Source organism: Panulirus ornatus, chromosome 18, assembly GCF_036320965.1.
Source record: "Panulirus ornatus isolate Po-2019 chromosome 18, ASM3632096v1, whole genome shotgun sequence".
Taxonomy (NCBI): domain Eukaryota; kingdom Metazoa; phylum Arthropoda; class Malacostraca; order Decapoda; family Palinuridae; genus Panulirus; species Panulirus ornatus.
Window position 1 is genome coordinate 51450904 of NC_092241.1, and position 243793 is coordinate 51694696.

General features: G+C 40.9%; 7 protein-coding genes and 1 pseudogene across 20 annotated transcripts in view; 6 read left to right on the forward strand and 2 right to left on the reverse strand.

The window, feature by feature from the left end:
* Positions 1 to 53993, forward strand: part of LOC139755079 (uncharacterized) — a 192512-nt gene extending 138519 nt beyond the window's left edge. For 2 of the 5 annotated variants that reach the window (XM_071673164.1, XM_071673162.1), the window contains exons 7-18: positions 2811 to 3089; positions 5054 to 5233; positions 10503 to 10678; positions 18390 to 18502; positions 28786 to 29023; positions 30860 to 31074; positions 37264 to 37365; positions 40285 to 40362; positions 47173 to 47317; positions 47568 to 47680; positions 48587 to 48996; positions 52397 to 53993. In XM_071673164.1, the coding sequence (XP_071529265.1) occupies positions 2811 to 3089; positions 5054 to 5233; positions 10503 to 10678; positions 18390 to 18502; positions 28786 to 29023; positions 30860 to 31074; positions 37264 to 37365; positions 40285 to 40362; positions 47173 to 47317; positions 47568 to 47680; positions 48587 to 48996; positions 52397 to 52484 (2137 nt within the window). In that variant the 3' untranslated portion in view covers positions 52485 to 53993. The remainder of the gene's footprint in view (positions 1 to 2810; positions 3090 to 5053; positions 5234 to 10502; positions 10679 to 18389; positions 18503 to 28785; positions 29024 to 30859; positions 31075 to 37263; positions 37366 to 40284; positions 40363 to 47172; positions 47318 to 47567; positions 47681 to 48586; positions 48997 to 52396) is intronic. The other 3 variants (XR_011714028.1, XR_011714029.1, XM_071673163.1) reach the window with 3 other exon arrangements.
* A 59206-nt stretch (positions 53994 to 113199) lies between these two features.
* Positions 113200 to 152511, forward strand: LOC139755082 (uncharacterized). 8 transcript variants are annotated; one of them, XM_071673187.1, is made up of 11 exons: positions 113200 to 113366; positions 114479 to 114637; positions 115348 to 115586; positions 117375 to 117472; positions 119469 to 120535; positions 125120 to 125196; positions 125363 to 125554; positions 127984 to 128188; positions 129310 to 129442; positions 129583 to 129712; positions 152168 to 152511. In XM_071673187.1, exons 1-11 carry the CDS (start codon positions 113299 to 113301, stop codon positions 152209 to 152211), a joined length of 2412 nt encoding a protein of 803 aa, XP_071529288.1. In that variant the 5' UTR covers positions 113200 to 113298; the 3' UTR covers positions 152212 to 152511. The 8 variants fall into 8 exon arrangements, with proteins under 8 accessions (XP_071529288.1, XP_071529281.1, XP_071529287.1 ...); XM_071673180.1 differs by lacking the exon at positions 152168 to 152511 and adding an exon at positions 150683 to 151527; XM_071673186.1 differs by lacking the exon at positions 152168 to 152511 and adding an exon at positions 135917 to 140923.
* On the reverse strand, positions 146435 to 150640 carry LOC139755083 (uncharacterized). The gene is made up of 3 exons (XM_071673189.1): positions 149005 to 150640; positions 147887 to 148883; positions 146435 to 147711 (listed from the first exon to the last, which is right to left on the reverse strand). The coding sequence occupies exons 1-3, from the start codon at positions 149021 to 149023 to the stop codon at positions 147570 to 147572; spliced, it is 1158 nt and encodes a 385-aa protein (XP_071529290.1). The 5' UTR covers positions 149024 to 150640; the 3' UTR covers positions 146435 to 147569.
* Positions 152512 to 161900: 9389 nt separating the features above from the next.
* Positions 161901 to 163816, reverse strand: LOC139754913 (uncharacterized). The gene is made up of 3 exons (XM_071672737.1): positions 163715 to 163816; positions 162329 to 163289; positions 161901 to 162148 (listed from the first exon to the last, which is right to left on the reverse strand). The coding sequence occupies exons 1-3, from the start codon at positions 163731 to 163733 to the stop codon at positions 162007 to 162009; spliced, it is 1122 nt and encodes a 373-aa protein (XP_071528838.1). The 5' UTR covers positions 163734 to 163816; the 3' UTR covers positions 161901 to 162006.
* Positions 163817 to 175574: 11758 nt separating this feature from the next.
* On the forward strand, positions 175575 to 177469 carry LOC139755085 (uncharacterized; annotated as a pseudogene).
* A 2448-nt stretch (positions 177470 to 179917) lies between these two features.
* Positions 179918 to 182008, forward strand: LOC139755084 (uncharacterized). The gene is made up of 3 exons (XM_071673190.1): positions 179918 to 180071; positions 180551 to 181511; positions 181692 to 182008. Exons 1-3 carry the CDS (start codon positions 180053 to 180055, stop codon positions 181831 to 181833), a joined length of 1122 nt encoding a protein of 373 aa, XP_071529291.1. The 5' UTR covers positions 179918 to 180052; the 3' UTR covers positions 181834 to 182008.
* A 1143-nt stretch (positions 182009 to 183151) lies between these two features.
* Positions 183152 to 191371, forward strand: LOC139755086 (uncharacterized). 2 transcript variants are annotated; one of them, XM_071673194.1, is made up of 4 exons: positions 183152 to 183224; positions 183437 to 183595; positions 189553 to 190498; positions 190679 to 191371. In XM_071673194.1, exons 3-4 carry the CDS (start codon positions 189573 to 189575, stop codon positions 190815 to 190817), a joined length of 1065 nt encoding a protein of 354 aa, XP_071529295.1. In that variant the 5' UTR covers positions 183152 to 183224; positions 183437 to 183595; positions 189553 to 189572; the 3' UTR covers positions 190818 to 191371. The 2 variants fall into 2 exon arrangements, with proteins under 2 accessions (XP_071529295.1, XP_071529294.1); XM_071673193.1 differs by lacking the exons at positions 183152 to 183224; positions 183437 to 183595 and adding an exon at positions 188888 to 189129.
* Positions 191372 to 203549: 12178 nt separating this feature from the next.
* LOC139755087 (complex I assembly factor ACAD9, mitochondrial-like) lies at positions 203550 to 243087 on the forward strand. Of its 2 annotated transcripts, none has more exons than XM_071673196.1 (13): positions 203550 to 203655; positions 203951 to 204162; positions 205881 to 205969; positions 207436 to 207539; positions 209509 to 209717; positions 215036 to 215272; positions 217182 to 217307; positions 220274 to 220394; positions 225664 to 225875; positions 227202 to 227370; positions 235047 to 235286; positions 235944 to 236083; positions 238143 to 243087. In XM_071673196.1, exons 2-13 carry the CDS (start codon positions 204016 to 204018, stop codon positions 238317 to 238319), a joined length of 1971 nt encoding a protein of 656 aa, XP_071529297.1. In that variant the 5' UTR covers positions 203550 to 203655; positions 203951 to 204015; the 3' UTR covers positions 238320 to 243087. The 2 variants fall into 2 exon arrangements, with proteins under 2 accessions (XP_071529297.1, XP_071529296.1); XM_071673195.1 differs by having other exon boundaries at positions 203627 to 203726.
* The last annotated feature ends 706 nt before the right edge of the window (positions 243088 to 243793 follow it).

The window sequence follows — 243793 nt, forward strand, 5'->3', positions numbered from 1 at the left end:
AAGGAGAGCATAGGTATATGGGAGAGGGTGTAAGAAGAGCAATAAACCTCAGAAAATTGGAAAACCAAGTATAGATGAAGAGTGAGATGGTAAAGAGTGGAGAAGTTGCTTTGGAGTGAATTTAAAAGATGTATGTGGAAGCATGGAAAATGATCATGTGCCAGATGAATGGATGAAAGCAGTTACTGATTCACTGTATAAAGGATTGAGGAATGAAAGTAATTGTAAGAGTTATAGAGCAAGTGTTTTGGGAGGAGCTGAGTGCACCAGCAGTTTTGACGGGAGAAATCGACTTATAGTTAAAGGTGTTTGGACTGCAATATCAGGTGGTGTGGCAGTTGAGGATATAAGTGGGGATGGGAGGAAATAGCGCACTCATTTTAAATGAAAATGTGAAGTTATGCACAAAAAAAGGATTAGTGAGTAGGAGTACCTGTTTTGAGAAGGACATGCATAATTACACATGGTGAAGTGGAGTTAATGGTAAGCAAGCATTATTGGATTATGCATTCATTGATAAGCTTGCTAAAGAGAAACATTGGATGTTAGTGAAAGGAGCACCAGCTGGGATGTCTCATCACTTCCTGGTGGAGTTAAGGATATAAGTTTCAAGAGGGTTTAGGTAAACAGGAAAAGATATTGGGGGGAATAGGGTGGTGAAAGTGACTAAGATCGGAAGCGAGGCTTATTTGAAGAGGTAATGGAAAAGATTGGATGAAAAAATGGTAAAGGTGAGAAATGATGAAATTAGAGCAATAGGCAAAGAATGGCAGGTAACTTAGAGAAGCAGTGCTTACATGTGTGGCATGCATAAATTGGGATTTGGACATGAGAAAGTGTAGTGAGTAGTGTGATGATAAAGTTCTGTTTATGAAATTGAAAAGAGAGTTGAGGCTAAGATCAAATGTGAAAATGTATGGAAGAGGATGGATGTGTTGGAAATGAAATGTTTTAGTACTGTATGTTGTTTGATAAGGGGTGATCAAGTAACAAAACAAATGATAAGGAAAGAGAGAGGAGTGGCAGTAAGAGAGTATGGTTGGGAGAGCTGAGGAGGATTTACTGAACTTTTATTATCATAATGAGAGGATCACTGTAGGCTGGCTGTATATAAGTTTTATTGGTGAAAAACTTGAGGTTGTGAACAAGTCTTGTTTGGAAATGGAGTTTGCTAAGTAATAGTAGTGGAAAAGCCAAAGCAGAGATGGATGGCTTGCAAGGAAGACTGAAATGTCTGGTAAATGGAAAGAAATTGACATGAGAGAGTACTTGTCCTAGCACTGATGTGTGGATGTGAAACCCCAGTTCATATGTGTAGGGTTAAGTAAAAAGGAAAAAAAAGTAGAGAAGGGGTAACATTTGTCACATAGCTTGAATTAGGATAGTTTAATTACAGAAAGAATCATTGAAGAAGCTAACTGATGAAATTCACTTGAGATCGTATGACCTTGTAGAATGTACAGCAGATAAGATAGTTAAGGAGATATGTAGTGGTGTAGTTGAGAGTGCAAGAAAAAGAGTTTGTCTGTGTAAGTTTTGGGTGTACAGATGAAAAAACTGATGAGGTCAAGGGACAATTTTGTTGAACACACTGAAGGTACTGGAGGAATGCTTTTTGATAGGATGCTGTTTAACAGTCCAAAGTTTTAAGCTGGAATTGGTCTCGCTTGATGAATCATCGTAGTGTACGCTAGGGTAGAAAATCAAGAAGTGTTTATAGTAACACGAGTTCATTTCCCATTTTAACCTTGGTATTGGGTTAATGATATGTAAGGGTGAACTGAGAGCCTAGGGTAAATGACATGTAAATGGTGAACAGAGAGCCTGTAAGTACCTGATCCAGAGAGTGCAAATGATAATAAAGATGATAGCTTGATAAATATTTTGTCCATTATCACATACTTATTCAGACAGGAATGTATTACTGTGGTCTGTAATTGATCCCAGGTGCCCATTAATATCACTTAATTGATATTTAGTGGCATCCCACCCTTTGCTTTTTGTACCAGGGTTGACATGCTGTCAATGGACTGAACCAAGGCATGTGAAATGTCTGGGATGAACCATGGAAAGGTCAGTGGGGCCTGGATATGCATAGGGAGCTGTGGTTTTGGTGCATTACACATTACAGCTAGAGACTGAGTGTGAACAGATGTGGGCTTTTTTGTCTGTTTTCCTGGCGCTACTTTGCTGAAGTGGGGGGTAGTGATGCTATTTCCTGTGTGGGAGGGTAGTGACAGGAATGGATGAAGGTAAGCTAGTATGAATATGTGTGTATATATGTCTCTGTATGTGTATGTATATGTTGATATGTATGTGTATGTATATTTGCATGTATGTATTTATATGTGTATATGAGTGGATAGGCCATTCTTTGTTTCCTGGCACTACCTCACCTCGCTGAAGTGAGGGGTAGCGATGCTATTTCCTGTGTGGCAAGGTGGTGACAGGAATGGATGAAGGCAAGCTAGAATGAATAGGTACGTGTGTATATATGTCTATATGTATATGTTGATACGTATGTATTTATATGTGTATGAGTGGATAGGCCATTCTTTGTCTGTTTCCTGGCACTACCTCACTGACACGGGAAACGGCGATTAAGTATAAAGTATATTTGTTTTCATACATATTTGCCATTTCTCGTGTTTGCGAGGTAGGGTTAAGAACAAAGGAGTGAGCCTTTGAGGGAGTATCCTCACTTGGGCCCTTTCTTTCTTTCTCTTTTTTTTTTTTTGTGAAAATGAAAAAAAAATGCTTTTTGCAATTGGTGGCAGAATTGAGAAAAATTCATTTTGACATTCTTCCAGATCATCGAATGACTCAAGGTCATCGTCTCCTAGAAAACCAAAACAGGATGCATCCCGATCTAGTAGCAGAAGAGAGACTATCAGTGATGAAGAGAGACATGAGAAAAGAAAGAGCATAGATAGGAGACGTGACTCAAGGGGACACAAAGACCTGGGTGATGATGTAAAGAGGTTAAGTTCTCGTCCACGATTACACAGGAATGAAGTGAAAATGTCAGAGGGTATTTCTGATAAAAGTGAAAGAAAGAGCAGGAAGAACAGGTCTCCATCTGCAAGCAGGTGTGTTTTTGAATATATTAATGATATTGCACCATTTCAATATAAATGACAGCTGAAGAGTTATGTGCAAATGAGGCTGGTATTTGTGTGTTCCAGATGCTACCTTATAAGGCAATAGAAGCAGTTGTGTATATTTTTACACGATTGCTTGCCATTTTGTGTATGGCTTGGTAGTGCTAGGAACAATTGAAGATTAGCTTGGTGCTCATGTCTGCTCTGTAGCTTTAATGTACAATGCCCTGAAACTAAAGCCCCATAAATCTTTCTTTGGTTTCTCCTGGCCACCTCATATACCCTGGTTCAGCCCACTAAGAGCACATTGCTCCCTTTATACTACATTGCTCCAGTTTGCTCTGCCTCTTACATACCTCTCATCCTCCTGCATGTTCAGGCCTCGATCACTTGAAGCATCTTTCACTCCATCCTACTGCCTCCTCTTAGGTTCCCCCTTCTTTTTCCTACATCCTCTGACATGTATATTCTCGGAGTTAGTGTCTCCTGTCTTATCCCTTCTGTAGGACCAAACTGTTGTAACCCATTCTCTTTAACTATGTCATACATGCTCTCCCAGCTACCATATTTTTCTCTTGCCCTGTCATATCATATTTGGTTAGCCCATCACACATCGCATATTCTCAAACTTTTAGTATCCAACACATCCACTTTTCACCATACTCTTTTTGATGTAGGGCCTGTGTCTTGCATGCAAACGACACTGTCAAAACTACTATGCCATCAAACTTATCCGTTGTTGCCCTAACAGACAATGACCTCATTCTTCACACTCCTCAGTGCACCCAGAACTTTACCATCCTTACCCATTCTATGGCGTACTTCTGATTCCATGGTTTCATTCACTGCCATATCCACACCCAAGTGTCTGAAATACTGTTTCTTCCTCCAGGGTCGCTCTTTTTAAACTTGCATTCAACCCAAACTCTCTTTTTGAACCTTAAGTTTTGTTCATGTTAACTTTCAGCTTTTCCATTCACACACTTCCAAACTCAGAAACCAACTTCTGCAGTTTGTCACTCAAATCTGCCAATAGAGCTGTATCATCATCAAACGGCAACTGGCTTACCCCTATTACTATAGCCACCACCACCACCACCACCACCACCACTTTTAACAGACTGCAGAGATGCCCCTTTCTCTAAAACCTTTGCATTCACATTTCTCACCACCCCATCCATAAACATGTTGAACGGCTCTGCTTTACCAAATACCTCCATTCATCACATACTCCCTATTTATGTTTACTTTTACCTTTTGCCATTCTTTATTTAGAAAGGCATATTTATGAATCAAAAGAGAGAGGGGTGGATCCAAGGGAAGATGGGTCTTTGGCAGTGGTGTATGATATCAGCATTGCAGTTTAATTTGTTTAGAAATGTCTTGCAGGGGTTGTAGAGCTCAGGAGGTGTTATGTATTATCACTGATGACTAGGTGCTGGTGGCAGATTGAAGTGACACAACAGAATTTGGTCTCAGAGTTTTGGTGAGTCTGCGAAAGAAAAAAGATGACAGTATATGTGATTAAAAGTGGGATTATTAGTGGAGAGAGTGAGAGGTTACTTGAATGGAGAAAACGTGGGTTAAGTGAAATGTTTTGATATATAGGAGTGGACATTATTGCAAATGGAACCATGAGAATTGTAGTGATTCCTAGAGTGAATGAAGGTTGCACAGGTCCTGGGGACATTACGGAATGTATGGATAGAGAGGTCACTATCTGGGAGGAATGAAGATGTGTATGTTTGAAGGTATAGTAGTCCTGATAGTGTTGTATGGATATGGCAAGGCTTTACTGTACCTTGTTCTTGATGAATGGACTCTAAATTATGTTGATTTATGGGTATTTGTGAGGCGCTTTCATTGTTTGGGTTTGTGCATTTAAGCAAAAATAAGTTATGTAGTTGAATTAAGAGAAGACTTAATTGATTATCTAACCATTCTTTTTGTAGTAGGTCATCCAGCGATTCATCAAGACCTCCATCACCCAAGAAACATAAGAAGAAGCGCTCATCATCATCCTCAAGTTCTTCAAGTAGCTCCTCAAGATCACGGTCAAGATCAAAGCACATGAGGAAAAAGTTTGGTTCTGCAAAGAAGTCGGAATCTGACCGCAAGAAATCATCAAAAAGGTAAGCACCTCATTCTCCAGAGCATGCTAGATTTTAAGGTGAGAATGCTGAAGAGTGTATAAGACAAACCTGTAGCTGTTCTTAGTAGTAGGAGATATTTATATTCTCACTGTCAGTCATGGTAGATTACATGTTTGGCATTAGAAATGATGTTTTTTAAGAAGTAAAAAATTAGTGCAGTTCTTTTGTCAGCTATAGTTTTATAAGGTGATTATTAGACCTTCATGGGAGAATTGCTTTGGAGTGAAAAATTATATTGTATTTTCTTCAGATGATTTTTCCGCTTGGGATACCTATGTACTATAAATGGTTTGCCAAATTTTCTTGAACATCTGTATTGTTTAGGATTAGTGTTTGATATTTTCATTTTTTCTTTCAGTTCACTGGTAGCTGTAACTTAAGCATATTTTTTTTCCACGTGTGAATATATGTTGAGGCTAATTTTTGTCATATCTATTTTACAATTGACTGCAAACATATTATTACTGTCATTAGTACTTTAACCAAACCATTAAACTGTCCCGAGGGGTTTTTGTATCACCTATATAGCACAGCAAACAGTTAGGAATTTTTGAGTCCGTCTATCATCCACTGTATGGATATATGCTTTGAGCTGCAACTTGGATCTTTATTTCAAAAGTCTAATTCATATAGTTAAAAGATTTTATGCAGTTATTTCCCAGCTTCAGAAGAGTTAGTTGGCATGAGAACTGTAACTTTCATATGTATTTTGCCAAAATAATGCCCTTTATAAAAAGATTTACCCTGGGACATAGTGCAGCTCATAACTTGAATATTTCTCCTCTGGCCATAGAGTTTAATATTTTTTTATTTTATGAACACTATTCCCATTCATATTATATTCCCAGTATCCATGCTGCAGTGCAGGTAAAACAAGTATGTCATGGAACACATTTCCAGTCATTAGTTTATAATATTTCTATCAGCTGTTGTAAAGTAAGGCATCTGCAAATTTGTTCCCATGCACATGAGGTGAATCAGGTGCATACATGGACCCTCTGTGTTAATTAGGTTTGCAGAATTGGTATGCCTAACCCTAACTTAGTAGACCAGCTTCAGATGCAAATATGCACTTAACCCCATATAAACTTGAAGGAAAAAAGAATACTTGCTCGGCTTTCTCACTTAACAAGATAGTGTCAAGAACAAACAACTAAGCTCTAGTTGGAAAATATTCTTTTGGCTTCTTGTTCTATTCTTATTTGTAGAAGTGTAATAGAGGGAAGGATTTCCACACTCCAGCTCTAACCCTTCTTAGTCACCTTCTGCAACATGCTGGGGATATCTGGGTATTTTATTTTTCTTAGTTTTTTTTTCATACTATTCGCCATTTCCCGCATTTGCGAGGTAGCGTTAAGAACAGAGGACTGAGCCTTTGAGGGAATATCCTCACTTGGCCCCCTTCTCTGTTCCTTCTTTTGGAAAATTAAAAACGAGAGGGGAGGATTTCCAGTATAAAATGTTAAACTTGTTGAGCATTAACACACAACCGGTTTGAATTTGCTGTTTCTGAAATTTGTGGAGAGTTTAGGTGTACTTGTCATTATGCCCACAATCGTACAGTCTATTCTCATCTTACAAAACACTTTACCGCTTTTAACTCACACAACTCATTCTTCATATCTCTAGATTTTTCTGATCAGCTTTATGTGCTGGCCCTTCCTTATGGCAAAATGGTAGGAGCAATATAGATAGTAGCAGTTGGTGGGAACATTGAGGCAGGAGCATAAGCTAGTAGTTGGTATTACATAGATGGTAGGCAGCCAACGACTAGGTAGGTATATTACCAGTACTATCCGCCTGGGTATTGGGAGGGTCATTGATGGCTGTGTAGTGAGCCAGCACATTGGTGGTTGTCAAGTTGCACTTCTCTGACCCAGGTAGCTGTCTTCTTTCTGCGTCACCCACAAGAGAATTACTGGCATTCTGTCCAGAAGCATACAGTCTCTCCTGGTCATGCACAACACTTCACAACACTTAACTCACACAGCTCATTCTTCGTAAGTTTTGATTTTCCTGTGGTGAGCACTATGCATTAGCTTGCCTTTTGGCAAAATGGTAGGAGTAAATAGATAGAAGTAGAAGTTAGGAACGTTTTGGAAGGAGCATTAGGTAGAACTAGTAGGTTGGAGCATTATGCAAAAGTAGTCAGTAGGAACATTAGGTAGGAGCCTCTGCAAACACTGCATTAGTTTCCCCTCTACCTGTGGCCTTTTAATGGTAAGGCACTCAAGGGTAAGAAGTGGTTCTAGAGTTTATTGGTTATGGAGACTATTGCCATAGCCACCCTTGTGGGAGTTCCTTTTGGAATAGACATGTGTCAGAGTTATAGATAGGTATGTGATTAGGAACAGTCAGTAGGAACATAAGGTCGGAGCCTTTGCAAACACTGCACAAGAGTTGTCCTTCGCCATTGGCCCGTTAAGGGAGAGGCAATAAAGATAAAGAAGTGGCATGAGTTCACCATTAATGGTGAGTTTATTGCTGTGGCCACCCCCTTGTGGGAGTTCCAGTTGAGAAGAGGCAGAGATATTGGTAGATAGTAATGTTACATGTTTGTATTTGACTGGTCAGTCAGTCATACCAGAAGTAGTCATATGATAAATGTATTGGTTTCTAGATTTGATTCATTAGGCAACAGGTTACACTGAATCAAAAGTTTTTTAGTATAGGGATGATATGAATGAGACTATTTGTTTCTCTTGACGTTCTGAATTCATTTCCAGAATAAAAGGGTAGGAAGTCGTAGCTGAGTAAGTACATATATTTATATATCTGATGCCTGTTCCCATGAGGTAGCCATGGCAAAAGTCTCCATAACTTGTGAACTCCAGTCTCGCTTCTTATCCTTTAGAACTTCACCGTGAATGCTACCTTTGCAGAGGGCCACTCTGGCATAGTGCTTGCAGAGGCTCCTACCTAATATTCCTACCAACTTCTACCTAATGTTTCTATCAAGAGTTCCTGCTGAACATTCCAGCCTCCTACTACGTAATGCCCTCGCCTAATGTTTCTACTTATTGCTTCTAACTATTGCTCCTACCCATCTCTTTGTAAACCTCAGATGCCTGATCCCTCCAGGAACTCCTATCAATGGGGTGCACATGGCATAGAATCTCCACTTATCCCTGATCTTGCATGCTTCCCTTGCGTACACCATTCCAAGTATTCTTCCCCCTTTCTGTCCGTTCAGTACTCTTCCTTGCCTATTTCCCCATATCACTGGTGGTCTTTCTCTGAAACTAACCCTTTTCATCATACTATAATACACTTGTAAACTCTGTCTTGCATTTTTTTCCGCTTGCTGAAACTACCTCAAAGTATTGCATTTCACCCACTCTCTCTGCCATACCAAATCTCTCTTTTTCTTCATTTCATCTTATCATGCCACATGCTGCTCTCAGATATCTCATTTCCACAGCCTGCATTCTTGTCCTCCATGAATCATTCCTTGTCCATGTTTCAGCTGCATAGGTCAGGGTTGGGAGGACTATGCCGTTCCTTAATTTTATAACTTCCTTCCTCACACCTCTATTCTTTGTTATTCTGGTAAGGGATCCATGACTCCTCTCCCCTGTGCTACTCGCTCTCTTATCTCTCCTTTCATATCACCGACCTTTCCCATTATAGCTCCTAAATGCGTTGATTTCTTTCGCCTTCTCCAGTCTTTCTTCCCCCCTATCTGTAACAAAGTGTAGTTAACTTGTTTCACTATAGGGTTTTCTAAGATCTATACCTCCGATCCATATCCCTTCAAACACTTTCTTTTTCTTGCATTTACCTTCAGTCTAGCCACCATACCTCAATACCACACTCCATCTCTGCACCTCCTTTCCCTAGTTTTGCTCCTACCATTTTATTAAAAGGCAGGGCTAGCACATAGTGCTCATTGCAGGAATATCTAGAGTTACATGGAAAACGTTTTGTAAGTTAAGTGTTGTACATTGTTATGCTTGAAAAGGAGAGATTTTATGTTTGTGGACTGAACGCCAGCAGTCCATGTGTGAGTGAGGTAGTAAAGAAAGACAGCTACCCGTGTCAGGTAAGTGTGTTAGAAATAGAATGGAAGGGTATTAGAGGGAGAGAAATGGGGAAGAATGTGTTTAATGGCATATGCAAGGGAGGCATGTTAGGGTAGGAATAAGTGGAGAGACTTTTGGCCTGGCCACCCTCTTGATGGGATTTCCCGGAGGGAATAGGCATCAAATTGATAGTTAGAAAGTGTGCAAAGATCTTTCTAAGCCCATATTTTTACAGCAAAGGAACTGATTTCATGGGAACAACTAAAACCATTGGGGCTGTACCTTTATTGAGTATATTTATTGAGCACAGACAGGAAAGGTATATCACTATACATGCTTGGAAAATCCTTAAAGGCTTGCTTGCCAACCTATGCTGTACATGATTCCTGTTTGGTATGAAAGGCATGGAAGAGTGAAGAAAGACCTTATTACTACATATGAAATTATAAAACAGGTTAGTCATAGTTCCTCAAGAGAAGTAGGAATAGAGCAACCAGAGCACATTACATGAAATTAAACAAGAAACTTGGCAGAAAAGATCTAAAGAAATACATTTAAGGAATTGCATTGTTATAGAGAATGGGGGCCTCATGAGTGTAAAACTCCCTCCCTGTAAAGTGTAATTAGATAATTCATCTCTGCCAAGAGATCAAATGGTTTGATTGACATGAGAGAAAATACCTTGGAACATCTGGTGCTCAAGATGTTTCAGTACATATCTTATAGTCATCAGAATGGGGGCCTCATGAGTGTAAAACTCCCTCCCTGTAAAGTATAATTAGATAATTCATCTCTCCCAAGAGGTCAAATGGTTTGATTAACATGAGAGAAAATACCTTGGAACATCTGGTGCTCAAGATGTTTCAGTACATATCCTATAGTCATCAGAAGCACTATGGTATCCATAAAGGAAAAATTACCTAAAGGCCTAAGATTATAAAGTGGTGGTTTTGTGGCTCTTGGTATGTTATCTAGCAGCTTGCAGCAATTCAGCCCAAGCTCTCTGGGTAGATGATCTATAAAGACTATGCCAGGTACATGATGTATTACTGAATCATGGTTTTGCACATTAGGAATGTGGTCTGGGGAAGTTTCAAAGGTGTTTCCTTGAAATTAGAAATCCCGGGGGCTGATCATGTGTCTGTTGCAATATTGTCAATTTCATTGATTAGTTTGGTTGTTTTTCTAAGTAGGTCTTTGACGATTGATAATAATTCCTTTTGCAGATCTCCAAAAGGGAAGACACAGAAGTCTTCTTTAGGGTCAGGCAGCCCAGGACGAGATAAATTGCGATTGGACAGCAAAGGAGACAGCATTGGTCTAGAAAAACAACAGGAAGAAGAGGAGAGCAAGGAGTCCAAGGCCACCATCGATTATTCTTCCTTCAAGTCTGTTAGGAAAGGTACAGAACACTTGAGTATAGTTATCATAACGATATGCTGCCACCATCGATTATTCTTCCTTGAATTCAAGTATGTTAGGAAAGGTACAAAACACTCAAGTATAGTAATCATTACAATATGCTGCTGATCTGTTTATCAACCATCTACAGATGAACTTCGCAGACTACCCCATTATTCAACCCATTAACAGCTTTGCTCCTTTTATACTAGTTCCTCCCCCTCAGTATGCCATGTTACTTAAGTTCTCTCTCAGATGAATTCCTTTCACCCATCTGAATGTTCAGGCTCCTATACATCTACAGCCCTTTTGCTCCATTGTATATCCTTCCCGCCCCTCCACTCCCTCTTGTTTTCATAGCAGATTTTCTTTTTTTTTTTTTTCAGTCTCTGATCACAAAAACCTCTCGTGCCAATACCATTTCAGTTTACCGTGATTGGTCCTCTTAGCAAGATCATGCTTATGACCACATCTCTTTCTAACTCTCTCTTTCTCCGTGCTCATATGTTAAACCTTAAAGCCTCCTGATAGGGAAGATAGTGTTGTTGTATTTGCAAGAAACCATGGAATATATCAAAAAGAAATTGGACAAAGATATATGATATCCCATCCCTGGAAGCTAGAACAATCATTCATTGTACTGCTGGGAGAAGTAAAACAAGCATGGAACAACTACAGAAATATTTAAAACTTGATGTATGGTTGAAATCAATCCCAGATGAACTGAGAATTGATAACCATGCAGTTCAGGTGGCAGCTGAAAAGAATAGTCTTGTACAGAGTGGTTTGTGCTAGCTCTGCTGTCTTGGCTATGTCATCATAGATACTTGTATGTAGGTAGGAAGTGTCTCCCTTTATCTTTTTTTTTTTTCCCCCATAATATTATCCCTTCTTGGTCGCATATTGTCCTCAGGCATTTTATTTTATATGAGATGAAATGAATGAACACAGTCAGAAGGGAGAAAATTGGAGGTATCAGAAGCCAGAAGGCTGAACAACCTACCTGAGGTTCAGGAAGTTTGGGATTACTAAGTAGTAGAAAATTTAGAGACTGTTAGTAATTGCGGGGGAAATGAGCTCCGCAACAAGATAAGGGAAAACAAGCCAGATATCGATGGAGTAGTGGTGATGATAATTCCTAAGGGGGTAAAGTGTATTCCAGGTTGTCCAGAAAAGTATATATTAGGAAGAGGGACAGACAGGACAAATAAGGGGGGAGGATTGGCTTTCTGAATAATGGAATTTAAGGAAATATTGATTGATGATTCTTCAGTCAGTACGTATTGGCAAGAATAGCCGTTGGAAAGGCTTGCATGGTGGTTAATGAAATATAAGATCCTTCATAGCATTACAGCAATCTAGGTATGTTACCTAACAAAAGCAGTGAAGGAACAATCAGTAGCAAAATGAGCTCTCCTCAGAGTTGGTTGAATTCTAATAATGGGTACCTCATTTAAAAAGAAATAAATGAGTTTAGATTCTCAAGGAAAAAAGTCATGTAAAAAAAAAAAAAGTCCCTAGAGATTATACAGGAAAATATCCTGTGTCTTGACAAATATAATAGTTGGGTTGATGTATTGATTTGCTGCTAGACTTCTGTTTGAAATAGAATGAAGTGGAAAATATTAAGTACTATATTCCAGTTGGAAAAATGACCATGTAGTACTTGCGTTTGAATTTATTGTTAATAAGGACATAAAAAGGGGATCAGTGAGGAAACTGGACTCAAGACAGAGTTATAATCATTGTAACTACACCGAACTGAACAATAGATTTGAGAAATGGAGTTTCCCAGTCAGAACAGTACCAATGTTATGAAAGGGTTTGTGAAATGTATAATGGTGTTAAAATATGGGAAATATCATCTGCAAATAGAAAGGAAAGGGCAGAAAAGAGAGATCTGAATCAGTAGTTGTTAAGAATTAGAAGTGCACAGGGTTGGCATTTGAAAGGTGTAAGAGAAAGGAATAAGTAACAACACATAACTAAGTAGAAGCCAAGAAGGTACGTGAAGATTTTTGGGGACAAGGCAGGGGATAACATAAAACTTGTTCATAGGTTCTTTAGGAGTAAATTCAGTTAGATTGGAGCTGATAAGGCTAATTGATTCAGAGGAAACTGTTAAAGATTGATGAAAACATATATATAGAGATGATTGGTGTGTATGAAAGAGCTCACAAAATAGAACTCGGTTGAGTCAACACACACCTATAAGATTGGATGGGGAAGAAGTCGTGGAAAGTATTGAAACTGCCAAAAATGGTGTGCTGTCTCTCATATATTTACTTATGTAAACTTTAGCACAATACACATTTGATATAACTAGGCACAATACAGTGGAGTTGCAATAATTCATGAAATTCAGTTTTGGATTTACAAATTCACGTCTACCTCAATTTTACATTTTTTAAAGATTTTGCCATCAAATTTCATAATCACATTCAAGCAGTGGCAGCTGCAGCGTGTGAATTTCTAGGTCAGCGCACTTGATGGTAAAAGAGAGCTGTGGTAATAAGAGTATACACATTTGAGATATTTTAAAAGGAATGTGCTGACTTGCTTTGGACATGTGGACAGAATGAATGAAGAGAGGTTGACAAAGAGGATATACATGTCAGAAGTGGAAGGGGCAAGGAGAAGGTAGAGACCAAAATGGAGACGGAAAGATGGAATGAAAGAGATTTTGTTCTGCTGACCTGAACATGCAGGAGATCATGATGAAAGGCATACACAAGATAGAGGAATGGAGTGATGTGTATAGGAGGCAGTGTGCTGTCAGTGGACTGAACCAGGGCTTATGAAGCTTGTGTATTAAATGAAGTGTGGTAAGGTGGCTGGAGTCGATGGTGTTGCAGTTGAATTTCATGTTGGTTGGTTAGCACTTTTATTTTATGAGTGGATCATGTTGAGGTGGCTGAGGACTGGGGGAATGCATGCATAGTACCACTGTATGAAGGCAAATGGGACAAAGGATAGTGTTTGAACAACAGAGTATAAGTTTGCTGAGTGTACCATTTTACGTTTTATGGAGAAGTGGCGATTGAAAGGGTGAAGGCATGCATCAGATTAGAGAGGAACAATGTGGTTTCTGGAGTGATAGAAATTGTGTGGGTCAGGTGTGTGCTTGAAAGATGTGTGCAAGAAACAGAAAGATTGGTCTGTTTTTTTTTTTTGTCGCTGTCTCCCGCGTTTGCGAGGTAGCGCAAGGAAACAGACGAAAGAAATGGCCCAACCCACCCCCATACACATGTATATACATACGTCCACACACGCAAATATACATACCTACACAGCTTTCCATGGTTTACCCCAGACGCTTCTGTTTTTTACATGAAGGAAAAACAGAAGGATTTGAATGACGTGTGGATCAGGGGAGAGAATATGATCGGATTGATAGGCCTTACAGGTCTTACAGATGTATGGTGTAGCAGGAAAGCTACTAGTATTGAGGTGTTTTTATGGAGTGTCAGGCATCATTGTAAGTAGATAAAGAGGAGAGTGAGTGGTTCCAAGTGATGGTTGATCTGGGGCAGGAGTGATTAATATCACCATGGCTGTTTAATTTGTTGATGTGTGGGGTGGTGAAGAAGGAGAATGATGGGCCTTGGCAGAGAGGGGTGAGTATGCAATCTTTAGGGGATGAGGATGCCTAGGAAGTGTTGTTTTTTGTTTATTGATGACACAGTACTGATGACAGTTCTGAGTGGAAAAACTCCAGAATTTGGTGTCTTGAGCTTGTGTGAGTGTGTGTATGGAGGATGTTGAGATTGAATGTGAATAAAAGCAAGGCTATTAGTTTCAGTAAAGCAGAGGAACAGATTTATTGGAGTGTGAATCTGAATGGAGAAAATTTGTAAGTGAAGTGTCTTAGATACTTGGGAATGGATATGGCACCAGATGGGACTATAGAAGTTGAAACGAGTCTGCTGTAGTTTGAATACTCACTATTGTTCCCTTTTACCTTTATGCTTTTCCACTATACATGAATTCCACCATTCCTCAGGCACCTCACCATGATCCATACAAACATTGAAAACTAATTAACCAATCTACAACATAGTCAACCTCTTTTTTTAATGATTAAGCTTCAGTACCATCTGCTCCAGCCACCTTACTGAATTTGTACAAAGCTTTTACTGCCTTGTCTTTCCATGATTCTTTCACTTTATGTACCTCTCCTACCAAAAATTCTTATATCTGCCACCCTTTCATCAAACATTCATTAATCCTTCAAAATACTCTCCATCCCCCTCCTCACCTCATCATTGTGTGTTACTGCTTCCCAGTTTGCCCGTCTTTGATGTTCGTATTGGATATATTGACTAAAGTTAAATCATCTTATTATCCTGGAAGTTTACTGATGCTGGATCACCTGAACTTTTGTGTGCCCTCTTTTTTTAACCCCGTCTCCTTCCTCTTGACCTCTAGCTTCATATCTTGCATTTCTCTTGATCATTTGATTTTACCTCTAAGTTCTAACCATAAACCTCTCTTTTCTTTCACTAGTAATCTTGTCACCCACCATTCAATACCTTTTCTCACCTACCCACCACCCACCTTCTGTATGCCTCACACTTCTCTTGCACCTTCCAGCACTATTTTCTTAAGTACCTCCCATTCCTCACCTACTCCTCTAGCTTCATTTACTCTCACCTTTTGCCATTCTGCACTGTCTCTTGGTATTTCTTCAAAAGTATCTTTTCTAAGCTCACTTGCTTCACATCTCTCTTCTCATCCATATTATTTCCTCTTTTCTGAAAACCTCTACAAATCTTCACCCTTGCTTCCACCAGATAATGCTCAGACATCCCACAAGTTGACCCTTAGAGGACAGTTGCATCCAAGAGTCTCTCTGTCACGCCTGTCTATTAGTATTTTATCCAGAAATGCTAACTTGTCATCTTTCCTGCTCACACACTTGTGTGTGTGTCCCACATGCTTGTGTTTGTCCCTCTTTTTAAACCAGCTGTTTGCAGTCGCCAGCCTTTTTCAGCACTCAATTCACGAGTTACTCACTCACTCAGCTGAATACCCCGACCCCAGTTATACCTTTAACTGCCACATTACTCTCTGCATTTAAATCGCCCATCACTAAGACCCTGTCTCTTGCATCCAAACTGGTTACACGCAAACTCATCAGCTCCAAAAACGTGTTTGGTTCTCATGATCTTTCTTCCCATGGTCAGGTGCATAAGTACTGATAATCACTCATCTCTCACAGTCCATATTCAGTTTTACCCACATCAGTATGGAGCTAAATTGCCTCATTCTTTTTCACATTTCTGTGATACTACCTATTTATTTATTTGTTTATTTTGCTTTGTCACTGACTCCCGCGTTAGCGAGGTAGCACAAGGAAACAAACGAAAGAATGGCCCAACCCACCCACATACACAAGTGTATACATACACGTCCACACACGCAAATATACATACCTGTACATCTCAACGTATACATATATATACATTTTTATTTATTTTGCTTTGTCACTGTCTCCCGCATTAGCGAGGTAGCGCAAGGAAACACACGAAAGAATGGCCCAACGCACCCACATACACATGTATATACATACACGTCCACACCCACACATATACATTCTTATACACCTCAATGTATACATATGTATATCCACACAGATATATACATATATACCCATGTACACAATTCATACAGTCTGCCTTTATTCATTCCCATCGCCACCCCACCACACATGGAATAACAACACCCTCCCCCCTCATGTGTGCGGGGTAGTGCTAGGAAAAGACAACAAAGGCCCCAATCGTTCACACTCAGTCTCTAGCTGTCATGTAATAATGCACTGAAACTACAGCTCCCTTTCCACATCCAGGCCCCACAGAACTTTCCATGGTTTACCCAGACGCTTCACATGCCCGGGTTCAATCCATTGACAGCATGTCGACCCCGGTATACCACATCATTCCAATTCACTCTATTCCTTGCACGCCTTTCACCCTCCTGCATGTTCAGGCCCTGATCACTCAATCTTTTTCACACTTTTTATTACCACACATCTCTCTTACCCTATTATTACTTACTTGATCAAACCACCTCACACCACATATTTTCCTAAAACATCTTATTTCCAGCACATCCACCCTCCTCCGCACAACTCTATCCATAGCCCACGCCTCGCAACCATACAACATTGTTGGAACCACTATTCCTTCAAACATACCCATTTTTGCTTTCCGAGATAATGTTCTCGACTTCCACACATTCTTCAAGGCTCCCAGAATTTTCGCCCCCACCCTATGATTCACTTCCGCTTCCATGGTTCCATCCGCTGCCAAATCCACTCCCATATATCTAAAACACCACTTCCTCCAGTTTTTCTCCATTCATACATTCATACACAGACATATACACATGCACATAATTCATACTGTCTGCCTTTATTCATTCCCATCACCACCCTGCCACACATGAAATAACTACCCCTCCCCCCAAATGTGTGTGAGGTAGCGCTAGGAAAAGACAACAAAAGCCACTTTCGTTCACATTCAGTCTCTAGCTGTCATGTAATAATGCACCGAAACCACAGCTCCCTTTCCACATCCAGGCACCACAGAACTTTCCATGGTTTACCCAAGACACTTCACATGCCCTGGTTCAATCCATTGACAGCACGTCGACCCCGGTATACCACATCATTCCAATTCACTCTATTCCTTGCACGCCTTTCACCCTCCTGCATGTTCAGGCCCTGATCACTCAGAATCTTTTACACTCCATCTTTCCACCTTCAATTTGGTCTCCCACTTCTCGTTCCCTCCAGCTCTGACACATATATCCTCTTGGTCAATCTTTCCTCACTCATTCTCTCCATGCGACCAAACCATTTCAAAACACCCTCTTCTGCTCTCTCAACCACACTCTTTTTATTACCACACATCTCTCTTACCCTGTTATTACTTACTTGATCAAACCACCTCACCCCTCATAATGTCCTCAGACATCTCATTTCCAGCACATCCATCCTCCTCCGCACAACTCTACCTATTTCCCATTTTCTGATCTTTGTTACATTCGCACACATTCAGACATCCTACCTTGAGCCATGGAGGAGGATGAGCTCTCCTGGTTTGTCTCTCTTCTTTTGTTCCATTTTTATAGATTAGAATGCAAGTTGGGGGTTCCCTGCTCCTCTCTCCCTCTCCTCTTAGTTGCCTTCTACGATACACAAGGAATGTGGAGGTAGAACTTTATCACCCCTACTATACGGATAAGGGAAAAATGAAGTGGTAGGAAAAAGTAGTACAAAAAAAGAATATTTTTGAAAACTTTTATTGTGGATTCGAATGTAATTGTGAAATTTATAAAATTTTAGATGTGGCATTAGGTTTGCTTGACAGATTAATAAAACATACAAAGTACGATACAAAATTGAATTTGTGAACAAAGGCACCTAAGCTGCATATGACATGTGGAGGTTGTTTGTCCATGAGTCTTTAAAAGAGTTTTATGCATTTCATGGACTCCTTAATAAGAATGAAGAGTTAATGTTCTAGACAGCTGATGCACTCTCTCTCTACACTATTTCTCCCAGTTTAGTGAGGTAGAATCAGGAACATATAAACAACAGGCTTATGAACACATTCTATGTTGTATATAATGCACATATGTTGTACATAGTAAAGAAATAATGGAGCACTTTCGGTTAGAGTTTTAACCTTTTTTTTCTCAAATTTCAGTGAGCTTATCTCGCAAATCTCGGGAAGAGGAAGATGCTGATAAACCCAAGAAAAGGAAGTGGGGTAATGCTTCATCAAAGAAGTCTGTGGATATTTCATCTGCTTCGTTAAAGGTATTCTGCTTCTTTCTTTGTCATTATTAACTTTGTTTTATAGTGATGAGGTGAATTGGTCAATCACATCATCTCATGCCCAGTGTAGTAAAAGTGGAATTTGGACCTCCACAGTTACATAAGCACTCTTTCATTTTCTGTTTTGCACACTTGAGTTCATTCATCAGTTGAGACTAACATTTCCATTTGCACCGCTCCCACACAACAAAATGCTCATGTTGCATTTGGTCCCGTCATTCCTCTAACATCATCCAAACAGTGGTTAGTGTTTGGGAACCCAGTGGTACCCATCCTTTTTGAGGGGAGTGGCCCAGCACAGCTTCTCTGAAGAACCTGAACCTGTGGTCGATTTCTTATTTTGTTAACCAGTAAGATACATACCAGTCATCCGGTGACAGTCATTGAAGTTCAACAATGCCACTTAACAGAACTGGACAGGTACTGAACTTGTCACTCATGAGCCACATGTCAAGAAATTCATTGCAAATGCACGTTTTAGGGAAATTATTCTGATATTTGTATGTTTTAGGGTGTGGGAGGTGTGATGAAAAAGTTCAAAGATTTTGTTTAGTACAGGTGATGCTGTGGAGGTAGTTTACAACACTGATATGTAAATGTAGGACAATAAACCAAGCTTCGTGTAAAGATGTTAAGACTCGACTTTGGGATAAAGTTAGGAGAAACTGCTTTCAGCTGTTAGAAAGAGGTCAATTTCAATTTCAGGCTTGACTTTAGGTGAGAGGATGTCACATTCTCTTGGCAGGAGTTTTGATACTCAAAGAAGGATATATATGATTTGTAGAATTAGGAAAGCAGTAGGCAGAACAGGAAAAGTGGGTTAGTAGGGAGACACCTTGAGACACATGAAAAGTTTGGAGACTCAAGGTCCTTGAGTTATGCAACAGGTGTGTTGATGTTGGATTAAGCACAAACACCACCTTTGAACCAGAATCATGAGTGTAGGTTATAGTTAGATATGAAAAAGGGACTAGTGAGAACATCGCTAGACAACTGTGTCTCGGACAGAAGCAGGGTATTGGGAGAGGTACTAGACTGATGGTGTTCAACTGAGGATAGGTTACTAGAATGTCCACGAAAGTTGGTATAGTGAATAGAAAAAGAGGAATGTCTGACATAGAGGGAAATGTCATGGGAGTGGCCAGTTCTTCTCCTGCCAGAGCCCTTCCTCTCTAATTGGCATTTTAGTCAGGCAGAAACACGGAGATTCTTAGCACTCCATGATGCCAAGGACTAGGGGCCATGACAATGACATCCTAAAAGACTGCTTAGCACCCTTTTCCTCTTTCTCCAGTCATGGACAACAGTCCACATCAAGGCCAGGCCTTTGTTGATACATAGAGTAATGAAAGGGAAAAAGAAAAGAGAGGAATGTATTTACAAATTTTGGAGGAAGTTAAAAATCCTTCTGTAAAATGTACCAGGTCATAGTTATTGGGAAAGACATGATTGTTCTCATAATGCAGTCATGGTGTGAAAGTTACCCAGGTCACCTGTTATTTTGATGCATCCACTCTGTATACGCTTAGATTTCACATCCATACATTAGGGTGTGGGAGGTGTGATGAAAAAGTTCAAAGATTTTGTTTAGTACAGGTGATGCTGTGGAGGTAGTTTACAACACTGAAACAGGAGTTGTGGGAGTATGTGATAGAGTGTAAGAAAGTAAATTCTCGATTAATATGGGTAAAACTGAAAGTTGATGGAGAGAGGTGGGTGATTATTGGTGCATATGCACCTGGGCATGAGAAGAAAGATCAAGAGAGGCAAGTGTTTTGGGAGCAGCTGAATGAGTGTGTTAGTGGTTTTGATGCACGAGACCGGGTCATAGTGATGGGTGATTTGAATGCAAAGGTGAGTAATGTGGCAGTTGAGGGAATAATTGGTATACATGGGGTGTTCAGTGTTGTAAATGGAAATGGTGAAGAGCTTGTAGATTTATGTGCTGAAAAAGGACTGATGATTGGGAATACCTGGTTTAAAAAGCGAGATATACATAAGTATACTTATGTAAGTAGGAGAGATGGCCAGAGAGCGTTATTGGATTACGTGTTAATTGACAGGCGTGCGAAAGAGAGACTTTTGGATGTTAATGTGCTGAGAGGTGCAACTGGAGGGATGTCTGATCATTATCTTGTGGAGGCTAAGGTGAAGATTTGTATGGGTTTTCAGAAAAGAAGAGTGAATGTTGGGGTGAAGAGGGTGGTGAGAGTAAGTGAGCTTGAGAAGGAGACCTGTGTGAGGAAGTACCAGGAGAGACTGAGTACAGAATGGAAAAAGGTGAGAACAATGGAAGTAAGGGGAGTGGGGGAGGAATGGGATGTATTTAGGGAATCAGTGATGGATTGCGCAAAAGATGCTTGTGGCATGAGAAGAGTGGGAGGTGGGTTGATTAGAAAGGGTAGTGAGTGGTGGGATGAAGAAGTAAGAGTATTAGTGAAAGAGAAGAGAGAGGCATTTGGACGATTTTTGCAGGAAAAAAATGCAATTGAGTGGGAGATGTATAAAAGAAAGAGACAGGAGGTCAAGAGAAAGGTGCAAGAGGTGAAAAAAAGGGCAAATGAGAGTTGGGGTGAGAGAGTATCATTAAATTTTAGGGAGAATAAAAAGATGTTCTGGAAGGAGGTAAATAAAGTGCGTAAGACAAGGGAGCAAATGGGACCTTCGGTGAAGGGCGCAAGTGGGGAGGTGATAACAAATAGTGGTGATGTGAGAAGGAGATGGAGTGAGTATTTTGAAGGTTTGTTGAATGTGTTTGATGATAGAGTGGCAGATATAGGGTGTTTTGGTCGAGGTGGTGTGCAAAGTGAGAGGGTTAGGGAAAATGATTTGGTAAACAGAGAAGAGGTAGTGAAAGCTTTGCGGAAGATGAAAGCCGGCAAGGCAGCAGGTTTGGATGGTATTGCAGTGGAATTTATTAAAAAAGGGGGTGACTGTATTGTTGACTGGTTGGTAAGGTTATTTAATGTATGTATGACTCATGGTGAGGTGCCTGAGGATTGGCGGAATGCGTGCATAGTGCCATTGTACAAAGGCAAAGGGGATAAGAGTGAGTGCTCAAATTACAGAGGTATAAGTTTGTTGAGTATTCCTGGTAAATTATATGGGAGGGTATTGATTGAGAGGGTGAAGGCATGTACAGAACATCAGATTGGGGAAGAGCAGTGTGGTTTCAGAAGTCGTAGAGGATGTGTGGATCAGGTGTTTGCTTTGAAGAATGTATGTGAGAAATACTTAGAAAAGCAAATGGATTTGTATGTAGCATTTATGGATCTGGAGAAGGCATATGATAGAGTTGATAGAGATGCTCTGTGGAAGGTATTAAGAATATATGGTGTGGGAGGAAAGTTGTTAGAAGCAGTGAAAAGTTTTTATCGAGGATGTAAGGCATGTGTACGTGTAGGAAGAGAGGAAAGTGATTGGTTCTCAGTGAATGTAGGTTTGCGGCAGGGGTGTGTGATGTCTCCATGGTTGTTTAATTTGTTTATGGATGGGGTTGTTAGGGAGGTAAATGCAAGAGTTCTGGAAAGAGGGGCAAGTATGAAGTCTGTTGTGGATGAGAGAGCTTGGGAAGTGAGTCAGTTGTTGTTCGCTGATGATACAGCGCTGGTGGCTGATTCATGTGAGAAACTGCAGAAGCTGGTGACTGAGTTTGGAAAAGTGTGTGGAAGAAGAAAGTTAAGAGTAAATGTGAATAAGAGCAAGGTTATTAGGTACAGTAGGGTTGAGGGTCAAGTCAATTGGGAGGTGAGTTTGAATGGAGAAAAACTGGAGGAAGTGAAGTGTTTTAGATATCTGGGAGTGGATCTGGCAGCGGATGGAACCATGGAAGCGGCAGTGGATCATAGGGTGGGGGAGGGGGCGAAAATCCTGGGGGCCTTGAAGAATGTGTGGAAGTCGAGAACATTATCTCGGAAAGCAAAAATGGGTATGTTTGAAGGAATAGTGGTTCCAACAATGTTGTATGGTTGCGAGGCGTGGGCTATGGATAGAGTTGTGCGCAGGAGGATGGATGTGCTGGAAATGAGATGTTTGAGGACAATGTGTGGTGTGAGGTGGTTTGATCGAGTGAGTAACGTAAGGGTAAGAGAGATGTGTGGAAATAAAAAGAGCGTGGTTGAGAGAGCAGAAGAGGGTGTTTTGAAGTGGTTTGGTGCACATGGAGAGGATGAGTGAGGAAAGATTGACCAAGAGGATATATGTGTCGGAGGTGGAGGGAACAAGGAGAAGAGGGAGACCAAATTGGAGGTGGAAAGATGGAGTGAAAAAGATTTTGTGTGATCGGGGCCTGAACATGCAGGAGGGTGAAAGGAGGGCAAGGAATAGAGTGAATTGGAGCGATGTGGTATACCAGGGTTGACGTGCTGTCAGTGGATTGAAGCAGGGCATGTGAAGCGTCTGGGGTGAACCATGGAAAGCTGTGTAGGTATGTATATTTGCGTGTGTGGACGTAGGTATATACATGTGTATGGGGGGGGGTTGGGCCATTTCTTTCGTCTGTTTCCTTGCGCTACCTCGCAAACGCGGGAGACAGCGACAAAGTATAATAATAATATAACATTAGAGTTGGGAGGTGGACTTCCTCAGCAAGCTTTTTGCACACCACATATTTTTCCCATTTAACAAGAGTTCATTACATTTTTTTAGAATTTTAATCCCTCGTATGACTCTGCTTTCAACGACCCTCCCTCTAGCATTGTTACAAAACTTTATTCCTAAATATCCTATTTCTCTATCACCCTGTACCTTCTAATGTATCATACGTATCTTGACATATATCTCATAAATTCCCAACATTCGAACATTAAGTAGAAATAGTTGGTAGGAACATCAAGTAGGAGCCTATGAAGACATGCATTAGCATTGCCATCTGCTAATGGCCTGGAAAGGGTGAGGCACTAAAGGCCAAAAACGTGGCACTGGGGTTCACCAGTTGTGGAGACTGTTGTCATGGCCTTGGGGAGTTCTTGATGACCATATCATTCTGAAAGACTTGCAGCTATGTTCCTTTTTAACGACTTTTTGATACCACATAACCTCACATCAACGTCCTCCAGATTCTAGCTTTAGTATGAAAGTTGCCCTTGTCACTTGCTTTTATTTTTGATGCTTCCTTCCTGTAATCACTACAATTCTACATCCATACATAGTTGGGAGACTTGAGGCAGATTTCCTCAATAAGCTGCTTGTTCACTGTATGCTTCCAAATACTCCCATTCACCTGAGGTTTCAGTGCATCATCATGTTCTTACCTTTGTATGACTCTTTTGTCAGGTTTTTTGTCAGGTTTTCCCCACTACCATTATTATTGAACATGATTCCAAAAGATCTAAACCAGGGATTGGCAATGTCTTGGTATTTGGATGCCACTCTTACCCTCAAGATACTCGGTGCATGATACATCCCCCCAGCTGCCGATATAATATACAATATTATAGTTTTAAAGTGCATTTGTTATAGTTGTTATAGTTCATCAATGTACGGATATTAAATTCATTATATTGGCAATAATAAACTTGTAATTGTATTTGTAGATAATTCGATGCTATAGTCTTTAAAGTTTGATCATCACCGTTACTGTTGCCATAAAAAAAAGTTCGCATATCTTATGTACCCTTCATTTGCCACCTTTAGCTCGCATACCCTTGGTTGTTGACCTTGACTTGATCTGAACTCATCCATACTTTCCAATTCTCCATGGAGGCTCCTATTTCTCAGGGTTATCCCATTTCTTTTAGATACTGATGTTTTATATTTATTTATTTATTTATTTATTTTGCTTTGTCGCTGTCTCCCGCGTTTGCAAGGTAGCGCAAGGAAACAGACGATAGAAATGGCCCAACCCACCCCCATACACATGTATATACATACACGTCCACACACGCAAATATACATACTCATATATCTCAATGTACACATATATATACACACACACAGACACATACATATATACACATGCACACAATTCACACTGTCTGCCTTTATTCATTCCCATCGCCACCTCGCCACACATGGAATAACATCCCCCTCCCCCATCATGTGTGCGAGGTAGCACTAGGAAAAGACAACAAAGGCCCCATTCCTTCACACTCAGTCTCTAGCTGTCATGCAGTAATGCCAGAAACCACAGCTCCCTCTCCACATCCAGGCCCCACAGAACTTTCCATGGTTTACCCCAGACGCTTCACATGCCCTGATTCAATCCATTGACAGCACGTCGACCCTGGTATACCACATCGATCCAATTCACTCATATGGAGAAGGCATATGATAGAGTTGATAGAGATGCTCTGTGGAAGGTATTAAGAATATATGGTGTGGGAGGAAAGTTGTTAGAAGCAGTGAAAAGTTTTTATCGAGGATGTAAGGCATGTGTACGGGTAGGAAGAGAGGAAAGTGATTGGTCCTCAGTGAATGTAGGTTTGCGGCAGGGGTGTGTGATGTCTCCATGGTTGTTTAATTTGTTTATGGATGGGGTTGTTAGGGAGGTAAATGCAAGAGTTTTGGAAAGAGGGGCAAGTATGAAGTCTGTTGGGGATGAGAGAGCTTGGGAAGTGAGTCAGTTGTTGTTCGCTGATGATACAGCGCTGGTGGCTGATTCATGTGAGAAACTGCAGAAGCTGGTGACTGAGTTTGGTAAAGTGTGTGGAAGAAGAAAGTTAAGAGTAAATGTGAATAAGAGCAAGGTTATTAGGTACAGTAGGGTTGAGGGTCAAGTCAATTGGGAGGTGAGTTTGAATGGAGAAAAACTGGAGGAAGTGAAGTGTTTTAGATATCTGGGAGTGGATCTGGCAGCGGATGGAACCATGGAAGCGGAAGTGGATCATAGGGTGGGGGAGGGGGCGAAAATTCTGGGGGCCTTGAAGAATGTTTGGAAGTCGAGAACATTATCTCGGAAAGCAAAAATGGGTATGTTTGAAGGAATAGTGGTTCCAACAATGTTGTATGGTTGCGAGGCGTGGGCTATGGATAGAGTTGTGCACAGGAGGATGGATGTGCTGGAAATGAGATGTTTGAGGACAATGTGTGGTGTGAGGTGGTTTGATCGAGTGAGTAACGTAAGGGTAAGAGAGATGTGTGGAAATAAAAAGAGCATGGTTGAGAGAGCAGAAGAGGGTGTTTTGAAGTGGCTTGGGCACATGGAGAGAATGAGTGAGGAAAGATTGACCAAGAGGATATATGTGTCGGAGGTGGAGGGAACGAGGAGAAGAGGGAGACCAAGTTGGAGGTGGAAAGATGGAGTGAAAAAGATTTTGTGTGATCGGGGCCTGAACATGCAGGAGGGTGAAAGGAGGGCAAGGAATAGAGTGAATTGGATCGATGTGGTATACCGGGGTTGACGTGCTGTCAGTGGATTGAATCAAGGCATGTGAAGCGTCTGGGGTAAACCATGGAAAGCTGTGTAGGTATGTATATTTGCGTGTGTGGACATATGTATATACATGTGTATGGGGGGGGTTGGGCTATTTCTTTCGTCTGTTTCCTTGCGCTACCTCGCAAACGCGGGAGACAGCGACAAAGTATAATAAATAAATAAATAAATATTCATACATGCTGCCTTCATTCAGCAATCTCTCCCTATATCTTTGAGAAGGCCTTCCATTTTTGAGATTTAGCACACAATACAGCAAAATATCACTTCTGTTTTTCCATGGTCATATTGTGCACCACAAATACCCACCTTTGCTCATATTTTGTGTAATGCCCTCTACATGGAAACATTGGACTAACACACTGACTTGCACCCTTGATGTGCTCACCATTATTTGATGCCACTGATTTTCTTCATACTTGTTCTCTGGTTCTTGCGTTAAGTGATGTAACACTAGGAACAGACAAAGAAAAGGCAACATTCACTTGCATCCAGTTGTCATGTGTAATGCACCAAAACCACAGCCTCCTGTCCACAACCAGGGCCTATTGAACTTTCTTTGGTGCACCTCTGATGCTTCACGTGCCTGGGTTCAGTCCATTGACAATATGCTGATCCTGTTGCCACATCGCTCCAGTTAATTCTGTCCTGTGGATGCTTTTCACCCTCCTGCATGTTTGTACCCTGAGCAGTCAAAATTCTATTCACTCCAGCCTTCCATTTCCAGTTAAATCCACCCCTTTTCCATGTTCCCTCCTCATCAGACATATATATTCTTTTTGTTAAGCTCTCCTCTCTCATTCTTTCCATATGTATAGATCAATTTAGTACACTCTCTTCAGCACTTTCAACCAGACAAAGCAGATTCTTCTTATTAACATACCTCTTTCTTTAAAAGAAATAGATTGTTTGAAAACTTGCACATGTAATCATATGAACAGAAACAAAGCTGTTCCCTTGCTGGTCGTCTCCTTTTCAAACTGTTTGAAAAGTGTTTCTTTATGGACACAAGCAAAGTTTATGGACTCAGCGACATCCATCCCCATGTACTGAAAGATTGTGCCTCTGAACTTGCACCTGTGCTTGCTCGTTTGTTCCTTTACTGTTTAAAGGCTAGAACGCTTTAGATCTTTTCTTTCATGGAAGCATCTGCAAGTACGTTCCATCCCTACGAACAATAACTGTTCTAAGTGTATCTACTTATATAATTGATGCCCATGTGCTCTGGGAACTCTCAACTGGGGGGGTGGGGTGTGGCCATGGGAAAAGTCTCCACTTACCTCTGTCCTTACAAACCTCCATGCATACGCCATTCCATTCATTCTTCTCTCATTTCTCTCCCTCCAGTACTCTTCCAATCTATTTCCATCCATTATCTATCATCATGTAGCTTTGACCTCTACTTTTCCCATAGTATTGAATCCTTTGATTCCCATATTCTCAGACATCATGAATCTGTCTTCTCTTTGATCACCAGAGGCAAGATACACTGGTGATATTCTTCCTTATCTTACTAATGTCTGGTCATCATCCCTGAAAGTTATAGGAATCCTGTGTAGTTGCTTTGTCTGTGGCCAATCTGTCTGTGGTTGTTGATGGATCAACCTTTTCTCTTTCAACATCAGTGTCCCTCAAGGTTCTCTCCAGTTGTCTTCTTTCCTCCTTTTTATCAATGATATCCTTTCTTGTACAAACAACTAAAAGCACTCGTATGCTAACGACTCAGCACTGCATTCCTCCACATCCCACTGATCCTTTTTTTCTTTCATCTGTTTATCATCTTGACACAAGTTCCTCAAGAACCTCTAACTTGGATAGAATATATAATGGGGTAGACGAACTCTGGTGCCTCGTAGATCCAGTTTCTGCCTTAATTGAAAATTCCTTACAACTTAATTCGTTCCTTTTATGGATCTATATTTCCACCTTTTGACTTGATGAACATTCTTGGTATTTCTGTAACATCCACACTATCTTTGAAACCCGACATTACAGAATTAGCTAAGTCTCCCTTCAAGAAACTGGGAGTCTGGTTTAGATGTCAAAATTTTTTCCTTTGGAATAGTTCCTCAGTTAACACAAAAGATTGATTGATCCATCCTTGTATGGAGTTCTGTTCTCACATCCTGTGTTGGGTAACTGTAACTCTGCTTCCTTAATTGACAGTTAAATCAGTCTGACTTCAATTCTTCCAGGCTAACTTGAAAAATTGACCCACTTTCCGTGTTCTGCAATGTTGGTTCTCTTTCCATCTTGGATTTTTACTCCCAAGAACTGGATGCTTCTGTTCCCCCACTACTAGCTAAACTATGTAGCACTCGTTTAGCTTTTGCATCCCGTGATTACTGTGAGATTGTTGGCAACTCAAGGATGGGCCGTTTTAACAGTTTCTTTCCCAACACCTTGAAGCTTTGAAACTCTACCCTCTCTTGACATTCCCAGTAACTATGACCTGGCAGTTTTTAAAAGGAAGGTTTTTCACTTCCTCCAGAATTCATAGATACTTTAACTTCTCTCTTTTTCCCCTTTCATTAATCTCTATATATATTTCAATTGAGGCCCAGCCTTGATGTGGACTTTTGTCCATGACGAACCTCTAGTGTAGAAAAAAAAAAATGGTGAGAAATTTATTTAAGATTAGCTAAATTTGTAATTAATGTGCCTTTACTAAACCAGGAATAGCTGTCTCAGTTTATAAGAAAAAGTACAGTATTGGCTTGTATATTTTTTGATGTGCACCTATTCATAAAAAAAATTTTGCTTTACTCTTTTTTATGCATGAAAAGGTTAAAAACAAATTGCACACTGAAAAGGCTAATGTTTTTCATCTTATGAGTGCAAATTTAATTTTCCTTTACTACTTTTTTTATTATAATTAAAGTTTATTTTTCAGACCATAATCCCAGATGTGAAGCCACTATCTGCCTCAGAAGTTCACATGGGTGAAGACTCAGGTCCTGAGTCTGGTGAGGCAAGTGATTTTGAGGGCCCTGAACCTCCACCAACATTGTATCACACAGCTTCCAAGGAAGAAACGGAGGATAGGGCAGAATCCAAGCCAAGACGTGAAGTGAGGGAAGTGTCCCCAATGCCATTGAGGTCAAAGAAACGATCTTCCACACCTGAAGAAAGTAAGCTTTTTCACTTTTTTGACCACACTTAATATGAAATGCATAGGAGGTAAGTTTTTAGTTTTGTATATGTGAAGAAAAAAATTATTGTAAAAAGAAGGGTAATTGGACAATATATTGGTTTATGATATTTAATGTAATATTCTTTCTTTCTTTCATACTATTCGCCATTTCCCGCATTAGCGAGGTTGTGTTAAGAACAGAGGACTGGGCCTTTGAGGGAATATCCTCATCTGGCCCCCTTCTCTGTTCCTTCTATGGGGGGGGAAAAAAAATGGGAGGATTTCCAGCCCCCCGCTCCCTTCCCTTTTAATCGCCTTCTACAACACGCAGGGAATACGTGGGAAGTATTCTCTCTCCCCTATAATATAATCAAATAATCAGTTGTTTGCTGTGAAGAATTTGTGGGATAAATGCTTTGAGAAACAGAGATTCGTATCTGGCATGTATGGATTTTGAGAAAGCACTGGATAGGGTTTTGGAGATCCTTTATGGAAAGTGTGGCGATGCCACTCCCTGGATCAGCGAGGTAGCTTCAGGAAAACGAACAAAAAAGGCCACATTCATTCATGCTCAGCCTCTGTCATGTAATAATGATGTCATATATAATACTAATGATAACGAGGATAATATTGAAACTGACTGATACCCACTTTCCAAAGATTTTTTTTTTTTTTTTTTTTTTTTTTTTTTTCTTCGCTGTCTCCCGCGTTTGCGAGGTAGCACAAGGAAACAGACGAAAGAATTGGCCCAACCCTCCCCCATACACATGTATATACATACGTCCACACACGCAAATATACATACCTACACAGCTTTCCATGGTTTACCCCAAACGCTTCACATGCCCTGATTCAATCCACTGACAGCACGTCAACCCTGGTATACCACATCGATCCAATTCACTCTATTCCTTGCCCTCCTTTCACCCTCCTGCATGTTCAGGCCCCGATCACACAAAATCTTTTTCACTCCATCTTTCCACCTCCAATTTGGTCTCCCACTTCTCCTCGTTCCCTCCACCTCCGACACATATATCCTCTTGGTCAATCTTTCCTCACTCATTCTCTCCATGTGCCCAAACCATTTCAAAACACCCTCTTCTGCTCTCTCAACCACACTCTTTTTATTTCCACACATCTCTCTTACCCTTACGTTACTTACTCGATCAAACCACCTCACACCACACATTGTCCTCAAACATTTCATTTCCAGCACATCCATCCTCCTGCACACAACTCTATCCATAGCCCACGCCTCGCAACCATACAACATTGTTGGAACCACTATCAAACATACCCATTTTTGCTTTCCAAGATAATGTTCTCGACGTCCACACATTCTTCAAGGCTCCCAGAATTTTCGCCCCCTCCCCCACCCTATGATCCACTTCCGCTTCCATGGTTCCATCCGCTGCCAGATCCACTCCCAGATATCTAAAACACTTTACTTCCTCCAGTTTTTCTCCATTCAAACTTACCTCCCAATTGACTTGACCCTCAACCCAACTGTACCTAATAACCTTGCTCTTATTCACATTTACTCTTAACTTTCTTGTTTCACACACTTTACCAAACTCAGTCACCAGCTTCTGCAGTTTCTCACATGAATCAGCCACCAGCCACCAGATATTACTTCTTTTTTGGATGGTATACCACTGGAAGTATAAAGATCAAATTTGAAAGAACACCACACACACACACATTGTTCATAAGTTGCAGTGTACTAAGTGAATGTATGGCTCTGTGATTTGTTTTATTACTTTTTCTGTTTGCTTTTTCCCCCCCAATGTCTGCATAAAACTAGTTTGTCATTGTGTGGTAACTTCTTTTTCAGAACCAGTTCGCAAGATTCACATGTTTGAAGGGCCCATTCCAACCAGCAAGCCAGCTATCCCAGCAGCTCGTAATCCACCATCCAGAGTTGTGTATGTTCAAAATCTAGTGCGTCCATTCACTATTAATCAGCTGCGGGAACTTCTTCAGAGGACGGGAAGGCTGGTTGACAATGGATTTTGGATTGACAACATAAAGTCAAAGTGTCTTGCTATGGTACGTTCATAAAGATGTGTGTTGTGAAGAATCTTTTGAAATTCAAGGCTAACAGTCAATAGGATAATGTTACCTTAAAGGATGCATAGTAAATGATAATTTGGTCTAGAAGCTATTGTGAAGTTGAAATTACTAGAAGATGTAGGCTTCAGAAGAGGTGGCCCGATAAGTGAATGAATTGTTTATGGTTTTGAGATCATTGTGCCAGAGAAAGGATTTTTGATTTCATTGCATAGGTGTTATTCTGTGTGTGGTGGTTGTGTGAATAAAGATAGCTTCCAGACAAATTAGCTTGGCAAGCAAAGTGAAAAATTAAGAATGCCATTGAAAGTTTAAAAAGTTTAAATTCACCTCACCGCACTAGACATAATAAGTGTCCACAAAAAACGTTTCACTTCCCATACTTTTCGAAGGTGATTATGTTTTTTTATTATACTTTGTCGAAAGAAATGGCCCAACCCATCCCCATACACATGTATATACATACGTCCACACACGCAAATATACATACCTACACAGCTTTCCATGGCTTACCCCAGACGCTTCACATGCCTTGATTCAATCCACTGACAGCACGTCAACCCCGGTATACCACATCGCTCCAATTCACTCTATTCCTTGCCCTCCTTTCACCCTCCTGCATGTTCAGGCCCCGATCACACAAAATCTTTTTCACTCCATCTTTCCACCTCCAATTTGGTCTCCTTCTCCTTGTTCCCTCCACCTCCGACACATATATCCTCTTGGTCAATCTTTCCTCACTCATCCTCTCCATGTGCCCAAACCACTTCAAAACACCCTCTTCTGCTCTCTCAACCACACTCTTTTTATTTCCACACATCTCTCTTACCCTTACGTTACTCACTCGATCAAACCACCTCACACCACACATTGTCCTCAAACATCTCATTTCCAGCACATCCATCCTCCTGCGCACAACTCTATCCATAGCCCACGCCTCGCAACCATACAACATTGTTGGAACCACTATTCCTTCATACATACCCATTTTTGCTTTCCGAGATAATGTTCTCGACTTCCACACATTCTTCAAGGCCCCCAGAATTTTCGCCCCCTCCCCCACCCTATGATCCACTTCTGCTTCCATGGTTCCATCTGCTGCCAGATCCACTCCCAGATATCTAAAACACTTCACTTCCTCCAGTTTTTCTCCATTCAAACTCACCTCCCAGTTGACTTGACCCTCAACCCTACTGTACCTAATAACCTTGCTCTTATTCACATTTACTCTTAACTTTCTTCTTCCACACACTTTACCAAACTCAGTCACCAGCTTCTGCAGTTTCTCACATGAATCAGCCACCAGCGCTGTATCATCAGCGAACAACAACTGACTCACTTCCCAAGCTCTCTCATCCCCAACAGACTTCATACTTGCCCCTTTTTCCAAAACTCTTGCATTTACCTCCCTAACAACCCCATCCATAAACAAATTAAACAACCATGGAGACATCACACACCCCTGCCGCAAACCTGCATTCACTGAGAACCAATCACTTTCCTCTCTTCCTACACATACACATGCCTTACATCCTCGATAAAAACTTTTCACTGCTTCTAACAACTTTCCTCCCACACCATATATTCTTAATACCTTCCACAGAGCATCTCTATCAACTCTATCATATGCCTTCTCCAGATCCATAAATGCTACATACAAATCCATTTGCTTTTCTAAGTATTTCTCACATACATTCTTCAAAGCAAACACCTGATCCACACATCCTCTACGACTTCTGAAACCACACTGCTCTTCCCCAATCTGATGCTCTGTACATGCCTTCACCCTCTCAATCAATACCCTCCCATATAATTTACCAGGAATACTCAACAAACTTATACCTCTGTAATTTGAGCACTCACTCTTATCCCCTTTGCCTTTGTACAATGGCACTATGCACTCATTCCGCCAATCCTCAGGCACCTCACCATGAGTCATACATACATTAAATAACCTTACCAACCAGTCAACAGTACAGTCACCCCCTTTTTTAATAAATTCCACTGCAATACCATCCAAACCTGCTGCCTTGCCGGCTTTCATCTTCCGCAAAGCTTTCACTACCTCTTCTCTGTTTACCAAATCATTTTCCCTAACCCTCTCACTTTGCACACCACCTCGACCAAAACACCCTATATCTGCCACTCTATCATCAAACACATTCAACAAACCTTCAAAATACTCACTCCATCTCCTTCTCACATCACCACTACTTGTTATCACCTCCCCATTTGCGCCCTTCACTGAAGTTCCCATTTGCTCCCTTGTCTTACGCACTTTATTTACCCCCTTCCAGAACATCTTTTTATTCTCCCTAAAATTTAATGATACTCTCTCACCCCAACTCTCATTTGCCCTTTTTTTCACCTCTTGCACCTTTCTCTTGACCTCCTGTCTCTTTCTTTTATACATCTCCCACTCAATTGCATTTTTTCCCTGCAAAAATCGTCCAAATGCCTCTCTCTTCTCTTTCACTAATACTCTTACTTCTTCATCCCACCACTCACTACCCTTTCTAATCAACCCACCTCCCACTCTTCTCATGCCACAAGCATCTTTTGCGCAATCCATCACTGATTCCCTAAATACATCCCATTCCTCCCCCACTCCCCTTACTTCCATTGTTCTCACCTTTTTCCATTCTGTACTCAGTCTCTCCTGGTACTTCCTCACACAGGTCTCCTTCTCAAGCTCGCTCACTCTCACCACCCTCTTCACCCCAACATTCTCTCTTCTTTTCTGAAAACCCATACAAATCTTCACCTTAGCCTCCACAAGATAATGATCAGACATCCCTCCAGTTGCACCTCTCAGCACATTAACATCCAAAAGGTGATGTCTTGCATATTATTTTGGCTGTGATTGCCATCTGCAGATATTGGGACATGGAATTGGCAAGGGTTCTGAAGTATTCTAGGTCCATGTTTTTGATACATAGGGTCTTAATCTCCCAATTGAGGCGAGTCTTTAATGAGGTGTTATAGGAAGCAGTTGTCTGATCATGTCTTCTCAGCACCAAGCACACTTGGAAATCTTTTGTGTGTCCCATTTCCTTGCTTCTGGGCAAGAATTCATGCTTTCTTTATCATAGAAAGGTAAGAGCCACCCATCATGAACTACAGGTGGAAGAAAACAGTGCCCAGAAGCAAAATTCCAAAAATGAAGTAGCTGGTTGCAGGAGTAAAGAAATTATTGTTCTTTAAAGATGCCCTGAGGCATACTGAGGCTGATTGCTGGTGTTCACTCCATTAGAAGCACTAGTCTCGGCAACCAGATGTATGACGCCTTCCCCCCAGACAGTGTCATATGATGCATTATTGACCAGCTGTGTGATTTCACCTAGAGAGTCATGTGATGCATTTGCCGACAATAAAACTTATCCTTGCATTGCCTCTGAAAATATATGGTGATGGACATTGCCTTTTGCAGACACTACATTTCCTCAAGTTAGGCTCAGTATGAAGTAAAATGTGAACCTACTCCCATATATAGGTGCTTTTTTACTTTTCCACTGTGCACATTGATTTATTGAGTAGGATGAAAATCTGTCTCACCACCACCACAAAAAACATGCTTCCTGTGCATGAGTCAAAAATACATTCTTATGGCACTCTTATCTAAGACATATCATTAGCCTTAAATGATTCACTCTTGGCATCATTTTTTCATTCATGATAAGTCTGTCTTAAATGTTTTTCAGTCTCTCATTTTGTTTGCTTTATGGTCTTTGTCTTTTTTTTGTGCCTTCACTTATTTATATATTCCTACGAGTCCATGGGAAATGAAACACGATAAGTTCCCATACATGCACATTTACATGTCAACATATAACTACATATACCCATATACATGTACATACACATATGCAGACATAGACTTTTTTTTTTTTTTTTTTTTTTTTTTTTTTTTTTTTTTTGCCACTGTCTCCCGCGTTTGTGAGGTAGCGCAAGGAAACAGACGAAAGAAATGGCCCAACCCACCCCCATACACATGTATATACATACGTCCACACACGCAAATATACATACCTACACAGCTTTCCATGGTTTACCCCAGACACTTCACATGCCCTGATTCAATCCACTGACAGCACGTCAACCCCGGTATACCACATCGATCCAATTCACTCTATTCCTTGCCCTCCTTTCACCCTCCTGCATGTTCAGGCCCCGATCACACAAAATCTTTTTCACTCCATCTTTCCACCTCCAATTTGGTCTCCCACTTCTCCTCGTTCCCTCCACCTCCGACACATATATCCTCTTGGTCAGTCTTTCCTCACTCATTCTCTCCATGTACCCAAACCATTTCAAAACACCCTCTTCTGCTCTCTCAACCACGGTCTTTTTATTTCCACACATCTCTCTTACCCTTACGTTACTTACTCAATCAAACCACCTCACACCACACATTGTCCTCAAACATCTCATTTCCAGCACATCCATCCTCCTGCACACAACTCTATCCATAGCCCACGCCTCACAACCATACAACATTGTTGGAACCACTATTCCTTCAAACATACCCATTTTTGCTTTCCGAGATAATGTTCTCGACTTCCACCCATTTTTCAAGGCTCCCAGGATTTTCGCCCCCTCCCCCACCCTATGATCCACCCTATGATCCACTTCTTTCATTACTTACTCGATCAAACTACCTCACCACATGTCCTCAAAACATTTGATTTCCAACACATCCACCCTCCTCCACACAGCCCTATCTATATTCCATGCCATGCAACCATATGATATTGTTGGAACTACTGTTCCTGTAAACATACTCATTTTTGCTCTCCAAGATAACGTTCCCTCCTTCCATACATTTTTCATTGCTCCCAGAACCTTCGCCCCCTCCCCCACCCTGTGACTCGCTTCTGCTTCCATGGTTCCATTTGCTGCTATGTCCACACTCGGATATCTAAAACACTTCATTTCCTCCAATTTATCTCAATTGAGACTTGCTTCCTAGTTAACTTGACCCTCTATCCCATTGAACCTAATAACCTTGCTCTTATTCACATTTACTCTCAACTTTCCCGTTTTACTTATGTAACACTATATATGATTGACCATTCAGTCATCTGCTGTACAATCTGCATGGTCGTACCATCTTAAGACTCATTCATGTACTTCCCCAGGTATGAAAGAAAGAATGAATATTTTTGCATTTTCATTTTCTGATCTTTCAAAGTATCCCAGGGGGTCATTCAACGCATCATTATTTTTTTATCTTTCAAGGTGACTGTCAGCTTCAACTTTACCAACACAGTTCCTACTGAATTTCAGTCCCAGATTCTAAGACAATTTGATGACTTCGAATTCTTCACCATTCAAACTTATTTTACACTGTAACTCAGAGCTATCTATCCATCTCTCTATATCTCTGATGCCTGTTCCAACTGGCTCACTCAAAGGGGTGGCCCTACAGAGTCTCCATAACTTAAGAACTTTAATGCCTCTCAGGGCAATGTACCATTTTATCAAATTCAAAAGAGCAGTGTACCATTCTATCAATTTCTTTTAATTCAGCTAACAGCACAATATCAACTGCGTATAACTATGGGAATTATTTTTTATTGTGATTTAGCAGAGTACTCATGATTGAACCTTGAATTCATATCATGTATACCCTCTTCATGAAGAAATTGAACTATGAAGATATTCCCACTTTCAAATCATCACCTATTCTTATACATGCTCTACGCTCATTATTACATTTCTTAACAGCATTTTGGAAATCCTCCATGCATGCGATTTAGAATTAGGAGTTTTCTAGGAGCTTTCCCATTATTCTTCCACATGCCTTTTATATCATTTAATTTGAGAGGAAAATAGGTATGATTTTTGTAATAACTTTTTTAACATGATTACAAGATGTGAGCCACCAGTTTGCCTTTCAGTTGTACCTCCTCTTTTATTGAAAGTTTTTTACTCTTCATTATGCTATAGTTAGTGGTTAACTGATGATTTAGGTGGGCTGTTATGTATGTTCTCAGTCTAGCAGTCTTGCATTTGATTCAGTGTACCTATGTTGGATAACTGATGCAGTCTAGATTGTAACCTCTAAGCTGTAATTGGTAGAAGTAGCATTTACTTTTAATAGCCCACTTAGTTTCTTGATCAGCATGTCCTCCCAGTTTTTTTTATAGTCACCTTTTTTATTTTCAGTATGAAACGGAGGACCAAGCCCAAGAGACTCGTGTAGCCCTACATGGTGTCAAATGGCCCGTTTCCAACCCAAAGAACCTGTTCGTTGACTACTCCACTGAGGTATGAGGAAAGTTTTTTTCATATTGGGTTACATTTCATTTACTCTTAATCATATGTTAGTTTTTTTGTTTTTTTTTCATACGATTCGCCATTTCCCGCATTTGCGAGGTAGCATTAAGAACAGAGGACTGGGCCTTAGAGGGAAAATCCTCACCTGGCCCCCTTCTCTGTTATCCCTGGGGATAGGGGAGAAAGAATACTTCCCACGTATTCCCTGCGTGTCGTAGAAGGCGACTAAAAGGGGAGGGAGCGGGTGGCTGGAAATCCTCCCCTCTCGTTTTTTTTTTTAATTTTCCAAAAGAAGGAACATATGTTAGTTATATAGTTATCTTTAGGCTTAAAGAAAAATCTGCTCTTCAAGCAAGATGCAGATCAATCTATAAACTAGACTTTTTCTTTTTCCCTTATGCTAGCTCATAATTTCCCAGATTGGCAACTTAGCACCAGGAACTTACATAGAAATGGCATCATTTGCTCATGCACTCCTTATAGTTTTCATATGTAATGGCCTGAAACCAAAGTGCCCTATCCACACCTAGTTCCACACCTTTGCATATTTCCCCTTCTATATGTATATCCATCTGCTTATGTCTATGATGCCATTGAAGGTGGCTACCTCAAAAATCCCCATAACTGAATTCCAATGGTACTTGGCCTTAAATGCCTCACCCTTAACAGGCCACTGGGGAAGCGCAACGCTAGCATGGTGTTTTCAGAGGCTCTTGCCTAATGTTCCTAGCCACTACTCTTGTAAATGTTCTTGCCTAATGTTCCAACGTACTACTACTACCAAATGCTCCCAGCTAATACTCCTACCTATTTCTTGCGTGTGTGGATGTGTGTGTATATACGTGTGTATGTGGGTGGGTTGGGCCATTTCTTTCATCTGTTTCCTTGCACTACCTTGCTAATGCGGGAGCCAGCAACAAAGCAAAATATAAATAGATAAATAATACTTCTTTTACCTAATGTTTCTCTCAAATGTTCTTCACTACTACCTTTATCTATTGCTCCTTCCATTTTGCTCAAAAGGCAGAGCTAGTGCATAGCGCTTTCCGCAGGAAAATCTAAAGTCACATGGAATGAGTCGTGTGAATCGAGTGTTGTCAAGTATTACATGTGATGAGAGATTGTGTGTTTTTGGTCAAAATACTAGTGGGCCAAGTGTGGGTGAGACAAAGAATGGACAGCTCCCGGGATTATAGGAGTACAGCTTGACACCTGCTGAAGTGCTGGCTCGCTTTTCAGCCATCACTAACCTCCCTATACCCAGGCGGATGGTACTGTTGATATACCTCCCAGGTCTGTGGCTGCCTACCAGCTACTACCTACTATCCTAGTACTTGGTCTCATACCTAAGAGCTCCAAATTTGCTTCTGTTACTAAAGTAGGAGGTAGAGCTGTAAACAGGTGGGACTGCAAAATGATTCGGAGATCTTAACTTACTAGGAGAGTGGTCAGACAGATGGCAAATGATTCATTACAACAAAGTTTAATATTAAAGTAGACAGTTGTGAAGTTATGCACTTGGGAGACGAGAAAATACATTACGACTACAGACGACCCAGTTGTGGGCCAGTCAGTCCTCCAATTGTCTGTCTGTCTTGTGTAAATCTCAACGATACTCTTTCTATTGCCACACCTCTCCCATACTTTGCCATTTCTTACTCAAACAAGCCTCTTCACTCTACATAATGCCCACACATCCATTTCCAACACATTTACCCCCTTCTGAAATTTTATTCTGTGTCCTACACCTTGCGTCCATACAACACCTTGATGACTACTGTGCCTTCAGTCATGGCAGTTTTCACATTTCCAGGTAGTGACCACCCTTTCCACACATTCCTCAATGCTCACAGGACCATGTACATCAGTTGATTGTTCTACGTCTTCTATTTCATTTGTGTATCTCCCCTAATGATGTGATCATTACAAGAAAGTGCACTTGGGAACTTGATGTGATTCATTTTCCTTGTGGTTATATGCATCGGGTAGATCATGTGCACCACTGTGCAATATTATGAGACAACAAAGCACTTTACCAATAGGACTTCATCCTCTCTTATATCACATTAGCACTCCCAGTTTTTTGTTAATTGTTTTTTCCATGTCATTGTCACAACTTGCAAGATACTGGGCTCTTAACTCATTTAATGAAGGTCAGAATACTGTTTTACACGAGAAATTTTCGAGAACTAGGAAAAAAGTGTACAGTTTTGGAAAGTATGCGAGGAGATGCCATGTTTGTTCATATTTAATTAGTTAGATTTAATACCAGTTGCTGTTGCATTCCCATAAAGTTTGTCTCTCCATACATCTGGATTTAATACAAACAGCATGGCACATCAGTGCTTCCTTGCACTCTCCCTCTATTTCTCATAGAGTTCCTATCTCAGTGCATCTGGATCTAATACAGACAAATCGCATGGCCTATCAGTGCTCCCTTGATGTCTTCTTCCAGTTTTTAAATTGTCTGAGAATAGAAGTACAAGGTATTATTGCATGAAATATGTCCAGAACTCATTCTGAAGGCAACTCATACTTGGGGAAATACATTGATCACCCATCTCATAGTTCAGCTTGATTCTGATTTACATCAGTCAGAATCATGTCGTTACACTTTTTAACACAATTCTACATCTGATTCCTCATCGTATGAGCCATATCTTCTGGTTTTGGTCTCTCACTAGTTGCTGATTCTATACTGTGAACGTTGCCAAACCATTCCACCCCCTTTTCGTTTGACTTTGTTTTGCACAGAGTCATAGCATCAAGGTATTTCTCATCTGACATATCACTTATTTTTCATCTTTAGCATAGCTGTGCACATTTAGGCACCCCAGTTTTAGCCATTGAGGTAAAATCTTTACTTGTATCTTTGTTCTGTTGTATAAAATCTTACTATACTGATTACAGGAGGAGATGAAGAAAAGAATGGAGGATTTTGCTCCTCCTCACAAGGCAATGGAAGACCAGCGTGATGAGAGATGGCGGGTATGTACATTAATCAGTTTGAGTGAGCTTTGGTTATTAATAAATAACTGATTTCCTCTTTTACCAAAGCTTTTGAAAGTGTTTTGTACTTTCATACTCTTACTTCTTGAAACCATAAGCATAACATTTATATTTATTTTGCTTTGTCGCTGTCTCCTTCGTTAGCGAGGTAGCATACTTTGAGTTAATGGATGACAGAAATTGATAATGTAAACGTACTTCCCAACATTAGTAGTGAATTTCATAACTTCAGCCTAAGGACAGTTACCAGTATGAAATATTCATTTAAGATTTGCATCAGTCCAGTCACAGATGTTCTGTGCAGATTTTATTTCTGTATGTAACACATACATGTAAATATGAATAAGAGCAAGGTTATTAGGTACAGTAGGGTTGAGGGTCAAGTCAATTGGGAGGTGAGTTTGAATGGAGAAAAACTGGAGGAAGTGAAGTGTTTTAGATATCTGGGAGTGGATCTGGCAGCGGATGGAACCATGGAAGCGGAAGTGGATCATAGGGTGGGGGAGGGGGCGAAAATTCTGGGGGCCTTGAAGAATGTGTGGAAGTCGAGAACATTATCTCGGAAAGCAAAAATGGGTATGTTTGAAGGAATAGTGGTTCCAACAATGTTGTATGGTTGCGAGGCGTGGGCTATGGATAGAGTTGTGTGCAGGAGGATGGATGTGCTGGAAATGAGATGTTTGAGGACAATGTGTGGTGTGAGGTGGTTTGATCGAGTGAGTAACGTAAGGGTAAGAGAGATGTGTGGAAATAAAAAGAGCGTGGTTGAGAGAGCAGAAGAGGGTGTTTTGAAGTGGTTTGGGCACATGGAGAGGATGAGTGAGGAAAGATTGACCAAGAGGATATATGTGTCTGAGGTGGAGGGAGCAAGGAGAAGAGGGAGACCAAATTGGAGGTGGAAAGATGGAGTGAAAAAGATTTTGTGTGATTGGGGCCTGAACATGCAGGAGGGTGAAAGGAGGGCAAGGAATAGAGTGAATTGGAGCGATGTGGTATACCGGGGTTGACGTGCTGTCAGTGGATTGAATCAAGGCATGTGAAGCGTCTGGGGTAAACCATGGAAAGCTGTGTAGGTATGTATATTTGCGTGTGTGGACGTATGTTTATACATGTGTATGGGGGGGGTTGGGCCATTTCTTTCGTCTGTTTCCTTGCGCTACCTCGCAAACGCGGGAGACAGCGACAAAGTATAATAAAAAAAAAAAAAAAAAATTATGTAGAGGATTATATATGAAGTAAGATGCCTCTCAGTCCACAGTCAACCCAGCTGTTCATCCACCCCTAGTGGTTGGTCGATAAAATGGGCACCTGGCTAAGGCTAGGTAATAGACAGAGTGCAAGGAACAGAGTGAACGGGAATGATGTGGTATACTGGGGTTGACATGCTGTTAACCAGGGCATGTGAAACTTCAGGGGTAAACCATGGAAAGGTCTGTAGGAACTCAAAATCTTTTTCACTCCGTCCTTCCACCTCCAATTTGGTCTCCCACTTCTCGTTCCCTTCACCTCAGACACATATATCCTCTTTGTCAGTCTTTCTTCACTCATTCTCTCCATGTGACCAAACCATTTCAATACACCCTCTTCTGCTCTCTCAACCACACTCTTTTTATTACCACACATCTCTCTTACCTTTTCATTACTTACTCGATCAAACCACCTCACACCACGTATTGTCCTCAAACATTTCATTTCCAACACATCCACCCTCCTCTGTCTATAGCCCATGCCTCGCAACCATATAACATTGTTGGAACCACTATTCCTTCAAACATACCCATTTTTGCTCTCCGAGATACTATTCTCGCCCTCCACACATTTTTCAACGCTCCCAGAACCTTCTTCCCCTCCCTCATCCTTTGACTCACTTCTGCTTCCGTGGTTCCATCCACTGCTAAATCCGCTCCCAGATACCTAAAACACTTCACTTCCTCCAGTTTTTCTCCATTCAAACTTACCTCCCAATTTACTTGTCCCTCAACTGTACTGAGCCTAATATCCTTGCTCTTATTCACATTTACTCTCAGCTTTCTTCCTTCACACACTTTACCAAACTCATTCACCAGCTTCTGCAGTTTCTCAATCGAATCAGCCACCAGTGCTGTATCATCAGCGAACAACTGACTCACTTCCCAAGCCCTCTCATCCACAACAGACTACGAAAATTTTGGGAGCCTTGAAAAATGTGTGGAAGTCGAGAGCATTATCCCGGAAAGCAAAAATGTGTATGTTTGAAGGAATAGTGGTTCCAACAATGTTGTATGGTTGCGAGGCGTGGGCTATGGATAGAGTTGTTCGCAGGAGGATGGATGTGCTGGAAATGAGATGTTTGAGGACAATGTGTGGTGTGAGGTGGTTTGATCGAGTAAGTAACGTAAGGGTAAGAGAGATGTGTGGAAATAAAAAGAGCGTGGTTGAGAGAGCAGAAGAGGGTGTTTTGAAATGGTTTGGGCACATGGAGAGAATGAGTGAGGAAAGATTGACCAAGAGGATATATGTGTCTGAGGTGGAGGGAACGAGGAGAAGAGGGAGACCAAATTGGAGGTGGAAAGATGGAGTGAAAAGGATTTTGTGTGATCGGGGCCTGAACATGCAGGAGGGTGAAAGGAGGGCAGGGAATAGAGTGAATTGGAGCGATGTGGTATACAGGGGTTGACGTGCTGTCAGTGGATTGAATCAGGGCATGTGAAGCGTCCGGGGTAAACCATGGAAAGCTGTGTAGGTATGTATATTTGCGTGTGTGGACGTGTGTATGTACATGTGTATGGGGGGGGGTTGGGCCATTTCTTTCGTCTGTTTCCTTGCGCTACCTCGCAAACGCGGGAGACAGCGACGAGGTATAAAAAAAAAAAAAAAAAAAAAAAAGATGCCTCTGTAAAGCACTTATGCATTTATGATCATATCTAGTGGTGATTGATAACTTCCTTTTTACAAATAGAATTAGGTGGATGGACAGAAATAAAGATGAAGATATGGGAAAGATTTTTGGGAAAAGAAAACTTTAGAAAAGCACATGGATGAAAATTTTAGGTTGACGTGGTTAAACAGAACACATTGCATATGATAGGTAGTTTAAGACTATTCATGTATTGCAGTATAAGGTACAAGGAGCAGATGTTGACTGCAGAAGAGATGGATGGATAGACGTAGTGTGATGATTGATCAGGGCTAGAGTTAATTCAGTTGAAGATATTAGAGGAGTGATTAGAGATGGATGCACTGCAAGTATTTTGTTTATGTTGGTGATATGCATAAAGACAGTGAACTCATTTGGTGAATCAGTTTAGTTTATAGTGGGATAAAATGAGTCTGGAAGTCTGTGTTTCACACCTGGCATAGGATTGGGATGTTTGTGATTTTCAGAAGGTATATACCAGGGCCACCCTATAGGATTAGGAATGGAGTAATGATGTTAGATAGATGGATGGGATGATAGACTTGCTGATAACAAAAGGTACATTTAGCCATTGCAAGAAACAATTACCATCATCGTTAGTCATGATCCAGGTTTTCTGCCTCATGTGATACTTGACAGTCGCCCATGAATTATCAGAGTGGGTAATGGCATTATGATGGGAAGCCAGATATACATTCCATCTTTATGAATTTTTGATAAAAGAAAGAACTTTTTTAGCATTAATGTTTGCATTTTAGATGATAAAGGTTATTGTTCCATTTATTCATGTTAATAATGCCTATAATATATAAAAGATATATGTAAACGTGAGTTTGAGCTCCAGTGCAGTAAAGTTTGCATCTCGTTAATGATATTTATCTTGGTAACAAGGAATAGGATTTTTGTGTTTTAGATATCCTTTTAAGGGTTAGGTTCTGCCTTTAGGTTATATGTTTTTTTCTTAATTGGCAATGTCAAACATATAGATTATCAAAATTAACCATTCACTCCATTAACTTTTAATAGAATAATCAGTAATCATAATTTTTAATGTCAGACATAATTTTCTGAATACAAATCGACTCATTTGAAGTGTTGATATGCATGTAGCTGGCATTTGTGTATGCATTTAGAGCAGTGGAAGCTGGGCCATCCTGGCTCTCTAGGATATCTTCAAAGTATCTATAAGTAGATAAAGCACATATAGCAGCCACTACTATCAGTAGTTCCATTGAGAATAAGTTTGGTAATTTTGGGACTTTATATTTCTACTTGTGGTTATTCTAATGCTTATATGTAATGAAAATGAATTGCTTTAACTTTTGATCCTGTGCTAAGAATATCATAATTTTCATTGCATAATTGGATAGTCTGAAGGGAAGGAAAGAGAGGGCAGTAGAAGTTTGACCTTGGAAAGGAACAATCAAAAGTTTTAGATGCTAGAACTGTATATACCAGACAAAAGGGAAAAGATGTGGTAAGAATATTTGGGATAATGATTTTGAGCTTGTACAGTTCCTCAAAAAGATTGGATGAATTTCTAATAATAATAATAATGATTAAGTTGAGCTTCCTTTGCCTTCATTATTATCACTTAACATTTACCTGGTTCATCCAGTCTTTATTAGGGACTATGCAATTTCAAAATTAACAGCCCAGTTTTTTACTGCATATTTTCCCTTTTGTTCAGTATATATCTGTTGCAATAATCATCCTCTATGGAAAGATTGAGTAATAAAAGATGGAGTTTTCTGAGCATGAACATGCAGGAGGCAGAAAGGCATACATAGGATAGTTAATTGGAGTGATGTGGCATGCAGTGGGCAGCATCCTGTTGTTAGACTCATTTAGGGCATATTAAGCAGCCAGGGAAATCGTGGAAAGGTTCTGTGGGGCCTGGTTGTGGATAGGGGGCGTGGTTTTGATGCATTGTACATGACAGCGAGAGAGTGGATGCAAGTCAATGAGACAGTTTTCTTTGGCTGTTCCTGGCACTACCTCACTGATATGAGAAATGGCAAGCATGTATGAAATATAAAAAAGAACAATGAAGGTAATGAGTGATGTAGGGAGCGGATAGCCAATCCCAAGTTCTAATAAATGGGGCTTTTAATTACCGAGGTATCAGCTTGGAATGTTTAGATTTGCATTAGTGATATAAGATATGGAGACATGAGTACAGGGTAGCTTCATTAACCATCATGATAGTGGGCATATTGACCTCAGAGGGGCAGATACATTATCAGTACTGGGTTATATGTTCATGTATACCATTATAGAATAAGGAAGCATCATCCCTGGAACTAAGGGAGAGCAGGCTTTCTTTACTTGAGTTTGATTCTATGGTTGTATTATATTTATTTATCATACTTTAATGCCGTTTCCTGTGTCAGTGAGATATCCCTAGGAAATAGACAAATCCACTCGTATACACACATATACCTACACATACATATGTATACATATCAACATATACATACACAGACATATATATGGAGGTATGATGGTCACACTAGTCCGTGATGATGATTATGAAGGTGAAATTGCACTTCAGAAGGAGTTCACATTTTATTTTAACATGTAGTTTTTCTGTACATGTAGCACAACATGTTTCATGGACACAATCCACTTCACCAGGTGGCAACACTTAACAAAGTTATTGAAATCCCAGTATCACAACGGAGTGCCGCCATCTAGTGTTTTGATGTTGGGATTTAACTAAGTACAGGCACGTGATGAGATGGATTGTCTCCATGAAGCATGTCATGCCACATGTATAGAAAAATTACATGTTAAATGAAATTATGTGAACTAATGAAGTGGGATTTCACCTTCAAACATATACATATATACGCATATACATATTCATACTTGCTTGCCCTCATCCATTCCCGGCACCACCCCACCCCACAAGAAACAGGATCGCCACCCCATGCATCAGCGAAATAGTGCTGAGAAAATGGAGAAAGAAGGCCACATTCATTTCAGTCTCTATCTGTCATGTGTAATGCACCAAAACCACAGCTATCTATCCACATCCAGGCCCCATAGACCTTTCCATGGTTTACCCGACATTTCACACGTCCTGGTTCAGTCCATTGACAGCGCTTTGACCCCGATATGTGGGGAAATGATAGAAGAATTGGAGGTGACAGATACCAGTTGATACAAAGCAGGAAACTTAACTGAGCAAACTTCAGTGAGAAGACTAAAATCTTTAGGAATTTATAGTGACAAAGGGAATTTAAGTATGTAGCAGTGTGAAATGAAGAAATGTAAAATGTATGATTAGGCACCAATGGTAGGAAGTTGATTGCTTTGGGGGGATAGAGATGGAGGCTTTATTGTAGTTATCGAAGCATAGCTGTTACATTGAGAAGATATTCTAGGCACAGCTGAGGGAGGAAATCCTGTAGAGCTGAGGAATTAAGTTAGTGTAAGCAAAAAGAAAGATATGGGGAAGGCAAAGAGAGAACCAAGAGATATTGTCTTATAAGTTTATGAGGAGCAAATTATAGATAAGGGAACCTATTCCTAGACTGAAGTATCCAAAAAGAAGGGAAATTGGATCGAAGAATTCATTTTCTACACCGTATGACATACTTTTTCTGTTCATCTGATTTTAGTTTCATGTATTAGAGCACTTTCATTATGCTCTAGTGGACCATGTCGCACTAATTAGATCCATACAAATACCCCTCTAATGCTTATACACATCACTTCTTCCTCCAGTTAGTATCATGTATATACAAAGTACCTCTCTCACAAACTCACTCTGATATGTCATCATAACTTTATCTTAATATTTTGTGCCCATTTGTTTGAGCTTTACCCTTCCACACTTATTTGACTTAGCCACACTTCCTTGAATATGTTGTGATTGCCACATGCAGCGTGAAGGACCAGTGCGTGAGTGGGACTTGGCGAAGATAGGAGAGCGTTCACCAGGAGAGAGGGAAAGGGAGAGAGAGAGACTCCGAAGGGAAAGAGAAGAGGAAAGACTGCGAGAACGTCACAAAAGTCGCAGCCCAACTGAAGGTGTGTTGTGAATTGATCACTGCAGGTTTGTCTGTGATTTGAGCATGGCATTTCAAAGTTGTTTTGAAAATGTTTTTAATTTAGATTTCAACTTGAACCACAGATAAGTAGCAGCTTCCATTCTTTATATAGAATGTGATATCTTTGATATTGTAGGATGCACTTTCATAACTATTTTACTGACGTAACTTTTATGTCAGATCCTGTCCTTAAGTATTGCTAAAACTGCATTTTTATATTATTAATGTAGGAGACCAACAAAACAAAAAACCAGAGGAGCCTCCAGCCAAACTTCTGGATGACTTGTTCCGCAAAACCAAAGCTCAGCCTGCAATATACTGGCTCCCTTTAACCCCCGAACAGGTGAGTTACATTAGTAATAGGAAGAATATCTTTTGTATAGTTGGATTTGTATTTTAGATTACTTCATATACGGTGTACGCAAAACACCCTTGTCCTCCCACATATATTTTCACACACAGGTGATATATAGCTAAGGTTTATTGTAGGTACATGCATGTGATTCTCTTGGTGAAATCATCATATATCAGGTTGCTGATACTAGTGTTTCTAACTTTGTGAGCACCAGCAACCTCCCTCATTGTGCCTCGTGCTTATATTGAGGGAAGGATTTCTTTACTCTTCCTGACTGGCACTTCATTTTTTTTAGTTTTGTTTCTGGGCATTGTATTTCTTGTACCTGTGCTTCAAGATTTTACCTTTCTTAGGAGGAAAATGCCTGATTTCTTGTTTGGAAGCAAGAAAATGTGGGTACTCCTGAGATTTCTAGGCTTTCTGGGTGCTGAGAATGCACAATAATGCATAATATATTTGGTTGATTTAACTGCCTTTGCATTCTTTCATTGGTTGCTTTAAATGTTGGGGTAACTAGCTTGCTGTGGGATAGTTGCAAAAGGCATCAACAAAAATGTAGTGAAGTAAAAGTACAACATTCTCAAAATTTACATATGTAAGAGCAATGGTCTGTAATGCTAAAATTCCCTAAGAATGTTGATTTATAAAGTTGCATAAGTTGTTACTTGATTATGGCTACCATGTTCCATTATACCTCAGTATTTCTGATATGCCTTTGTAAGGTTATGACACCAGTTTTTATCACTTGTCAGTGGATGCTTTCTTTGTGTTTTTTCTTGTCTGATATAGTAGTATTGTTTTTCTGTATTGATGAAACAGGTTGAAATATCAGCTGCACAATTGGGTCTGTTGTTCTGATACTCGGTAACACTTATTTGTTCTAACATCTCTCAGATTGCTGAGAAGGAGGCACAACGTCGGCAGAAAATGGCAGAATTGGAGCGTCGCCAGGCAGAGATGAGAGCTGCTAGGGAGAAGGAGCATGAGGAATGGGAGAGACTGAGAGCAGAGCGTAAGAAAGAAAGAGAGAGAGAGAGAGAGCGGGAGAAGGAAAAAGAGAAAGAGAGGGAAAGAGAGAGGGAGAAGAATGCCCGTAAATCTCGTTCAAGATCTAGATCACGTCGTAGAAGTCGATCACCTCGAAGATCACCAAGAAGATCTCCTCGCAGATCTCCACGTAGGTCACCCAGACGATCACCACCCAAGAGATCACCCAAGAGATCACCCAAGAGATCACCTAAGAGGTCACCAAAGAGGTCACCTAAGAGATCTCCAAAGAGGTCCCCAGGGAAGTCTCCACGAAGGTATATATACTGTTGTTTAAAAACTTGTAGATTTGCTCAACTCGTATAGAGAAAAATATTTTGCCTGCATGATGTATGTGTGTTTCTGTACCAATAATACTGCTTGTGTACATTGAAATATGGTACAGCACACCAGCTTTTTGGGTCTGAAAAATTTGAACAAATCTGCTTTTACTGCCCTTGGATATCTTGCTTTCTTCTTTCATATCAGTATTTCCTGTTTTAGTGAGGTAATGCCCGGAACAGACGGAGAAATGGCTTCATTCGTTCACTTCCATTCTCAAACTGACATGTATAAGTGCCCTTGAAAATAAGTATATGAATTATGCATTGAGAACTTAGATTTTGTAGTGGTGATGTATTTTGTATTATGCACATTAGATGATTCTCTAGTAATATTTTCTTCCAGACTAACATGCAGTGGATTTTGGAAACAAACTACATGAATGAATTTTCGTGAGGAGAGACAGATGGTCAAAAGGCATTTGACAGACTAGATCTGCTTATGTAGGGGGTATTGCAGTTGAATTTATTGAGAAAGGGGATGACTGTTGTTGATTGGTTGGTATATTCACTGTGTGTATGGATCTTGTTTAATTTATTTATGGATGGGTTGGTTAGGGAGGTAAATGCTAAGGTTTTGGAGAGAAGGGCGAGTATGCAGTCTGTTAGGGGTAAGAGGGCATGGGAAGCAAGTCAGTAGTTGCTCACCAATGATACAGCATTTATGGCTGACTTTAGTGAGAAACTGCAGAAGTTGGTGGCTGAGTTTGGAAAAGTGTGTGAAAGGAGAAAGTTGAGAGTAACTGAATAAGAGCAAGGCTATTTATTTGGTTCAGTAGGGTTGAGGGACTAGTTAACTGAAATGTAAGTTTGATGGGAGGAAGTGAAGTGTTTTGGATATCTGGGAGTGGACTTCACATGAAGTGGAACCATGGAAGCGGAAGTGAGTCATGAGGTGGGGAAGGTGCGAAGGTCTTGGGAGCGATGAAGAATGTGTGGAAAGAGAGAACATTATCTCGAAGAGCAAGAATGGTTATGTTTGAAGGAATAGAGGTTCCAACCATATTATATGATTGGAAAGCCTGCCCTGTAGATGGGGTTGTACAGAGAAGGGTGAATGTTTTGGAGATGAAATGTTTGAGGACAATATGTCAATTGACTGATCTAGGGTATGTGAAATGTTTGGGGTAAACTGTGGAAAGGTCTGTGGGGCCTGGATGTGGATAGGGAGCTATGGTTTCAGTGCATTAGACATGACAGCTAGAGACTGAGCGTGAACAAAGGATGGTTAGGGAGGTGAATGCAAGAGTTTTAGAGAGAGGGGCAAATATGCAGTCTGTTGTGGATGAAAGGGCTTGGGAAGCAAGTCACTTGTTGTTCGCTGATTATATAGTGCTGATGGCTGATTCGGGTGAGAAGCTGCAGAAGTTGGTGACTTGAGTTTGGTAAAGTGTGTGAAAGAAGAAGGCTGAGAGTAAGTGTAAATAAGAGCAAGGTTATTAGGTTCAGTAGGGTCTAGGGATAAGTTAATTGGGAGGTAACTTTGAATGGACAAAAACTGGAGGAAGTGAAGTGTTTTAGATATGTGGGAGTGGATTTAGTAGTGGATGGTAACATGGAAGTGAGTCGTGGGTTGGGGAAGGGGGCGAAGATTCTGGGAGCGTTGAAGAATGTGTTAAAGGTGAGAATGCTCTCTTGGAGAGCAAAAATGGGTGTGTTTGAAGTAATAGTGCTTCCAACAATGTTATATTGTTGCGAGGCATGGGCTATAGATAGGGTTGTGCGGAGGAGGGTGGATGTGTTGGAAATGAAAAGTTTGAAGACAGTGTCATGTGAGGTGGTTTGATCAAGTAAGTAATGAAAGGGTAAGAGAGATGTGGTAATAAAAAGAGAATGGTTGAGAGAGGAGATGAGGGTGTGTTGAAATGGTTTGGTCACATGGAGAATGAGAGGAAAAATTGACAAAGAGGATATATGTGTCAGTGGTAGAGGGAATGAGGAGAAGCAGGCGACCAGATCGGAAGTGGAAGTATGGAATGAAAAAGATTTTGAGAGATCGGGGCCTGAACATACAGGAGGGTGAAAGGCATGCAAGGAATATAGTGAATTAGAACGATGTGGTATACCTGGGTCGACATGCTGTCAATGGATTGAACTAGGGCATGTGAAGCATCTTGGGTAAACCATGGAAAGTTTTGTGAGGTCAGGATGTGGAAAAGGAGCTGTTGTTTTGATGCATTACACATGACAGCTAGAGACTGAGTGTGAAGGAATGTGGCCTTTTTTGTCTTTTCCTAGTGCTACCTTATGGGCGGGATGCTATTTCATGTGTGGCGGGGTGGTGACAGGAATGGATGAAGGCAGCAAGTATGAATATGTACATGTGTACATATTTATTGTCTGTGTATGTATATGTATGTATACATTGAAATGTATAGGTATGTATATGTGCCTGTTTGGGCGTGTATGTATATACATGTTTGTGGGTGGGTTGGGCCATTCTTTCATCTGTTTTCTTGCGCTACTTCACTAATGCGGGAGACAGCGATTAAGTATAATAATATGATATAAGTGGATGGGCCATTCTTCGTCTGTTTCCTGGCGCTATCTCTCTGACGTGGGAAACAGTGATTGAGTATAACATTAGAGAAAAATTATTTGATGTTTATTATATATGATGTAAAACCTGTGATAAATTGTAGAAGACATAATGGTACTGTTGCTCATATTTTTGTCTCCCCTTAATACCTGCAGATTGTAGCGCTTATTTATTTATTTATTTATTTTTTTTTTTTTTTTTTTTTTTTTTTTTTTTTTTCCCAAAAGAAGGAACAGAGAAGAGGTCCAGGTGAGGATATTCCCTCAAAGGCCCAGTCCTCTGTTCTTAACGCTACCTCGCTATCGCGGGAAATAGCGAATAGTATGAAAAAAAAAAAAAAAAAAAAAAAAGTTTAGTGTATACATATGCTCTCTGCCCCATATGTTACATGTGTTTCTGCCCTTGTTTTTATCTGACTTCATTTCACTTTTTTTGATTCATCCATCTATGATTACATTGATTATGCATCTTCATAGTTTCCCTTGAGTTTTTGTGTTGGACTTGTCTGTGATCTCCATGTGCTCTTGTTTTATTTCCCTGACCTTATCCTTTGGACTTCCTTCTTGTTCCTACATACCATGCGTTGTTTCTTCCTCCATACTTCCTCATTAGCATTATCTTATTATAAAGTTTCCTGTACACCATTATTATTTGGGTAATTTACATTTGTTACTACTTATACCATATTTTTTACCACTAATTAAACCATCTTGTATACAGTGTTGTGATAGTTACTAATTGCTGCTTATTCTGCATTGTGCCCTATTTTGTGATCGTAATTAGCATTTCCTGTACTAGATCACCTCAACGGCAGCGACGGTCTCCCAGTAGGGAATCTCGCAAGTCACGGCGTAGGAGTCGCAGCCGCTCACGTTCCCGCAGCTGATTCTATGGTGGCATTTAATGAGGGGAGCCAATGACCTTGTGGAGGGTAACAGAGTGCAATGTCCATACTACTGAGGGCAGAGTAGCTCCAGGACAGTTTGCTCAGCATCATGGAAGCAAATATATAACCCAAGAAGCATCAGCTCTGCAGCTACGACAAGCCGGCGCTTCATCACTCCCAAGGTTACTGTTACGTCCGTCTCTGCTATCTCCCCTCCACCATCCACTTCCCCAGCTCCATCCTGCCGTCCTTCCCACATGCCCGTTCTCTCCCCCTTACAGGTATCCCCACTCAGTGCTCTTCTGATATTAGGCTTAGCTCTCACTTTCTCTACTAGACCTTGCTGTTAACTGATCAAATGGAATTAGAAGTTTTAGGAGGATGTAGTGGAGGTCATTGTGATTTTCAGTAGTTGATTTCTTGTTTCATGAGCCAGTGTAGGGCATCTTTTCATTGGCTTGTTACCGTTGGGTAAGTATGTTTTATTCATTTTTACCTTTGATAAGTTGATAGGATAGTTTAGGGTAGATGATGCTTATTTTCATTTTATTTATGTATCAGAAGAGCATTGGGTGGTAAGGGAAGTGTTGAAAGCGTTATTGGTGAAGAGATCCACTGCGCTGTATGGGCGGGCAACTACGATGATTCTCCGAAGTAACGGCGGGAACTTCGATGACCATCTGTAGAGACCAGCGTATGTCTTATTGCTTCCTCATGGAATGCCTTTCCCCATGGAATGCCTTTCTTGAAAGCTGATCAGCTATGCACTGTAGCTTGAGATGCCAGAGCCTGTAGAAGATAGCAATCATCTTCTAAAGGCACACACAGTTGTGATTTTAACTGGACTGTACCTGCATCTGTGTTAAGAGTTGCATGTGCAACAATGTAGTGTTTCCAATTTAGTGCGATGCCACAGAGAGGACTGTAGCAGAACACTGTGAACCAATCTTGTGAAGTGTACGATAAAGCTGGAAATGTGATATACCTCCCCATCTAGACTTGTATATGCAAGTGATGTACACCTGAGGCAGAATAGAAGTGAAAAAGGCTTGGTTTTCCAACTTTTCACTTAATTACTCTGCCTCATTCTGGTAGTAGAAACATATCCAAGCAGAGAAATGCCTTGTGCAAATATGAAAAGAACTAATATAATGCAATGGATTACATTTTTTACTCATTTGTTCTCTAAACAGAGAACCTGTCATCCCTTTGAGTGTGAGGAGTACAAAATTTGTAAGTGATTATTTGTAAACCCCCCAGTCCCAAGAAAGTAAAATATTTTAAGGGAAGTATCTCGTGTTAAAGCCAGATTATTATCATAGCTATGTAATTTATGTATGTATTATATGGTATGAATGAGCTTTCTTTTTTTTTTAGAGTATTTTGATGTTAAAATACTTCAGTGAGTTTATGCACTAGGTTTTTATAATTGGTGATAAAAAGATTATTTCTGCTGTTGAACTGACTGATTGTTTATAAATGAAGGTCAATAAAACTACACCCTTGAAATAGTTTTTTGTTGAAAAATATTTATCATTACATAAAAGGATTAGTTTTCCAGGATTTATCTCCAACTTTGCAAGATGAGTTTGTGGATTGAATTTTAGAAGCCTGGGAAGAGTGATTTTAAGCATCAGATTTTCTTTGTCGAGTAAACTAATAGCACAAAGGCTAAGAAGCAACACTGGAGTTCACCAGTTATGGAGACTTTTGCCATGGCCAATCCCTTGAGGGAGTTCCTAGCAGGAACAGACATCAGATATAGGTGGATAGTGACTGAGAAGTGATTACCATGTGATGACTTGCATAGCAGGCAGCAGGAATCATCATATGAGTACTATGTTTTGTGGGCCTATTTTGAACAACCCACCAATGTTGTGACATTTGTATGGCTGCTAAATGTCTCCTTATAAGTGGTTTGATCAAGTAAGTAATGAAAGGGTAAGAGAGATGTGTGGTAATAAAAAGTGTGGTTGAGAGAGCAGAAGAGGGTGTTTTGGAATGGTTTGGTCACATGGAAAGAATGAGTGAGGAAAGATTGACCAAGAGGATATATGTGTCAGAGGTGGAGGGAATGAGAAGTGGGAGACCAAATTGGAGGTGGAAAGATGGAGTGAAAAAGATTTTGAGTGATCGGGGCCTGAACATGCAGGAGGGTGAAAGACGTGCAAGGAATAGAGTGAATTGGAGTGATATGGTATATCGGGGTCAACGTGCTGTCAATGGATTGAACCAGGGCATGTGAAATGTGTGGGGTAAACCATGGAAAGTTCCGTGGGGCCTGGATGTGGAAAGGGAGCTGTGGTTTTGGTGCATTATGCATGACAGCTAGAGACTGAGTGTGAATGACTGTGGCCTTTGCTGTCTTTTCCTAGCGCTACCTCGTGCACATACGGGGGGGAGGGGGTTGTCATTTCATGTGTGGCGGGGTGGCAACGGGAATGAGGTAGCACAAAGAAACAGACGAAAGAATGGCCCAACCCACCCACATACATACACATGTATGTACATGCATGTCCACACACAGCTAATATAAATACCTATACATCTCAACGTATACATATATATACACACACAGACATATACATATATACACATGTACATAATTCATACTGTCTGCCCTTATTCCCGTCGCCACCCTGCCACACATGAAATGTCAACCCCCTCCCCCTGCATGTGCACGAGGTAGCACTAGGAAAAGACAGTAAAGGCCACATTCTTTCACACTCAGTCTCTATTTTACGATGCCAAATTTTCTTAGTTTCCTTTGATACAATCAAATTTTTCGCATACAGTGTTTTCTGTCGCATTGCATTTTTTTCATCACCTTCACTTCCATCTTTCTCTTCTTTGTTTCATACATTTGCATTTTCCCTTGTTAGTGATATAGTGTCAGGAACAAACGAAGAAAAGTCCTCATATGCTCAAATCCATTCCCTAGGAGTCCTGGATATTGTACCAAAACAACAGCCCAGTTAATCAAAACAAGGCCTGAAAGATCTTTCTGTGGTTACCCCAGTGGTAACAGGCAGAGTTGAAGTGAAGAGAAGGAATACAAGTTTTTTGATGGATTGTTGAATGTGTTTACTAACTGCGTGGCATATGTGGAACGTGTTGGGCTTGTAGGTATGCAAAGTGAGGGAGTCGCAGAAATTGGTTAGGTGAAAAGAAATGATTGTGAAAGTTTTGCAAATGTTGAAATATGGATGGGATTGCAGTTGAAAGTGGATGATTGTGTTGTTGATTGGTTAGTTCAGATTTTCATTGTATGTATGGCTAATTGTGTCATGCCTGAATATTTGCAGAAAACCTGTAGAGAGCTGTTGTGAAAAGGAAAGGAGGTTAAAGATGAACAATCACATTACCTCGCAAACGCGGGAGACAGCGACAAAGTATAAAAAAAAAAAAAAAAAAAAAAAAAAAAAAAAAAAAAAATATATATATATATATATATATATATATATATATATATATATATATATATATATATATATTTTGCTTTGTTGCTGTCTCCCGCGTTTGCGAGGTAGCGCAAGGAAACAGACGAAAGAAATGGCCCAACCCACCCCCATACACATGTTTATACATACGTCCACACACGCAAATATACATACCTACACAGCTTTCCATGGTTTACCCCAGACTCTTCACATGCCCTGATTCAATCCACTGACAGCACGTCAACCCCGGTATACCACATCGATCCAATTCACTCTATTCCTTGCCCTCCTTTCACCCTCCTGCATGTTCAGGCCCTGATCACACAAAATCTTTTTCACTCCATCTTTCCACCTCCAATTTGGTCTCCCACTTCTCCTCATTCCCTCCACCTCCGACACATATATCCTCTTGGTCAATCTTTCCTCACTCATTCTCTCCATGTGCCCAAACCATTTCAAAACACCTTCTTCTGCTCTCTCAACCACGCTCTTTTTATTTCCACACATCTCTCTCACCCTTACGTTACTTACTCGATCAAACCACCTCACACCACACATTGTCCTCAAACATCTCATTTCCAGCACATCCATCCTCCTGCGCACAACTCTATCCATAGCCCACGCCTCGCAACCATACAACATTGTTGGAACCCCTATTCCTTTAAACATACCCATTTTTGCTTTCCGAGATAATGTTCTCGACTTCCACACATTCTTCCAGGCTCCCAGGATTTTCGCCCCCTCTCCCACCCTATGATCCACTTCCGCTTCCATGGTTCCATCCACTGCCAGATCCACTCCCAGATATCTAAAACACTTTACTTCCAGTTTTTCTCCATTCAAACTTACCTCCCAGTTGACTTGACCCTCAACCCTACTGTACCTAATAACCTTGCTCTTATTCACATTTACTCTTAACTTTCTTCTTTCACACACTTTACCAAACTCAGTCACCAGCTTCTGCAGTTTCTCACATGAATCAGCCACCAGTGCTGTATCATCAGCGAACAACAACTGACTCACTTCCCAAGCTCTCTCATCCCCAACAGACTTCATACTTGCCCCTCTTTCCAAAACTCTTGCATTCACCTCCCTAACAACCCCATCCATAAACAAATTAAACAACCATGGAGACATCACACACCCCTGCCGCAAACCTACATTCACTGAGAACCAATCACTTTCCTCTCTTCCCACATGTACACATGCCTTACATCCTCGATAAAAACTTTTTACTGCTTCTAACAACTTGCCTCCCACACCATATATTCTTAATACCTTCCACAGAGCATCTCTGTCAACTCTATCATATGCCTTCTCCAGATCCATAAATGCTACATACAAATCCATTTGCTTTTCTAAGTATTTCTCACATACATCCTTCAAAGCAAACACCTGATCCACACATCCTCTACCACTTCTGAAACCACACTGCTCTTCCCCAATCTGATGCTCTGTACATGCCTTCACCCTCTCAATCAATACCCTCCCATATAATTTACCAGGAATACTCAACAAACTTATACCTCTGTAATTTGAGCACTCACTCTTATCCCCTTTGCCTTTGTACAATGGCACTATGCACACATTCCGCCACTCCTCAGGCACCTCACCATGAGTCATACATACATTAAATAACCTTACCAACCAGTCAGTAATACAGTCACCCCCTTTTTTAATAAATTCCACTGCAATACCATCCAAACCTGCTGCCTTGCCGGCTTTCATCTTCCGCAAAGCTTTTACTACCTCTTCTCTTTTTTCAAATCATTTTCCCTAACCCTCTCACTTTGCACACCACCTTGACCAAAACACCCTATATCTGCCACTCTATCATCAAACACATTCAACAAACCTTCAAAATACTCACTCCATCTCCTTCTCACATCACCACTACTTGTTATCACCTCCCCATTTGCGCCCTTCACTGAAGTTCCCATTTGCTCCCTTGTCTTACGCACTTTATTTACCTCCTTCCAGAACATCTTTAATTTTTTTTTTTTTTTTTTTTTTTTTTTTTTTTTTTTTTTTTTTTTTTACCTCGTCGCTGTCTCCCGCGGTTGCGAGGTAGCGCAAGGAAACAGACGAAAGAAATGGCCCAACCCCCCCCATACACATGTACATACACACGTCCACACACGCAAATATACATACCTACACAGCTTTCCATGGTTTACCCCGGACGCTTCACATGCCTTGATTCAATCCACTGACAGCACGTCAACCCCTGTATACCACATCGCTCCAATTCACTCTATTCCTTGCCCTCCTTTCACCCTCCTGCATGTTCAGGCCCCGATCACACAAAATCCTTTTCACTCCATCTTTCCACCTCCAATTTGGTCTCCCTCTTCTCCTCGTTCCCTCCACCTCCGACACATATATCCTCTTGGTCAATCTTTCCTCACTCATTCTCTCCATGTGCCCAAACCATTTCAAAACACCCTCTTCTGCTCTCTCAACCACGCTCTTTTTATTTCCACACATCTCTCTTACCCTTACGTTACTTACTCGATCAAACCACCTCACACCACACATTGTCCTCAAACATCTCATTTCCAGCACATCCATCCTCCTGCGCACAACTCTATCCATAGCCCACGCCTCGCAACCATACAACATTGTTGGAACCACTATTCCTTCAAACATACCCATTTTTGCTTTCCGAGATAATGTTCTCGACTTCCACACATTTTTCAAGGCTCCCAAAATTTTCGCCCCCTCCCCCACCCTATGATCCACTTCCGCTTCCATGGTTCCATCCGCTGACAGATCCACTCCCAGATATCTAAAACACTTCACTTCCTCCAGTTTTTCTCCATTTAAACTCACCTCCCAATTGACTTGACCCTCAACCCTACTGTACCTAATAACCTTGCTCTTATTCACATTTACTCTTAACTTTCTTCTTCCACACACTTTACCAAACTCCGTCACCAGCTTCTGCAGTTTCTCACATGAATCCGCCACCAGCGCTGTATCATCAGCGAACAACAACTGACTCACTTCCCAAGCTCTCTCATCCCCAACAGACTTCATACTTGCCCCTCTTTCCAAAACTCTTGCATTCACCTCCCTAACAACCCCATCCATAAACAAATTAAACAACCATGGAGACATCACACACCCCTGCCGCAAACCTACATTCACTGAGAACCAATCACTTTCCTCTCTTCCCACATGTACACATGCCTTACATCCTCGATAAAAACTTTTTACTGCTTCTAACAACTTGCCTCCCACACCATATATTCTTAATACCTTCCACAGAGCATCTCTGTCAACTCTATCATATGCCTTCTCCAGATCCATAAATGCTACATACAAATCCATTTGCTTTTCTAAGTATTTCTCACATACATCCTTCAAAGCAAACACCTGATCCACACATCCTCTACCACTTCTGAAACCACACTGCTCTTCCCCAATCTGATGCTCTGTACATGCCTTCACCCTCTCAATCAATACCCTCCCATATAATTTACCAGGAATACTCAACAAACTTATACCTCTGTAATTTGAGCACTCACTCTTATCCCCTTTGCCTTTGTACAATGGCACTATGCACACATTCCGCCACTCCTCAGGCACCTCACCATGAGTCATACATACATTAAATAACCTTACCAACCAGTCAATAATACAGTCACCCCCTTTTTTAATAAATTCCACTGCAATACCATCCAAACCTGCTGCCTTGCCGGCTTTCATCTTCCGCAAAGCTTTTACTACCTCTTCTCTTTTTTCAAATCATTTTCCCTAACCCTCTCACTTTGCACACCACCTTGACCAAAACACCCTATATCTGCCACTCTATCATCAAACACATTCAACAAACCTTCAAAATACTCACTCCATCTCCTTCTCACATCACCACTACTTGTTATCACCTCCCCATTTGCGCCCTTCACTGAAGTTCCCATTTGCTCCCTTGTCTTACGCACTTTATTTACCTCCTTCCAGAACATCTTTAATTTTTTTTTTTTTTTTTTTTTTTTTTTTTTTTTTTTTTTTTTTTTTACCTCGTCGCTGTCTCCCGCGGTTGCGAGGTAGCGCAAGGAAACAGACGAAAGAAATGGCCCAACCCCCCCCATACACATGTACATACACACGTCCACACACGCAAATATACATACCTACACAGCTTTCCATGGTTTACCCCGGACGCTTCACATGCCTTGATTCAATCCACTGACAGCACGTCAACCCCTGTATACCACATCGCTCCAATTCACTCTATTCCTTGCCCTCCTTTCACCCTCCTGCATGTTCAGGCCCCGATCACACAAAATCCTTTTCACTCCATCTTTCCACCTCCAATTTGGTCTCCCTCTTCTCCTCGTTCCCTCCACCTCCGACACATATATCCTCTTGGTCAATCTTTCCTTACTCATTCTCTCCATGTGCCCAAACCATTTCAAAACACCCTCTTCTGCTCTCTCAACCACGCTCTTTTTATTTCCACACATCTCTCTTACCCTTACGTTACTTACTCGATCAAACCACCTCACACCACACATTGTCCTCAAACATCTCATTTCCAGCACATCCATCCTCCTGCGCACAACTCTATCCATAGCCCACGCCTCGCAACCATACAACATTGTTGGAACCACTATTCCTTCAAACATACCCATTTTTGCTTTCCGAGATAATGTTCTCGACTTCCACACATTTTTCAAGGCTCCCAAAATTTTCGCCCCCTCCCCCACCCTATGATCCACTTCCGCTTCCATGGTTCCATCCGCTGACAGATCCACTCCCAGATATCTAAAACACTTCACTTCCTCCAGTTTTTCTCCATTTAAACTCACCTCCCAATTGACTTGACCCTCAACCCTACTGTACCTAATAACCTTGCTCTTATTCACATTTACTCTTAACTTTCTTCTTCCACACACTTTACCAAACTCCGTCACCAGCTTCTGCAGTTTCTCACATGAATCCGCCACCAGCGCTGTATCATCAGCGAACAACAACTGACTCACTTCCCAAGCTCTCTCATCCCCAACAGACTTCATACTTGCCCCTATTTCCAAGACTCTTGCATTTACCTCCCTAACAACCCCATCCATAAACAAATTAAACAACCATGGAGACATCACACACCCCTGCCGCAAACCTACATTCACTGAGAACCAATCACTTTCCTCTCTTCCTACACGTACACATGCCTTACATCCTCGATAAAAACTTTTCACTGCTTCTAACAACTTGCCTCCCACACCATATATTCTTAATACCTTCCACAGAGCATCTCTATCAACTCTATCATATGCCTTCTCCAGATCCATAAATGCTACATACAAATCCATTTGCTTTTCTAAGTATTTCTCACATACATTCTTCAAAGCAAACACCTGATCCACACATCCTCTACCACTTCTGAAACCACACTGCTCTTCCCCAATCTGATGCTCTGTACCTGCCTTCACCCTCTCAATCAATACCCTCCCATATAATTTACCAGGAATACTCAACAAACTTATACCTCTGTAATTTGAGCACTCACTCTTATCCCCTTTGCCTTTGTACAATGGCACTATGCACGCATTCCGCCAATCCTCAGGCACCTCACCATGAGTCATACATACATTAAATAACCTTACCAACCAGTCAACAATACAGTCACCCCCTTTTTTAATAAATTCCACTGCAATACCATCCAAACCTGCTGCCTTGCCGGCTTTCATCTTCCGCAAAGCTTTTACTACCTCTTCTCTGTTTACCAAATCATTTTCCCTAACCCTCTCACTTTGCACACCACCTCGACCCAAACACCCTATATCTGCCACTCTGTCATCAGACACATTCAACAAACCTTCAAAATACTCATTCCATCTCCTTCTCACATCACCACTACTTGTTATCACCTCCCCATTTACGCTCTTCACTGAAGTTCCCATTTGCTCCCTTGTCTTACGCACCCTATTTACCTCCTTCCAGAACATCTTTTTATTCTCCCTAAAATTTACTGATAGTCTCTCACCCCAACTCTCATTTGCCCTTTTTTTCACCTCTTGCACCTTTCTCTTGACCTTCTGTCTCTTTCTTTTATACTTCTCCCACTCAATTGCATTTTTTCCCTGCAAAAATCGTCCAAATGCCTCTCTCTTCTCTTTCACTAATACTCTTACTTCTTCATCCCACCACTCACTACCCTTTCTAAACAGCCCACCTCCCACTCTTCTCATGCCACAAGCATCTTTTGCGCAATCCATCACTGATTCCCTAAATACATCCCATTCCTCCCCCACTCCCCTTACTTCCATTGTTCTCACCTTTTTCCATTCTGTACACAGTCTCTCCTGATACTTCCTCACACAGGTCTCCTTCCCAAGCTCACTTACTCTCACCACCTTCTTCACCCCAACATTCACTCTTCTTTTCTGAAAACCCATACTAATCTTCACCTTAGCCTCCACAAGATAATGATCAGACATCCCTCCAGTTGCACCTCTCAGCACATTGACATCCAAAAGTCTCTCTTTCGCACGCCTGTCAATTAACACGTAATCCAATAACGCTCTCTGGCCATCTCTCCTACTTACATAAGTATACTTATGTATATCTCGCTTTTTAAACCAGGTATTCCCAATCATCAGTCCTTTTTCAGCACATAAATCTACAAGCTCCTCACCATTTCCATTTACAACACTGAACACCCCATGCACACCAATTATTCCCTCAACTGCCACATTACTCACCTTTGCATTCAAATCACCCATCACTATAACCCGGTCTCGTGCATCAAAACCGCTAACACACTCATTTAGCTGCTCCCAAAACACTTGCCTCTCATGATCTTTCTTCTCATGCCCAGGTGCATATGCACCAATAATCACCCACCTCTCTCCATCAACTTTCAATTTTACCCATATTAATCGAGAATTTACTTTCTTACATTCTATCACATACTCCCACAACTCCTGTTTCAGGAGTATTGCTACCCCTTCCCTTGCTCTTGTCCTCTCACTAACCCCTGACTTCACTCCCCAGACATTTCCAAACCACTCTTCCCCTTTACCCTTGAGCTTCGTTTCACTCAGAGCCAAAACATCCAGGTTCCTTTCCTCAAACATACTACCTATCTCTCCTTTTTTCACATCTTGGTTACATCTTTATATTCTCCCTAAAATTTAATGATACTCTCTCACCCCAACTCTCATATATACATTTATTTATTTTTTTTTTTTTTCATACTATTCGCCATTTCCTGCGATAGCGAGGTAGCGTTAAGAACAGAGGACTGGGCCCTTGAGGGAATATCCTCACCTGGCCCCCTTCTCTGTTCCTTATTTTTGAAAATTAGAAAAAGATGAGAGGGGAGGATTTCCAGCCCCCCACTCCCTCCCCTTTTAGTCGCCTTCTACGACAAGCAGGGAATCTGTGGTAAGTATTCTTAATCCCCTATCCCCAGGGATAATATATATATATATCTTTCTTTCAAGCTATTTGCCATTTCCCGCGTTAGCGAGGTAGCATTAAGAACAGAGGACTGGGCCTTTGAGGGAATATCCTCACCTGGCCCCCTTCTCTGTTCCTTCTTTTGGAAAATCAAAAAAAAAAAAAAAAAAGAGAGGGGAGGATTTCCAGCCCCACGCACCCTCCCCTTTTAGTCGCCTTCTACGACACACAGGGAATATGTGGGAAGTATTCTTTCTCCCCTATCCCCAGGGATAATATATATATATATATATATATATATATATATATATATATATATATATATATATATATATATATAGGACAAGAGCAAGGGAAGGAGTAGCAGTACTCCTGAAACAGGAGTTGTGGGAGTATGTGATAGAATGTAACAAAGTAAATTCTCGATTAATATGGGTGAAACTGAAAGTTGATGGAGAGAGATGGGTGATTATTGGTGCATATGCACCTGGGCACGAGAAGAAAGATCATGAGAGGCAAGTGTTTTGGGAGCAGCTGAATGAGTGTGTTAGTGGTTTTGATGCACGAGACCGGGTTATAGTGATGGGTGATTTGAATGCAAAGGTGAGTAATGTGGCAGTTGAGGGAATAATTGGTATACATGGGGTGTTCAGTGTTGTAAATGGAAATGGTGAAGAGCTTGTAGATTTATGTGCTGAAAAAGGACTGGTGATTGGGAATACCTGGTTTAAAAAGCGAGACATACATAAGTTTATGTATGTAAGTAGGAGAGATGGCCAGAGAGCGTTATTGGATTACGTGTTAATTGACAGGCGCGCAAAAGAGAGACTTTTGGATGTTAATGTGCTGAGAGGTGCAACTGGAGGGATGTCTGATCATTATCTTGTGGAGGCTAAGGTGAAGATTTGTATGGGTTTTCAGAAAAGAAGAGTGAATGTTGGGGTGAAGAGGGTGGTGAGAATAAGTGAGCTTGGGAAGGAGACTTGTGTGAGGAAGTACCAGGAAAGACTGAGTACAGAATGGAAAAAGGTGAGAACAATGGAAGTAAGGGGAGTGGGGGAGGAATGGGATGTATTTAGGGAATCAGTGATGGATTGCGCAAAAGATGCTTGTGGCATGAGAAGCGTGGGAGGTGGGTTGATTAGAAAGGGTAGTGAGTGGTGGGATAAAGAAGTAAGATTATTAGTGAAAGAGAAGAGAGAGGCATTTGGACAATTTTTGCAGGGAAAAAATGCAATTGAGTGGGAGATGTATAAAAGAAAGAGACAGGAGGTCAAGGGAAAGGTGCAAGAGGTGAAAAAGAGGGCAAATGAGAGTTGGGGTGAGAGAGTATCATTAAATTTTAGGAAGAATAAAAAGATGTTCTGGAAGGAGGTAAATAAAGTGCGTAAGACAAGGGAGCAAATGGGAACTTCAGTGAAGGGCGCAAATGGGGAGGTGGTAACAAGTAGTGGTGATGTGAGAAGGGGATGGAGTGAGTATTTTGAAGGTTTGTTGAATGTGTTTGATGATAGAGTGGCAGATATAGGGTGTTTTGGTCGAGGTGGTGTGCAAAGTGAGAGGGTTAGGGAAAATGATTTGGTAAACAGAGAAGAGGTAGTAAAAGCTTTGCGGAAGATGAAAGCCGGCAAGGCAGCAGGTTTGGATGGTATTGCAGTGGAATTTATTAAAAAAGGGGGTGACTGTATTGTTGACTGGTTGGTAAGGTTATTTAATGTATGTATGACTCATGATGAGGTGCCTGAGGATTGGCGGAATGCGTGCATAAGTGCCATTGTACAAAGGCAAAGGGGATAAGAGTGAGTGCTCAAATTACAGAGGTATAAGTTTGTTGAGTATTCCTGGTAAATTATATGGGAGGGTATTGATTGAGAGGGTGAAGGCATGTACAGAGCATCAGATTGGGGAAGAGCAGTGTGGTTTCAGAAGTGGTAGAGGATGTGTGGATCAGGTGTTTGCTTTGAAGAATGTATGTGAGAAATACTTAGAAAAGCAAATGGATTTGTATGTAGCGTTTATGGATCTGGAGAAGGCATTTGATAGAGATGCTCTGTGGAAGGTATTAAGAATATATGGTGTGGGAGGCAAGTTGTTAGAAGCAGTGAAAAGTTTTTATCGAGGATGTAAGGCATGTGTAGGTGTAGGAAGAGAGGAAAGTGATTGGTTCTCAGTGAATGTAGGTTTGCGGCAGGGGTGTGTGACGTCTCCACGGTTGTTTAATTTGTTTATGGATGGGGTTGTTAGAGAGGTGAATGCAAGAGTTTTGGAAAGAGGGGCAAGTATGAAGTCTGTTGTGGATGAGAGGGCTTGGGAAGTGAGTCAATTGTTGTTCGCTGGTGATACAGCGCTGGTGGCTGATTCATGTGAGAAACTGCAGAAGCTGGTGACTGAGTTTGGTAAAGTGTGTGGAAGAAGAAAGTTAAGAGTAAATGTGAATAAGAGCAAGGTTATGAGGTACAGTAGGGTTGAGGGTCAAGTCAATTGGGAGGTAAGTTTGAATGGAGAAAAACTGGAGGAAGTAAAGTGTTTTAGATATCTGGGAGTGGATCTGGCAGCGGATGGAACCATGGAAGCGGAAGTGAATCATAGGGTGGGGGAGGAGGCGAAAATCCTGGGAGGCTTAAAGAATGTGTGGAAGTCGAGAACATTATCTCGGAAAGCAAAAATGGGTATGTTTGAAGGAATAGTGGTCCCAACAATGTTGTATGGTTGCGAGGCATGGGCTATGGATAGAGTTGTGCGCAGGAGGATGGATGTGCTGGAAATGAGATGTTTGAGGACAATGTGTGGTGTGAGGTGGTTTGATCGAGTAAGTAATGTAAGGGTAAGAGAGATGTGTGGAAATAAAATTAGTGTGGTTGAGAGAGCAGAAGAGGGTGTTTTGAAATGGTTTGGGCACATGGAGAGAATGAGTGAGGAAAGATTGACCAAGAGGATATATGTGTCGGAGGTGGAGGGAATGAGAAGTGGGAGACCAAATTGGAGGTGGAAAGATGGAGTGAAAAAGATTTTGTGTGATCAGGGCCTGAACATGCAGGGGGGTGAAAGGCGGGCAAAGAATAGAGTGAATTGGAGTGATATGGTATATCGGGGTCAACGTGCTGTCAATGGATTGAACCAGGGCATGTGAAATGTGTGGGGTAAACCATGGAAAGTTCCGTGGGGCCTGGATGTGGAAAGGGAGCTGTGGTTTTGGTGCATTATGCATGACAGCTAGAGACTGAGTGTGAATGACTGTGGCCTTTGCTGTCTTTTCCTAGCGCTACCTCGTGCACATACGGGGGGGAGGGGGTTGTCATTTCATGTGTGGCGGGGTGGCAACGGGAATGAGGTAGCACAAAGAAACAGACGAAAGAATGGCCCAACCCACCCCCATACACATGTTTATACATACGTCCACACACGCAAATATACATACGTACACAGCTTTCCATGGTTTACCCCAGACTCTTCACATGCCCTGATTCAATCCACTGACAGCACGTCAACCCCGGTATACCACATCGATCCAATTCACTCTATTCTTGCCCTCCTTTCACCTCCTGCATGTTCAGGCCCTGATCACACAAAATCTTTTTCACTTCCATCTTTCTCTTCTTTGTTTCATACATTTGCATTTTCCCTTGTTAGTGATATAGTGTCAGGAACAAACGAAGAAAAGTCCTCATATGCTCAAATCCATTCCCTAGAGTCCTGGATATTGTACCAAAACAACAGCCCAGTTAATCAAAACAAGGCCTGAAAGATCTTTCTGTGGTTACCCCAGTGGTAACAGGCAGAGTTGAAGTGAAGAGAAGGAATACAAGTTTTTTGATGGATTGTTGAATGTGTTTACTAACTGCGTGGCATATGTGGAACGTGTTGGGCTTGTAGGTATGCAAAGTGAGGGAGTCGCAGAAATTGGTTAGGTGAAAAGAAATGATTGTGAAAGTTTTGCAAATGTTGAAATATGGATGGGATTGCAGTTGAAAGTGGATGATTGTGTTGTTGATTGGTTAGTTCAGATTTTCATTGTATGTAGGCTAATTGTGTCATGCCTGAATATTTGCAGAAAACCTGTAGAGAGCTGTTGTGAAAAGGAAAGGAGGTTAAAGATGAACAATCACATTACCTCGCAAACGCGGGAGACAGCGACAAAGTATAAAAAAAAAAAAAAAGAGAGGGAGGATTTCCAGCCCCCCACTCCCTCCCCTTTTAGTCGCCTTCTACGACACACAGGGAATATGTGGGAAGTATTCTTTCTCCCCTATCCCCAGGGATAATATATATATATATAAATATATATATATATATTTTTTTTCTTTTTTTTTTAGAGTATTTTGATGTTAAAATACTTCAGTGAGTTTATGCACTAGGTTTTTATAATTGGTGATAAAAAGATTATTTCTGCTGTTGAACTGACTGATTGTTTATAAATGAAGGTCAATAAAACTACACCCTTGAAATAGTTTTTGTTGAAAAATATTTATCATTACATAAAAGGATTAGTTTTCCAGGATTTATCTTCAACTATGCAAAATAGATGTTCACTTCTCAGGTCCCAAGCAATCTCGATTTTTGATGTATCTGTATTTTGAGGCTTCTCTGTAAGAAAGTGAGTACTGTGCATACTCGGTAAATACGACTCTCAATATTCTCTTTTTACTAAATTACCTTTGTCTCACTTTTCAACTCTACTGGTGAAGTGTGTGGTAGATATACATCGAGTGTGGAGGTAACTGTGTGTAGAGAATCACATTTCTGATGAATAAAGTTGAATTTGACAGAACAACAACTTTGACGTGGAATTTTTCTTAACGAAGGCTAAATACAAATGAGTGAGGTGTAAGTGGTAATACGTTCTCTTGCCACAAAGATGTTAACATAGAACAACCCAAACAGTCCACGGTGTATAAGAATGGCTTGGCCGATTTTACATACGAAATATGGTTTTCTTGTTTGTCGGTTCAACATATTGTGGTTTCATTTTTGCTAAATTATAAATGGAAAGTGGTAGAGCTGAGTTCATACACATTTTAGGATACCGAGAAAGAACAATGAGAATGAAAGTGGTGAAAATAAAATTCACCTTTGAATACCTAACCAAAGGATTATATCATATAGTCTTTGGCAGCCAAAAATAAAATTGGTCAAAGGTTACTAAAACAAAAGTAGTGTTGTAAGTTTATTATCGTCAAACACAACTTTATTCAACAAACAACATCACGTGTAACATGTATTTAACATTCTTAAGTCTCGTTGAACACGACAATTGTGTAAAAAAGATTCTAATTTATACAACTTTAGGAGATTACACAGGATACTTAACATTCTTAAGTCTCGTTGAACACGACAATTGTGTAAAAAAGATTCTAATTTATACAACTTTGGGAGATTACACAGGATATCAAGTAATGGTCACAAACATATTTCCCCCCTTTTTAATATAGTTAGTCTCATTACTCTGCACAATATGTGCTATGTATCCTTAAGACTAATGTGTTCGTGGATGTAACAGCTCAACTGATCCACCAGGACTACGGCCAACCAACCATACCAAGTTACCATCTGCAAATTGAATATATAAAGATAAGCTGAGGATCTCCCACCTACTGGTAAGACACATAAAAGACACCCCTACAGGTGTGACAAATAAGAATAGGGTCTCCAACAAGTCGGAACATTAATGTAGGATTAGTCTTTCTACCCTGCAGACAAGACACAAAAGTAAACTTAGGACTTGTCATACAGGTAAGCTTAGGCTTAAATCACCTATCAAGTATGATAAAGGTAAGCTTAGGCTGTATCAGCAACAGGTGGCAAATGTAATTTTTAAGGTCTCACCTGTTACTGATGAGACTAGGGTAAGCTTACTGTTTAACACCTACGTGTGAGACAAAGATGAGGCAAAGTTACACTTCAGTCTAACACCTACAAGATAAGACAAAGGTAAGCTTAAGTCTCATCATCTGCAGGTGAGATGTAACAGATGTCTTTAATTACCTACATGGAACACAAAGTAAGCTTAGGTTCTCATAGCAGTATCAGAAGTAAATAGACATGAGATAGGTAAGGTTAAAAGTTAAGCCTCCGTTCCCATTAACATCTGCAGTCAAGAAATAACATAGGTGGGATATAAAGGTATTTTTGTACGATACTCAGGCGGGACATAAAGCTAAGCTTTATGTTCACACTACCGTATGCAGGCAAGATATAAGGGTAAGCTTATGTTCTCTACCACCTACTACTGGTAAAAGGTAAGTTTTGTGTAATGGCAACTGATATGGGCAAGCAACAGGTGACTATAATTTTTACGTACAGTCAACACAAACGTCCTTTTTCACTATACACATCTGTCTTCACTAACGAACATTTACAACATTCCTCATTAAGAAAGGTCTGTCTGCACTACCTTAAACATTAACAGGACTCTCGACTTATTTCTTAACAGGTACATCTGTACTAATAGGTTTGTAAGTCCAATGAAACGAAAGCAGGATAAGGTCTATATTTTTTCGTTAATCGGAAAGCCTTAAAAGCGAAGAAAATAAAAAAAAAGATGGGATAGGTGCGGCAAGAGATGTTACCAGGGGAATTAGATGGGGAATTATTAGAATGAGAGGAAAATAAAGTAGGAAAAAAGAGCGGTTTTAGCCATTGGCGAGTCGACTACAAATTGATCAGAAGATACTGGGCACTAAAGTACAGAAGGTGTTGGAGATGCCCTTAGGTAAAAGCAATCAAGATAATCAGTTTAACAAGAATTAAAATTAGTACAGTTTATTTTCATAAAAGCGTGCTTAATTTTTTGGAGACTGCTTCACACAGACTCGAACAGAACAAAGTGGAGTAGAATTAAAGGCTTCATCCCAGCCAAAACAACCTCTACTAAATTTCCAAGACATGAGCATCCCAGCTGTGGGAGTCGGTACCCATGCCAGGGAGTCTCGTAACCTGGTTCACTGCAGCAATGCTGTGGGACATGTATCATTTTATTTCACAATGATGTATACTAATGCACCTAATTGTGGGATAAACTTCCCCTCGTTTAGTACATCATTTATTTTTAATATCTTGTTTATTCATGTAACAGGAAGATTCCTAGTATTTTATAATCCCATCTATGGCCTCCTTAGATTTATTTAGTCTTGGTCTGATTCACAAAGCTCTTAATTTCATCGTGTTCCTCCTGATTGTACAATGGACTCTTGGATGTATGTATACATGGTCAAGGAAAGTGGCTCTCCATCATTCATTACTGTTTATTTCCCTATTGTGGGATGTCATATTTGGCTTAATCATAGGTGGTTCTTCTTTTGTTGAAATACAGACTGTTGTTTGAGGTAATGTATCACCAACGAAGAAAATGAATTGTCCTCTTGTAATGAACAACTCTGCTCAATAAGGAGCACATGTGAAATGGTAGGCGATAGGTCGCAATGTCCACCATTGTCTGCAAATGTAACACATCTGGGGTCAACAACACCTATACAACCTAGTTTCTTGGTATTTCTCCTTTCCACAACTTTTTGATGCTCACATACATACTTCCACCACTAAACAATAAATACATTTAGTAGGGCACTTGCATGTAATCTGTTTTAGGGCCCTCATACATGACTCTGCTTTTAAAAACTGGGCCAGTTACACCTAATCCATCTCGGGAACCTCACAAATGACTCTGCTGAAAATTGAGTGAGTTGTTCAGATGCAAAGGATTCATCTCTTCATAACAGTTGCTCTTATTGTAATAACAGTCAGTCTTCATTGTACAGAATACTGTTCGCACAGCTGAGGAGGTTCAAGCTAATATGAATCTGTTCCACTTAACCACCCGTCTCACCTCAAAACCCCCTACTTTGAGGCGCACTAGCAAGTTTCCCTTCCCTCTTTACATAAAACTGATTTTTTATTCTTGAAATTGGTTGTTTGTATGTCCTCGCCATCAGTTAAACCACGTAATACTAGGCAAGCCACAGCGTCACATAAATACTGTGTAGCCGCTGGCAACTCAAGGATGGACCTTTGTGATTTCTTTTTCTTCCCTACACCACTAAGCTTTGGAATTCTTTGCATTCTCATGTCCTTCACGACTACATACAATCCTCTTTACAAGAGACGAATTTACCACTCCTTTGAAAACAATGAGGGTTTTTATATATTTTTCTCCTCATTTCTTCTGGTTCTTTACGTATCGCTGAAAGTCTGGCCTTGGTTAAGTTTTAATGTCCGTGAGTGAAGCCATGTTTCTCCCCAGTAATAAACATTAGATGCCTTACATAACTTTACACCTTTATAAACTTGTCTACACTTATAAACATAAAAAAAGAATATCGTAAAGAAACTGCCTTACTTTCCTATTTTTCTAGCCAACTCCTTTAACTTTCTACAAAGCATCTATTTTTTCATAATACAACTCTGTAATTTCAGTCTCCCATTTCTCGAGTTCGCCTCCATACTTTCTCCCACGGCATCTCAAACAAGTCATCCTAACAAGAGTTATCTACTCAAACACTGACGCTAATAAACTATTACTCATGCCACACGTCCTTGACGATCCATTGCTGGGTCACCTGTCGCACACGACCCTTACCTGCCAGCCTAGTCCTTTTTCCGGTGCGACTCGGCCCAGTCTTTGACCTTCTCCCAGAGTTTGGAAGGCTCGTCGACGCGGGGCACATCGTAGTTCTGGGTGATGTAGATACCAGCGTAGACGCCCGCCCCAAACGTCAGCTGTAAGACAAAGAGGACATGAATGTAGACACTGACCCACACCAGACAGTAGATAATATAAGAATTCTTAACTCCTTTTGAGTCAGTGATGAGAAGTTGAGTATTGTAGAAAGGTTATTGTATTACATGTGGATAGATTACTATAGCTAGTTGATGGAAAAAGTGCTGTAGCTAGTAGTTCATGGGGTATCAATATAGACTATAGCTAGTAGTTCATGGATACGGATAAAGTACTCTTAGTAGTTCATGGATACGGATAAAGTACTATAGTAGTTCATGGATATGGATAAAGTACTATAGCTAGCAGTTTATGGATAAAGTATTATAGTCACTAGGGTCATAGAGTTACAGCCAGTAGTCTAATGGATAACTTTCAGTCTAGCCACTAACAATAGCATGCAGATTATAATGGGTGGTAGACGGACAGATTTTCCCCTACCTTTAACCGTAACAAATATATGAATAAACAGTGTTACCAGATACTGTACAATGCAACCCATATACCGTCTTGGAATAAGCTATGACCATGACTTTTACTATCTTACTACGATAAGATAGGAGGTCTCAAGACCCCTCTTACGCCACAGTATATTAAGATAAAGTGGCGGGGGGGGGGGGGGGGAGCATGTCCTCGAACTTATGATTAAGAATTCAAGATTTCCTTTTTTGCCGCAAAAAATGATACATATTTCTTGGGAAGTGGCGCGAAGAAAGGATACAAATTGTACACCTCTTGACAGAGAACAGACATGATGCGAACTTGCCATGCGAATTAACGCCCGCAACATTCCGTACTTAACACGAAAAATCAAAGACTTTTAAGAGAATTATCAGCATGGCATGTTCGTTGCATCAATTACCTTCCAAAATCCTAAAGTTTGTGGCTAAACGTTTTAAGCTTTTCAAAATGTGTTGAGAATGTTTAAATGACAAGGTGACCCCACAAACAGACGAAACTCTGAAACTATTAAAACGATTTAAGTAAACCTACTGTATTTACTTTTTTGTTTTAGCTTGACAGCTGCGTTATGGAAAGGTATATGTACATAAAATTACGATGATTTTTATCTTTTGGAGAAACTCAAGATAAAGAAATGTCAAGAGTTAACTGGTTCCCCCTTTAACATAGGTAATACTTAACGCACAACAAGTGGGATTCGCTTAATTGGCACACTGGATCTGCCACATGTCACAAGTACCATTAGCTGAGAGCTACGTACGTACTCTCGCCTACAACCATATATATGTGTCGTTTTCTTGGCGTCGTCATGATGAAACGCGTGAAATTTAAATTTCTATATTTCTTGGTAAGTTACTGCCAACTGATTCAAGTTGTGTGGGTTTGTGATGAATCGTACCACTCCCACGAAATAGGTTACTAGTCTGACCGGATTCACTGGGGTAGTGGACCTGTTACCTCCGTTAGGTCGTCAGTAGCGAGACCCGTCTTGGAGGGAAGAATGTTTCAACTGCGTGGTTCCGCCAGGTCCTCGGTGAGAAGCGGCGAGGACCAAGCTTTTATAAGATCTGATTTTATAATCCTCTCTCCGCTAGGGTCCCACGAAGACCATTTTGTAACCTCGGTAGGACTTTTATGCTTCAGCTCAGAGGATAAATACGCGGCAAACATCGTAAATTACTCGCTCTTACCGGTGAGAACTAATTTGGGCCAACGTTACATTGGGCGACCGTGTCGTCAAGGAGGCTATCCTACTCGGTTGCACTGATCAATAAACCTATTTTTAAACAGCTATGAGTAATGAGACATAAACCTAACGACTTGGATCGACATATATGACAGCTGGAGAGAGAGAAAGAGAGAGAGAGAGAGAGAGAGAGAGAGAGAGAGAGAGAGAGAGAGAGAGAGAGAGAGAGAGAGAGGTCTGTTCCTGGGGCTACCTCGCTAGCACAGGAAAGGGCGAGCAATCATGAGCTTGAATGGAGAAAGCCTGGAGGAAATGAAGCGTTTTTACATTCCTAGAAGTCGATACGACAGAAGCTGTCTAGTACACCATCTGAAGGAAGGTTAGGCTTTGAAAGCATAAAGATATTTTGATTCTGAAAAGTCCCTGAATGTTTATAGAGATTGGCGGTGGAAATAATGAAGCCTACATGAACTTCTCTTCAGAAATTGCAAATGTAAAAAAAAAAAAAAATATATATATATATATACAATATATTAATGTGATACACAGATCCTCAAAACAAATAAACCAACGATGTAGCAATTGATAGGAAATATAATACGGTAGAGATAGTTACGAAAAAAATAAGTTGCAAGTTTCAGTAGGCTGTCAGGCCCAATGGTGGATCATGGAAGGAGATACAAAAGGTTTAGTTGCTGCTGACCATTCCTTACTAAACTGTCCATAAGATAGGTACAGGTTATAATACCTGAGACCCCGATGTCTAGTACCCACATAGATCGGATACATTCCTGTAAGGGAGTGGCCACCAGCAATCCAGTTCGTCAACTCTGAAATCAGCACCAGATAGTCTTACAGATGATGATATGGTAGATAACCCCCGCCACTTGACCAAACCCTCCTTAATCACTCCCCCTTTTAACAGTTACTGCCGGTCAAGTCAGACAAGTGTGCTATCTGTAACTGGTAGACGTTAGACGGCGGTATTCCGTTGTGATGTTGGGATTTAAATAACTTTAAGTACTGGCACCTGATGAGGTGGATTGCCTCCACGAAACGTGTCGTGCCACATGCATAAAAAAAATTACATGTTAAATGAAATTATATGAACTCCGACTAAAGTGCGATTTCACCTTCATAACTTTCATCACGTAGTGTGATGATATATATATATATATATATATATATATATATATATATATATATATATATATATATATATATATATATATATGACAGAAAGAGGTCATACGATGAATGCCACAGGATTAAGACAAATCGTAGAGAGATCAAATGGTCTGGTAACCGAAAACAACTTATGTGGGTATATTCGAATGTTTGTGTGCGTGAAAATACAACTTTCAAGTTTATTCGAATCTTGTCCAATACAAAGTCCTATTATCTTTACATATTTTCTTAAATGATTGGTGTGAGCCAAAACGGTCGCCAGATTTTTTTAGTGTTCGATCGTTCTCCAAAAATCTTGTTCTAGTTCATACATCCAGCGCTTGATAGTCTAACGACTGCTTTATTCCACCGAGTGACACACGCTTGTTAACCTAGTGTCCGTTTAGTGTCGAAATTGCTTTAACCGAATCTTCGGTGAACATCATTTGCGTATGCAGTAATCATTCGAGTGTTTGGTAAGCGAATTTTGTTGATCCAGTACTTCTACAAGTGTCCCGCGCGCCAAAATTGGCTCGATGGCCGAGTTGAATTCAACGAGTGAGGGTCGCCAGCCAAAGCGTCCTCCTCCGGCAGCCCAAGGTAACTTCCTCAGGTTTATAAATAATCTAATCTAACTCTACTTCAACTTTACTTTGCTATGTACTCAGTGGCTTTCTTATATTTTCAGTCCTATTAAACATCTATTTCCATCTTGACTCATTTCATAGACGTGTATTTCGTACATGAACAAAAAATAGGTAATGAAGACCTTGCTGGTCTGTGTGTGTGACACACTAGCCTGTGACAGACACCTTGTACAGGAATGTCCAACTTTAATATTTCCAACGATTTCGTTTGGTTAATACCTTCCTGACAGAAAATAATAATTTAGTCTCTCCCTGAAGAGTCGCTTACTTTGGCATTTATGACGGTAGGCTGTCAGCTTACATTAACGTTTTATCGTGTATTTGTAGAGGAGTATTTCGTAGTCTCGGTGCATTACATTGTCTCCCCCCCCCCCCCCCTGTAATTTGCATTTCCCCCACGAGTAGGCGGTAGCGCCAGGAACAGATGTAGAGCGGCGTCATTTGCTCATACTCACCAGAGCCCACCTATCAACAGCCGGGCCCCCACCAAAGGCCCCCCCCCAACATACCTTACCTTGACCGTTTCAACATGCTCTGGATTCAACCCACTGACGGCATAGTCCCCTGCATACCACTTCGCTCTATCCCATGCATGCCCCTCACACCCTCTAGTGCGTTCAAGCTCCGATCACTCAAAACATCTTTCACTCCATCCTACCTTTCTTCACCTCAGTCTCCCCGCTCCTTCTTGTTCCCTCCACTTCCGCCATATCATATATGCCTGGACCATTTAAGCACACCCTCCTCAAGCTCTCTCAACCACATTCTTCGATCTACCACGTCCGTCTCTGAGATCAACCCTCTTCACACAACATATTGTCCTCAAGCTTTCAATTTCCAACACATTCACCATCTTCCTTACTCCCCCCCCCCCTTAAGTATGGCCCACGCCTGGCATCCACAACACACCGTCGGAACTACTATACCATCAAACATACCCGTGTTTGCCCTCACACTCACTGATCTCTCTTTTCACACAATACTCTCAGGACGTTGGGCCCAGCACCCACCCTATTGCGTACTTCAGCTACCATGAATCCAACCCCTTAATCATATATATATATATATATATATATATATATATATATATATATATATATATATATATATATATATATATATATATATAATAGCAAGAACTGACCCATCTAAGAAAAACGAGCATATTTACGTACACTAAAATTTCCCGATAACTTGATTTTATTTGCCATATTATCAATCAATTTTGTGGAAAAAAAAAATGTATGTAGAACTTGTTTGTTCTTCTACAGCAGTTCTCTGCTATTATAAAGAAGTTATTTGCTGTGATATAAAGCAGTGTTGGTGAAGTATAATGTGTCAAGGTTGTAGACATGTCTGCACCTGGGGCCAGGCATACAGAAGCGGGTGGGTCGGCATTATACTTGTTTGTAGGCCAAGTTCGGCCTGTGTTGCCTTACGTTAGACCAGGTTAATTTGAGGTTTGGTTAATATTACTTTCGCTCTCGGGCACAGCAAACCATACCTAACCAAGGACAACCTAGTTCTCTGTCTGCTAAATTTGGATAAGTAAATTCCGCTAGAGTTCTCCGCGTGACGGTGTCAACATTGCCCTCTTTTATTTCTCGCTCTGACGCTGGTAAATCGTGTGACTTCGTATAGTTCTCGACCTGGCGCCGGGATACTGAGGCACTTTTGTCTCTTATCCTCGCGCTTGTAGACTGATTTATCTTAATGATCTAAATAATCTTAATAATCTAAACCTCGTCACAACTTCCTCTATAAACTCAGATTTGAACTGGATCTCCCTGCGGGGCAGATGCAATTGGACAAACTCGAGTCTTGGACAAACCGACTTAACTTTTCCAACATAACCCGGCCCGAAAAATTGGAGCCATAATGCCCTTTGCCTTCATGTTGGTTGTACCCTATGCCACAATGTCGGTTATCTTTCTCTCTTTTAATGTATAAATTAACTCGGTTTCTGCTCCCGTAAACAAGATGCCTGCGTGCCTTCGCAACCGCCAACACCAAATAATACTCGGGAGGTCAATGCATCGCATGATTAATGTGAGGCCGATGACAACTTAAAGGTGAGCAGTAGTGACGTCTATGTTTCTGTAACGTTCAGCACCTTTTTAAATGATAGGTTTACAATGCCCTCAAAAACTCAGAGTATCATTATTGTTTTTTTTTTCCCTTACTCAACCCTTTTTGAATATAAGGCATGGCCTTGATAAGGCCTTAGGTTCGTGACTGGGGCTTTTGACGTACTAAAGATAAGTTACAATTATCAATTGTTCTTACGCTAAGTATGGGGTGTCATTGGAAGTAAAAATAAGCGAAAGCGTTCATATGTCAACAGAAAGGCCAAATCAATGCTAACAACAGACACTTAAGATGTGGTATGACATGTGACATATAGGGTGCACAGTGAAGAGCAGCAGGCGACTTGAAGGCATAGACAGCCGTAAGGAACTGTTCTTAATTCTTCCCAGCGGTGTGTTTGTAGGGTCTGGATTTTGAGGACTAGTCCGCAACCACGAGCGAGCCTATAATGCATGCTGTATTTACCCATGGTTTACTGTGGTCCTGTGTAAGGTGTGAGTATCACACGGGAGCGTTCCATATTCCAGTAGCGTCGTGTTGATGGACACAATGTAACTAACGTCTCTCTCAAGACGACAAACACGTCACTACCAAATGATGTCGTATGCTGCCTCCCTCATTCTAAGGTTAATGTGATTATTCCAACTGATGTATTTCCTTAATTTTAATTGTTCGTCTCCACTCTCAAGTCATGGAGGATAATCTGTGAATCATTACTAGCGGTGCGGACAAGTAGTGACACCAGGTAACAGCAGGATCATAAAGGAGTCTTTCTGGACTCTGGTGTTCGTAGCCAGGAAAGTTAGCGAGGAGGGGAGCGCGTGTAGCGCCTTGTGGTACGCCACAGGTGATGCTGTCCCAGCGTGGCAACACCTGATACTTGACTCCTACGACGGAGATCTGAGAGGAATTGCTGAGGGGGAGAGTGATGGAAGACATTGCAGTGAATACTTCTCACGGAGAGCAGTCATTCCCTCCACGTAATCCAATGTTTTGACACGACATCAACACGACCAGACGTAAGGAGCTGGTGGATCAGAAACATACACGTGTTTGTCCCTTGACGAACTGGGTCATAAACATACACAAGTCAGAAACTGCAGACTATTCTTTCAGTTTGCTGTGCTGAAAGGTCACGAGATTGGGTTCTGAGTCTCTCTCTCTCTCTCTCTCTCTCTCTCTCTCTCTCTCTCTCTCTCTCTCTCTCTCTCTCTCTCTCTCTCTCTCCCTGCGATATCCTCCAGTATCTTACCGAAATCAGGGGTCAGGGACGCCCTTCCACGTTGACCAAACTTAGTTACTAAAGATATTCCAGGCAGGATTGGTGGAAGGATTGGTGTCCACAAAGGTTCAAGACAATATTCGAGTTTAATTGCATTTCTACAGAAAGGGTTCAGTGGTCTCATTAGCAAAAATTCCAGCAGATATCTTTATAGGTACTGCAGCAGCCTGAGGACAGTGCTTCACTGGTGCCCTGAGTTCGTTTGAAACCTGCAGGCCCGTTGTTGGTGGGTTCAATGCGCTTCTTCCAAGCGTAGACATCTCTGGTAAGGCTCATTAGGCCTGTCAGTGAGGGCCATGTCCCCCGGACATGAATACCCATGGTAATGATCATTAGGCCCATTAATGAGGGCTATGTTCGCCAAGACATGAACACCCCAGGTAGGCTCATTAGGCCTGTCAGTGAGGGCCACGTCCCCGGACATGAACACCCCTGGACAACTACCTGTATGATGTGGTGTGGTGGAGGTGTGTGATGTGGTTGTGTAGTGTGATGTGTTGGTGTCTTCTCCTCCTCCTCCATCCTCTGTGACGCATCACAACCTTCACCTCCTCCAGCCTGATGGTGGTAAACTGAGTAGCTCTTCTCACCGCTCGACCCGGCCAGGTCTCGTAGTCGTAAAGTTAATCCCTCGACGTCTTATTTTGGCGGTGACCGCTGGCCGGGGCGGGGCGGGGCGGGGCGGGGCGGGGGAGGGGACGGCTCCCCGTCTCACCCCACCTGCGGGTCCGGGAAGGGACGAGTTTCTTCTGGTCCCACACGTTACGTGATAGGTGTACTTCCGTGACGTTTCGTAACCAGGTGAGGTCCATCGGTCGACGAATAACTACGGTCGACCGTCCCTGAAGCCTGTGGTTCTTGACGAGATCGACTTTGCATGCGAGATGTCTCGCTCACTGCCCCCTCACCCACCCACCCACCCACACACACACACACACACACACACACACACACACACACACACACACACGCGCGCGCGCGCGACGGGGCCCAAGGGTGTCAAACTCCCTCCCTATACAGTACAGATACCCAATTACACACGGACCCACACAAAGGTCTTTCCTGCGAACTAGAACATTCTTTTAATATTGTCCTCCATGAAAATACACAGATCAGTCCTCCTCAGGTGAATTTATGGTCCTCCTGTCGTATGTACATACCACTCTGGTGTTCGGAGAGACATACTAGAAAATGAGATCAGCGAATCTACGTGTGTCAGTTGATTATATGTAATTTACGTGGTTGTGAAGGGCCTGTCCCCATCGTGTGGACGGGTGTGGCTACTTGTACACCGTCTGTACTCACTCCCTAGATACAAGCTTCACTCAGGATATTGCTTTTTTTTCCCCCTCTGGAGAGGTTGTAGTAGTGAGTGGAGAAGACACCACCTTGCCCGGGCACATCCCCAAGCTGTGGTGGCAGGACCAGACTGTCAGTCACGCCAACCACAATGGTGAGGGATGACGTGCCAGAAACACTCACTCTCTCACACCTGACCAGGTCACACTGGAGCAACTGACACCTGACCAGGTCACACCGGAGCAACTGACACCTGACCAGGTCACACTTGAGCAACTGACACCTGACCAGGTCACACTGGAGCAACTGACACCTGACCAGGTCACACTTGAGCAACTGACACCTGACCAGGTCACACTGGAGCAACTGACACCTGACCAGGTCACCTAGAGCAACTGACACCTGACCAGGTCACACTGGAGCAACTGACACCTGACCAGGTCACCTTGAGCAACTGACACCTGACCAGGTCACACTGGAGCAACTGACACCTGACCAGGTCACCTTGAGCAACTGACACCTGATCAGGTCACACTGGAGCAACTGACACCTGACCAGGTCACACTGGAGCAACTGACATCTGACCAGGTCACACTGGAGCAACTGACACCTGACCAGGTCATACTGGAGCCACTGACATCTGACCAGGTCACACTGGAGCAACTGACACCTGACCAGGTCACACTGGAGCAACTGACACCTGACCAGGTCACACTTGAGCAACTGACACCTGAACCAGGTCACACTGGAGCAACTGACACCTGACCAGGTCACACTTGAGCAACTGACACCTGACCAGGTCACACTTGAGCAACTGACACCTGATCAGGTCACACTGGAGCAACTGACACCTGAACCAGGTCACACTGGAGCAACTGACACCTGAACCAGGTCACACTGGAGCAACTGACACCTGAACCAGGTCACACTGGAGCAACTGACACCTGAACCAGGTCACACTGGAGCAACTGACACCTGAACCAGGTCACACTGGAGCAACTGACACCTGATCAGGTCACACTGGAGCAACTGACACCTGATCAGGTCACACTGGAGCAACTGACACCTGACCAGGTCACACTTGAGCAACTGACACCTGATCAGGTCACACTGGAGCAACTGACACCTGATCAGGTCACACTGGAGCAACTGACACCTGACCAGGTCACACTTGAGCAACTGACACCTGATCAGGTCACACTGGAGCAACTGACACCTGACCAGGTCACACTGGAGCAACTGACACCTGACCAGGTCACACTGGAGCAACTGACACCTGACCAGGTCACACTGGAGCAACTGACACCTGACCAGGTCACACTGGAGCAACTGACACCTGACCAGGTCACACTTGAGCAACTGACACCTGACCAGGTCACACTGGAGCAACTGACACCTGACCAGGTCACACTGGAGCAACTGACACTGACCAGGTCACACTTGAGCAACTGACACCTGACCAGGTCACACTGGAGCAACTGACACCTGACCAGGTCACACTGGAGCAACTGACACCTGACCAGGTCACACTTGAGCAACTGACACCTGACCAGGTCACACTTGAGCAACTGACACCTGACCAGGTCACACTTGAGCAACTGACACCTGACCAGGTCACACTGGAGCAACTGACACCTGACCAGGTCACACTGGAGCAACTGACACCTGACCAGGTCACACTGGAGCAACTGACACCTGACCAGGTCACACTGGAGCAACTGACACCTGATCAGGTCACACTGGAGCAACTGACACCTGACCAGGTCACACTTGAGCAACTGACACCTGACCAGGTCACACTGGAGCAACTGACACCTGATCAGGTCACACTGGAGCAACTGACACCTGACCAGGTCACACTGGAGCAACTGACACCTGACCAGGTCACACTGGAGCAACTGACACCTGACCAGGTCACACTGGAGCAACTGACACCTGACCAGGTCACACTGGAGCAACTGACACTGACCAGGTCACACTTGAGCAACTGACACCTGAACCAGGTCACACTGGAGCAACTGACACCTGATCAGGTCACACTGGAGCAACTGACACCTGACCAGGTCACACTTGAGCAACTGACACCTGACCAGGTCACACTGGAGCAACTGACACCTGAACCAGGTCACACTGGAGCAACTGACACCTGACCAGGTCACACTTGAGCAACTGACACCTGACCAGGTCACACTTGAGCAACTGACACCTGACCAGGTCACACTTGAGCAACTGACACCTGAACCAGGTCACACTGGAGCAACTGACACCTGATCAGGTCACACTGGAGCAACTGACACCTGACCAGGTCACACTGGAGCAACTGACACCTGACCAGGTCACACTTGAGCAACTGACACCTGACCAGGTCACACTGGAGCAACTGACACCTGACCAGGTCACACTGGAGCAACTGACACCTGACCAGGTCACACTGGAGCAACTGACACCTGACCAGGTCACACTTGAGCAACTGACACCTGACCAGGTCACACTGGAGCAACTGACACCTGACCAGGTCACACTGGAGCAACTGACACCTGATCAGGTCACACTGGAGCAACTGACACCTGACCAGGTCACACTGGAGCAACTGACACCTGATCAGGTCACACTGGAGCAACTGACACCTGACCAGGTCACACTTGAGCAACTGACACCTGAACCAGGTCACACTGGAGCAACTGACACCTGACCAGGTCACACTGGAGCAACTGACACCTGATCAGGTCACACTGGAGCAACTGACACCTGATCAGGTCACACTGGAGCAACTGACACCTGACCAGGTCACACTTGAGCAACTGACACCTGACCAGGTCACACTGGAGCAACTGACACCTGATCAGGTCACACTGGAGCAACTGACACCTGATCAGGTCACACTGGAGCAACTGACACCTGATCAGGTCACACTGGAGCAACTGACACCTGATCAGGTCACACTGGAGCAACTGACACCTGACCAGGTCACACTTGAGCAACTGACACCTGACCAGGTCACACTGGAGCAACTGACACCTGAACCAGGTCACACTGGAGCAACTGACACCTGACCAGGTCACACTGGAGCAACTGACACCTGACCAGGTCACACTGGAGCAACTGACACCTGACCAGGTCACACTGGAGCAACTGACACCTGACCAGGTCACACTGGAGCAACTGACACCTGATCAGGTCACACTGGAGCAACTGACACCTGACCAGGTCACACTTGAGCAACTGACACCTGACCAGGTCACACTGGAGCAACTGACACCTGATCAGGTCACACTGGAGCAACTGACACCTGACCAGGTCACACTTGAGCAACTGACACCTGACCAGGTCACACTTGAGCAACTGACACCTGAACCAGGTCACACTGGAGCAACTGACACCTGAACCAGGTCACACTGGAGCAACTGACACCTGACCAGGTCACACTTGAGCAACTGACACCTGACCAGGTCACACTTGAGCAACTGACACCTGACCAGGTCACACTTGAGCAACTGACACCTGACCAGGTCACACTGGAGCAACTGACACCTGACCAGGTCACACTGGAGCAACTGACACCTGATCAGGTCACACTGGAGCAACTGACACCTGACCAGGTCACACTTGAGCAACTGACACCTGACCAGGTCACACTGGAGCAACTGACACCTGATCAGGTCACACTGGAGCAACTGACACCTGACCAGGTCACACTTGAGCAACTGACACCTGACCAGGTCACACTTGAGCAACTGACACCTGAACCAGGTCACACTGGAGCAACTGACACCTGATCAGGTCACACTGGAGCAACTGACACCTGACCAGGTCACACTTGAGCAACTGACACCTGACCAGGTCACACTTGAGCAACTGACACCTGACCAGGTCACACTGGAGCAACTGACACCTGACCAGGTCACACTGGAGCAACTGACACCTGACCAGGTCACACTTGAGCAACTGACACCTGACCAGGTCACACTGGAGCAACTGACACCTGACCAGGTCACACTGGAGCAACTGACACCTGACCAGGTCACACTTGAGCAACTGACACCTGATCAGGTCACACTGGAGCAACTGACACCTGATCAGGTCACACTGGAGCAACTGACACCTGACCAGGTCACACTTGAGCAACTGACACCTGACCAGGTCACACTGGAGCAACTGACACCTGACCAGGTCACACTGGAGCAACTGACACCTGACCAGGTCACACTGGAGCAACTGACACCTGACCAGGTCACACTGGAGCAACTGACACCTGATCAGGTCACACTGGAGCAACTGACACCTGATCAGGTCACACTGGAGCAACTGACACCTGACCAGGTCACACTGGAGCAACTGACACCTGATCAGGTCACACTGGAGCAACTGACACCTGACCAGGTCACACTTGAGCAACTGACACCTGATCAGGTCACACTGGAGCAACTGACACCTGACCAGGTCACACTTGAGCAACTGACACCTGACCAGGTCACACTGGAGCAACTGACACCTGAACCAGGTCACACTGGAGCAACTGACACCTGAACCAGGTCACACTGGAGCAACTGACACCTGATCAGGTCACACTGGAGCAACTGACACCTGATCAGGTCACACTGGAGCAACTGACACCTGACCAGGTCACACTGGAGCAACTGACACCTGATCAGGTCACACTGGAGCAACTGACACCTGACCAGGTCACACTGGAGCAACTGACACCTGACCAGGTCACACTGGAGCAACTGACACCTGAACCAGGTCACACTGGAGCAACTGACACCTGAACCAGGTCACACTGGAGCAACTGACACCTGACCAGGTCACACTGGAGCAACTGACACCTGAACCAGGTCACACTGGAGCAACTGACACCTGATCAGGTCACACTGGAGCAACTGACACCTGATCAGGTCACACTGGAGCAACTGACACCTGACCAGGTCACACTTGAGCAACTGACACCTGATCAGGTCACACTGGAGCAACTGACACCTGATCAGGTCACACTGGAGCAACTGACACCTGATCAGGTCACACTGGAGCAACTGACACCTGATCAGGTCACACTGGAGCAACTGACACCTGATCAGGTCACACTGGAGCAACTGACACCTGACCAGGTCACACTTGAGCAACTGACACCTGATCAGGTCACACTGGAGCAACTGACACCTGAACCAGGTCACACTGGAGCAACTGACACCTGACCAGGTCACACTTGAGCAACTGACACCTGACCAGGTCACACTTGAGCAACTGACACCTGATCAGGTCACACTGGAGCAACTGACACCTGACCAGGTCACACTTGAGCAACTGACACCTGACCAGGTCACACTTGAGCAACTGACACCTGATCAGGTCACACTGGAGCAACTGACACCTGATCAGGTCACACTGGAGCAACTGACACCTGATCAGGTCACACTGGAGCAACTGACACCTGATCAGGTCACACTGGAGCAACTGACACCTGAACCAGGTCACACTGGAGCAACTGACACCTGACCAGGTCACACTTGAGCAACTGACACCTGATCAGGTCACACTGGAGCAACTGACACCTGATCAGGTCACACTGGAGCAACTGACACCTGATCAGGTCACACTGGAGCAACTGACACCTGACCAGGTCACACTTGAGCAACTGACACCTGATCAGGTCACACTGGAGCAACTGACACCTGACCAGGTCACACTTGAGCAACTGACACCTGATCAGGTCACACTGGAGCAACTGACACCTGAACCAGGTCACACTGGAGCAACTGACACCTGACCAGGTCACACTTGAGCAACTGACACCTGACCAGGTCACACTGGAGCAACTGACACCTGACCAGGTCACACTGGAGCAACTGACACCTGACCAGGTCACACTGGAGCAACTGACACCTGACCAGGTCACACTTGAGCAACTGACACCTGACCAGGTCACACTGGAGCAACTGACACCTGACCAGGTCACACTGGAGCAACTGACACCTGACCAGGTCACACTGGAGCAACTGACACCTGATCAGGTCACACTGGAGCAACTGACACCTGACCAGGTCACACTTGAGCAACTGACACCTGAACCAGGTCACACTGGAGCAACTGACACCTGATCAGGTCACACTGGAGCAACTGACACCTGACCAGGTCACACTGGAGCAACTGACACCTGATCAGGTCACACTGGAGCAACTGACACCTGAACCAGGTCACACTGGAGCAACTGACACCTGACCAGGTCACACTTGAGCAACTGACACCTGACCAGGTCACACTGGAGCAACTGACACCTGATCAGGTCACACTGGAGCAACTGACACCTGACCAGGTCACACTTGAGCAACTGACACCTGATCAGGTCACACTGGAGCAACTGACACCTGATCAGGTCACACTGGAGCAACTGACACCTGAACCAGGTCACACTGGAGCAACTGACACCTGAACCAGGTCACACTGGAGCAACTGACACCTGACCAGGTCACACTTGAGCAACTGACACCTGAACCAGGTCACACTGGAGCAACTGACACCTGATCAGGTCACACTGGAGCAACTGACACCTGATCAGGTCACACTGGAGCAACTGACACCTGACCAGGTCACACTGGAGCAACTGACACCTGACCAGGTCACACTGGAGCAACTGACACCTGACCAGGTCACACTGGAGCAACTGACACCTGACCAGGTCACACTTGAGCAACTGACACCTGATCAGGTCACACTGGAGCAACTGACACCTGATCAGGTCACACTGGAGCAACTGACACCTGACCAGGTCACACTTGAGCAACTGACACCTGACCAGGTCACACTTGAGCAACTGACACCTGACCAGGTCACACTGGAGCAACTGACACCTGAACCAGGTCACACTGGAGCAACTGACACCTGATCAGGTCACACTGGAGCAACTGACACCTGATCAGGTCACACTGGAGCAACTGACACCTGATCAGGTCACACTGGAGCAACTGACACCTGAACCAGGTCACACTGGAGCAACTGACACCTGATCAGGTCACACTGGAGCAACTGACACCTGATCAGGTCACACTGGAGCAACTGACACCTGATCAGGTCACACTGGAGCAACTGACACCTGAACCAGGTCACACTGGAGCAACTGACACCTGACCAGGTCACACTTGAGCAACTGACACCTGACCAGGTCACACTGGAGCAACTGACACCTGACCAGGTCACACTTGAGCAACTGACACCTGACCAGGTCACACTTGAGCAACTGACACCTGAACCAGGTCACACTGGAGCAACTGACACCTGACCAGGTCACACTTGAGCAACTGACACCTGATCAGGTCACACTGGAGCAACTGACACCTGACCAGGTCACACTTGAGCAACTGACACCTGACCAGGTCACACTTGAGCAACTGACACCTGAACCAGGTCACACTGGAGCAACTGACACCTGACCAGGTCACACTGGAGCAACTGACACCTGATCAGGTCACACTGGAGCAACTGACACCTGACCAGGTCACACTGGAGCAACTGACACCTGACCAGGTCACACTGGAGCAACTGACACCTGATCAGGTCACACTGGAGCAACTGACACCTGATCAGGTCACACTGGAGCAACTGACACCTGACCAGGTCACACTGGAGCAACTGACACCTGACCAGGTCACACTGGAGCAACTGACACCTGATCAGGTCACACTGGAGCAACTGACACCTGACCAGGTCACACTGGAGCAACTGACACCTGACCAGGTCACACTGGAGCAACTGACACCTGACCAGGTCACACTGGAGCAACTGACACCTGATCAGGTCACACTGGAGCAACTGACACCTGATCAGGTCACACTGGAGCAACTGACACCTGACCAGGTCACACTGGAGCAACTGACACCTGACCAGGTCACACTTGAGCAACTGACACCTGAACCAGGTCACACTGGAGCAACTGACACCTGACCAGGTCACACTGGAGCAACTGACACCTGATCAGGTCACACTGGAGCAACTGACACCTGATCAGGTCACACTGGAGCAACTGACACCTGATCAGGTCACACTGGAGCAACTGACACCTGATCAGGTCACACTGGAGCAACTGACACCTGATCAGGTCACACTGGAGCAACTGACACCTGATCAGGTCACACTGGAGCAACTGACACCTGATCAGGTCACACTGGAGCAACTGACACCTGACCAGGTCACACTGGAGCAACTGACACCTGACCAGGTCACACTTGAGCAACTGACACCTGAACCAGGTCACACTGGAGCAACTGACACCTGACCAGGTCACACTGGAGCAACTGACACCTGATCAGGTCACACTGGAGCAACTGACACCTGACCAGGTCACACTGGAGCAACTGACACCTGACCAGGTCACACTGGAGCAACTGACACCTGATCAGGTCACACTGGAGCAACTGACACCTGACCAGGTCACACTGGAGCAACTGACACCTGACCAGGTCACACTTGAGCAACTGACACCTGATCAGGTCACACTGGAGCAACTGACACCTGACCAGGTCACACTGGAGCAACTGACACCTGAACCAGGTCACACTGGAGCAACTGACACCTGAACCAGGTCACACTGGAGCAACTGACACCTGATCAGGTCACACTGGAGCAACTGACACCTGACCAGGTCACACTGGAGCAACTGACACCTGACCAGGTCACACTGGAGCAACTGACACCTGATCAGGTCACACTGGAGCAACTGACACCTGATCAGGTCACACTGGAGCAACTGACACCTGACCAGGTCACACTTGAGCAACTGACACCTGAACCAGGTCACACTGGAGCAACTGACACCTGAACCAGGTCACACTGGAGCAACTGACACCTGACCAGGTCACACTGGAGCAACTGACACCTGACCAGGTCACACTGGAGCAACTGACACCTGACCAGGTCACACTTGAGCAACTGACACCTGATCAGGTCACACTGGAGCAACTGACACCTGAACCAGGTCACACTGGAGCAACTGACACCTGAACCAGGTCACACTGGAGCAACTGACACCTGATCAGGTCACACTGGAGCAACTGACACCTGACCAGGTCACACTGGAGCAACTGACACCTGATCAGGTCACACTGGAGCAACTGACACCTGATCAGGTCACACTGGAGCAACTGACACCTGACCAGGTCACACTGGAGCAACTGACACCTGACCAGGTCACACTTGAGCAACTGACACCTGATCAGGTCACACTGGAGCAACTGACACCTGATCAGGTCACACTGGAGCAACTGACACCTGACCAGGTCACACTTGAGCAACTGACACCTGAACCAGGTCACACTGGAGCAACTGACACCTGACCAGGTCACACTTGAGCAACTGACACCTGATCAGGTCACACTGGAGCAACTGACACCTGATCAGGTCACACTGGAGCAACTGACACCTGACCAGGTCACACTGGAGCAACTGACACCTGAACCAGGTCACACTGGAGCAACTGACACCTGATCAGGTCACACTGGAGCAACTGACACCTGAACCAGGTCACACTGGAGCAACTGACACCTGATCAGGTCACACTGGAGCAACTGACACCTGATCAGGTCACACTGGAGCAACTGACACCTGATCAGGTCACACTGGAGCAACTGACACCTGATCAGGTCACACTGGAGCAACTGACACCTGACCAGGTCACACTTGAGCAACTGACACCTGATCAGGTCACACTGGAGCAACTGACACCTGATCAGGTCACACTGGAGCAACTGACACCTGATCAGGTCACACTGGAGCAACTGACACCTGACCAGGTCACACTTGAGCAACTGACACCTGACCAGGTCACACTGGAGCAACTGACACCTGATCAGGTCACACTGGAGCAACTGACACCTGATCAGGTCACACTGGAGCAACTGACACCTGATCAGGTCACACTGGAGCAACTGACACCTGACCAGGTCACACTTGAGCAACTGACACCTGAACCAGGTCACACTGGAGCAACTGACACCTGACCAGGTCACACTTGAGCAACTGACACCTGACCAGGTCACACTTGAGCAACTGACACCTGATCAGGTCACACTGGAGCAACTGACACCTGATCAGGTCACACTGGAGCAACTGACACCTGACCAGGTCACACTGGAGCAACTGACACCTGATCAGGTCACACTGGAGCAACTGACACCTGACCAGGTCACACTGGAGCAACTGACACCTGAACCAGGTCACACTGGAGCAACTGACACCTGACCAGGTCACACTGGAGCAACTGACACCTGACCAGGTCACACTTGAGCAACTGACACCTGATCAGGTCACACTGGAGCAACTGACACCTGATCAGGTCACACTGGAGCAACTGACACCTGACCAGGTCACACTGGAGCAACTGACACCTGACCAGGTCACACTGGAGCAACTGACACCTGATCAGGTCACACTGGAGCAACTGACACCTGACCAGGTCACACTGGAGCAACTGACACCTGATCAGGTCACACTGGAGCAACTGACACCTGATCAGGTCACACTGGAGCAACTGACACCTGACCAGGTCACACTGGAGCAACTGACACCTGACCAGGTCACACTGGAGCAACTGACACCTGAACCAGGTCACACTGGAGCAACTGACACCTGACCAGGTCACACTGGAGCGCCACCTTCCCTCGCAGCCAGCAGTGGACGTTACCAGCGACACCCACCCTCCTACCAGACCGTAGCCACGGTTCAACCGCGCCTTCTCCCACACCTTCGTCCTCAGGTGACATCCGTGTCTCTCCCAACATGGGTGCAGTCTCTTCCACTTCGTCAGGCTCGTCCATCTTAGGAGGAAGTCGTCCTCTTTTGGAAGGAACAGGTTTAGGAATAAGGGATGAGAAGGCGCGTCCCTGTAGTGAGATGGGGTTGGGGGAGGCTGTGTTGCCATGGGGGATGAGAAGGCGCGTCCCTGTAATGAGATGGGGTTGGGGGAGGCTGTGTAGCAATGGGGGATGAGAAGGCGCGTCCCTGTAATGGTATGGGGTTGGGGGAGGCTGTGTTGCCATGGGCGTCGCCTGGAGACCTACCGTTATCTTACAGCCTCAGAGCCGAGTGGATGGGTATACCCAGAACACTACATTACTTTTTTCTCTTTTACGTTGGAGGGTCCAGTCACGGACCAAAGTCCACGTCGAGGTCGGGCATGAATGGAACTTATCGAGGGGGATTATAGAATGGAAGAGGAAGAGTGAAAGGGAAAGTACAGATTGCTAGATCAACTTTTAAGACGTTTTACATCAGATCTGTCTGATCCCCCAGGATACCGGCAACTCTTTAAGATACAAGTAACGACACAAACGAGTGTCTGTCTTAATATCATATTTCCACGATGAATGAACACCACGCCATACCAACGCCTGTCAAAAGTGGGGGAGCTGCCAAGAATAAGCTATTCAGCGTTTAAAACGTTTTCAGTATCTGAGTAAAATGCAGAATCTTTTCATCCACTTGGTTTCAAAAGCAGTGTGGTAGCTTGGTCCCATACCCAGCTGTTGGGTGGGTAGAAGACCTCCCAAACCATCGTAAGGTATACGTAAGGCAAGGTAAGGGTCCTAAACTATGCTGTGGGGACAGAGACCCTCAGAACCCATCATAATATATACATAACTGTAAGGTTTTGGACCCAGCTGTGGGGATAGCAGACCCCCTCCCCCCAAAACCATCGTAAGGTATACGTAAGAGAATACACACACCTCGTCAGACAACCCGTACCCAGGATGGAAACATTACATCCGTGTTAGGCTATAAAGCACAGCAGGAATATCGTAAGGACTAAAAATATTACAAAATTTCTCAATCACACAAATCCATCGTACGTCGGACGCCCTACTGCTCTGGCTCTTCCTACCTAATCACCACAAGGATTGATATCAAGCACGAGAGACCTCCGTGGTGCAGCACAGGGTCGAGGGCATAAGTTCGAGTCCTGGTTGCGGCAGCCGGTCCACAGTCAACCTAGCTGTTCCATCCACTCCTAGGGGTTGTTCAATAAAATGGGTACCTGGCTTAGGCAAGGATATATATATATATATATATATATATATATATATATATATATATATATATATATATATATATATATATAGGGCTTCAGTTGTCCGTGCTGACTCAAATAACAACACCAAAAAATGTTATTATAAGCACTGTATCCTGCCCCACTAGCCTACATTATATGATCTCGCATCACTGTATGAATCACTGTTATGTCTAAATAGAGTCACTATTCAGCACTGGTGGCCATCTGCACTTTAATTCCAACACGTTCGGCACATCACCCACTTATACGTCCTCCTATCCGTAGGTATGGCATAACAGTGCCATCACGGTGGTGTGCACAAGCACTGTTGGCAGTGATGAGCCATCCGTCATGGTGCTGTGGTGTGGCCCACTGCTGGCAGTGACAACCACAAGTGCGTGCAAAAGGGGGACAGTGCCGAGTATTCGTGCGTGCAGGTGTGTCAACACGTGCGTGCAGGTGTGTCAACATGTGCGTACAGCTGTGTCAACACGTGCGTGCAGCTGTGTCAACTACACGTGCGTGTTTCAGGGAGAGCGTCAACTACACGTGCGCGCAGTAAAGAGATAGTATTAACGGCACGTGCGTGCAGAAGGAAGATAGTATCAACGGCACGTGCGTGCAGCAGGAAGATAGTATCAGCCACATACGCGTGCAACAGGGAAAGTCAACCACACGTGCGTACAGTAAGGAAACAGTACCAAACTCACGTGCGTGCAGCGGGAAGAGTTTCAACCATAAATGCCTGCAGGAAGGAGATACTTTCAAGCACACGTGTGTACAGCAGGGAGTGTTAATCACACGTGCGTGCAGCTGGAAGTGTCAACCACAAATGCATGTAGGAGGGAAATAGTTCCAAGCACACGTGCGTGCAACAGGGACACTGTGTCAAACACACAAGCGTGCAGCAAACAGTTTCAAGCTTCTACAAGAGAAGGAAAAAAAAATGACGACAGAGCTACTTAGTAATACACGTGCGTGCAAAGGGGTAGCACCATGAACCACACACGTGCGTGCAGAAGGGTAAGACAGTCAATCACACACGGGGGAGTGCAAGGTTAACTCACCCAAGAATAGGAAGGAACAATCACAATGTCCTTTAGTAATTAAAGCAACTACCACACGTGCGTGCAGGGGGGAAAGAGAGGGAGAGAGAGGGAGAGGAAGGAAGGAGGACATTGGAAGGAACAATGAACCACACACGCCCGTGCAAGGTTGAGCGCCTCCTCCTCCTCCGCCTCTCCTCCTTGTAACACACACACCAACCCCCATCCCACCTGCACCCGATACAAGAGAAGGAAGGAATGCTTACGGCTCCACCTACTAATAAATGCGCCGATATGAACAACACCAAGAGCGAGTTATAGATGAAGTTGAGGACCCCAGCCAGGGAGATCATGGTCGTCGCTACCTCGGCTGCCTCACGCCAACGGGATCAACCAGACGCGCCTCGACCGCCACAGAACTCATCCAACGACCTGGTCGGGTCGTTCTCTTGAGGATTGGATAGGGTGGTCGTCTTCCTGGATGATCAGAAATAACCCTCCACTAGGGGGGAGGGGCGGCGCCTTTCCTTCTAGGAGCTGGATGAAAAAGATCCCACTCGAAGTACAGGATTCCCACTCGAAGTACAGGTCTTCGTGTCACACACACACACACACAGAGTCCCTTCTTCAGCGAAGCAACCACTCGAAGTACAGAAAGAATCCCACTCGAAGTACAGGTCTTCGCGTCACACACACACGCAGAGAGTTTCTTCTTCGGTCAAGCACCCACTCGAAGTTGCCCGTTCTCTACAAAGGCCTTTCCGCTCACTGTGTGACCCCAGTGGCCGTCAACTGCAGAGCATCTCTGCGCAACTGCCCTTGGCGCACAACCACTCCTTTAACAACCACGACGGCGAGTAACCACGTCGCACGGCATGTGAGGCTCGAGTGGGCGGAGGAGGAGGGACGTGGTCGTCACAAGGGCCAGAGGGAGACTAGCCAAGTCAGCAGGTGCCGGGTGCCAATTCCGAGCTGCTGGCTAGACCCCGCGCCATACGCCATAGCCCTCTGGTGTCGCCTGGGGACACTACGAGACCCGAGGAACACACACACACACACACACACACACACACACACACACACACACACAGATAGTAATTGTACACACGTGAAACAAAAACAAAAAAAATCTAAGATATAAAAATGTGAAACAAAGACGAGAAAACAGAATGGCAACCCACCTCCCCTAACCTCCTCAGATACGGTGAGAGGGGGAACCCAACTGCTACATTCTAAGATAAACAACGAGAGGAGGAACAGCTCCTCCTCCCTCCTAGAATAAAACAGTACTCGACTTCCCACGTCTCAGGCAGTAAACACTGATATAAACATTACAAAACAAAAGAAAAATCCCCCGTAAACATCCTGAGCATCAACACACTATGAAGTGTGGTATGTTGAGAGGTTCCGAATGTATATTGAAGACACGAGGCACCAGAAGTGGACACACGTGAATCTGAATGGTGCATATGAGAGGCATCATCTCCACTCAACAGGTCGGGATGGGTTGGAGAAGGTGACTGAAGGGATAGAGAGGTAAACGGAATCTGAAAGAATAACACCCGACGGCAAAAACAGAACAAAGAAATGGGCAACAAAAACAAAAAAAAAGTGAAAAATTTTACAAGAAAGAAATAAAAGTCATCTATAGTTGACCGCCTCAGCTCAGGTTTCATTACTCTCGGCTGGTGGTGATCCACGACTGCGAACATTATATCATCCTTCAGGTCGGTCATCCCTCACGATTATGGCTCTCAATCTGTCCAGCAAGTTCGTCCCATTAACTTTAGATGCTCACTCTTGATGCTTTGATGGCCTCCAATGAAAGCAGTACGCGACAGGTTTAGTTGGTGCTAAAAGAAAGAAAGGAAAAAAGACTTGGGTACACTGAGGCACGCACTCCCTGGGAGACACAGGAGTCAGGGTGTATTTGGAAGGTACAAGGCGGCCAGGGATGACTACAGGAGAACAAGGAGGAAGAAGGATCGTGCGAGATGGGAAATAACCATAACTACTAAGCTACAGGAAACTCCTAATCCATCCTTTGAGGTTTTTAAGGATCACACGCTGAGATTAATCTGCTCAGGAGGATAAGTGAGTGACAGTGATGACGTCTTATTGCCAAAAGTTGGGATCGATGCTTCGAAGTATGTTGACAACTCCAAGAGCCGGATGTCTCGTTACTTGCATGCCACAGACTATAGGAATACATCATCCAGTACGGAGGCTCACGCAGGAGCAACACCCGACCAAAGTACCCGAGGCAGACGACCCCTCCCCCCTCACCGTCTGTACTAAGAGGTAGCGTGTGAAGACCCTTGGTAAACCATTGGTGATGTTTAGCATCTACCTTGAATAAGAGCAGCTTCAACAGAATCGAACCAAGAGACAACGTCACGAAAAAAAGTGGGCCCAGATCTGTTGATCCGTCCTGCTAATGACTATGACATTGAAGACACTCACTAACGTAATTAGGAAACAGACACAGGCGTTCTCGACTGACACAAGCTACTGAACAGAGAGAAATTATATGGCTTCTGAAGGGAAATATCTTGCTTGACGAATCTGTTGCATTCCAGTGAAGGTAAAGCAACAAGCTAGAATGGAAAATAGGGATGGATGGATGAACCATGTTTTCTCGGAGTTCCAGATGCCTTTGATACCGTCCTCCACAAAATATTGATGATAAAGCAGCGTCTAAATCACGGGTAACGTGAAGATTGCTCGAATGGAGTGACAATAGATGACACAAGTCAAGGCAGTCTTCTCCAGCTGGGTGAGGGCGACCACTAGGGTTCCTCAAGGCGACAACTAGGGGGTCCCTCAGGGCTCATTGCTAGGTCCGCTACTAATTCTGACAATGTAAATCATTTGAGGAACGAGGCCGAATCCTACCTTGAATATGTTAGCTGATGATGGCAACACCGTATAAAAAAAAATTGCGTTGTAAAAGGGACGCAAAATACTACAAGGAGACCTGGACAAGATGTAGAAGCAGTCAGATAAATGGGTAATGAAATTCAACCCTAGGGAAAAATGATAAAACATTGAGATCATTACAGGATTAAACAGACTATTTGGAGGACACCGTAATGAGGGACAGACCACAAAAACTGTCCAATAAAGAGGACGTGCGAGTAGACATCATCATGCCGAACTCAACAACTATCATGACGGACGCTAATAATAAAACTAACGCCAGAATTACCATCAAGTACAAAGGACAATGAGATGCATAGGAAGATATGAAAGATGAATTATTCGACCAACACCGCACCGGAGATTTCCAGCAACAGTCTGGTCTCTTCCTCCGTGAAGGGTACAGGGAAGACAAGAATCTTAGAGGGGGAACACTGTAACTACATAGAAATCCCACGACGGCGCTAAGTTGGAACACGTCTTCAACGTTAGCAGGAGACGACGTAACTTAACTCAGACCAGAGATGTGGACGGAGAGACGTCAAGAAGCATTTCTTCAGCCACAGAGCCGTGGGCCAGTGAAGCAAGCTTTGGGCTAGAACAGATGTAAGTAGCATCGCATAATTTACAAATAAATAATAATCTTACAAAGGTAAGAGGTGTAACCCCACGAGTGTATAGTTACTAATGCATAACTTGTCAATATACCAGCAAACTGATTCATCCAATGGTACCGAAAATGTAAACATTTGGGACAGAGAAGATAAACACATAGACAGGAAGACAGACATGGGTCTCTGTGTTGTAAGTTTGCGTTACTGATGTTACGTATGTGCAGGGGCCGCCTGGGATCAAACCCGCATAGGTTCGAATCCTAGTAGTAGCACAGTCGGTCCACAGTCTATCCCAGCTGCTCATCCTCCCATAAGGGCTGGCCCATATAATGGGTAATTGGGATAGGCTAGGATGTGTGTGTGTGTGTGTGTGTGTGTGTGTGTGTGAAGGCGGGGCGGCAACACGAATGTAAAACTCTCTCTCCCCATAACAACACAAATAACAATGATCACAGAAAACTGCACCGCTCGCTAAACATCATCACAACTGTCATATAAATTATACTACGCAACTTCATACATTTATCCAACTTTCTATTTCAGCAAATGTCGAATACAATGATATCTATAGTATTTTCTGAGTTGACAAGGGTCAAAATTACTCTTGTTAATATCTTTTTAATCATCTATTTGTACAGGACAGGGAGCGACATCTACCAACTTACCTACCTACCTACAATCTTGACTGTGACGCAACGATTTCTCTACTATGGGGTCTCTCTCTCTCTCTCTCTCTCTCTCTCTCTCTCTCTCTCTCTCTCTCTCTCTCTCTCTCTCTCTCTCTCTCCACACACACACACACTAGGGTAGAGCCACGTTTCGTGGTATTCTCCAAACACGGAGCAAAAATAGCGAACTAACTCAAACACGTGGAACGTTACCAAACGCTGGAGGATCGGGAAGTGCGAGCACACACACACACACACACACACCTAAACCTGCGGCGTCTCTACCATCACAATGCTGAGCCACAGTGGTACGCTAAAATTCTACGGCAATATTTTGGCATACTATCAAAACCAGAGGGTATTAACACACTAATAAAAGGGGGGATATAATTAGCGATAGGTGATCACTTCGTATGTAGATTATATGATAGGCTTTCATTAATCGACCTTCAGGGTAATGCTAGGCTTCAATGTATATGATAGGCTTTCATTAATCGACCTTCAGGGTAATGCTAGGCTTCAATGTATATGATAGGCTTTCATTAATCGACCTTCAGGGTAATGCTAGGCTTCAATGACCCGACCTTCGTTGTATAGCTAGGCTTCAATGACCCCAACCTTCGTTGATAATGCTAGGCTTCAATGATTCGACCTTCGTTATAATGCTAGGCTTCAATGACCCCAACCTTCGTTATAATGCTAGGCTTCAATGACTCGCCCTTCGTTGGTTAAACACTATATTGTATCAACAATTTGACATGGAAAAACGAGCCGCGTGTGGCAGTGCGTTTAGTTAACTCTGTCCAAATGAATACCTAATTCAAGGAAGCGACTGACTGATCGAAACAGAAGGACCTTCTCCCATTTAAACTATATAATAACACTGAAATACCTAAACCAACCTTAACTTATGATATAAAATAGCATCAACAAACCAAGTATTCTAACCCAATTAACCTCACACCTTAACTAGGCATTTCTAGCTCAACTATATCGTAGCTGAGCACCTAAATGACGCTAACCAAATCCGAGGCGACACTCAACAGGAATTGCTTTTAATGCCGGTCTGAGAGCGCCGCCCACCGGCAGACTTAAGTACTAATCCTCCAGTGACGTTATGTGGCTAGACTAAACGACCAACAGGAGTGGAATATGGCCAAAATATGACATAAAAGCTCTATGAGCTCCAACATGGGGCTTAACCCCCGCAGGCAGGGGAGAGGGGTGGGACGAAGGAGCAACAGCCACACCCCATCGGAATATTTTTGGCTCTGGAAATCGAGCGAGCTCACAATACAACACCCCCTCGCCTCCACCCCTTAGGGGAAGTGGACTGGGCCTCCCTAGGTAAACACATGCCCTTCTTGCAGGCGAGGCCTGGCTAAGGGGGACTTGATAAAACCCCTTCCATGAGCTACGGACGAAAGGGTGATCGTAAAATTGACTCTAATATCGTAGCTTTCAAACGAATGAAGTACTTTTAACAAAGGCGTCCACAGTTGCTTTACCAAGAGATGTATTTACGCTGTGCGGAGAAATTAAGAACCGTTTGCAATAACCAGTTATCTGGATACAAACATTTCGAAACGAAACGACTACATTTTCAAAAGGCAAATGTTTCTAAATTTTTTTTTTTTATATGTTGAATCAATGTAAATGTCTCGTGAAATGAATGTCTGAATGAACATCCATCTGCAAGCAAACGTCTATATGGCCCCGTAGAGAGAGAGAGAGAGAGAGAGAGAGAGAGAGCGCAAGTACCCTTTAAAAATGTGGGAATTGTTTATTTTAACTGTACCAAATTTAGCCATTTCCAATTTTAAGAAATTAACAAAAACATATATAGGAAAAACAGGTGCCATACTGTAATTCATTAGAGATGTAAAGTTATCATTATTAATCCTAGAACTTTTATGCATCAAAACTCCGCCGAATTCAATGTAAACCTTCACAGAAAACGTATTATTACGTTAATTATTTGTTCATAAAATTCTTGTATTTTTTTCAGGGTGGCCAGTTTGGGTCACCTTACTTGAGGAAAGACGTAGAGAGAATAGAGTACAGAGGCGAGCCACCAAGATGATTCACGGAGTGAAAAACAAATGAGAGCCAATTAAACGACTTAAATTATTTAGTTTAAGGTTAAAGTGTGATCTGATACTGACATCCAAAATTATCTAAGACTTCGATAATCACGATATAACGTATTGTTTTGGGATATATTCGTTCTAACTTATCAATTTGGGATATATTCGTCTGACTCACCCATACAAACTCGCGGACAAACGTTTTACATCAAATGGGCTAAAATACCTTTCCTTCAACAGGATTATTAACATATGGGATGATTTACCAATTAAAGTGGTTGAAAGTAGTTTCATAGGTTTAAGAATACTTTTATAAATATTTCGCTTCAGATCCGACTCGCACAATTTGCGCCTCCATAGCTACACGAATTGTACATAATGTATTTCATTTTTAATATGTACTTATTTCTACCCTCACCACACTGATGTATGTTATCTATATCTCTCCCACTATCACCAACAGCTTCGCATGGACCAAGGGATGAGTTGCTAGTTTGAATTCCTTTGTATTCCATTCCCTCCCTGTAGACCAGCTGTCAAACCCCCTGGTTTCGAAGGACATGAGAGATGCATTACTCTCGCATTTGCAAAAAAAAGAAAAGAATACCAGAACGAGTGAAATACAGTGGAGTAAGGCAAGGGGAGGAGGGTGAGGAGGCCGAAGGGTGCCAAACGGTATGACTCGTTTCACAGTGAAGAAGGTGGAACATCCAGGTGTGGTGGTCTGGGGTTGCTTTCGTTATGCAGTGGGTACGGAAGAGTTGTACTTCTTACCTAAGAAAAAAAAATACTAATATGAACAGATATCAGTACATTAAGGTGCTTGAGGACCATCTGCTTTCTTTTTAACGAGATCCACAGATGATGTGATCAATTTATGTGGGATAGTGCCACCTGCCATAAGGCTAGGAAGGTGATGGGCTGGTGATCAGAGAAAAAAAAAATATATATATTCAACTGCTAAAGTGGGCAGGAAACTCCCTCCCCAGACCTTAACGCAATCGAGAACTACTGGAACCGAATGAGAGTCAAGCTTGCTGACTGCAACACTTCGTCAGTATCTCGCCTCATTCAGGAGATCATGGCCCTACGGACCCAAAACATGGACCTAGAGTCTACAGATCGTATTCAAGGCCATTGGAAAGACGATAGAATACTGAAATGTGTGATATCGCCTGTGAAAACGCATGGTGTGCACAAGGAACAGAGAAGGGGGCCAGGTGAGGATATTCCCTCAAACGCCCAGTCCTCTGGTCTTAACGCTACCTTGCTAATGCGGGAAATGGCGAATAGTATGAAAAGAAAGGATATATATATATATATATATATATATATATATATATATATATATATATATATATATATATATATATATATTATAAAGTGGTCCCCGAGATAGCTGAGAAACCTTAAACGGGAAATACTGACAAAAAAAAATAAGAAAACAAATGCTCCGGAGTTCTGATGATGAAGTGATAAATCTGTCACGTCGGGGTGACATAACATTTTAACCGTGTACAAAATAAGCAAATACCGTGTCAGCCCAAAGCTGATATATTCCACGTCAACAACAGAAAGCTGATACAGCGACGTATACATTTATTACCTTCAAAATGACTGATGTCTTTTTATTCTTCACATACCTTCCATATCCGATTTCACAAGCGGGAAGTAAATGATTCAATTCTATAACCCTTCTTTTGCGCTTTAATTTCTTTGAAAAAAAAAAAAAGATACGTCTCCTTCTTCTAACCTAGTCAAACACTTATCTCTAGCCTAGTGGGATGGTCCTTATTTTCCAACACCGCACTGTGGAAACAATTTGTTTTAAAACTCGGCAATCCATTTTCCTTCCTCTCGCCCCGCGAGGCACTTACTGCATTTACCAGGACAAGTCACCACTCGCACATTCTACACGCGTTTGCTTTTTATTTTAACCCGCTTGTATCGCGCGGGTGCCCCCACCGGGCGGCGGCCAGGGTTTTATACCTCGCCTGCAGGAGAGACGCGGGGCAGATCTGGGCTAAATTTGGCGCGCCATGTTGGCAAAAGTAGGATTACCAACCTTACCACTTCGGGGTGGGGAAGCCGAGGACTACCAACCTCACCAAGGAATCGAAAACTACCTAGCTTCCCCGAGGATCGAGAACTACCAACTCTTATCAAGGGATCCAGAACTACTATTATAAGACAGCAATGCCAAATTTGGTGGAATGGCCTCACACATGACAACTACCAACTCCAAAACGGAATGCAAGACCAAACAGCTTGAACAAGGGACCCAGTCTTCTCGCAGATGGCCAGGAATTAACAACTTCAACCTAAGAATCTCAACTACCAGTCATTATGCGGGGTGTAAGGCTGTCAACTACAATGTAGTCAACAGCTATATCAACCTTAATGTCAACTAATCGTACAGATAACGAATCATTTACACCCACACCTCCCTACACATGCCATTATGTACATATCAGTCATGTAAACATCTACATGTCTGTGTCCAGGAAAATCTTTCCAAACTTAAAAAAAAATCAATGAAATGTCCCGTTCACCGAACAACACACATGTGTAAGGTTTTAGTGTTTAAATGTTGTATACGAGACAGCTAACTACTGTAATAATGCTTAATATCGAGCATGATAGCGTAGGCCTAATGCATTCTTGGATTTAATGAATATCTACTGCTCAAAGTCGTTACCCCAGAATCTATACTATATCGTCAAAATATACAAATTCCGTTTACTTTTTTGTGTGAGAATTGTAAGCGAAATAATCATTATACTTTCCCTCTCTCAAACTCGCCTTCACATTTCAGGACTGGCATTATTTCACATTATATAACAGCACATTTTTTTTTTCAAGTTTTGTTCTGCCCTTACAAATACAGTAACGAGATAGAGAGAGAGAGAGAGAGAGAGAGAGAGAGAGAGAGAGAGAGAGAGAGAGAGAGAGAGAGAGAGAGAGAGAGAGAGTGTGTGTGTGTGTGTGTACAGTAAAACACGTTATACAGAATGCGACAGTGTTACCTGTTTAATAAAAATATCATCTTTATTCACATATGTCTAGTTAGTATCAGTTTACCAACTGGAGATGACCACCTAATATTCTTGAATATTCATACATGTCGTTTGGGTTTTAAGTGACAACAAGTGACAGCTCATTCGTGTTCAGTCCCCACATGATCCCTTACTGAATCTTATACTTTTCCCTCTAAACTGTAGCCCAATGACTTTCTTTATATGATTCATATTTATTCCTACGACTGTTATATAGATAGATAGATAGATAGATAGACATAGATAGATAGATAGATAGATAGATAGAGAGAGAGAGAGAGAGAGAGAGAGAGAGAGAGAGAGAGAGAGAGAGAGAGAGAGAGAGAGAGTCTTTAAAACTACTATGATCCAATTCCTTTTAATGGCAGAAATGCGAATTCAGATCCCTAAAAGCGGGCGATTTAATAGATTGGACATTGCAGATAGCGTTACTGACTTGACATGCATGCATTGGGCCACCTGGGTTCAAACCCGCATAGGTTCGAATCCAAGCCGTGGCAGTCGGTCCATGGGCCACCCGCCTGTTCATCCTCCCATACGCCGTGGCTGGTTGTCAGAATGGGTACCTAACATTGGCTAGGGTGATTATGTGCGAGCAAACATACAGAGGAATAAACCATATACACAAGGTTAAGAAAACGGGACAAGTGTAAAAGTGTTTTCATATAAAAAGCAAACAGTAATCACCAACGGGAGATTCAAAGGTTCTTTCCAGTACAAGACAAAAATTCGAGAAAGGTTAAACCCAGACCTACACCTTCCATGTCTGGCAGAGGATCTGTAAATAAATTTACATATAACGTCGAGATGCAGCCACGTAGCAGAAGTCACCATTGACCTACTAAAGAAAAGTAGTTTAAAATATCGCTAAAAAAGTATGCAAATGCATTCAAACTTAACCACAAGGTCCCTTGCATTCGCATCTAAATAAATCTATCAATATACGCGGTATGAACGCAAGCAAAGAATCGTAATCGACATTGCAAAAATTTTTATGAGACTGATTACCAAAATGTCCGACGACGAAGGCCAGGTGCATCCATCAGCTTTTAAAAGCCGAGTGGAAATAAAATGAGTGTGGTTGAGAGAGCAGAGGAGGATGTTTTGAAATGGTTTGGTCACATGGGGAGAATGAGTGAGGAAAGATTGACCAAGAGGATATATGTGTCAGAGGTGGAGGGAACGAGGAGAAGAGGGAGACCAAATTGGAGGAGGAAAGAGTGGTCGGTCATGATGCAGGAGATTTATGTCCCTTGACGGGATAGCTTGGCTAATAATTACTTAGGAGTCTCCCTGCCAATGCAGGAGACTTGGTGTAACTGTAATCGATATCAGATCATTAGCGATAATAACTCCAATTTTCATCAGACCATGAACGTAATTTTTCGACCATCCTATTTGTGTTTCTTTTCGCCTTAAACCAGGACAACAATTTGTCCTTAGAGATATATTGCTAGTGTAATCGTCTTGGATGTCTCATTTTCTATTTCTAAAACATTAGTATATTTTCAGATTTTGCTAGACTTAATTTGATATAATCTGCATAACTTAAAAAGGAAAAAAAATGGATCCAGGACTGACACACACAGTATAAAACTAATCATCCATGATAATCAAGATTCTTTTCCACTTATGATTCACTGATACTCAGTTATCAGTCAATTCCATTTTCCTTTGCCATACAACAGTTTACTGTCAGTTACACGTTTCGCTTCCAGACAATACCATTATATTTTAGGTAAATTTCTATTAACACAACCAATGAATGGCTAAAGGCAGTTGACGAATGGTTATTTTTTTTTTTTTTCGTTCACCGATTAACCTTGGCATTCTGCTTCTCGTCTTTCCTTGCCTCTACAAGAGACCTCATTTAAAAGGCAAGTTTTCCACTTCATCAGTGACAGATTACATTCTTACCTATTTTCCCCCCATAATACATTTGTCCTTTTTTGTGCATCACTCAAAGTCTGGCCTCGGTGAGGATTTCTAGCCGTGACTGAAGCTTTGACATTAAGAATGGTAAAGCTTTATCCAAAGCCTTTTGAGTCTAAACAGATGGTAATATAGTTGTTACTTTATTACATATTTCCATGAAGAAATCCTGTATTATGGTAGCCCTGTTGATTTCACAAATTCTCATCAATTGATTTGCCTGGTTTATCCCAAATAATATGTAATGACTTTCGCTAACATCCAAACTTCCAGGCCTTTCCATTTGGATAAAGATTTAGAGAAGTTTTAAGTGGGAAAGTTACCTTAAGACTTCTTATATATATTACTCAGACGACAGGCCATCCTGGTTTGGTACATTATTCGAACATTCCACGATGATATTATTTGATGTATCCGCTGTCTTTGAAAATTTTGCGGTCCTAAAATGTTTGAGATGTCTTTGTGAGTGTACACTGAATAGAAGGCTTTGTTCAAGAGAGAGAGGCGGAAAGACGAAATATTTGTTGCATGACAAACTAAGTTATTTACTGAGCTGAATCACTTCCAATTAGTATCATAATCCAAATCAGACTACACACTGAATAACTGCACATGAATGCACAAGTTCCACCATACGCCACGGAGCGCAAAATGGATAGATTAAGTGGGTCTCCAACGATTTTTATTGTAAAACGCTGACAGGTATGGTAATCGGATTCGCTGATGGTACTTGGCATCTGTTCACCAGACTCTGCCCTTTATACTTTCTTCTTTTCATCTCCCTCTTTGTCTGTCTAAATATGTATTACACTTTATGTATGTCTGTCTCTCTCAGAGTATCTATGTCTTTATGTCTATCACACATTCCACTATAACTCAGTTCTAACCAACGTAATCTTTCGCTTTCTGTTTTATCCCTTCTTAAACCACCTTGGCACACAGCCTCCCACACAAACGTCATCCATTCCCCTACCAACAGTCGCAGTACGGGGGGTAATAACACTCATGCCTGCTGACCTGTACGTCAGATGTCTAACTATATCTAATGAGTCACTCTTCCTCTACCCGAGGGACACGTCCAAAATCTTGCGCAAATGCCTGAGTCACTGCTCCCTTGACACACACACGCACACACTCCTGTCAAATGCACTAAATAAAACATCCACCATGACTAGCAAGACAGTTTATATGATTCTGACAGGAAAGCAGTTTCGGAGACAGGCTGCTAGCAACATCTTCAAGGAATACTTAAGTCATTTGATAACATTATTAGAACAATAGGGATCTCCTGACGACCATCTGTTGACCCACTTAAGAACCTCACAAAGGGAAGACTACAATGCTATCACACAAAAGCACAGGGGAGAGCGAGACTCTTTTAAGAATAACACGCTTACGGCTACCCATGACGAGATTTTGTCATGAGGCGGGACTAAAGCCTAGCCCTCATGATATACTGTGCTTGTTTAACTGAAGTACCAAGCACACTGCATAATCTTTCCATCTTTGGTGTAGTTGAGACTGTTCTTAACCAATTATTCAGGTTTCGTTAAAGGTTTCCATGCTTATTGTTGAGGGGTTTTAACTTGCCAGGACATTCATCTTCATTTTCTTTTTTTCCATTGACAAGAGGAAGTAGAGTGGAAGAGTACTGAAGGGAGAGAAATGGAGGAAGAATGTGTGGAATGGTGTATGAGAGGGTGACATGTAAAGACAGGGATAAGTAAAGGGTGGTGCTCATCCCCTTGATGGGAGTTCCCAGTGGCAAAGGGTGTCAGACATATAGATAGATAGATAGACAGATAGTGTCAGCATCCCTTCCAGCCCTAGTGGGTGGATAACACACAGTTTTCTCTTATCTTCTTGAATAAGGCAGCAGTTTCGTTGTCTCGTTTCTTAAGAGTGACCAATGATGTGTGATCATACCTGGCTCTTACAGAAGGTACTCAACTCAAAGTCGGCATGTCAGCTAGTCTCTATGGCAAAATGACCCCCAACTTCCTTGCCCAAGATGGTGTGGTGCAGGTTGCCTAGCAATCAAGAGCAACCCAGGTCCCCTAGCTTATCAAGACCAACCCAGGTCCCTCCCTTACATAAGTAGGCATAATCCTGAGACGAGACGATCCTGCTGACAAATTGGAAGTCTACACTCAAATGGGAGTTACATATAACATGGAGGATGAAGAAGAAGGCCCAGGTCAGGCAACTTACGGATAGTAAATACATTTACTGATAAACCAGTGGGTACTAACAACAAAAGCATGACATGCAAACTCCTTTCATTTTCTTTTTTGGGGGGTCTCACAAATTTTTGCTTAATGTCTTTTTTGGTATACTCCAAGGGGTTATTGCAGACTGAGTTGCTTTTGTTTCCTCCATGTTGTGATGGTGTGACTGTCCTTGACTTCTTCAATTCACTGTCATGAGCATACAGTCATGGATCTTTTCTTTTTAGAGAGAGAGAGAGAGAGAGAGAGAGAGAGAGAGAGAGAGAGATTAACATTCCATTATGTCTCTTACCGGTAAGAATTTCTGCCGCATGAAAAAATAAAGAAAAAAATGCATATTACTATAATGCTGAGCATGAGACATGTACACAATCTCTGTATATTTATCTATAACCACAATACCACCCACATGTAATACTGATGACAAAAAAATAAGTAATGCAATAAAAAGTGTAAATTGTAAAGGCTGATGATAAAATTGGTTCTGAATCTTTGAAATACTCTTTCTTCCTATGTTGGAAGCCAAGAAGCAAGGGAAATAAGAAAGCCCAACTGTCCTTAGGTATCAGAGTCATATGCCACATTAAAAGAAGATAGGTTAAGATTATGAGAGGATCTAGATAAAATTGCCCAATGGTCTAGACTCTAGAAACTGCAAATGCCATATAATATCACTGAATAACAGCTGTGGGAAATAGGAAACCTCAGCAAAAAAAAAATCTGACTATGAACTAATGAGCCACAAGACAGAGGACACCCTTTGTGTAACGGATCTAGGGATCACAGTCTCCAACAACTTCAAATTCTCCCAGCATTGTGATTAATCTGCCAAAAAAGCAAAAAGGATTTTAGGATTTATCATCAGAAACTTTACTTCAAAAGCAAGAATGTGATATTCCCACCATACCTGAGTCTAGTTAGACCCCCAACTTGAACATGCACTGCAGTTCTGGGCCTCCCACTTAATCAAAGATAGTCTTAAACTGGAAGCCGTCCAGTGAAGACCAATTAAACTGATCCCTTCCTTGCGTCAGGAACCACATGAAGACAGGCTGCAAGAATTAAACTTGTTCTGTCTGAGCAAGAGGCATCTCCAAGGCAAATTAATAGAATGTTTTTGAATACTTAAAGGATTCAGGAATGCTGATATTGAAAATTTCTTTTCAGTAAGGCCAGACCACCTCACTTGGACACTGGGTCTGTGTGGTCTATGTATCTATGAAACTCAATGTAACTCTTCTCCCTGTGAACAGGACTTATATAAAAAAAAAAAAAATCAGCAGCTCATTTAGCTGGTTTTAGAGAGAAACAATGAAAACCTGGCACTGGGGTTGGGACATATATTGGCCAAGAGACATCCCTTCACCGAAAAAGCTTACACAACAAGAAATACCATAACTCCTTTTGTAGTCCTACACAAGGCTTGGGTAAGTCAAAATATTACACAGATTATCCTCCAGCAGAACAGACAGTATACGTTTTATGTCTCTTCATTATAAGTCAAAAAAAAGTATATGAAAAACTTGAATAAAACCCCTTCAAAAGGAAGAGCAACTTAATGACCATGGACTGCTTTGGGACTTAATGCAAGTTTTCAAAATTCTGAGTAAATTTGACACTAACTTATGAAGACATTTTTGAAGTACAGAGCAATACAGTTACAAGAACAAATGGAGTGTTGATAATGTAAATCATGAAGACATTTTTAAAATAAAGCACAATACAGGTGCAAGAAAAGATGGAATAAAATCTAAGTTAAAAGAAGTAATACAAATGTAGAATGAAGTTTCTAGTAAAAATAATGAACAATAGGAAAAGTTACTGTTAAATGTTGGTAATACAGACAATAAATACATGCAAAAATTGATTGACAAATATTTCATCAAACTGGGTATTTACAATGCACAGCACAGCGTGTTTATAACATTTGTAGTAAAGTTGTACAGATATTATCAAAAAAACTTATAATGTTCCTGTAAAATTCCATGCTTGCTTTCCTTCAGCACTGCATGGTTTATCTTTCATTCACTTTCCTGCCAGCTTTTGTTGCTGGATAAAATGGTGGGGAGTGGATGAAGAGAGAGCCTTCTTACTGTTTTCTTTTAACCTCAACCCTCTAGAATAGATGTCTTGTTGGTTTTTAGAGTATAAACTGAAAGATAACCTAATCATCGGCCAAGAGGCTTTCTGCTATCTGTTTTGCTTATCAAGTATTCCTATCTACATGTTCTACTCTTGTCCACTATCCTTTTGGTTCATTGTTTACCGTAATCTTTATGTTCCATTTTACATTTTCTTTTCATTTCTTAATGTTTTTCATATCTGATCATTGTTTGGAACACTGCACTTTTCTTATTGTCGATTTCTATTCACCCATCTCATTTTCATTCTACACATAACCAGCTCCACAAAGGATGACACTTCTAGATATCGTCCAAATTTCATCTACTTTCTGCTTTTCTTCCAAGAGAATACTTAACTTCCATTTACCATTTTTCATATCTTAGATGTGTTACTTTACCTCTTTAATCATAAAGTCTTACAAATGGATTCACTCATTTTTGTTTCTCTTTATGCTTGTACCATCTCATTTTGCTGTATCCTACAACACAATCATAAATTCACCCACATATGTCCCTCTTCCTTTTGGTGTCAACACAGTTCTTTAATATGTTATCAAAAATTATCCTGTCTAAAAGTGCTCTGAATTTTCTATTTTCACTATACAATATTCGTTCAACTACCAAACAATGACCAAAAGTATTTCAATAACAAAATACATTCAGAACACGATGTTAGTGTGGTCTCACCATTCCTAGTTCCCTTGCCAGCAACTTACCTTTCTAAAATCAGAATAAACATCATGGGTAACATGAATGTCTCTTCAGAGAGGGAAACTACAAGTAGCTTTACTTTGTCTAAACCATGGCTACTCAATTACCACTTCTCAAAGTCCTGTCAGACAATATTCCTAGGTGACAAAGTTCTGGATAAGAGGCTTCATTTAAAATAACAATGAAAAATGAATATGAGTACTTTACAATTCATTTCAGGCTGATGTAAGGTCTCAAATTACAAGAAAAATTATTTTAAGTTAATATACAAGATAGATTTATGAAATGTTTCCATCTACAGATATACTGTAAAAGAATATCCCGAAGTTTTTTATGAGTGAATTACTGTACAGAGAGAGGAGAGGCTGGGATCCACACCAAAGCTTACTATGGTCATTATCTAAACTGTGATCCACCAATTGAGTAGCCATGGTGTAAACTATTCAGTAATGAAAGGAATAAAAGCACTGTACTTACTGCAAACTTTAACATTGTTGTAATTAACTTCGCGTTTGTGCAAGTTTCACAGGTGCAGATTCTGCAAATGAATATAGATTTAAAATTAGAGTAATAACTTTAATTCATTACTGACACAGTTCATGTCATGTACAAGTACTGCATTCAAAAGCACAGAAAGTTATCAAACTACATATCTTTTTTACTGGCATGCTTTTACAACTTTACTGTATTCAAAGCAGAGGATGTTGCACATCTGGGCTGGTCATCCATCTGCCTAACCTGCCATCTTTTGTCCAGCTGTGCAGCTAGCAACTTATCAGAATATAAAATGACTGCTCAAACAGATAAGTGGTTCATATCTAATGACTAGCAACCTGAAGATTTACTCCAATTCTCATTCAATTGCTAATGACTGTATACTGTAAACTTTGAGCAAAATTCCATAACTTGGGGTAATTGATTGGTTAATGGCCTGATTATCATCAGATAAGTTTATAATCATTAGATCTGAAGATATTAAAATCAAATGATTATTTATCATTACTTTACTCGAACGAAACTAACATAAACATAACCAATATCCAATATGAAGACTTGCAGCTTAAAGTTCTTTCAAAATGTATGCTAAATATTGGGAAATACCAAAGCAAATGCTAAGAGCTAATATTCAAAACACCCAAGAAAAAGTATATGATATTTGAATACCATCAGAACCATTTGCACATACAGTCTATCTATCTTTCTATCCATATCTCTGATGCCTGTTCCTACAGGAACTTCCATCAAGTGGGGAGTCCATGGTAAAAGGGTCGCACTTATTCCTGCCTTTGCATGCCTCCTTTGCATACACCATTCAACGCATTCTTCAACCATTTATCTCCCTCCGGCACACTTCCATTTTATCATATTCCTTTTTCTTCTCTTCTACAGTAATTCTAATCTCATCTATCCACCATGCATTTCCCCCTTTATTCTTATATCTCACAATTTTGTATTCAACTACTAATTCAACAACCTTTAGCAGTCTTTCTTTAAACAATTTTAACAACTTCCTACATTTACTGCACTTTCATGTAAACTTTCACCCTTCTTTCATACTCCTCCTTGCATTCATTCTGAATCATCTTCTCACTTGCCAACATTATTACCTCACCATTCTTCTTAATGCCATAACTCCAGTTCTCCACAAGAACTGCCAAACAGTCAGAATCTCCAAAGAATCCTCACGTAACTCTAACATCCAGCAAAATCATTTTCAACTTTTCATCCACTGCCACATAGTCAATCAAACCCTTTTGTTCTTCTCTTCCATCATTTCTCATTCACATATATCAGTGGATCATTTTGTGCTGAAAAAAGGTGTTTGCAAGGAATAAACCCCTCTTAGCACAGACATCCAGAAGACAACTTTCATTCTAATGTACTTCAGGTACCCTCATTTACCAATTATCTTGCCAATTTCATCATATCCCACTTTCACATTCACATCACCCATTATAACCAACTTTCTCTCCTCAAACCCATTTACATAGTCATTCAAATTTATCTAGAAACACTTTATTTCATCCTCATCTCACTCAGTCTTCATATTCACAGGCACACATACACATACCCATGCATACTTCACAATTCCTGTCTTTCCTTTCACCCACACTATTCTTGTTCCATTCCATTCATGCATTGTAACACCCTCCCATACCCTTGGTGATAGCACAATTGCACATCCTTCTTTTCCTCTTCCATGGTAAATTTCACTCATTCCTGTCCATGCCACTCCTCCTTTTACACCCTCCCACAACTTGCATTCATCAATTCTATTTTCACCTCATGCACCCTGCCCAGGGATATGGGTTTACCCAATCCTCAGCACATCTTTCTAATTTCTACACAAGCTCCCTCCTTTTTACTCCCACCTGTTATCCCATTAACCTTCCGAGTCATCGCGCTCAATAACTCATCCCTTTTACTCACCGGCATAACTGGTGGACTCCAGTGTGTGATACCAAGGCACATCCAGCATTGGTCACAATAATGACCCTGTATATTCCCAGCATGGGTCACCATATGGGCTGACCTATTATTACACTAAAAGTGGTAGGGTACTCCCAGCCTGGATCAAATTGCTGATCTAATATGACACTAGCAGTGGCAGGGCACTTTCATCATGGGTCACAATGCTTGATAGGTATGACACCAACATCAGTAGGGTACTCCCAGCCTGGGTCACAATGGTGAAAGATATGTGACCGGTAATTGGGCCACAGTGCAGATAGATATGACACCAGTAATGATAGCCTGCATCACAATGCTGACAGGTATGACACTGATAGTGGTAGAGTACTCCCAGCCAGGACCTCAATGCTGATAGATATGACACCAACAGTGGTAGGGTTCCCCTAATCTACATCACAATGCTGATAGGTATGCCACTAGCAGTGGTAGGGTTCCCCTAGTCTGCATCACGATGTTGGCAGGTATGACTCCCTGCCTGAGGCATTTTAATGACAAGTATGGCACCAACAATGGTTGGGCATTCATACATATAGGGTCACAGTGTTCACCTGGTATTATACCAGACTGGAATCTGGTATGATAATCAAGACTGAACAAAACGTAGCAAAATGAGCATATTATGATATACTGGCAGTGAGTGAAGGAAATTTCAAGGTATTCCAACTCAGATAGAACTCACCAAAGTAGGATTAACAGCTACAGACTCTTCTACCCATACACAATATATCAGCTGATAACCTTTTGGGAAGACTTTATTTACTTCTTTTAACGTTATCATTTTGTTGCTTGATTTTGATTCTGAAAATAACATCGTAAAGTTTAACTAATCAAGTCAATTCTGAAATATTTAGGTGGCAAGTTTAATCAATAATCTTTTTCCTGTAAGGTATAACATAAAGTTCCAGTATTTCCTGTAACAGCTGTGTTTTGTAAACAAAATTGCATTCAAAGCTACATACTTTTCTTGTAACAAAATATATTTCACCCCTTTTGTTATCATTAACGTTAAGGGTTGTATTCTCATAAATTTTAATATATATAAAAATATCTAATGCACTGTAATCTATATGTATTTGTCAGTACAACGCATTTAGGAATTAGACAATTCAAGTTTGACATTTCGCACGAAGCCGCTGAGTGGCGCGTCATTCGCTCAAATCTTACATTGGGACTTTTCATAATTTGGTCATATATTGTCTCAAGTCCCTTTGAACTCGTAGTATTGGATACACAGGAATGGAGTGTAAACCAGAGAAACCATGTACCACAATATTGAGAGAATTTATACGAAAATTAGATGTAAAGTAAGTTGTTGAATACTGTCCGGGTTTCAGCGTTTATTTAATAGCTCCTTAAAGTATTACGCTGGTGTTTTGTAGATTGATTCTGGGTCGAGGCATTTCCACTGGCGCCACCTGGATTAGTTTATTAATGTCATGTCCATAGAGGTAATAGTGGGAGCGTTTCCGTAAAGAATGATTAAGCAGGAGTAGTAATAGTACTGGTGTATTACCAGCTCATCAACAAATGGAAACCTTTGCATATCGAGTGAATTTTTTAATCGTGAAATTTTTAATGCTATTAAAGTTCTTAGAGAACACAGTAATAGTTCCAGAGCGTTCTGCTTTACTATTTATAATTAAATTAGATGTAGAGATGAGGGTTATGAATATTAGGTTGATTATAGGATAATTGTAAAAGTATCTGACGTGTGGAAATATATATGTATATAAAAAGATTTGTGATCCCCCTACATAATCTCGCATGTTGTCGATATTTATCTTAATGATTAGTATTTAAGTCCATTTGTACCAGTCATACTCATGAGCTAACAGCAGTTGTTGATGTAGTCTATGTTTCTTGTAAAAATGAATAGTTTCCTGTGTATTTTTGCTTTTTAACTTGTGCCTTTGCAAGAAACTAGTCACAAATTTTTATCGATTGACTTATTAGATATCTCAAACTGTGGTCCTTTGATTTCAGTGCAGTCATAAAGTAATTAGTATGTCCACTGTCCCAGTCCCCTTTGAAATTATAGGAGAGTTGAATTGTTGGTGATTTAATAGTATCTTAGAAAGGCAGTAACTTGAGAAATGTTAGAAGCTTAATTTGGATATTCAGAGGGAATGCAACAAAAGGATAAGGTTAAAACTTTCTGTATTTACTGAATGTTGATTTCCTATGTTAACCAACACCATAAGAATTCTAGATTTTGGTTGATATTGCATCTTGTGTTGGTTAGTGCTTAGTGAGATATATATGATAGATTTTAGCTTTATTGAGATTTGCTGTATCAGCCAAAAGTCTCCAGTTCAGTGTTTTTTTGTTTAAGCATGACTGATTTTCACAGATTTAGTGTGTTGCAGAATACTAATGTTATATGCTCCATGTCTTGCAAAACATTTTTGACTTGCAGAAATCTTCAGAAAGCCCTTGATTCTGGAGCTGATGTAGATTCATTTATTTGTGAGGATGGATCAACAGCACTGCATATGGCTTCCTCATTATCTGATGAAGCTGACTGTCTAACAGTAGCAGAGATTCTCCTTGCTCATGGTGCTAACCCTAATGTTCCGTAAGTTGTGGCCCAACCTTTTCATTTTTTAAAGTTATATTTCTTGTAAAAAAATTACCACACTGATATCAAACTTATTTTATTTATGGCCTGTATCAATAGAAATATTGTATAGCTAGCTTGCTTAATGCAGTTTAACACAGAAGTGCTGGATGAAAACTATTCAAAATATTCTTCCATATGTGCTGGAACTAATACCATATAAACAGTTGTGATTGATGCAGGAGTTTCAGACTCCATACATATCACAAACATACATACATCTATATATCACAGGTGTCACACACACACTGATAATTAGTTTTCATTGTTGCTTTTAGTTTCTCCCACACATGTTCCTGTCTTTGCCCACACCTGCTCATGGCTTCCTCCATATCTACACCTGGCTTACCCTATACTTGTTTCTGGCTTCCTCCATTCTTTCTTCTGGCTTTCCCCACACTTGCTTCTGACTTCCTCCATACCACATCCTTGCTTCTCCCACAGCTGTTCCTGGCTTCATCCATGCTTACTTGGATTCTGTTACATTTTCTCTTAGAAAGAAGTTAAGGTGGGGTTATTACTGTTGCACTAAACTGTTTGAGGTACTATTATAAACTGGATGTTCTCATCTGATTCTTTTTATGTGATTTTTTTGTATTTAAAGATATAATCTTAGGATTGTTGCCCAAATCATGTCCATTGTAAGCTTATTAGATTTGATATTCCAGAAACAAAGAAGGTAAAACTAGTCTACACAAGGCAGCATCAATGGGCCACAGTCGCTTGTTAGATCTCCTGTTGGCAAATGGTGGTGACCCTTTGCAGGGTGACATTATGGGACTGTCACCAGTAGACTGTGCCCACCACCATAAACACCTGGAGATTGTTCAGCAGATCAGCAAACTCCTAGATACTGAAAACTATGATGGACAGAGAGAAGATCCAGTCAAATTTGTTCTTTTGTTTTGTAAGTGCCATTTAGGTCTTAAGTACATTACCAGACATAAACACAAATGGTTTGAATCTTTTAGCAAGTAAAGTGCAGTATAAATATATGTACAGTTCTGTTATACTATATTGCAAATTTGTGCATACATTTCTCTGCTTGAAGATGAAGACATGGCATATATGATTTAGGTGTAATAAAACGTCTATGCAATTGGCATGAGTACTATTTTAGTTCTCTATTTTTCTATTTGATATTTGTAATTTAGTTTAGGAAATCAAGACTTCATGATTTTTCTTGTATCCTTCATGCATACATTACCAGCTCCCCATTTCATATACCTTTGCCTGTATAGTGGACTTGCTGCTGGAAGAGTGCAAAATCACCTCTGCTTTCAGTTTCAAATGAACTTATAATTGAGAACTGTAAGATCAGATCCTGTCTGACCCTGAGCATACTTATAATGTACTATACAAGGAGGTAGGTGATCACTCAAAGTCTTAGACAATGTAATGGTAGTATGGTATGTAGTAGGATAGTGGGTTCTTTAGTTGATCTTCAATTGACATTGATACCTTGCCTTTTTGTTACAATAAAACTTCCTTTTGTTTAGTCATAGCTGCACTTCTATACAGTAAATCTTTGCTACAGTTGTTCATTTTATCCACTGTAGCCCTTTCAGTCTTAAAAAGAGTAATTATTAAAAGAGCTTGATTCACTGAAGTTGGCAGCACTCTTGGGCATTTGATATGAACCTGGAAAACCTCCACTCCAAAGCCCTACCAAACTCCCAGTGATTTACACAATCAAATTTGATATCCAGAGCATATATTACTAAGGGGATAACATTTCTGGCACCTTGCTGAGACTGTGGTCATAAGAGTAAGCTGAATATTGAAATTTTATAAAGTGAAGTTGGCACAGGTAAGCATTTCATTTTCAGTAATATTTTGTTGTCTAAAGAGTAAAAGGAGGCAATGATTTGTATAGCTCAACATACAGGTAGATGGACATTTCATGCAGTCATAGTAAGGGTGTGAATGATGAACTAAAAGGAAGGGATTAGTTTGGTCAAACTGATTTATCTATTTATCTATATCTATGTTGCTCGTTCCCTCTACTAACTCCCATTAAGGGGGTCACACTGATAATAATGATATTTGAGGTATGCCTGAGTTTTTCATGCTAACACATTAGTGGTATTTAGGGGCAGGAGCAGAATAATTCAAATAGGTGAAAGTTGAAATTATGTTATGACTTTTCTAAATGCAGACTATTGAGGGTCATTTATCATGTAGAATAGACCTTATTGAAAGAAATCCCCTATTATTCTAGAAACATCCAACTGTAATCTGCTGTGAAAATCTTTATTGTAGCTCATCAAAGATCATTATTCATATGAAAGAATATGGTTTGAAAGGCCAGCTTAGGCAAAGAAGTTCAGTGTATTCACACGACATCCCAGAGCACCACAAACAAGATCAAAAGGAAAGTTGAAAGTAGAAGATGGGTAGAATCGTCAGTGATAGAGATATACAAGGTGATTGGAGCTTGAGGAAAAAGGCAGAAACTTGGTGTGAGGACAAGGGAATTGTGCTAAAATATTAGTCTTAATTTCAGGGTAAGGCAGGAGGGATGCAAGAACAAGATTAAATGATAGATATATGTTTTGGTTGGAATTCAGAGGTAAGTGACACAGGATATTTATGCCAGTTTGATTTCAAGGAAAAACTGTAAAATGGATCACTTTTGCAGAACCTGGATGGAAACTGGAATGAGCTAGACTGAATCATCAAATTGTCTTTGCAGTGAGACAGGAGGTTGTTGAACTGATGAACTTCTCTCCAGCTGACGTTCCTGAATCTGAAGATGTTTCTTGCTCTTGTAATCAGGACTGTCAGCTTAGGGTTGGTATTTACCAGAACTTGCTGTGAAAGAGTCGATTAATGTTGTTGACCTGTTAGGGATGATTGTTGGATAAATCAATCAAACAGAAGGCTAGCCAAAAGAACAGAAGTGACAGATGTATTTAGCTTTGCAACAGCTGGCAGTGCCAGGCACATTCAATGAATTCCTCACTATTGATGTACCAACTTTGGGTCCTCTGTGCAATGATTGCTGGTTCTGACATATTGATGCTATGCTTCATATTCACTGTTCTGCACTTTAAAAGGGAAAGTGTATTGTTGTAAAGTGTAAGCAGTAGTAAGCAGGCAAATGATGTACATAAGTTTTGTTACTTATTCTAAATTTAATACAGTACTAGGGATACTTTATCTGAAGTAAGTCACCGAAGCAATAGCTTAGAACTCCTGGCAGTGATGTGAATGTTACTGGAATGGATATAATTCCTTACCTGTATTATCTTGAGATTTTTTATTACAAGCAGTATCACTGGTAAGGCATCACCTTGCATTTCTTTCACTTTATCATCTCAGTTGATGAAGAAGTAGATGTACAGAAGATCTGGTAGCAATAGTGTGAATTGGGGCACATAAACTGACTGGGTTAAAGCTAATAGCTACAGCGAACTGAAAATATAGATTTGAACCTGTTCAGAACCAGCAGCCAATGGATCAGAAATCCAAGATGAACCAGGTTGGAGCTAGCACCCAATGAATTAGAAGACTCTGGTTGAAACAGGTTAGAACTAGCTGCTGGTAAATTAGACATCCTGGCTGAATTGGGCAAAAACTAGCAACCAGTGAATCAGAATTTCCAAGCTGACCCAAGCCTGAACCAGTACCAAATAAATCTGATAATCTTGGCAGACCTGGCTAAGAAATACAACCAGTAAATCAGAAATCCAGAGCTGAACCAGGCCTAAGCTAGCAGCCAATGGATCCAAAATCTTGAGCTGAATTAGTTCAGAATTAGTGGCCAGTGAGAACCAGGAGCTAGTGAATCAAAAATCTTGAGTTGTACCAGGTCAGTTGGCAGTCAGTGAATCAGAATTTTTGGGATGAACCAGGTCAGAACTGGCAACCAGTGCTTCAGAAGACCTAATTTGAAATGGATTAGGTGAGCTAAGTTTGGTGTGGTGGTGGTGTTTGCAAGTAATAGTTTTTTGTTGAGAAATTCCCCTCTCTTGATTGGATGTACTGTAGGTTACTATTTGAAGGCTCATTAGTTTAGTAGTCATTTTTATGTTTATGGTTGGGATTTCATTTTCTTTACTGTTAAGTGTCTTGCCTAAAAGGTCAGAGAGGCTGAATTCCCTATATCTCTTTAGTTAATATAGATAAGAGATGTCTTTTAATTTTGTCAGGAGTGAGTTCCTGATACATATGTATGCCATGTGGAATGAGTTATTTCAAAAAGAAAATGCTTCATGAAGAGATGAGGGAGGCAGTAAGAAATGAGAGAGGCATATAGAAAGTCTCTGCAGAATTCCAAAGGAAAGTTAGGAACAGGATGAAGCAGAGTAAAAAGAATAATAGAATAATGAAGATTATTTATGTGGTTAGGATAAAATGCTGACAAACGATTTGAAGAAAGGTAGTAAAATCTGTAAAGAATAAGGGACTGTATTAGTGGGGAAATGCAAAAAGAAATGAGGGGAAAAGTGAAAAGGTGAATAGAAGGATTTGCATCTTTTTTGTATATCACCTATGTTTGAAATATATGTTGACAAATGGTTATCTCAAATATCTGTAAATTATATGATCCAGTAAGGCATCAGGCCTGACATTAATGGATAAATGAGATAGCAGCTGATGATAAAGAAAATGCGTATGAGGTATGATTTTTTATGGAGAAAATTTTTTTTCTGGCGGTCCTGTAAGCCATCTAATCCCAATATTTGTAGCAATGATATATACTTAGTTCCCATTCTAAATAAGAATGCTATCCTGCTTTATGACCAGTTACCTAATTGGCCTCTTTTTGCTTTTCTTTGGTCAGGAAGGATATGGATGCCCACTGCCATTAGTCAGTCAGATAAATCAGAATCAAATGAATAACTGGAGTATTATCTCCCAAGGAGAGTTATTGTCCCAGGAATCTGTAAATACCAAACACACAGAGAAAAATAAGATATCAAGTAAAGATGACCAACCGTCGTCACATGTGAAAATCAACAATAGTGTTTGCCCAGCTTGGCTTAAAGATTCAGATTTTCTAGAGCATCTGACACAAGAAGTTGAAAAGTGTTACTCAGACAGTGAGAGTGACAATGAGATGAAGTCACTAAGGAAGTGCCTAGGAAAGAGATTACAGCAAGGAATGCTGCCCCACCATCATTCATTTGACTCATTCCAGGGGGAGTTTAAGTCAGTTGATTCCCATGATGAGTGGAACACTGCTTGTTTGACCATTGATGTCACATATGATATGTTTAGTGATACTCAAGATGACTTGCTTCATGGAACATACATTTCAGCTAACACTGATGGTGAATGTTTCCTTGATAAAAGGTGCAGTGTTTCTGATTTAGTGCAAGACTACAATAAAACGTTGAGATGTGATAGTATATTTAATTGTACATCAGCTAGAGAAACACTTCAACAAAATCTAACTGATGTCATGAATTCGGAAATTGGCTGTGGCAGTGTTTCTCAGCATTCTCCTGTGGAAACACTGAAAGAGGCACAAAAATTTTGTGTGGAAACGTGTGCTGATCTGACAGCACCACATGATAGTATTAAACCAGATGTGAATACCACATTTACTCTTATCAAAGCACCAAAAAAGAAGCAACCATACGTTTCACAGAATATAGAAAAGATTTTACCCATGAAAAAACAATTGTACAGAGATTATGAGGAACTCTGTGAAAAAGTGTCCTCTTTCATTCAGAATCCTGATATCTGCAAACAGTCCTCATTCAAGTCATCCACTAAGACTGTACATAGTAGTGGCAGTTCATGCCAATCCTTTGTGACTGTTGCTGAAGAATTCCTGTATGAAGATGCAGAAGCAGGAGTTCAGCTTATTGAACGAGTATGTTCCACATCTGCAGTTGTTGCAAGGTAAGTCACAGTGCATGTTTGTTTTACCCCTACTTGTTCTTCATTTTGATGAGACAGATTTACCTTGTTTGTGTTCTTTTATCTCTGGATAAAACCTTTTGAGCATCAGAGACAGCATTTTGCACAGGGAGTCAAAACATTATCCCAAAATGTGTTGCTGGGACCAGGATATCCTTAAACCACTGTAGTACCTATGAGGTTGGCTAATGCTCATTCACAGGGACCCAACAACCATACAGCAAACCACCTGGCTTTACAATGTAACTGTCAAGGAGGTGTTGGTGGTTTTCCATTGCCTCCAAGTCCCATCACTTGCATGTTTCCACTATTACATTTTGGTACCTTTTTCTTGTAAAGTTGTGTTTCTGATTCTTGTCAAATTTCTGTGTTACTTCATGACCAGTGATTTTTTTTCATTTGACTGTTTAGTGATACAAATTGAAAATACTTTAGTTTATTTCTGAGGCCAGCTAGATGAATCAACTGTTCATAAGCTCATCAAACAAGTACAGCAGACTACTTTGTTCATTTTACTACGTCATATTTTTTCAACTTACTATATTTTTTCTGTGCACTTTCTCTTTTATGTTTGAATTCTGGCAGTTGTATTAGAATTTTTTGATATGATAGTGGCCCTAGATCTTTGATGTGGTTGATATGTCAGACTTTACAGTGTTATATAGTATGTGTCATTGTTTAATTACGTTGTATAATTTAAATGTGTCTGGTTCATGCTGTAATTGACCACTGAGTGGTTTGACCATTATTTTACTGAAAATGCTTTGGAGTTTTTTCTTAAGATGAGGCTCTGTAAGTATTGTAAAGTTGTTCTCTTGGACAACTTTTCTGTCTGTTCATATGCTAAAGTTTTAGTGATTTAGCGTTTATTTCAGTAGTGCAATAGATGAGTATAGTTGTAATGTTTAAAGCTTGTATAGATATACTTGGGAAAGTAAAACTCTATAAGTTGTTGTAAGTGCTAATCATTCCAGCTTATTAGAAAGTTGTGGTTTCCCAAAAGCCTTCATTTGGTTGTGTTGTCATCTTTGGTTTCTGGGTGACTCCTGTTGAGAAAAAAGTGATTTTTAAAATCGTGAAAAGCGCTTCTTCCTTTGGAAGAGGAAAGTGAATAAAGCATCATCCTTCCTAACCTACCTTCCTATGTTTTGCTCCTATCCTTCCTGTCGATGGACCTTTTGTTGGAAACAAGGAGTTAGTTGGGTTCATTCATGTGCATATGGTTTTGGCCTCATAATATCAGAATTCTTCCTACAAAAGAGAGGATGGCAAGTGGTGTTTTGTACAAGATGATCCATTATTCATGGTAGGTGGTATGTTTATCCACTGGTTATCAGTAAAATATTTTTAACATGTCTCCCAAGTAGGGCTTATTGTGCCTTGCTATCTCCCTGCCACTGTCCAGCAACTTGAGTTCACTCAGTTTCTTTTGATTCTCTTTATTCTTGTGGAACCTTGCTCTCTCTTCTCATGTTGACGTTTCCTCCTTTAGGTATTTTGCTACAGTATCCAGCAATTTTCCTCTTAACCTTCCCAGGCACCCTGTACTGTGCTTTTCCATCCTTATTGGCCGTCTTGGTCCTCTGTTGTTTCCCACTCTCTCAGTACATCCAGAACATTTCCATGTTGTCTTTTTTGGTTGTAGACTGACTGATGGCTGTCTTTTTCTGGTCTCTACATATTCTCTCTTTACAAAATTGCCCTATCTGATGTTTTGACATTCTTCTTAGCAGCTTCATTTCTGTTGCATCCAGACTCTCTTCTTTTGTGGTTATCAACCACAATATAACTTTTGACACTACACATTAACTATTTTCATGTTCATTTTCATACTTTTCCATAAGTTCCTTTTTAGCAGCTCATATGCAGTCACAGTACATAAGATCCTTGTCCCAATTTCATCATTCTGCCTCTCATGATATGTAACTCAACTCCCCAGATCAACAAATCTCACCACTGATTTCAAGTCTTATGTTATTGCTATTGTATCTTCCAGTTGGATATCCTTCATGTTTCTGTAATGATATCACCTCATTCTTGTTTGTATTATTATTATATTTATGTTATACTTAGTCGCTGTCTCCTGCGTTAGTGAGGAAGCGCAAGGAAACAGACGAAAGAATGGCCCAACCCACCCATATACACATGTAGATACATGAACGTCCACACACGCACATTATTATTATTATTATTATTTTTTTTTTTTTTTTTTTTTTTTTTTTGCCTCTGTCTCCCGCGTTTGCGAGGTAGCGCAAGGAAACAGACGAAAGAAATGGCCCAACCCACCCTCATACACATGTATATACATATGTCCACATACGCAAATATACATACCTACACAGCTTTCCATGGTTTACCCCAGACGCTTCACATGCCCTGATTCAATCCACTGACAGCACGTCAACCCTGGTATACCACATCGATCCAGTTCACTCTATTCCTTGCCCTCCTTTCACCCTCCTGCATGTTCAGGCCCCGATCACACAAAATCTTTTTCACTCCATCTTTCCACCTCCAATTTGGTCTCCCACTTCTCCTCGTTCCCTCCACCTCCGACACATATATCCTCTTGGTCAATCTTTCCTCACTCATTCTCTCCATGTGCCCAAACCATTTCAAAACACCCTCTTCTGCTCTCTCAACCATGCTCTTTTTATTTCCACACATCTCTCTTACCCTTACGTTACTTACTCGATCAAACCACCTCACACCACACATTGTCCTCAAGCATCTCATTTCCAGCACATCCATCCTCCTGCGCACAACTCTATCCATAGCCCACGCCTCGCAACCATACAACATTGTTGGAACCACTATTCCTTCAAACATACCCATTTTTGCTTTCCGAGATAATGTTCTCGACTTCCACACATTCTTCAAGGCTCCCAGGATTTTCGCCCCCTCCCCCACCCTATGATCCACTTCTGCTTTCATGGTTCCATCCGCTGCCAGATCCACTCCCAGATATCTAAAACACTTTACTTCCTCCAGTTTTTCTCCATTCAAACTTACCTCCCAATTGACTTGACCCTCAACCCTACTGTACCTAATAACCTTGCTCTTATTCACATTTACTCTTAACTTTCTTCTTTCACACACTTTACCAAACTTGTAATTATTATACTTGATTGCTGTTTCCCGCATTAGCTAGGTAGTGCTAGGAAACAGACAAAGAAAGACCCATCCACTCACATGCACGCATATATGTACATACACATACATATGCATGTTGTAAGAGGTCACAGTGGTGCACTAGATCTAGTATATGCATATAACCACAAGGGAAATGAAACACGGTAGATTTCCAAGTGTACTGTCATGTAATAATCAAATTGTCAGGGGGAATACAAGAATGAGATAGATGTAGAACAGTCAGTTGATATAAAAGGAAGAGACGTAGTGAAGATGCCATTGGTAAACAAGTGATACCAATGGTGTCTTAGCTGTAACTCTCCTTGTATATCCACTGACTGTTCTACGTTTTCTATCTCAATGCTGTATCTCCCCTGATGAAGTAATCATTACATGATAATTCATTTGAGAACTTATCATGTTTCATTTTCAAACAGAGGAACAGAGAACAGGGCCAAGTGAGGATATTCCCTCTAAGGTTCAGTCCTCTGTTTTTAATGCTACCTCGCAAATGTGGGAAATGGCGAATGTGTATGAAAAGAATGTACATATATATATGTATATGTATGTGTATGTGCATATATGTATATATGTGTGTGTGTATGAGTCAATGGGTCTTTCTTCATCTGTTTCCTGGTGCTACCTCACTAACGCATTTAATAGCGATCAATGAATATATAAATAGTATATTTTCTGCTCTCTCAACTTACATATACACATACATATACATATATATACAAGTACATATTCATATTTGTTCACCTTCATCCATTCCCAGTGCCACCCTGCCCCACAGAAAACAGCATCATCATCCTCTGTGTCAGCAAGGTAGCACTAGGAAACAGATGAAGAAAGGCCACATCTGCTCACATTCATTCTTTAGCTGTCATGTGTAATGCACTGAAACCACAGCTCCCTCTTCCCATCCAGGCCCCACAGACCTTTCCATGGTTTACCCCAGACATTTCACATGCTCTGGTTCAGTCCACTGACAGCACGTCAACCCCAGCATACCATATCTTTCCAATTCACTCTGTTCCATTCACACTTTTCACCCTCCTGTTTGTTCAGGCCTTGATTGCTCAAATCTTTTTCATTCTATCCTTCCACCTCCAATTTGGTCTCCTGCTTCTCCTTGTTCCTTCCACCTCTGACTTGTATATCCTCTTGTCAACCTTTCCTCACTCATTCTCTGCATGTATCCACACCATTTTAACACACCTTCTGCTCTCTCAACCATGCTTTTTTTTATTCCCTCGCATCTCTCTAACCCTTTCATTACTTTCACAATCAAGCCACCTCACTCCCCATATTGTCCTCAAACATTTTATTTCCAACACTTCCACATACTTGTTTGTACTGATGTTAATTCCTGCATTTCCAAAGCAAGTGAAAACCCATTAAAGGAAGTTTGTTAATGTCTTCTCCGATCAGCCTCTCCAGTACAGCAAGCAGAGTTTCATTGCTCAGCAGACACACCACTTCTCAAAAAACAACCTCAGCATGCGCAGGTACTTTTCTTTTCAATGTGCAATATTTGTGTAGACAAATTTTTCAGTGAAATTTATAAAAGAATGTGATTAGTTATTGTCTTATCTTAATTTTTTTAGTAGCATCACATAGTATAGTATTTTTACAGAAAAGGATCTGCTTTAAGAAGTTTATATAATGTTACAGATCAGAGCCTAGACCTCATAGGCACAATAACGGATAGTGTGAAGGCCATGAATGTTGATGAACTGTGTTTATGTCTCAAGAACCTAGGACACGTGCCTGGACCCATCGTCCCAACCACTCACAGAACATACCAGAGACTCCTGCTTAAGCTCAGAAAGAATCCACATCTTTTACAGCAGAATGACTCCAAATGTAAGTTTGTTTTTTTTAGAAGATTGGAGATAATCATCTACAAAATTGAACTATGCTTTTTTTTTCTCCATCAATAGAGACTGCTTCTGAAGTATGAACCTTTGTAGAGTTAAATTTTGGGAGAGAGGAAGAGCATGGTCGAAGATTTCAGGAAGATAATTGAAAAGAAAGTGAGAGATTAGAGGAAGAAGTTGAATTTTCTTGAAAATACAGTGGTGCTGAGGGAAAAAATGATATGTGAAACTTTGAATATGAATTTATAAAAGTGCTACTTCGCTAGTGTGGGAAATGTTGATTAAGTGTAATGAATACATAAAAATAATTCATATTAACAAAAGGAGCAAATGAGGATATCAGATAATGGATGATTTGAAATATAAGAGAGAATAACAAACTACATTACAGTAAGGTTTTTGTGAAAATTACAGTGCATTAGACAAGTTTGAAAGGCTATGTTGTGACAAAGGATGAAGTATGTAAAGGATGGAGAGAGTGCTTAAAAGAATCAGTAGAGGGTGATAAAAGTTCTAGATGTAAATTGTAGGACTAGAGGCTAGGGGAATGCAGATTGTGTTTCCCTACCTATTTGAGCTTTATGCAAGAGGAGTTTTCGCAAATGTCAAGCCTGATTTCTTAAGTTTGCCTTTGTATCATTTGATCATATATACCTATACTGCCTGGATTTGCAGTTTTCACTATTAGAATGCTCATTGTATTCACATCTCTGTTACTGAGGAAGTGTTTCCTTAAATTTTTTTAGTCAGTTTTCCCTTTGTTTCCTGTTATGCCTCATCAAACTGGCATGTGTAATCAGGAAATTGTCCATCCCTTTTCCTTGTTTATGTCAATGAGCATAATTCTATGCCTGTTAACCTTTATTCCCAGCAGATTATTGTGTTCCCTCAAATGAGGTGACCAAACTAGTTCTGTAAACTCCTGGTTGGGTCTCATGTTGTAAATAATTTTGTGAATGTCTCAGGGTATATGTACTTGGAGGCATTTTTGATATTTAGTAAATGATACTGATGCTGTTTTCTTAGGTAAGATAGAAGAGGATTTAGAGCATACTGAATGGAATGAATAGGCAGTAGAAGACTTAACAGTCTCTGAAAATATTGTCTGTGGAAGGAATTGAATTGAGACTGTACTCCAGGTCCCCATTCAGAAATAGGGTCCTGTTGTTTCTCAGGACTACTTTTCAGGAGACGCAGCTCCAAGGCTGCAGGAGATGATTGATTCCTTTGAAGTGAGAAGTTCTTTGATGAGAATGTATTCCCAGTTATACAGCCTTGCCAAACGTAACTTTTCATGTGTTGTGTAGCCTCATACAGACAGGGTCTGGTAACACTGAAGATCCTTATTCATCGAAGTAGTTGATTATACCTCACTAAATGAAATTATCATTTAGTCTCGTCTTGTGTTTTGTTGGTCTGTTGTATTTTTCATTTCTAACATTAACAGGAAAATTTATTTCAGAATTTAGTAAGACTTTTTAAATAGGGATTTTTTAATACTCATGTGAAACATTTATCCCTGTTTAAGTCACCATGGAGACTTTGCTTCTGTAGAGATAATAGTTGCAGTTAGTTTTTCATCCCTCACCATATGACATATTTGTAAATTCTGTTATTAAGCCCTTCATTCCTAAAACACTTCACTCCATAGACCAGACTGGAGCCTTACTTTCATACAACAAACATACTGATGTTTTGCACCCCATTTATAATCATGTTGCGTAACCATAGGTCATGAATAGATGCTTTATGTCGCCAGCAGTAATGATTCACCCTTAGAGTTTCACAGGTGCCAGTTACCCTGCTCAAAAAACTACCAATCAGTAGCATTGACATCACCTATTGAAATTTTTTAAGTCTTAAGATGTTAGCTGATTGACTGCAAGGGATCAGATAATCTTTAGAAATTCCTGCATGATCTTCTTTTATTAGAATGAGAGGTTGTATAAACCACCTTTAGGCCATTATATTGAGACACTGAGATACTGCTTGAAATCACTGTATCAAGACATTCTTTTGAATCATTCAGCTAAAGCCACTTTTTTGACATTCTAGATGGGAGAAGTTCTTGTATGAGCCTTGATCTTAGCTGAGAGCCCTTTCAGTAAGAGCCTCTCTTTTAACAAAACATTTCCTGTGGAAAGTATGAATCTCACTTAACATTGGGAGTTCAATTTCAAACCATTGTTAACTCTGGGAGAAATTCCTAAGTGAGTTTATCTTATAACAGGACAAATCTTTCATGTACCTCTGGGAGAAGTTCATGCATAAGCATCTTGTTTAACTCTCAGAAAAGTTCCTTCATATGAAATTATTTATATGGAAGAAATTCCTGCATTTGTGTTTTTTGATAGGAAATTATTAGGAAGCCAAATTATTGCTTTTTTATTTGATTTTGTCCTAACCTATTTTCAGCAACTCCACAGTATCCTCGGGAAATGCAGACTGCATTAAAAGATCCACTTTCAGTAGACTGGGAATCTTGGGCATCATTGGAAAAGGCTATGAGTACTCCATTCAGTCAGCCTGATCCCACACGATACTGGAGAGATGGCACCAATAAAACATGCTTTAACTACTTACTGTTAGATCCAAGGATTACCCAAGATCTACCACTCAGGTAAGTCTGAACGGAGTGTATCCTAAGATGGTATCAGTAATTTTCCTGAATTTTTACCCTTTGTTTCTAGTTAACCCTTAAATTGTATATATGTCTAATTCGTGCTGTTTAATTTGTTTATGGATGGTTTGGTAAGGGAGGTAAATGCAAGAGTGTAGGGGAGAGGGGCAAGTATGCAGTCTGTTGGGATGAAAGGGTCTAGGAAATGAGTCACTTGTTCACCAATGATACAGCACTGGTGGCCGGTTTGAGTGAGAAACTGCAGAAGTTGTTGACTGAGTTTGAAAGAGTGTGAGAAAGGAGAAAATTAGAGTAGGTGTGAATAAAAGCATGGTTATTTGGTTCAGCAGGGTTGAGGGACAAGTTAATTGGGAGATAAGTTTGAATGGAGAAAAATTGGAGGAAGTGAAGTGTTTTTTAGATATCTGGGAGTGGACTTGGCAGTGAATATACATACACCTATATATACATATATGTACATGTACACATTCATACTTGCTTGCCTTCATCCATTCCTTGTGCGACCACACCCCACAGGAAACTGCATTGCCATCCCCTGTTTCAGAGATGTAGTGCCAGGAAACAGATATAAAAAGGCCACATTGGTTCACATCCTTACACAAACTGTCATGTGTAATGCACTGAAAACACAACTCCCTATTCATACCTAGGCCCCACAAACCTTTCCATGGTTTGATCCAGATGTTTCACATCAGTCCATTGATGCCACATTGACCCCAGTATACCACATTGTTCCAGTTCACTGTATTCCATGCACGCCTTTCACCTTTCTGCATGTTCAGGCCCTGATTGCTAAAGATACTTTTCACTCTTATTCTTCCATCTTTTGTGCTCATGTATTACCAGAATAACACAGATTTCACTAGCAAATGTTTCAGCTGTTGCTTATAGGATCTTTTGGACTTGAAGATGTGGTGATGATTGACAGTCATATTTTGGGAGGTTCTCTTTATGCACCTTAACCATTTTAGTGGGAAAACCTCTTCATTATATGTATATAGATGCATAGACTTAGAACAAGTGGAAGATAAGAAATATACTAATGATTATAAGTTGGAGCCTAAGAGCTATGAAACATAAAAGCTCTCTGTTATTTTCAGAGCATCAGTAATGGATGAAAAAGAAAAGATAAATTGTTTCATATCGGCTATTTTTTACATTGGAAAAGGGTCAAGAGGTCGCCCTTATTTTCATCTCTATGAGGCCATTAAGGAGAAGGCCTGTGGCACACAGGTTAGATTTCCTTATTTTGTGAACATACTGAAGTTTTTAACTGCATGTGAATTGTGTTGTATTTGATACATCTTTAGATGGATGAAAACTGCTGTAAATAAATGATACCATAAAATGCAACATTTGAAACATTCCCTCAGCTCAGTGACAAGAGTAAAAGAATACGTGAAATCTGGTCGGAGGGTGTAGGTGTGGTATCTCTACATGTGTTCCAGAACACCATTCCTGTGGAAGCCTGGACGAGGGAAGCATCTATGATATCTGCTATAGGTAAAAACAATAATTAGAACTTCAAGTTCCAATTGGCACAAATTATATCTTTTTATATTATATTTATTATTTATTATACTTAATCACCCTCTCCCACGTTAGCAAGGTAGTGCAAGGAAACAGACAAGGAATGTCCCAACCCGCCCACATACATGTGCATATGCATAAACACCCACACATGCATATATACATGCATATACATTTCAACATATACATATGTATACATGCACAGACACATACATATATACACATGTACATATCCATACTTGTTGCCTTCATCTATTCCCATTGCCACCTTGCCACACATGAAATAGCTTTGCTAGGCAACACCAGAAACAGACAAAAGGAGCTACATTCGTTTACGCTCCATCTCTAGCTGTCCTGTGTAATTCACTGAAACCACAGCTCCCTTTTTACATCCAGGACCCACAGACCTTTCCATGGTTTACCCAAGATGCTTCACATGCCCTAGTTCAATCCATTGAGAGCACCTTGACCCTGTTATACGACATCGTTCCAATTCACTTAATTCCTTGCACGCCCTTCACCCTCCTGTATGTTCAGGCCCCGATCGCTCAAAATCTTTTTCACTCCATCTTTCCACCTCCAATTTGGTCTCCCACTTCTTCTTCCCTCCACATCTGACACATATCCTCTTTGTCAATTTTCCCTCACTCATTCGCTCCATGTGTTCAAACCATTTCAACACATCCTCTTCTGCTCTCTCAACCACACTCTTTTTATTACCACACATCTCTCTTACTCTTTTTTCATTACTTACTCAATCAAACCGACTCACACAAATTATATCTATAAGTCATATTACCTAAAGTGAAACATATTCATGACCCTGTGAAATATGAATTTCACTATTAGGTAGAATGACTCATGCCAAAGTTTCTACATATATACTTCCATCAATGTATGTGACAGTCCTTTACACTGTCTCTCATTTCATTGTCCTTGATGTTAATAACCACATGACATATTTATATATTTTCTAGGTGATTCATTTATTCTGAAGATATTTCCATTTTTACTCCTTCACTTGGTTTATTGATCTATATTGGATGTTTTTATACACAGTTGGATTCTGGGTGCACAGTTGGATTCTGGGACTCATGTTAGCCTGAGTTTTATAACGTAGATATGGCTGAAACATAATCATAGCATTTCTATTTGTTAGGCTGCATCTCATTTTTCTCATTTAATTGTTTTGGGGTATTTCTTGGGACATTTTGGTGTCTATTGGCATGACCCAGGGCACTGAAATGGAATTTTGGGGTTATGATTTTTATGGGATCTAAGATCATTGGGGACTTAAAAGTTGTTTGGTATTGGTCATGGAGATTTTTAGCTTTTGCTTTTTGCCGAATAGATTTTGAGAATTTCTTAGTGTGGGAATCACTGTTAGTGAATATTTTTCATGAACAGGAAGCTGTCTATCTAGGTTTTAAGTAGTTTTAATGGCACTTTCTGTAACAATCAAGAATAATGTTACTTGAGGAAGCTAGAGTAATCTTTAGGAACCTTTGCTTTCTTTGATACTAGATGAAACCTCTTGTACTTTTATAGATTTATTCATCAGATATTGATTTTGATCACATAAATGATTTGGTAAACAGAGAAGAGGTAGTAAAAGCTTTGCGGAAGATGAAAGCCGGCAAGGCAGCAGGTTTGGATGGTATTGCAGTGGAATTTATTAAAAAAGGGGGTGACTGTATTGTTGACTGGTTGGTAAGGTTATTTAATGTATGTATGACTCATGGTGAGGTGCCTGAGGATTGGCGGAATGCTTGCATAGTGCCATTGTACAAAGGCAAAGGGGATAAGAGTGAGTGCTCAAATTACAGAGGTATAAGTTTGTTGAGTATTCCTGGTAAATTATATGGGAGGGTATTGATTGAGAGGGTGAAGGCATGTACAGAGCATCAGATTGGGGAAGAGCAGTGTGGTTTCAGAAGTGGTAGAGGATGTGTGGATCAGGTGTTTGCTTTGAAGAATGTATGTGAGAAATACTTAGAAAAGCAAATGGATTTGTATGTAGCATTTATGGATCTGGAGAAGGCATATGATAGAGTTGATAGAGATGCTCTGTGGAAGGTATTAAGAATATATGGTGTGGGAGGAAAGTTGTTAGAAGCAGTGAAAAGTTTTTATCGAGGATGTAAGGCATGTGTACGTGTAGGAAGAGAGGAAAGTGATTGGTTCTCAGTGAATGTAGGTTTGCGGCAGGGGTGTGTGATGTCTCCATGGTTGTTTAATTTGTTTATGGATGGGGTTGTTAGGGAGGTAAATGCAAGAGTTTTGGAAAGAGGGGCAAGTATGAAGTCTGTTGGGGATGAGAGAGCTTGGGAAGTGAGTCAGTTGTTGTTCGCTGATGATACAGCGCTGGTGGCGGATTCATGTGAGAAACTGCAGAAGCTGGTGACGGAGTTTGGTAAAGTGTGTGGAAGAAGAAAGTTAAGAGTAAATGTCAATAAGAGCAAGGTTATTAGGTACAGTAGGGTTGAGGGTCAAGTCAATTGGGAGGTGAGTTTGAATGGTGAGAGGCTGGAGGAAGTGAAGTGTTTTAGATATCTGGGAGTGGATCTGTCAGCGGATGGAACCATGGAAGCGGAAGTGGATCATAGGGTGGGGGAGGGGGCGAAAATTTTGGGAGCCTTGAAAAATGTGTGGAAGTCGAGAACATTATCCCGGAAAGCAAAAATGGGTATGTTTGAAGGAATAGTAGTTCCAACAATGTTGTATGGTTGCGAGGCGTGGGCTATGGATAGAGTTGTGCGTAGGAGGATGGATGTGCTGGAAATGAGATGTTTGAGGACAATGTGTGGTGTGAGGTGGTTTGATCGAGTAAGTAACGTAAGGGTAAGAGAGATGTGTGGAAATAAAAAGAGCGTGGTTGAGAGAGCAGAAGAGGGTGTTTTGAAGTGGTTTGGGCACATGGAGAGAATGAGTGAGGAAAGATTGACCAAGAGGATATATGTGTCGGAGGTGGAGGGAACGAGGAGAAGAGGGAGACCAAATTGGAGGTGGAAAGATGGAGTGAAAAGGATTTTGTGTGATCGGGGCCTGAACATGCAGGAGGGTGAAAGGAGGGCAAGGAATAGAGTGAATTGGAGCGATGTGGTATACAGGGGTTGACGTGCTGTCAGTGGATTGAATCAAGGCATGTGAAGCGTCTGGGGTAAACCATGGAAAGCTGTGTAGGTATGAATATTTGCGTGTGTGGACGTGTGTATGTACATGTGTATGGGGGGGGGGGGTTGGGCCATTTCTTTCGTCTGTTTCCTTGCGCTACCTCGCAAACGCGGGAGACAGCGACAAAGTATAAAAAAAAAAAAAAAAAAATGTTATCAGTAGTCACTGCAAGTTCATAGCTTCCCAACAGATTGGTAATATGAAAACCTCTATCAACCACTGTCTTTTCTGTTTTTTAGATTCTCACAGCCTCTAGAGACATGAGACCTCTTTGTGTTTCACCTACATTGACATCACCAAAGCTTAAACTTAGTCAACCATTGCACACTAATTAGTAAGACAGTCAGCATTGTTTGTGGGGAAGTATCATTCCATGGCTAGCAGACATCCCTGTTAAGTATTATCAGGCTATATGTTTCTGAGGGGCTGTATGCTTCTTGGGGACTTATGCCTCTGTGAGGCCATATTAAACTCCTTGTCTCTCAACTGCGTCATCTTACTGGACCCAAAGATCCTAGTGCTCTCTTATCCTCATAACGATGTCTTAATGGATGCAAATGCTTGCTGGACATGTGTTGAAAACTCGTACATTGAAGTCAGAGTGACAATAACTCTCCTTACTACACAACCCTATAAAAGACCCTAAATAACTTCCAGAGTTGGACTCTACCAAATTTGTTATATCGTTAAAACCAAGATGATAGTTATGCACATCCTTCTTACATTCAGTCATATGCCAGTCTCTATTGTATCTTTAGTCTCTAATTCCTTCTAGTTGTTCATTCCACTAGCTGCTTGGTGTTACTTTGGATGATAGACTAACCTAGAAGGCACACACCATCACCATTATCAAATCATCTAACTGTCATCTCTACATTTTCTGTAGCATTAGGACACTTGGCCTTCCCATAACTGAACTCAAGAAACTCAACACTCACCTGTCTCTATTGCTTTTAATCCCTACCATCACAAAATGGGCTATTATCTTGCATGTAGTATCTTTGCTGTGCTGTGAGGTTGTTATTCTACTATTTATTTCTTGAGACTCAGCTTTTCACCAAATGTGTAGATGTGTTCAATTTGTCTTCATTGCTCATTGGAGGATGATGTGATTCCTACTTTCACTTCAGAAAGACTCAGAGCTTATTGTGTGTCTAGATATGCTGGGATAATTGCAGTTGATGATCCTCATTCCAGGTGTACTATCCGATGCCGTTTACTCAAAGAGACATTCTTTTTCCCGGAAGTGGTTTGGAGTAGGTATGCTGTTCCAGCGGCTTCTCTTCCAGTTGATTCCTCCTTTTGGAGAATGGGGAAGCTCTAGGAAGGAATGTCCACATTTGACTATTGGAGAGGGAAGGTTGTCTTCCATTTGTGGACAGTCAAGGGGTTGATGCAGAAAGTTGATCCCAGGGGGTTTAGCATTTTCTAAGTGGTATACATACCAATTATGTCATTGACATTCATAGCATTGTACCCATTTGAACCTTCATATTCTGGAGGCATGATGATGAAGGCTTCTATTCTAGCTCACTCAGTCACTTGACTTTAGGCTGACTCCTGTAACTCATTTTTAGTCTGTCAGCAAGAAAGCTGTATCCTCTCTGGATCAATACTAATATCGGGAGTCCTTTAAACCTTGTTAGGAAATAGGTACTTATCCATACAGTTTGCATATGAGACCCCAGATTTCAGAGCCAGATCATAAGATTCTGGCTTGGATGTTTTTTATGCTTATCTTCATGACACTAAACTGGAAGAGAGTTGAGCATTCATTTACTGTGCCATTTCCGATGATGATGGTTCATGAGTCTTGTTATATAGAGAGAAACATCTCCTTAAAGTTTAGCATGTTTTATTGGAAATTAGTCTATAGGGTGCCAAGTTTGCCTTGTTTTCAAATTATTCTCTTTTCTCTGCCAACACCCTTGGAGGCAGTGAAAGTGAATTTTGACTTCAATCAGTCACTACTCATAGGAGGCACCTCAGGGATCTCTAAAACTGTTGTGACAGCTTTAAGTCATACTTTTCTTTAACCTGCCAGGAGAGAAACTTTTTAAGATGCAGTTGTTCACAGATGTTTGCAACTCTTGATGGTATATGCTAGACCCCTAGACAAGTACAAGCCTGGATATTGCATCTATTTGGCATCCTTTTCCTTGGAAATGCTAAGTTTTTGACAGTTTTGGACTATACAAAGGTCTTTTGTAATCAAAGAAAGTACTGTATTTTTGCTATCCTTGGTTTTAAACAAATTTCTGATGACTTAGCTAATAAAGAAGCTGTCATGAGAAGAATGGTCTGATAGATGGTGGATATGCATGATTTTTCAGTATATTTTCTGAAACTTTGCAGAAAGCATCAACTGAGATCTCTACCCTGGTCATGGAAATTCCATCCTGATATTTATTGTCTGTTAAGTTATATTAAGAAAATTCTAGTCGTGTTTTTAAACAATTCTTAAGCCTCTGTGAAGGAGTGCAGGAAAATCTTTAGTTTCTGTTAGGAAGAGAGAGCAGTTAGAACGTCTGCAGTATTTGCCTTGTTTTGAATCCCTTTTCTTTGCTGGTCAATCTAGAAAGCTTTACAATCAAGGAAATATATATATATGTGCAATTTAACTAGACAGCTTTTCATGAGAAACAAAGTGTAAAGAGTCCTGGGAGTAGAGGCAAAGTAGTTAATTAGCAGGCCAAGAAACTATAGTTTTGTTTGTGATTGTTAAAGAATCTTTTATATCAACTATTAAGATGTTCTTTAATCTGTATGATAGACTTGAAATAGGTTAATTTTGATATTGGTCTGTGTCTCATAATCTCCTATTGCTGTCAGAGGCTTGTGCAAAACCTGCTCTATGTATCATTCTTTGAACAAACTTCAGCTCTCACTCGTTCCATCAGTACTGATACTATCACAAGAGAAATCACTCTTCTACCACTTATCCTTATACTAGATGATGTTCATATTGAAATTTTTCATCACAGTATTTTGTAACTTATATAGGACTCCAGAACCTGTGCAACAACATCCAGGGAACATTTTATGGGCTGCCAAGCACTTGGCGCTGGGCTGAGAGGCGCAGGTTGGGAACTCATCTCCTACGTCGGACACTCAACATCTTTTTGCAGGAGGGAGAGAGACAACTTAGACCCTCTGATATCACTCTTCCAAATTGGATGAAGTGAAAGGAGTACCAGCATTTGTCACTTGTTGCTCTGTAGATAAGTTCTGCCCACAAAAGGAAGAGCTGTAGAATGAGTTAGAATTCGTGAAGAAATATCTAAAGAGTTTTATAAAGGTAGAATTTCATTCCCATGAATTTCTATGTTTTAACTTGTAATGTACAAACAGAAGAGTATTTATGGTTTAGTGAGTCAGATTAGTAATGTACAAACAGTAGAGTATTTTATGTTTTAGTGTGTCAAACCAGAATTGTTTTCTATAGTATGTTTTATTTTAACACTCACTAATTTTTAAGATTTTATGTTCACATTTATCTTTTATGAATTTTTAATGTTGACCTTTTACGCAATGTGCTAGAATGTCTCATATTCACTACTTTAATGTGTAGTTCATTTATCAGGGATGTTGCTGCATGTAGTCAATACTTATGTTTTGGATATTTTTTAGTAAATATTACATTTTAGCAAAATAGACATAAAATACTAATTCAAAGTAGAATTTAAAGTTTTACTGTTGCTTTTTATCAGTAAAGATTTATTTCATATTTTGTTTTCGTACTTGTCTGTTGTTTCTTATGTTAGTGAAGTATCACCAGAAATAGGAGAAGAAAGGCCACATTCACTTATCCATTCTCAAGCTATCATGTGCAATGCTCTAAGATCACAGCCGTGAAACCACAACCAGGCCATACTGACCTTTCCATGTTTTTCCCCGTCCGCTTTACTTACCTTGGTTTAGTCCATTGACAGTATGTCTCCCTGCATATCTCATTCTTCTAATTCATGTGCATGCCTTTCATCCTCCTACATGTTCAGGCCCCAACCACTCAAAATATTTTTCAGTCTATCCTTCTATTTCCAGTTTGGTCTCTCCCTTCTCTTTTTCCCATCTACTTCTGATGTGTTTCCTCTTTGTCAGTGTTATATATGATGATAATGATTCATGTTATCAGAAATGTCAAAGAATGATTTCCTTTAACTTCATTTATCTTGTACATAAAGTTAATGATCTTTCTTTACGTTATTTACTTTATTGTAGTGAATGAGAACAAAAATGTGGATGGTAAGAGCATTGATTTATTCCTAGCTCTTTGAAATGAAAATTACTTCAGTTAGCCTTTCATGATTTTTAGCTAAAGAGACTTAGAATCACCACAGAAATCAACTAATTATGATTGAACTCATTATTTCCTAATGAGTGAGGTCATCAGTAATAATGTCTAAGGTCTGATACTGAGTCATCACTGCTGTTGGCAGCAATATTTTTAGAGATAATTATCAGCATAAGAATATAGGAAAATTGTATATGTAGATAAACTTAGAACTTTACAAATAATTGAACTTAGCCAGGTGATTTACCTCATATTCTTGAAAAGAGGATCAATATAAGACACAGAAACTGAAGTTGGCCAGGTATATGGGATTGGATGCTAAGCATAACAGCGATAGAAAGGAGCAGTTTACATGTAATCAAAGAGAAAGTTAAGTTGAATGTTTGCCAGGCTTTAGCAGCCTCTCACTTACACTCAAGAAGAGAATACTGGGATGCTGTTGACTAGGGATCATGCCCCTCAGTAGCTTCATGCCTCAAGGGGTTCCATATATCAGTGCTCCTGCATGAAGTGTACCTTTGTGCTACTCCTGGCTACCATACAGGACGTTGGGTAACACCCAAACTTATTACACAGTTACACATTTTTCCTCACTGATGGGAGATGATGGCCAAGTCATCATCCCAGCTGCTAATTCAAGCTGGTGACATTAACCCTAATCCTGGACCATCAGTATTCCTCTGCCTACAGTGCCCAATGCCCATCACCAAAAAAGCATTGCTCCCCAGATACCCAAACTGTACTCTGTGGTTTACTTCCACTGCACATCACTGTCGTCGACAAATGACTTTACAGAGCATTGGAGATGGAGTAACTTATCAGACTGTATCTCTCAAAACCCCCTTGCAAACCCCATCACCTGCAGCACAAACCCCCAACAAACAACAGCACAAAACACAGTCACTCTTCACAAACAAACCATTTTACTTTACAGAACCCCAGCATCATACTTAACATCTTGCAACTCAATCCCCGTGGCAATAAAGATAAACAGACAGACATACTCAGCCAACTCCAAGAACGCAACATTTGCATAGCCCCATCCAAGAAACTAGACTCTCATCCAAATTCACCTTCCCCCCATCCAAGAAACTAGACTCTCATCCAAGTTCACCTTCCCACCTTTGCACAACCATTTAACCATAAGACAGAAGACAAGGACAAGGAGGAGGGACTCATAACACTCGTCTACTAAACCATACCATTCTCTAACACCACTAGAGGTCATATACAATACACAGACAGTGACAGCACCATAGAATAAAACTTCACAGTACTGACTTCAACATAATCAACACAAACATACCTCCCTCTCCACAAACCCCTCCTGATAGATTCCCCTGCAGCAGAATCTCACCAGCATACCCAATACCTATTTTTATAGAGATGTCATTGCCCACCATCCCACTTAAGGTAACATTCACACTAAAGGTCCAGAGGTGCACTATACATAATACATCTACACCGTTCAGTAGCCTCAACCTACAAAACCAACCAACCAGACCCACCACTTCCATCAGCTAACTTTGTCAGTACTCACCTTCTGCCTAGCACTACACACAAGGACCAGCTGGCTTTCAATCATATGAAACTGTCAGGACTAATATACCATCAAAAATACCCATCTTTGCTTTCACAGACAGTGAGATCTCTTTCCATACACTCCTCTTTGTGCCAGGACCTTATCCTACACACCCACCCAATGGCACACTTCAGCTTCCATAGTTCCATTTCCTGCCATATCCACTCCCAGGTATCTATAACACTCCAATTTCTCTAGGTTCTCTCCATTCACACTTAAAATCCAACTAACATGTTGCTTCACTGCTAAACTAATAACCTTGCTTTCTTTTATTGTTTACTCTCCTTTCAAACACTCTCCCAAGCACAGAAACCAGCTTCTGAAGTATCTCATTTGAATCTGATGCCATTTCCCACATTAGCAAGGTAGTACCAGGAACAGATGAAGAACAGCCTTCATTCACTCACATCCATTGTGTAATGTACTGAAGACACAGCCCCATTTATACACCTAGGCTCCAGAGACTTTTCCATGGTTTCCCTTGGATATTTCTATACCTGTACAGTCCATCACTCCAATTAATCTGTACCTGAAAATTTGAAGTGTACATTTAAATTTGTCTTGCAAGATATATTGATAGGCTGTAATGGAAAAGATTACAAGTACTTATATTATGCAGACAAGCGTTATTAGGTTATTAGGTACAGTAGGGTTGAGGGTCAAGTCAATTGGGAGGTGAGTTTGAATGGAGAAAAACTGGAGGAAGTAAAGTGTTTTAGATATCTGGGAGTGGATCTGGCAGCGGATGGAACCATGGAAGCGGAAGTGGATCATAGGGTGGGGGAGGGGGCGAAAATTCTGGGAGCCTTGAAGAATGTGTGGAAGTCGAGAACATTATCTCGGAAAGCAAAAATGGGTATGTTTGAAGGAATAGTGGTTCCAACAATGTTGTATGGTTGCGAGGCGTGGGCTATGGATAGAGTGGTGCGCAGGAGGATGGATGTGCTGGAAATGAGATGTTTGAGGACAATGTGTGGTGTGAGGTGGTTTGATCGAGTAAGTAACGTAAGGGTAAGAGAGATGTGTGGAAATAAAAAGAGCGTGGTGGAGAGAGCAGAAGAGGGTGTTTTGAAATGGTTTGGGCACATGGAGAGAATGAGTGAGGAAAGATTGACCAAGAGGATATATGTGTCGGAGGTGGAGGGAATGAGGAGAAGAGGGAGACCAAATTGGAGGTGGAAAGATGGAGTGAAAAAGATTTTGTGTGATCAGGGCCTGAACATGCAGAAGGGTGAAAGGAGGGCAAGGAATAGAGTGAATTGGAGCGATGTGGTATACCGGGGTTGACGTGCTGTCAGTGGATTGAATCAGGGCATGTGAAGCGTCTGGGGTAAACCATGGAAAGCTGTGTAGGTATGTATATTTGCGTGTGTGGACGTATGTATTTACATGTGTATGGGGGTGGGTTGGGCCATTTCTTTCGTCTGTTTCCTTGCGCTACCTCGCAAACGCAGGAGACAGCGACAAAGCAAAAAAAAAAAAAGAAAAAAGCGTAATGGATATATTTTTTCATACATGTGAATCTGAATATGCAGTGATATTTATGAAAAACATTTTGCTGTTATTTTCAATCATGGTGTGGTTGTAGATCCTGTGTTTGCTTTGGTAAATTGTATACTTAAGTTTCCCTTAGAATGCTGGTCATGGTTGAGGTTTATTTATCAGTGTGTATTGAACTGGTGACTTCCATTATTCCAAGTATCAGGTGATCTCAGAATCAAGAGTATGTTGACTTATTGGCATAGGAGATTGATAAGTAAGTGATGGAGTAGAATTTAAATTCCTTTTTATTTTTCATTCTGTTCTAGTTTTTTAGACTCTCCATGTGACTTCCTGTTTTGATGTTCATATAATTCTGTTATTCACTATGGAGTTAAATTGTCATAAATTTGCCTTGAATTCAGTATTATGGTGAGTGAAGTATTTTTGCTTATGATAATGTCAGAAATCCTCAGCCATTAAACTGACAAGGTCTGTTGTATATTCATGAGAATTTACATAACAGAAAGATTTGTAGTACTTTAACTGATCTGTGATATTATGGTAACATCTTCATATCTGTTTTACTTATGCTTTTAAGACATTTGGTATACAAAACTATTTTGACATAAATAAAAGTTTATGTTTTTAGGTATTACATAATTTTTTTGGTTAACCTTCTCATGAATTGGAGGCACAGAGTTATGTATTCATATTTGTACGTATGATGGCAGTGCAACATCTTTATGTCTCAAGCTCTTTTGTTTCTGAATTCTTGTTGTCTTGTACTTCTGTATATCAGTTAGTTTTTGAGTTCTTTATTCATTTGGTCCTTTACTAATGATTTGTCTCTTATGAACCTGTGAAATAGTTTAAGGTGCTTCTCAGGTTTACCAAATGTTTCTAGCATACCGCACCTATTCCTTCCCTCTTTAGTCCTCTTTCTATTCTTTTTTTTTTTTCATACCCAAATTGTCTCACACTTCTCCATACCTCTGCTGTAGATTTCACAGTTCTCTTCATTGCTATGTCTACACACAGGTATCTAAAACATTCCACCTCCTCCAGATTATCTTGATTTAAACTCACACTCTACTGCTGAACCTAATGATTTTGCTTTATTCATATTTACTCTCAACTTTCTCCTTTCAAACACTCTCCAGAATTCAGATACCAGCTTCTGTAATTTCTCACTTGAATCTATTACCAGTGCTTGGTCATAAGCAACTCACTTACCTCCCAGGTACTCCCTGTTCCAACAGACTGCATACAAGCAGCTGACACATTCCAGGCATCCCTATTTCCAACAGACTGCATACCAGCTCCTCTCTCTTAGACCCTTGCATTCACCACTCTCACCAGCCATTTTGATAATCACATCCCTGCCAAGGATCCAGTTCCACCTAGAACTACTCTCCTTCCTCTATTTCTACTTGATAAAAACTCTTCACTGCTTCTAGCAGTTTTCCTTCTACACCATATTTTTGTAAACCCTTCCACAGAGCATCTCTGCTTTTTCGAGATCCATAAATGCCACATACATATCTTTCTGTTCTCATTATTTTTTTCACATTCTTCAAAACAAGAGAGAGAGATAGCATATATGAGATGGCCATGCTGTCTAATCTTTATTTTTTTATTTTTTTTTTTTGCTTTGTCGCTGTCTCCTGCGTTTGCGAGGTAGCGCAAGGAAACAGACGAAAGAAATGGCCCAACCCACCCCCATACACATGTATATACATACGTCCACACACGCAAATATACATACCTACACAGCTTTCCATGGTTTACCCCAGACGCTTCACATGCCTTGATTCAATCCACTGACAGCACGTCAACCCCGGTATACCACATCGCTCCAATTCACTCTATTCCTTGCCCTCCTTTCACCCTCCTGCATGTTCAGGCCCCGATCACACAAAATCTTTTTCACTCCATCTTTCCACCTCCAATTTGGTCTCCCTCTTCTCCTCGTTCCCTCCACCTCCAACACATATATCCTCTTGGTCAATCTTTCCTCACTCATTCTCTCCATGTGCCCAAACCATTTCAAAACACCCTCTTCTGCTCTCTCAACCACGCTCTTTTTATTTCCACACATCTCTCTTACCCTTACGTTACTTACTCGATCAAACCACCTCACACCACACATTGTCCTCAAACATCTCATTTCCAGCACATCCATCCTCCTGCGCACAACTCTATCCATAGTCCACGCCTCGCAACCATACAACATTGTTGGAACCACTATTCCTTCAAACATACCCATTTTTGCTTTCCGAGATAATGTTCTCGACTTCCACACATTCTTCAAGGCTCCCAGAATTTTCGCCCCCTTCCCCACCCTATGATCCACTTCCGCTTCCATGGTTCCATCCGCTGCCAGATCCACTCCCAGATATCTAAAACTCTTCACTTCCTCCAGTTTTTCTCCATTCAAACTCACCTCCCAATTGACTTGACCCTCAACCCTACTGTACCTAATAACCTTGCTCTTATTCACATTTACTCTTAACTTTCTTCTTTCACACACTTTACCAAACTCAGTCACCAGCTTCTGCAGTTTCTCACATGAATCAGCCACCAGTGCTGTATCATCAGCGAACAACAACTGACTCACTTCTTAAGCTCTCTCATCCCCAACAGACTTCATACTTGCCCCTCTTTCCAAAACTCTTGCATTCACCTCCCTAATCTACCGTAAAAAAAAGATAACCACACATCTCTGTGATCCAACCTGTCCAATAGTTCATCCTTTGGTCACTCCTGAGTGCTTTGATAGCTGCCACTCATTGATATTACAGACTTTCTTCCTCATCAATTTCTTTGATAGTTTTGTCTAATCTTTCAACATTAACCTTCATCGGTGTCTTTATTGGTCCATAACCACTCTGTCACTACAGTGCCTTTTCATCTTTTCAGTTGGAGATGCTTGCCCTCATATATGATTTTAATGCCAAACCTGTGTTTCTCTTATTGATGTTTCTGATGTTTTCATTTTCCATTAATTACAGTTTCCTTTATTGTTCCTTCCCATAACATCATTCCTTTCTGCCTTTATATCAAACCTCTGCCATCCCATTTGTACAAGACAACTTAGTTCCTACTTTAGATCTCCTATGTCCTATTTTGCCCATCTGTGATGGGGATGAACCAAGTGAGTACATTAGCCTTGACTGCACTTTGGTTTTCATACCCTCTTATTAGACCTCCTGGAGCGCTCTTTGCTTCTCTACTGTGGTCTAGTCGATCTTGTTAAATGGACCAGTTCCACAGGCTATTCATCCATATTGCAGGATCAAATGCAACACACACTTTAACAGAGATATTTTAGCACACTTACATTTTTGTTTTCTCATATCTAATTCACTGGTTAGTATCTGTTTGTTTTCAGATTTGTAAAGACGACTAAGTAATGGCTGGGTTGATTGTTTAGGATAGATTAGTAAGTTTCTTCTCATATTGTCTGGACACACATGAGACACTGAGCTGAATGATACTCATTTCTAATTATTTAATAAATGATTATGATTATGATAATATAATTATTTTTTTTTTTTATTATACTTTGTCGCTGTCTCCCGCGTTTGCGAGGTAGCGCAAGGAAACAGACGAAAGGAATGGCCCAACCCACCCCCCCCATACACATGTATATACATACGTCCACACACGCAAATATACATACCTACACAGCTTTCCATGGTTTACCCCAGACGCTTCACATGCCTTGATTCAATCCACTGACAGCACATCAACCCCGGTATACCACATCGCTCCAATTCACTCTATTCCTTGCCCTCCTTTCACCCTCCTGCATGTTCAGGCCCCGATCACACAAAATCTTTTTCACTCCATCTTTCCACCTCCAATTTGGTCTCCCTCTTCTCCTCGTTCCCTCCACCTCCAACACATATATCCTCTTGGTCAATCTTTCCTCACTCATTCTCTCCATGTGCCCAAACCACTTCAAAACACCCTCTTCTGCTCTCTCAACCACGCTCTTTTTATTTCCACACATCTCTCTTACCCTTACGTTACTAACTCGATCAAACCACCTCACACCACACATTGTCCTCAAACATCTCATTTCCAGCACATCCATCCTCCTGCGCACAACTCTATCCATAGTCCACGCCTCGCAACCATACAACATTGTTGGAACCACTATTCCTTCAAACATACCCATTTTTGCTTTCCGAGATAATGTTCTCGACTTCCACACATTCTTCAAGGCCCCCAGAATTTTCGCCCCCTCCCCCACCCTATGATCCACTTCCGCTTTCATGGTTCCATCCGCTGCCAGATCCACTCCCAGATATCTAAAACACTTCACTTCCTCCAGTTTTTCTCCATTCAAACTCACCTCCCAATTGACTTGACCCTCAACCCTACTGTACCTAATAACCTTGCTCTTATTCACATTTACTCTTAACTTTCTTCTTCCACACACTTTACCAAACTCAGTCACCAGTTTCTGCAGTTTCTCACATGAATCAGCCACCAGCGCTGTATCATCAGCGAACAACAACTGACTCACTTCCCAAGCTCTCTCATCCCCAATTAGTATGTTATTAGTATTATTATTACTTAATATTATTATTTTCATCATTTTCATCCTCAATTCAGTTTTCAGTGCTTGCTTTCAGTCACATTTGGAACTCAAAGATTATTGCAAACTCTACCAGGTAACACCTGTCTTGATGTTTCCCTATCATCCAATTCAGATATACCTCTTTTCTTCTGCATGTTGTTTACAGATTTACCTTTCGATCTGCACTCGTAATATACGTATGTGCTGCTCTTCTGAATTTCCTGAGGCACTGCAGCCATGGCTTATTCTTCAAGGAAAACAGTCGCACACTACACTCATATTTAGAAATCTTTGAGAATATGTAACTCGATTATGAAGTGGCACCTTTCCCCTGGTTGGACCCTGCCTAATAAATTCTCCCCTTGGTGATCATGAAGTAGACCCTCTCTGCTTAAGATCATATAGCAGACACAGGTACAGCCATCCCACATTCCTTGCACAATAGGTCGCCATAGGTGATTACCGGTACTATCCACCTGGGTATCTGAGGGGTCAGTGATGGCTGCAGAGTGAGCCAGCACTTCAGTGGTTGTCAAGTTACACTTCTTTAATCTTGGTAGCTCTTTTTTTTACTACCTCACCCATGCATAGAGGGCTGGTATTCTTTCCATGAACATGCAATCTCTCCTTGTCACGCATAACACTTGATAACACTTAACTCACACAGCTCATTCTTCCTGACTGCTATGTGATAACCTTGCCCTTTGGCAAAATAGTATGAGATGGGGGCATTAGGTAGCAGTTGTAGGTTGGAACATTAGGTAAGATGCTTGGTAAACACTGTGTTGGAGTTGCCCTCTGCCAGTATCCTGTTAAGGGTGAAGCACTGAAGGCGAAGAAACGGCAATGAAGTTCACCAGTTATGTAAACTTTTATTATGGCTACCCCCTCGAGAGAGTTCCCAAAGTGAACAGTTGTCAGATATAGGTAGATTGTTTGATGATTTTTTAAGGAAAATAGATGTTGAGCCAAAATTCCATTTTTCCAGTACACTGTGTATGAAGAAAGGCTGTTGATTACTGGTAAGCAGAGACTGACTGGTGATAAGTTACAAGTGGAGAGTGACTGATGATGAGTTAAGAGTGATCTGTGATCAGTGATGGGGTGGTTTGTTACCTGAGAGCTGTGAGTGAAGAATGATATGAGAATAGTTATGAATGAAGGGTGGTGGGAGGTAATGGTAATGGGTGACGTATGATGAGTGATGGCCTAAAGATGATGGGTGGTGGGTAGTTACCTATTTCTTCAGTATGAGAAGAAAGTTTTGCAATCATGGGGCTCCATCCCTTAAACTTTCTCCACCATCACACAATTTCTTGAACTTTTGTATGCTGTCCACATTCACTGTTTCATAATTCATTTTACTTCATTCATCTGGTATTCACACTATACAAGTACTCCATTACATCATTTTCAGCAAATTTTTTGCTTGATTTCATGTTATAGCCTCTGGTTGCTCTGTCCTTGTGTCTTTCAGAAAACTGTTCACTGTTGAGGACTTCATCAAACTTGTTTATAAACTTGTGAAGGCTGTGATCAGGTTAGTTCTTATACTTTTTTCTTTGTAGATAAATTTGAGGTCTATAACCTTTGGTAAAATTCAAGGTCTCTCACTTTTCAGTGTAACCCAGCTCTCTTAATTCTGATACCTTCTTTGTTGCCCTCCTCTGGACCCTTTCTTATAGTTCTTTGTGCTTATTTATGTTCAGAGACCAAGTTTGAGAGACATGATCTAGTTTTGGCCACATGTGGGATGTGAACGGCTAGATGAATATTACTGTTATCTATTTACCCGATTGCTATTTTGATATTTACCATCAGACTGTTTGTCTCATATACTGTTATAGTATGGGACTCTAGCAACAGGTTAGGGATGATGGGCCTCCAAAGTCCCTCTCACAAACAGATTCTGGCTGCTTATTTTTTCCTAGATGATACTGAGGCCTTCCTGATGAAAGACTGGTGAGAGATTTATTGTTGGAATAAGTGTAGATCAATTATTGAATTGTGACAGTCAAGACTGATGGATAAGGAGCGATTGGTGAAGAGTGAACGACCAAGACTGGCAGGTGAAGATTAACTGATAAAGGGTAGAGTAAGAGTATGGAGAATGGCACAGTGACTAGTGAGGTGCAAAGGGCAATCAGTGACAGATGGGGAGTGATGGCAAGACATGATAGATGAGGAGCAATGGGCAAGATATGACAGGTGAGGGCTGACGGGCTAGGTGCAATGGGTGAGTACTGATGGGAGAGAAGTGAAAGGAAGGAGCAAGAAATTTCATAATTTTTTCACAAAATACCACCTATAGTCACACTTGGTAGGTAAGTTCAAGTGTTGGGAAGGTACTAACCCTCAGTCACATGCTGATGTCACTGACATTGATACAGTTTAGTCTCACACATACAGAGTAAGATGTCATAGACTTTTAACCTGTGATGTCTCCCATGTCACTTTCTGAAACATTGTTGAGCTGTTTTTCATATGGCTTAAGTTAGTAATGCAGTTCAGTTCCAAAAATTCTATTTATTAGAGTTTTCAGTCAGATTTTTAACTCAGAGTACTGTTAGAATATCATTAAAGGTTCTTCATAATGTAGCTATGGTGGTGGTGGTTCCAGGCACAGCCTCACTACTGGCTCCTGGTGTAATTATTGGTTGGAGGCTTCCTGGCAGTGGATTGCTGCTTGTGGGGATGACATAGAGTTTATTTAGAACTGCTTTTCTTGAGGAAGACCGAACTCTTGGTTCCTGATGTAGTAGTTGGAGGCTTCCTGGCAGGGGGTGGCCGCAGACTCTACCACACAAGTCATCTCCTTCTGGTCGAACATGGTGCCCTCACCACACATGAAGCTGAGATGTACATTGATGGTCATAATACATTAAGGAAGCCATACAGTAACATCATTATCTATACTTTCAGGGACACAACTACTCCACATAACATGCAGATAAAGCCCTTGCAGTCCAAACTAACACTAGGAAATTCTCACTACTATATATCCAGACTTGATAACATGGGACTCACCTGTATTGGTAAGTTTGTACTGCACCATCAGAGAAGAGGGCGGGGTTACACACATGGAAGATGCGACAGAAGTTGTCTTGGTCAGCGTAGTAGCCATAAGGACGGCCAACACAGGTGAACGATGTGGAGATGCTGCCAAGCAGTTTGCTGGCACCAGAGGGAAGGTTTAAGGGTTCATAGACACCATTAATGTTGTTTTCTGAAGTGCTCAGCACAGAGCCTAACTGCTGGGAGTTATCCTGGAACTGACTTCCCTGAGAGAACCTTTGGCTCTGGCTTCCACTTGAGATGCTCTGCTGGAATGTACCAGACTGGAGGCTGTTTTGATTTTGTTGCTGGAAATTATCCTGATTCTGCTGCTGGAATGATCCAGACTGGAACCTGTTTTGATTTACCTGACTGTTCCCTGACTGGAATGTACTGCCAACAGATGATCCAGACTGGGCAGTTGTGCCCTGGTTGGTCAGGAATGTATTGCTGCTTTGAAAGTCATTGTTGTTCAGGAAGGCACTGCCACTCTGGAGGCCGCTGCTTCTCTGGGCATCAGTGCCGCTCTGAAAGGAGTTTAATTGCAGATCACTGCCGCCCTGGAAGGAACGGGTCTGAAAGTTACTGATGTCCTGGAAGGCATTGTTTTGAGAGCCACTGACGCTCTGGAAGGAGCTCCTCTGAGTATCTATGTTTCCTGGGAAGGAAGTTCTCTGAACACTGACACGCTGAAAGTCATTATCTCCTTGGAAGGAACTTCTCTGGAAACCACTCCCTGTCTGGAAGCCACTGACCTCCTGGAAAGAGTTGCTTTGAAATCCCCTATTGTCCAGGGAGGAGCTACCCTGGGAATCACCGGCACTTTGGAACTGATTATTGACATCCCTGGAGGAGCTGGAAGTGAAGGTGCCACTCCCTTGGAAGAATCCATTCCCGGCAAGTCTGACGGCTGGTGTGAAGTCGTTCCTCTGTTGGAACTGTTGAGCTGCAGCCAGGGCTGCAACCACCACTGGAAATACATAATTCCAGTTCCAGTATTAGATTTATATATTATTTCCACTATGAATGCATATATTAACTAACAGTATTCTCGTCTCTGTAAATAATAAACATAAGAGTCTCTAGCTTACCAAATAGGAAGGTCTTCATTGTTGAGTTGTTCAGCTCTCAGAAGAGTGTGTGGCGGACAGTGAAGCCGCTGATCTTTATATACCTAGGTTAATTCAGGTTTTGGCGGAGGGGAAATGGCGTGAAAGGTCTACTGTACAGCAGAGAACGTGGGAACCTGGTCTGACAGGGTAGCGTCTGGCGCCGCCTTGTCTCGCTACACTCTGGTTTTTTTTTTTTTTTTCCTTCTATGGTGATATATATGTTTATCCGTCCATGAAGAGTTATGTCTTCTCCAGCAGTACGAACATACCGGACTTCATTCAAAACAAAAATAACTCTCAAGATGTGTATCACTTTACCATCTCAGATAGCCTAGCTGCATCGCTTCATTATCCCAGACGGCCTAGCACGTCGTTTACCACTGACGGCCTAGCAGCGTCGCTTTTACATCCCAGATTAACTAGCAGCAGCATTTCACCATCCCAGATGGCCTAGGAGCATCACTTCATCCCAAACGGTCCAGCAGCATCAATTCACCATCCCAAAAGTTATAGCAGCATCACACTATCCCAGACGGTCAAGCGGCATCACTTCATCCCAGACGGCCTAGGCGCAGTATTCCACTACCCCAGTGCTTCTGTCATTCCACCATTGTAAACACTCCATTACTCCATCAAAGACGGTCTATATCTCTTCAGTACTATTTGTCCCATCGTCCTTCCCATCCAGGACAACCCATCACCACGCCATCCAGAACAACTAGTGTACCTCACAATCCATCACTCCACCAACCAGTACAACTTGTGTAGCCCATCAACCAGGACAACCCATCACTCGCCTATCCAGAACATGCGGACACCCAGACGACTTAACTGCTTCGCACTTTTACCTGGGATTCATGAGATTAGTGAATCAAATGGAACACTTGTGGCAAGACTAAGGTCTCCGGGCTTAAGGTAGGGTTTCCACGCTTTACTCAATACTAACATGAACTGAAAACAATGGGTCGGTGACATTTCAGCAGCACCATGGAGCACCTGGCAGGGACACAACAGATCCTGGATGGTTCCTTCAGTCTTATAACTAGTCAAGCAGCAGGTGGACAGCGGGGTTCAGACGTTCACTGTCAGATGAAGCTTCACCGTCGGTATCAACATTATGAGGACACTGTGGTATTGGTGGTCAGTTGGTTGAACAGCCAACGATCAGTGTCAGGCAGCAGGAGGAGCGGTTAGTGGTGAGCCGAGTGGAGATGTTGAGGGTGAAGGTGGCTCAGCAGGAGGTGTCCTGGGATGAACCTGTTTATATGGTAGACTCATGAGAACTGGACCAAGGTGGGTGGGGGGCGGCCATAATATGTTCTTCATCAAACATATCAACAATTCCTGCAGGATCTAATACCTTCATCATGTAGTGTCAAGTATCGGTCCATAGGATTTCTGGAGCTATTGTTGTATAATGAACTTTCACGCCACTCGCTCCCTCCAGCCGATCCTGAGTATATATAGACCAACGGAGCGATGGATACCTCACACGTTCCAGAGAGCTCAACATCACTGCTATGAAGACCTTCGTGTTTGGTAAGATATGATTCCAAATGTCTACGTCTTTTGCAGTGTCCACTGGAAGTATGAACAAACAAATTTCACAATTTATGAGAATGTGGTGTTTACAACTAATATTAGAATGTGTTTCCAGTGTTGGTAGTGGCCTTGGCTTGGGCTCAGCAAGACAACCAAAGGCCTAACTACACCCCTGCTGTCAAACTGGCTGGTCCTGGATCCTTCGCTTCCACCTCCGCCCATGACAGCAGTAGTCAGTTCCAGAGCAGCAGTAGTATCCAGGGTAGCTTAACCCAGGATGGTAGTGGATCACAGAGCAGTTCATTCCACAGTGTGAGTGAAGTTCAGGGCAGTTCCGCTCTTGGCCACCAGAGTAGCTCCATCAAGGGTGGCAGTAGATTCCAGAGCAGTTCAACTCAGGGCGGTAATGAGTTCCAGGACAGTTCCTCCACTGGTGTTAGTGTCTCTCTGAGCAACTCTTTCCAGGATGACAATGGTCAGCATGATAGTGCTAGCCAGTTTGGCAACAGCCCTCAAAGTGACTCCATACAGGATAGCAAGAGCTTTCGGAGCAGTTCATTCAAGGGTAGTAACAACTACCATGGCAGCTCCATTGGTGCTGGAAGTGATTCTCTGAGCAACTCTTTCCAGGACGGCAGTGGCTTTGAGAGTAGCTCTTTCCAGGCTGGCAGGACTTCCTTCCAGGGCGATAGTACCTCTCAACACAGATTCTCACAAGTGAGTGAAAACTCCTTCCATAGGGACAAGAATGTTCAGAGTGGCTTCCAGACCGGTAGTGGTTTCCAGAGTGCCGATGGCCTCCATAGTAGCTCCTTACATGCTGGCAGCTAGCTCCTTCCAAGGCGACAGTGGCTCTCATACCAGCATCTCACAGGCGACTAAGGACTCACAAAGCAGCTCGCTCCAAGGCTTCATCGGTGTCCAGAGTGGCAGTGACTTCCAGAGGGGCAGTGGCTTCCAGACCGGTACTGGTTTCCAAAGTGGCAGTGGCTCCCAAAGCAGTAGTGGCTTCCAGAGCAGTACTAGTGGATCTGGTAATGGCAGTGGATTCCAGAGTGGCAGTTCCATCCACGGTGGTATAGGCTTCCAGCGTGGCAGTGGGTTTGAAAGCATCCAGGGCGTTACAGGCCAACTTGAGTCTTCCAGTGGCAATAATAGATTCCAGTCGGGAGATTTCCAACTGAACCAGAATAGGTTCCAGTCTGGTGAATTCCAGCAGAGTGGGGTACGTGGAAGCCAGAACCAGAGGTTCTCTCAAAACGGTCAGATCCAGGAGAACATTCAGCAGTTAGGGTCCCTCTCTGGTGACAGTTTGCTGCTTGGTGGCATCTCCACATCGTTCAGCTGCGTTGACCGTCCTTACGGATACTACGCCGACCAAGACAACTTCTGTCGCGTCTTCCATGTGTGTAACCCCGCCCTCTCTGGCCACAGCAGTCGGTTCAGGTGAGTTCTGTGTGATTAGATATAAGGTAAAGAAGACTGGTAATTGGCTATAATCTGCTCATAAAATGTATCATAAGTTTTTATCTGGTAATATAGACCGTGATATTGTCAGGCTCCTCCATTGCGCTCTGCTAATCAATGTACATCTCCTCAGCTTCATGTGTGGTGAGGGAACCGTGTTCGACCAGAAAGCGTTGACGTGCGTGGTGGAGTCGGCGGCCACCCCCTGCCAGGAAGCCTCCAACTTCTACATCAGGAACCAAGAGTTCGGTCGTCTCCAGGACAAGCAGATCTAAACACTCCACCATCACTACAGGCGGCCGGCCACCAGGAATGTTACAAGCAGTACTGGTGTATATGGATGTGATCCTGACGATGTCACTTTACAAGTAACGAATAGTATAGAATGTATCATCACTGAAAATTGATAAATCATAAAGGATATGATTATATATGACCTGTTAATACCTGTGGTTTAAACAAGAGAGAGAAAAAAAAGATAATGCAAAAGTACTTGGGAAGAAGAGATAAAGAAAACCCTATGATCAAGGGTTTGAGTACATCTCGAAGGAGTAATATTGTCCTTAAATCGTAATCAATGTGAATAGAAGCCTGGTAGTAGAGCAATAGGATCCTCAACTTCCACCATTCCTTAGTACATCCATTGGCAGGAAATAGAAGACTAGATAATATGGATCGAGTATTCTGACGTAGAAGTTTTTATAGGAAGACGTGAATGCAAAACAAATTCTGATCTAGTTTAAGACATCGGATTCTCTAGGGAAGAAGTTCAATTCTGGTAAGACAAAAAGGCTTCGAGGTAACGCCAATCAATACATTAGTGATATTGGCTATCAGTCAACAAACCAATCATCAACATTTGTTGGTAGTTTATACATATGGTCTGTACGTCTGTCCTTGGGAAACGTTTGACCACTTTTCTGTTACATCTTAACCAAACCCTTGCTTATAGGGGCAGTTGTGACGATATATGACGCAGACAAAGAGAAGATGGAAACGATTTGAAAAAAAAAAAGAGTGAAAATCCAACGTTGAGTCATCAGGGAATCAGTGCATTTGTATAAAGAAGGAAGTTAATGTTATAAAAGAGAAAGAACACAGGAGAGAGAATAGAACCTTGAGGACACCACTGTTGATGCACCTATCAGAGAAGTTGGGTATGGTATGAGAAGAGTGTGTGAGGAAGGGCAAAAGAGGGAAGGTTGGAGACCAATTGGCCTTTACAGGGAGCAGCTGGAGTGGAAGGTGCTGGGAGAACAGAGACCTTAACAAGATGGTTGTCAGATTTACCAACTGGGACGAGATCAAGTGTATTTAACTAGAAGGATTAGAGGTGAAGATTAAACCTGGAGTATTGAAAGTGGCATGACAGCATGGGGTATGGCGAGGGTGGATGAGACTTCGCTACAGATCGACATGAAACCGTGAGGGTACCAACGCCACCACCATCTGTGTGGAAGAATGTCTACAATACTTTATGGCTTCCGCTGAAAAGGCCGTTAGAGGAACAGTTGTTGTAACAGTAAAAACAGTGACAGTTGAGAGAGAAATCTGAATCCAGTGGAAGTAAAAATTTGGAGATACAAGGACCAAGAGCAGTACAACATATGTGTTGATTCTAGAATAAGCAGCGAATCCGCCAGTGGAGCACAACTATGGGTCACATTAAGTGTTGAAGTGAGGGATGAAGCCAACGACAATGCATATCATCATCATCTTGACACCAAGTAATTTGGCGATATGAAATCATACATAACACTGTACAGTTTGTATTTACGCACTTCTGTTTCCTGTGTATTCAATTCTGGCCATGACTAGCGTGGATATGGGTGTGGTAGCTGGCTGAATAATATATGGCGAGGAAGGATATGTAGTGAATATTTTGAACCGTCGGAGATTGTGGGTGTTATAGTAACTCGAACGTGGAACGCTACTATCAAAACCTTAAAATTTGTACTTAGATTCTCAGACTTAGAATTTTCTGAGCAACAGTGTGTCTGGGTGGCGATGTGCAACAATGAGTAGCCTAGTGATTTCTCAAATTTTCTGAGCAACAGTGTGTCTGGGTGGTGATGTGCATCTATGAGTAGCCTAGTGATTTCTCAAACTTAGAATTTCCTAAGCAACGGTGTGTCTGGTTGGCGATGTGCTGCAATGATTAGCCTAGCAGTGATTGGAGCTTGCTTACGCTAACATCAGAATCTATTTAGATTTGATGGTTTACTTTCATATAGCGGACTTTCATAAGTCCTTGATGTTAGTGAGCTATGACATCAGAAGACAGTTGGAGCTGAATGTAGAATGACACGCCAGACCTTGATGTATACATCTGCAATTGGCTTATTCCCGAATGACTAAAAAGTGTTGACGCTGTAATAATGGCAGTAGAGTGATGGATGAAAAATGGTGGGTCTGGAGTGATAGGTGGAGAGTATTGGGTCCGGAATGACGGGTAGAGAGTCTGAAATGATAGGTGAAGTGCGAACGGGTCTGGAATGATGGGTAAAGGGTGAACGGGTCTGGAGTGATAGGTGAAATGTGAACGGGCGTGGAATGATAGGTGAAATGTGAACGGGTCTGGAATGATAGGTGAAATGTGAACGGGTCTGGAGTGATAGGTGAAATGTGAACGGGTCTGGAGTGATAGGTGAAATGTGAACGGGCGTGGAATGATAGGTGAAATGTGAACGGGTCTGGAGTGATAGGTGAAATGTGAACGGGTCTGGAGTGATAGGTGAAATGTGAACGGGTCTGGAGTGATAGGTGAAATGTGAACGGGCGTGGAATGATAGGTGAAATGTGAACGGGCGTGGAATGATAGGTGAAATGTGAACGGGCGTGGAATGATAGGTGAAATGTGAACGGGTCTGGAGTGATAGGTGAAATGTGAACGGGCGTGGAATGATAGGTGAAATGTGAACGGGCGTGGAATGATAGGTGAAATGTGAACGGGTCTGGAGTGATAGGTGAAATGTGAACGGGTCTGGAGTGATAGGTGAAATGTGAACGGGTCTGGAGTGATAGGTGAAATGTGAACGGGCGTGGAATGATAGGTGAAATGTGAACGGGCGTGGAATGATAGGTGAAATGTGAACGGGCGTGGAATGATAGGTGAAATGTGAACGGGTCTGGAGTGATAGGTGAAATGTGAACGGGCGTGGAATGATAGGTGAAATGTGAACGGGCGTGGAATGATAGGTGAAATGTGAACGGGCGTGGAATGATAGGTGAAATGTGAACGGGCGTGGAATGATAGGTGAAATGTGAACGGGCGTGGAATGATAGGTGAAATGTGAACGGGCGTGGAATGATAGGTGAAATGTGAACGGGTCTGGAGTGATAGGTGAAATGTGAACGGGTCTGGAGTGATAGGTGAAATGTGAACGGGCGTGGAATGATAGGTGAAATGTGAACGGGCGTGGAATGATAGGTGAAATGTGAACGGGCGTGGAATGATAGGTGAAATGTGAACGGGCGTGGAATGATAGGTGAAATGTGAACGGGCGTGGAATGATAGGTGAAATGTGAACGGGTCTGGAGTGATAGGTGAAATGTGAACGGGTCTGGAGTGATAGGTGAAATGTGAACGGGTCTGGAGTGATAGGTGAAATGTGAACGGGCGTGGAATGATAGGTGAAATGTGAACGGGCGTGGAATGATAGGTGAAATGTGAACGGGTCTGGAGTGATAGGTGAAATGTGAACGGGTCTGGAGTGATAGGTGAAATGTGAACGGGTCTGGAGTGATAGGTGAAATGTGAACGGGTCTGGAGTGATAGGTGAAATGTGAACGGGTCTGGAGTGATAGGTGAAATGTGAACGGGTCTGGAGTGATAGGTGAAATGTGAACGGGCGTGGAATGATAGGTGAAATGTGAACGGGCGTGGAATGATAGGTGAAATGTGAACGGGCGTGGAATGATAGGTGAAATGTGAACGGGCGTGGAATGATAGGTGAAATGTGAACGGGTCTGGAGTGATAGGTGAAATGTGAACGGGCGTGGAATGATAGGTGAAATGTGAACGGGCGTGGAATGATAGGTGAAATGTGAACGGGTCTGGAGTGATAGGTGAAATGTGAACGGGTCTGGAGTGATAGGTGAAATGTGAACGGGCGTGGAATGATAGGTGAAATGTGAACGGGCGTGGAATGATAGGTGAAATGTGAACGGGTCTGGAGTGATAGGTGAAATGTGAACGGGCGTGGAATGATAGGTGAAATGTGAACGGGTCTGGAGTGATAGGTGAAATGTGAACGGGTCTGGAGTGATAGGTGAAATGTGAACGGGTCTGGAGTGATAGGTGAAATGTGAACGGGCGTGGAATGATAGGTGAAATGTGAACGGGCGTGGAATGATAGGTGAAATGTGAACGGGCGTGGAATGATAGGTGAAATGTGAACGGGCGTGGAATGATAGGTGAAATGTGAACGGGTCTGGAGTGATAGGTGAAATGTGAACGGGTCTGGAGTGATAGGTGAAATGTGAACGGGCGTGGAATGATAGGTGAAATGTGAACGGGCGTGGAATGATAGGTGAAATGTGAACGGGTCTGGAGTGATAGGTGAAATGTGAACGGGTCTGGAGTGATAGGTGAAATGTGAACGGGTCTGGAGTGATAGGTGAAATGTGAACGGGCGTGGAATGATAGGTGAAATGTGAACGGGCGTGGAATGATAGGTGAAATGTGAACGGGTCTGGAGTGATAGGTGAAATGTGAACGGGTCTGGAGTGATAGGTGAAATGTGAACGGGCGTGGAATGATAGGTGAAATGTGAACGGGCGTGGAATGATAGGTGAAATGTGAACGGGTCTGGAGTGATAGGTGAAATGTGAACGGGTCTGGAGTGATAGGTGAAATGTGAACGGGCGTGGAATGATAGGTGAAATGTGAACGGGTCTGGAGTGATAGGTGAAATGTGAACGGGTCTGGAGTGATAGGTGAAATGTGAACGGGTCTGGAGTGATAGGTGAAATGTGAACGGGTCTGGAGTGATAGGTGAAATGTGAACGGGCGTGGAATGATAGGTGAAATGTGAACGGGTCTGGAGTGATAGGTGAAATGTGAACGGGTCTGGAGTGATAGGTGAAATGTGAACGGGCGTGGAATGATAGGTGAAATGTGAACGGGCGTGGAATGATAGGTGAAATGTGAACGGGCGTGGAATGATAGGTGAAATGTGAACGGGCGTGGAATGATAGGTGAAATGTGAACGGGCGTGGAATGATAGGTGAAATGTGAACGGGCGTGGAATGATAGGTGAAATGTGAACGGGCGTGGAATGATAGGTGAAATGTGAACGGGTCTGGAGTGATAGGTGAAATGTGAACGGGCGTGGAATGATAGGTGAAATGTGAACGGGTCTGGAGTGATAGGTGAAATGTGAACGGGCGTGGAATGATAGGTGAAATGTGAACGGGTCTGGAGTGATAGGTGAAATGTGAACGGGTCTGGAGTGATAGGTGAAATGTGAACGGGCGTGGAATGATAGGTGAAATGTGAACGGGTCTGGAGTGATAGGTGAAATGTGAACGGGCGTGGAATGATAGGTGAAATGTGAACGGGTCTGGAGTGATAGGTGAAATGTGAACGGGTCTGGAGTGATAGGTGAAATGTGAACGGGTCTGGAGTGATAGGTGAAATGTGAACGGGCGTGGAATGATAGGTGAAATGTGAACGGGCGTGGAATGATAGGTGAAATGTGAACGGGTCTGGAGTGATAGGTGAAATGTGAACGGGCGTGGAATGATAGGTGAAATGTGAACGGGTCTGGAGTGATAGGTGAAATGTGAACGGGTCTGGAGTGATAGGTGAAATGTGAACGGGCGTGGAATGATAGGTGAAATGTGAACGGGTCTGGAGTGATAGGTGAAATGTGAACGGGCGTGGAATGATAGGTGAAATGTGAACGGGCGTGGAATGATAGGTGAAATGTGAACGGGCGTGGAATGATAGGTGAAATGTGAACGGGCGTGGAATGATAGGTGAAATGTGAACGGGTCTGGAGTGATAGGTGAAATGTGAACGGGTCTGGAGTGATAGGTGAAATGTGAACGGGCGTGGAATGATAGGTGAAATGTGAACGGGCGTGGAATGATAGGTGAAATGTGAACGGGCGTGGAATGATAGGTGAAATGTGAACGGGCGTGGAATGATAGGTGAAATGTGAACGGGCGTGGAATGATAGGTGAAATGTGAACGGGCGTGGAATGATAGGTGAAATGTGAACGGGTCTGGAGTGATAGGTGAAATGTGAACGGGTCTGGAGTGATAGGTGAAATGTGAACGGGCGTGGAATGATAGGTGAAATGTGAACGGGCGTGGAATGATAGGTGAAATGTGAACGGGCGTGGAATGATAGGTGAAATGTGAACGGGCGTGGAATGATAGGTGAAATGTGAACGGGCGTGGAATGATAGGTGAAATGTGAACGGGTCTGGAGTGATAGGTGAAATGTGAACGGGCGTGGAATGATAGGTGAAATGTGAACGGGTCTGGAGTGATAGGTGAAATGTGAACGGGCGTGGAATGATAGGTGAAATGTGAACGGGTCTGGAGTGATAGGTGAAATGTGAACGGGTCTGGAGTGATAGGTGAAATGTGAACGGGTCTGGAGTGATAGGTGAAATGTGAACGGGCGTGGAATGATAGGTGAAATGTGAACGGGCGTGGAATGATAGGTGAAATGTGAACGGGCGTGGAATGATAGGTGAAATGTGAACGGGCGTGGAATGATAGGTGAAATGTGAACGGGTCTGGAGTGATAGGTGAAATGTGAACGGGTCTGGAGTGATAGGTGAAATGTGAACGGGCGTGGAATGATAGGTGAAATGTGAACGGGCGTGGAATGATAGGTGAAATGTGAACGGGCGTGGAATGATAGACAAGCCTTGTTAGGACAAACATTTATTATATACAGTATCAAAACTCTCATTGTAAAACTTTCAAATACTGAATATCGAACCTTCAGTATTCTAACCTCAGTTATTTACTCAATATGTGTCTAAGTAGTAGATGTTCTCTGAATCTTTATATTCATACAGTCTTAAATCAAGCTGGCTTACGACGTCCCACGATACTCATAGAAGTCTTTCATCCCCAAACTGAAGAACTACTGCCTTCAGACAGAGACAAGAGAATGAACATATGGAATGAATCCTTATGAAGTCTATGAGTTACAATCTAGACTTTTGTATCCTTATTGAAAGGTATCTTTCTATTATGTCTATCGGCTACAGTAATGTGCACTACTTTTAGTCGTAACTTTAGTACCTCTGTAAAGATCAAGCTTAACTTACGGATGAGGAAGGTCTTCATAGCTGTTGGTTGGAGTTTGAGTGACTACGGCCCGACCATCATTGGCAGCCTTTATATACCCTGGCAGACGTGGAAGGGGGCGGGGCTCCGTACACAGACCTATGCCTCCCGGCCAATAGGAGCCGTTGGGGAGACTCACACCGCCACTTCTATTAATACCAGTTTGTAGCAGTAGTATGGGACGACGCACCCGCCACCGAGGCCACTCGCTGTCTTTCACTTAGGTGATGGTATTATTGTCTAGCTCCGTAACCTCTTTCATGGGGTTCCTGCAGCTCGAGGCTGCACTCCACGCAGTAGCAGAGAAATGATGGATTCTTTTGAAGAAATAAGCTCACCAAAGGTGACTTCTCTCTCCCAGTGTATCTTAGCTGTAGGGAGAGTCTATTTACATTATTTCGGAAATATGTAATTGTAAATATGAATATTTCTTTTTCTCATTATTTTCCGGCGTTTCCCACCCTCGTGGGATAGCGCCAGCAACAGCTCTATTTGTCCACATTCACTCTTTACCTGTCATTTTGAATGCACCGAAACCAAGACACACCATCCACATAGCTTGACCCACAAACTATTCCATGTCTTGCTCGACTGCTGCATACGTCCTACTTCAGTCCATAGCAGCGCATCGCTCCCCATATACCACGTCGATTCAATTCATTCTGTTCCATGGCACGCCAATCACACTCCTAAAAGTTCAGGTCATATTACCTGAATGCCTCTTTCTCTATATCTTACCATCTTGTCGATCTCTCTCCCCTCAACTCCTTCCATTCCAGACACGTAGATTCTCTCAGTCAGTCTATCTTCGCTAATTCACTCAATATTTCCGAACGATTTCAGGACAACCTGGTCTCTCAATGACGTTGCGCGAAATACTTCACCTTTTTCTGATACTGTCATTTCTAACACGGTCAACCTGCCCCACACTACATATCTTCAGTAGATATTCATGTTATTGTATAGTTGAAATGTCGCGTTTTGAAGTGTGATAATAGGAAACTTGTTAGACTTAGAAACAGTAATATAATTATGGTTTTACTCTTGAATCTGACCAAGTTTATGTTTCCCCATCCAGAATCAGAAGAGGAATTGTCATAAGTGCAAGATATTGAACGAATATCATGGTGAGGAGAAGATAGATAAGCTGAAAAGTGTAGAGTGGAATTGTCGGCTTAAGAGTAAATGGATTATCGAATGAAAAATACAAATCGGTTATGGATAGACGAAAAAGAGTAAGTGAAAGGATAAAACCCAGAGGAACGCCACTGCTGACAATATAAGAGGAAGACGTCGCTCCGTCATCGACCACCAAGATGGAACAACTGGGGAAGAAGCAGTCCATTGGAGCACATACAGAATGGGGAAACGTAAGGAGAGAAGGTAAGTAAGTAAAGCCTTATGCTACACCTTATGAAACGTTTAGGAGATGTGCAGAGCCAAGACGAAAGGTTCTCCAAATTCCCTGAGAGAGGATAAGATGTGGGTATGCAGCCTAGCTCGACAGTAGACCTGCACTCCGTTACCTGTGATGGTGATTTGACAGACACGAATAAGATTTAGAATGTTTAATAGAAACTGAGTTAATTAAAGTATCGAAGAAATTAGAGACAGTATATTTGAAACATGACTTAATAGTGGAATAGAGAGCAGTTTTTTTTCTAAGATATAGGGTGGCTTAAGTTATGCTATGAAAGTGAGGAAAAATTAGGTTTTTAGATGAGGCTGAATAGGCGAGGTAAATCGGAACCAGTGTAGATATCTGCTCCTTCCTGACGCGTGGGGGAATGCCACCTGACCCATACTGCTTGATCACCTTTCATTGGGATGGAACTTGGAGGAATCTGTGCGACGAACACAAGACTGTAAGATATAATGAATGACTAAACATTTGATCTATTTGTTGGTTACCACGAACTTATCTTATCATCCCAGTGACTACTTCATTGATAACCATATGTATATTGATAACCTATTGCAAGCGTAAGATTCCATATCTTATCATAGTTAATGATGCAGTCAGCGACGGAAAGCCATTTGATTAAGTATATTTTCGTCACAAATAACAGTTCTGTTGCCTTGCATTAAACATGAGCTATGATCACTCTTTGTGTATATATATTATGAGTTCAGCTGATGGAGCCATTGTTGATATATATCACGTCATTCAGACAAGATATTTTCTCAGTATGTGTTCAGACACACGTCTCTAAAGAGTGTGGCATTTTTGACCAACGTAGAACACATTATCTGACCTGTTCACACTTGGTGGGGAAGGATCAATCGCTGAGAAGTTTACCAGCTCTGAGACTCGCATAACTCAAACTTGTCATAAGGTTTCAATAGTAGAAAGTTGAAACTCCCACTTTATTTACCCTGTTCACAGATTTCAGTATAGCTTAGCAACCGGTATATAGAACAGGTTTTTGTATTCACTTATTGGTATGCTTTACGAGATTCGCTTGTGGGCAATACTTTCAGAACTCTTCTTAGACAATTTGTAATTGTAGTTAGTGGTTATACACAACTCGGGTTGAAAAGAAAGTCTATATCCCAAATTATAATATATTTTTTCATCCATTACAAACTACAATATTTGTGAGGTATCGAGAGCCAGGGAGAGCGTTCCAGTTGGTAGTACAGTGATGGTACAGTGTTTAGAAGAACTTTTCCTGAGGCAGACCGAACTCTTGGTTCCTGATGTAGAAGTTGGAGGATTCCTGGCAGGGGGTGGCCGCCGACTCCACCACGCACGTCAACTCCTTCTGGTCGAACACGGTTCCCTCACCACACATGAAGCTGAGGAGATGTACATTGATGGTCATAATACATTAAGGGAGCCATAATGTAACATCATTATATATATTCTCAGGGACACAACTACTCCACATAACATGAACATACAGCCCTTATAGTCCAAACTAACACTAGGAAGTACTGACTAATCCATATATCCAGACTTGATAACATGGGACTCACCTGTATTGGTAAGTTTGTACTGCACCATCAGAGAAGAGGGCGGGGTTACACACATGGAAGACGCGACAGAAGTTGTCTTGGTCGGCGTAGTAGCCGTAAGGACGGTCAACACAGGTGAACGAAGTGGAGATGCTACCAAGCAGTTCGCTGGCACCAGAGGGAAGGTTTAGGGGCTCAAAGACGCCGTATTGACTGTTGTCGAAGGACTCAAATGAAGATCCAGATCGCTGGAAAGCTTCATCCTGGAACTGACTTTGCTGTGAGGAGCGACTGCTGGAACTGTCTTGGAAGCGGTTGGCAGCATTTTGCTGGTTGATGTTTGTCTGGAAGCGGCTTCCATCATTTTGTTGATTGAAAGAGTCCAGGAAGCGATTGGCAGAATTCTGTTGGTTGGAGTCAGCCTGGAAGCTATTTTCGAAAGTCTGTTGGTTGCCAGTGCCCTGGAAACGGCTCTCTGCATCTTGCTGAGACGTGACTGTCTGGAAGCGACTACCACTGTTTTGCTGGGATGTGCTGCTCTGGAATGTGCCATCAGAATCCTGTGTGATGGAGCTGGACTGCAATCGGTTTCCACCCACCTGGCGAGCAGCATCTGACTGGAAGGTGTTACCACTGATCTGTTGGAAGGCGTTTAATGCATTTTGTTGGTTCTGCTGGAATGAAGTATCCTGAAACTGATTTCGGTCAGCGGCATTGGTCTGGAACTGATCATTATTTTGGAAAGACCCAGACTGACTGGAGAAGCTGCTGCCAGCTAAACCAGACCTGAAGTTGGTTCTCTGGTTGTTCTGGAAGTTACCGGTGGACTGGAATGAGTTACTCAGAAATTGGTCATTGTTTCCAGAGGTGAAGGCGGAGCCTCCAGTTTGCTGGAAGGATCCAGGACCAGCGAGTTTAACGGCAGGAGTGAAGTCCCTCGACAGCTGGAATTGCTGACCCATGGCCACCGCCGCCAACACCACTGTAAACATACATCATCTTAAACCTCCGTCAGAGTCACAAGTCTTACAAAGCCGAACATCTTTAATTTCTTATAGAACGTACCGCCACTCACAACATCCTACTCCTTTGCAAGTACTGATGATTTAAGGTTGAGAAAGTCAAACCAAACATACATATGCGTTCATAAGCTTATGTTTAGATAAATTTACCTATAGGAAACACTGTTTAAGTTAGTATGACTCGTATCGCGATAATGATGGACGTCTGTCACCTTCCAGGAAAATGAAAATTGTTTCCAGACGGTGACATCCGCACTTTCAGGATAACAGCCAAAAGAGAAATATTAGTATTTGAGTTGATTTTCTGTTGTCTACCAAGGACGCTAATAATTATTTCTACAGAAGTAAACTTAAGCAAGTTCTGCAGTGAACATTTTCAACTCACGGACGAGGAGTGTCTTCATGGTTGCTGCTGTTGCTGTGAGGCGTGAGCGACTATGTCCTGACCGCTGCTTCCTTGCATTTATATACCCTGAGAGTTATGGGTGTGGGCGGGGCCTCGCAGAAGACCTATAACCCACTGGCCAATAGGAACCGAGGGATTCACACGGCCACCAACACCAACTCGTAGTCGTAGTAGCATGACATGCCAGTCACCAAGGTCGTTGTCTTTCACGGTAGCAAGAAAAGTCATAGATTCTGCCACTTCCCACCGTCTCATTTGGCTCCAGCCCCCTCCAGGTTGCTCGGCCCACCAGGCGCCTCTGGGGGTCATTCTGGACATGTTGAACAGGAGGGAACACCTCACCAACATCATCACATCCTCCAGTTATCGTCCGTATATTCATCGTGAACTACCTGTACCTGAACTGAAGAACGTCTGAAGAACTTTTATTCTTCCAAAATTTACCCTTGCCTTTCCCGTTTGGTCCTTATTCATCACATAACAGGGGCTGCTAGACGAGGAATAGAGAAATGCATGCACAAACCTCACTACTTCTACCAACTGTCTCCAATCAAGGCTCAAATCTCATGCAATACCACGGTCAGCCTATATGTCTATTACCAGTGTAACAGACATGAGCTTAGTTACTTTATGTTCGGATCAGTTACTTATATATGAAACGGTTTGATGCACGATTGGCTTTAGCTTCCTAATGTTTTGATGAATGGTTAAATTTGGATTGTAACATCTTGTCACCCGATTAACTCTGGATTAACAATGTGTTAATGCTTGGTTGAATTTGGATTAGTAATATCTTAACACTCGGTTATGCAATGGGAACACCAGGCTTTCCCAGCCCAAACGGGTTCGAATGTAACCCTTGACTGGGAAAACCATCACTTCGGGTCTGGGACTTCACAGGGGAATCTCTGCTGATTGACTCTATGCTGTGTGAAGGATCACAGATGACTACTGGTGCTGATTTGTTTCTAGAACTGTTTAGTGGAGTCACGGACAAATGGTGGGGAGTTATGTTGACCAGCCTTGTTTTCCTGTCCCATAAGAATGTGTGGGTCCAAAATGCAGTGTCATATTGTCCAAAGTATTATACGATATGAACATGAATATGAGTGTCGTCAGTACTGATTACTATTAAACTAACTCTGTTAGGAATATATGGGAAACATGGCAACGAAGTTCGGTCGCTTTATGGAATATGAAGGAAATATACACAGTGTTCTTGGAAAATCTAATGCCGTTGAAAAAAAAAAAAAAAAGATATTTACAAGTGAAAATGAACCTTAATCTGGAAGAGCTAATGAAATACACAATGATCTCAGAGTTATGGCATTAGACCAATGGCCAAATTTTTGTTACAAAAAGCTGCCCATACGTCCAGCACGATAGTTGAACTTGTGATGTGGTCACTGTCAGGAGCAGCCTACTATGCAGGAGTGTCCAATAAGATTCTGAGGCTACAACCCTACTACTGACTTGGGCGTTAGACTCTGTGAAGATCCTTGAAATCAAACCCAATAAATCCAATAGTGCAGGTAAAGAGTTGTGACCTGTGAGCCTATTGAAAATACTCTGTGTAATTATCTCACTGGAGTAGTTATATTTGAAGACATTCCAACAATCTTATCTAACTTTGCGGTCCGACTTAGTTCTGCAGATGTGTATATTGTGAGGACTTTATCCTCATCATATGCAAGGAACGCGGTGACTTGAGTGGCAACAAACATTTTTATCATCTAACCGAAGGTACTCACTTTAGGCAACACTGTGCACCAGTCTCCTGGGTATAGGTGTTATATTAACCCTATACTTCCTATAAATGTCAGCCTTTGATACTATTATCTTCTAAAGCCTTAGATCCTCATCTTGCTCTTCATACAGATCTCCACTGTCGCCTCTGTACCTATTCAGTATTCACCAAATTTCGAAAGTTTAGTGCGATACTTACGATTTAAAACGTTTGCAAAGAGTTTAGTGTGCTACGATTTTCTTGCATCCCTTTTGTGAGATGATCTTTCACTTTTCTTTGATCCATGATATTCAACCCAAACCTTTAATCGTTCAATTACCTTCTATTCCCCATTCGAGGTGCCTCCACACCAGTTTATCTTCATCATCCTGTATCATCAGTATCTCTCACCTCATCTAAGTTCTCAAGGATCGTAAGTGATACTCATTGATACTCAACTTTTATCATCATTATATATCTAATCATTCAGACAGAGTTTTAGTTGGAGACCATCTAAGGCGAAAAGGGTGCCTTGAATATTATACTTTCGTGCGATCTGATAAACTTCCAGCCAATCCTCACAGAAACCTAAAACCGTGCACACTAACCTATCATATTTCTTACAGCCAGAAACATATGAATTTTTCCCCCCTTCACTTTTACCGTTTTATGGCCATCCTTGTGATGGAAATGTGTATTTGTTCCATTCATCACTGATGCACTTATTCCACGTCCCATCACCACTGTCAGCTACACCTTAGGCCTAGCACCTTCCTGTTGTTCCCCCAACTCAACTGCTCACGTCAGTCAACACATTGGACTTTACTCTCGATTCTACTGTCTCATTTTGTTTTAACAGGTTCTCCAGAGCGTACCTGTAGCCACCTCTTTTTTTTTTATCACTGAATAACAAAGATGGAAATAAGGGGTCTATTTCTAATTGGTCTTATGCACTTGAACTCCCCAGTCTATTATACTAAGCTTCGTCTTTTTAAATCGTGGCATCTTCGTGATTATTCCCAACCGTCTTTACACTAAATGCTGTTATGATATAATGACACTTGTTATTATGATGAGATTTTATAAGTACTCGATGCCATGGTGGTGTAGTGGCAAGAGCTGTGTTTCATGCGATGAGAAATGTATCATGAACATAGATAGCATCAGATGACCTTAAGACCTAAGACTAAAGTGTTCACAGCTCAGGCTGCTACACTTAGTTATGTAGCAGCCTGTCTATTGGCGGGGAATATTTCTAAATATTTCCTTGACGTACGTACCAACATAAAAAAGAAATCAACTTAGTTACTCAGTAGATCACAAGCTCTTCACTGATCGCTTCTTTTACTTGACCGAGCGAAACCAAGACTCGTTCCATCAAGCTCCACGATTCCCTCCGTGTGGCACAAGTTTTCTCCCACCTGACAAAAGTAAACAAGACAGCCCGACACGTTCAACAGAGGCGGCAGAGTCTTCATCTTCCAGACGGATCGAGAACACTTACCTGACCAGCATCTACCTCCGGCCCCACGAAGTTCAGGAGGAGCACGAGCGTGGGTAGTGAAGGTGTGTGTGCTCCGGCAGGTTGGCAACAGCCAGTAGTCCGGGAGTGTCATGTTGCAGACTGACCTTTGGAGTATCGTAGCCTCCTCGGGTGTCAGCGACCCCCGCCGGACTAGAGGGAAGACAACACCAGCTTTTACTTTCGATCAAGGTTACCGCGGGAGCTTCTGGATCCTCTGCTGCGGCCAGATATAGTCTTCCAGCTCCTGCACCCATCATATTTACCGTCTTGCTTGGCACGTACACAGATTCTCTAGCCCCCAGGTCACCGGTGATGAAAAACAAGCGAAAATCGTCCTGCCATTGACTAAAGGTACCCTCGCCATGTAGTTCGTATGCAAGACTTGTAGTGAGCGTCGTATTAAATGAATATAAACCGTACATGTTCTGTGACCTGTTCACTTACATATCTATGTATATATCTACCTGTCTATGAATCAGTTAGCGGGACTCTCGCCCCCATTTTTTGGGAAACTCATTAGCAGTCCTGTACACCTCCGTCGTTTTGCCACACTTCATCTTCCACAAGACTTTCTTTGCCTCCTCTCTTCTCATCATAGTATTCGGAATGTTTTTCTCCGCACGCCAACTTGTCCCAAACACACCACATCTGCCTCATTCAGAATGTTTAGCCAGGAGGTACTTTTCCAGGGAGCAAGAGATGCACTTTTTGAGCGAGGGTTAAGTCCTAATGTTGGAAGATGTTGATTACATGTATCCATGTAAGTCAGAGAACTGCTGAATAGGCGAGTGGCTTCAAAAGGAAGAGTTCCTGAGGTAACGAGACGATATGCGAAAGAAATGATACATAAACTCAAAAGCGTATTTACAATGGAGGACACTCATCCCTGAAGCGAATAGGTTGGGGAGGAGGTCTTGGTAGGCAAGGAAACTGGTAAAAAAGACATGAAGACTACTGAGGTATTCTGATCCATACGAGACACTTGGATCTTATAAAGTCTCTTCACATGTACTCAAACAGTGTGGAGAAACGCTTGATAGGCTGCTTCCAGTATTGTTCAAAATTATCACTTGAAAATGGCGTAGTACCAAGGGAGTGAGATTAAATTTCATGTGTATTTCTAAGAAAGATGAGTGAGTGGCGCTGGACGACAGACCAATATCTCAGTCGAGTGTGGTCTTATAGACGCTGGAAAAGTTAATCGGAAAACGAAGGATGAGTATCTGTGACAGGGAAAACTTTCAAAGTGAGAGGTAACATAAGTTCAAAGAAAAGAAATAGTGTGTGTGAGAAAATTTTAGATTCTGTAACAGAGTGAGATCTGTTTTAAGGAAAAGGGGTTGGATTACTTGTTCTTGGCTCACCAGATAGCATTTGACAACGTCCTACTGAAGAGGATCGTAATGAAGGTAGATTTTCAAGCATACCTAAAGAGGGTTGCGGTGGATTCCTTCGGTGGATCGACAATCAACATACCGGAGCGAACAGAAGACATCTGTCGGAGGAGCATTACCAGTGGCGTACCGCGGGACTCGAGCTTAGGGCCATTGTTGTTCCTAACCTCTGAGAGAAGTGAGGAATGACGAGGGTCACAGTCTACAAAGGGACTTGGAGGAGCTCCAGAGCTGGTCAGATACTACGTGGCTGATGACGCTTCTCTAGAGCATTTAAAATGAAGATGGAAACACAGTGGACCAAGGCTTCACTATGGTTATCATTCGGTAAGAAACTAGTTCCATGAATCTGTTTGTGAAAGGGACTTTGAGGTCAGCATTTCACCTATCCTATCGATAGAGCGCCACATCAGGAGGATTCCTAAGAAAGCTTATGTTTTGCATTTAAGCGCGTCAATAGAAAACAAGAATAAATAAACTTGTAAGTTTGGTCACTATATTGAAAAAAATGGGATCTAACGAAAATGAAAGTCCAATAGAGAAGGTCCAAAGAGGAACAACAGAGAGGGTACTAGAAATAAGAGAGTTGTGGTATAGGGAAGAGGTGGAAACTTTAAAGCTGACGAACACAGACGAGAGAAGAAAGATGAGAGACATTTAGAACACATTCAATCGTAACTTTAGTTTCTAAACCAATCTGAGCTTTCAGACGGAGGACAGTTCCTTCAAGAATGTAAAGATAAAGGAGTAAAGAGATTAAGGCAACAAATACAGCAAGAAACGTGTTCGAAAATATGCAAAGAAGTGGGAAAAAGTGAAGTGAATACAGAGAGTTTATAACGATTTAAAAAGCTTCATGATAGCAGATGTTTCTTCAAGAAATGAGACCCCACGAGTGTGGAGGCCCCTCCCTCTACTGGCTGTCCCCCAAGTCTCCCCACCAATAGGCATTAGGTCCACGGGAGTGGGAGGCTTCAGCTTTGCTGATCTGTGTATACGTTTACCAAGCTGAAAGGCTTCAGGTATACAGATCTTCAGGCTTACAGGTCTGCTTTGCTTCAAGGGCACAGTTATCCAGAACTACATATTATGTAGGTCTACTGACATCCAGGTATACGTATAAGTCTTCAGGTCCATTAGGCTTCAGATTTACATGGTTTCAGTTCTGCAGGTCTTTACGCATTTTTCCTCCGCGTCTGCAATACTGTAGCTCTTCGAGAGTTCAGGTTTACAAGAGCACACGTCTTCCTGTTTACATACCTCCATATCCTCGGGTCTAGCCAGCCTCTGGCTTAGAAAGCTTCGGATCCATGTAGCTTCAAGTCTGCAGAGCTCCACCTCTACAGGTTCATATGGCTGGGGGGGGGTCTAAGAGATCTTATGTTCACGGTTGTTCGCGTCTATAGTTCTGGAGGTTCTACAGTACTTGATTCCAACGGAGGTTCAGGTCTAAGAGGCTTCAGAAACTATAGGATCCGTGGCTCCATTAAGGATTCAGTTGTACAGGACCTTAGGTCTGCAAGGTTTTTGTGTACGTCTAAGGGAATTCAGTCCTCCTTCCAGCTTTAGATAGTTTAAAAACCACAGGGTGTCATATGTGCGAGGCTTCAGGTCAAGGTCCGCAGTGGACTTTCCACCCTAGAATGTAACCTGCCGCCTCTATCAGTAGCCAACCAGGCGGCGACCCCTTCTCTGACCTGCCCTACCCGTGCGACTTGTCTGACGGGACGGAGGTCATATATCACCCGCCTAACCATAGATAGAGTGGTGCATTCCCGCCGCCTCGGCCGCCAGCGGTGCCCTGTCCAACGACACCGCCGACGCACAGTTTTCTTGGCAAATACTATTGACGGGAACAACGCCGGGTTAGAGGATTCATGCGATGGCTCCACTGTTTGTTATTACCTGTTTGTACATATGGGTAGGAAGCGTTATGTTAGGGGAGTCTGTCCTCTTATCTTTCTGTTTCTTTCACAAAGATTTATGATTATTTTTTTTCTTAATTACGTTGACTTCCTCTTGGCATAGCTTGTTCCAAGTGTCGATGACTCTCTTGTCCAAGGAATCCTTTATTATGCCCCTCCATACTCCTCGATTTTGCCTTCCTCATGATCCTCCATACACATCTTATCGTTTTTGTCTGATCTCCAGCGATGCTCTCTTGTTCTGGATACTTTCCCTGACATCAAACACCTGTTACATGTTCATATCGTCATAGCCTCCTCCTAGGATGTTCTCTGAGGTCATCATGTCTCACCTCATCCATTTCTTTTTTTGCTTCCAAGATCGGCCGAGTCGAGGCGTTCTTTCTTCCCTCGTCTCTTCGTAACTCATTCCAGTCAGCTTCCATGAACAGTTTTGTTTGCGTTCCTTTGGACCCTTTTCCAGCAGTTCAGTGTCATTCTTCAGTGAAGAAGACCAGATAATGGCAACAGGTTCCACGTACCTGGAGATAAAGGTGAGACAAGGTGTAATATGCCTTCCTCGCGGCGGTGTTTGGCACCGCTGTTGCCCGTGTGTGTGTGTGTGTGTGTGTGTGTGTGTGTGTGTGTGTGTGTGTGTGTGTGTGTGTGTGTGTGAGTGATGGCTTTATTTTTCCGAGGAAGTTTGATGGTTCTGAGGGCGTCGTACAATGTGGCGTTCCAGGATGATGTGAGGTCTCAGCGTACCTGTCTTACGGTATAAGGTGTTCGCTCGTGAAGACAAGAACTGCCGTTGATAAATTACATCAGTGGGTTACCGTGCGCGCGCGCATGTGTGTGTGTTTGTGTGTGTGTGTGTGTGTGTGTGTAGAGCTTCTTGCTGGTCTCTTCCGTGAGAGTGAGTATTGAGACACACCCCGGAGGCGCGAGACTCGTTTCACACTTGGATCACACACCTTCCCGGGTCGGGCCGGAATGGGACGCCCCCTCGACGACGGGTTCCCGTCCGTAGTGGATCCATTCAGCGGTCGACCACAAGACAAGACCAATTCTGCCACAGAACCAGTCGTGGTGGAGGCTCCTGGTAGGGTGGTGGGGTGTCGTGGGTCTGGCCCAGTACACCGGCCAAGGTTCACTCGACAGGTAGGGCGAACCGGTTGAGGGGCAAGAGCCCTAGGACGGAACCGGTCTGGTCTCGCTGTTGGATTCGCCAGCTCTTGGCCTGGCGAGGATCCTCTCAGGGTGGCGCGAAAAAACAAGCTGGAGGATATACGTGGCCGGCCCACCCCCTACACCGGTGTGTGGCTCCTGTGAGGACTAGGATGGCCAGCTCAAACGGTGCGTGAGCTATATTTAGCGCGTAAAGCTGAATTAACCTTTACCCAGGGAAGTCAGCTAAAGTTTGTACAGCGAGGATATCACTCGAGTTCATCAAATAAGATGTCATATCAAGCCAAGATGACGGTAAATAAGGAACAGATCCATCCAAGTTAGGGACGTACGTAGAAATTCACTAACCCAGCTCACTGTACGTCATCAAAGGCACCTGCTTTGCTATCCGACTCCTCCGCTGATTCAGCTAAACGCTGAATCATCAGCCATACTACAGATGAGGTAACTTCCGCTATCTTTCAACATGATCCATCAGTACGAGACCATCACATCCTCCTCCCTCACCGTACTCTCATCACAAGCAACGCTCCATCCACAAGAGATTTGGAATGACTATAATGGCCTCACACACACACACACACACACACACACACACACACAGCCTCGACACTCTCGCATATTCGTCACAAACCAGTCATACCACTATGTTGCCTCACACGTAGTGAGGTTGAGTAGTCGTGGATTAGTGAGGTTGAGTAGTAAAAACGTACAGATGATCTCAAGCGAGACATCAGCAAACTTTTCTTGTTACTTTGTATGCGTAAGAATTGTCAGTTGTGGACTTGTTACTCTGTATGCGTAAGACTTGTCAGTTGTGGACTTGTTACTTTGCATGCGTAAGAATTGTCAGTTTTGGACTTGTTACTTTGTAGGCGTAAGAATTGTCAGTTGTGGACTTGTTACTTTGTATGCGTAAGAATTGTCAGTTGTGGACTTGACGCGAAGTGTTTACCCAACTTATTCTTAAACGTGCCTATGATGCTTCCTTCAACTATCTTAGTCGGCAAATTATTTAATGTATTAACAAATGCTATTGAAGAAAGAATGATTCGCCTCAGTATAAGTAAAACGGTTTCCTAACGAGTCTTATATAGTATCCAATACTACGGGGAGAATGAGAGAGATCTAGCGTTGAGCATCTTATTAGCTCGAGGTTATCAAAGCGTTTGATTGCACTGAAAACCTGCATTAGACCATCTCTAAACCTTTCTCTTTTCTCAGCTAACTAAATTTACCTCGTTTAGCTGGCCCTTCTTAGTGCTTGTTTTCCTTAAAGACTGCTTCTAAGCTCTACCCATCATATTTCAGGTCAGTGGACATTATCACACCTTATTTTCTTCTTTATTTATCTTTAGTTGCCTAGCAGGATTCTGTGGCTTGACTCCCCATCTTTGCCACCTGTGAGTCCAGTTCATCATCAGTCAGCTTGTCTACGTCATCTTAAAGTCGTAGATGGTCAAATCCTATCGTAGATTAAATAAATCTACGATAGGATTCGACCATCTGCGACTTTAAGATGACGTAGACAAGTTGACGATGAACTGGATTCACAGGTGGCACTCACAGTATTATCACTGAATTCTGATACTTTGTAACGGAGCACATTATCAATGTCATTGATATATGTATATATATATATATATATATATATATATATATATATATATATATATATATATATATATATATATATATATATATATATATATATATATATGAGAAAGGTGACCGGTCCCAAGACTTATCCCTACGGCACACCACTTGTTACGTCCAACCATTCACTTTTCGTCCATGGCCAGGCAACCAGTTTGCGAAAGACCCGAGTAGAACCTCACCTACATCATCTGCCTCAGCTTTTTGTCCATACGCTTATGATAAGGGACGTGATGGAATACTTTACCGATAGCAGATAGATGACATCAACTGCTTTACTTTCATCAGACCTGTTGACTGTATCGTAAAAGAAATGAGCCAGATATGTATATCAAACATGGACGATTTCGTTGAAGAGAATGATGAGAATTATGTTAATCAAAGCTATCAATGATCCCCCTGTAGTCTTCATACAAAGCTTCTCTTTACTCTCTACCAAAAAGAAATATATATATATATATATATATATATATATATATATATATATATATATATATATATATATATATATATATATATATATATATATATATATATATATATATATATATATATATATATATATATATATATATATATATATATATATATATATGCATTCGTTAAAATCAACACCTAAGACATTTGTCAGCATTGAATTACGTTAAGCTTTAGCGAAGAGCGAAAACAGCGCCACTATCTCTATTTTACCCAGTCGCTGTCGTACGGAGTGTAGCCTGGAGATGCGTATTCAGCGAGGAAATATTCATTCATGCTCGGCGGGCTGCGTTTTTTATTTGACGGAACGCAAATACATGTAGACCTCACAAAGATGCCCGCCAAAACGTTGTTCCCAGTTCGTTCAGGTGTGGTCTCTCGTAAACATATCAGGTCGCATGTAAATTGCTGCTGCGTGTTTACAAATTCGACTTCCTCTTGTAAATAAAGGTTCCTTAAACTCATCGAAACTGAACACCTCGATAAAGAAAGCGTTCCTGATATACCCTTTGAAAACGTTTAGTTTCAAAAAAACTCGAACAATAGAAAGTATTTCTCCAAGCAGTTCCTTTGATCTCTGTAGTACGCCGCTCATAACTGCGTGACGACCAATAAGATGTGCATTATCGCCAGCACCACCAGGAACCTCCTCTACGGAGTCAACTACATCATCTACCTTGACACTTGGCGAGCAAGAACGTTTACGGCGTGATGTGTTCCTGGCGCACAACTCCTCCAGCTAATAATCATGGAGTCATCGACCTGCCTAACATTGAGTTTGTTATCCTCAACGTAATTCAAAGCCCAAAAACTTAAAAATCTTTGTCGCTATCGTCAACAGAGGTGTATAATCTTATGGGACTTAGCACCTCAACGAACTTCTTGGATATGACAATTCAGTTGGATGGAAGAAGGACGGCTTTTGGAGGCTGAACACCCACAACATCGCTGCTCCCAGACATCGCCGGCTCACTCCCTGACACACCCAGCAGCAAGTTCGTCTCGGCAATCTCCTGAAGGACATCTACCTTGTGAATTAGACCAATTATACAGTCAATAGCTTCAGGCAGCTTTTTCCCCACCAGCACTCGTCCGTTTAGGGATACGAATGAGAAATTCTACATCAAAGAGAAGGTTTCGTATACGAAGGGAATTACAGTTCTCCGGACCTTCGAACTTGTGAACACTAACGACTTTTCCTTACGCCTCAGACAGTCACTCTGTCTTTTCTCAAGGTTGCGCATTCCCTCAACTCAGTGAGCTGAAGGTATTGTACCTTTTTCCTTTATCACATTCCAATCTATAGCACTTCTCAGCACTACGATATGAAATGGAGTTAAGAAAGACGTTCGGAGCAACACATTTATGCTTGAAAAGATGGAGAGTAAGTCGCAGACGACGTACTAACAAACGAAAGATGACATACGATACCCGACGTGGATTCTCGATGTGTGGGAGCACGGGGCAAACACGTCTGTCTTCAGGGAAGGCTGGCGCCAAAATGAGGAAGACTGGAATGTCCTTGCTAACCTAGACCGAACCCTGTAGCAAAATGCTTCAGTACATACCGTCACGTACCAAGCTTGAAGAACTTATCGACTTTATCCTACCGTCGTGTCAGATAGATAAGCAGACGGAAGAAACTAAACGAAGTAAACTAAATGACAACGAAGTAAACTGAATGACAACCCATTTGTAGCATGTGCCAGAACGATCGCGCGTTCGAATATTCGTCATTGCCTCACATTTTTCATGTTTCCTGACAGTGTCTATTACACTCCTTGCCACAGTCCAGTGTATAACATTACCCAGTTGAAAGACGGCGACCTTGGTGGCTGGAGCGCCTCGCTACTACGACTACTACAGGTTGGTGTTGGTGGCCGTAAGAGTCCCACGGTACCCGTTGGCCGGGAGACAGGTCTTGTCGCAGCGCCCCGCCTCCTTCGCGCCTAAGAGGGTATATAAAGCCGGACTGCGGGGTTAAGGCCGTAGTCGCTCGCACCTCACCAGCAGCAACAGACATGAAGGTCTTCCTCGTCCGTGAGTTGAGTTTGATCATTGTAGGGTTGATAAGTTTATAGCTATAGAATGTTGATTTAGTGTCCTTAGTAAACGAGAGTTAAGCGCCCCCTCCCCCCCTCAAATAGATAGTTGATAATGGTCTTTGATACAGTTTCAAAAATCCACGTCACTTCGATGTTCCTTGTGCTACCAGTGGCGGATGTCTCTGTCCGGAAGTAGATACTATTCTAACCAGGTGACTGACCTTCATAAATCTTTTTGTTTCATACCGACGTGAGCCATTATTCCACTCCTGAAACAATGAAGAAACATGGGTTACGTAGAGAAGCACCGGTAACGGTGGCTTAGATTTTAAGTTTAAGGTTCCAGGAACACTGTACAGTTGTCTAAGTATATACAATACAAAGGTCTGGCCTTACATGGGTCGTGACAGTGATACGTTGCCTGAAGAGTTTAATGTTTACAGTGGTATTGGCGGCGCTGGCCATGGGTCAGCAGTTCCAGCAGTCAAGGGACTTCACTCCTGCCGTCAGACTCGCTAGTCCTGGATCCTTCCAGCAAACTGGAGGTTCCTCCTTCACTTCTGGAAACAACGACCAATTTCTAAGTAACTCATTCCAGTCCACCGGTAACTTCCAGAACAACCAGAGAACCAACTTCAGGTCTGGTTTAGCTGGCAACAGCTTCTCCAGTCAGTCTGGGTCTTTCCAAAATAATGATCAGTTCCAGACCAATGCCGCTGACCGAAATCAGTTTCAGGATATTTCATTCCAGCAGAACCAACAAAATGCATTAAACGCCTTCCAACAGAGCAGTGGTAACACCTTCCAGTCAGATGCTGCTCGCCAGTTCAGTGGTAACCGATTGCAGTCCAGCTCCATCACACAGGATTCTGATGGCACATTCCAGAGCAGCACATCCCAGCAAAACAGTGGTAGTCGCTTCCAGACAGTCACGTCTCAGCAAGATACAGATAGCCGTTTCCAGGGCACTGGCAACCAACAGACTTTCGGAAATAGCTTCCAGGCTGACTCCAACCAACAGAATTCTGCCGATCGCGTCATTGACACTTTGAGTCAACAGAATGATGGAAGCCGCTTCCAGACAAACTTTAACCAGCAGAATGCTGCCAACAGCTTCCAGGGCAGTACTCTCAGTCGCTCCTCACAGCAGAGTCAGTTCCAGGATGAAGCTTTCCAGCGATCTGGATCTTCATTTGAGACCTACGGCGTCTTTGAGCCCCTAAACCTTCCCTCTGGTGCCAGCGAACTGCTTGGTAGCATCTCCACATCGTTCAGCTGCGTTGACCGTCCTTACGGCTACTACGCCGACCAAGACAACTTCTGTCGTGTCTTCCATGTGTGTAATCCCGCTCTCTTCTCTGATGGTGCAGTACAAACGTACCAATACAGGTGAGTCCCATGTTATCAAGTCTGGATATATAGATTAGCCAGTACTTCCTAGTGTTAGTTTGGACTATGAGGGCTGTATGTTCATGTTATGTGGAGTAGTTGTGTCCCTGAGAATATATATAATGATGTTACTGTATGGCTCCCTTAATGTATTATGACCATCAATATACATCTCCTCAGCTTCATGTGTGGTGAGGGAACCGTGTTCGACCAGAAGGAGTTGACGTGCGTGGTGGAGTCGGCGGCCTACCCCCTGCCAGGAATCCTCCAACTTCTACATCAGGAACCAAGAGTTCGGTCTGCCTCAGGAAAAGTTCTTCTAAACACTGCACCATCACTGTACCACCAACTGGAACGCCTCTCCCTGGCTCTCGATACCTCACAAATGTTGTAGCTTGTAATGAATGAAAAAATATATTATAATTTAGGATATAGACTTTCTTTTCAACCCGAGTTGTGTATAACCACTAACTACAATTACAAATTGTCTAAGAAGAGTTCTGAAAGTATTGCCCACAAGCGAATCTCGTAAATCATATCAATAAGTGAATACAAAAACCTCTTCTATGTACCGGTTGCTAAGCTATACTGAGGTCTGTGAACAGGGTAAATAAAGTGAAAGTTTTTAACTTTCTACTATGGAAACCTTATGACTCAAGTTTGAGTTATGTGAGTCTCAGAGCTGGTAGACTTCTCAGCGATTGATCCTTCCCCACCAAGTGTGAACAGGTAAGATAATGTGTTCCACGTTGGTCAAAGATGCAAAGTTGCAAAAATACCACACTCTTTAGAGACGTGTGTCTGAACACATACTGAGAAAATATCTTGTCTGAATGACGTGATATATATCAACAATGGCTCCATCAGCTGAACTCATAATATATATACACAAAGAGTGATCATAGCTCATGTTTAATGCAGGGCAACAGAACTGTTATTTGTGACGAAAACATACTTAATCAAATGGCTTTCCCTTGCTGACTGCACCATTAACTATGATAAGTTATGGAATCTTAAACTTGCAATAGGTTATCAATATACATATGGTTATCAATGAAGTAGTCACTGGGATGATAAGATAAGTTCGTGGTAACCAACAAATAGATCAAATGTTTAGTCATTCATTATATCTTACAGTCTTGTGTTCGTCGCACAGATTCCTCCAAGTTCCATCCCAATGAAAGGTGATCCAGCAGTATGGATCAGGTGGCATTCCCCCACGCGTCAGGAAGGAGCAGATATCTACACTGGTTCCGATTTACCTCGCCTATTTAGCCTCATCTAAAAACCTAATTCTTCCTCACTTTCATAGCGTAACTTAAGCCAACCTGGGTTTTAGAAAAAAACTGCTCTCTATTCCACTATTAAGTCATGTTTCAAATCTACTGTCTCTAATTTCTTCGAGACTTTAATTCTTTAATTGACTCACATTCTATTAAACATTGTACATCTCATTCGTTTCTGTCAAATCACCATCACAGGTAACGGAGTGCAGGTCTACTGTCGAGCTAGGCTGCATACCCACATCTTATCCTCTCTCAGGGATTATGGAGAACCTTTCGTCTTGGCTCTGCACATCTCCTAAACGTTTCATAAGGTGTGGCATAAGGCTTTACTTACTTACCTTCTCTCCTTACGTTTCCCCATTCTGTATGTGCTCCAATGGATTGATTCTTTCCCAGTTCTTCCATCTTGGTGGTCGATGACGGAGCGACGTCTTCCTCTTATATTGTCAGCAGTGGCGTCCCTCTGGGTTTTGTCCTTTCACTTACTCTTTTTTGTCTCTCCTAAAACGATTTGTATATTTCATTCTATAATCCATTTACTCTTAAGCTGATGATTTCACTATTCACTTTTCAAGTCATTTATCTTCTCCTCACCTTGATATTCGCTCGATCTCTTGCGTGGATGACATTTCCCCTCTTGCTTTTGACCTTAATTCCAGCAATGCCGGATGGGGAAACAGAAACTTCGTCAGATTCAAGTGTAAAACCATAATCAAATTAATTTTTCCAAGTGAAACAAGTTTCCTGTCATCACACTTCAAAACGCTACATTTCAACAATATAGTAACTTAAATATTCATTGTACACATGTAGTGTCAGTCAGGTTGATTGTGTAAGAAACGACAGTGTCAGAAGAAGGTGAGGTAGTTAGCACAGTGTGACTGAGAGACCAGGGTGTCTTGAAATCGTTTAGAAACATGGAGTGGATTAGCGAAGATAAACTGACTCAGAGAATCTGCGTGTCAGGAATGGAGGGAGTTCGGGGGAGAGAGATCTACAAGAAGATGGATATATGAAGAAAAAGAGGCTTTCCGGTATTATGGAACAGAATGAATTGAATCGATGTGGTATATGGGGAGCGATGCGCTGTCTATGGACTGAACTAGGACATATGTAGGAGTCGAGCAAAACATGGAATAGTTTGTGGATCAGGCTATGTGGATGGTGTGTCTTGGTTTCGGTGCATTCAAAATGACAGGTAAAGAGTGAATGTGGACAAATAGAGCTGTTCCTCGTCTGTTCCTGGCGCTATCCCACGAAGGTGGGAAACCCCGGATAAGAAAGAAAAATGAAATTTATATTTTTACAATTGTGTATCGCCGAAGTGATGTAAAGAGACTCTCCCTACAGCTAAGATACACTGGGAGACAGAAGTCACCTTTGGTGAGCTTATTTCTTCAAAAGAATCCATCATTTCTCTGCTACTGCGTGGAGTGCAGCCTCGAGCTGCAGGAACCCCATGAAAGAGGTTACGGAGCTAGACAATAATACCATCACCTAAGTGAAAGACAGCGAGCGGCCTCGGTGGCGGGTGCGTCGTCCCATACTACTGCTACAAACTGGTATTAATGGAAGTGGCGGTGTTAGTCTCCCCAACGGTTCCTATTGGCCGGGAGGCATAGGTCTGTGTACGAAGCCCCGCCTCCTTCCACGTCTGCCAGGGTATATAAAGGCCGCCAACGGTGGCCAGGCCGTAGTCACTCAAACCCCAACCAACAAGGATAACGATGAAGACCTTCCTCATCCGTAAGTTCAGTTTGATCATTACATAGGTGCTAAACTTACGACGAAAAAATGCTAATTACTGTAGCCGATAGAAACTCTCTATTCATCAAGAATGAGGAGGTCTAATTCATAATTGTTAGTCTTTGTAGCATTTTACTTGGAATATTCCGTCTCTTGAAATGTTTGTCATCCTGAGAGTGGATGTTGTCCCTCTCTGGAATCATTGGTTCCTCAGTTTTAAGAGGAACGACTTACGTGAATATCGTAGGACGTCGTATACTAACATTATTCCCGATGCTGTGTGCAATGTTTTCTAAAGTTTCAGAGAACATGTACTTACTTAGACACGTATAGGTAATTGTTGTATGATTATGGAAGCTTAGATATCCTTTCTTTAAGATAAGGTTTAGTACATTGAGAATGGTAGTGGAGTATTCAATAAATCAAAAGTATTTGGCCTCACAAGGCTTGTCGATGTCTGAGATCATGAATGTTTACAGTGGTGTTGGCGGCGCTGGCCACGGGTCAGCAGTTCCAGCTGTCGAGGGACTTCACTCCTGCCGTTAAACTCGCTGGTCCTGGATCCTTCCAGCAAACAGGAGGTTCCTCCTTCACCTCTGGAAACAACGACCAATTTCTAAGTAACTCATTCCAGTCCACCGGTAACTTCCAGAACAACCAGAGAACCAACTTCAGGTCTGGTTTAGCTGGCAGCAGCTTCTCCAGTCAGTCTGGGTCTTTGCAAAATAATGATCAGTTCCAGACCAATGCCGCTGACCGAAATCAGTTTCAGGATACTTCATTCCAGCAGAACCAACAAAATGCATTAAACGCCTTCCAACAGAGCAGTGGTAACACCTTCCAGTCAGATGCTGCTCGCCAGTTCAGTGGTAACCGATTGCGGTCCAGCTCCATCACACAGGATTCTGATGGCACATTCCAGAGCAGCACATCCCAGCAAAACAGTGGTAGTCGCTTCCAGACAGTTACGTCTCAGCAAGATGCAGAGAGCCGTTTCCAGGGCACTGGCAACCAACAGACTTTCGGAAATAGCTTCCAGGCTGACTCCAACCAACAGAATTTTGCCAATCGCTTCCTGGACTCTTTCAATCAACAAAATGATGGAAGCCGCTTCCAGACAAACATCAACCAGCAAAACGCTGCCAACAGCTTCCAAGACAGTTCCAGCAGTCGCTCCTCACAGCAAAGTCAGTTCCAGGATGAAGCTTTCCAGCGATCTGGTTCTTCATTTGAGACTTTTGACAACAGTCAATACGGCGTCTTTGAGCCCCTAAACCTTCCCTCTGGTGCCAGCGAACTGCTTGGTAGCATCTCCACATCGTTCACCTGCGTTGACCGTCCTTACGGCTACTACGCCGACCAAGACAACTTCTGTCGCGTCTTCCATGTGTGTAATCCCGCCCTCTTCTCTGATGGTGCAGTACAAACTTACCAATACAGGTGAGTCCCATGTTATCAAGTCTGGATATATAGATTAGTCAGTACTTCCTAGTGTTAGTTTGGATTATAAGGGCTGTATGTTCATGTTAAGTGGAGTAGTTGTGTCCCTGAGAGTATAGATAATGATGTTACTGTATGGCTCCCTTAATGTATTATGACCATCAATGTACATCTCCTCAGCTTCATGTGTGGCGAGGGAACCGTGTTCGACCAGAAGGAGTTGACGTGCGTGGTGGAGTCGGCGGCCACCCCCTGCCAGGAATCCTCCAACTTCTACATCAGGAACCAAGAGTTCGGTCTGCCTCAGGAAAAGTTCTTCTAAACACTGTACCATCACTGTACTACCATCTTTAAAGCTCTCTCGCTCTCTCTCTCTCTCTCTCTCTCTCTCTCTCTCTCTCTCTCTCTCTCTCTCTCTCTCTCTCTCTCTCTCTCTCTCCTGATGCCTCACAAATATTGTAGTTTGTAATGGAAGGAAAAAATATTATGATTTTGAACGCTGACTTTCATTTCAATCCGAGTTGTGTGTAACCACAGCACTTAGAAATTTTCGAAGAATAGCTCTGAAAGCTTTGCCCACAAGCAGCGTCAACCAGCCTGAGTCTCAGGGTTTGTACAAATGTTTACGTTTGATTTGATGAGATAATTCTGATTATCACTCAAGGAAGAAATACTCATCACTTCCCACTTCCTATCATCACTATCCATCCTTCTTCTTCTACCAGTTTGGTCAAAACTCAACAGCCAACACTTCCCACGTACCTCTCCTTTCATTTACCAAGCATTTGTCTTCATCCATTACTATCCAATCATCATTCTCCACAGACCAATCTTCACCCATCGTATTCCATCACTCAATCTCTCTTCATATTCATCTGTCTTTTACCATCACAGTTCACCATTATCAAGGACTGAGTACTAGGTAGTATGTGGTAATAAACAAATCCAAACGGATTCTGGTGTAAATGTGAACAAGCTCCTATACACGTCTGAACTCACTGCTGAGCCAAGGATAACTGTACATCTCCGGCCAGACACACTATGGCTCAGGAAATTCAAACTTCCTTAACTTAAGCATAAATTCTCAAGTTTATTTTGTTAATGGCGTTACACGACCGAGTTCCCATAACACAACCATTTCCGACGGTCCAACATCCCATATTCTACATACATCATTCCTCATAATACTTTGTTGTTCGTTATGGATCTAGTATTCGGTCAGGTACCACAGCTTGTCAGCATCATTCGTGGCCAACATCAAATACAAAGAAATGCATAAATAGAATATACTGGGACGAGTCATGCTAGAATTCATGCTGCCAAAATATCTGGTCTGAATTCATTGATATATAATGATATTGGCAGTATACTCTCCATATAGTATGGCTCTCCATAGCTATTCTCCTGCTAACTGATGTGCCTGAGGAAGTGCTGGATGGGGAAGGAACCTGCTGCTTTAATATACTATTTTCTGTTTATGGAGAATCGCGAAAACGTTTACTTTTGATGGCAATAATCAACTTTTGATGTTGATGACTACGATAATCCGTTTTCAGTCCTTGGATGGTCGAGGACAGTGAACACGAAGTAATGTTCGTCAGCGACTCAATGATCCGAGGACAGCTGAAGAAATCATGCGCCAGAAACCCTTCACACCGTAAATGTTTATGTTTTCCAGGTGCTCGTGTAGATGTTGAGGACGCTGTATCCGAGGTTCGTGGTGTCATTAACGATAATATATCCGTTATTTGTCATGCAGGTCCTAACGATGTACTGAGGGAAAGATCGGTGAAGCTGTTGGTGAAATATTGGGGAATGATTCTACGTTTTCGAGAAAGAACTAATAATGTGATTTTAGGGGGCGTACAGCCTTCCATAGTAAGACGTTCAGTCTAAGTAATATATTGGTAAACCTCTATTTTCAGGGAGGAATTGAATTCAGAAACTTGTGGCGAGATTTCTACATGTCGTCTGATATGTTTATGAAGGACGGACTACACCTGAGTGGAGTGGAAGCTGTGCGTTTTGGTTGGGTCCATAGTGAGTCTACACGCAGCCCGTGTGGAACAGACCCATCCCCGTCCGTAAGTGCAATTCGAATTATGTCAGTTTCATCTACAAATATCTTGTGTTAACTCTCTGTGTAGACGCAATAAAAATGTCAGAGTTAAAGATAACAATGGTTGAAGGAAAATATATTATGATTGCCATTTCCGGATCTTGGTTAGATATCAACAATAGAGATATCCTCGTCAAATGCTAAAGTCCAGGGTACGTCGTGTTTACTAGGGATAGGGTAAACAAAAGTAGGCGGTGGTGTATTGCTCTTTGTTAAAGACCATTGAAATCCCGTTGTTAAAAATGGTGTAACTTGAGAATGTCGTCTTCATTTTCGTGGAAATTAACGATAAAATTTTGTAAGAAAACAACAATAAGACTTATTTAAACGCCTCGTGATCAGTTAGCAGAAATTTATAATGAACAAAATGATATTAAAGTCGGTTTCAACAAATCGATATCTAAATGAGGAAAATCCCTTTCCAGTACTTCCTTGTGTGAACTCGACCTAAATTTGCAACATGGTCTCCTAATCCAATTACTCGAGAAACCTTCTCGCGACAAAAATATATAGAATTTATTTCTTCACAACAAATCAACGTCACGTTAACAATGTTGGAGAAAAGTTTGGTACGTGGGATCACACGATACTTAAGGTCGTTTTCAATACCGCGTGATGCGCTGTTAGTAGTCAACTTGACTGACGGTTGCGAAAATATACCCAATTTCAAGCATGAAAATTTTAATGATCTTCGCATTACGCTTGGCAGGCAAACCTGGGATGGTATGGTCAATGAAAACATGAACGTATCTTGAAAAAGCTTCTGGCGAACCTTCGAAGCAGTTGAGTGAACGAACATACTTGCCATCATCCGAGGATAATGAAGCAGGCGAAAAATGAGATAGTGAAGCCCTTAACTGCCTTCTTCAATAAGTCACTTGCTACAGGAAATGTTCCAGATGAATGGAAGTTTGCCAGTGTAACACCGATATTGAAAAAAGGTAATAAGTCACTGCTTGATAATTATAGTCCAATTAGCTTAACGTCTGTAGTTGGGGAACTTATGGAAACGATCATTCGAGATAGAATCGTAAACCAGTTAGAGGACAACCATTTAATTTTCAGCATGGTTTTCAACGAAATCGTTCATTATTGACAAATCTGCTTGATTTCCTTTGTGATATAATCAACAAATATGACGAAAGTAAAACGGCTGATGCCATCTGCTTAGATTTTCAAAAACATTCGATATAGGTTCCACATCAAAGGAACCTTGCATAGCATTGTTGTTGTGGACAGGAAACACAGTCATGATTAATGGTCGAGCCTCAGAATGGTTACGCGTAACAAGTGGAGTGCCACAAGGATTAGTTTGGGACCGATTCTCTTTGCCATATGTATTAATGAATTTGATACTGGGCTGCATTACATGATATGAAAATTAGCTGTTGATACAAAGTTAGGAAATTAACCTTCAAATGAACCCGAATGTCTGCAGCTTCAAACTTCAGACAAACTGGTGGATTAGGCTCATAGGTGGCAAATGAATTTTAAATTTAATTAGTGCAAGGTATTACGCATTCGTAGCAAAACCGAAAAAACAAACCATAGTATGAATTTTGTTGAACTGAGGAATTGAGGAAGAAGACTTGGCATAATGATCTTAGGTGACCCCAAACTATATTACCAGTGAACAAAAGTAGTGAAAAGGGTGGACAAAATTCTTGGATTCATAGGTAGTCCTATCGAATTTAAGTCCAGGGAAATCATCCTTACTCTATACATCTTGAATATTGTGTTCAGTTATTGCCAACCTACCTAAATAAAGACAGACAGGATGGAGAATGCAGCGTCTAGCTACTATTATGATTCCCAGCCTGAGAAACATATCGTACGAGAGCAGATTAAACAAAATGAATCTATTTACTTTTAGAGAAGAGAAGGGTGAGAGGTGATCTCATACAAGTATTCTGATTATCAAAGGTTTTGATGAGCTGACCAGCTACTCAAGGCTTGAGTTGGCTGTTTTCATTCGTAGTAATAGATACAAACTCTTGGCCAAACGTTTTACCCCGAAACGAGGCGAATCACTCCCTCTTTAACAGGATCGTCAGCATAAGGAACGATTTGACACGTAGAGTGGTTGAAAGCAGAACTTTTGATACGTTTATGAATAGACCTGATAAATGTATCGCTTCAAGACCACGACTTGCAGTATTTTGGTCTCCTTAGGTCACTGACAGTTTGAAAGTTATGTCCTTTGAATCATCTGTACAGCTTTTAATTTTCACCATAGTAAACTGGGAGTTTCTGATATTTTCCACGATCACAAACAGTCTCGAATGGACCCATTGGTCTGTTGCTGTTTAAACTCATTTGCACATCAAAAAGGAATTTAGGACATAGCTACTCTCCTCAAGCAATGATCCTCGTCATAGATCATCAGCTTTTGTGCTATCCTTCCTTCCCTGGTACTCCGTCTTGGTGACTTTTCCACCTTAACTAGATGCCTGGACAGGACATATACAAACATAATGTTCATTGTGTATAATTCTTGAATAAGGATACATTCGGTGATGTTCATTACTTGTAAAATACATAAGGATCACATCCATATACACCAGCAGTAGTTATAACACTCCTGGTGGCCGGCCGCCTGTAGTGATGGTGGAGTGTTTAGATCTGCTTGTCCTGGAGACGACCGAACTCTTGGTTCCTGATGTAGAAGCTGGAGGCTTCCTGGCAGGGGGTGGCCGCCGACTCCACCACGCACGTCAACGCTTTCTGGTCGAACACGGTTCCCTCACCACACATGAAGCTGAGGAGATGTACATTAATTAGCAGAGCGTAATAAAGAGGCCTGACAATTTCACTGTCTATATATATTACCAGATAAAAACTTATGATATATTGTATGAGTAGATTATAGCCAACAGCGTTACCAAAGTCTTCTTTACCTTATATCTAGATATAATCACACAGAACTCACCTGAACCGACTGCTGTGGCCAGAGAGGGCGGGGTTACACACGTGGAAGACGCGACAGAAGTTGTCTTGGTCGGCGTAGTAGCCGTAAGGACGGTCAACGCAGGTGAACGAGGTGGAGATGCCACCAAGCAGCAAACTGTCACCAGAGAGGGACCCTAACTGCGGAATGTTCTCCTGGATCTGACCGTTTTGAGAGAACCTCTGGTTCTGGCTTCCACGTACCCCACTCTGCTGGAATTCACCAGACTGGAACCTATTCTGGTTCAGTTGGAAATCTCCCGACTGGAATCTATTATTGCCACTGGAAGACTCAAGTTGGCCTGTAACGCCCTGGATGCTTTCAAACCCACTGCCACGCTGGAACCCTATACCACCCTGGATGGAACTGCCACTCTGGAATCCACTGCCATTATCAGATCCACTAGTACTGCTCTGGAAGCCACTACTGCTTTGGGAGCCACTGCCACTTTGTAAACCAGTACCGGTCTGGAAGCCACTGCCCCTGTGGAAGTCACTGCCTTTCTGGACACCAATGACACCTTGGAGTAAGCTGCCTTGTGAGTCCTTAGTCGCCTGTGATATGCTGGTATGAGAGCCACTGTCACCTTGGAAGGAGCTGCTGCCAGCATGTAAAGAGCTACTATGGAGGCCATCGGCGCTCTGGAAACTACTACCGGTCTGGAAGCCACTCTGAACATTCTTGTCCCTATTGAAGGAGTTTTCACTCACTTGTGAGAATCTGTGTTGAGAGGTACTATCGTCCTGGAAGGAAGTCCTGCCAGCCTGGAAAGAGCTACTCTCAAAGCCACTGCCGTCCTGGAAAGAGTTGCTCAGAGAACCACTTCCAGCACCAATGGAGCTGCCATGGTAGTTGTTACTACCCTTAAATGAACTGCTCTGAAAGCTCTTGCTATCCTGTATGGAGTCACTTTGAGGGCTATTGCCAAACTGGCTAGCACTACTATGCTGACCATTGTCATCCTGGAAAGAGTTGCTCAGAGAGACACTAACACCAGCGGAGGAACTGTCCTGGAACTCATTACCGCCCTGAGTTGAACTGCTCTGGAATCTACTGCCACCCTTGATGGAGCTACTCTGGTGGCCAAGAGCGGAACTGCCCTGAACTTCACTCACACTGTGGAATGAACTGCTCTGTGATCCACTACCATCCTGGGTTAAGCTACCCTGGATACTACTGCTGCTCTGGAACTGACTACTGCTGTCATGGGCGGAGGTGGAAGCGAAGGATCCAGGACCAGCCAGTTTGACAGCAGGGGTGTAGTTAGGCCTTTGGTTGTCTTGCTGAGCCCAAGCCAAGGCCACTACCAACACTGGAAACGCATTCCATTATTAGTTGTAACCACTACATTTCCATAAATTGTAAAGTTATGTTTATTCAGATTTCCAACAGACATATGCAAAAGACGTAGACATTTGGAACCATATCTTACCAAACACGAAGGTCTTCATAGCAGTGATGTTGAGCTCTCTGGAACGTGTGAGGTGTCCATCGCTCCGTTGGTCTATATATACTCAGGATCGGCTGGAGGGAGCGAGTGGCGTGAAAGTTCATTATACAACAATAGCTCCAGAAATCCTATGGACCGATACTTGACACTACATGATGAAGGTATGAGATCCTTCAGGAACTGTTGATATGTTGGATGAAGAACACATTATGGCCGCCCACCACCCACCTTGGTCCAGTTCTCATGAGTCTACCATATAAACAGGTTCAGCCCAGGACGCCTCCTACTGAGCCACCTTCACCCTCAACATCTCCACTGGGCCCAACATCAACCTCTGCTCCAGCTGTTGAACTGACTGTCCACCAAGACCACCGTGTCCTCATACTGTTGATAACGACGATGAAGCTTCATATGTCACTGAACGATTGAACATCTTTGTTTACCTTCTGCTTTCCTAGTTATGAGATGGAGGAAACCATCCATGATCTGCTGTGTTCTTACCAAGGTCAGGTGCCTCATGCTGCCGCTGAAAAGTTATTGACCTCATTATTTCAGTTCGTGTTAGTACTGAGTGAAAGTGTGGAAACCTTGCCTTAAGCTTAGAGATCGTGGTCCTGCCACAAGTGACATCATCATCAGAAGCCAGAAAGATTCACTCAACTTCTAGACTGAGTGGAAAGTGAAGTCTGACTCTGTTTCAAAAGCTGAAAAGCCACGTAGCTGGTTCAAGATACATAAAACCTGGAGTAAAGACCTCATATAGGTAGTTCGTCTGGCATGGTGGTCACGATGAAGGTAGATCGCCAACATTGGTGGTGTCTGGAAAGGTGGAGCGATGAGCTGTCGTGAATGTTGGGCATTTCTTGCTCCCGTGAAAGACAACGACCTTGGTGGGTGTAGTGTCATGCTACTACGACTACGAGTTGGTGTTGGTGGCCGTGTGAATCCCTCGGCTCCTATTGGCCAGGGGGTTACAGGTCTTCTGCGGGGCCCCGCCCACACCCATAACTCTCAGGGTATATAAAGGCGGGGGAGCAGCGGTCAGGACATAGTCGCTCACGTCTCACAGCAACAGCAGCAACCATGAAGACCCTCCTCGTCCGTGAGTTGAAAATGTTCACTGCAGAACTTGCTTAAATTTACTTCTGTAGAAATGTTTATTAGCGTCCTTGGTAGACAACAGAAAATTGACTCTAATATCAACATTTCTCTGTTGGCTGTTAGCCTGAAAGTGTGGATGTCACTCTGGGAACAGTATTCATTTTCTTATAAGGTGACAGACTTTCATCATTATCGCGGTACGAGTCATACTAAGTTAAACAGTGTTTTCTGTAGGTAAAGTTATCTAAACATTGGTTTAAGAACGTATATGTATGTTTGGTTTGACTTTCTGAACCTTAAATCTTCAGTACTTGCAAAGGTGTAAGATGTTGTGAGTGGCGGTACGTTCTATAAGAAATTAAAGATGTTCGGCTTTGTAAGATTTGTGACTCTGACGGAGGTCTAAGATGATGTATGTTCACAGTGGTGTTGGCGGCGGTGGCCATGGGTCAGCAATTCCAGCTGTCGAGGGACTTCACTCCTGCCGTTAAACTTGCTGGTCCTGGATCCTTCCGGCAAACTGGAGGCTCCTCCTTCACCTCTGGAAACAACGACCAATTTCTAAGTAACTCATTCCAATCCGCTGGTAACTTCCAGAACAACCAGAGATCCAACTTCAGGTCTGGATTGGCTGGCAGCAGCTTCTCCAGTCAGTTTGGGTCTTTGCAAAATAATGATCAGTTCCAGACCAATGCCGCTGACCGAAATCAGTTTCAGGATACTTCATTCCAGCAGAACCAACAAAATGCCGTAAACGCCTTCCAACAGATCCTTGGTAACACCTTCCAGTCAGGTGCTGCTCGCCAGTTGAGTGGAAACCGATTGCAGTCCAGCTCCATTACACAGGATTCTGATGGCACATTCCAGAGCAGCACATCCCAGCAGAACAGTGGTAGTCGCTTCCAGACAGTCACGTCTCAGCAAGATACAGGGAGCCGTTTCAAGGGCACTGGCAACCAACAGACTTTCGGAAATAGCTTCCAGGCTGACTCCAACCAACAGAATTTTGCCAATCGCTTCCTGGACTCTTTCAATCAACAAAATGATGGAAGCCGCCTCCAGACAAACATCAACCAGCAAAACGCTGCCAACAGCTTCCAAGACAGTTCCAGCAGTCGCTCCTCACAGCAAAGTCAGTTGCAGGATGAAGCTTTCCAGCGATCTGGATCTTCATTTGAGACCTACGGCATCTTTGAGCCCCTAAACCTTCCCTCTGGTGCCAGCGAACTGCTTGGTAGCATCTCCACATCGTTCACCTGCGTTGACCGTCCTTACGGCTACTACGCCGACCAAGACAACTTCTGTCGTGTCTTCCATGTGTGTAATCCCGCCCTCTTCTCTGATGGTGCAGTACAAACTTACCAATACAGGTGAGTCCCATGTTATCAAGTCTGGATATATAGATTAGTCAGTACTTCCTAGTGTTAGTTTGGACTATAAGGGTTGTATATTCATGTTATGTGGAGTAGTTGTGTCCCAGAGAGTATAGATAATGATGTTACTGTATGGCTCCCTTAATGTATTATGACCATCAATGTACATCTCCTCAGCTTCATGTGTGGTGAGGGAACCGTGTTCGACCAGAAGGAGTTGACGTGCGTGGTGGAGTCGGCGGCCACCCCCTGCCAGGAAGCCTCTAACTTCTACATCAGGAACCAAGAGTTCGGTCTGCCTCAGGAAAAGTTCTAAACTCTGCACCATCACTGTACTACCAACTGTAACGCTCTCTCTGTCTCCTGATGCCACACTAGTATTGTATTTTGTAATGGAAGGAAAAAAGATACGATTTTGAACGCTGACTTTCATTTCAATCGTAGTTGTGTATAACCACAGCTGTTAGAAATTGTCTAAGAATAGTTTTGACAGCATTACCCACAAGAAGTGTCAACCAGCCTGAGTCTCAGGGTTGGTTCAGATGTTAACGTTTGATTTGATGAGATAATTCTGAATATCACTCAAGGAAGAAATACTCATCTCTTCCGACTTACTTTCATAACTATCCTACGTTCCATGATTATTCCTATAGCATAAGACTTTGAAGATGTTATTTTAATTTTGAAACAAAAGGTTTTTTGAGCTGAAAAATGCCCTGAACTGTTGCCTGCATTTTTTTTTTTTTTTCTAAGTAAGATAAATTTTCTTGAAGACCTCATAAGTAATATTTTTCAAGCTGAATACAAATCGTGCGTTAAAATATCATTAGTTCGTTTATATGACTTCTAATTAAGCTGCTAATTGAAGGCAATTTTTGAAGCATTATCTAATCACTTGCATCGTATTTACTAAGCGTGTATTGGTAACAGAGAGCATTATGATATATTTTCCATAATTATTACAATTAAAGAAGAGTTTGAATATTCTATAATTCAATTTTGAAACAAAATGTTTTTTGAGCTACAATTTTTTTTTTTTTCTTACTTATTTTTCTCAGAAAATAGATTTCCTTCAGAACCTCATCATAAGGAATATTTTTCTTCCTGAGTACAAATCTGGGGTTAAAATATTTGTTCGTCTATATATGATTCTAATTCAGTTGTTAATTGAAGACAATTATTGAAGCTTTATCTGATCACTTGCATCATAATTACTAAGTATTTATCGGTAACAGAGAGCATTATGATATATTTTCTATAATTATTTCAATACCATAAGAGTTTGAATATGTTGTTTCAATTTTGAAATAACGAGTTTTTTAGCTGAAAAATACCCTGGACTATTACCTGCAATTTTTTGTATTTTTCTTATGAAAATAGATTTCCTTTAAAATCTCATTATAAGAAATATTTTTCATGCTGTATTCAAATCTGGGTCAAAATATCATTTGGTCGTATATATGACTTCTAATTAAGCTGTAAATTGAAGGCAATTTTTGAAGCATTATCTAATCATTTGCATCGGAATTAGTAGGTATCTATCGATAGCATAGAGCATTGTGATATGTTATCCATAATAATTTCAGTTTCAGAAGTTTTTGTTTATGTTATATTTCAATTTTGAAACAAAAAGTTTTTTGAGCTGAAAAATACCCTGAACTATTACCTGCAATTTTTTGTATTTTTTCAGAAAAAATAGATTTCCTTTAAAACCTCATTATAAGGAATGTTTTTCATGCTGAATTCAAATCTGGGGTTAAGATATCATTTGTTCGTATATATGACTTCTAATTAAGCTGTTATTGAACGCTATTTTTGAAGCATTTACTAATCACTTGCATGTATTTATTAAGCATGTATCGGTAACAGGGAGCTTTATGTTGTATTTTCTATAATTATTTCAATTAAAGACAAGTTTCAGTAATTCATAATTCACTTTAGAAGCAAAAAGTTTTTTGAGCTGAAAAATACCCTGAACTGTTACGTGCAATTGTTTGTATTTTTCTCAGTAAAATAGATTTCCTTCAAAACCTCATTATAAGTAATATTTTTCATGCTGAACACAAATTGTGCGTTAAAATATGATTAGTTCGTCTGTATGACTTCTAATTAAGCTGTTAATTGAAGGCAATTTTTGGAGCATTATCTAATCACTTGCATCGTATTTACTAAGCGTATATCGGTACCTAAGAGCAGTATGATGTATTTATCATGATTATTTGAGTTACAGAAGAGTTTTCAATATGTTATTATTCAATTTAGAAATAAAAAGTTTTTTGAGCTGAAAAATACCCTGAACTATTTCCAGTAATTTCTTTTGTATTTTTCTCAGAAAATGAATTTCCTTCAAAACCTCGTCATAAGGAACATTTTTCATGCTGAATAAAAATGTGTGGTTAAGATATCATTTGGTCGTCTATATGACTTCTAATTAAGCTGTTAACTGAAGGCAATTTTTGAAGCGTTATCTATTCACATGCATTGTGTTTAGTAAGTACATATAGGTAACCGAGAGCATTATGATATATTTTCCATGATTACTTGAGTTACAGAAAAGATTGAATATGTTATAATTCAATTTTGAAATAAAAAGTTTTTTGAGCTGAAAAATACCTGCAATTTTTTGTATTTTTCTCAGAAAATAGATTTCCTTGAAAACCTCATTATAGATAACATTTTTCATGCTGAATACAAATCGGGGATTAACATATCATTTGGTTGCATATATGTCCTATAATTAAGCTGTTAATTGACAATTCCTAAAGCATTATCTAATCATTTCCATCGGAATTACTAGGTACCTATTGTTAACACTGGGCATTATGATATATTTTCCATGATTATTTCAATAACATAAGAGTTTGAATATGTTGTGTTTCAATTTTGAAACAAAAAGTTTTTTGAGCTGAAAAATAAACTGAACTATTACATGTAATTTTTGTATTTTTTTTTCAGAAAAATAGATTTCCTTTAAATCCTCATTATAAGGAACATTTTTCATGCTGAATTCAAATCTGAGGTTAAGATATCATTTCTTCGTATATATGACTTCTAATTAAGCCGTTCATTAAAAGCTATTTTTGAAGCATTATCTAATCACTTGCATGTATTTACTAAGCTAAGCATGTATCGGTATCAGAGAGCTTTATCATGTATTTTTATAATCATTTCAATTAAAGAAGTTACAATAATTTATAACTGAATTTAGAAGCAAAAAGTTTTTTGAGCTGAAGAATACCCTGAACTATTACGAGTATTTTTTTTTTTTTTTTTGTATTTTTCTCAGAAAGAAATTTCCTTCAAAACCTCATCATAAGGAATATTTTTCATGCTGAATACAAATTTGTGGTTAAGATATCATTTGGTCGTCTATATGACTTCTAAATAAACTGTTAATTGAAGGCAATTTTTGAAGCATTATATATTCACTTGCATCGTATTTCCTAAGTATGTATAGGTAACAAAGAGCATTATTAAATATTTTCCATGACCATTTGAGTTACAGAAGAGTTTGAATAAGTTATAATTCAATTTTGAAATAAAAAGTTTTTTGACCTGAAAAATACCCTGAACTATTACCTGCAATTTTTTGTATTTTTCTCAGAAAAATAGATTTCCTTGAAAACCTCATAATAGATAATATTTTTTATGGTGAATACAAATCAGGGGTTAACATATCATTTGGTCGCATCCATGTCCTACAATTAAGCAGTTAAATGACAATTTTTGAAGAATTATCTAATCATTTCCATCGTAATTACTAGGTACCTATTGTTACCACAGGGCATTATGATATATTTCCCATGATTATTTCAATGACATAAGAGTTTCAATATGTTGTGTTTCAATTTTGAAAGAAAAAGTTTTTTCAGCTGAAAAATATCCTGAACTATTACCTGCAATTTTTGTATTTCTTTCAGAAAAATAGATTTCCTTTAAAACCTCATTATATGGAACATTTTTCATGCTGAATTCATATCTGAGGTTAAGATATCATTTGTTCGTATATATGACTTCTAATTAAGCTGTTAATTGAAAGCTATTTTTGAAGCATTATCTAATCACTTGCATGTATTTACTAAGCTAAGCATGTATCGGTATCAGAGAGCTTTATCATGTATTTTTTTATAATTATTTCAATTAAAGAAGTTTCAATAATTTATAACTGAATTTAGAAGGAAAAAGTTTTTTGAGCTGAAAAATACCGTGAACTATTACGAGTATATTTTTTTTGTGTGTGTGTTTTTGTCACAAAGAAATTTCCTTCAAAACCTCATCATAAGGAATATTTTTCACGCTGAATACAAATTTGTGGCTAGATATCATTTGGTCGTCTATATGACTTCTAAATAAACTGTTAATTGAAGGCAATTTTTGAAGCATTATATATTCACTTGCATCGTATTTCCTAAGTATGTATAGGTAACAAAGAGCATTATGAAATATTTTCCATGATTATTTGAGTTACAGAAGAGTTTGAATATGTTATAATTCAATTTTGAAATAAAAAGTTTTTTGACCTGAAAAATACCCTGAACTATTACCTGCAATTTTTTGTATTTTTCTCAGAAAAATAGATTTCCTTGAAAACCTCATTATAGATATTATTTTTCATGCTGAATACAAATCGGAGGTTAACGTATCATTTAGTCGCATACATGTCCAATAATTAAGCTGTTAAATGACAATTTTTGAAGCATTATCTAATCATTTCCATCGTAATTACTAGGTACCTATTGTTACCACAGGGCATTATGATATATTTCCCATGATTATTTCAATAACATAAGAGTTTGAATATGTTGTGTTTCAATTTTGAAACAAAAAGTTTTTTGAGGTGAAAAATATGCTGAACTATTACTGCAATTTTTGTATTTTTTTTCAGAAAAATAGATTTCCTTTGAAACCTCATTATAAGGAACATTTTTCATGCTGAATTCAAATCTGAGGTTAAGATATCATTTGTTCGTATATATGACTTCTAATTAAGCTGTTAATTGAAAGCTATTTTTGAAGCATTATCTAATCACTTGCATATATTTACTAAGCTAAACATGTATCGGTATCAGAGAGCTTTATCATGTATTTTTTATAATTATTTCAATTAAAGAAGTTTCAATAATTTATAACTGAATTTAGAAGGAAAAAGTTTTTTGAGCTGAAAAATACCGTGAACTATTACGAGTATATTTTTTTTGTGTGTGTGTGTTTTTATCACAAAGAAATTTCCTTCAAAACCTCATCATAAGGAATATTTTTCATGCTGAATACAAATTTGTGGTTAAGATATCATTTGGTCGTCTATATGACTTCTAAATAAACTGTTAATTGAAGGCAATTTTTGAAGCATTATATATTCACATGCATCGTATTTCCTAAGTATGTATAGGTAACAGAGAGCATTATTAAATATTTTCCATGATTATTTGAGTTACAGAAGAGTTTGAATATGTTATAATTCAATTTTGAAATAAAAAGTTTTTTGACCTGAAAAATACCCTGAACTATTACCTGCAATTTTTTTGTATTTTTCTCAGAAAAATAGATTTCCTTGAAAACCTCATTATAGATAATGTTTTTCATGCTGAATACAAATCAGGGGTTAACATATCATTTGGTCGCATATATGTCCTATAATTAAGCTGTTAATTGACAATTTTTGAAGCATTATCTAATCATTTCCATCGTAATTACTAGGTACCTATTGTTACCACAGGGCATTATGATATATTTTCCATGATTATTTCAATAACATAAGAGTTTGAATATGTTGTGTTTCAATTTTGAAAGAAAAAGTTTTTTGAGCTGAAAAATATCCTGAAGTATTACCTGCAATTTTTGTATATTTTTCAGAAAAATAGATTTCCTTTAAAACCTCATTATAAGGAACATTTTTTCATGCTGAATTCAAATCTGAGGTTAAGACATCATTTGTTCGTATATATGACTTCTAATTAAGCTGTTAATTGAAAGCTATTTTTGAAGCATTATCTAATCACTTCCATGTATTTACTAAGCTAAGCATGTATCGGTATCAGAGAGCTTTATCATGTATTTTTTATGATTATTTCAATTAAAGAAGTTTCAATAACTTATAACTGAATTTAGAAGGAAAAAGTTTTTTGAGCTGAAAAATACCCTGAACTATTACGAGTATTTTTTTTTTTTTGTGTTTTTTTCAGAAAGAAATTTCCTTCAAAACCTCATCATAAGGAATATTTTTCATGCTGAATACAAATTTGTGGCCAAGATATCATTTGGTCGTCTATATGACTTCTAAATAAACTGTTAATTGAAGGCAATTTTTGAAGCATTATATATTCACTTGCATCGTATTTCCTAAGTATGTATAGGTAACAGAGAGCATTATTAAATATTTTCCATGATTATTTGAGTTACAGAAGAGTTTGAATATGTTATAATTCAATTTTGAAATAAAAAGTTTTTTGACCTGAAAAATACCCTGAACTATTACCTGCAATTTTTTGTATTTTTCTCAGAAAAATAGATTTCCTTGAAAACCTCATGATAGACATTATTTTTCATGGTGAATACAAATCGGGGGTTAACATATCATTTGGTCGCATACATGTCCTATAATTAAGCTGTTAAATGACAATTTTTGAAGCATTATCTAATCATTTCCATCGTAATTACTAAGTACCTATTGTTACCACAGGGCATTATGATATATTTCCCCTGATTATTTCAATAACAAAAGAGTTTAAATATGTTGTGTTTCAATTTTGAATAATAAGCTTTTTGAGCTGAAAAATATCCTGAACTCTTTCCTGCAATTTTTGTATATTTTTCAGAAAGATAGATTTTCTTTAAAACCTCATTATAAGATATATTTTTCATGCTGAATTCAAATCTGAGGTTAAGATATCATTTGTTCGTATATATGACTTCTAATTAAGCTGTTAATTGAAAGCTATTTTTGAAGCATTATCTAATCACTTGCATGTATTTACTAAGCTAAGCATGTATCGGTATCAGAGAGCTTTATCATGTATTTTTTATAATTATTTCAATTAAAGAAGTTTCAATAATTTATAACTGAATTTAGAAGGAAAAAGTTTTTTGAGCTGAAAAATACCCTGAACTATTACGAGTATATTTTTTGTGTGTGTGTGTGTGTTTTTGTCACAAAGAAATTTCCTTCAAAACTTCATCATAAGGAATATTTTTCAAGCTGAATACAAGTTTGTCGCTAAGATATCATTTGGTCGTCTATATGACTTCTAAATAAAACGTTAATTGAGGGTAATTTTTGAAGCATTATATATTCACTTGCATCGCATTTCCTAAGTATATTGAGATAACAGAGAGCATTATTAAATATTATCCATGATTATTTGAGTTACAGAAGAGTTTGAAAATGTTATAATTCAATTTTGAAATAAAAAGTTTTTTGACCTGAAAAATACCCTGAACTATTACCTGCAATTTTTTGTATTTTTCTCAGAAAAATAGATTTCCTTGAAAACCTCATGATAGACATTATTTTTCATGGTGAATACAAATCGGAGGTTAACATATCATTTGGTCGCATACATGTCCTATAATTAAGCTGTTAAATGACAATTTTTGAAGCATTATCTAATCATTTCCATCGTAATTACTAGGTACCTATTGTTACCACAGGGCATTATGATATATTTCCCATGATTATTTCAATAACAAAAGAGTTTGAATATGTTGTGTTTCAATTTTGAAACAAAAAGTTTTTTGAGCTGAAAAATATCCTGAACTATTACCTGCAATTTTTGTATTTTTTTCAGAAAAATAGATTTCCTTTAAAACCTCATTATAAGGAACATTTTTCATGCTGAATTCAAATCTGAGGTTAAGATATCATTTGTTCTTATATATGACTTCTAATTAAGCTGTTAATTGAAAGCTATTTTTGAAGCATTATCTAATCACTTGCATGTATTTACTAAGCTAAGCATATATCGGTATCAGAGAGCTTTATCATGTATTTTTTATAATTATTTCAATTAAAGAAGTTTCAATAATTTATAACTGAATTTAGAAGGAAAAAGTTTTTTGAGCTGAAAAATACCCTGAACTATTACGAGTATATTTTTTTTGTGTGTGTGTTTTTGTCACAAAGAAATTTCCTTCAAAACCTCATCATAAGGAATATTTTTCATGCTGAATACAAATTTGTGGTTAAGATATCATTTGGTCGTCTATATGACTTCTAAATAAACTGTTAATTGAAGGCAATTTTTGAAGCATTATATATTCACTTGCATCGTATTTCCTAAGTATGTATAGCTAACAGAGAGCATTATGAAATATTTTCCATGATTATTTGAGTTACAGAAGAGTTTGAATATGTTATAATTCAATTTTGAAATAAAAAGTTTTTTGACCTGAAAAATACCCTGAACTATTACCTGCAATTTTTTGTATTTTTCTCAGAAAATTAGATTTCCTTGAAAACCTCATTATAGATAATATTTTTCTTGCTGAATAGAAATCGGTGGTTAACATATCATTTGGTCGCATATATGTCCTATAATTAAGCTGTTAATTGACAATTTTTGAAGCATCATCTGATCATTTCCATCGTAATTACTAGGTACCTATTGTTACCACAGGTCATTATGATATATTTCCCATGATTATTTCAATAACAAAAGAGTTTGAATATATTGTGTTTCAATTTTGAAAGAAAAAGTTTTTTGAGCTGAAAAATATCCTGAACTATTACCTGCAATTTTTGTATATTTTTCAGAAAAATAGATTTCCTTTAAAACCTCATTATAAGGAACATTTTTCATGCTGAATTCAAATCTGAGGTTAAGATATCATTTGTTCGTATATATGACTTCTAATTAAGCTGTTAATTGAAAGCTATTTTTGAAGCATTATCTAATCACTTGCATGTATTTACTAAGCTAAGCATGTATCGGTATCAGAGAGCTTTATCATATATTTTTTATAGTTATTTCAATTAAAGAAGTTTCAATAATTTATAACTGAATTTAGAAGGAAAAAGTTTTTTGAGCTGAAAAATACCGTGAACTATTACGAGTATATTTTTGTTTTGTGTGTGTGTGTGTCTGTGTTTTTCTAACAAAGAAATTTCCTCAAAACCTCATCATAAGGAATATTTTTCATGCTGAATATAAATTTGTGGCTAAGATATCATTTGATCGTCTATATGACTTCTAAATAAACTGTTAATTGAAGGCAATTTTTGAAGCATTATATATTAACTTGCATCGTATTTCCTAAGTATGTATAGGTAACAGAGAGCATTATTAAATATTTTCCATGATTATTTGAGTTACAGAAGAGTTTGAATATGTTATAATTCAATTTTGAAATAAAAAGTTTTTTGACCTGAAAAATACCCTGAACTATTACCTGCAATTTTTTGTATTTTTCTCAGAAAAATAGATTTCCTTGAAAACCTCAGTATAGATAATATTTTTCATTCTGAATAGAAATCGGAGGTTAACATATCATTTGGTCGCTTACATGTCCTATAATTAAGCTGTTAATTGACAATTTTTGAAGCATTATCTAATCATTTCCATCGTAATTACTAGGTACCTATTGTTACCACAGGGCATTATGATATATTTCCCATGATTATTTCAATAACAAAAGAGTTTGAATATGTTGTGTTTCAATTTTGAAACAAAAAGTTTTTTGAGGTGAAAAATATCCTGAATTATACCTGCAATTTTTGTATTTTTTTCAGAAAAATAGATTTCCTTTAAAACCTCATTATAAGGAACATTTTTCATGCTGAATTCAAATCTGAGGTTAAGATATCATTTGTTCGTATATATGACTTCTAATTAAGCTGTTAATTGAAAGCTATTTTTGAAGCATTATCTAATCACTTGCATGTATTTACTAAGCTAAGCATGTATCGGTATCAGAGAGCTTTATCATGTATTTTCTATAATTATTTCAATTAAAGAAGTTTCAATAATTTTTAACTGAATTTAGAAGGAAAAAGTTTTTTGAGCTGAAAAATACCGTGAACTATTACGAGTATATTTTTTTTGTTTGTGTGTTTTTGTCACAAAGAAATTTCCTTCAAAATGTCATCATAAGGAATATTTTTCATCCTGAATACAAATTTGTGGTTAAGATATCATTTGGTCGTCTATATGACTTGTAAATAAACTGTTAATTGAAGGCAATTTTTGAAACATTATATATTCACTTGCATCGTATTTCCTAAGTATGTATAGGTAACAGAGAGCATTATTAAATATTTTACATGATTATTTGAGTTACAGAAGAGTTTGAATATGTTATAATTCAATTTTGAAATAAAAAGTTTTTTGACCTGAAAAATACCCTGAACTATTACCTGCAATTTTTTGTATTTTTCTCAGAAAAATAGATTTCCTTGAAACCCTCATTATAGATAATATTTTTCATGCTGAATACAAATCGGAGGTTAACATATCATTTGGTCGCATCCATGTCCTATGATTAAGCTGTTAAATGACAATTTTTGAAGCATTATCTAATCATTTCCATCGTAATTACTAGGTACCTATTATTACCACAGGGCATTATCATATATTTCTCATGATTATTTCAATAACAAACGAGTATGAATATGTTGTGTATGAATGTGTTGTGTTTACGAGCATTTTCCTTTTTTTTTTTTTTGTCTTTTTCTCAGATAAATTTCCTTCAAAGTCTCATCATAAGGAATATTTTTCATGCTGAATCTGTGGTTAAGATATCTGTGCTTAAGATATCATTTGGTCGTCTATATGACTTCTAAACAAGCTGTTAATTGAAGGCAATCTTTGAAGCATTATATATTCACTTGCATTGTATTTCTAAGTATGTATAGGTAACAGAGAGCATTATGATATATTTTCCATGATTATTTGAGTTACAGAAGAGTTTGAATATGTTATGATTCAATTTTGAAATAAACAGATTTTTGAGCTGTAATATATCCTTAAGTATTACTTGCATTTGTTTGTGTTTTCTCAGAAAAATAGATTTCTATCAAAACCTCATTATAAGGAATATTTTTTCACACTTGATATAAAGCAGGGAATAAAATATCATTTGGTTGTATGTCCGATAATGAAGCTTTTAAATGAAAACAATTTTTGTAGCATTATCTAATCATTTGCATCGTAATTTGTAGGTATCTATCGATAACAGAGAGCATTGTGATATATTTTTCGTAATTATTTCAGTTACAGAAGTTTTTGAATATATTTCAATTTTGAAACAAAAAGTTTTTTTTAGGTGAAAAATACCCTGAACTATTACCTGCATTTTTTTTTTTTTTTTGTATTTTTCTCAGAAAAAAATAGATTTCTTTCAAAGCCTCATTATAGAGAATATTTTCATGCTGAATACAAATCGGGGGTTAACATATCATTTGGTCATATGTATGTCCTATAATCAAAACTGTTGAATGAAGACAATTTTGAAGTATCAACTTATAATATTTGCATCGTTTTAACTATGTATATCTTTCGGTAACCAAGAGAATTATGATATATTTTTCATAATTATATCAATTACGGAAGAGTTTCAATATGGTATGTTTCGGTTTTGAAGCAAAAAGTATTTTGATCTGAAAAATATCCTGAAATTTTGTCTGCAATTTTTCGTATATTTTTTTTCAGAAAGATAGATTTCCTTTAAAATCTCATTATAAGAAATATTTTTCGTGCTGAATACAAATTTGATGAATCATCATTTAGTCGTGTATATGAACTCTAATCAAGCTGTTAAATGAAAACAATCTTTTAAAATTTATGTAATTATTTCTATCGTATTAACTAGGTATCTTTTAGTAAAAGAGATCATTATGATATATTTTCCATGATTATTACAATTACAGAAGTTTTTGAATGATATATTTCAATTTTGAAACAAAAAGTTTTTAAGCTGAAAAATACATTGAACTATTACCTGCAATGTTTTTTTTTGTATTTTTCTCAGAGAAATAGATTTCCCCCAAAACCTCATATTAGGAATATTTTTCATGCTGAAAAATATAGGGTTAAGATATCATTAGGTCGTCTAAATGACCTCTAGTTAAGCTGTTAAATGAAGACAATGAAGCATTATCTGCTCATTTGCATCGTATTTCTTAGGTATCTATTGGTAACAAACAGCATTATGATATATTTCCTATTATTACATCAATTACGGAAGTGTCTGAATATATCATGTTTCAATTTTGAAACAAAACCTTTTTGGAGCTGAAAACTATCCTGAACCTGTATAAGGTTTTTTTTCTCGGAAAAATAGATTTCCTTCAAAACTTCATTATGAGGAATATTTTTCATGCTGAATTCAAATCTGGGGTTAAAATATCATTTGGTCGTCTGTCTGACCTCTAATTAAGCTGTTAAATGAAAATTTTTGAAGAATTATCTAATAATTTGCATTGTATTTACCAAGTATCTATCGGTAACAGAGAGCATTATGATATATTTTTCATGATTATTTCAATTGCAGAAGAGTTTTGATAAATTTCAATTTTGAAACAAAAGTTTTTTTGAGGTGAAAATTGCCTCCATATGACTTCTAATCAAGCTCTTAAATGAAGAAAATTTTTGAAGCATTATCTAATCATTTGCCTCGTATTTACTAGGTATCTATCAGTAACAGAGAGCATTATGATGTATTTTCCACGAATCAGGAAACAGCGATTAAGTATGATAAATAAATAAATACCTCTGTTTTAGTGCAATGAGAATAAAGGTGACAAAATATAAGAATGCTATGCGGTTTCCTCCTTTGGGTACATAATTGTTATTTGTAGTATTTACATCTTTCTTGTGGTTAGATATAAATCATGCTGGAGATAAACTATTAAATTGTTGTTATTGAAGCATTATGCAACTGGGGTTGGATTTCGGATTCTGAGTTAGACTTATTGGATTAGGTGTCGTCCTTATACGAACGGCCCCCTTTATTTCCTATTATGGCTAGTTATATTACTCTTTTTCTATGCTTAATGTTAACACGAATTCATTTAAATGAGGACAGATTAATCGATCTTGTTCATATTTTGTTATTCTAATTTCTTCTGGATGATGAGATAGTCTGTGGGAGATGTAGAGATGCAATGATGTCGAGATGAAACCATCCAACCCTGGAAATAATCTCAGTGTTTAGTTTGGAAGGTAGGGTGTGTAAGGTTAAGCTTACGAGTACAAGTTCATTTGTTCACCTGTTGCCTAACCACTGACCTCAGGTTGGTATTTCTGCAAGAATATTTTAACTCTTAAGTCTCTTAAAACTTACCCAAGCGGTGCCCAAGGGAGTTGGACGGAGGTGGGGACGACAGACTGCATATTTTGTTTACAGTCCATCTTGGTGATGCAATCCATATCTATTTTAGATTAGATGAATTCCAGTGGAGTTTGTAGCTTCATTAACCGGATTTGAGGGGAATTGACGATTGTGTTTATATTCCAGCTTGAATTGACTCATCGGCAAGCCAACGAAGTTACAATTATCTGCTTGAAGAACGCACTTTAAGAATGTTCAGTCGGCAAGCAGCTTCCGCAGTGCTGGGCCATAGTGGATCACGGTGGGCCCTGCTAGGTCGGACTAGGCCATGGGACAGCTCAGCCAGCATGGCCAGGTGCCTTAACACCACCACCAAAGACAATGTCTCCACCCCACAGGTGAGTTTGTGTGTTAGTGTTAATGGTGTCATATTCCTGGAGCATGTTCGACATACTTTTGTGATATAATTCTTCTTTCTGATGTATTGCAGATGGATATTTTGGTAATGTTATAGTTTAAGCCTCACAGAAGATAGGAAATGTATTTATTATAAAATCAGGTATCTCCCTTAACATTCCTTGCATGAGGCATGATCTGTTAGAATACTCTCAACTGTTATATAGTGCCCTTTATTTTCATGAACTAATGTCTAAGTACGTAAGTGCATGACCAAATTTTTATTGATATATATTTTATTTATTTATATACTTTGTCGCTGTCTCCTGCGTTAGCAAGGTAGCACAAGGTAACAGACAAAAGAATGGCCCAACTCACCCACATACACACGTATATACATAAACGTCCGCACACACACACACACACATATGCATAGAGTGTATGTAGGGAAATTACATATACCAACATGTCAGTAAGTTTACAGAGATGAGATGGACTGATACACAATTATTGCTAAGCCTTATCATATTTTCTATTTTAATTTTAATTACCCCAGGGCCAATTTCTATGAAAAAGTCCTAATGCTACCCAAGGCCTTTCTAAGGACTGCAATGCTTCCAGTAGCAGGGAAATATAGGCTTCTTTGGAACGAGAAATTCTTTGATGAGACTGTATTCCCAGTGATAAAGCCTTGCCTAAGGTAACTTTTTGCTTGCAAAGTACCCTCAAGCAGGCCAAATTCATTATTACCAATGTTATTGTCATACATACCAGCATTGATATTGGGAGTTTTATGTATGACACCTTATTTGCAAAAAGTGATCATGTAATACTCATTTGGTTATGTAGTACCTGAGGAAATTAGAAGGTTAGAGGTTAGATATAAAGAGGAGATTTAATAATAGAAACTATACATACCTTGATTTTTGTGATACCACAGATTGGGAAATTGAGTTTACAACCAGGAACCAAGGCTTTGTGGTGAAAGGTTCTGTGAAACTTACACTGACAAAGTGGGAGCATGGGTACCTGTAGCTTCAATTACAGGGGGATTGGTAAGAAAGAGGGAAAAGATCTTGAGGTTTTGTGGTCATGTATGGCAGTTGATACATCAGTCAATTTATATTCATTTTATTTATTTTGCTTTGTCGCTGTCTCCCGTGTTTGCGAGGTAGCGCAAGGAAACAGACGAAAGAAATGGCCCAACCCACCCCCATACACATGTATATACATACACATTCACACACACAAATATACATACAGTAATATAGTTAAAAGTTCAAGAGAAGGTAGACTGCATAAGAGATGAAAAGGCTGGAGGAATGATCTGAGGGCCATACTTTATATTGGTTCCAAAGTTTATTTACCCCCACAGCTAGGCTTAATGCCAAACTTCTGTGTTACTCCCCTACTCACTTAGGTTGTTGGTCATGGCTCATGAGCTTACATAGGCACCATATCCTGGCTGGTATAATACTCATTCTGGTTACATATGTTTTGTAAAAATGGTTTAAATTGAGACTTCAATCACCTGGATATTGATAAAGTGTGTGTTTAAAGTTTGAATATAAGTCATAGATTGATCAATAGAATTTCTTTGATGAAACAGAAGAATGTACATTTACCCTTGTTATATTAGACAAACCACTGCCTCTATCCATAATATCATAGCAAATGTTACTGCAGTGCATAGTAGGCTGACTGTGTTGTTTAACCTCAGGTGCAGGAGAGGGATGATGAGCCCACACATCAGCCCACAGTGAAGAAGCCTAAGCGTCCACCATTCATCAAAAACCTCTTCTTGGGCAGGTAAGAAATGTACTTTCCTTTCCAGGGATGGTTTGTCCTGCAAGCTAAGAGAATCTTCAAGATCCAAGGTATTTGAAACCTCAAACCCCCAGCTTTTTGGAGAGAGGAATGGTTTTGGTCTTTTCTACCTGTCAGTAACCTACACTCAGCAGTGATGTCATCATCCCTCAGGGTGTCACATTGGTAGATTTGCCAGAATTGCTCTTTTTGAGCCTGGGATCTGCTCTATTCCTTCAAAAACTGTTTGTAGTTTGTGTGTAGGTGTATCTGATGTTGTAAAAGGGTCTTCTGTGAATTTCTCACCAATCTCTGGAAAGAGAAATATTTGATCGCCCCGAGCTCATTTTCCAAAGCAATGCTGAAAATGCATAAAAAGATGTAATCGAATCTTCAGAGGACCAGGTAATACCAATACCCTCTATCTTGTCATAAAAAATTACTCATACAGAAAAGAACAACTCTGGTTCTGTCCTTGCTAAGCCTGCATCAGAGGCACAAATTCAGGATGACTCCTATTTCTAACACATTCACTCTCTTCTTTATATTGTCATCTGTACCCCATCGTTGCATCCATACAACAGTGCCAGAATTACTATACCATCAGACATGCATTTTTGCTCTTCCAGATTAGTGGCTTATTACCACACATTTCTCAGTGCTTCCAGGTCCTTTGCCTTTCTCTCTCCATATGATTCACTCCAGCTCCTGATTGTTTTAGCAAAACTGTTCTGCCATGGTCTGTGCAAATGAACAATAGTGATACACTTTTGCTATGAAATTTTTATGACCTACAATTACATGTGTGCAGTTTATGCATGAAAACTTTAAAAGGATGAAAAAGATCATATGCAAATTGCTTATGAATACCTTGAGAGGATTAAGCTCCTTTAGGTATTGAAAATCAGCTCTAACAGAAAATTTGTAAAAGATGTGCACTAGCAACACAATTACTTAGGTAACTTTCGTTGCTAGATGAATATCTTGGGTACATTTTGCTGCTGAGTGTAAATCTATTCTGTTCAGGTCATATCCGGCTATCTGCAAATTTTTTCTATAAATCAGCTCAAACAGAAGATTTGTAAAAGATATGCTCCAGCAACACAATTACTTAGGTACATTTTGTTGCTAGATGTATTATTTAGATACATTTTGTTGCTGAGTGTAAATCTTATCTGTTCAGGTCATATCTGGCTGTCTGCAAATTTGTTCTGAAGATTACCACAAATTACAAGAAGTACTGTTTGAAGGAATGGTTTAATGCTTGTTTAACACTCCTCTAGACCATGATTTATAAATCCATGGTAAGTAATTGCTTGGAGAGCAGTGCAAACTTGCTTTGCATAGTTTAGCTGTCTGCTTTATGATCCAGGTTATTGTAACAAGAAAAGCTGCTGAGATTGTATCAGTAAGCCATAGGAGTTAGTCCTTTGATATGAGAAATTATTTTGTCTGTACTTTCATTTTAGGTTTGACACAGAGATGCTGGTATTCCCAGAGGTATTGGACAGAGATGGCCATGAACTGTTACATGAAATGATTGTCCCTATTGAGAGATTCTTTAATGAGCAGGGTAAGTTGTTGTCATATCCCCATTGTTTTTCCATACCATGTCACTGACTTATCCTACTTTCCTGGTCCTGTCCTTTCCTTCTGCTTACTGGTTAACTAGATTGTTTTAGCAGCCTTCCCCTTCCTCACTATGTATAGGTAGCATATCTGTCAGCTGAAAAGCTTGGAACCAAGAGACTCGAGGTATTTGGATATATATTTAAGATGGATATTATTGTGAAAAACTGAGAAAAGTACATGATATACCTAAAGCACTTGCTTCAGTTTGGTTATAATATTGTTTTCTGCAAATACCTGTAATTTTTTATTCATGCATAAGTAAGGCCCTACTGAAGAGAACTGTATAAAAGAAATATATGAAAACTACAATCTACCATACCATTAACCATGTGATCATAAGTTAGATATTTAAGTGTAATTACCCTGCATCCAAGCATTTGCATATTATACATCACCTTTGTTTCCCCCACCCATTTTTATTATTTCATGATTATATGAATCATTATTAATTCTTGTGTTCACTAAGAGTATATTGATTGGAATTGTGTAGAAAAATATACATGCAAAAGTAAAATATACCATTTACCGAGTACAAATTTAAGTTTTGCGTTCAGCACTAGCTTCTCCATCTCTTCTGTTTCCCTGTCTCATGAACTCTTCTATACACTGTAATGTACCACATCTATCATTTTTGTGAATATCTAAGGAATTGAGTGAATTGGAACGATGTGGTATACTTGGGTTTTCGTGCTGTCAGTGGATTGAACCAGGGCATGTGAAGTGTCTGGGGTAAACCATTAAAAGTTTTGTGAGGCCTGGATGTGGAAAAGGAGTTGTGGTTTCAGTGCATTATACATGACAGCTAGAGACTGAGTGTGTGCAAATGTGGCCTTTGTTGTCTTTTCTTAGCTCTACCATTGTTAAAACAAAATATGTAAAATAACATGACTAGAGGAGAAAGAATACTGCCTTGCATGTTGTAGAAGGCGACTATATAAAAGGGATGGGAGTAGAGGCTGAAAATCCTCCCATCCAGTTGTACTTTTCCAAAAGAAGGAACAGAGAAGATGGCCAGGTGAGGATTTTTCCCTTAAAGGCTCAGTCATCTGTTCCTTATGCTACCTTGCTATCACGGGAAGTGGCGAATACGTATAAAAATAATCTTACTATGTTATTCACTGATTATATATTAAATGTTTTGACCTAAAACTTTTAAACCAAGACCCCTTCAAGACTGATGCTTTGTCATGGATTAATCATCGAAGATCACAGTGCATGGTGAACATTTAATGCTCTTATCTTTCAATGAGTAGGTTATTTCATTGATTAGATTTTTGGTTGGCAGATACCCTTCATGTAGTAGTGTTTTACTTTATTATATAGTTCTTTCATCTGCAAAGCTTTTTTTTTTTTTTTACAGTTGATTGTACAAACCTTTAGGAACATAGATCATCAGAACTGTTTGTATTTCACACGGTTTCACTGCAGCATGACTGTAACTTGAACAGCAGACACCGAAGGGAGAAGCTGAACAAGCAAAAGCAAGGGTAGATACCAAAACTAATCATGGCATAGCTTTATGAAAAAAATGTGCCTTTTAGCCACTCACATCTTGCATCACAATGCCTCTCAGAAAATGTATAAGTGAACTCAAGATGGATAGTTATGTTTCGTATGAGGATGCCAGGGGAATTATTATTGATCGTTTTTACAGTCATGTAGTTTGTGTTTCGGGGTGAAAGTTTTATCTGAGTCATTAGTTTCATTATTCTAATTTATTTGATTTGCAAAGTGAATGATTAAGAAGCATTTCAGTTGTTTGGAAGAATTTGTTCACATTAACACTGGACTGAAAATGAGAGTGAAGATGATGATTAGATGCATAAGGTAATCAAGAGTTTTTTCTTTTAATGTTCTCTGTCAGATTATACTAGTTTTATTTGGTATACCATTTTTACAAATTCTTTCAGTGGATGGAACAAAGATTGACAGGGAAGCAAAGATCCCACCAGAAACACTTCAAGGACTGAAGGACTTGGGATTGTATGGCCAACAGATTCCTGAAGAATATGGTGGCTTGGGCCTGGGAGCCACCGAGTATGCACGCATTGCTGAGATCACTGCACTAGATGGCTCTATTGCTGTTACTCTGGCTGCTCATCAAGCCATTGGATTAAAGGTAGCAGAGGGTAGTGATGCTGTTTCCTGTGGGACAGGGTAGTGCCAGGATTGGATGAAGGAAGAAAGTATGAATATGCACATGTGGATATATGAATATGTCTGTGTATGTATATGTTGATTGGTTCTCAATGAATGTAGGTTTGCGGCAGGGGTGTGTGATGTCTCCATGGTTGTTTAATTTGTTTATGGATGGGGTTGTTAGGGAGGTGAATGCAAGAGTTTTGGAAAGAGGGGCAAGTATGAAGTCTGTTGTGGATGAGAGAGCTTGGGAAATGAGTCAGTTGTTGTTCGCTGATGATACAGCGCTGGTGGCTGATTCATGTGAGAAACTGCAGAAGCTGATGACTGAGTTTGGTAAAGTGTGTGAAAGAAGAAAGTTAAGAGTAAATGTGAATAAGAGCAAGGTTATTAGGTACAGTAGGGTTGAGGGTCAAGTCAGTTGGGAGGTAAGTTTGAATGGAGAAAAACTGGAGGAAGTAAAGTGTTTTAGATATCTGGGAGTGGATCTGGCAGCGGATGGAACCATGGAAGCGGAAGTGAATCATAGGGTGGGGGAGGGGGCGAAAATCCTGGGAGCCTTGAAGAATGTGTGGAAGTCGAGAACATTACCTCGGAAAGCAAAAATGGCTATGTTTGAAGGAATAGTAGTTCCAACAATGTTGTATGGTTGCGAGGCGTGGGCTATGGATAGAGTTGTGCGCAGGAGGATGGATGTGCTGGAAATGAGATGTTTGAGGACAATGTGTGGTGTGAGTTGGTTTGATCGAGTAAGTAACGTAAGGGTAAGAGAGATGGGTGGAAATAAAAAGAGCGTGGTTGAGAGAGCAGAAGAGGGTGTTTTGAAATGGTTTGGGTGCATGGAGAGAATGAGTTAGGAAAGATTGACCAAGAGGATATATGTGTTGGAGGTGGAGGGAACGAGGAGAAGTGGGAGACCAAATTGGAGGTGGAAAGATGGAGTGAAAAAGATTTTGTGTGATCGGTGCCTGAACATGCTGGAGGGTGAAAGGAGGGCAAGGAATAGAGTGAATTGGATCGATGTGGTATACCGGGGTTGACGTGCTGTCAGTGGATTGAATCAGGGCATGTGAAGCGTCTGGGGTAAACCATGAAAAGCTGTGTAGGTATGTATATTTGCGTGTGTGGACGTATGTATATACATGTGTATGGGGGTGGGTTGGGCCATTTCTTTCGTCTGTTTCCTTGCGCTACCTTGCAAATGCGGGAGACAGCAAAAAAAAAATATATATATATATATATATATATATGTACACATGTACATACACACGTCCACACACGCAAATATACATACCTACACAGCTTTCCATGGCTTACCCCAGACGCTTCACATGCCTTGATTCAATTCACTGACAGCACGTCAACCCCGGTATACCACATCGCTCCAATTCACTCTATTCCTTGCCCTCCTTTCACCCTCCTGCATGTTCAGGCCCCGATCACACAAAATCTTTTTCACTCCATCTTTCCACCTCCAATTTGGTCTCCCTCTTCTCCTTGTTCCCTCCACCTCCGACACATATATCCTCTTGGTCAATCTTTCCTCACTCATCCTCTCCATGTGCCCAAACCACTTCAAAACACCCTCTTCTGCTCTCTCAACCACGCTCTTTTTATTTCCACACATCTCTCTTACCCTTATGTTACTCACTCGATCAAACCACCTCACACCACACATTGTCCTCAAACATCTCATTTCCAGCACATCCATCCTCCTGCGCACAACTCTATCCATAGCCCACGCCTCGCAACCATACAACATTGTTGGAACCACTATTCCTTCAAACATAGCCATTTTTGCTTTCCGAGATAATGTTCTCGACTTCCACACATTCTTCAAGGCCCCCAGAATTTTCGCCCCCTCCCCCACCCTATGATCCACTTCCGCTTCCATGGTTCCATCCGCTGCCAGATCCACTCCCAGATATCTAAAACACTTTACTTCCTCCAGTTTTTCTCCATTCAAACTCACCTCCCAATTGACTTGACCCTCAACCCTACTGTACCTAATAACCTTGCTCTTATTCACATTTACTCTTAACTTTCTTCTTCCACACACTTTACCAAACTCAGTCACCAGCTTCTGCAGTTTCTCACATGAATCAGCCACCAGCGCTGTATCATCAGCGAACAACAACTGACTCACTTCCCAAGCTCTCTCATCCCCAACAGACTTCATACTTGCCCCTCTTTCCAAAACTCTTGCATTTACCTCCCTAACAACCCCACCATAAACAAATTAAACAACCATGGAGACATCACACACCCCTGCCGCAAACCTACATTCACTGAGAACCAATCACTTTCCTCTCTTCCTACACGTACACATGCCTTACATCCTCGATAAAAACTTTTCACTGCTTCTAACAACTTTCCTCCCACACCATATATTCTTAATACCTTCCACAGAGCATCTCTATCAACTCTATCATATGCCTTCTCCAGATCCATAAATGCTACATACAAATCCATTTGCTTTTCTAAGTATTTCTCACGTACATTCTTCAAAGCAAACACCTGATCCACACATCCTCTACCACTTCTGAAACCACACTGCTCTTCCCCAATCTGATGCTCTGTACATGCCTTCACCCTATCAATCAATACCCTCCCATATATATATATATATATATTTTTTTTTTTTTTCATACTATTTGCCATTTCCCGCGTTAGCGAGGTAGCGTTAAGAACAGAGAACTGGGCCTTAGAGGGAATATCCTCACCTGACCCCCTTCTCTGTTCCTTCTTTTGGAAAATTAAAAAAAAAAACAAGAAAGGGGAGGATTTCCAGCCACCCGCTCCCTCCCCTTTTAGTCGCCTTCTACGACACGCAGGGAATACGTGGGAAGTATTCTTTCTCCCCTATCCCCAGGGATAATATATATATATATATATATATATATATATATATATACATTTTTTTTTTTTTTTTTTTTTTATACTTTGTCGCTGTCTCCCGCGTTTGCGATATATATATATATATATATATATATATATATATATATATATATATATATATAGGGTGTTTTGGTCGAGGTGGTGTGCAAAGTGAGAGGGTTAGGGAAAATGATTTGGTAAACAGAGAAGAGGTAGTGAAAGCTTTGCGGAAGATGAAAGCCGGCAAGGCAGCAGGTTTGGATGGTATTGCAGTGGAATTTATTAAAAAAGGGGGTGACTGTATTGTTGACTGGTTGGTAAGGTTATTTAATGTATGTATGACTCATGGTGAGTTGCCTGAGGATTGGCGGAATGCGTGCATAGTGCCATTGTACAAAGGCAAAGGGGATAAGAGTGAATGCTCAAATTACAGAGGTATAAGTTTGTTGAGTATTCCTGGTAAATTATATGGGAGGGTATTGATTGAGAGGGTGAAGGCATGTACAGAGCATCAGATTGGGGAAGAGCAGTGTGGTTTCAGAAGTGGTAGAGGATGTGTGGATCAGGTGTTTGCTTTGAAGAATGTATGTGAGAAATACTTAGAAAAGCAAATGGATTTGTATGTAGCATTTATGGATCTGGAGAAGGCATATGATAGAGTTGATAGAGATGCTCTGTGGAAGGTATTAAGAATATATGGTGTGGGAGGAAAGTTGTTAGAAGCAGTGGAAAGTTTTTATCGAGGATGTAAGGCATGTGTACGTGTAGGAAGAGAGGAAAGTGATTGGTTCTCAGTGAATGTAGGTTTGCGGCAGGGGTGTGTGATGTCTCCATGGTTGTTTAATTTGTTTATGGATGGGGTTGTTAGGGAGGTAAATGCAAGAGTTTTGGAAAGAGGGGCAAGTATGAAGTCTGTTGGGGATGAGAGAGCTTGGGAAGTGAGTCAGTTGTTGTTCGCTGATGATACAGCGCTGGTGGCTGATTCATGTGAGAAACTGCAGAAGCTGGTGACTGAGTTTGGTAAAGTGTGTGTAAGAAGAAAGTTAAGAGTAAATGTGAATAAGAGCAAGGTTATTAGGTACAGTAGGGTTGAGGGTCAAGTCAATTGGGAGGTGAGTTTGAATGGAGAAAAACTGGAGGAAGTGAAGTGTTTTAGATATCTGGGAGTGGATCTGGCAGCGGATGGAACCATGGAAGCGGAAGTGGATCATAGGGTGGGGGAGGGGGCGAAAATTCTGGGGGCCCTGAAGAATGTGTGGAAGTCGAGAACATTATCTCGGAAAGCAAAAATGGGTATGTTTGAAGGAATAGTGGTTCCAACAATGTTGTATGGTTGCGAGGCGTGGGCTATGGATAGAGTTGTGCGCAGGAGGATGGATGTGCTGGAAATGAGATGTTTGAGGACAATGTGTGGTGTGAGGTGGTTTGATCGAGTGAGTAACGTAAGGGTAAGAGAGATGTGTGGAAATAAAAAGAGCGTGGTTGAGAGAGCAGAAGAGGGTGTTTTGAAGTGGTTTGGGCACATGGAGAGAATGAGTGAGGAAAGATTGACCAAGAGGATATATGTGTCGGAGGTGGAGGGAACGAGGAGAAGAGGGAGACCAAATTGGAGGTGGAAAGATGGAGTGAAAAAGATTTTGTGTGATCGGGGCCTGAACATGCAGGAGGGTGAAAGGAGGGCAAGGAATAGAGTGAATTGGAGCGATGTGGTATACCGGGGTTGACGTGCTGTCAGTGGATTGAATCAAGGCATGTGAAGCGTCTGGGGTAAACCATGGAAAGCTGTGTAGGTATGTATATTTGCGTGTGTGGACGTATGTATATACATGTGTATGGGGGGGGTTGGGCCATTTCTTTCGTCTGTTTCCTTGCGCTACCTCGCAAACGCGGGAGACAGCGACAAAGTATAAAAAAAAAAAAAAAATATATATATATATATATTTTTTTTTTGTGTGTATATAAGTGGATTGGCCATTCTTCATGTTTCCTGGCACTACCTTGCTAATATGGGAAACAGCAATTAAGTATGATAAATAGATATGATAAATTATAAATATATTGTTACCTCACCTTATTTACATTTATCTCTCTCTGCCCTGAAGGCCACTTATATGTCTGACTCAACTTAATAGTTTATTACTTGATTTATCCATGTTCCAATGAGAGCACCTGTTGGGCAAAGAGGGATATATAGCTATGTTATCAATCTATCTTTCAGATTTTTAGATTGTTATGTGTATGGTGCATTGAAAATATTGGCCTCACTGTTTGCACCATATCTTGGGGTCAGTATTCCTTTAATTATTTGTTACTTCAGTTACTAGGAGATAGGTTTTCTTGCTTAGGGTTGCCCCATTGATATTTAGCACCTGATAGTGTCATTTGCATTTATTTACTTTGTTTGTATTTAACCACATTCAGGGCATCTTGATTGCGGGGACTGATGAACAAAAGGAGAAGTACCTTCCTCAACTGGCTTGTGGTGACTGGACTGCAGCATTCTGCCTTACAGAGCCTGGCAGTGGGTCTGATGCTGCCTCCATCCAAACTCGTGCCACACTTTCTGAGGATGGCAAAACCTGGTTCTTAAATGGCAGCAAGGTTTGGATATCAAATGGTGGCACTGCTGATTTAATGACAGTGTTCGCTAAGACTGCTGTAAGTATTAATGAATTGAGTATGAAATCTTATCAATTTAGTCATAGACTTCTTGTAGATGTCAGAGTCTAGTAACAAATCATTTATTATGTGAATTTAATGGAAGTACCATTAGATATATTTTTGTATCTGACTTCAAAATATTGGCAAAGAAATTCATGTATGCTTTGAGATTTGTTAACTGTTCATCACTCTCACCACTGGAGTCTGTCATGTATAGATTCTTGAAGAGATGGGCAGATCTCAAAGTCATACAGAGAGTGAGCTATGCAGATGACCACTCCTTTTGTAATACCTTAATTTTTGCAAAACTGTGTAATGGTGACATCCAACACTTGATTTGTTCATTGAAGAGGATAGGTAACACCAGAGCTGTGAGTCCAACTCATGAGTTGTGTGCTAGATGTGATAACACCAGTGTGGTAGGTCTAAGTGATGGAGCAGCACCAGAATGAGAGGTGCAACACATTCCTTGTTCATTCATTGAATGTAATTGACAGCAACATAAGTCCAGTCTTTGTTTTGTTCTTTGAAGGTAATAGATAACCTCAAGGTGTTAAGTCCTACAGATGAACAGTTCACTAAACATAGTATACAGTACTAGATTGTTGATTTAGAGTTGTGAACTACTCATAGAAAACATTATGAGTGATAAGTCCAGTATGTGAACTGTTTGTTGATGATAATAGGCTAGCACTACACGTAATCTTTTTACTAGAAATAATGTCAGCGCTCAAATGGGACACATGATCTGTTCTGTAGATTTAGTAGAATACACCTGATAGGTAAGTCCAGGACAAACACAGTTTGTTTTCACGAGCAAAGTGTGAAATTACTTACTCTCTCAGAAAAATGAGATTCATTATGCATAACCTCTCCCCTGATTTTGTGTATTGTAAATAAAGTTTCTCATACTAGATTTTATAATCACTTGCATGTGATACTTAATCCAGTGGTCTGCAAACCTCTGGATAGGAATTACAATGCTTTTACCATTCAGAGAGCTGAAATCTTATGAGTCAAATGTACACAGTTAAATTACTTTCTCAGATTTTGAAGAATGTACAAAATAAGTGCCCAGGTGTGCTTCATTAGAATCTTGCCTTTTTTTTTTCTTTTTCTTTAAAGGGCCCTTTTGTGCATAGTATGACTCTATGGTTCTGATAGGTTGTTGTCACATTGAAAGTCCCTTTCATCTTTTATCAGCTGTCTGGGTGATATTAATAAGTTTAGTGCTTTTTTAGTAGTATGGACAGACAGCTATAACCCCTCATTTAGACATTTTTCTAGATGATCAGGCCCTTTCAGGAGTATGTCATGTTTTCTCAAAATTAGATACATTATTTATAATGCTGCCAAGGTATGTATGCTTATTTTCATTACATTTGCATAGAAATTAGTTTAGTTGCATGAAAATTCTGTCTGTACTTAGATGATGTACAAATTTGAGGTTCATGCATTTGCTAACCCACCCACCACCATGTTGCCAGTACTTTCACCCTTAGAGTATACTTGTCCAGCTCAAGGGCTACTTAGTTTATGCATTGCTAAGGGGTCATGTTTAATCACTTTATAGCCTAGGGGATATAGTTGGCTAACCAAAGAGCCACATTGTGTTCTTGCTGCACAGTCATTGGGTTAAGGTTATTAGCCATATAGCCAAGCAAATGATGACCCAGTTTAAGGATTCTAAGCATCTTTACTTGTGATTAATGACCTCCCAATGGCCACTCATTTGTGGAGATAACAGTAAAGTTAGGTTGTGTATCATCTTATTTGATAGATACCTATAAATGCACCTCTTTCTTAAGCAGATAAGGGGAATGTATCTGTCATTTTATTATCCAGGTACTAAGAGGATTTTCCTGTATCCTGGAAAACTGATTGTTGAATATATTTGTTCAAACAGGAAGTACAGGTTAATGGAGAAGTAAAAGATAAAGTCACTGCATTCATTGTGGAACGAGAATTTGGGGGTGTGAGTAATGGAACACCAGAAGATAAGATGGGAATCCGAGGATCAAACACATGTGAGGTAAGAACAATCTCTTTTTATCATATTTTCAGTAATATACTTCTCTAATGAGTTTGTACTTCTTGTTTCATATGATGCAAAGAATCTCATTTTTTCCACATATTCACTGTTTCTTGCATTAGTCAGTCAGTACTAAGAACAAAGAAATGGCCTCATTCGCTTATATCCCTTATATTATGTATAGATAATGTGGCTGCTGTAATTGAGTGGTTGCTGAAATGAATGGTTCTGGGTGAAGGTGTATCTGCAGCAGGAGTAAGTTGTCACGATGGCTGGTTAATCTGCATATGGATGGGGTAGTGAGAGAGGTGAATGCAAGGGATTTAGAGAGAAGGGCAGGTCTACAGTCTGGGGCACTGAGAAAAATTATTCAGTTGCTGTTTGCCAATGACAGGATTCAAGTGAGAAACTGCAGAAATTAATTTTTGGGTCTGGAACATTGTATGAAAGGAGGAAGCTAAAAGTAAATGTGAATAAAAGTAAAGTTGGTAAATTTAGCGGTAGAGAGAGATTATTTAGAGGGTGAGTTTGAATATAGAGAACTTGAAAGACATGGGTTGTTTTAGATACCTGAGAGTTGATGTGGTAGGAGATAGAACCTTCAGAGCAGGTGAGCCATAGTGAGGTAGAGAAGGTTCTGGTTGCTCTGAGGATTGTGTGGAGAGAGAGTTCACTGTCTTTTGAGGGCAAAGGTGAATATGCTTTAGGGTACAGTAACCCAGACAGTATTTTAGGGGTGCAAGTCACACACTTTAGATAAGAAAAGTATGTTTGTGTACAGTTGTGGTGTGAGGAGGGTTCATCAAGTAAGAAATGATAGGATAAGAGAGCGTTGTGGTAGTGAGATAAGTATGCATGAGAGCTGAGGAGTGTGTGTCGAAATGGTTTGGATAGATGGAGAGGATAAGTAAAGATATGATGACGAGAGGGGATACAAGTTAAGAGTGGAGGTAACAAGGAAAAGAGCAAACCGAAGAGGACCTTGAAAGTTGGAATGGAAGATACCCTGAGATGTCGGGGCCTGAACATGCATGAGTATGTGACCCATACATGGGTAGAACAAAGTGGAGTACAGTGGTATACAGGGTGCATCATACTCTCAATGGTCTGAACCAGGGATAATAAAGTGATCGGGGAACCATGGAAAGGTCTTTGAGGCTTGGCTGTGGATAGAGACTTTGATTTCTTTGCATTCTACATGACAGTTAGAGATCAGATATGGGCATATGAGACCATTCTTTGTCATAAGCATGGGAGAATTATATATGTATGTATAGGAAAGTGGGGATGGGGTCAGTTATCATTATAAGATTATTTTCTAATTAGTAGGCATGTAGAGGGCAGGTATTTTGCTGTGAACATGCTGAGGGGGCCGCAGTAAGTTATCTGGTATTTACAAGAATGAGAATTTGCACTGGTTGTAGAAAAAGAGGACATGACATGTGAAAATGAATGAGCTAAATAAAGTTTGTCTGCAGAAATACCAAGATAGATTAAATGTGATTCATTATATATATAAAGAGACTGAGAACTTAATCCTTGCATTTATATCAACCTTATGGAAAGGCTTAGGGGACAAAAGTGAATGCATGTACAGCAAAGGTACAAGTCTGTTAAGTAAACCTGTAATTTAGATGGGCGAAAGTTTCAGCACCATGAAACATTAGGTTGAAGTAGTAGGTAGGAACATTGGGTGGGGGCATTAAGGATAATTAGTCAGTCAGAACATTAGGTAAGAACCTCTGCAAGCACTCTGCCAGTGGCCTGTTAAGGATGAGGCACTAAAGGCTAAGAAGCAGCACTGGAGTTCACTGGTTATGGAGACTATTTCCTTGGTCACCTCTTTCAGGGAGTTCCAGATGGGGACAGGCATCAGAGATATAGATAGATAGATTGTGGCATGCACAGAACATCTGAGTGGGAAGAAGCGGTATGGCATTAGAGGAGGTAGAGGATGTGTGAACCAGGTGTTTGCTTTGAGGAATTTATGTGAAAAGTACAGAACATAAAGAATACTAGTGATTAAAATGTTAGGGGTGAGAAAAAGTTATCTTATACATTTATTTGTTGTACTTGATCGCTGTTTCCCACATCAATGAGGTAGCACCAGGAAACAGACGAAGAAAGAATGGCCCATCCACTCGTTTACACATGTGCATAAATGCCCATACATGCACATATACATACATATACATATCAACATATACACATATACATGCACATACACAGACATATACATGTATACATGTAGGAGTATTAGCCAAGAGCATTAGGTAGAAGTTGTTGGTAGGAAAATTAGGTAGGAGCTTCTGAAAGCATTGTGCTAAAGTTGTCCTCTCTGCCAGAGGCCTGTTAAGAGTGAGGCACTAAAGGCTAAGAAGTGGCACTGGAGTTTACCAGTTGTGGAGACTTTTGCTGTGGCCACCACCTTAAGGGAGTTCTCAAAGGCATTGGGCGTCAGAGATAGATAGATTGATCGATAGATAGCTTAACTTATACTTCCTCTTTACATGCATCATGCATTTGTCCTGTGATAATGCATTCCTATATATGGGCATGAGGTGAATGTCATGCTGTTTTGTATGTTATGCTCTTATATATACACACTTTATTATAACTGTCCAAGAATAGAAAGATACTATGTGATAGAAGTTAAGACAGTAGATATAAAGTAACAATACGTCACTGGCAACAGCATAAACATGGATAAAAGGGTAGTGTCATTAAATATGAATATTAGTGAAATTCATGTAATTTCCAACTGAATGACTGTTGTATCCAAAAAATTGAAATAATGTTAGTGGATTTGGGCTTGCTGGTAGGTACATGGCATGCATGAATGGAATGTGCTGGCAGTTAGATGGATGAGTTGGTTGGGTTTAACTGAGGGTCTCAAACATTCCTCATTAAAAGAGAAGTAAATCTCTTGACAGAAAGTTTATTTGACTATTATGCCATTTCCCCAGGTTTTCTTTGATAACACTCCAGTGCCAGTAGAAAATGTTCTTGGTGAAGTTGGAGGAGGCTTCAAGGTGGCCATGAATATCCTGAACTCTGGCCGCTTTTCCATGGGGAGCTCTGGTGCAGGTTTGTTGACTTTCTTTATATTTTCTTGTCAAATAGAAAAGAATACCTTTTGATGCTTTGGTTTTGATTATATTCTCTTGCTGTTTGTGAGCCTCAGACACATGCATTATGGACATGTCTTCCACTTTCATTCTCGCCCATATCAGAATGAAACTCACCTTCATACATTCTCTTACACATTCCCACAGTTTGTCCCACCTCAAAAGTGTTGCCCCTCCTTTGCTCTCACCTTAACAGTGGCCACAGGCTTTGATCCAGCTTTCTCCCTCATCAGAAGTGCTATCCCTTCCTTTGCTCTCACCTTAACAGTAACCACAGGGACATTCCCAAACCATTCTTTACCCTTCTCCTTAAACATGATTTCACTTGGAACCAGAATATTAAGGTTCTAGTCCCCAAACATACTACCTCTCTCTCCCTTCATCTCATTCTGATTACATCCACTCATTCACACACATCAGCTCGAGTCTTTGAGTAGTATGAGCACTCTGTATTCGGTTCCTTCAATTCACAGTCAAAAAATTAATGCAAGGAGGGGGTGTTGTTTTGATTTCCCACTCCTGTCCCTTTTAAGTCACCATCTGTGACACACAGATGTGAAGGTAGTGTTCTTTTCCCATACCCCTTATATGATTACATGGAGAGTTTACGGATAGATATGCAAATAGGGAAATAAATGAGTACCATTAAGACAAACTGTCAACAAACAGTCCTTTGATTGACTTGAGAGTGATTGTATTTAAAACAATGATGGGAAACTTATACGTTTAAAGTATTCACATATTCTTATTTTTGCTTAAGGCACTGAAGGGTTCATATATGATGTACCTTGGAAATACATTTGCTCCATAATGTCAGGGTAGAATCCTTCATTCGACACACACAAGTCATAGCTCAGACCTACAGGAGGGAAGGTTAGCTGGGCTTTGTAATTTGTAATGTGTAGTAGCTTGGTCTTTAATGCCAGAAATTAGAGGCTGAACTAACCCTACTTTTGCCATGGAAGATTGATATCCACAAAAAATGGGAGATGGCATACAATATGTGTATATACATGAATAGTAGCGATATTTTATCTCCCACTGAAAAACCAAGAAAAGAAATAATCCCCACCCATCATTCAGGGGTTGAAGTTGTACTCTAGAATGGCAAAAGGTGAGAGGAAATGATGTGAGGGGAGTGGGTGAGGAATGGGATGTATTTAGGGAAGCAATGGTGGCATGTGCAAAAGATGCATGTGGTATGAGAAAGGTGGGAGGTCAACAGATTAGAAAGGATAGTGAATGGTGGGATGAAGAAGTAAAGTAGTTAGTGAAAGAGAAAATGAAGGGGACGAGGGGGAAAGTAATAAGAGGTAGTGATGAAGTGACAAGGAGATGGAGTGGGTACTTTGAAAGTTTGTTGAATGTGTTGGATGATAGAGTGGCAGATGTAGGGTGTTTTGGTTAGTGTGGTGCTAAGTGAGAGGGGTCAGAGAGAATGGTTTGGTTAAGAGAGGAGAGATAGTGAAAGCTCTGCAGAAGATGAAATCTGACTAGATGGCAGGTTTGGATGGTATTGCAGTAAAATTTATTAAGAAAGTGGTTGACTGTGTTGTTGATTGGTTGGTAAGGATATTCATTGTATGTATGGATCACGGTGAAGTGGCTGAGGTTTGGCAGAATGCATGCATAGTACCATTGTACAAAAGGCAAAGGGGATAAAGGTGAGTGCTCAAACTACAGAGGCATAAGTTTCTTGTGTATTCCTGAGAAATTGTATGGGAGGGTATTGATTGAGAGGGTAAAGGCATGTACAGAGCATCAGGCTGGGGAGGAGCAGTGTGATTTCAGATGTGGTAGAGGATGTGAGGATCAGGTGTTTGCTTTGAAGAATGTGTGTGAGAAATACTTAGAAAAACATGAATTTGTATGTAACATTTATGGATCTGGAGAAGGCATATGATAGGGTTGATTGAGATGCTTTGTGGAAGGTCTTAAGAGTGTATGGTGCAGGAGGTAAGCTGCTTGAAGCAGTGAAAAGTTTTTACCAAGGATGTGAGGCATGTGTACGAGTAAGAAGAGAGGAGAGTGATTGGTTCCCAGTGAAGATCAGTCTGCAGCAGGAATGTGTGATGTCTCCATGGTTGTTTAATTTGTTTATGGGTGGGTTGGTTAGGGAGGTAACTGCAAGAGTTTTGGAGGGAGGAGCAAGTATGCAATCTGTTGGGGATGAGAGGGCCTGGGAAGTGAGTCAGTTGTTGTTTGGCAGTGATACGGCTCTGGTGGCTGATTCGAGTGAGAAACTACAGAAGTTGATGACCAAATTTGGATAAGTTTGTGAATGGAGAAAGTTGAGTGTAAATGTGAATAAGAGCAAAGTTATTAGGTTCAGTAGGATGACAAGCTAATTGGGATGTAAGTTTGAATAGAGAAAAATTGGAGGAAGTGAAATGTTTTAGTTGTCTGGGAGTGGACTAAGCAGCAAATGGAACCATAGAAGCGGAAGTGTCACATGATGGGGGAGGGAGTGAAGGTTCTGGGAGCAATGAAGAATGTGTCATGGAGTAAAAATGGGTATAAGTTTGTTGAGTATTCCTGGTAAATTATATGGGAGGGTATTGATTGAGAGGGTGAAGGCATGTACAGAGCATCAGATTGGGGAAGAGCAGTATGGTTTCAGAAGTGGTAGAGGATGTGTGGATCAGGTGTTTGCTTTAGAGAATGTATGTGAGATATACTTAGAAAAGCAAATGGATTTGTATGTAGCATTTATGGATCTGGAGAAGGCATATGATAGAGTTGATAGAGATGCTCTGTGGAAGGTACTAAGAATATATGGTGTGGGAGGCAAGTTGTTAGAAGCAGTGAAAAGTTTTTATCGAGGATGTAAGGCATGTGTACGTGTAGGAAGAGAGGAAAGTGATTGGTTCTCAGTGAATGTAGGTTTGCGGCAGGGGTGTGTGATGTCTCCATGGTTGTTTAATTTGTTTATGGATGGGGTTGTTAGGGAGGTGAATGCAAGAGTTTTGGAAAGAGGGGCAAGTATGAAGTCTTTTGGGGATGAGAGAGCTTGGGAAGTGAGTCAGTTGTTGTTCGCTGATGATACAGCGCTGGTGGCTGATTCATGTGAGAAACTGCAGAAGCTGGTGACTGAGTTTGGTAAAGTGTGTGAAAGAAGAAAGTTAAGGGTAATTGTGAATAAGAGCAAGGTTATTAGGTACAGTAGGGTTAAGGGTTAAGTCAATTGGAAGGTAAGTTTGAATGGAGAAAAACTGGAGGAAGTAAAGTGTTTTAGATATCTGGGAGTGGATCTGGCAGCGGATGGAACCATGGAAGCGGAAGTGAATCATAGGGTGGGGGAGGGGGTGAAAATCCTGGGAGCCTTGAAGAATGTGTGGAAGTCGAGAACATTATCTCGGAAAGCAAAAATGGCTATGTTTGAAGGAATAATGGTTCCAACAATGTTGTATGGTTGCGAGGCATGGGCTATGGATAGAGTTGTGCACAGGAGGGTGGATGTGCTGGAAATGAGATGTTTAAGGACGATATGTGGTGTAAGGTGATTTGATCGAGTAAGTAATGTAAGGGTAAGAGAGGTGTGTGGAAATAATAAGAGTGTGGTTGAGAGGGCAGAAGAGGGTGTTTTAAAATGGTTTGGGCACATGGAGAGAATGAGTGAGGAAAGATTGACCAAGAGGATATATGTGTCGGAGGTGGAGGGAACGAGGAGAAGTGGGAGACCAAATTGGAGGTGGAAAGATGGAGTGAAAAAGACTTTGAGTGATCGGGGCCTGAACATGCTGGAGGGTGAAAGGTGGGCAAGGAATAGAGTGAATTGGATCGATGTGGTATACCGGGGTCGACGTACTGTCAGTGGAGTGAATCAGGGCATGTGAAGCGTCTGGGGTTAACCAATGAAAGTTCTGTGAGGCCTGGATGTGGAAAGGGAGCTGTGGTTTCGGGCATTATTGCATGACAGCTAGAGACTGAGTGTGAACGAATGGGGCCTTTGTGGCCTTTTCCTAGTGCTACCTCGCACACATGAGGGGGGAGGGGGATGTTATTCCATGTGTGGCGAGGTGGCGATGGGAATGAATAAAGGCAGACAGTGTGAATTGTGTGCATGTGTATATATGTATGTGTCTGTGTGTGTATATATGTATACATTGAGATGTATGGGGGGGTATGTATATTTGTGTGTGTGGACATGTATGTATATACATGTGTATGGGGGTGGGTTGGGCCATTTCTTTCGTCTGTTTCCTTGCGCTACCTTGCAAACGCGGGAGACAGCGACAATGCAAAATAATAATAATAATAATTGAAGGAATAGTAGTCCAAGAATACTATATGGTTGCAAGGCATGGGTTATAGATAAAGTTGTATGAAGGAGGGTGGATGTGTTGGAAATGATATGTGTGAGGACAATATGTGATGTGAGGTTGTTTGATCGAGTAAGCAATGAAAAGATAAGAGATATGTGGAAAAAAAGAATGTGGTTGGGAAAGCAGATGTAGGTTTGTTGAAATGGTTTGGACACATGGAGAGAATGAGTGAGGAAAGATTGACTGAGGATACATTTGTCAGAGGTGGAGGGAACAAGGAAAAGTGGGATACCAAATTGGAGGTGGAAGGATGGAGTGAAAAAGATTTTGAGCAGTTGGGGCCTGAACATACAGGAGTAAGAGGCCTGTAAGGAATAGAGTGAATTGAAACGATGAGGTATACTAGGGTCGACGTGCTGTGAATGGACAGAACCAGGGCATGTGAAATGTCTGGGGTAAACCAAGAAAAAGTCTGTGGGGCCTGGATGTTAATAGGGAGAAGTGGTTTTAATGCATTAAACATGACAGCAGAGACTAAGAGTGAACAAATGTGGCCTTTTTTTGTCTGTTTTCCTTGTGCTACCTCAATGAAGCAGGTGGGTAGCGATGTTGTTTCCTGTGGGCAGGGTGTTTTTGAAGTTTTGGAATTTTGTACCTTATCATGTCTTTCCCAGTAACTATGACCTGGAACTTTTAAAATGACAGATTTTTGACTCCCCTCCAAAATTTGTAAGTACTTTTCCTTGTCTCTTCTCTTCTCATTTCATTCACCTCATTTCATTAACCTTGATGTAGACTTTAGTCTGTGAGTGGAGCCTCCAACATCGAAAAGAAAAAAGTTGATATCAAATGTACACTTATATACAATTATATACTAGCAGGTTTCTTTTCTGTAATTTTCTTAATAGATTTTCCTTAGTTTTTCTATCTTTATAATCGGGAATAATGTGCATTTCATTGTAGGCATTTTGAAGAGGTTGATCGGCTGGGCTGTGGAGCATGCTACGACCCGGAAGCAGTTTGGACGCCACCTTTCAGATTTTGCTCTGATCAAAGAAAAATTTGCTAGCATGAGTGTCACTGTATATGCTATGGAATCTATGGCATATCTGACAGCAGGAGCATTGGATAGCCAAGAAGATCCTGATTGTTCAGTAGAAGCAGCTATTGTCAAGGTCAGAGATGTTATCCTCCCCATGTGCTTGTGATATTCCTCTATAATATGATAATTCTGCCATCTTCCTTTGGCAGCTATATCTGTCTTGTATGCCTTTCATGACTGTAGAGTATAAAAGGGGTATTCTTGCTGAACTTCTACTCATATCGTAATTGTGACACATTTCATGAATTGCACCCAGTGAGATGGCTTTCTTGTATAGATGTTTCCCTGTCTTGTCATGTCCACTGCTAGAAGCAGTGAAGTTTGTCCAAGTGTAGGAAGACGGGAGGAGGAGTGGCTCTAGGTGAGGGTGGGTCTGTAGCAGGGGTGTGTGATGTCACCATGGCTGTTTAACTTGTTTAGAGATAGGATGAAGGAGGTGAATACAAGTCTTGGAGAAAGGAATGGAATATGCAATCTGTTGGAGGTGCGATAGGCCTGGGAGGTGAGTCAGTTGTTGTTTGGCGATGACATGGTACTGGTGGCAAATCAGAGTGTGAAAACTACAGAAGCTAGTTTTTGACTTTGGGAGAGTATGTGGGAGAAAAAAGTTGAGTGTATATGTGAATAATAACAGTAAAGTTATTTGATTTAGTAGTGGGGAGAGACAGGTTATTGGAGTGCAAATTTGAATGGAGAGAGCATGGCAGAAGTAGGTTGTTTCAGATATCTGGGATTGGTTATGGCAGTGAATGGAGCCATGGAAGCTGAAGGGGGTCTTAGAGTGGAAGAGGATGCAAACTTCTTGGATGGATTGAGGAATGTGTGGAAAGAGAGGCCAGTGTCTGTAAAAGCAAAGATGTATGTGTTTGACAATACAGTAGTCCCACTGGTGCTGTATGGATGTGAGTTGTGGGCCTTAGACACAAATGTAAAAAAGAGTTTGGATGTGTTGGAAATGAAATGTTTAAGGACAATATGGTGTAAGGAGGGTTGATCGAATAAGAAATAATGAGATGAGAGGGAGGTGTGGTAGAGAAAGGAATATATATGAGAGAGCTGAGAGCTTGTGATGAAATGATTTGGACATATGGAGAGGATGGATGAGGAAAGGAGGACTAATAGGTTATGCATATTACCTTAATCAGTCATTCTTTGCTCATGCTTTCCGGAAAATATGCCAGAACCATTTCAGTACACCCTGGTCAACTCTTTCAATCAGAATATACGCAGTCATGCCTTACAATTTCAACCTGATTTACACCTATCATCCTCAGGCATTCCATTTCCAACACATCCACCCTCTTATGAACCTTCTACATGCATAGAATCATATTTATGGTGATATTTTAACAAAAAGTGTTATCATATTTTTTAATTCTTTTTCATATTTCCTTGTTAGGTTTTCAGTTCTGAAGGTGCATGGAAATGGGGCTCTGAGTGTTTGCAGGTCCTGGGTGGACTTGGTTACATGAAGTCTTACCCATTTGAACGTTATCTTCGTGATGCTCGCATTCTCCTCATTTTTGAAGGGACAAATGAGATTCTTCGGCTGTTTATTGCTCTGAGTGGTAAGTTTACAATATTCTGTGTACACATTTTCCAAATATAGGGTAATGGAAAGTTACTAAAAGCAGTGAGGAGCTTTCATTAGGAGATTAAGGCATGTGTATGAATCAGAAGGGAAGAGGGTGAGTGGTTTCTGGTGAATATAGGTCAGCATCATGTACGTAATGCCACTGTGGTTTCATCTGTTCAAAGACAGAGTGATGAGCAAGATGAATGCAGAAGTCTTAGAACAAAAGGAAAGTCTTTGGTATGTTGAGGGTAAGGAGGCATGGGAGTTCAATCAGCTGTTTGCAGATGACACAGCTCTGGTGGCAGAATCGAGAGAGAAATTCTGAAACCTGGTGACTGAGCTTGGAAGAGTATGAGAGTAATAAAGTTGAAAGTAAATGTGAACAAAAGTAAGGAATTGTGTTGCACCAGGGTGATGAGACATAATTTGATTGTAAGTTCAAATGAGGAGGATCTGGAAGAAGTGAAGTGTCTTAGGTCCCTAGAGAAGGTTGTGGCTGTGGATGGACCCAGAGGGCTTAAGTGAATTATAGGGGAAGAGGGAATTAAGGTCAAAGGTACAGTAGCAGACATATATTTCTTGACAGTCTTTAGTGGACTGTAGTGATATCTAGCAACTCAGACGTAGTACACTTGTAGTGTATAGTATTTTTCCATAACTGTTTTCAGATGTAGCTGTTGTGGTAATTGGATGACAAGAATGCTTCCTTGTATTGTCTTTTGTATCCAGTGAAAAGCAAAGTTATGGGGTCAGAAATTATAAGATTATATTTCTTTTATCAAACTGAAAATGGCAAATCATTGCAAAAGCCAACTGACTTTATTGCTATTTATCTATCTATCTATCTATCTATCTAGCTATCTATCTTTCTTTTTATATATCTCTACCTATCTATATCTCTAATGCCCATTCCCTCTGGGAACTTCCCCAAGGGGGTGCCTGTGGTGGTCTTCATAACTGATGACCTCCGTTGCTACTTCTTAGCCTTTAGAGGGCTACTCTAGTGTAGTATTTCTGGAGGCTTCTACCTATTGATCGTACTGATTGCTTCTATTTGCCTAATGTTCTTCTCTAATGTTCCAACGTACTACTTCTACCATCTGCTCCCACCTAATGTTCCTAGCGACAACTTCTACCAAATTTTTCTACCTAATGCTCTTGCTTCATGTTCTTACTTACTACTTCTATCTATTGCTCATACCATTTTACGAAAAAGCAGGGCATTGCGCTCACTACAAGAAAATGTAGGGTATAAAGAGTTGTGTGAGTTAAGTGATGTCCAGTTTTATGTGCGACAAGGAAAGATTGTATGTGGACGAAATGCCAGCAGTCTACGGATGGATGAGGCAGAAAGAAAAGCCAGTTACCTGCATAAGAAGAGTGCAACTTGGCAACCACTGAAATACTGGCTCAAACTGTCACTAACCCTTCTAATATCCGGATGGATAGTACCAGTTATTTGCCACAGGAAAATATAGAGTTACAAAGAATGAGGTGTGTGAGTTAAGTGTTGTATGTTTTATATGACAAGGAGAGACTGTATGTTTATAGACAGAATGGCAGCAGTTCGCAGGTGGGCAAGGCAGAAAGAAAAGAGCATTCTGGTTCAGAGGAGTGCGTGCAGCTTGCACAACTACAGAAGTGCTGGCTCTGCACAGCTACCACTAACCCTCCTGATACCCAGGTGGGTAGTACCTGTACTATACATCCCTAGTCAGTAGCTGCCTGCAAACTACTGAACTAGGAATTAGCTTCACATTTATTTTGTCTCTTTCAGCCAGTCTAAGCATTAATCTATGTTTTACACATATCATTTCAAATATAGAAGGCTTTCATCACATTTCAGATTTGTAACAAGAATGTTTTGCAAGATAGATGTGTTTAATTTGTTTATGGATGGGGGTGTGAGGGAGGGAAATGCAAGAGTCTTGGAGAGAGGGGTGAGTATGCAGTCTGCTAGGGATGAGAGGGCCTGGGAAGTGTCAGTTGGTATTCACCGATGAGATAGCACTGGTGGCTTATTCAAATGAAAAACTGCAAAAGTTGATGACTGAGTTTGGAAGAGTGTGTGAAAGGAGAAAGTTGAGAGTAAATGTCTATAAAAGCAAGGTTATTAGGCTCAGCAGGTTTCTGGGACAAGTTAGTTGAGATGTTAGTTTGAATAGAGAAAAAGTAGAGAAAGTGAAGTGTTTTAGATGTCTGGAAATGGACCTGGAAGCAAATGGAACCATTGAAGTCAAAGTAAGACATAGGGTTGGGGAGGGGGCAAGATATCTGGGGGTGGGCTTTGCAGCAAATGGAACCATGGAAGCGGAAGTGAGTCATTGGGTGGGGGAGGAGGCGGAGGTTCTAGGAGTGATGAAGAATGTGTGGAAAGACAAAACTTATCTCTGAGGGCAAAATTAGGTATAGATTTCTCTTTGCCAAGTCTAAGCATTTATGTTATCATTTCAAGTACAGAAAGTATGTATTACGTTATTCAATTTTGAAACCAAAATTTATTTGGCATATAAGTGACTCAGAATTATTACTTGCAATTTTTTTTTTTTTTTCTCAAAAGATAGATTTGCTTCTAAAACTTAGTATAGCACATATTCTTTATGCTGAATATGATTCAAGGCTAAACTATTGCTATAGACATTAATTCCTCTGATGTAGCATTTGAATGATTATAGAGTTAAGAAAAAATTAACGATAACTCATTTCACTTTTTTTTCATTTCTCTTACTTATAGGAAGATTTTTGATGGTTTGTTTTTTGTCCTAAAAATTACCCTTCATATTTTGCTGTTTTTCTTCAGAACTTTAACATAGCACCTGTTTTTTAAATTGAATATGATTCTGGGGCTGAAATGTTGGTAATGGGCCACTAAGTCATGTAATTAAGCATTTATTTGGTTAAAAGACTTAAAAATTTCATGAGACTGAGTATTTTTTTTATATCTGCCGACCATGGGAAATGTTATGATGTATTTTACATTATCATTTTAACTATAGAAGACTTTTGAAATGTCGTATTTAAATTTTGAAAGAAGATTGGCATAAAAATTACGCTGAACTATTGCCAGTACTTTTTGCTGGTTTTTTTTTGGGAAAATAGATTTGATTTAGAACCTTGGTATGGCACCTATTCTTCATGCATACTACTATTCTTGGGCTGAAATATTGTTTAGGGGCCAATTACTCCTGTAATTAAGCATTTTAATGATTAAAGAATAGAAAATTTTCATAGGAATTCACTTCTTATTTATTTATTTGACATCTAGGGAAATCATTATGATATATTTTACATTATCATATCAAGTATACGAGACATTCATTACAATGTAAATAAGATTTGAAACAAAAACTGTTTGCCTGAAAATTACTTTAAACTATTAATTGCATTTTTTATATTTCTTTATGAAATGAATTTGCTTTTAAACCTCTGTAGAATAGATGTTCTTCATGCTTGATAGAGGTTGAAATGTTGTTTAGGAAAAAATAAGTCGTGAGATTATGCATTTACATTTTGCACCGAAAGTTAAGGTATGGGAGAGCCGTTGACTAAACTTATTGCAAATAATGCTTCATATCTTACAGAGTCAGTTGTTGTTCGCTGATGATACAGCGCTGGTGGCTGATTCATGTGAGAAACTGCAGAAGCTGGTGACTGAGTTTGGTAAAGTGTGTGGAAGAAGAAAGTTGAGAGTAAATGTGAATAAGAGCAAGGTTATTAGGTACAGTAGGGGTGAGGGTCAAGTCAATTGGGAGGTGAGTTTGAATGGAGAAAAACTGGAGGAAGTGAAGTGTTTTAGATATCTGGGAGTGGATCTGTCAGCGGATGGAACCATGGAAGCGGAAGTGGATCATAGGGTGGGGGAGGGGGCGAAAATTTTGGGAGCCTTGAAAAATGTGTGGAAGTCGAGAACATTATCTCGGAAAGCAAAAATGGGTATGTTTGAGGGAATAGTGGTTCCAACAATGTTGTATGGTTGCGAGGCGTGGGCTATGGATAGAGATGTGCGCAGGAGGATGGATGTGCTGGAAATGAGATGTTTGAGGACAATGTGTGGTGTGAGGTGGTTTGATCGAGTAAGTAACGTAAGGGTAAGAGAGATGTGTGAAAATAAAAAGAGCGTGGTTGAGAGAGCAGAAGAGGGTGTTTTGAAATGGTTTGGGCACATGGAGAGAATGAGTGAGGAGAGATTGACCAAGAGGATATATGTGTCGGAGGTGGAGGGAACGAGGAGAAGAGGGAGACCAAATTGGAGGTGGAAAGATGGAGTGAAAAAGATTTTGTGTGATCGGGGCCTGAACATGCAGGAGGGTGAAAGGAGGGCAAGAAATAGAGTGAATTGGAGTCATGTGGTATACAGGGGTTGACGTGCTGTCAGTGGATTGAAGCAAGGCATGTGAAGCGTCTGGGGTAAACCATGGAAAGCTGTGTAGGTATGTATATTTGCGTGTGTGGACGTGTGTATGTACATGTGTATGGGGGGGGGGGTTGGGCCATTTCTTTCGTCTGTTTCCTTGCGCTACCTCGCAAACGCGGGAGACAGCGACAAAGTATAAAAAAAAAAAAAAAAAAAAAAAATCTTACAGAGTCTCTGGCAAGTGGTTTAAGTCTTGCATTGACAGTGTTAATCATAGTTTTAGCATTATTGTGGTAATACATCATAACCATCAGTCTGTGTGTAGCAACCATGAGGCTCGTTTCTGTTTTGTTTGTCCCTGTGTGTGTTGGATGTTTTTTCTCCATATTTGTCTGCAGTTACCCAGCTCGTGTGCCATTCCATTATGCAAGGGGAGTTAGTCAAAGAAGGACATTGCAACAAGATAGCTTTATACAAAGCAGAGCATGATTTGAAAAATATCGCTGAGCAAATGGGTGTCTACCAGTGAAGTGTTGCTAGGTTGATGAAATGTTTTAAGGAAATAGGGAAGTCTTCTCTTCCTTGGAAGGCCAAGTTTAACATCTTCAGGAATGCAAAAAGTGATTGCAAGGCAGGTTAAGACCTGCTCATCCCTAACAACGTGAAATGTAGCAGAAGTCTAATTTGCTCAAACTTGTCTTTTTAAGAAGTATTCAAAAGTTACTTCATAATGACTTGGGATTTTTTAGTTTCACATCCAAAGTAAACCTCTACCAATTACCACTTAGAAGGAAAAACAAGTGAGCTTTTGCATGAAATACAGTGTTTGGGATCAGGAAATGTGGAAAACCATGATGTGGATTGGTGAGTCGACATATCCTGTGACTGTAAATATCAGAAGGAGGATGTACAGGCCACCCAACCTTGACCTGCACCTATCACAGTTCAAAGGATAGGGTGTAAAACACTCTCCTTCTTTTATGGTTTGGAGTTGTTTCAGCTTCTTTAGTGTTGGTGATTTTGTAATCTTATCCAACAAAGTGAACCAGGTAGTATGCTTAAATTTTCTTATTGAACATGTACCTGGTTCATTTGAAAGTGCAAAGGCAAAAATATTTTTATGCAGGATGTGGCTCCCAGCCTCATGGCTAAGTCTGTTACAGTGGCTGAATGATAGGGTAATTATTTCAAGGACTGGCCAGGAAGTAGCCCGACCTGAGCCCAGATGAAAACCTGTGGTCCACCAAGAGGAAGCAATGACCAATGATATGGATGTGTCTTCTGTACCAAAGCTTGAGGTGGTAGTTATGCAGCTGTTGGGTGGTTTTTTCCCCCAGAACTACTCAGGAAACTGCTCACAGTATCCTGTAAATGAGTAGAGGACTGCTTCAAGGGGAGAGGGAATATAGCAAAATATTACTTGTGTTGGTAACGCAACAAAAAAATTTTTCTTCCACTTTGTGACAACCTTTGATATAGACTGTAAGTGATTACAGGATTAAAGAATATGAATGACAGATTCTTCTTTATTTAGGTGTCTGTCAACTAGAGTAAGCATTATGCTATATTTACATAATCATAAGTTTAGATTTTCGTTGTTATATTTCAGTTTTCAAACAAGATTTTTGGCCAGATAATTACCCTGAACTATTACCTGCATTTATTGCCATTTTATGTAGAAAACAGATTTGCTTTTAGAACTTTAGTATTGCATCTGTTGTCATTTAAGTCCTGTAATTAAATGATTACTGTATTGAAAACTTTCATAAGAATTTATTCACATTTATTTGGTTTCTCTTTGCCAGTGTAAGTGTTAGGCTACATTTTACATTATCATTTCAAGTACAAAAGGTTTGTTTTATGTCATATTTCAATTTTGCTTATAAACCTAAGTATAGCAATTATTCTTTATGCTGAATATGATTCTGAGGCTGAAGTATTGCTAAGGGGCCATTAAGTCCTCTAAGCAAGCACTTGAATTATTTTTTTTAAAAATCATGAGAATTCATTTCACTTTTTTCTTTAGTTCAGATCCTCTTAGGAAGATTTTTCAGATGTTTTGATTATCTTTGCAACTGTAGAAGACTTTCAATATTTTATATTTAATTTTTGCAACAAAAAGTTTTTTGCCCAAAAAATTACCCTGCATTTTTTGCTTTTTTTTCAGAAAATAAATTTGCTTCAGAACTTCAGTAAAGCACCTATCTTATAAGCTGAATATGATTCTCGGGCTGAAATATTACTGAAGGGCCACTAAGCTGTTTAATTAAGCATTTGAATGATTTCAAGATTCAGAAATTTCATGAGTTCACTTCTTATTTTTTTCATATATCTGGCAACCATTGGAAGTATTATGATAGATTTTACAGTATCATTTTAACTATAGATGACTTGTTATCCTATATTTCACCTCTGGAAAAAGGCACTGGGTGTAAGACTGGCTCATTTGCTAAAACAGTTATGATCCTGGTACCACAATGCAGGCAATATTGCTTCCTCTCTCTGACAGGCTTGACATTGTTACACTCCCAGTTTATATATTTTCTAGCTAGAGCTAATTAATTATTCACTCTTAAAGTATTATAATTTCAGCATGCCATTGACATGCTGATAAGAGGAAGGCAAGATGATTCTGATTTCAGAGAAGACAGCTTTTCAGGACTGTGTTCCTTATCATATCCTCATGTTCAGTAGATATAGTCTCCTACTTATTTCACTAGGTTGCGATACTCCTTTGCTATTCAGGTCTTCTATTTTTCCCAGACATCTAAATTCTCCTTCTTAGTCATTTCATTCCTCTTTAGAGCATGCCTTTAGTTCACTGCACTATGTGCTTGGCATTATTCCCATTTTTCCCTTCTCTATTGATTTAGCTGTTTTGAACACACTTTTGGCTTACCTTTTTACATTATATGCACTCCTCCCAGGTGAATGTCAGGGACAAGCTTTGTAAATAGTGTGTGTTTGTACACATTTGCCAGAGTATTGATGTATTCATTCTGAAAGCTACATAAGCACAGATGTTTGGTTCATGTCGTGGGGGGTTTCATGTTAATGAGTGTGTTCTTGGAATTTTTACTTCATTTGTTAACACCACATATAGTTGTATGATAATGTGTTATACCTAGTAGCACATACATTATTTATGGTGAAATTTGCAATTTACTGTAATTCTTGTATCTATTCTTTTTGTATTGCAAAGTACATATATACAGACATAGGATATAGCATCATTGCACATAGCTAATTGACTAACATCTTAAGCATAGGAGATGGTGTAGTTTCTTTTTGTTAAAAAGCATATATGTTTCCAGGATTGCAACATGCAGGAATCGAATTGCAGGAGGTGGTCCAGAAGTTGCGCAATCCTCTAATGAATCCTGGCTTCATCATTGGCAAGGGCATTGAGAAGTTTCGCCAGCACAAAGACAATCCCAAACTAGACCTGAACTTGTCAGATCATCTCCACCCATCCCTGAAGTTTGGAGGAGATGCCCTTGAGTACTGTGTCAAGCGCTTTCAGTACGGTGTTGAGATACTGCTGTCTAGATATGGTAAAGTATACATTAAATCCATAAATGTTAAAAATTTTCACGAGATGTTAGTCACAGATAGTCTGCCATATTCCAAGAGATGGTCATGAAAGTTTTTTAACTTGCTCTTTTAGATGCTTACTGTGTAGGTAACATTTTTATCTTGGAGAGCAAAAATGGGTATGTTTGAAGGCATAATAGTTCCAACAATTTTATATGGTTGCAAGGCATAAGCTATAAATAGGGTTGTATAGAGGAGGGTGGATGTTTTGGAAATGAAATGTTTGAGGACAATATGTGGTGTGAGGTGGTTTGATCGAGTAAGTAATGAAAGGGTAAGAGAGATGTGTGGAAATAAGAAGAGTGTGGTTGAGAGAGCAGAAGAGGGTGCGTTGAAGTGGTTTAGACATATGGAGAGAATGAGTGAGGAAAGATTGACAAAGAGGATATATGTGCCAGAGGTGGAGGGAACAAAGAGAAGGGGTAGACCAAATTGGAGGTGGAAGGATGGAGCGGAAAAGATTTTGAGCGATTGGGGCCTGTATAACATTGTACATTCTGTTGTGTTGTGGTTATTCTTTTCTGTATAATTCATTGGATCATCAAAAAGTATTTGTAAGAATCATGAAAACTGAGATGTATGATTACTAAAAGCTTTTCTTTATTTTTTCCACTTAGGTCGAAAGATAGCAGATCCCAGCAATCAACTGGAGGTAGCTCGTCTGGCCAATTGCGCTATTGACATCTATGCAATGACTGCTGTGCTGGCTCGTTCATCACGTTCTTATTGCATTGGAATCAGAAACGCTGATCATGAGGTAAGGTACTTTTGCACTTAGATGCCACGTGTATGTGATAGACAACTAATCAGAACTCATATTTTGGTCAAACAGGACAAACTTCAGGGTTAAATGGCAGGCCCAGTTAATGGATGCATGATAACTACCCTTTTGTTTTGTGTGATCATTTATTGACTTAATTCACTCTAAAGATTCTGTCTATCTATCATCAATTTCAGTTCCCAGTTCCATGAGCTTAAGTAGGTACACATATCCTCAGAGCATTCCTCTCACTACCCTAAAGCCAAGCCAGTGTCTTTAAGTGAAACAAGGACTTCCACCCTTACAAAGTGCTTCATGCTTTTTTTTTTTTTTTTTTTTTCATTTTGAATACCAAGAGGATATCCCATGAGGTGTCTCATTTTTAAAAAGTCTGCAGGCAGCTGCAGGTGTGTTCATTATTCAGAATTCTCTTCCTTGCATCTCAGAGGATATGTCCGTTCTTTAGTCCATATTTTATCCTGTCTGAATTAACGATAACCATCACAATGCTGAGTCATTATAGTGTAGCTGCTTTGCCTTGCATGAGCTGCATGAGAAAAACATAAATTATTACATAGACTTATTAGACACACTTGACTTGGACATTTTAGAGGAGAGTGATAGTGAATCAAGTGGGTGATGGATGTAGGTTTGATGAAGATGTGGAAGAACAAAAGCAGCAATGAGAATGAAGATTTCCAGAGGAGAGTGATAGTGAAGTAAGTGGATGTATGGATGTAGTTTGAGAGGAAAATCATCTGTAACATGAAAAATAGAGTAGAAGAGGGGGGAGAATGCTTGGAATGGTGTATGCAAGGACAGGGGTAAGTGGAGACTTTTGCCGTGGTCACCGCCATAAAGAGAGTTCCATGAGGGAACATTTGTCATGAGATATAGATAGATAGATGAATGACATAATTTACATTTTTTTTGTTGAGCTCATTCCAGTAGGTGCTTGAGAACAAAGATCTTGTTTAGATACCAACTTTCCTTGTACTTTGCCAACTGTGCTAGGAAGCATTATTACTCAGTAATTTGTACAACAATTTTAATTTCTTTTAACTCTGTTTTTTGGAATAATCACCATCCACTATCCAGTCATCAGGCACATGATCTCTTTTTTTATGCTATCTTACATACTTTTTTTTAACCCTTGACTTATTGCCATGTCACTCCCAATCTCATCTGTACTCCCATTTTTTTTCATTTTTATAGTTTTCATTTCTAAATATGAAGGTCATGAAGCCAGAATCTGTACCATACGTCAGACATGAACATTATATATGACAGCAGGAGAGTGGATGTTTCAGATGTTACCTCCCTAAGTTGGAAGAATCAGTTAGATATACAATAAAGAAGTTTCATTACTGCCAACCCCACTGCAGTTCCTCATTTTTCTTAAATCTTTATAATCTTACCCAGATTTCTTTTATCTTCATTTACTAATCAGTTCTTTAAAGTACTCCTTTCATCTCTTACAAGCTTCACCCTTTTTTTCAAAATCTGTCTCCAGATTTGTCAAGCATATCCTCACTTTTCACAAAGAATTCCTTCTGTACACATTTACCATCTTCCAGTATATTTTATATTTCAACTCAAGAGTTTCATTCATCCTGTATATGAGTTCTTCACTTCTCCATTTATTCTTTTAAGAACATTTTTTTTTTCCTGTCACTGCTTTCTGTTGCAGAAGCTTAAACTTATTTCAGATTTTTTCAACTAATTTCCTTGAATTTGTATTTGCATTATATTTTTATTTTTGTTCTTCCTACAATCTTTTCTTACATATATGTTGTAGCCTCTGTTCATTCAGTCTTTAAGTACCTTCTCATTACTTGACCCTACTCTTTACAATTTCATCAGAATCTTTCACCTTTTGAGTAAGTTTGCTGAGGAATTGTTTTACACTTTATTCCTGAACTTTGCTACTTCTGTCCTCTGCTTTTTAATGTAAATATTCAGTTCTAGACTGTCTAACATAAACTGTCAACCTACATTTTACTATTATGTTTTCAATATATAAATGAGTTGAATAATTATATTCCATTGTTAACAGGTACAACTTGCACTGCAGTTTTGTCATGAGGCTTCTACTCGCATCAAGAACATGGTCAAAGACATCGAAAATGGTCCCTTCTTAAATTGTGACAGTTCCCTCATGAAAATTGCTGACACCATTATTCAAAACAAAGGATATACTGCTGACCACCCTCTTACTCGTGTCTTCTGGTGATGAGTCTCTTAATTTGACGTTAGCAAGTTAGCACAAGGAAACAGATGAAGAATGGCCCAACCCACCCACAAACACATGCATATACATAACCGCCCACACACGCACATATACATTTCAACATAAACATACATATATACACATGTACATATTCATACATGCTGCTTTCATCCATTCCTGTTGCCACCCTGCCACACATGAAATAGCATCCCCCCCCCCCCCTCTCTCTCTCTCTCTCTCTCTCTCTCTCTCTCTCTCTCTCTCCAGTGAGGTAGCACCAGGAATAGCCAAAAATGGCCACATTCATTCTCACTCAGTCTCTAGCTGTCATGTGTAATGCACTGAAACCAGAGCTCCCTTTCCATATCCAGGCCCCATAGACCTTTCCATGGTTTACCCCAGTCACTTCACATCCCCTGGTTCAATCCATTGACAGCACATCGACCCTGGTACACCACATTGTTCCAATTCACTCTAATCTTGCATGCCTTTCACCTTCCTGTATGTTCAGGCCCTGATCACTCAAAATCTTTTTCACTCCATCCCTCCACCCCAAGTTTGGCCTCCCACTTCTCCTTCTTCCCTCCACCTCTGACACATATATCCTCTTTGTCAATCTTTCCTCACTCATTCTCTCCATGTGTCCAAACCATTTCAACACCCTCTTCTGCTCTCTCAACCACACTCTTTTTATTATCACACATCTCTCTTACCCTTTCATTACTTACTTGATCAAACCACCTCACACCACATATATTGTCCTCAAACATCTCATCTCCAACACGTCCACCCTTCTCTGCACAACCATATCTATAGCCCATGCCTCACAACCTATAACATTGTTGGAACCCATTTTTGCTCCGAGATAACGTTCTCGCCTTCCACACATTCTTCAACGCTCCCAGAACCTTTGCTCCCTCCCCTACCCTGTGACTCACTTCCACTTCCATGGTTCCATCTGCTGCTGAGTCCACTCCCAGATATCTAAAACACTTCACTTCCTCCAGTTTTTCTCCATTCAAACTTACCTCCCAATTAACTTGTCCCTCATCCTTCTGAACCTCATAACCATGCTCTTATTCACATTTACTCTAAACTTCCTTCTTTCACACACTTTACCAAACTGTCACCCTTCTGCAGTTTCTCATCCAAATCAGCCCCCATCGCTTTATCATCAGCAAACAACAGCTGACTCACTTCCTAAGCCTGTACTAAGTGTTCAAAATGTATCCTCACACTCATCATATGGAATATTTTGTACTGTACTTTTAGGGTGGCGATGGGAATGGATGAAGGAAGCAAGTATGATATGTACATGTGTATATATGTATATGTCTGTGTATGTATATGTTGAAATGTATATGTATGTTTATGTGCATGTGTTGACATTTATGGATATACATGTGTATGTGGGTGGGTTGGACCTTTCCTCATCTGTTTCCTTGCGATACCTTGCTGACACGGGAGATGGCAGTTAGGTATGATAAAGAAAATGAATATAACTTTTTGATCAGTGTTTGCCTCTCAATAAGTGTTCAAAATGTAACCTCACATTCATATGGAATATTTTGTACTGTACTTTTGCACAAATACAAGTTATTTTTAACAGCTTACAGTGTAAAACTATAATTGGTGTAAAGCAACTGCTGGGTTACGTGAAGATTCCAATTGTTGTGGTGCATATATAATTTTATATCCATCTTTGGTTATTTGTAAATAGAGATGAATGTTGTACATAGCCACATTATTTTCATACAGTGTGATTCAACCTGATGTGAGCATTGTTAGAAATTCTGCTTTGTCAGACTTTGCTTTTAGATGCAAATGGAATGTTGAATTAAGTTTTCCTAGTCTGTCCTGGAACATCTCCCGACAAAGTAGGGTGGCTGCATGTTCTGGAAAATGCTACCTCATTAATATTTTGAAACTGCTAAGTATCATCACTTACTTGCATTTTTAAATGTTAGTGACTATACATTGTACAAAACAAGGAAGCAGAAATCTGATTGTTTTGAAGAATAGCCATAGAGTAGTTTTTCCTAAAAAACGTGTCTTATCAGTGTATATGTAGGAAAATAATTATATTTTGATTCTTTTGTAAAAGATAGAAGCCCATAAGTCCTCATACCATTTAGTTAGAGCAAGGAACTAGATACTCCTACCAGACTTCATTAACCTGAACATGATAATAACTGGCACTGTATCCACTAGTAGGCAGTCTGAGTAACACAAAAACAAGACATGGACAGCTAATTGGCAGGCTGATTATTGACAGTTTTAGAGTATAGGACTTAGATAAGAGAAGTATTCTATAAAGAGGCTTATTTGTAAGTATACATGATAATTTTCAGTTGCCTTTGTGCAGTATGAGGAAGTTTTATGTCCATATGGTCCCATCTGGTATTGTTTTTGATTGATTGAACATAAGGTGTAAACTTTACGTTTTTGAGACCCTACTGTTTCACCTTGCATTTTTTAGTATGAAATAACTGAATTTTCCAGTGCTATGGGATTCACATCATCTTAAATTGTTACATATCCTCAAATCTTTTACTGAAAAATGATTTCCTCTTGGTTTTCTTGACGCTTTACTTGCGTAGCTTCCTTATATGCAATATGGTTTTTGAGTCCCTTTTCATGTCAGAGAAATTTTCTATGTCAGCATTGTAATGCCATCTTAGAAATATGATAGCGGTCATCTTGTCTCCACTCGCCCTTTTTTCCTGTAGTGTGGGTAGACAAAGCACTTTTGCCTCTGTTCATAGCTCATTTCTTTCCATCCTGACACCATCTTCACCACATTTGAAGAGACCTTTCCAGCAACCCTGTTTTTTAGGAGACCAATTTATTGAAGCATATTCTCGCTTTATTCAAGTGCATGGTGCATATACTTGCTTGAACTTATCTTTTTGTAGCTTAGTTTGAATACATATTGCCTATATTTCTTTGAAATAATCTCTCTGAATTATCTCTAGTACCTTTGAAAGTTGATTTGTCAGTGAATGGGACCATAGGAGCTGAGGTGAGTCACAGGATGGGGGGGGGAGGGCCTAATGTTTTGGGTGTAGTAAGGAAAGTGTGGAAATAGAAGTCATTGTCTGTGAGGACAAACATAGGCATGTTTGAAGGTATTGTAGTCTAGGCCATGAATGAAAAACGAACAAAATTCGATATTTTGAAAATGAAATGTTGAATTAAACCATTCTTTCCTCTCTATCTTCCCCCAAGGTACCCATATTACTGCTTTACTATAGATTTTGCAGAATCTAATAATCCACTCACTTCTCAGTTTCTAAAGTTCACCCACCCAATATTCCCTTAAATTAAATAGTAATATGGTTCCTCATAATATCATTTACTTCACTTTCTTTTGACTTAGATTTACTCCTTATCCTTAGATAATTTCTTAATATTCCATTTCAAGCAGTGTGGGGCTGCTTTTTCAGAGTGGATCATCATCAGGGTTTTTTTAAGGATCAAGGCAAGTGTATGAACAGCAGCATTTTGCCTTTGTGGTGTGTTATCTTTGATCCTTGAGAACTCCTTGATGTGCTGGTTAAGAAATTTTCTAATTCATGTGGTAGCATTTTGAATCTTGTATATTTTCACTCCCATACAGTACTTATGGGTGCTGATGGGTACCTCATCAGTGTGTATGGCTGACTGCTGCATCGTGGACCATCCTAATTATTCCCGTTAATTCCTTCAGAAATTTTGTTCTCGCTCATTTGATATCTTTTGAGAATCATGTTGTGTCAGAGCCATTATAATATGTTTATCACTTTTCTCTAGAATGTACTGTCCAGAAGGTACATTTGTTCTCAATTAAGTTAGGGAATTTTATGATTTATTGGAAGTTTGTCCTTCCTATGCTCTCTCCACTCTTTCATGTTATATATCCTATAGGGGAAAATATGTTATTCAGTTTCCTTGCTGAGGTTAATCTTCACATCATGCCTAAAATATCTTGCATCATTTTAGCAACTCAATCTTTGAATTCAAGTCCTTTATCATTTCCCACCAACCCAACAGCATTTATATCCATAATCTTTTGTACAGATGTGTTTTGTAGTTGTTCCTCTAATGCCAGAAGGGACTGTTTCTCTTATTCCTGTGGTTGCGAGTTGGGGTCTTTTTAATGTAAACCTTCATCATATTCATAAATCGATAACTACTAATAGGAAGTAACAGAGGACCATATTTTGTGTGAAATGGAAAAGGATGAAGAAGGAAATGATGATGTACTAGAGGCAGTAGACACAGAAGACAGCATCCAAAACTGAGAGGACAAAAAGAATTGGAAAATGTTGTTAAGACTAACAGAAAGACTTGAAAAATATTGCATGGAGTGTCATAGCCAGGTGCATAATTAAATACAGTGAAAAGGAGAGATGCCTTAAGCACCAACAGAGACTGAAGTATAAATGTCTAATGTCAGCAGTCAAATATCCAGAAGATAATCACTTGACTTCCATAATATCTTGAAAAATTCCTTCAAAATATACCAGTTTTGCTTAGGTGGCATTTGTTATACAGTATGTAACAGACTGTTTGGCCTAGGTCACAAACGAAGCTGGTTGGATACAGAACAACTACTACAAAATCACAGAATGTTAAATATATATATGATACAATTTGATCCTCATGTGTCCAGTAGACTGTTTTGATTGTATATTGCAAATACTAATATTCTGATTTTTTTTTTCATGTAGTATCAATGCAATGTAACATGAAGTTCTGTAGTTTATTACAATAAAAGATATATATATTTCTTAAAGTTTGTTCTTGACCAGAGTTTGGATGAGGAATAAATTGATTCATAGCTTACAGTTCATCATGGAAAATGAAGCAGATTATGGGGTTTTTAATATTTGCATTTTCCCATGCACGTTTGCCGTTTCCTGCATTAGCAAGGAGCTGGGAACAAAGAAATAGTCTCGTACACTTACGTCTATTATCTAGATGTCATGCATTGGAACCACAGTCCCCTATCCACAATCAGGCCCCAAAGACCTTTCCATGGTTTCCCCACCCTCTTCATGTTCCCTGGTTCATTTTCATGAAATCAGATCAATTCACTTGGTCCTTTGCATGCCCAACACCCTCCTGCCTGTACATGAACAGTCCCTAAGCGCTCAAAACCTTATTCACTCAATTCTTCCATATCCAATTGTCACCCCATTCTCTATGTCACCTCTTCTGACACAACCTCACCCCATTTCCTCTCTCCACGTCTTGACCATTTCGGCACACACTCTTCAGCTCCCTCAACCATACTCTTCTTATTACAACACTTCTCTCTTACCTTATCGCTTACTTCATCAACCATCCTTGCACCACATACTGTCTATATACATTTCATTAACAACACATTCACCCTCTTACATTTTTATCTAAAACCCATGCCTTACATCCTTACAGCATCATCATGAATACTATACCATCAATCATGTCCATCTTCACCCTCTCAGATACTG

What these genes read in the sequence shown, in the direction of transcription:
- LOC139755082 (XM_071673180.1), top strand. Translation starts at nt 113,299, where the DNA reads ATGGAGTGTAAACCAGAGAAACCATGTACCACAATATTGAGAGAATTT. An exon ending in ATACGAAAATTAGATGTAAA is followed by an intron (nt 113,367 to 114,478) that starts GTAAGTTGTTGA and finishes TTTGACTTGCAG; the next exon opens with AAATCTTCAGAAAGCCCTTG. An exon ending in GGTGCTAACCCTAATGTTCC is followed by an intron (nt 114,638 to 115,347) that starts GTAAGTTGTGGC and finishes TTGATATTCCAG; the next exon opens with AAACAAAGAAGGTAAAACTA.
- LOC139755083 (XM_071673189.1), bottom strand. An exon ending in GTACAAACTTACCAATACAG is followed by an intron (nt 147,712 to 147,886) that starts GTGAGTCCCATG and finishes TGTACATCTCAG; the next exon opens with CTTCATGTGTGGTGAGGGCA.
- LOC139754913 (XM_071672737.1), bottom strand. An exon ending in GTACAAACTTACCAATACAG is followed by an intron (nt 162,149 to 162,328) that starts GTGAGTCCCATG and finishes ACATCTCCTCAG; the next exon opens with CTTCATGTGTGGTGAGGGAA.
- LOC139755084 (XM_071673190.1), top strand. An exon ending in GTACAAACTTACCAATACAG is followed by an intron (nt 181,512 to 181,691) that starts GTGAGTCCCATG and finishes ACATCTCCTCAG; the next exon opens with CTTCATGTGTGGCGAGGGAA.
- LOC139755086 (XM_071673193.1), top strand. An exon ending in GTACAAACTTACCAATACAG is followed by an intron (nt 190,499 to 190,678) that starts GTGAGTCCCATG and finishes ACATCTCCTCAG; the next exon opens with CTTCATGTGTGGTGAGGGAA.
- LOC139755087 (XM_071673196.1), top strand. Translation starts at nt 204,016, where the DNA reads ATGTTCAGTCGGCAAGCAGCTTCCGCAGTGCTGGGCCATAGTGGATCA. An exon ending in GAGGATCAAACACATGTGAG is followed by an intron (nt 217,308 to 220,273) that starts GTAAGAACAATC and finishes CCATTTCCCCAG; the next exon opens with GTTTTCTTTGATAACACTCC. An exon ending in TCAGAAACGCTGATCATGAG is followed by an intron (nt 236,084 to 238,142) that starts GTAAGGTACTTT and finishes CATTGTTAACAG; the next exon opens with GTACAACTTGCACTGCAGTT.